General features: G+C 43.8%; 4 protein-coding genes and 1 long non-coding RNA gene across 8 annotated transcripts; 2 read left to right on the top strand and 3 right to left on the bottom strand.

The window, feature by feature from the left end:
• Positions 1–2,888: 2,888 nt before the first annotated feature.
• BMPR1A (bone morphogenetic protein receptor type 1A) lies at positions 2,889–141,644 on the bottom strand. The gene is made up of 13 exons (XM_047824390.1): positions 141,517–141,644; positions 61,906–62,020; positions 35,173–35,391; positions 26,984–27,146; positions 26,058–26,160; positions 21,632–21,728; positions 21,370–21,469; positions 15,815–15,959; positions 11,743–11,935; positions 9,943–10,240; positions 7,839–8,014; positions 6,705–6,835; positions 2,889–6,620 (listed from the first exon to the last, which is right to left on the bottom strand). The coding sequence occupies exons 3-13, from the start codon at positions 35,237–35,239 to the stop codon at positions 6,495–6,497; spliced, it is 1,599 nt and encodes a 532-aa protein (XP_047680346.1). The 5' UTR covers positions 35,240–35,391; positions 61,906–62,020; positions 141,517–141,644; the 3' UTR covers positions 2,889–6,494.
• LOC125147432 (uncharacterized) lies at positions 6,567–20,314 on the top strand. The gene is made up of 3 exons (XR_007145188.1): positions 6,567–7,283; positions 18,494–18,605; positions 19,214–20,314. It is a non-coding gene; the product is annotated as an uncharacterized LOC125147432 (long non-coding RNA).
• On the top strand, positions 140,909–161,439 carry LOC125147602 (translation initiation factor IF-2-like). Its single transcript, XM_047824676.1, has 4 exons — positions 140,909–140,937; positions 141,050–141,103; positions 141,211–142,795; positions 160,902–161,439. The coding sequence occupies exons 1-3, from the start codon at positions 140,909–140,911 to the stop codon at positions 142,403–142,405; spliced, it is 1,278 nt and encodes a 425-aa protein (XP_047680632.1). The 3' UTR covers positions 142,406–142,795; positions 160,902–161,439.
• LDB3 (LIM domain binding 3) lies at positions 159,469–223,707 on the bottom strand. 3 transcript variants are annotated; one of them, XM_047824387.1, is made up of 15 exons: positions 223,663–223,707; positions 223,455–223,570; positions 212,636–212,787; positions 212,039–212,114; positions 206,201–206,223; positions 204,927–205,130; positions 199,760–199,929; positions 199,228–199,264; positions 186,596–186,778; positions 183,183–183,325; positions 176,371–176,791; positions 174,278–174,458; positions 173,289–173,409; positions 167,609–167,724; positions 159,469–162,344 (listed from the first exon to the last, which is right to left on the bottom strand). In XM_047824387.1, exons 2-15 carry the CDS (start codon positions 223,545–223,547, stop codon positions 162,255–162,257), a joined length of 2,010 nt encoding a protein of 669 aa, XP_047680343.1. In that variant the 5' UTR covers positions 223,548–223,570; positions 223,663–223,707; the 3' UTR covers positions 159,469–162,254. The 3 variants fall into 3 exon arrangements, with proteins under 3 accessions (XP_047680343.1, XP_047680344.1, XP_047680345.1); XM_047824388.1 differs by lacking the exon at positions 186,596–186,778; XM_047824389.1 differs by lacking the exons at positions 159,469–162,344; positions 167,609–167,724; positions 173,289–173,409; ... (2 more) ...; positions 183,183–183,325; positions 186,596–186,778 and adding an exon at positions 192,409–193,150.
• A 2,143-nt stretch (positions 223,708–225,850) lies between these two features.
• Positions 225,851–236,869, bottom strand: OPN4 (opsin 4). Of its 2 annotated transcripts, none has more exons than XM_047826211.1 (10): positions 236,509–236,869; positions 235,050–235,195; positions 233,627–233,760; positions 233,099–233,302; positions 232,286–232,457; positions 231,668–231,832; positions 230,627–230,734; positions 229,532–229,712; positions 228,554–228,697; positions 225,851–226,245 (listed from the first exon to the last, which is right to left on the bottom strand). In XM_047826211.1, exons 1-10 carry the CDS (start codon positions 236,635–236,637, stop codon positions 226,165–226,167), a joined length of 1,464 nt encoding a protein of 487 aa, XP_047682167.1. In that variant the 5' UTR covers positions 236,638–236,869; the 3' UTR covers positions 225,851–226,164. The 2 variants fall into 2 exon arrangements, with proteins under 2 accessions (XP_047682167.1, XP_047682168.1); XM_047826212.1 differs by lacking the exon at positions 225,851–226,245 and adding an exon at positions 226,529–226,567 and having other exon boundaries at positions 236,509–236,637.
• Between the last annotated feature and the right edge of the window lie 875 nt (positions 236,870–237,744).

Here is a 237,744-nt window from a genome sequence, read left to right as displayed (position 1 = left end):
GAGGAAATAGTGGAAGTTCTCAGGTTTAAGGAAAGGTTAAAAGCATGCAGTTAGTACTAACACAAAGAAATGTATCCAGACATGGCAAGTTTAAACTTCAAAACATCAAAAAAAAAAAAAATCCTGTTTCTTGAATGAAATAAATTACAGTGGGCTGAATTAGACACATCAGACTTCTTACTGGCAATAGGGATGCTGGAAGTATCTTCAGTTAGATTCTATCTCCAGCCAAAGTCCTAGCCAAGAAGGAAGACAGAACCAAACAATAAGCTTTGATTTTTAAGTGTTTGATTGAAACGTCTTCCATAACAGTGTTGGTCTTTTATTTTGCCACGGCCTTTCGATCGTCTTTTTAATAGTTTTCAACGCTTACTCGGATTTTAGTCATGCAGCAAGTAGCAGCGAGCAGAGCAGCAGGTGCCCATCACCAACCTCAGTCATCAGCCAATTTTCACTTTGCTTTAAAAATGGCTCCCCTCTCAACGACGAAGGCCTTAGTTCTTTCTTCCTCTAGCTTGAAAATATTTTGAGTATTTCATACTGACCTTTGACTTCCAAATAACGGTAACATTTCAGGTTCCCCGTAGAGGGATATTTAGAGCACTGAGGTGGAGGTAGGAAGCACTGGGGAAGCTGGAATCACCTTGAACTTCGTTCTGAGCAGACATGTGGACACTCAGTAAAACTAACTGGACAAAGGTCAGGACTATCCGGTTTAGAGGAGTAAGAGGCAGGCCACGCATATTCCATCTAAACAGGAGAGTAACAATCTCTACCTCAAAGGGCAATTAGGGATTAACCTTTCAGCCCCAGCCTTGGCTTCGATCTGGAATATTTTTTGGGTGTACCTTCGCACTTGAACTAAGCCTCCTCTTGCTTTCCAGCTTTAGGGGGACTTGCCTCTTTCTGCTCTTAACCTGAGCTCACAGGACTGAACTCCAAGACCAGTGCAGTGCCCAGTGCCACTGGGTGGCCTCTGCCTTACACTGCTGGCTGGCTACCTTCGGTGCACCGTGTCTGCTTAGTCACGGCTGGACTGCTCCAAGGGCTGAAGCAAGGCTTTGCAGGAACACGCGTCTAACTTCATACAGTCTAAAGTGCCAGAAATGGTCCTTGTGCTACCAACAGGCAGATAAATATTTCTCCAAGTGAGCAAAGATTTAATGACTGAATTAGCGTCTGCTTGAAACTACCTACAAGGATTATTCTGAAAGAATAGTGTCCTCATCCCTTAATGTTTACTCTAATAGTCCTACTACTACTATTAAATAAACCTTGGAAATAGTCACTATTCCAACTAATCAGTGAGAGTAACAGATTATGCTGGGAAGGAAAAATGAATATACTGACCCAGGTTTTGAGTCAGCCTTTAACAGATGGAAGGAAAGCTAGCAAGTATTTGATAGGCCCAAGAAATGCCTGATTCTTCTTTCCCAGGCTGCAGGGGAGTGTGTGCTATTGTTTCAAGAAAGCATCTTACAGTGAAACTAAATGGGGGTTCCTGTAAGGAATCTAAAATAGGCTATCTCCAAGCATGCATCTTTTTTGGCAAGGAGACCATTGACTAGTCCCAAACCTTTTATGATGATTTAACCTGTTCAACTGCCTAAGGCATCATAAGGTACATTGAATTTACACACAACTGCCCACAGCTCTGATTGGTGTTGGGAATATATGCAGGGAGGGTAAATGAAACTGCTGCAGAACAGAAGGAGAGCTATTGTCCCTCCTTGCATTTCCAGCTTTTAACAAAGCGTTTGCTGCAAGCAAGAACACTGTAAAGCCAGATAAATGGATTCCATTAATCTCAATAAAAAAATGAGTTACTGGGGCCACCTAGGTGGCTCTGTCGGTTAAGTGTCTGACTTAGGCTCAGGTCATGATCTCATGGTTTGTGAGTTCAAGCCCCACATTGGGCTCTGTGCTGATAGCTCAGAGCCTGGAGCTTGCTTTGGATTCTGTGTCTCTCTCTCTCTCTGCCCCTGCCCTGCTCGCACTCTGTTTAGGTCTCTCAAAAAGTGAATAAACGCTAAAAAAAAAAAAAAAAAAGAAAAAAGAAATGAGTTAAATGGGAACAAACCAGGCACTATGGTAGCAGAGAGAGATGGAAATTGGAAGCAATGTAGCGAGATGAACCCTCTCTTGACATGACTAGTATGACTGTCCATGAGAAACCCTCCGGGCAGAAATATGGCAACATTTAACCAAGAACCTTTGATTTTTTTCATCTTAAATATTCCTTTAAAAGTTCATATTCACTAGTCTCACTTTTAGGAATGTAATCTAAGAGAATAAATTCATGATTTAAGAGATTTAGGTATACGGATGTGCAATACATTCGTTATATTTTTGAAAACAATGGAAATAACCCAAATATTCAACAGGGAATTACAAAAATAAATTATTCCATCTACTTGTTGGAATATTATGCATTCAACTTTTTTTTTAAGTTGTTTCGATGGATATTAATGACATACTATGGTCTTAATTTTGTAGAAAGTATGCAGTAGAAAAGAGTGAAAGGCAACATCCAAAAGTGAATAGGGGTAACATGTGGCAGAATTGCGAGTGATTTTATTTGCTTCTTTATGCTTTTCTGTTTTCCAAAGTTTCTGCAATGAGTGCATAGTTTTAGAATTAGAAAAAAAGTTTTTTTAGAGGGAAACAACCCTTCATTGTAATAGGTTTGTAACTTCTCTATCTACATGAAGGAAAGAGTGTGTGGTCACTTACCTGCTGTGTGTCCCACACTGGATTTCCAGTAGCTGAAATGCACATCTCAGAGACACGTGTACATACACTAACTTGCTGTAAAATCTCACCAGGCACGTGACTTTTGACACACAATACCGTCGGAGCAGAGTATCACAAAACACATCACTAAAGTATACTAAAATAAGGTTATTTACTTAAAAATGATACATTGGATGTAATCTATATATAGAACAAAGCAATTAATGGTAAACTTAATAAGGCACCTTTTAAACCAGATGCTGTACAAAATACATTTAGTGTGTTACATATCAAAGATGAATCTATATTTTTGGTGTTTTACAATTGCATAATAAAACTGCTTGTTTTTAACCCTTCTTTTGATGTCTATGTACAACTTCCCTAATTAAGCTATAATGATATTTTCATTTATACAATATATATACTACATTTTAGTTTTTAAACAGGCAAGGACAATGGTCACTAAAAGAGCTTAAATAATTCCACTGAAAGCATAGTACAGAGCACAAGCTAAAATTACAGTAATAGATTTACTCCTTTGCAAAAGCAGTATTCACATACTTTCCTTACGGGATGATCATCACACGTGGCTTCACGTGCTGCCGGCCGGAGATTTAATTTGGTGTTTATGCACAAGTCAGCTCTGTGCGGTTTTCCACTGTAACTCTCATAACAGCACTGAGGCAATACGATGAACTGCTACCCTATTTTAACACCTGACCCAAGCAAGTAATAAATACCACCCCTTTCGACAGTACAAGAGCTACAACAATCTTTTTTAGAAAATCAATTAGTATTTCTCCTGTTGAGGTTAATTTAGGTATTTGGAACATTTCCAAACAACGTGTATGAAAAGAAACATAAGTGATTTAATTTATAACATCTTGCCTGGAATAAATAATTCAATATCAAATTTGATCTTGGGCCAGTTTAAGAGATACATGATTTTTTAAAAGTTGTATTACATTTTTGTCCTAAATAGAAGTAAAACGTACGAAAGAAAAAGGTACTGAGTATTTTTAGACTGCATAAATAAAAAATCTGGCACGTTTTGTAAAACATAATTTTCAAAAGCTATAGGCCACTCTCTAAAGTTTAGGGACACTTCTAATGTTGACCGAAATATCTTTTGTGAAGACATTTCCAGAGAAACTAGATTCAAGCTAAATTGTAAGTGGGGCCAAATAATGGCTCCTGGGGTTTTACAAATTATTAACTATATAGTACTATGTAATACTTCCTCTTAGTCTTTAAATATTTCACTTACTGGATGAACTTAGAAATTTAACAGTGAGAGTAGGAAGGAGAGAAGAAAATAAGTTTCATGCATATTTTTTGGACTTTAGTATTTCAAATATGGCATCATTTGCTTTCTAAAGAACATGCTATCTTAGAAAATATTTTAACTGAACAAGCCACTGAAGTTAATTCTTGATACCACTTTTCATAGATCTATTTATTAAAAAAAAATCATTATAGTGGTCTTCTACTTATATACTATCTGTAATCGTCTGCTCTCACACACTATTTTAACATTACTAAGAATAGAGTTTGCCTTTCTTTACATACTTTGTTATTAAGATGACAAATAATTTCCAAGATCTATAGTTTATCCAATAAAAAATAAAGCAACCTTAGATTACGATCAGAGCTCAGAATTGTTCTTAAATCACATGGCAACATGGATTAGAATCGGTCAGTACAGACACAGGGAGAACATTCTGAAAGAGCACGTTATTGCATACTATCTATACATTTACTGATTTTGATGAACACTTCAAACTTTAATTATGTTAGATGAAAACTACTAAGCTTAGTCAAACCTATTCAAGAAAATCTCAAATTTGTGAAGTTTCATGTATAAATAAGTAAGAGTTTCATCCTTAAACGCCAGTCAGATTTTTGGTAATGGATGGATACGTGCTCTGATTCCTCCCCTTTAAAGGTTTTTAACTATGTTGTGATATAATCACATTTATTTTATGTTACATTCAAAAAAAAACTATTCACTTTGTGCACCCGTGAGCTGTTTGTTCAGGATAAGACATTAACAGGAAAAAGGCATTACAGAAGTGTAAGTTTAAGTAAATCAGAATTATTCCTTGGGATAACAAGGCATGCATAAAATATGTCGCATTGTACTGAATAATAGCTCTATGGAATAGACACAGGTAATGGCTACAGACATTTCATAGTCTACAGTCATATCACTAGATACTGAGCTTTTTTTGCCTGACTCTTCATTGTCATCACAAGTTATGGAACAGAAATCATACAACCAAAAGTCTCAAATGATTTAAATGCCCAAAATAGTTGTTGGTAAGTTTCTATCAGCCCTGAAATAGAAACTTCTAATTGGAGGATCCCTTCACAAAGAAAACATGAGATGACAGCATCTTATTGAAAGTCTATGCCTGAAATAACAAAGTCCTAGATTTGATATATGCTTTTGAATGCATTAATTCTGAAAATTTATATGTAGTTCTACTTTATAACTTCTTTTTTTTCTGATGATCTCTTAATTTTTTTCCCTTAAGAATGGGATATGAGGTACACAGGAGCTGGTTTCTACAGTATACATGTATGTACATATATAAAATATGGTTGTAAAGGAGGTGTTTTGCAAATAAAGCATATTACACACAAAATATAAATAACTTCCCTTTTAAAAGTTACTGAGAATAAAGAATATAGAACATGGTTATAGGCACTTACATTGCTATCAAATGCAGTAATTAGTAGTTCACTTCAATAAGAAGTGTTTTTCTTTAGAAGGTTCATGGCATTGGAAGTTCCAACTTTGGATAAGATGATTCTCAGGACAAAAGTTAAGAATTACCAAAAAGAAAAAAAGAAAAGAAAGAGATGGAAAGGGAGGGAGAGGAGGGGAGGGGAGAGGAAGCAGGTGGGGAGGGAGGGAGGAAGAAAAAGATGGTAATGAAAGGAAAACAGACCAAATTTACAGACACTTTAAACTTCTTTTGGCCTTTGTATCAACTTTCATGTTAAAAAATAAAGTTGGCAGAGAAGCTTGCTCACTTGCAAGGTAAGTAAATGGCTTTTATGTGATTGGAGAATCTTGATCAGATAATGCATTTTTAAAGCACAAAACCAACAGCCATCAATATCTTCCTGTGCATCCATAAATTCTTTTCTTCTAATTCGAATGGCAGCAGAAGAATCCTGGTGTGTGTGTGTGTGTGTGTGTGTGTGTGTGTGTGCGCGCGCGCGCGCGTGCACGTGTGTACACACCACCATCAAAGCATGACAAACTATCATAAACTAAGGAGTATCCCCAACAGATCATAATCCATAGGCTGTTTACAAAGGTGGGATACAAACAGATTAAACTTCCTCAGGTAGAAGGCAAAGTGTGTATTTCTCCATCTCCGCTGAATTCATTTGTCTTCTTAAGGCTTTCACAGAAAGCACCATTTTATGAACAGGGAATTCAGTACCCAGAGTCTGGAGACTTATTAATCAGGATTGAAGTCTTGATGTAGTTCATAAAAACCCAATTAAAAAAAAGGCATCAAAAACCACATTTAAAATAAAGCCGTCCATATATAAAGAACAAAGTGTTTAGAAGTTCCCAGCTTGTATTCTACAGAGTACTGAAAGGTTTAATATTAGCAGCCAGTGAAGGTGTAGTGAGGAAAGAGTCTGAGAACCAAGTTAGCATCCTTATTCTACTCTAATTCCACCCATTCCTTGGGTGAAAACAGTTCCTGCAGTCTAGAATTTCTCCTCAGGACTGTTTATCAAATCTTTACATCCTGGGATTCAACCATCTTGGCAAGTGTCTTCTTGATTCTCAGAGCTGTAAGTCTGGAGGCTGGATTATGGGCCCAGCATTCTGACATGAGCTTCAAAACTGCTCGTAGACACTGAAAAGTAAAGAGAGTGTGGTGAGCACATGAAGATCTTTGACGACACTTACCAACCACTTCAGGGGACGGAGCTCTGCTTACTTCATCACTGTTCCATCGATTGGACACAATTGGCCGCAAACGTTTGACACACACAACCTCACGCATATCTTCGTATGATGGATCATTGGGTACCATATTGTAATAAGGCAACTGGTACTCTTCTACTATCCCTGTAGGGAGGTGAGAAAACACAGTGGGCACAAAAAATGTCAACCTACTCAGCACCTCTTACTCAACTATGGGAGTTAAAACAGATTCCTACACAAAGAAGAAAAGAATTAGAGTAACGGATTCACTTTTAACAGTAAATGTATGTTCTTCTCTTTTTCATGCCTAATTATTTTCTCTACCTCCATTCGGGTAGGGTTCTATGAAACTTATGGACTTAGCTATGTATATCCCTTAAAAAAAGTAAGGTGAAATGCTCATTTATCTTTTTAGTCTAATTATTTACATACATATTTGTTCTTATTAATGAATGCAGTTTTTATTTTTTGTTCTACAGCAGAAAGACAACATGATTTGTGGGGAATAGTGAACATGGCAGGCCTGAGACTGCTGCCCTGAAAAGGCCTGCGTAGAGGGCTGAAGCTGGGCCAGTGTCTGGGAACTTGCCAGGTAAACAGTCCCCTACACGCATATAAAACTTCTCCTAAGTGATAAGGTCGCTCACTGTGCCTAGATGGTTTGTGCAAACAATATGGTTTATGCTGAACACCTGTTCTCGTTCTAGGAGTTTGGAATTCTGGTACTTGCTAGGTGGAGGGTGCCCATGTAACCTGGCTCTAAAAATATCTTTGGGTACTAGGTCTCTCATGAAGTTTCCTAGATGACAGTATTTCACAAGTGTCCTAACTCACTGCTGGAGGGATTAAGCACATCCTGTGTGACTCCACTGGGAGAGGGCTACTGGAGGCTTGTGCCCCATTTCCTCTGAACTTTGCTCCGTGCACTTTTCCCTTGGCTGACTTTATCTGTATTCTTTCACTGTAATAAATCTTAGTTGTGAGGACAACTATATGCTGAGTCCTGTGAGTCCTTGTAGTGAAATCACAAAATGTGGCAGTGGCCTTGATCCCCAACATATATGACATCTAAGTTATATAAATGGAGCTGTTGCTTTTTCAATAATGAGGATATAAACATAACTGGAACCACACTAACTAGTCTTACCTCCTGTGATACAACGACGAGCCATTTCCCAAATGATCAGGCCAAAGCTATAGATGTCGGCCATTATGTAGGGTTGGAAATGGTTTTTATTCAAGCTTTCATCCAGCACTTCCGGAGCCATGTAGCGTTTGGTGCCCACCCTGGTATTCAAGGGCACGTCAACTTCATTTGTGTCGCTGAAACAGAGACAATGTTCAGGTTGAGGGTCAGGAACAAAACAGTTTATCTACATGTGTGTATACACACACACACACACACACACACACACACACACACACCCCATACATAAATATATAAAAAATAAAACAAAACCTATCTACTACCTACCTACTTAATATCTCCACATTCCCTTAACAGAATTCCTTGGGGCCAGATAGACTTTAAAAGTTAGCATTTTCCAGATTTTAGAACAGTAACATACCCCTTAAATATGTTACATATCAAGTCAAGTTTTGTCACCAAACAAGTTTAGTGCCTCTTTAAGAAAAACGAGTGTACTGAATATAAGAAAAAGTGGTAGATAATTATATCCTAGAACAAGAATAAGAAACTGAGAGGAATCATTTGTTTTTACCATTCCCACATGATAAACTCAGTCTCTGTGACACAGGATTACATTTTCTTCTTCTTTATGGATCCAATCCACTTAGTTCTGTTGTGAGTAATGTTTACATAATCATATTGACAATCAGTAATAAATGATGTTTATTGGTTTTTCAAATCTTGGACTACATTTTAGAGTTGGAAGACATGAATGCTTTGTTGCTCAGGCCCCCAATTCTGGCAGGTTCTGGAAACTACTCTGAAGCTGAGATTAATATAATGTATTTTAGGTTTTCTTTTTTTCTTTTTATATTTTTTTTACATTTACTTATTTTTGAGAGACAGAATCCGAAGCAAGCTCCAGGCTCCGAGCTGTCAGCACAGAGCCCGACGCGGGGCTCAAACTCACAAACCATGAGATCATGACCTGAGCCAAAGTTGGACGCTTAACCGGACTGAGCCACCCATGAGCCCCTATTTTAGGTTTTCTTAAACAGCACCTGATGAACAGTTGAGCCAATGAACACTACAATGGCAAAGAACAACAACAGGAGCAGAAGACTGTAACCACTAGGGAAGAAGATTTCAATTTTAATATTAATTTATTACAGACGGACAGATGGAGTACTTTTATTTTATAACCTGAAAGGAATTCTGAAATGTAAATTGCCTGCTGTTTCCTAGAGTTATAACAATATGAAAATAGTTTCAATGGTTTCCTAAAAATTTGGTAATTCTATTTAAAAAATACTGACAATTTCAAATGGTGATGGAGAACGGGTATACTGTTGTGGGAGTGTAAAGCAACGCATGGCCCCTGAAGGGGCAGCCTGCAATCACACTATCCTTTGATAGGCACCTACTCTTTGTTTAGCCTCCTCTCCAGGAATCCACCACAAACAAATACTTGTACAAGTGTTCGAGGATATTATAAATGGGTAAAATACAATGTTTATTAAAGTATTTTTTAAAAAATAATAAAATACAGACAACTTTGATGCCCATCAGTTAGGTCATAGATGAAATAAACTATACTACATCTATATAACGGAAAACTTTGTATCAGCACTGTGAAAAAGAATGAAGCAGGGGTGCCTGCCTGGACGGTTCAGTTGGTTAAGCATCCAACTCTTGGTTTCAGCTCAGGTCATGATCTCACAGTTCATGAGTTAGAGTCCCACACTGGTTCCACGCTGACCGTGTGGAGCCTGCTTTGAATTCTCTCTCCAGCCCCCTTCCCTTCCTCCACAAGTGTGTGCATGCCCTCTCTCAAAATAAATAAATAAACTTAAAAAAAAAAATGAAGCAGAGCTACATAAACTGAAATAGAATGATGTCTAAAACAATTAAAAGCAGGAAATCAAGAATTATGTACGGTAGGATGCAATTTTTGTAAAAAAACAACAGAAAAACAAAACACCAAGACCAAAAAATCCCCACTATTTCTTTAGAGAAGTAAGTACAAATACGTGGTTTGGAACTCCACTATCCTGAATCCAAACAGGCAAATATCTTTTGGAGATTAAAATGACTTCAAAGCAGCAGGCAAAGAACCACTTACCTATTGAATTTAACAGCAAGGCCCAGGTCAGCAATACAGCAACTTCCATTTTTCTTAATGAGGATGTTTTTGCTTTTTAGGTCTCGATGAGCAATTGCAGGCTTTCCTTGGGTGCCATAAATTTCTGTGTGGAGGTGGCACAGACCACAGGCAGCTGAATAAGCCAACTTGAGCAGGGCTCTGGTGTCTAGTGTGGCACATTTCAGGAAATCATAGAGAGATCCGTTTTCATGGTAATCAGTAATCAAATAGAGCTGAGTCCAGGAGCCTGTACCTTTAATGTCTGCTGCTATAAAACCTGTTCAATTGATGAGTTTAAAAGGTTAGTTATTGGAGGTGTGTAGGAAGAATAATGAATGTTCATTCAGGATACAGAGAATAACCTAGGCATCATGTACAGATAAAAATTTAATTTGCCTAACAAAATCTCTTGAATGTGTTACCAATTTTTTCCTGCCATTTATATACACACCTCTACAATTCTGTAATACTTTTAAAATAATCTTAATGATAATCATGAAAACGACAATTATATCACTAAGAAAAAGATCACATATCAGAAAATAACCTGGGGGGATGTTATCCATATACATGATTCTCTAAGCATGAAGAACTACAAGAAGAAGGAATGTGGAAAAGCATTGAAATTGAAAAGTGGACACATTACAATAATAAAGTTAAAATGTTCAACTAAGAGTCTGCTCCTAATTAAACCAGCTCCCAATTGTCCATCAAGCCTCATCGCATCTGCCTTTCCGTCTGGCTCACTGACAAGCAGGTCCATGATACTAGGCTCCTTTCCTTTTTTTTCTTGTCCTCTTTCCCTTCAGAAAAAGGTCAGTGAGTGCTGGGTTGAACAGCATTGCCCTCCCCATTTCAACTCATGTCCACTTGGTACCTGTAAATGTGACCTTATTTGGAATACGATCTTTGTAGCTGTAATCAAATTCAGATGCGGTCATATGACATCAGGATGCACCCTAACTTAATGACCAGCATCCTTACAAGAGGAGGGAAATTTGGACAGAGACACACAGGGGAGAAGGCCGTATGACAACAAACAGCAAGAGTGTGGTCTCCAAGCCAAGAAATGCCAAAAATTGCTGGCAATCACCAGAAGCTGGGAAGAGACAAGGAAGGGGCCTCTCCCGGAGCCTTCAAAGAACATGGCTCTGCTGACACCCTCGCTTTAAACTTCTGGCTTCTAACTCTGGGAAATAAATTTCTGTTGTTTTAAGCCACCCAGTTTGTGGTAATTTGTTATGACAGCACTAGGACACTAATAGTTAAGTGTCTGGAATACTTGTGGCAATGCGCTATGCACTCTCGAAATTAAAGGGTAGGGAAATAGTAGCTGAAAAGTCAGGAAAGCTAAAGGAGTCTATGTACCCTACTGATCAGATCATACCTAAATTATTTTTCTACTTTGTAAATGAAGGTGGGGGGGTAGTTTAATTTACAAAAGGCAAAAAGGTACATATAGTTAAAGTTATATTAGAAAACTGCTTAAATTACCTTTCAAAAACTTGGGTTTTGTTACTGTATGAGTAAGTCCAATAAACTAACACTACTTCCAATTTGAAACTCACTCTTGTTTTCTTAGTTGGACAGTAAATAAAGTGGTTGGTGGGCATTCAGGATTGTTTTGTATTTAAACTGTTGTATTCTCCTGGGTCTCCTTCAGCCAAACACACATAAGCGAATTCATGTATGTTTTCAAAGCCCATGTGGCAGGGTTCTATCTGCACCCCACTAACCGTGTCAGAGTATAGAATCGACTGAAACTGAACGTGTACCCACCAAGTATGTTTTCATGGCGCATCAGCACTGTCTGATAGATTTCCGTTTCTCGAAACCAGCTAGCTTCTTCAGTGGTGAAAAATACTTTGACTGCCACTTTTTCACCACGCCATTTACCCATCCATACTTCTCCATATCGGCCTTTACCGACTTGCCGGACCATCTGAATCTGTTTGGCAATAGTTCGCTGCACCTTCATAGAAAAAGGTAAAATGTTTGTGGAGTTCCTGATGAAAAGAACCTGCTAAGACTGAGAAAGTGGTCTGATGGCCCATCCCAACAAAAAGGATGGGATGTACGACCAGTCAATAGCCCTGTTAGAATTTATAACATATTTAAAAGTAGATGAAACAATGACAACATATTTTGTGAAATCACACACTAACGGATTGGTCAGTGTGGCAGACCGTTTGCAAAAATGGTCAAAATAATTCCACTCCTAGTCCACACCCCCTTGGGTAGTCTCCTCCACAGACTCTGGGCATGGCCATGTGACTTGCTCTTGGCAACAGAACAACGTGATACAAGTGGAGACCTGAAAAGTGTCTGTGCTCTGGGGCTCGCCCTTTCTTGCTGAGCTGGGGAACTCTGTGACTGATGAACGATACCACGGGAAGCCCTGGCCATGTCTGGGAGCATCCAGCTCCAGCCGGGCAACTCTAGAGAAGGAACTGTCCAGCAGACCCACAGAATCATGAGGGATAATAAATATTTACTGCTCAAGCCACTAAGCTCGGGGTGCTTTATCATGCAGCAAAATCCAAATGACAGTTACCAATCTTCCACTCAAGTCTGGAAGACCCTATGTGATCTGGCTCCCACCTGACTCTCCAGCCTCATCATCTGCTATAATCACCCACCCACCACCCCTCTTATTTCTCTTATTTCAGCTTTCAGAATTCACTTAAGGGTGTTATTTCTCTGTGGAACACCTTCATAGCACACGTATACCTCGCAGCTGCTACACTTCTCACAATTATAATTTTATTATTATGTATACATGTATTTGTTTGAACTCTATTCCCTTCTACTCACAGAATATAGGGATTTGTTTAGGGCAATACCTAAAGTACAAGTATTTTCATTAATTTTCATTGAATCAAAGATGCACACTGCTTGCTACCTTTCATTTTCAGAAGCACTAGTGGCCATTCTAAATTAATAAGAACCCTAAGGTCCACGTTGGAAATGCAGTTAAAATGGACTAGATTTTGTGCATACCTAAACTGACTTAACTTTATGTATCATTTATTACAGAATCCTTTTATAGTTTTTAAAGAAAGTCAGGATTATTGAGGCATAATTTACATACAATAAAATCTACTCTTTTTGAGGACTGTGTTTTGACAAATGTATACAGTAATGCAACCATCAACACCCCAATTAAGATATACAACGTTCCCAGGACCCAAGAAAGTTCCCTCCTGGCTCTTTAAAGTCAACCCCCCTCCCCCCCAGGCGCTGGTATCACTGATCTGTTTTCTTTCCCTACAGTTTTGCCTTTTCTAGAATATCACATAAATGAAAACACACAATATGTAGTCTTTTGTCTGGCTTTTTTCACTTAGCATAAAACACTTTGAAATTCATCTGTATTGTTGCTGCCTGTATCACTAGTTTCTTTTAATGGAAGAGTGGTATTCCACTGTATGAATATACTATGATTTGTTTATCCATTTACCAGCTGATGGATTTGGGGGCTGTTTACAACCCTATGTCTTACAAACAAAGCTGCTGTGAACACTCACATTCAGGTCTTTGTGTGGGCACGTCTGCATATCTCTTTGGTAAATACTTAGTGGAAGAACTTTCACTGTATAGAAAGTATAAACTTAACTTTTCAGTCAACTGTCAACCTGTTTCCCAAAGTGGCTGAAATATTTTCATTCCCATCAGCAATGTATGAGGTATCTAGCTGATCTATATTCTTTTCAGCACTTAATGTTCTCAGCCTTAGCCACACTACTGGATGTGCAGTGTCTTGCTTTAATGTTTAATTTGCATTTGCCTGATGCTGCTGAGCACCTTTTCATGTGCTTCTTTGCCATTCTTTTATCTTCTTTTGGGAAGTATCTGTTCAAAATTTTGTCCATTTTTAAAAACTGGGTAGCCTTATTACTGAATTATAAATGTTCTTTATACATTCTGCAATAGAAATTCTTTCAGATCTGCATTGTCAGTTTGTGACTTATTTTTTCCTTTGTTTAAGTGTCTTCTGAATAGGAAAAGTTTTAAATTTTGAGAAAGCCCAATTCACCGGGGCACCTGGGTGGCTCAGTAGGTTAAGCATCCAACTCTTGGTTTTGGCTCAGGTCAGGATCTCACAGTTTCGTGAGTTCAAGCCCCACATTGGGCTCTGCACTGGCAGCACAGAGCCTGCTTGGGATTCCCTCTCCTCCCCTCTCTCTCGGCCTCACCCCACTTGCACTGTCTCGGTCTCTCTCAAAATAAATAAACTTAAAAAAAAAAAGTCCAATGTATCATTTAAAAAAATGATTCATGCCTTTTGTGTGCTAAGAAACCCTTGCTTAACCCAAGGTCACAATGATTTTCTAAAACATTTTCTTTGAAGGGTTTTATACTTCAACTTTTACATTTAGGTCTATAAACCATTTCAAAGTAATTTTGTATTTGGAGATAAGGGTTGAGATATACTTTTTGGCAAACATATGCCCAATCTTCCCTGCAATGTTTGTTGAACAGACTGTCTTCTCCCCACTGAATTACTCTGGCACCCAATTCAAGTGATATTTGTATCCATTTCTATACTCTCCATTCTCTTCTACTGATATACATACTTGTATGTAAGGATCACACTGTGCTGATTATTGTAGCTTTATAGTAAGTACAGAAATCAGGTAGTGAATCTTTATTCTTTTTCCAAATTGCTTTGACTCTTCTACGAGGTCCTTTGCATTTCCATATAAATGTTAGAATCAGCTTATCAATTTCTAAAAAGTTTGCTCTGATTTCATATTGAATGCAAACTATAAATCAATTTAGGATCATTGAAATTTTAATACTGCATCTACTGATTCACAGACAGGATAGACATCTCGCTTTATTTAGGGTTTTGTTAATTTTTTGGCAATGTTTTCTAATTTTCAGTGCACAGGTCTTATATACATTTTGTTAAGCTTATTCTAAAATATATGATGTCTTTTAAAGCTATTTTAAATGATACTGCTTTAAAATTTTTAATTCCTGGGGTGCCAGGGCAGCTCAGTTGGTTGAGTGCCTGACTTCAGCTCAGGTCATGATCTCACAATTCGTGAATTTGAGCCCAGTGTCGGGCTCTGGGCTGACGCTCGGATCCTGGAGCTGGCTTTGGATTCTGTGTCTTCCTCTCTCTCTGCCCTTCCCCTGCTTGCACGCTCTCTCTCTCAAAAATAAACATTAAAATACATTTTTTAAAATAAAACATTAATTCCTAACGACTCGTTGCCAGTGTACCTAAATTCAATGATTTCTGTACAGTGACCATATATTCTGCAACCCTGATAAACTCACTTTACGGTACCATCCTTGAGATTTTCTATGTAGATATCATGTGGTCTGCATATGAAGATAGTTTTACTTTTACCTTTCCAATTCGATTACAGAATTCAATAAATTTAAAAATCAGAGATCAATGTATTTAAACAAATGCAATTAAATTAAAAATATATCTGGATCTTTAGTACTTATTAATTTGAAATAGTTATACTTCTCCCAGCCAATGAGTTTAACCTTAGATGCAAAGAATTTATATCTGATTCCTCTACAAGTTGGCTGTTAAAAGCAAAACTTGAGAGTTAACTCTAGCATTTATATAGCGCCTCATGATCACGTTTTTCCCTCTAATTTTGTTTGAGACTCTATCTTAATTGCCTGTTCTATTTTTCTTGTTTCATACTTCTTGTTTTTAACTGATTTCTCCTTGCATTACGGTAGCTATCTTTCTAAATAAGAAGGGAAAAAAATGTGTGTTTCGTAACATTCCCTACTCTGTAACAAATATGCTGTGTATGATCATATGAGGACAAATTCTGTATCGCTACACCATTTGTGTTTGTATGACATTTTATCTTACCAATAAGGGTAGTCCAGATCCACTACCAGAACTCTGTGACTGGTCAATAAGGTCTTTTAATGATTCTCCAACCGGAATAAATGCTTCATCTTGTTCCAAATCACGATTGTAACGACGTCTGCTTGAGATGCTCTTGCAATAATGTCTTTTGAAAAAGCAGAAAATAAGCTACATTAAAATTCTAAAACTATAAAATTCTAGGGTTAAGAAAAATGTTGAGGTTGTCGACACCATCTTTCCTTTAGATAGGATCACATCCAAATTAGTCTTACAGGATAATATATTCTCTGTTAAAATAATATCCAGAAATGGAGCTTGTGAAGTAGAGTTCTATATATATGTTAAAATGCAATTTTTTTTCTACTTAAAGAACATCCTTTAACATATTTTGTGGTCCAAATCTGCTGGATATGAATTCTTTCAAGCTTTTGTATGTGTGTCTTTAGTTCACCTTCATTTTTTTGTTGTTTATTTATTTAGAGACAGAGACAGAATCCCAAGCAGGCTCTGCACTGTCAGCACAGAGTCCCACACAGGGCTCGATCTCATGAACCTCGACATCATGACCAGAGCTGAAACCAAGAGTTAGATGCTTAACTGACTGAGCCACCCAGTACCCCAGTTTACCTTCATTTTTTAAAGTATTTTCTCTGCATATAGAATTCTAGGTTTATGACTTTTTACCCCTTGAGTACTTTAAAGATTCTGCTCTATGCACACTGTTTCCCCTGAAAAGTTGGCTACCATCCTTACCCATCTTCCTCTGCACCTAATCTGCCTTTTCTCTGGCTGCAATTAAGATTTTTTTCCTTTATCACTGGTTTTGAGCTATTTGATAATGATGTGCCTTGGTGTAGATTTCTTTTTGTTGCTTGTACTTTGGCTCTATGGGTTTACAGTTCTAATTAAATTTGAAAAAAATTTGGTCATTATTTTTAAAAATAATTTGCTCTCTCCCCTCTTTTGGGAAGTCCAATTATATATACAGTTGACCACTGAAAAAAACATGGGTTTGAACTGCATGGATCCATTTAAGTGTAGATTTTTTTTTCAATACAGCACAGTACTACATATACATGTATTTTCTTTTCCTCATGATTTTCTTGACACATTTTCTTTTCTTTAGCTTACTCTAAGAATACAACATATAATACACACAACCTAAAAAATATGTGTTAATCAAGTGTTTATGTTATTGAAAAGGCTTCCAGTCAACAGTAGGCTATTAGTAGTTAAGTTTTGGGGGAGTCAGTTATACACAGATTTTGACTGCACAGGGGTTGGTTCCCCAAACCTCTGCACTATTCAACTGTCAACTGTATATACATTAGGTTGCATGAAGTCCCACAGTTCACTGGTGCTCATTTTTTTTTTTTCATTTTAGTTTTTTGTTTTTTTTATTTTATTTTAGAGAGAGAGAGAGAGAGGACATGTGAGGAAGATGGACAGAGGGAGAGAGAGAGAAAAAACCTTAAGCAGGCCAAGCTCAGCCTGATGCGGGGCTTAATCCCATGACCCTGGGATCATGACCCAAGCAAAACCAAGAGTCAGACACCCAACCAACTGAGCTGCCCAGGCGTCCTATCAATTTATTTTTAAAATATGTATTGATGGTTTAGTTTGTTTAGTTTCTCTTGCAGTGTCTTCATGTCTACTCATATTTTCTTCTACAGTATCTAATCTGTAATTAATCTCATCCAGTGTATATTTCATCTCAGGTATTATAGATTTCATTTCCTAAAGTCTGATATGGGTCTCTTTTAGATCTTCCAAGTCTCTATTTCACTTTTTGAACATATAAAATACAGTTATAATAACTATTTTAATGCCCCTATCCACTAATTCTAACACTTCGATCAGTTTTCGGTTGGTGTTTTGATTCCTCATTACTGGTTGTATTAGTTGTATACCTGGTAATTGTTGACTAGATGGCAGATACTGTGAATTTTACCTTGCTGGTGCTGGGTGTTGTTATATTCTTCTAAATATTCTTATTTATTATTTTAAAGAAAGAGAGAGACAGCATGAACGGGGAAGAGAGACAGAGGAAGACTGAGACAGAATCTCAAGCAGGCTCCACACTCAACAAGGACCCCAACACTGGCCTTGATCCAATGACCCTGGGATCATGACCTGAACCAAAATCAAGAGTCAGAAGAGTCAGTCAGTCAACTGACTGAACTACCCAGGCGCCCCTCTAAATATCCTTGAACTTTGCTCTAGGATGTCATGTTTAGTTTAGAGCTAATTATTCCCCAATACTGAAGCAAGACCCTTCTGAGTACTCTAACCAAAGCCCTGGGGATTATGAGGTTTTCAAGTCTCCAGGTGATGGAAACAGACACTATTTCCAGACTTGTGTGAGCACTGAACACTGTTTCCTTCGATCTTTTCAGGCATTCTTACCCAGTCTTGGGCAGTTTCCTCACTTGTACATGCTGATAAAGATTCAGCTGAATATTTGATAAGAACCTTCTGCAGATGTCCAGAGTTCTTTCCCTGTGAAGTTCTCTCCTCTTTAGTACTCTGTTATTCATACCCCAGACTCAGCTACATCTCCTTGAGCCAGAGCCTGATGGGCTACACCTGGGTTCCTCCTATGTCCTACAGCTAGAAACTCTCTCCAGGCAGTATGGTGGGCAATCATAAGGCTTACTTCATTTGTCTCCTGTTTTTCAGGGATTAGTGTCCTCACTGCCTCATTGGCAACTACTGATACATGAGTGGAGCTTACTGATTACAGACTTCACTGTGAGATAACTGCCTGGGCCATGTCACTGGGCCCATGGAGGTGAGTATATTTAGGTTTTTTTCTCTTGGGCTGGATGGATTTCCCCAAGAAGATTCTTCCTATTTCTTGTTTGAATAAGTCTGCCTAACAGAGTTCTGGGAGGGTTGAGGGGCCCACCAGTAAGTATATAAATGTTCACTTTACCTCCATGTTTTCACTATAATATCTCAGCCTCAATAATGGGATGCCACAACTAAGAATCTTATCTTTGTTCTTTTTTTTTTTTTTTAAAGATTTTTATTTATTTTTGAGAGACAAAGATAGACAGAGCATGAGTGGGGGACGGACAGAGAGAGAGGGAGACACAGGATCCGAAGCAGGCTCCAGGCTCTGAGCTGTCAGCACAGGGCCCGATGCAGGGCTCGAACTCAGGAACCTCGAGATCATGACCTGAGCTGAAGTCAGACGCTTAACCGACTGAGCCACCCAGGCGCCCTTCTTTGTTCTTTACAGAGAAACTTCTAGCTTTCTGTCAGGGAGATAGTAGGGGTGACTGTTCTGAACAAGAGTAGGGGTCTCAACATCTGTGGGACTTGTCATCCAAGATGGACCACAACATTCTCACCTCCTGGTATGTAAGTCCCTGTTTCCCTTCCATAATGTTTTAGGGCTGACCTGTGTGATCAACACAATGTGGCAGAAGTGATGGTGTAACTTTGGAGTCTAGATCGTAAACAGCATTGCAGCTTCCACCTTGATCTCTTGAATCACTCACCCTAGGAGGAAGAAGCCAGTCTTCATGCTGCAAGGATACTCATACAGCTCTGTTATGAGGCTCACATCAGAGAAACTAAGCTCCCCTGTCAACCTGTGAGCATCAGAAGTGAGCTACCTTGGAAAGTGATCTACCAGCTCTAGTCAAGCCTTTAGGTGAGCACAGCTCCTGCTGACATCTGACTGGACCTTATCAAAGATTCTGACGTGCAGTCAGTCACTCCTGAATTTCTGACCCACAGTGAGAGATAATAATTGCTGTTTTAAGCCACTATGTTTGGGAGTGATTTCCTAATGCAGTATTGCATAACACAGCATCTGACTTTCTAAAAATAGACTTTCAAGCAATCCTCTTGGTTTTACTGCCACTCTCAGCTTTACTCCCAGAGGTAACTGGTGCTGCCAATTTTCGAGCTTCTTGGGGAATTCTATAGTATAAACTGGTTGCACCTTTACTTTCTCAAATTCTAGCCTAGGAGTCTGATTTTGTAGGTCCGCAAAGTCACTTACTACTCATCCAAAAGTTTCCCAAGTTCCAAAAGTTTTGTTGTTGTTGTTGTTGTTGTTTTTTGCTGTTATCTGGTATCCCGTTCTCCTTGTCCTAGCTGGACAAAGAAGGTAAAAACTATTGCTTTTTCACCGGAGGCAGCAAAAGGGAGATGCTCAATCTGTCTCTTTATCTAAGAATTTCTACCAGTATTACAGGTGGAAAACAGTATCTCAGTATGATTTTAATTTCTATTTTTCATATTGTGAATATTCTTGAGTCATCTTTTTATTTTTCTTTTCAGAGCTGTAAGTATTTCCTTTTAGATAAATGTGAGTTCAGTTTGGGGGGAATGTTTTCCCATTGAACTGCTAAGTTTTTTGTTTTTGATTTATAAAAGCTCTCTATATTTGAGAAATCAGCTCTTTGTAATATGAGATACCAATATTTTTCACTCTTTGTCTTCTGTTTATGGTGGTTTCTGCCACATAGTAAAGTTTTATTTTTATGTACTTGACCCAAGTTTTTCTTTTTTAAGGTTTTATTTTCTGTGTATGGGGTGTTTTTCTTTGCTTCTTGGTTTTATGTCAGTCACAGGTCTTCCACACTGAGATTATTTTTTTAAATTCTTCTAGGTCTGTTCCAGTGCTTTAATCAGTTAATGTTACGTATTTAGATCCAAGATGGGTAAAACTTATTACGATGTAGGTTACTGACTGAACTTCATCTTTTTCTTTTTTTTTAAAGAGGGGGTGGAGGGAGAGAGGGGGAGAGAGGGGGAGAGAGAGAGAGAGAGAGAGACAGAGACAGAGACAGAGACAGAGAAAGAAAATTAAGCAGGCTACACACCCAGCATGGAGCCTGATGTGGGGCTCGATCCCACAACTGTGAGATCATGACCTGAGCCAAAATCAAGAGTCAACCAACTCTCAACTAAACGAGCTAACTATACACCCCTCATGTTTTTCTATATAGCCACCTACTACTAAATCCATTTGTCAAATAATCCATGTTTTCCCCAGTGATCTGGAATGTTACCTTTACCATATGCTAAATTTACTTATATACTGGGGTCTATTTATGGGTCTAGGAACCTGTTCCACTGATCTCTCAGTCTACTCATATGCCAATAAGATAATGCTTTATTATTGAAGTTTATCCCCTCCTCTTATTCCTCTTCTCTTTTGGCATCTGTCTTCTGAAATCATGACTAACCACAAACAATTCTGAAGCCCCAAGTAACTAAAGAACGATAACGCAGTTATCTTCTTGGGACAGATTTTAAACATTCAGATACAAAAAGTTCAATATTCCATAAATAAGAAAAATCCTAAGTACTCATGAACAAGAAGTATAAAGTTGGGTTCAATTAACTGATTAATAGTAAGGTCCTCTTTTTCCTTAAGAAAAATATAATCTGGTTAAAGAAGACAGACCCAGAGAATACAAGTTAATGGTGTTTGAACTGCATTCAGTGGTCAATAACTTATGCCCATTGCCTTTTAAAGAACTACTTACATCTAATATTCAACAACATATTTTATATAAAAATAATGATCTTACTTGTAACAAAAGCAGCTGGAGAAGATGATCATAGCAACTATGCAGACAGCCATTGAAATGAGCACAACCAGCCAGCGAATGCTGCCATCAAAAAATGGACCTGACAAGGGAAGTGAACAACAAAGCACACATTTGATCTCTTCATCACATACGAAAGGAGAAAAATAACTTGGGAGTGTTAAATTCTAGAAAGCTTGCTTACTGTCAAAATCAGAAAATATTTTACTGAAAATCACAATCACCCTCTTCTAGACGAACCTACCTATGACAACAGGGGGCAGTGTAGGTTGTAAATACTGGTTACATAAATTGGTCCGACAACATTCTATCGTCCGCCGTAGCTGTGCTTTTGGTGAATCCTAGAGGAAGAGTAAGGACAAAATTAAAAATGGCTTGATATTTTCAGGTGAGAATGAGGGTTTTTTTTTTTTTTAATATTCATGAACACAATTTCTAGCTCTGTTGAGTGAAAAGGACCTGCAAGTTTTATGTGTTAAGAAAAGATTATCAAAAAATTATTTGTGTTGAAATAGTGTTGTAAGGATTGTAAAATGGTATTTCTTAAGAACATATGTATGTGGATGATGTGTTGGAACACTGGACTATAACTAAATTATAAACAAAAGTTCACAAGTATTTTTCACCAAAACTTTGGCATATCTTAATGTATTACTATTCACCTGTTTGTAGTAGTAAAAATCTAAGTCATGAGATCTTTTCCTAAAAAACATGGGTAATACACTTTATTGCAGTGATGAACTAGTAGGGTGCACAGGATCTCACAGCAGCACCAAGACGACTTAAGTGGAGGGCGTTGTAGTCTAAAGAAAGGAGACGTGAGGAAAAATAGTCGAGGAGGTAGAAGATACTGCAGAGTCTGCACAGAACAACTATGTTGAGACTAAGGAACCCAATGCAGAAGCAAGTTAAAGCAGATGTGGTGAGGACAAAGGCAAAATGCAGAAACCATACTCCTGAGAGTTTCTTAGAGACCACCGACCAGAGAGGAGATGTGTCCCTGACAGATCAGAAAATGAGCACAGGACAAGACTTCAGTCAAGAGAGCAGACATCAACAATTATGTGTGAAGTTTTACGTGATTGGTACAGTACTTGACAAGTTATTAACTTGAATGCTGACATTTCAGCACTGCCTGGGAAAACTGCCATTCTGGACCAAAATAGCTACAGAAAGGAATTGCTTGTCATTATAAAAGTAGCAGGAACATAAGCAGAAACTGACCATGTTATTCTTAAGTATCAGATGGCCAAAACAGAAAAACCTCAGTATAATCAAGTATTACTTTAAAAAGGTGAATGAATAGGAGTCCACGACTTGATCCTACCAGGAAAGATGGGTTGAGAGTATTGGGAAACTTCCAAAAGCACAAGTTTTCCATTTTAACTAAATTTTTAATGTTAAAAAAGTTTTACTTAAAAAAAAAAAAGTTATTTTTTTAATGTTTTATTTTTTGAGAGACAGAGACAGAGGGTGACCAGGGGAGGGAGGGGCAGACAGAGGAGACACAGAATCTGAAGCAGACTCCAGGCTCTGAGCTGTCTGCACAGAGCCCGACGCAGGGCTTGAACCCACAAACACGAGATCATGACCTGAGCTGAAGTCAGACACTCAACTGACTGGGCCACCCACATGCCCCCAAACAGTTTTACTTTTATGACCATAAAGAGAAAGAAAAGAGAGAGATGTTAGGAGTTACACAAATGACTCTGAAATAACCCCAGATCGAGAACATTTACATGAAGGAGGGAATGGAGAGTATATTAACTGAAGGTGAATAAAAGGACTACGAAGCATCTACCAACAGTTGCAGGAAGGCTAATAATGTTCAAAATGAGCTCAGCCCTGCAGAAGACAAAATGTAAAGATCAACCAAGAAGGGGTTTCTCTAGCAATGCTAGAAGACCGCCAAGCAATGGATGTGTTGCTGAAAACCAGGAGGTGATGGAGGACAAGGAAAAAGCACTGTTACATGGCAGCTGCTTTCCCAGACGCCAGAAGAGACCCTCCGGGCTTCTGTATTCTTGGTGAGTGGCTGCCTCATGATCACACCCTGGCAAGAGAACACTTTGAGAGGGCTGGAAGGCAGGTGTGACAGGAAGAATTTAGAAAGGACAAGTGTTGGAAACTGAAGAGCTAAATGTTAGACTCTTTCTTATGTTAAAAGAACACAGACTGTGAAGTTTAACAACTAATTTATATTAGTGAAGTCAATTTGTGATATGCCTCGTTTAGGGGCATGCAAGATACGGGTTATTACTGCTGAGCTCACTGCTCTAACCATAGTTCTTCCTTCAATATTTTTAGTGATTAAAAAAATGTATAGAATATGTGGTTGATAAACATGCAAATGGCATAAAACTGCAAGAAATAATTAAATTATCATCCCCCCCCCCCGCCAAATCCTGCCAAATTACAGCAAAGGGCTAATTCGTTTTTTTTTTTTTTACATTTATTTACTTATTTATTTTTGAGAGACAGAGAGAGACAGAGCACAAGCAGGGGATGGGCAGAGAGAGAAGGAGACCTAGAATCCGAAGCAGGCTCCAGGCTCCGAGCTGTCAGCACAGAGCCCGACGTGGGGCTCAAACCCACAAACTGTGAAATCATGACCTGAGCTGAAGTCAGATGCTCAACCGACTGAGCCACCCAGGCACCCCCAAAGGGCTATTCTAATATGATAAAATTTAACATAGACAGGCATATAACAACTATTTTCAAAAACTCATTCCATTTCCATCCTCTTATTTGTGGCAAGAAACCAAAGAATCAATATAGAATCTAAGAGATATGGTTCAGCAGTAGCATAAGTGGAAGACGGGGATTTTAGCTGACAGGTAGCTCAGTATGTTTCAAAGTGTGGTGTAACAATCCAACATCCAACATCCAACATGAGATCTGGCTGTATTTAGGAAAAGGAAAGGAGTTACTTATTCTCTGCGTTCCCCCCTCCCACCCCAGGTCGGACCACACTCAATTCTGCATATTACGCTGAGAAATCAGTGTAACTCTGAAGCTAATCAGACATGGAGCAGTGGAGGGGACTGTGAGCTATCATTTTCACCTATAGGCAAAGACTATAGGAATGGGGAGGAACACAGGACCACACAAACAGACCAAAAAACTTCCTTCACACAGTAAAAGGCTGTCATATGAAAGAGGCTTCAGATTTGATCCAAAGGGGCAGGGAGAGATTTGTAGTCATTAGGAGGAAAAGCTTTGTAAAGATCACGTCAGGTCATTAGTACAGATGAAATAGATGGTCTTGGGAGGTAATGAGCCCTTGTCACTAGAGGTGTCACACCTAGAAAATAGATGGGATGAGGGGTGCCTGGGTGGCTCAGTTGGTTAAGCATCCAACTCTTGATTTCAGCTCAAGTCATGATCTCACGGTTGGTTATGAAATAGAGCCCTGGGGTTGGGGTGGTCTTAAGATCAAGTCCCACATCGGGCTGGCCATGGAGCCTGCTTAAGATAGTCACTCTATCTCTTTCTCTCTCAGAGGAGGAGGGGGAGGGGAAGAAGAAAATAAATTGGCGGGGGGGGGGGGGGGGGGTGCGGGTGCCTGACTGGCTCAGTCGGTTAAGCATCTGACTGCAGCTCAGGTCACGATCTCACGGTTCGTGAGTTCGAGTCCTGCATCGGGCTCTCTGCTGTCAGTGCAGAGTCTGCTTGGGATCCTCTGTCTCCCTCTTTCTGCCCCTCCTCTGTGTGCTCTCTCCCTCTCTCTCAAAAATAAACATTAAAATAAAAGTAGATGGGATGCAATATATGTGGGGGGGGGGGAAGGGAGATGTGCAGAGGGGGCACATGGATCCCAAACTTTTAGCAGAGATTGGAACATATATCAATCCTGAGAGTTTCTTAATAATGTGAATCATTTCCTAAAATAGTTGAGGCTTAAATTTATGTACAAACGGTTCTATCTAAAGCTGGAAGAATCCCTGGGGCAAAATTACTATACAGGATTTTGAGAGATTAGGTTTATAACCAAGAGCCATGAGGATATTCATAAACTCTTTATTACCAGCCCTTGGATGCCTTTGCTGCTGCTGTTAAAACAACTCCACTGAGATTTCCTTACAAGGACTTAATGTTTCTGCATTGTCTCAGAGTGATACAAAGGTTATTCTTGCCCATCACCTTGAAGTCTTTCCAGTCAATTTGATAATCCACAGGTGATACTGTAACATTTTTTTTTGCAGTCATGACAATTTAGAAATAGGATATGATTTAAAACGTTTTTTTAAAAGTAAAATAGGGGCGCCTGGGTGGCTTAGTCGGTTGAGCATCGACTTCGGCTCAGGTCATGATCTCTCAGTCTGTGAGTTCAAGCCCCGCATCAGGCTCTGTGCTGACAGCTCAGAGCCTGGAGCCTGCTTCGGATTCTGTGTCTCCTTCTCTCTCTGCCCCTCCCCCACTCATTCTCTCTCTCTCTCTCTCTCTCAAAAATAAACATAAAAATTAAAAAAAAAAAATAAAGTAAAATAATCTGGAACTTCAATTACCACAATCATATTACCTGAAGTAAGAACTAAGCTTCCTCCAATATACTTGGTTTATAAGAACATAGAGTGACGTGCAGATCAGGCACACTTCTCCTGGGGAAATGAATACTTTTCACGTGGCCCCTCCCTTCTTTATTTCACAGGCCCTAAATCAGATCTTACCTTGCACTGAAAGTCAGATCCTTCATATTTCATACACCCTGAAGCTAATGTGGTTTCTCCTTGGTCATCTTCTTCTATGATGGCAAAGCAGTGCCCATTCGTTCTGAAAGAAAAAAAACCCAAAAACCAAAAAATATAACTTCACATTGAAGACATGATAAACTATCATATAATTTCAGTATTTTACATATATACGTTTTTGCTTTCTATTTGGTGATATTCAAAGAGCATACAGTTATTAGTAAAGTACAAAAACAGGACATTATCACTTTCATAACAGGGCGACAATAAACTGATGACACTCAGTTGTTCAGGGAATTTTTTTGGCTAGTAAGCCAATTCTTCAATGTCCCCAAACAATATGGAATAGAATTACATGATCATATATAAATGTGTTGAATAGTTAACATAAAATAAAGTAGGAAAATTAAAATGGTTATATAAATCAGAATTGGACTGGGAGCTCACTTGTATCAAAATAATATAAAATTAATTAAATATCACAATATCACACCTATCTTTCTGTAAAATATTTCGACCAATTTAGAATTACAAGATTTTGAGTGAGTTTGTTTTTTTTTTTTTTTTTTGGTAATCTCTAAATTTTCTACAGTAAGTATCAGTAAACTTTATGATAAAAAGATCATTAAATAAACTCAAAACATTAGACAAATACCAGATTCCAATCCTTCTATCTCCTTTAAAAAGCTGTATTACAACGTTAACTCTGAGAAAAGAAACATCAATCATTTAATAGTACTAAATGTTCCCATACAAAGAACAAGAAGTTTTTTGGCTCTTTGTAAAAGATATCATATAAAATTAAAGAAAAAAAAAAAAAACACGAAGACAATGTAAACAATTCTTAAAATAGCACTAAATTCAATCCTATTCCCATAACTTTAAGGACTACATAAAGTACTTACATGCATGTGTTATTAATAGCATCATCCGGGCAGTGTCCTGAGCAATAGCACTTTAAAAAAGGCAAAGTATCCTCTGGTGCTAAGGTTACTCCATTTTCTGATTTTTTCTGGTCAGAGTCTGATTTCATCCCAGTACCATGGAGCATACTGTCCAGATTCTGCCCTGTATTCAAGTATGAAATTTGTGAAAACATCATTTCCGAAAAGCTAATTCTTCCATTTCAATTTTCAATGAGAAATTTCTAAGCTTTCTTAGTGTGTAATTATTATGTAATGGCAGCTTTCTTATGTAATGGCAGCTAATGTGTTTAATTAAAAATACATTTCATTCAGGGATGCCTGGGTAGCTCAGTCGGTTGAGCGTCTAGCTTCGGCTCAGGTCATGAACTCGCCGTCTGTGGGTTTGAGCCCTGCATCGGGCTCTGTGCTGACAACTTGGAGCCTGGAGCCTGTTTCAGACTCTGTCTCCCTCTCTCTCTGTCCTCCCCTGCTCCCACTGTCTCTGTCTTTCAAAAATAAATAAACGTTAAAAAAATACATTTCGGGGCGCCTGGGTGGCGCAGTCGGTTAAGTGTCCGACTTCAGCCAGGTCACGATCTCGCGGTCCGTGAGTTCGAGCCCCGCGTCAGGCTCTGGGCTGATGGCTCAGAGCCTGGAGCCTGTTTCCAATTCTGTGTCTCCCTCTCTCTCTGCCCCTCCCCCATTCATGCTCTGTCTCTCTCTGTCCCAAAAATAAATAAACGTTAAAAAAAAAAAATTAAAAAAAAAATACATTTCATTCATACATTTAACATTTGTTAATAACCTATGATGCACAGAGTACTGCCCCAGGTATTGTTGGACATATGGAGAAGATTATGTCACAAGTTTTGCACCAGTGGAAGACAAGAGTGGCAGACATACAATATGGTCATAACCTACAAGAAAGGTACAAAATGGGAAATGGCTTCAGGGAAGGCTGAGATTATTTACAATTATTAAAAAATACACAAATTATGGGGCACCTGGGTGGCTCAGTTGGTTAAGCGTCTGACTCTTAATTTCAGCTCAGGTCATGATCTCAGGGTTTGTGAGATTGAGCCCTGTGTTGGGCTCTGCACTAGCAGAGAGGAGTCTGCTTGGGATTCTCCCTGTGCCTTTCTGTGCCTCCCCTACTCGCATGCTTTCTCTCTCAGGATAACTAAATAAACTTAAAAAAATATATATACAAATTATGGTTCTTAAGCTCTTTGTCTCAAAACTTGGGACTAGCTTAAAAACAGTAAGTGCTCTATTTGTGCCTCTATGCGGAAGTGGAGTTACTAAGCATCTTGCTTTGGACTTTAATTGCTTAAGTAAGGGTATTGTGAGAGCATGGGGACTAATCATATTATCTGGTGCCCTTTATCTGAAGGTCACTGGTTCGAATCTAGACTATGCTGCCAGAAACTGAAGGTTACTGCAGGGCAGTAGTTAGCTTATGAAAACAGAACTGTGTTTTTGCATTAGAGTCAAGTAGCCTCAAATGACAGATACTGTCATATTTGGTACTGAATCTTTCAGGCTGAAAGCAGAACAGAACTTCTTAAAATGTGTGAGTAATTCTTCCCTCCCTCTGAATCAGCTGAAATTGGCTAGCTTATTCCTTGGAGGATTGACCTCCAAGGAATAAAATGTAGAGCCAAACAGGTATAAAATATTAAGAGAACTGTGTATAAGCAACATTTCATTATAACGTTCAAGCATAATGTAGACTTGACTTAAAATGTAGCCATACTGGTGAGATGAAGAGAGAAAAAGTAACACATATGCACACATTTGATAACAGAAAGAGAATGTGCTGCTAATTAAGTTTTAGCGATTCCATGCCCAGAATTTTTTTTTTTTAATGTTTACTTATTTATCTTGAGAGAGAGTGAGAGTGGACAGGGAAAGGGGCAGAGAGAGGAGGGGAAAGAGAACCTCAAGCAGGATTGTGGGGCTCGATCCAACGAAGTCTTGAGATTATGACCTGAGACGAAATCAAGAATCACTTACCGAATGAGCCACCCAGGCGCCCCTCCATGCCTTGAATTTTAATAATCTTCATTTAATCCTTTAAACTGATAACAAAACTTAAAGACCTCATTTATGCTAGCAATGTCAACTGCAAAAATAAAAAAAGGGAGGGTAGTGGCCAGGAAAGGAAGAAATCCACTAGGCTAAAAACAAGGAGACCTGGATTGTGGTCTACTATTCTCCTACTGTGGTCGTACCACAGTTTAGTTCACTGGGTGATCACGGAGAAGCCACCACTTCTCCAGGCCTCATTTAGCGAATAAGACTCCAGGACTAGAGGACACCTGAAGTCTCTTAACCAGCTTTCAAACCCATCACAATAACAGAAGGAAGCATCCGTTTAACTATGGAGAAAAATGGTCAAATAATATACCACATGCAATTAATTTTCCAAAAATCTAATGATACACAGAGAAAGTGGTAGTGTTGTAGAAATGACACTGAAATAACAGTGAGAAGTTAAGGGTTCAACTCCCAAATATGTCCACAGGTGGTACTCTCTGAATCTCATTCTCTAGCTCTAAAAAACAGTAATAATAATTCCTTCCCAATTCACACCAAGAGGTTATATACAGAAGAAATGAATAGACAGTAAAGGGCTTAATTAAATACAAAATAAGGTACAAATGGAAATATTATTTATTTACAAAGATTGTACTGTACTTAAAGATCACGGATACCTAGACTATGCAAAGTTCTATGATGGTTAATACACACAATTTCCCAAACACTATCTGAATTTAGGAAATAAAAATCCTAATTATAATAATTTGCATTTGGAACTTATATTACCTCAGATATTTATTTAACAAAACACTAACTATAGGCCAGCTATGTGCAGGCAAGTTACTGAATGCTGGAAACTGATGGAGTCCTTGAGAAACTTGGAGGGCAGTGAAGGGGAGGGGCGGTAAGCACGCAGATAAACACAGTGTGAACAGGGATACAATACAAAGGTAAACAAAGGAAGGAGCCTGTAACACAAACTCAGCCTGGGTGTCAAAGGCAAGAAAAACTAAGCTGTATCTTAAAGTTATAAACTTTCCCAAAATAGAGGCCTAGATGCAAAGAAAAATAGGTAGCAACAGCTTCTCTGCACCACCTCTCTAGGTGACAGCGCCCATTCCCACAGTTTAAGCAAATCTGTTTATGGTTCCTAGATTTACCCTCTAGCTTTGACCTGCTTGTAAGTAATCTCAAAATTAGCTTGTCCAAAATGGAACTCTTGACTTTTCTCTTCAAACCTGTCTCCCCAAGTCTTTTGGCTCACTCTCCAAAATAGATCTCAAGTTTTTCCCATTTTTCTCCAGCTCACCTGCTATTACCTGGGCCCATCATGGCATGCTACTTCTGAGATAGGAATCTCCACACTGACCTCCCTATTTCTGTTCTTGGCCCCTCCAATCTATTTCCCATACAGGAACCAGAGTTATCTTATAAATCTGATCCGATCCTGTTCACTCCCCTGCTTAAAACCAATTAATGGCTCCATATGCACTCGGAATAAACTCCAACCTCCTTCACCATGCCTACTGCCAGCAGGATTTGGAACCTCTGTACCTCTCCAACATCAACTTATAGCACCTGTCCTCCACCATGCTCAGGCACGCGGGTCTTCCGTCAACTCCTAGAATTTGCCAATCTCTTTCAAGTCTTGCATTTACAATGGCATAAAATTATGGGGTCTGGGCTGGGCTGAAGCTCTAGGATGTATCTCAAAACAAACACACGCAAAAATTATTTAAAGTTTGCACGCTCTAGTGTAACAGCTCAGAAAAAAAAAAACACATATATATACGAATATGGAGACCAATAGCTAAAAGATACAAGTAACTACCTATAGGCACATTTACACCATGTTCCTTTGTCATTAATGGTAATTTTTGGCATCAATGATCTTACTACATTTTTTAAAATGTTTATTCATTCTGTGAGAGAAAGAGACAGAGCATGAGTAGGGGAGGGGCAGAGAGAGAGGCAGACACAGAATATGAAGCAGGCTTCAGGCTTTGAGCTGTTAGCACAGAGCCCGACGCAGGGCTTGAACCCATGAAAGGCAAGATTATGACCTGAGTCGAATTCAGACAGTTAACCAAATGAGCCACCCAGGCGCCCCTGACTTTACTGCATTTTTATTCCCGGCTAAATAATTTTTCTCACTTTCCTAGTAATCTATGGGTTTCCTTTGTACAAAGCACAGAAACTCCTCCCCTGTCCTTAAAGCAGAATGTCTAGAATAGGAATAATTAGAAAGCAAAAGGCAGGAGGGCTGCAGAGACCAATGGGACATCAATGCATTGCATGTATGAAGTAATCAGTAACAGTTCTCCTTAATCTATGTGCTACGGCGCATGAGTGCTGAAGGCTGCTTTCAAGTCGCCCTTCTGAATGGGAGTTTATACAGCACTCATCCTATTTCTTCTTCATCACTAAATACTGGGTGTGTCGGGCACTGACAATTTCTCCCTTAGCCACACACTGCTGGACCGTGAAGAGGCATATATGAATCTGATGGACAAGGCTATATACTACATACATACTATATGAGTGGCTGAGTGCAACATGTGGATAAACCTCTGGGTTATATGTATATACCCCTCTGAGCACGAATTGAGTATTTCTACCAACACCAGCACTTTTAGTATATGCATGAAAGAAGGGTATGTATGATGTTAGGTAGACAAATGTGGTACCCTGCAACAGATGCCATTAGTTGTTTTCTCCCCTCTACCTTGCTGGCAACACACACACACACCCCACACCCCTTTTTAAGTATTTGCTCCTCCTCCTGTGATTCAGAGAAGCATAGACCTACCCTCAGTAGAGACAATTATTTTGTCTAATCCAACAATTTCAGTTCCCTTCCCCTTGCCACTGTTTATACAAAAGCATAAATTAATTCTGGCCAATAAGGTTAGAAGGAAGTCTGCTGGGGAGGGGAAGGGAAGGGAAGGGGAGAGGTGTCTGAGGAAAGATTTCTTTACCAATTAAAAAGAGCCACGAGGAGGGTGCCTGGGTGGCTCAGTTGGTTAAGTGTCCAACTCTTGATTTCGGCTCAGGTCATGATCTCACGGTTCATGAGATCAAGCCCTGCATTGTACTGTGCGCTGACAGTGTGGAGTCTGCTTGGGATTCTCTCTTTCTCTCTTTTTGCTCCTTCCCTGCTCACGCTCGCTTGCTCTCTCTCAAAATAAATAAACTTCAACAACAACAAAAAAAGAGCCACGAGAGACATCCACTCCTCTTCTACTTGATGTTGTCAACCCTAATTTGCCACATCTGCATGTGACATCTGGCTCCACAGTAGCCACCTGTGGCCATGAAGTAAGTTAACCCAGGACTAAATTAATAGGTGGAGTACAACACTGTTGAAATAGAGAAAGAATGTGATGAGCCACAGAATTAACTTACCGAAGTTGCCCTACCTTCAGACTTCTCGTTTTGTGATACAACATTTTCCTTATTGTTTAAGCTATTTTGAATTGTTTTGTTTGTAACCTAAGACTGAAAACATCTTAAATGACAGAAGAGATAAAATCTGTCCCAGACTCTTTTAGTTGTCCAAAGGATATCTATTTTCCCTGTCTTCTCAGCTGACCAAACTCTGGTCTTGGGAAGCAATGGACTGAGATGAATCTGAGCTGACTATGACAGTCAGTCCTGTCTCTCAGTTTTCTAGTAGCCTTAGCAACTGTCTCAGTTTATCCAACAAAACAAGATAAAATCTGCCAGCAGAAGGTTAGTTTCTGGGGACAGTTTGCTTTCCTGAAGTAATGTCCAGTTGAGGTCAGCACTGAACCTTTCCCCATTTTTCCTTCCTCCAGTGTAGGTACAGAAGCCATTTTGTAACCATTAAGGAGAGGCCAAGAAAATTATAGATGTCAAACTTGACACCACTGAACTACTGAATGAACACCAGGAAATACCTACCATCTACATCAAAAATTATTTGTTCAAGTCACTGTTTGTGGAGTAATCAGTTACTTAAAGCTAAAATCCACTTCTAAAATGTGTGGCCAAGCCAAAAACAAGGACTAAATAGCTATTAGATGTTAATATCAAGTGACTCATTCTTCTGTTCCAACTTGAGTAACTTAATCGCAACGTAAAGCACTTTAATCTTAATCATAACATTTAATGTTCAAAAAATTCCTATTTACATCTAGGATCTGTGTTATTGGTTCTATTTTATAACAAGAAAACCAACATATGGAGAAATTTACTTTCCACAACTGACGCCCAAGTCAAAAGTAATTTCCACTAATAACCACTCTGCAATCCTTCTTAGAAATAGCATTAGAAATAATCCTCTAAGAAATAATATTTTCTTCTATGTTGGTTTAGTTCTTTTAAGACTGAAGTTTTTTTATGTTTATTTTTGAGAGAGAGAGAAAAAATGTGAGTCGGGAGAGGAGCAGAGATGCTGTCATGCTGTCGATGCGGGGCTTGGACTTACGAACCACGAGATCACTACCTGAGCTGAAGTCCGACTCTTAACCAACTGCACCACCAGGCGCCCCAAGACTAAATATTTTTATCTTATCATTTTTTTATACTGAAATTTATTGAACATTTTTTTTAATGTTTATTTATTCATTTTGAGACAGAGAAAGAAGGATAGTGAGAGGGAGACAGAGAATGCCAAGCAGGCTCCGCACTGTCAGCACAGAGCCCAACACAGGGCTTGATTTCACAAACCGTGAGATGAAGACCTGAGCTGAAATCAAGAGTCCCATGCTTAAATGACCGAGCCACCCAGGCATCCCTTTATCTTATCATTGGAACCAACTATCAAACTAATCTTTTTGAAAGGAAATGTAACAAATTTTGCTCTTCATCACAGAAATATAATTCTTATTGAGATTTTTTTATTTATGCCTGATAACTAAATATCAATTTATTTCATCTAATGAAAGTTTATTATAGAGCAACTTGAATCAGGGTAGGGAAAGAATTTTGTATCATATTGCCTGTGTGATCTATATAGATTTTTAGAAAATTTAACATCAAATACTGATTACCTGGGGGTAAGGTAGGAAATGTTATTATTAATTTAACTCATCTTCAAAACTATGACACTTTGGTTAATGCTGATCAACAAGACATACAACAAGAGCTGTTAAAATAAAGGTGTTTTATTAAATAATTTGGTATTTCACACACAAAAAAGTGGCTTTTGGAAGTGGGCTGTGTTCTGAGCAAGAAAATAATAAAGATATTAATTACACCTATGACAAAATATGGAGAACCTCTAGATTTTATTTTTATATTCACTCTTTAAAACGAAAATGTTAAAAAAAAATTGTGCTCTTAATAGTATCTCTTGTTGGTAGATATTAAACTTTGTCGCTGTGAATGAAGAAACATTATGAAAAAACGATCTGTGAAGACAAACTTAAATGAAGATGCCTAATAACTTTACTCTAAAATCCTTTTGCAAAGTAGTACTATCTCTTCAGTATGGAATAATGTCCTAATTAAACCATACAGGAAAAAGCCCACGTGCAAATATAGCCCATATGACCCGCAGAGTCATGACAATAATTTCCTGTTTGGGAGTTACAAGCAGTGAACACAAAATTACAATGTTGTTAGTAAGTAAAACTTTGAGTATTCTATGAAAAAATTTTAGTATTAGCACACGCAAGTGCAACTTACCATTCTGAAGATTTTTAATGACAAAATGATTTTTTTAAATTATTTACATTTATCCCTTATTGTATTTTAAAGAGGACAGGAATTTGAAAAATTAAGTCTTCAGTTTCTACTACCTGTGTCTTAGTCTTACTAGGTCAGATACTTTATTTTATACTTTATCTCATTTAATCCTCACAAGACTTAATATTGCACATCATAATACAGATGTGCAATGTTACACATTATCTATGTTACAGATAAGAGAATAGGTTCTGAGAAGCTAAGATTTTACAAATACTTGAAAATGTTTCTATCACAGTCAAGTTCAAAATTACCTGGCATGTATTTGTTCTGTGCCTCACTCTTTGCCTCTTTATTTAAAAGCTATGCTGGCATATTAGCCTAACTGTTCAAAAAGGGACATCAGTTGAAAGATCAACTGCAAGAATGAGTGTTTCAAATATAGAAATAAATTACTAAAAAATATAAGATTACTTAAAAAAACACTGATTTACCTTGAACATAAGAAGTGATGAATAGATAGGCTCCCAATAATCTGATGTAAATATACAGCTGAGTCATTGTTCAGTTTTAATGTTTCCTGTATACTGTGACCTCTAATAACTGGTCTTGTTAGGTCGCTAATTTTAATTACTCTTATTCAAAGAGATTTTCTTGTAAAAGGTCTCAATCACTTGACAATGACTCCAACTTCCACTGCTTTCTCTTGACTCCTGAAAGATAAAAATTAAAAAAAAGGTAATGAATATAACTGAATTCTGGAAAGTTTCAAAACTAAGAGAGAAAAACAAATGCTCAAACATACCTTTAAATGATGAAATACATTTTTAAAGATTAAAGCTATCTTTATTTACAACAACAACAGTAAAAAGGCACTGTAGTTCAGAAACTTAAATAATTCAGTAATAGGTTGCCACCATTCCTGATCTTAGATTAACCACAGATAAAATAAATACACTAAATAATCCCAATAGTCTTTTCTGGCTGCTCTAAAGTAATTGTTTTACTACTAACAAGAACATTTCTAAATATACTAAGAATAAAGCAGGAAAATTTAACTTTAAAATACGAAGCTATTGGGGCACCTGGGTGGCTTAGTCGGTTAAGCATCTGCCTTTGGCTTAAGTCATGATCTCACAGTTCAGTTCGTGAGTTTGAGCCCCACACATCGGGCTCTCTGCTGTGCATGCAGAGCCCGCTTCAGATCCTGTTCCCCCCCTCTCTGCCCCTACCCGGCTTGTGGGCTTGTACACAAGTGCTTGTGCACACATGCTCCTTCTCTCTCCCTCTCCCTTTCCCTCTCCCTCTCCCTCCTCCTCCCTCTCTCTCTCTCTCTCTCTCTCAAATAAAAATAAATAAAAACTTTAAAACACGAAGATATTCATCAAAATCTTTCAAATCCTAGTAGATGTGACAAAAACACCTCAAATCTTTATAATAACTCATTCTATAGAAAAAAAGCCTACCAAGATAATCATACATATTTTTTTTTTTCAACGTTTATTTATTTTTGGGACAGAGAAAGACAGAGCATGAACGGGGGAGGGTCAGAGAGAGAGGGAGACACAGAATAGGAAACAGGCTCCAGGCTCCGAGCCATCAGCCCAGAGCCTGACGCGGGGCTCGAACTCACAGACCGCAAGATCGTGACCTGGCTGAAGTCGAACGCTTAACCGACTGCGCCACCCAGGCGCCCCGATAATCATACATATTAAAATATGCAGTGTGTGTCATCATTAAAACAAATATATCTTAAAATTATTTTCCTAAAATATTGCAAATCTGACTTCACTAGTATAAAATTGAGTTTTTAGGATGGATGATGTGAAACATTACCTCCCCAGTTAAGGTTTGGTTATTATAAAATAGTTAAATAGGTAACAAAAAAAGCCACACTAGTTTGTTTATAGACAAATATAATTCTGTTTTTCCTCCCATCCTATTGGTCCCAGCAATTTGATTTTACTGATTTCAGCCTAAACTATTCCTGAATGAAAAATATTTTATTTATGATGCAATTACTCCTGGCGTGATTTCTACCATAAATAACCTGAACTTTCTATTTTATCAACCTAAGAATTTTCCACTTTAATTGGCTCTCCAAAGACACTGACAGGATTGAGGAAGTAAGGTTTACAGAGTGTCAATTATATTGTGTATTTTACATATGGCTTACTTCCAAAATCTCTGCCATTTCTCACTTCTCTACTATGAAATTAAACTGCTTCCCATCTTCAGAAGTGCTGAGAGTGTAGGGTGTAAAGTGTAAAATAATTACAGAACAACATCTACACTATGACTTAATTGCATTTCTTGGGAAAACTCCCTTCTTGAAATTATACAATTGTGATTCTAGGGATGCTTGTTTCAGGTTTCAAAGTCAAAAGACGTTTGCAGTGTAACTCCAACCGTGATCTCTCTCCATACTTCCATTTACCTATTAAATGTCTCTGCTAGGATTACACACCACGCATCTAAATCAAATGTATTAACTTTGCTTCCAACCCTCTAGGCCTGCCTCCTCCTCCTCCACTTGTTATCACAGAGGGTGGCACCATCTCTTCAGTCACCCAGGCCAAAAGTCCTGACATCACTTCTGCCTCTCGCACTAGCTCTACTGCCTCCATATTTTCACTCACTTATTCACTCACTCCCTCACCTACCCACCCACCAACAGCACTTTCTGAGTGCATATGACAAGTGCAAGGTACTAGAATACAAATACGAATATGACCATCTCTGCTTCAAGGAGCTCACAGTCTTGGACAGGACACTGACTGCTATGACTGGTTCCATATTTCAGTGCTACTGTTTTTCCTCATCAATTTATTTAAAGATAGTATGTGGTCTAGCCTCACTACAGGGACAACCAAGGCACCTTGCAAAGCAGCCGGTGAGGCTCTAAGCACCTGCCACTTTCAGTCCCTTTCATAGGCAGGGAATTACGTGTGATTTCAAATACAGAAAATAAATATGAGACCTGTGACTGTTATCTGTGGGCACAAGTTCGAATCCTGATCTGCCGAAAATAAGTAACCTAACCTCTCTGGGTGAGTTTCTTTATCTGTAAAACTAAAATTACATTATTAACTCATAATTATTTTAAGAACTAAATGAGGTAATAGCTAACACACAGTCACCTCTAATTACGTACCAGTACCATTATAAATGCTTTGAATATATTAGTATTAATTTATCAAATCATCACAACCACCTTATCAGGTAGGTGCAAGTATTATTTTAATTTCACAGCTGAGGAAACTGAGGCAAGCAGAGTTTAAGAAATTTATCAAAGATCATACAATTGGTAAGTGGCAGGGCTCCAATTCTAATCAAGGAGATCTGATTCCAGAGTCCACGTGTTACCTACTACCCTAGACTGCCCTGCTGGATATTTTATGTGCATTATACAACGTAAATTATACATCATGAAGCCTGGTATGGAAGAGGTGCTCAATAAGTTTCCTCCCCTCATACAGGTTTATACATGGCACAGGAAGTAACAGGTATGATCTATGCCACTCCCAACTTCAAGAAATTCTGATAGCCTAAAACCCTGCAATAACTTGTATGGAGAACAGCCAACAGCCAAGGGAAGGCTAAAGGTAAAATGGCTTCAATTGCCTCAGCTGTAATCCAACAATCGGAAGCCTTAATCTTTAAAAGTAAAATAATGGGTTTCAGCTGACTACCAGCTCCATATGCATCAGCACTTATGACAACTGCTAAGACATAAAGGCAATATTATCAAGCAGGCCTAGAAGCACACTGCTGTAATCAAAGAGGGTCACCACCTTACTTTATTCCACCTGATCAGGCCCCTTCAACACTTTAGAGAAGAATGACAGGAATGCAAAGGATAGGGAAATAACTACACTTGAGATACAACTCAAAGAAGGCGGGGGTGGGGGGTGGGGTCTTTGCTCACAGAATATCAAAGGAACAAAGTGTGAATGCACCTCTGTCAAGGACAGACAAGCTGGAAAGGAGACTACACCAAGTAAGTGATTCATCGGGTTCCTTCTAACTCTGAAGTCTCACAGGAATGGTGTTCTTGTCACTGACTATTAACTTATTTCCTAAGTATTTATTAAGTACCTATTACATACATGATTCTGTATTAGACACTGAGAATATACTGATGAGGGCAAAATGGACCCAGCCTTCATGGAGTTCATAGTCATTAAACAAGACAATTAAGACAGGCACTGAACAAGACAGTACAAAGCATATGTAATCATAACTTGTGGTAAGTGTGAGGAAAGAAAAGTGCCAGGTCCTAGAGAGGAATGGGGTAGGGACTTATTCTCATCTGGAGAGACTAAGGGAAGCCATGCTCAAAAGTAACATTCAAGGTGAGATCTAGAGAATAAAAGAGTTAGCCAGATAAAGAAATGGGGGTGAATTCTAGGCATAAGGAACAGCCTGTGCAAAGATCTTGAGGCAGAAAGGAGCAATGGAACAATGATATTTCTGAAATGGTGAAAATAAGGGATAGTTGGTAGCACGGGGGTCTGAAGAAACAAGAGAGACAAGGACCAGATCAGGCAAGGGCAGATGAAGGATTTGGGCTTTAAATCCAAGTGGGATGGGAAGGCAATTACCTGGTTTCTATGTAATGGACTGGAGGGGACAAAAGCAGAAGCTAACAGAACAGTAAGGACAGTGTAGTAGTCAGGAGAAAGACAATGGTGGTTAAGATTTGGGTGGTGGTGGTACAGTGGGTGGATACTTCACCAACAGACTTGGTAGGGCTTAGTAATGAATTAGATGTGGGGATAAGGGAGAGTGAGGGGTCAAAGAAGATCTCTACATTTCCGGCATGAGCAATTACTGAGATGAGGACAAGTGGATTTTGAAAGGAATGAGGGGAAGAGATCAAGGGTTCAATTTTAGACATTGGAGATTACCCAAAGGGAAATGTCTAATGGACACCTGGTCCTGAAGCTTAAAGGACACACTTGGTATTGAAGATATAAATCTATTACGTCAATAGCACAGAGGTATTTGAAGCTATGGCTCTGAATGAGATGGCCTTCTAAGAATGAAAAGAGAAGAGGGTCCCAGAACACCAATGTTTGTTTAAAAACTGGATTAATAAATGCATTAAAACCACAGGGGCGCCTGGGTGGCTCGTCGGTTCAGTGTCCGACTTTGGCTCTGGTCATGATCTCAAGATTCACGGGTTTGAGCCTTGCGTCCGGCTCTGTACTGACAGCTCAGAGCCTAGGGCCTGCTTTTGGATTCTGTGTCTCCCTCTCTCTCTGCCCCTCCCCTGCTCATACTCTGTCTCTCTCTGTCTCAAAAATAAATACATTTAAATAAATAAATAAATAAATAAATAAATAAAAGCACTGAAACCATATACATTTATTTGTCATTCAGTGATAAAATAAGTTCATGGTCCAGGATCTATCCTGTGCAATATTAACATAGTGTAGATTAGCACAGCTGGAATATAAACTACTATTCACAAGTGGTATGTTTTCACAGGTCAAAAAAAAAAAAATCTACCAAAAAACCATTGTGGTGATCTAAAATAAGTCTAGAAATGCTCTGACAGTACCTTCAATAGGTGGAGCCTAATTCCATGCCTAGAATTCCCACTGGTCTTAATGAGTCACTGTTAACAAATAAAATGAGATGGAAACAACAGGGTATGACTTCTGAGGCTGGATCATAAAAGGCATTTCAGATTCCTCCTTGTTCTTTCTTGAAATACCCACTTTGAGGGAAGCTAGCTGCCATGTCATAAGGACACTCAACTCAAGCAACCTTACAGAGAAGGCCCCGCAGCAAGGAGCCAAGGCCTCCTGTTGACAGCATGTGAGTGAGCTACCTTGCACATAGACCTGGCAGCTTCACAGGTACAATTCATGAGACCCTACACTAGACCCAGCCGGCTAAGCCCCTGGTGGATTCCAGACCCTCAGAAAATGTAGCAGATGATAAATGGTTGTTTGAAGCTGCTAGGTTTTGGCATAATTTGTTGAGCAGCAACAGAAAACACTCACTGCTATATAACACAATCATTATGAGAAATTTGCTGAAATAATAAAAAGCCTAATCACTGTAAGTTATTGTGCAGCCAAACAAAAAACAGAAAAGTCTGGGAAGCATAATCAAATCAGAGCATAACAATGAAAGTATAAGATAGTTACAATGCCCAAAGAACTGGTTAATGTAAGTAACATCCATCTTTCTTTCAAAGGAGTAATCAAAAGTATGTTCTTTGTTTTAAAATTATCTCAACAAGTAAGGTTCATTTTCGTGGGAAGAAAACAGTCCCTGGTTCTACTCTATATACTGTTAAACACGTGCTCTTTTCCTTAGCCACAAAATGGGAATGATATTACTAACCCAAACAAGTTAGCAACGTGTCTCAGTATTAACCATTTGATAAATAACAAATGTCTGTTTTATTGTTGTAATTACTATTATTCATAATATAAATACTGATGACCTTCCCTTTATTTGTCCCACCATATTAACTGTTTCTGTAATCACGATATAACAAAACAGTAACCATAGTTTGCAACCATTCTTGAAACAGGGTATTTTATCATTCGAACATCTGAAAATAATATATTTTTTAAATTCCTAGAACGATTTGCTGGAATTTTTATATTAAAATTTAAAATATCTAATCTTGCCAAGCTAAGGATATAAGAAAATGCAGATATTTGAAATGTGACATGATCAAAATTTCTAAATGATGCTGGTGTTTAACAGTTATTTTAAAATATTTAGTCCAAATAGGCATCTAGATACATTTACTCTCCTTTGCTATACACACAGACTGGTGCCGTTTCTTCTTCAGGAAAATAAAACTAAGGCAAATTATTCAATAAAATATAAATAATTTCTTTTTAAATAAAAAGTTATAAAGCTTTGCAAACAGGAAGAACCAACAGTTCAATCAGAATTTAAAAAAAAAAACAAAACAAAACAGGAAAAGGCTGAAGTCAGCTGAAAAAACAGACTAAAGTCATTCTTTCCTCTTCCCGTTAAGCCCCCCACCCTTAATTTTTACTTTCTAGTAGTGAGGTTTGGGAATTTTCAACAAGCTGGCCAGCTGCCAATTCCATAAAGTAGTGAGGAGAAAACTCCCCCTTCCAGGGGTCCCTCCCCCTAAGGCAGCTCCAGGCGCCTGGTCTGACAAGCTTTCTGAGAAGGACTAGACTCACTGCAGACTTTCTGGCTCCACAGCCATTGTTTGCATGGCTGCTGTGCTCCTTATCCAGAGCTTGGATTAGCATAAGAATATTGTCTTTTCTCTTAACGAGCAACCCATCCATTCCTTGCCCATTTCTAACCTCTACCCCCATCAATTCCTAAGCTAATATATACACATGCAACCGTAGTATCACCATTCACGGTTATTTTTATATCAGTGTAAAAAACAATCTCACCCAAATCTAAACATAAACCCTTAAGAAAATAACATGCTTAAATAAATAGTTATATAAGTGTATCTGTGGTAATACACAGGAATCTCACCAAAAAGCCTGCCTTGGAGGCTATGCTGTGAGAATTTGTGATGAGTGAGACATTCATAATAAGGTCTTTTGGAAAGTCTTACTAAATTCCAAGCTACAGTCGGGATAGAGAAGTTCCACTTTACAAAGACATTTCTAACTGCCATGTCTTCCAACACCTTGAGGTCACTAATTTCATCATCGCCACTGAAATTACTTCCTAACTAGACTTAACTTTTCCCCAAAGCTCAATTATTTATTCAAAGCAAATTTAACACTTTTAACCTTTGTATTCCTGCTTAATCATCTCCTCTTTATTCAAAACCTTTCACTTTCCTTCTGTGCCAAGAGACCATTCTCCCCAACACAAGTATGAATTCTTCCAGGAACAGAAAGGCAATTCAAACTAGGATGGTATTATACATTGGTGATGCATTTATATGCCTTACACCCTCACCAGGGGCCTCTATAGTAGATGCACAATAAATGCTTCTTGGTTTATGAAGTATTTTCCAAAACAGGAGATACTCTGTTTTCAACCATTCAACTTTATACTACAAATCCCCTAACTTAATGACTCTAGTTTTTCAGTTGGTTTCATTTTATTAAATGAAAAAGCTCACAAATAATTAGAACTAGATCATGCTATACACCAATCTTTGGCACATCCGCACTCAGAAGAGATTCTTACTGCCAGCTGTTAATTGAAATGGTCTGGGTGTTGTTCTGTCTCTCCTCTGGAATAAACACAAATGACCAAAAAAAAAACAAAAAAAAAAGTGAAGTGAATTAGTGGTTACAGAGATGCCCGGGAGGGACAGCGTTTGGTCACCCCGCAGGTGCATTAGAGGTAATGGTGAGCAATACTGTCTGCGTTTTCCGCACAGTATTTTTACACGGACAAAATCAGTATAATGTGGCAGTGAAGAGTTCAGGGTCTCGCATGAGACAGATCTAGGTCTTCTGTGCAGATTAAATGAGAGAAACTCAAATACTATTTAATGGTAACTTTATGTTACCATATCATCATCTTTATACTTTGCAAATTAGTTTTACGTGCATTATACCATCTGTATGGCCCTAACAGTGAGTAAAATTATTCCTACTTTGACAGAGAAAAGACAGGCTCAGAGAGCTAAAGCAACTTGCTGAATTTCAAATAGCTGGCAACTTGAAGGAACAACTAAAACCTGGGTCTTCGAACCCCAAAGGCTGTGTTTCATCCAGTTAGTACATGAGTAAGTACAAACAGGAAGTTATTTTTTATTGAGCCACGTGAGATTTTATTTCATCTTCACAACTCTACAAGGAAAAGGTGAAGCTCAGCAAAGTTAAGAAACTTGCCCAAGTGCACACAACCAGTAAGAGGCAAGTCTGCTGCTGACAAAGCCCAAATTCCACTTGTTACTGCAAAGTCAGGAGCTGGTAGGTAATGAGAAAAAAAGAGAAACCAGTATGCCTCTTATTACACACCACTGCTTTTCAGAAAGAAAAAAAAAATCTCAGTACTCAGCTCTGTGATACTGAGCTGGGTCTTTGACCAGCTGGCTCCCTGACAGGCTCAGCCGACAAGGGAACCAGGGGAACAGAGAAAGCTGGAAGAGGGACTTCCTTCTTCCCAACTTCGCTGTTCCCACCATCTACTTGATTCACACCCTCCACACAGGCGGCAGAAGTAGGTTCCAGGTTTCAGCTTCCTTCCACACTCCCAGAACCAGCCCCAGGGCCCCCATTCAGACTCACTGGTGCCTGCACTCCAAGATCTGAGTGCCAGCTCCTCAAGACCTATGCTCTGAGCTCCTGAGGTGCCAGCAGCAGCCGGGCTCTTAGCTGCCTCCCCAGGGACACACTTTCTCCTCTAGGTTCTGAAAACTCAGTCTCCTAGGGGTGGTATCTGCTTCCACAATGACCATTTCTGCTTAATCCCAGTGTTCCTTTAGCTTTTTTCAATTCTCTAATACCTGGGTAGTCAATTCCCTATACCAAATTCTTCCTGTGAAAACAGCCAGTATGGTTTCAGGGCTCCTGACTGGGCCCTGATCGATACAAATACTTCCAGAAGACATATCTCAGAGAGTAACTGACTATACACGCACTACACACATATTTTCTATGTATTCACTTCATCAAAGAGGAACCAACAACATAGCTAATATTTCCTAAGTGCTATAAAGTGTGTTTTAATATATATTCAAAGAGATCGAAGATATTTTGACCCCAGGAATGAATTCTTCTAGACTCATTACATTTCAATTTTTCTCCCACAAATAATTATAACCCATCGAAGTTAGATATTTGTTCAGGATTGGCTAGGCTTTCTATTCTAACCTATGTGACCCCAAATCAAAATGCTTGAAGAATACCAAAATTTTGGCATCAAAGCAGATTTTTCTTTTCCTTAAGCAACACTACATGTAATCAAAGACTTTCCTGAGTTAACTCAATCAATCCCTCTGGCCAAAAAATTAATTCAAATGCTAAATCAATCTTTTTTAAAAAAAATTTTTGAGAGAGAGAGAGAAAGAGAGAGCAAGCGCAAAAGCTGGGGGAGCAGCAGAGAGATAAGGAGGAAGAGAATCCCAAGCAGGCTCCGTACTGTCAGTGCAGAGCCTACTGTGGGGCTCCAACCCATGAACCGTGAGTTCTTGACCTTAGCTGAAATCAAGACTCAGATGCTTAACCGACTGAACCACCAGGTGCCCCTAAATCAATCTTTAAGTGGAATATAACCAACTTCCAGAACAAGGAAAGAAAAAATCAAGCAGAACTTCAAAAATAACAACCAAAAGCCCCCGTCTATATTTCACTCAGGAAACCAAATCATGCCCTCAGTATGAAACAACACCCTTTCAAAAACAGTCACGAGTTTCTGCAAATGTGTCCCTTCCTAAGAAGATCTGGAAATATGCGAGTGACTTTTTGGTTGGTGACAAGGGACCAAAATAGAAAATGCAATTCAATGTGCAGGGACGATTCCTTAAAGAATCGGTTCAACCCAATGTCCATAGTCCTCCCCTTGTTGAGAAATATGGATTCTTGACTAAATGACCTGACTATCATTTTTCATTATTATCTGAAGGCTCCTCTGCGGTTCTCGATGTTTAAGAAGCAACAGCACTAGACCTCTAAGAAGAAAAATTATCTTGATCAAACTAACCTCTGAATGCAATTTTACTTTACTGTTTTTTCTTCTCACTTGACCACTTAAAAAAAAAAATTATCGTCTTGCTGTATTAACCACAGTGCTTACACAATGTAAAAACGATTGAAAAATCAACCGACATTTCTTCTCCACTTTATTCTCTACTTACAAATTTTTTTTAAAAAAATTCAGAGCACACAGGTTCCCCTGAAGCTCAGGAGTACAGGCGTCCCAGGCTCGGCCACTTGGCATATTCTATCCCCCCACGCTACAAGGAGAGCTCGTCTAATACTAGGACTCAGGACTGTGGCTGTGCCTGCAGAGACACAGTCACTCTTTCAGACTGAACATGCATAAGAAAACAGCAGCCCAAGAGGCTTTTGGCAGCTATGATGGGACTCGGAGGGGAACCAGAAGGCAGAGCCAGGACACGAAAAGAAGCCAGGTCCTTAGAGTGGTCAGTGAGCAGCAACCTTGCCTGAAGCCTGAATTACTCAGGCACTTGTCAGTTTACAGTCAATAAATTCTCTTTATTTTTTTAGGTCAGAGAGAGTCAGTTTTTCCGTTACAACCAAAAACATTCTAGTTGATAGGAAGGCTTAAGGGAAAGGCACACTTGAATATTCTGGGTTAGCATAAAATCAGTAATTCTGAATAAACTCAACAACAACAGAGACTGGTGTGAGAAAGAGTTACTTTAAAGATAGCTCAAGCAGTATACAAATTTACTTAAAAACGTGACCAGCAGCTACATAAAGAGAAACTCTTACTCCCCAAATCTACTAGCCCCTCAGTCTTTCCCATGTCGGCTAACAGCCTCTCTACTTTCCAAGTTTCCCAGGCCTAAAATCTTGGGACTCATTCTTCACCACTCCTTCCTTCTTTCTCATATTCCATACCCTATCTGTCAGCAAATCCTGCTCGTTCTACCTTCAAAATATACCCAAAACAGATGCGCTTCTCACTACCTCTCTCTAGTCCAGGCCACCAACACTGTTTACCTGGATTACTGAGACAGCCTCCTAACTGGTCTCCCTGCTTGAACCCTTGCCCACCTACAGTATATTGTCAACACAGCAGAGTGGTGACAGGAAGCATGTTAGGTCACATCACTCCCCTGTTCACGCACAGTATGGGCTGACGTCTCCAATGGCCCACAGGACCCCAGTTCCTCCACTCCAACTGCGCTGCGCGCCCCCCGTCCCAGGACACGCCAGGCCTGGCCCTGCTGCAGGACAACTTGATGTCCGTGGGTCCCGCCACCCAGAGCGTTCCCCCCCCCCCCCCCCGCCCCGCCAGACATCTGTATGAGTTGATACCTTACCTCTTCCAAGGATTTACTCAAATATCTCGTTCTTATTGACAGTGTTGGTGTTCACCCCTGGCACTCATATCCTCCTTCCCAGATTTATATCTGTTTTTTCTCTTCAGCACTTGTCACCCTATAATTCGATATACACTTTACGAATTATCTCGCTTACTGCTTGCTACCTGCTCCAGAATGTACGCCCCACATGGGCAAGGGTGTTAGTCTATTTTTTCACTCTGTATTGCCAGCACCAAGAAGAGTGTCTGGCCAGCACCAAGAAGAGCTGGTACTCAGTATTTGCTGAGGGAATGACTCAAATACAGCAGAAAGAATGAAAACATTATGCCAATTTCTTTTATATACAAATGAAACCTTCTCAAAAGGGCTGTACTCTGGATAAACTATTCCATTTCCTTATCTCAACACAACTGAAATGATACAAAAACCACACCACTTCCTTCTGCTCACTTTGAGCCCTGACGTGTGTCAAGATCCTGTGGGGAAAATTTTCCACTGTTTTCACTGCATATACTCAAGTCTGAGATATAAATTAAAAGGTCTTAAGAAAGTCTTGTATAAGTAAACGTAACTTCTCAGGATCTAAAATATTGCTTAAGGCAAACAATGGCTTGGGTATACTTCTGACAGTACCACATAGTTATAACAAGTTAAAGAACTGTGGAAATAATCACAGAGAAAGAGAAAACACAGCCCTTTCTTTCGTACAATGTGGTCTGACAAAGGGAACTGCAAACGGTCGAAGCTCGAGTGCAATACTTCAGTAAGCAGACACAGTAAGTTTCAAAGGCAATACTTACAAGTAAACTGCAGGTCACCAAAGGCCCTGAGTAAACCAGAAGGCGTTGCAATCAGATCATCCGTAATTCTTCCCTGTATTAAACCACAAACTACAGAAAACTAAACCTTGTGAACCAGTGGGTCTAAGAAAGAGCACCCTCGAGACTATAAATCCCGGTTTATTAACATGAAGCACCTGGAAATCCAGGAAGCGCTTCACCCTGCGGACGAACATTTAGGTTTTATTTTTGTTACTCTGTGTCAGAACATTGCTTCAGGTTAAAACATGCTGGTTCAGAGTAGTTTGCTGAAGAAGTTCTGTGGCGTGGGATGGACTTCCCCCCCCCCCCCCCCTTTTAGTATCTTTCAGCTGAGATACCTAGTTTAAATACTTATCAACTTATATTTTTATTTTAAAGAAAGTACTATAGGTAAGCACTGTCTTCAGGTCAGGCGGCCTCTGAGTTAATTTGAATTCTGCCTTAGGTGCCTAGCTGATCCTGACGAATTCACTTCCCTCTGTGGGCCCTGGTTTCCTTATCTGTAAAATAATGCCATGAAGTCTTCCACATCTCAATCCTGTGAGTCTATGAACTGTGCTCACTCAATATAGTACTTCAAAGATTTAACCTAAGAATTACCTAGATGTTACTGTATATACCTGCAACTAATAGAACACTGTATGTGAACTGCACTGGATTTACCACCACGGCTTAAAAAAAAGATTACCTAGGTGCTGAGTAAAGCAGGGCAAAAACCATGAATTCACATCCCCTCCCTCTGAGGTAACCACTACTCTGAATGTGGTATTTAACACCCATGTCTTCGTAGGCTTTTGCTGTATATAATACATACCCCAAACAACACACAGCATTGCTTTGCCTATTTTTGAATCTTCTATAGCTGTATAAAAAACTGTATCATTCTATATGTGTATTTTTATATTTGCTTATTTTTCACTCAACATTGTGAGTGATTTCCACAATATTTTTGAATTTTTCATTCATTGTCATTGTTACATAGAGTGTTCATTCTATGAATACCTTACAGCTGTACTGATCCATTCTCCTGTTGATGATGTAAGTTGTTTCCATATTCTGGTATAAGCAGTGCTTATAATAAGCATAAGCATAGTAAGCAAAGCACCTGAATAGCTGCTTCTGCTGTTGCTGTTTGAGCAAATAAATCTGTAAGGCAGAATCCCAGAAGTAGGACCCTGGGTCCAATGGTAGTGCTGGTAGATATTTTGGTAACTTCCCTGGGACTGTGACATTTTGCACTTCCAAATACAAAACACTGATGTAAGGACAATGTTCAAATACTCCTAAAGGACACAGAATAAATGTTAACACATGGAAAGACATTATATTATGTATAGAAAGCCTCAATATCATGACTGTTCATTTTCCCTACATTAATTATAAATTTACTGATACTCTTTATCACATTAAAGTTCCATTCTCTTCTTAGTTTGCTAAGAGTTTTCATCATAAATGGGGTCAAATTTTATTGTGTTTTTTCTCCATCTACTGATATGATCACAGTGTTTTCCTCTTTCCATGTGTTAATGGATAAATTAATTAGTAACGATCCATATTAAAAGCTTTCTTAAAGAGTAAATAATCTGTGCTAGTATAAAAAAAATTTTGTTTTTACATTTATTTATTTTTGAGAAACAGAGTGAGACAAGGCATGAGCGGGGGAGGGGCAGAGAGAGAAGGAGACACAGAATCTGAAGCAGGCTCCAGGCTGTCAGCACAGAGCCTGATGCGGGGCTCGAACCCACGAACTGTGAGATCATGACCGGAGTCGAAGTCAGACGCTCAACTGACTGAGCCTCCCAGGTGCCCCAATGTGCTAGTTTTTAAAGATGTCCACAAATTCTTTCATATTCCTTTTTTCAAGAGGTGGGACCTAATTACTTTGAGTGTGTGCTGGACTGACAAACAGATGAAAGTGAAAGTGACCAAGTATGTGCTGACAGTAGGTCTTAAGAGGCAATGCAGCTTTCTCCTTGCTCTCTTTCTTGGGTCATTCACTCTGGGGTGAAGAACTGAGACGCCTTCTGCCAACAGCTGTAAGAGTGCACCATCTTGGAAGCAGATTCTCCCCCAGGAGAGCTTTCAGGTGAAGGTAGCCCCTGCTGGAATCCTAACTACAACCTCTTGAAACACTCTGAGCCCAAACCATCCAGTACACTACTTTTAAATTCATTTAAGTTTTTGTTGTTTCAAGTCCCTAAGTTTTGGGATAAATTGTTATGCAGCAATAAGTTACACACGATCCTTGGATTCCTGGGATAAATTCAATTTTGTCATTATTGAATAATAAATTGGTCTTTGTCCCTGGTTCCTAGAAGGGAACCTCTAAAGTAAATTTTTGGAATTTCCTGGGTAACAGGAGTGTCTTTGTTATGTATGAGCCTCACAGATCATACCTGAGTTTATGATTCAGGATGGGGCCTGGTCACCAAAAAGACCAACCATGTGATTATAGAGGATTGGGGCACTGAATCGGCCCCACCTCTGGGGAGGGGACAGGACTGAAGATTGAGTTCAATCATGTGGCCAATTGTTCAATCACGCCTACACAATGAAACGCCAATAAAAACACTGTACACCCTAGCTGAGATAAGTTTCCTGTAAACACACCAATGTGCCAGGAAGATGACATACCCTGATTCCAGGGGGACAGGAGGCCTCACCTTTGGAATTCTCACAGGCCTCATCCTATGTGTCTCTTCATTTGGCTGGTCCCAATATGTATCCTTTATAATAAAATGATCATTGTACATGTACCACTTTCTTGAATCCTGTGAGACATTTTAGTGAATCATTAAATAAAGTCTGAGGGGATCAGGGAATCCTCTGGGATTTGCAGTTCGTGAGAAGTCCAAACTTGTTAATGGCATCTCAAGAGAGGGCAGTCTTTTTTTTTGTTTGTTTTTTAAATGTTTCTTTATTTTTGAGAGAGAGTGAGCACGAGTGGGGGAGGGGCAGAAAGAGAAGGAGACAAAGAATCTGAAACAGGCTCCAGGCTCTTAGCTGTTAGCACACCACTCGATGTAAGGCTTGAACTCAAACTACGAGATAACGACCTGAGCCAAAGTCAGATGCTTAACCGACTGAGCCACCCAGGCATCCCACAAGTGAGGGCAGTCTTGTTGGGGGACTGTGCCCTTATACCTGATGCTGACGTTGGGTAAGTATTATCAGAATGGTACTGCAGTATTGTAGATATAATTATGTTTATTTTTTTTTTTTTATTTTATTTTTGAGACAGAGAGAGACAGAGCATGAGCAGGGGAGGGGCAGAGAGAGAGGGAGACACAGAATCCGAAGCAGGCTCCAGGCTCTGAGCTATCAGCACAGAGCCTGACGCAGGGCTTGAACTCACAGACTGTGAGATCATAACCTGAGCTGAAGTCGGACGCTCAACCGACTGAGCCACCCAGGTGCCCCGATATGATTATGTTTAAATATACTCTCGGATTTGTTTTGCTAGAATTTTGTTATGTTTTACATCTGTATTCATAAGCAAGACTGGCCTATCACATTATCCATGTCTGGTTTTGGTATAAAAGTTATACTAGCCACACAGAATAAGTTGAGGAACTTGCTTTATTTTGCTGTTCTCTGGATCAGTACGTATAAATTTGGACATATTTACCACTAGAATAGTTTGGTAGAATAGTTTGAGTTTGATAGAACTCAGTTTTAAAATCATCTGGGCCAATGTGGCACCTGGGTGGCTCTGTCAGTTGAGACTCCCAACTCTTGATTTCGGCTCAGGCGATGATCTCACGGGTCCATGGATTTGAGCCCCGCATCTGGCTCTGTGCAGACAGTATGGAGCCTGCTTGGGATTCTCTCTTTCCCTCTCTCTGGCCCTCTTCTGCTCACTGCCTTCTCTCTTCCTCTCTCAAAAGAAATAAAAACAAAGAAATAAAAATAAGATAAAATCATCTGGGCCAAGAGGTGCCTGGCTGGCTCACATAGTATAGCATGTGGCTCTTTTGATTTGGGGGTTGAGTTTGAGACCCACATTGGGTGTAGGGATTGCTTACAAATAAAATCTTTTAAATTTCTTTTAAGTTTATTTATTTATTTTGAGAGAGAGAAAGAGAGAATGAGAACGAGCATCGGAGCTGGGGACAGGTAGAGAGGGAGAGGGAGAGAGGGAGAGGGAGAGAGGGAGAGGGAGAGAGGGAGAGAAGGAGAGAGGGAGAGAGAGAGAGAGAGAGAGAGAATGAGAGAGAGAGAGAATCCCAAGCAGGCCTTATGCCACCAGTGCAAAGCCCGACATGGGGCTCAGTCTCATGAACTTTGAGATCATGACCTGAACTGAAATCAAGAGTCAGACGTTTAACCCACTGAGCCAGGCAGGTACCGCTATTAAGTTACTTTTTTCTTTTAATGTTTATTTTATTTATCTTGGGAAAGAGAGAGACAGCGAGCGAGCAGGGGAGGGGCAGAGAGAGGGAGAGAGAAAATCCTAAGCAGGCTCTGCTCTGTCAGCACAGAGCCCAATGTGGGGCTCAATCTCATGAATCATGAGATCATGACCTGAGCAGAAATTAAGACTCAGACACTTAACCAACTAAGCCACCCAGGCGCCCCTATTAAGTTACCTTTTAAAAAGAAAACTGTCATTTTATTTAAATTATAAAATTTATTGACATAAAGTATTCTCTTATTTTTAAAAAAATCTCTTCTGTATTTGAAGTCACGTGCCCCCCTGTTTACATACCCAATACTATTTGTGTTTTCTGGGTTTTTCTTGACCATTTAAATGACTTATTTTATCAGCCTTCTCAAGAACCAATTTTTGGCTTTTGTAATCCTTTCCTATATATCTTAAAATATAATTTAAAACCCCAATTCTATTACTTATTACGTAGAAGCTTGCATAAGCTTCTGTGACTCAGTCTTCTCATCTATAAAGTGAGAATAATAACTGTACTTACCCCACAAGGTTATAAAGATTAAATGAAATAATCCCTGTAAAGCACATGGAACAATACAAGGGCTAAATAGCAAGTGCTGGCTTTTATCTTCATCATCTGTTTACTTCTCTTGAGTTTATTCTGTTGTTCTTTTCCTAATTTAGGTTAGATGCTTAGCTTATTAATACTTTTAATTTTTTTAATTTGAGTATTTAAGGCTTCAATGTGTCAGACAAGTATTAACATCCAAGTTTGCTTTATTGTTCAGTTCTAGATGTTTTCTGATTTGTATTGTCATTTTATTTTTGAGCTGTGGGATTTACAGAAGTCTTTTAAAATTTCCAAACATGGGTGTATATATACTGTTTGCTATTCATTTTTAGTTACGTGCACTTGTTGGCAAAAACTATGGCTGATACGATTATTTGAAATGTTTTAAAACTATCTATTTATTTATATTTTAAAATGTATTACAATTTGCTGTACAGCCTAGTAAATGGTCACATTTAATAAAATGCTAACTTCTAGAACCAAATGACCTTGTCAAGCTCTCTGCTTTAAAAATCTATGAATATTCTCATTTTAATAGGGTAGAATTAGCAAGACACCAGAAGAAGTGTCATAACCTGGCCTCTGCCAGCCTTTCGAATATCCTCCTCCTCCTCCTCCTCCACACCCTTCCAACGCTCTAACTGTACTGAAATCACAGTAGCGCTCTCTCTATAGGCATTCGCTCCAGACTTCCATTCCTTTGCAGCCTCTGTGCTTCACCAGGTTGAGTCTAATTTATTCTTCAAGAATTGGTCCACAAGAAATCCTGGCAGGCAATCCCTGATCCTTCCTCAGCAGGCTGAGTGAGGTCCCATCTCTACTTCCAGCGCACCCAGAACATTGACCATAGTTGCTTCACAGCTCTTGGCTAACATTCATTTAAAAACTATTTATTAATCCCTTGGTATGTGCTCTATGCTGATTACACAACAGTAAATGAAACAGACATGATTCCTCCCATTAAAAGACTTATATAGTCGGGTGAGTTTTTGACTTATCTTGAAGCATCTGTAATCTCCATTTTCTGGCACATAACTAAACAAAGCAATAAATGCTCAATAAATGAATAAAAGGAATAAGAAATTATATTAATCTCTTAAGAGAAACATAATTGAGGAGTTAAATTCACTATAAAAACCACATAACATACTCTAATATTCTTTATAAGTATGCTGGCATCTAAAAATGCATCTCCAAACCTTACAGTTATAGCCAGTAACTACCAATCCAGTAATCTCTATCTTACCTCTATCCAAGTACTAGCTAAGGAACTTCACTCCCATAATCACCTCTGGTGATTTCTAGATAATCAGAGAAAAGAAATTTAGATCCAAGTCATGAAATAGGGGAATCTCCATATATTCAAAAGCCCTCTTCCTAAAATATTTCGGGCTTATTTCATGTTTTGAATTATCTTAGCTCTAAGTTTATTAGCTTTTACTTATCACACTTGCCTTTAAGTTTATTTTGAGAGAGACAGACACAGCGCAAGTCCGGGAGGGGCAGAGAGGGTGGGGGGGATGAGAGAGAGAGAGAGAGAGAGAGAGAGAATGAGAGAGAGAGAGAGAGAGAGAGAGAGAGAGAGAGAGAGAGAGAGAATTCCAAGCAGGCTCTGTACTGGGTCCTGATGCAGGACTCAAACCCATGAAGCTGCAAGATCACGACCTGAGCCGAAACCTAGAGTCAGATGTTCAACCGACTGAGCCACCCAGGTGACCCTCTTATCATACTTAAAAAAAAAAAAAAAAGTTTATCTTATTTATTTTGAGAGAGACAGAGTGTGTGTGTGTGAGTGAAGGAGGGGCAGAGAGAGAGGGAGAGCAAGAATCCCAAGCAGGCTCTGTGTTCATGCAGGGCTTGATCCCACAAACTGTGAGATCATGATCTGAGCTGAAATCAAGAGTCAGACACTTAACAGAATGAGCCACCCAGGTGCCCCATCATACATTTTTTTAGTACTATGAAATAAGAAATTTAATATATTCTACATACTTTACATATATTAATTCATTTAATCTTCTTACTAACTTTACGAGGCAAGTATTCTCGGGGTGTCTGGATGGCTTAGTCGGTTAAACGTCCAACTTTGGCTCAGGTCATGATCTCGCGGTTTGGGAGTTCGAGCCCCACATTGGGCTCTGTGCTGACAGCTCAGAGCCTGGAGCCTGCTTTGGATTCTGTGTCTCCCCCTCTCTCTGCCCCTCCCCCACTTGCACTGTCTCTCTCTCTCTCTGTCTCTCTCAAAAACAAAATAAACATTAAAAAAAAAAAAGTCGTACTAATGAGGCAAGTATTCTCATTATGCATAATTTTATAAGAATAAACCTGAAAATGAAGCATGATTTTTTTAAAGAAAGGTATTAAATACTAGAATTAACTCAAGAGGAAGTAGAATACCTAAATACACCATAACCTGACTATAAAGTGGTGGTAAACAGGCTGGAAATGGGATGGAGGGGAGGGTGGTAAAGAAGGCAGTGGGGTGGGAGGCAGTGAGGAGGAGCCCAGGCTCTGGTGTACACTGTTCAAGATTTTATATAGTATGAGCTTATCAGCCCTCCTTATTAGTCCCTTATAAACAAAGACTGGGTGGGAAGGAGCAAGGAAGGGGTGGAAGAAAGGGAGAAAAGGGAGGAAACTGATGAGCTCGAGTTAAACTGGAATTTCTGAGATACTTAAGATTGGAAATACCTCACAAACAGGTGAAAATATAAGACAGGAGAGCAGGAAGCAAGTATTTCAGATGGAGGGTAAGGATAGGAATTGTCACTACAGAATATGAAAAGATGCTACTGGAAATCTTGTGGCATGCTCTCCCCACAGTATCACATATAGCTGCAATAACATAGACAGCAACCCAAACCCAAAAGTATCCAAAATGGAGAATGACCAAATAAGTTAAGTCAGGAGTGTATCCACCAACTTAAAATAAGAATAATGGTATCTTGGGACACCTGGGTGGCTCAGTCAATTAAGCATCCGACCTCAGCTCAGGTCACGATCTCACAGTTGTGAGTTTGAGCCCCATGTCAAGCTCCGTGCTGACAGCTTGGAGCCCGGAGCCTGCTTAGGATTCTGTGTCTCCCTCTCTCACTGCCCCTTCCCTGTTCACTCTCTTTCTCTCTCAAAAATAAACACTAAAAAAAAAAAAAAAAAATAAGAAGAATGGTATCTTAGTTATGAGAGGGCTAGTCCTAATTTAAGACAATGGGAATAAACGTTCTGCCTCCCTTTGAAGGGGGTGGGTAGCATAATACGCAAAGAGCCTGAGGGCAAGGTCCACAGATTATCTACAGGATGAGTTCTAGATCTCTCTACAGCAGAGAGTAGGAATAAGACTAAATTTTCAGTGGTGTCCAGGGAGATACCAACAGTAAGGGCAGAGCACATCTTTTTTCCAAGCCTAGAGTTGTAACTGCTTTTCTGCAATGCAGCGTTTCAAAAAGCTGCTAGATCTAACAGATCTGCTACCTTGCTAAAGAATCTCCCAGCTGCCGGTGCCTGGAAGCACTGAGGACTCCTCCCAGAGTGCCAAGAAATCACTAACAATTTGTTGACTCCTCTGTTATCAGTCAACAGGACAGAAACAATTCTGCCTTCCCATGCTGACTGGTTTGCCAATGAACAGATACCTACAGCCAGAACTAAATGAGTGCTTAGGGAACCCAAGACCCCCATAAGTGGGCGCAAAATAAAATGCAGTTTGTTTTAAAAGGAACTCTGCAACCAGAGGAAAGGCTAAGCTCAAAATGAGAACAGGTGGCTTCTACTTAGGCAGAGCTAACAGAAGACAGTGGGTGACAGTGCACACGCGAGACCCCAGGATGGTGTCTGTCCTCTCAGTAAAGAAGAACACTCACGGATGTCCAAGTACCAGAGCTGCCAAAAAGGACACCGATGCAGGACTGCAGCCCCAAAGACACTGTCACAGCAGCTCAAAGAGGATACCACCATTACGACAATGTGTCAATGTGAAGAAAGGGGAGCATCCCTGGGTTTCTATAGTGCGGGCAGTTGATGTGCTTATCAGTTACTGCTTTTCTCCTAAGTAACTCAAACATGAACAGCTCCACAACCACTGAAGAGCCACTGAACAGGACCCATTGAGAAGGGTACTTTGCATTCCTTATCATGACCTTTGTCCTGCACCTTCCCTTGAGGAACTCCATCTCTGGTGAATCCTTTTATATCCTAATTGAGAATTAATGCTCAGTGGAAGATGACTGTACATTAACAAACTTTTTTTAAATTTTGGGGTGACATAGAAGGCTGCCAGTTTTGATTAGGATGCAGAGGAGAAGAGGCTCTCAGCAGATCAAGCTCCAATACAAGCTGCCCTGATGCTCAGACTCAAAGGTACAAGAAATAATCTGTGGTAGATTCTCTGACAAGTTCCAATAGGAGAGTTGGAGCACAGACCCCTAGATTTTCTGAAGCAAGGATATGACTTCATAACACTGTATGAAAACTGTAGCTCCTGGCATGACATTGGGCCCCAGTAGAGAACCCAACTATGGAACATCAAGGATTTAGTGACCAGAGCTACCCATCCATGATTCACAAGGTCAGGTGAAGCAGCAAGCTATTGTATGATAGAAATGGTATTTTTGTGATAGTACCTAGGCAGTGGTAGAGGGCACTAGTAAATACAAGTCCAGAACCTCATGTCACCTACTCTTATCACAACAGATGTCTTTACTTATGCTCACGCCAACAACTTTATGGTGGGTTCCTGGTAACCAATGACAAAAAAGAAAAACCTGGGTCCTGGCTGACAAAGACAGATAAAAAATGACTACTGCTCTACAGCCCTACTTGGATGACTCTGAAAGACAATGAGGAGGCAGAAATTCTCTCAGTGGGCATGGCAAAGAGAGAAGTGGCCAAACAAGAAAAAACATGGACTCCTTAGGAGTGGTGAATGGTATGAGCTGATTGGGTAGGGTGATGGAAGGAGCAAAAGTGGAAAATAAAAGAGAAGGAACCTGGAGAAGAAGCATGTTGATGGTTCTAGAAGAGCCCAAAGTGCCAACCTTTATATCTTACGTTAATGCCCACCACAAAACACCAACAATGCTTTGGTGCATTTAACAATGAGGTGCATTTAACTACATTCCCAACTATAGATGGAATAACTTGTCACTTGACTGCAGTGAGCTTTTGCTCTGGGCCACCTCAATGCTTGGCCAACAGGGTCATGAATGGAGGAGCCACAGTGACAGACAGGAAGGCTTTACACAGGCCCAACAGCATGGGTTCTTCCTTACTGAAGGTGGCCTAATCACTGCCACTGACACATGTGGGTATAGAACTGACACTCCAGATATGCTTTTGTCTTCCTTGCCCACAGTATATCATCCCGCCAGCACCACTATCCCAAGGTTTATAGATCACCTCACGAGGAGTATCAATTATGGCCTCAGGATCAGCTACAGGATTGGGGATTACAGCTTGGTCCACTAACCCTCTTGTTTTGGAAATTTCTTTTAGTGATTACAACCAGCCTCCAATTTGAAGCAGACAAAGTGGGCTTAATGGAACATGAGGCAATCTGAGAAATAAAAACAGGCTATAGCAAACACTTGTGGTGCTGGCAACACATCCCCTTACCCTACCGGCCTCATTATAGCTATGGTGGACAGCTCTATGCACTGCCTGACAGTATCTGATACCAAGTATAAGTCAAGGCACTGCTGTTTTGCTCCTTAGTGTTTTCTCCAAACTTAAAGAAGACTGCTCAGCAGTATGTAGGCACAGCCATACAAATGCTAGAGTTAAAGCTCCAGGAGCAATCTTCAACTAACAGAAGATGAAAAGTCATTGGGGCACCGGGCTTGCTAGGTCAGAAGAGCATCTGATTCTTGATCTCAGGGTCATTAAGTTAGAGCCCCTTGCTGGGTGTAGAGATTCCTCAAATAACAAAAACCTCAAAAAAAAAAAAAAAAAAAAAAAAAAAAAAAGATGATGAAAGTCAGTGGATAAATGTCCCAAGCTCCCTGTCCTTTGATGGGACAATACTACGGCGCATTCAGAGGGTCCCCATGATTGCCCATAGTGATAACCGGCTCCTTACCACACTTTATGTAACTTCTCTTACCTTTCCCTTTCTCCCATTTCTGCTTCTTTGGATCACCTTGCAAATAAACTACCTAGTCGTAAGTCCTTTTCTCAGGCTCTACTTTCAAAGGAGCCCAAACTAAGAAGTGGTGCAGTCAGGACTCAAGCTAAAACAATGTGGCTCCACAGCCTGCACTTTAACAAGAGCGTATTGCCTCTTTAAAGCAGCAGAATAGGGTGCAATACACTATGGGATCCTAAATGTAAATACCAGTGAGCAAGCATATACACAGCAACAAAGAGATTTTAACTTTCAACGTTTATTTATTTTTGGGACAGAGACAGAGCATGAACGCGGGAGGGGCAGAGAGAGAGGGAGACACAGAATCGGAAACAGGCTCCAGGCTCTGAGCCATCAGCCCAGAGCCTGACGCGGGGCTCGAACTCACGGACCGCGAGATCGTGACCTGGCTGAAGTCGGATGCTTAACCGACTGCACCACCCAGGCGCCCCGAGATTTTAACTTTCTAGTGGTGAAGAAAACTGGAAAAAAGGGGCAGACTATATATAGCCAAACCTAAGTCAATTAAATACATACATACACACACACCAAAGACATATTCAAAGACATATAGCAAACAAATGAGACTGCTTTCCTATGGCAGGAGGAGACAAAAGGAGAGTGGAGATCAAGAAGAAAGTAAATAAAATAAATCAATTGAGGGACCTTATAAAGAACAAAGTAATTTTACTCCTGTAAATGTAAGATATGATTAACTTGAGTTTCTGAGTCACAGTCCGAACATACTGTCACAATATTAAATGGAAAAGTCAACAGTACTTGTTATGAATTGGAAGTTATCAAAATAAATATAAAACTCTGAAAATATTTTTATTTACTTATTTATTTTTGATGTTTATTTTTGAGAGAGAAAGGAAGTGTGTGTGCAGGCATGTATGTGAGCATGGGAGGGTCAGAGAAAGAGACATTACAATCCAAAGCAGGCTCCAGGCTCTGAGCTGTCAGCATAGATCATGACCTGAGCCAAAGTCGGACGTTTAACTGACTGAGCTACCCAGAAACCCCTGAAAATATTTTTAAAAATTTACCTGTGTTAAGACCTAAAATCATTCTGAACAGTACTGGCAGCACACATTCCATACTTTGAGAAACACTGTTGTCACTATCCTGAGATAAGAATGATAGAGGGATTGGGGCGCCTGGGTGGCTCAGTCGGTTGAGCGTCCGACTTCGCTCAGGTCACGATCTCACCGTCCGTGAGTTTGAGCCCCGCATCAGGCTCTGTGCTGACAGCTCAGAGCCTGGAGCCTGCTTCAGATTCTGTGTCTCCCTCTCTCTCTGGCCCTCCCCCCGTTCATGCTCTGTCTCTCTCTGTCTCAAAAATAAATAAATGTTAAAAAAAAAAAAAAATTAAAAAAAAAGAATGATAGAGGGATCTTCAAAATATATATATTTTTTGGGGCACCTGGGTGGCTCAGTCAGTTGAGAGTTGGACTTCAGCTCAGGTCATGATCTCACAGTTCATGGGTTCAAGCCCTGCACTGGGCTCCCTGTCAGCGCAGAGCAGGCTCGGGATCCTCTGTACTCCTCTTTCTCTGCCCCTCTCCCTCTCATGCTCTTGCTCTCGCTCAAAAATAAATAAACATTAAAAACACCTTTAATATACATTTTAATAGTAAAAATATTAATTTGAAAGCTTAACTAGATTTATGTTAAAGAGAAAACTTGAGGGGTGCCTGGATGGCTCAGTCAGTTAAACAACCAACTTTGGGTCAGGTATTTCTCTCTCTCAAAAAAAAACACTAAAAATTTTTTTAAAAAGAGAAAACTTGATAAGAGCTGAATCACAAAGCCTTTTCTTAATGTGAATGCTTTCCTTCCTCAATAATGTAATGTTTTCCAGTTACACAATGTATAATCACAAAACAGTGACTACTTAATTTTCAATATAAAATGTTGGAATCTTTCTAAATATTGCAAAGTCCTAAATCAGTCATCAACTAAGAGCTGAAAAGAACTTTAATAAAAGCACCAAAACTAGCTAGTTTTATATTATGAGGTAACTTATTACCTCACTGAAAGGTATTTCTCTAAGGACATTACCATACTGATGGTTATTTGTTAACATGAAACCATCAAATTCTGCTTCATAAATTTCTTCATTGATCCCAATTCACTGAGCAGTAACTCCACTAAAATAAGATACCATCCTTCAGTAACAGTGTCAGAATTATACCTGAAGGAATATTTTAAACATTTTTTACTAAATCTTGCTTAGCTTTTAAAACTATAGCAAAAGACGTAATATGAACAGAACAGTATTTTTTTCTTTAAAAACTGCTCTTTTAGGGGCACCTGGGTGGCGCAGTCGGTTAAGCGTCCGACTTCAGCCAGGTCACGATCTTGCACTCCGTGAGTTCGAGCCCCGCATCGGGCTCTGGGCTGATGGCTCAGAGCCTGGAGCCTGTTTCTGATTCTGTGTCTCCCTCTCTCTCTGCCCCTCCCCCGTTCATGCTCTGTCTCTCTCTGTCCCAAAAATAAATAAACGTTGAAAAAAAAAATTTTTTTAAAAACTGCTCTTTTAAAAAACGCAATACCTTAAAAAAATTAATTTTTGAAAATAAGAATAGGGATGCCTGGGTCACTCAGTCGGTTGAGCATCCGACTCTTGATTTCAGCTCAGTCATGATCTTGAGGTTCGTGGGATCAAGCCCCTCGTCAGGCTCCACACTGAGCATAGAGCCTGCTTGGGATTCTCTCTCATTCTCTGCCCCTATCCCATGCACATGTGCTCTCGCTCTCTCTCTAAAGAAACAAACAAAAAGAATAAAAAAGGCAATACTTTGCTTTTTTTATGGTATCTCCCTTACAATATGCTAAGACTTGAAACATGATGTACAAAAATATGTGTTGTATGTAAACAAATGACAAAATGAAGAGACCAATAAGACAATAAAACATTAATTTTAATGTTTCCTTAAGCTTAGAAAACTTAGGGTGCCTGGGTGGCTCAGTCAGTTAAATGTCTGACTCTTGATTTCAGCTCAGGTCATAAGCTCACAGTTTGTGAGTTTGAGCCCCACTTGGGGTTCTGTGCTGAGTGCATGGAGCCTGCTTGGGATTCTGTCTCCCTCTCTCTCTGACCCTCCCTCACTTGCTCTCTATCTCTAGCTCAAAATAAATAAAAATAAACTTTAAAAATAAATAAATAAACTCAGGAAACTTAGATTTGAAAAATTACTTATATTTGCTATGGATGCTGCCCAACATTATCCGTACTATCCAGACAGAATGCATGGGCATCATCATCTCTTTCCAACATCCAGTCAGAAATTACTGTTGATACAGAAGGACTATTTTCAACTGTTAAGAAAATGAGAATTTTCATATAATTCTAATTATTTTCTTAAAAGTCTTTTTCTTACCTCAGAGATGTGGCTAGATAAAACTGTACTTCCAATTTTCTCCAAACAGCTTTGACCTATGCTTCCATCTCATGAATTCCAAGACAGTATTAAACAGATGCATATTTTCATAAATCTGTTAAAAAAAAAAAAGAACTTATTTAGACTAAAAGAAACATGCAGAAGCAATACTAAAACAATGTCCTGTGTAAAACTATACATTTTCAATGTAAAGTCAATGAAAATTCTAAAGTACTTTAACCTATTGCTTTACCATTTTCCCAACCTCTGCCCAAAGAAGTTTCCCATTTTGCATATTTTCAACTTTGCAAAGATAATAGTTCTGTGGAAAAAGTTACTCACGTGTAAAATTTCTGTATCAGCTTAGACTTTTGAAAAAAAAAATCACATCTTAAACTGGAAAAGCAGGAGCAGCTAGAAGCAACACTAAAATCTATAATTCTACAACATTCAAACCCCTACATCAGCAAAACTATATTTGACCACCCAGCTAATATCCCTATTTTCACTTTTATCACAAAATCTCTGTAAGCAGTTTTCATTTCAGTCAAGCTTTCCCCTAGAATATCAGGAACTGGAGGGGTCAGGAATGAATCGCATCGCTTGGTCTAAGCCCAGGGGACGGGTTACAACTATGTGACCCCTGACATTCAGTTCCCCTGCTGCCTTAAGAGACAAAATTCACAAATCTGGAAGAGGGAAACAATGAAAAATTTAAATCTATTTAAAGAAGTGTGTTGTTTACTTAGAGATCTTGAAAATAATTTTGTTGAATGTATCTTTTAACTGAAACTTCAAATAGCAAGGTATTCTGTTTCATATTGTAAAAGGAAAAATTTTAAGCTGCATGAACACTACCTATGTCCCACTGCAAGGTCAAAATGCCTTTGTCTTCAAGTGCATTTAGAAGTATCATTTGTGTCACACTGAGGTTTAATAGTCTTGGCAATAATGACTGAATTCATGTAAACTGGGCAACCTGAAACTGTCTAGCATATCAGATAGCAGGCTTTCTTAAAGACAAGAGTCTCCACTCAGCAGACAGGCTGCCATAGGACCATGCTAAATCTTTCATGGTCCAACTAAAGACAGACTGACCCTGAAAGCAATTAGCAATGCTTTGTCTGCATTTAAGAGCTTTTACTGTCTTCACAATGCACTGGTTACCTACAACTTAACTGGTCCCTAACATTTTTCAGGGTACTGACAGGACTATACAACTCTTAGAATATCACTTAGAGAAAAGAGGGCAGGAATGGAGATACACTGTTTAGGATTTTGTTTTTCTGAGATGTTCACAGTCTTAAAAAATTTCCCTTATATAATCAAAAAATAAATGCATTGTATTTCCATTTTAGAAATGACAAATATTTTCCTCGAAAGCCCCTCTTTGCCAACAACTCCATTCTTCCCAAATGGTGTGTGTGGAAGAAAAGAGGGAAGGCAATCACTTATATTAAGCAAAGCTCAGATTAACCTATTCTCCTAAAGGTTAAAACAATCCATCAAAATGACTATGTTTAAAAAATACATGGCTTGATTCTAATTCTACCAGGTTATTTCCAATGGATCAAATAAAATTAACATGTGAACCACTTACCAACCATTGTTTATTACAGCACTATTTATTACACCACCATTTCCTTGGTGTGAAAAAAAAGAACTGAAGCTTTAGGCTAAGTCTAAAGTTAATAAAAAGAAAAATACATAATTAAAGAATCTGGAAATATGCCACCTTCAAAGTCCAAGATCCTGCCTGAATTTTCTATCCTCCCTCCATCCTCTCAATGCAGAAATAAATGACAAAAAAAATAACTGTCTAAAGATTGAATCTAAGACCAACTAATGAAAACCAAGTAAATGTGACCTTACTACTAAGAGGTAAATAAAAGATTAATCAAAGGACAGGATATGCTTCACAGTACAGGTCTGCAAATCACTTTTTACAAACTAAAACTGTGTGAATAAACTAAAGCTTTCCCTAACCTTTGCAATATAGTGCTACAGTCCTATAAGCAGAAATCAGTAAACATGTGCAGCTTTAATCACTTAACTTACAAGGTAATATACCACAGGCTTTTAGCACTATGAACTTGGGTTTAACAACCATAACGATCCAGTCAAAACTGAATACTAAACAAGTATGATAATGCTTTCATCAAAAATTTTGTGTCTGAAATTTTCAAGCCTGTTAGTGCTGGAAAACACACTGAAGAAAAAATAATTCTTTTAAAAACACATCAGAGCTTCTTAATGATAGAATAAGTGAAAAACAAACCTTTCTAGATATATTCTAATGTTTTATGATTGAGCTAATGTTAGAATTTCAAAGTTGGTAAATATGGGCAAACAAATGTGAAAAGTGCATTTTAATCCCACATTATCTTTACAAAATACCTTTATTTGCCACCAAAATGTACACATCCCTCATGGTTCTCAAAATTATTAAAGTTGTTAAACTTTTTTAAAAATTATTTTGAGAGAGACAGAGACAGCATGATTAGGGGAGGAGCAGAAAGAGAAGGAGAAAGAGATTCCCAAGCAGGCTTACACTGTCAGGGCTGACACTGATGTGGGACTTGAACTCATGAAACCAGGAGATCATGACCTGAGCTGAAATCTAGTCAGACGCTTAACCGACTGAGCCACCTAGGCACCCCAAAAGTTGTTAAACTTTAAACCACTGGGGTACTGGGCACCTGGGTGGCTGAATCGGTTGAGTGGCTGACTCGATTTCAGCTCAGGTCATGATCCCACGGTGGGAGGATCGAGCTCCAAGTCGGACTCTGCACTGACAGCACAGAGCCTGTTTGGGATTCTCTCTTTCTCCTGCTCACGAGCTCGCTGTCTCTCGCATGCTCTCTCTCTAAAGAGAATTAGATAAATGTTTTAAAAATAAATAAACCACTGGGGTACTTAAAAGATCACTAACCATACATAACCCATCAGTGACAAACACGAACTAAGGATATTATAGTCATCTTTGACTCCAACGTTTTAGGACATCGACCATTCACTCCTATATAAGATTTGCTTTACAGAAATAATAGTGTACATATGCTTTTGATAAATATACTCATAAGACAAAATGTAAGATTACTTTTGAGTTTGTACAAAATGTCAGAAAGTGGTCATTTCCTAGTCTTCACAAAATCAGCAATACTGACAACATATTTTTTCTTTCTACCACTCCAAATCCTCTCCTTCTCATCTTCATTTCTCCTCTCCAAGCACCATAAAAAGTACCCCAAATGTTGGACAAATATTGCTGTTAACACTATCACTGCATTCTTATAACCGTTTTAAAAAATCAGAACCACACTACAAAATAATATTTGACAAAACATTCCAGCTGGGCTCTTAAACTAAATGCATTAATATTACAATCTTTGGTACATTAACTGGAAAATTCCAACATCATGCTTCAGAAAAATACAATACAGTTTTAGCTATAAGTAACTCAAATGAGCAGTGTAATTTAGGTTTATCATGCATTATTATTATTATTTTTTTTGAGAGAGAGAGAGAGAGAGAGAGAGAGAGAGAGAAGAGAGAGATCATGAGAGCAGGGGAGAGGAAGAGGTAGAGGGAGAGGGAGAGAATCCCAAGCAGTCTCCACTCCCAGCATGGAGCCTGACCATGGCGCTTGATTTCACAACCATGAGATCATGACGTGAGCCAAAATCAAGAGTTGAATGCTTAACTAAGCCACCCAGGCGCCCCTATCAAGCACTTCTATAATAAAGCAGGTTAGTACCACATCACACAGAAAGGAAGGGTCAACTTATGGACGGGTTGTGTTCTAAAACATCACTTACAAATTGAATATAAGCATGATTTTACAACTTAACATGCCTTTCCCATAAAAGCAAAGATTTAAACAGCAGTATTAAACCCACAATACAAATGAACTACAGTGCACGATTCTATGTAGCACTCTTCTGCTTAAGCATATTTCCATACCAAACTCTAAGCTTTTATTCACTGTTGTATTCTAGAATCTAGCACAGTTGATGACACAGAGTAGGATTTCAACAAATACTAGCTGATCTGAAGTACTGAATAGCAACAACTCAATGATATGAAACCAGCCTGTCTAGAAAACCTTACCTATCTTAATTATAACAGATAACCAAAAGGCAAGGGGAGAAAAGCTCCCTCCAAAAGATATGTGAAAAAGATTCTCAACACCAGGCTTGGAAAGCTCTGGTCTAAGCCAATTGTGGCAATTTCCATTCTCCTTGCCAGTAAGACAAGAGACTAAATTGCTGGGGAGCTTCTGGATGATGAAAAAAAGACACTTGGGTGAAAACCCCTTCCATCCCCCAACCTTTTTTTCCAGGCAACTCTGGGTTTGAGTTTGTCAAGCAGAATGAGGCAGCTATCTTAGGACCATAAGGAAAGAGATGGCCTAAGAAGACAACCCAACAAATAATGAAGCTTCTGCACAGGTAAGGAAACAATCAGCAAAACTAAAAGGCAACGAATGGAATGGGAGAAGATATTTGCAAACAACATTTCAAGTAAAGGGTTAGTATCCAAAATCTAGAAAGAACTTATCAAACTCAACACCCAAAAAACAAATAATCCAGTAAAGAAATGGGCAAAAGACATAAATAGACACTTCTCCAAAGAAGACATCCAGATGCCCAACCAACACATGAAAAAATGTTCAACATCACTAATCATCAGGGAAATACAAATCAAAACCATAATGAGATACCACCTCACATCTGTCAGAATGGCTAACATTAACAACTCAGGCAACAACAGATGTTGGCAAAGATGCAGAGAAAGAGGATCTCTTTTGCATCGTTGGTGGGAATGCAAACTGGTGCAGTCACTCTGGAAAACACTATGGAGGTTCCTCAAAAAATTAAAAATAGAACTACCCTACACCCCAGCAATTATACTACTAAGTATTTATCCAAGGGATACAAGTATGCTGTTTCAAAGGGGCACATGCACCCCAATGTTTACAGCAGCACTATCAACAATAACCAAAGTATGGAAAGAGCCCAAATGTCCAACAATGGATGAATGGATAAAGAAGATGTGATATATGTATACAGTGGAATATTACTCAGCAATCAAAAAGAATGAAATCTTGCCATTTCCAACTGCGTGGATGGAACTAGAGGGTATCATGCTAAGTGAAATTAGACAGCCAGAGAGAGACAAATATCATATGACTTCACTCGTAGGAGGACTTTAAGAGAAAAACAGATGAACATAAGAGAAGGGAAGCAAAAATAATATAAAAATGGGGAGAAGGACAAAACATAAGAGACTCTTAAATATAGAGAAAAAACAGAGGGTTGTTGAAGGGGTTGTGGGAGAGCGGATGGGCTAAATAGGCAAGGGGCATTAAGGAATCTACTCCTGAAATCATTGGTGCACTATCTGCTAACTAACTTGGATGTAAATTAAAAGATAAATTATTTTAAAAAAAAAGAATGGCTGCATCAAAAGACAGAAAGAATCTGGGTCCTTGGTGATGCTATAATGCTTGAATGTTTTAACTAGGTTGGATCTTTTTATTATATTAAATCTTTTTATTGTTTAACCAGTTTTCAATTACCAAAAGTAACCCAGCAAATTCAGTGATTTAGAAGCCAATACACCATTTACTTTCATGAATTCAACTTTTATTTATACAATGATAACTCATCTAAATTAGATCTCAATCCTGGGGCACCTGGGTGGCTCAGTTGGTTAAGCGGCCGACTTCCGCTCAGGTCGTGATCTCGCGGTCCGTGAGTTCGAGCCCCACGTCGAGCTCTGTGCTGACAGCTCAGAGCCTGGAGCCTGTTTCAGATTCTGTGTCTCCCTCTCTCTGACCCTCCCCTGTTCATGCTCTGTCTCTCTCTGTCTCAAAAATAAATAAACGTTAAAAAAAAATTAAAAAAAAAAATAAATTATATCTCAATCCAGATCCTTCTCTTGAACTAATACAAATTTCCAAAGTACTAAATATTAAATAGTTATTCCAGTGGCACATTAAGAGAACGGAAGTGATATAAAAGCCATCATCTACCAGCACAAAAATTGTTTATGCACTCATATTCACTTGCATGGCTAACAGCAGCACCACCACCTACCCAACTGTCAAAGTTGGAAATCTAGGAAGCACTAATCTCATCTCCCTCTGCTTCATCTATTATATTGAGGTAATTAAGAAATGCTGCCCATTCTGGTATATCTTTAAAATCTGTCTCCTTTATATCTATACACACCTAGTACAGGCTCTCATCTTTCACTGCAGCCTGCCTTCATTCTTACCTCCTTCACTGTACCTTTGTTTCTAAAATACAACTGTGCTTCTTGAATAGATTATAAACATCATAAGTTATCAGGAAAATAAAAATTAAAACTATAATTAGAAACAACTACATACCCACCGGAATGGTCATAATAAAAAAGACAGACAATACCAAGTGTTGGTAAGGACATGGAGAAACTGGAACTCTCACACACTGCTATAAAATGATGCAACCGCTTGGAAGAACCGTTCAGCAATTTCTTGAAAAGTTAAACATAAACTCACTATATGATCCAAAATTCCCTCTATGGAAATACCCAAGAGATATGAAAATGTGTGTCTATACAAAGACTTATACACAAATGTTCTCAGCAGTATTATTCATAATAGCCAAAAGTGAAAACAACCCAAAGGTCCATCAACTGGTGAATGGATAAAGTGTGGCATAATCATACAATGGAATACTATCAGGTAATAAAGTACTGGCACATGTTACAACTCGAATGTACCTCAAACACATGCTAAGTAAATGAAGCCAGTTGCAAAATACCATGTATCACATGATTCCATGCATACGAAATATTTAGAAAAGGCAAATTTAGACAATCAGACCAAAGCAGTGGTTACCTAAAGCAAGGGGTAGAAGTGGGAAATTTGGAGCAGTGATGAAATGTTCTAAAATATTTACAGCACAACTCTAAAATTTTACTATAAATAAAAAAATACAAGTGTGCTTTAAAATTTTTCAACAATTTCCACTTGTGTATAAAATGAAGGCCAAAATCTTTAGAAGGCTATCTATAGACTGCTATAATCTGCTTTCCGTCTATTTAACCTGCTTTATCTTCTACTATAATCTCTGCCAAAAAGTCTCCTGCTGGTCATTATTAAACTATTTGCTATTTCCTAAATATGCCCAGTTATTTAATGCTTCTCCCTTTCTTTGAACTTGCTATTCTAATTCAAAAATCAAAATGTTATCTTTATATTTTGCCAAGTGAACTTCCATTTGTCCTCACAAAGATCCATCTCAAATACCTCCTTTCATTGAATCCTCTCCACTCCCTACGTGTTGCTAACTTGCTGAGTCTGGTAATAACACACTTAGTGCTTAGCACACTGAATTCTGATGATCTATTTAAAGGTATGTCTTACTTATTAAGATAACCCCTGTGTACAGCAATTGCATTTTACTAATACTTGTGTTCCCTGTGTTTTAAGCACAGTCCAGTGACCAGCACAAAGGAGATAATCCATGTATTTTCGAATAAATGATTGATGAAGAATGACAGGAAAAAGAAAAATCCCCAAGTAGGCAAAATGAGCTCTGCACCACAAAGACCCTTGTGTAAGTATGGTTAAAGCTGGTTACATAAGAAAGAAAAACAGAAAACCATCCAGTCTCACCTAAGTGTTTATCAGGGTGGGATCAGTTAAATAGCCACAATGAACATTACACAGTCCTTTAAAAGAATGAGAATCATTTATTTGTGCTGATATAGAATGATATCCCAAATATCCTGCAGTTATAAAAATTATAAAAAGAGTCACTCCACTATTAAAAAGAAAACTATACACACAAACAGCAGTGTGTGTGTGTGTGCGTGTGTGTGTGTGTATGTGTATGCACACACATACAACATGTATGAGGAAGGTAGAGATGAAAAGGTACACACCAACTCATCGGAATATAGGCAAAAAAGTGGAAACAACCTAAATGCCTATCAACTCATGAACAGATACACAAAAGGTGGTATATCCATCCAACTAAATATTATTTATCCATAAAAATAAATTAAGCCATAAAAAGAATCAATTCCAATACAACATATGAACACTGAAAATATTACGCTAAGTGAAAGAAGCCAGACAAAAGGCCACGTGTTATATGGTTCCATTTATACAAAATACCCAAAATATGCAATTCCACAGAGACAGAAAACAGATTAATGGTTGTGTGGGATTGGGAGTGGAGGGTGGGAATGGAGAAAGACACCAAAGGGATGATCTATATAAGAAAAAAAAGGATAAATTTGAATTCATCAAAATTAAACTGTTTGCTCTGCAAAAGACCCTGTTAAAAAGATGAAAAGACAAGACACAGTATAGGAAAATATACTTGCAAACCATAGATGTGACAAAAGATCCATATCTAGAATATATCCAGAAATATCAAAACTCAACATTAAAAAAAATTCACCTAGAAACTGGGCAAAGAACATGAAGAGCGATTTCACTGAAGATATTTGGATAGCAAATAAGCACATGAAAAGATATGGTCAACAACAACAGCCATCAGGGAAACGCAAATTAAGACTACACTGAGATCACTAAGCACCCACTGGAATAACTAAAATAAAAAACAGGGCAATACCAAGTTCTGGCAAGAATATGAAGAAAATGAATCCTTCCTACGTTGCTGATGAGAATGTAAAATGCAACAGCTACTCTGGAAAATGGTTTAGAAGTTTCTTTAAAAACGAAATACACACTCACATGTAACCAAATGCACTCCTGGTTACAAAGAAACGAACATGAATGTTAGTAGCAGCTTTATTTTTAATAGCCCAAAACTGGAGAAAATAAAATGTCCTTCAAAAGGTAAATGGTTAAACTATGGTACATCCATACAACAGAATCTTATACTCAGCAATAAAAAGGAATAAACTACTGTTACACAAAACAACTTGGGTGAATCTCAAAGGATTAGGCTGAGTGCAAAAAGGTCACACAATGTAGGATTCCATTTATAAAACACTCTCAAAATGATAAAATTATACAGATGGAAAAAAAGACTAATGGCGGCAGCTGTGTGGGTGGCATAAGGGAGGTCTTTGCGGTGACAGAATCTGTACCTTGTTGCTGACGTGGTTACCTAAATCTACATGTATACTTAAATGGCACAGCACAATACATATAAAATGAACCAATGTCAATTGCTGGTTTGGTATTGTACATCAGGTAGTATTAAGTAACCACTGGAGGAAGGTGAAGGGTACAAGGGACCTCTCATTATTTTTGCAATGTCCTATGAATCTAGAATTACTTCTAAGCAATTAAACATTTTTAAGCTCTATTTCCTAAAAATGTTTTACCTCTGCTTTAAATTAGATTTTGAACAAAATAACTGTTCAAAGACTATTCAAGATATATTACTTCTTTCCAATCAGCTAGAAAACTTCAATTCTGCAGTGGTTTCTAGTATCCTATGGAAATGAGGAGTGCCCATAATAGAAGTCTAAAGAAACCAGCAGTTCCTAGACCAAATTCTGGGTCTGGGAAGCAGTGACTGCTATTTCAATGGGTGCCCATCTGTTCTAAGAGTGACACACATAGGAAGTTTGATGCAGCCACCTGCCCCAGGATGAATCCCCAAATAATCATCTACCCATATATTCTTTTCCAATTTATCCTTCCTTACAAAGAAGCATAGAAACCACCTCTATGTTTTCATTTTAGTTTTTCTCTATAATTTATTAGCACAATACACACTGTACACATGGGCATTTAAATTGTGATATATCTTCTTCCCCTTTCCAAGTAAACCTAACTCAGTCAGTGAAGAACTATGTATCACCCATTTATTTCCATAAAATGATAAGAAATTACCAACAGAACATTTATTTTATTAGTTGTAAAAGCACCCACGGGGCAAGTTCCTCTGGATAGTTTCACTACATTATATAAACAGGAAAATTTCTATTCTGAGGAATCATCAGGAATTGATTTTAGACTGCTAAGAGTCCATCAATTCTTCTAAAAATGGGCATTGTTTATACTTTTCAATAAAGCATAAACATTATTTAGAATTAACATTATGAACACCAATTACAGCGTTACGCTACAATATAGTGAATCGCCACAGACTATTAGTAATTTACTTCCTCTCCTGATATAATCCAATGGAAAATACACAATGCTATCTATATAGCATTCATCCCCCCCAAATTTAACTTTAATCTAGTCATGAAATACAAAAACACAAGCAGCAAATTGTGGGATAGCCTACTTAAAAAAAAAAAAAAAAACCACCTTGGGGCACCTGGGTGGCTTAGTTGGCTAAGTGTCCAACTCAGCTCACGTCATGATCTCGTGGTTTGTGGATTCCAGCCCCACATTAGGCTCTCTGCTGTCAGTGTGGAGCCCATTTCGGATCCTCTGTCTCCCTCTCTCTCTCTTGCTCCATCCCCAATTGTGCTCTGTATCTCAAAAATAAATAAACATTTTTTAAAAAATCATTTAAAAAAAAACTAGGTAAGATTTCAGAAAAGACCACTGGGGGGCGGGAGATAAGGGGCAGTAGAATAGTGATAATGGAAACTCTCAATCAAAGAAAACTAAAGATATATGACAACCAAATGAGAAATATATTCCTTATTTAGTTCCTAGATCAAATATCAAAATGGGGCACCTGGCTCAGTCAGTAGAGCATGCGACTTTTTCTTTTTTTAATTTTTTTTTTTACCGTTTATTTATTTTTGAGACAGAGAGAGACAGAGCATGAACGGGGGAGGGGCAGAGAGAGAGGGAGACACAGAATCGGAAGCAGTCTCCAGGCTCCGAGCCGTCAGCCCAGAGCCCGACGCGGGGCTCGAACTCACGGACTGCGAGATCGTGACCTGAGCTGAAGTCGGATGCTCAACCGACTGAGCCACCCAGGCGCCCCGAGCATGTGACTTTTGATCTAAGGGTGTGACTTCAAGCCCCATGTTTGGTGTGGAGCCTACTTAAAAAACAAATAAAAATAGCTACAAAGAACTCTTTTGAAAACAAAGTATAAGAAATTTAAGTAAGGGAAGTATATTACACAATATTATATTGGTATTAAATCTCTTAGCTATGATAATGTAGCTCTTAAGGAAAACAACCTGTTTCTTAGGATACACTTGCTAAAATATTTAGGGGTAAAGTTTCAAGACATTTGCAGATAACTTTCAAATGGTAAAAAAAAAATGTATATGTGTTTTTATAAACAGAGAAAGTAGATGAAGCAAAAGGTTATTAGCAAGTGAACTGGTAAAATGGGTTTTTACTATTTGTTCAAACTTTATTTTAAAAGTTTTTAAAGTAAAAAAATTGGGGAAAATATATACTTTATCAGTTATGAGGTTTTTTTTTTTAACGTTTATTTTTGAGAGAGAGAGCTGGCAGGGGAGGGGCAGAGAGCGAGGGACAGAGATCTGAAGTGGGCTCTGCACTGTCAGCGCAGAACCCCAGGAACTAAGAGACCAGGACCTGAGCCAAAGTTGGATGCTTGACCAACTGAACTACCCAGAAGCCCCTTAATTAGGTACGAGTTTTAATTCCACACATGATTTTAGTAAACAATGTCAGTACGACAGAAGTTACTAAAATCAAATACTGACAGATCTATAAGAAGTCCCAAAGATCCTCCCTCCATCGACAAATTTTAAAGCTTTTTCCTAGAAATTGTAAATTATGAGTTGTTCAACAGGATGAAAAATTACATTTTGTTCAAAAGGTCAAAAATTACAGCTGTGCTTCCAACACAGAGCACTATAACCAGCCTGAAGGCATATGGCTTTAAAAGAACTGCAAATCAATTGTACTGTGCAAAATTTACAAAGGTTTTATTTGATCCTGAAGTAGAGACAGCCATACTGATATGTTAGAACATATTTTCAAATGTTCTATTTAGCAAATAGAAGAATGTTTTAAAATTTCTTTCTCCAAACAGATCTGTTTCCTAATGATGGATACCATATTTTTCAGGCTGCTAAAGCAAGGTAAAAAGGATAGAATGAATTCCTCTAAAACATGGGTAGTTTCCTAAAACAACTAATTACATCTCATGAAAACAGGTAACACTTATCACCTCAAGGATGTACTGGTTATGTCAGACTTTAATCCAATAATCTGTTATAAAATATTTGACTTAATTACTATTTATTAAAAACAAAACTGCCTTCATTAAATACCCAGCTGTCATTCATCCAAATGTGTGCATCAGGGAGACTGAAGAAATGATATTCCAGAAATTACAGAAAATAATTTTTGATTAACAGCATCCATATAAAATCTATCATTGTACAGGAATATGCAAAGGAATCACATCCAACAGGAGGGGAAATGGACTACAGCTATTTCCTCCAAAGGCTGGGCGTGGGACAGTGTTGCTACATGTCCGTAGGTGGGTAAAAACATAGGGAAGAAAGTTTTAGCTGGGAAGCCTGCATTGAAGTTCTCACCTCTATGTAATGAGAGGCAGGTAGTTAATTACTAAACAGTACTGTCTTTTAAATCAGTGAGTCACATGCCTAAGGGAGGAGCTTATAAGCAGGATCAGCAACAACCAAGGCAATGAAGTAAGATTTCAAACAGAAGCAACAACAGGTTTTAAAAACTTTCAGACAGACAATTAGAAGCACCCATCCCAATATAATGCACATAAGCCAACAGCAGGACTATGGACTAACCAACCACCTTCTTGTAAGACACGTCATGCACTTTTGGGACTAAGTTTGTGAAGTTAGATAGGTCTGAATTGCAGAGAATAGATCTATTGTTAACAGGCAAGAGAGACTCAAAGAGAAAGGAAAACAAGATCACTTGATAAGACTTCTGAGGACACGATAGTGTATTTTAAAACATTTAAGACACAGTTTCCCCCTGGTAAGCAACATTTAATCACCTTGAGTCAGCCATAAATGTATTAAAACTCAAACAATAGTACCAAGATGATAATACAAATAGTGCCATACCACCATACATGATGATTATTTGAGAAGTTTCAAAGACCACTGTTTCACAGGGGGAGAGATCACTGGGGGCTGATTTTAAACTGGCCTGCCCAAGACTGACAGGGTTTGACAATATTCAAGGAGGGAGTAGTGTATGTAGGTTAAAATGGGCATTATGCCAGGAGTGGGGCCCAGGGAGGGTACACTGTGCCTGGCCACTGTCCCACCTGAGGCCTGGACTCTAGAGGGGTAGAGCAGGATAATCAATGTATGGTCTGACCCAGATGATACATACAAAACCACCCTTGAAGCTCATGTCTGTAGCAGACATCAATGCTCATTTTAGTTCTCTTTCCAATCAAGCACTGAAGATTTCACAGTCCTCCTAAATACAGAACAGCCAAGATGTCAAAATGTTTGAAATTCACCTACCATTCTTCTAGAAGGAGAAGATAAAGAGAATACAGGGTTAACAGCATGGCCTCTGCAGCCAGCCTGAGTAGCAAGGTTAGAATCCTGGCTCCACCACTATCCATTATGATACTTTGATCCAAAGTTGCTTAACCTCATCTGTACCTAATGTGTAGAATAGGGACAATGACTGCATGTATCTGAAAGACAACGATCAAAGGAGTTACTGTAGGTATGGCACTTAGAACAGTGCCATGAAAACAGAAGTACTTCCTAAGTGTAAGTGACTGCTATTATTTTCTATCAAATAAAAAAATCAACTGTATTCTCAAAGTAATTAGAATTTTAAATGAGGGGTAATAATATAAAATGCATAAAAACGCTGCAAAGTACACAAAACATTTGAATCACTGACAGAAACACCTTTCAATATTCAATAACAATGCCTAATAGCATCAAACACTTGCTAGTTGACTTAAGGACAAAAGTACTGGAACAAAGACATCATTCTCTAAATTCACTGAACTCTGGTTTATTGAACATCTTCTAGGTGCCGATTACTGTGCTAAATTCTACACATTTATTATCTAGCTTAATCCTCAAAGTAAACTTATGAGGCAGGTACTTCTACTAATTCCACATTACATATAAGAAACTGACACTGAGTGGTTAAGTAACCCATCCAAAGTCACACGGGTAATAGATAATAGAGATGGAATTTGAACCCAGGGCAGGCATACTCCAGAGGGTGCACTTCTAATCCTATACCCTGCAGTAGTCCCTTTCTTCTTCTCTGCAGGGAAGGTGTTCCAAGACCCCCAGTAGACGCCTGAAACCACGGGCAGTATCAAACCCACTATATACTATGCTTTTTCTTAGACGTGTATTCCTATGATGAAGTCTAACACAAGTTAACTAATAATAAAATAGAACAATAATAATATACTATAAAACAGTTACATGAATATGGTCTCTCTCGAAGTATCTTCCTGTTCTGTCTTACCCTTCCGGTGGTGATGTGAGATGATAAAACGCCTATGTGATGAGATGAAGTGATGTGGATGATGCAGGTGTTGTGACACCATTAGGCTACTACTGACTGGACATCTGCTTCCCAACCCCAGTTAACCATAGGTAACTGAAATCACAAAAAGTAAAACTGTGGCAAACCCTGGACAACTGGTCATGTATAACAATAGGATAAATATAAAATACTATATTAAAATAATAAAGTTATGGAAAGGGAGGTGACAGCTAAAGAGTATGAGCTTTCATTCTGAGGTGATGAAAATGTTCTAAAACAGACTGCAGTGATGGTTGCACACATTTGTGAATATATAAAAAACCACTGAAGTGTACACTTTATTTTTTTTTTTTGTTTACTTATTTTCAGAGAAAGAGAGCGAGCAAGCACGAGCAGAGGAAGGGTGGTGGGCAGAGACAGAATCCCAAGCATGTTCTGCACTGTCAGCACAGAGCCCCATACGAGACTCGATCTCATAAACCATGAGATCATGACCTAAGATGAAATCGAGTGTTGGACGCTTAACCGGTTGAGCCACCCAGGGGTCCCTGAAATATACATTTTAAATGGGTGAACTTCAAGACAAGTGCAATTTAAATTCACTAAGAGAGATTTTTCTATTTCACCAATAAAAATCTATCAAAAGAATCATGATGTGCATTTAGCTCTATCAATGGTCTTACAACATTCTTGATAGCAAAACAAAACAAAAATAATCTAAATAAAGTTCATATTCTATAGTAATGATAGCTAACATTTATTAAGCTCCAAGAATATTTTTTTATGTATTATCTCATTTATTACAACAACCCTAGGTGTGAGAAAAGAATGTTATCTTCATTTTCCAGAGGAGGAAACAGAAACACAGAGGAGTATCCTGCTTACGGTCACACAGCTACTGAGTACCTGGAGCCAGGATTCCAACCTGGGCAGTCTCAACACTGCTAGTTTGTGTGAATAGTAATTCATACTGCAGAAGAATAAGTGCTTGAAAATATACTCACAATATATTAAAATAGAAAAAAAATCAGAGATCAGAGAAACAACAGATAAAGTATGAGCCTGCTTTTGTTTAATACACATTAAAAAAGCAGATGGAACAGACATGGCCCCCAATTTAACATTGGGTATCTCCAAGAGGTAGTATTACAATAGATAATTATCTTCTTTATACTTTTCTGTATTTTCCACATTTTATATTGCAAGGCAATTTTTTTTAAGTGAAGTTCTTTAAAAAAAAAAAAAGTAAAAAGTGACAAATTTACATACTGCAGAAAGGACAAGTAACAAAACATGGAAGAAGCTGCTAAATTTGCTAAATGGGTCACTGACAAATTCAAGGTAAGTGGTAGAAGGCATAAATGACAATGGCAGGGAAGATGTAAAAAAGGGGGGGAGGGTGCCTGGATGACTCAGTCAGTTGAGTGTCCAACTCTTGACTTTGGCTCAGGTCATGACCCCAGGGTCGTGGGATCAAGCCCTGCTTTGGGACTCCGCACTGAGCGTGGAGCCTGCTTGGGATTCTCTCTCCCCCCTTCCCTCTGCCCCTCTTCCCCACTCGTGCGCTCTCTCTAAAATAAAATTTAAAAAAAATTTTTGTAAGGCACTATTCAGGTACACACTAGCATTCTGAGAGGTTTGGAGGCTATAAAAATGGCACATAGCTTCAGTAATAGCAGTGTCAAGGAAAGGTTTTGCTGGTTTGTTTTTAATCTGAAGGGAATTTGATCAGGGTTATAATTGAACTGGAAATAGTCTGTCAAGGATGGAAAGAGAGACAAGGAAAGGGAGGTCTCAGAATATAAGAACTCTGTCTTAGAAAAAGGGAAACTACTTGTGAAACAGAAGAGAGAAGAAAAAAACTCATAAAAAGAGATCTTTGAGATGGAGAAAAACCAGAACTTCCATCTGGTACCTTCAAACTTTTCTAGAAAATATAAAGTGAAGTCATCTTCCAAAACCGAAAGGGTGGAGATTAGGCACAGGCAGAGAGGTATGGAGTAGTGGCAAAAATGCCGGAAAGCAACTGGATTCACTAATTGGCCAGAACTAGCAGTAGCCACCTAACGATCTCATGACATAACAGAAAGTACTGGAGGAAGCTGGGAAAATCGCTTCTTCCCCACAGTTAGCGTGCACATGAAGCTGCACCACACAAACACAGAATCCATGGGTGCCTGGAGACTATTACTCTATTACTAATCCCTTGGGTAACAACCACGTAATAGTCTATGAAGCTGATGTTACAAAGTGCTATCATTTTTAGATGACGTGAATCATCTAAGGAAGCACCAGAGTTCTGAAGCATAAATTTCAAATTTGACAAAAAGAAGATCGTTTTCTAGGAAAAATCAAGTTGCAAAGATCTTAGCATGTATTTTTTATGTATGTATAAACTTTGTATAATTGAAAAGTTTTCCCCAAACAGGTAGATTGTTCTGAAACATGGTGTTTTTAGTACAAATACCTTTCTTTTTTTTTTTTTAGTACAAATACCTTTCTAAAGCAGCTCTAAAAAAAAGTAAGTAGCAACAGGGTGCTGTTCACATAAGGATAAGGACCCTGACTGGACAACACTGTAGGTACAGGACGGGCTTGTTAACGAGTGGGCTTCACCACAGGGTAACTGGGCAGTCACCTGCCGGTGTAGATATGGAGACCCTCAAATGTCCAGTTCTGTTGCTCTCTTCTCTGGAGTCACTGAGTTTCTTAGAAAAAAGAGTCTTCCAAGGGCACCTGGGTGGCTCAGTCAGTTAAGCATCCGACTTCAGCTGAGGTCATGATCTCATGGTTTGTGGGTTCAAGCCCCTCATCGGGCTCTGTGCTGACAGCTCAGAGCCTGGAGCCCACTTCAGATTCTGTGTCTCCCTCTCTCTCTGCCCCTCCCCCACTCGCACTTTGTCTCTGTCTCTCGAAAATAAATACAACATTAAAAAAAAAAAGAGTCTCCTAGATGGAGGGTATACACTTCTGACTGCCAGTGTTCTACAAATAGGCGAGGAAAGGGACAAAGAACAGAAAGGACACATCACCTGATGTGTAGTGTACAGACCTCTGCTTAATCTCCATTTACAGTGTATTTTTCTGTATACTCCAAATCTGGAGCCTCACTGGTGTAGTTTCTCTAGACAGTCAAATTCCCAATTTCTGCTGGGATACTGAATTAGACCAGGATGGGTCCAGCACCGTCCAAGATAAATATAATACTACAAGTGCAACCACACATATAACTTTACATTTTCTAGTACCCTCGTGAAAAAAGAAAAAGAACAGAAATTAATTTGAATGTATTTTATTTAACTCAAGAGACCCAAAATAGTACTTCAATGCAAAAAAATATAAAAATTATTAAGACATCTTCCACCCTTTTTACATACTTAGACTTCCAAATCTGATGTGCACTTTACATTTACATTTATACTTGAGATTTAGCACAACCTCAATTAGGACTAGCCACATGTTAAGTGCTCAACAATTACATGTGGCTGGCTAGTGGCTACCATATTAAATAGTACAGTCTAAGTTACGCTAGTGTAACATAGGAGTCCAAAATGTCAATGGCTCAACATAACGAAAAATTTACTTATGTCTCATGTAAAATGTCCAACATGGGCAGGCATAGTCCACTTCACAGTCATCCACGGACCCAGGCTGACCATCTTGTTCCTGTACCAAATGAAACACATGGCTAGGTACTTCCTAAGTAAAGACCAAAGAATCTTCATGGACCTTTCACCGTGTCAACCCAGAAGCAACATGCACTTCCCCTCAAAGTCCACTGGCCAGATCAGTCACATGATACTTCTTTACCTGAAGGAAACAAAGGGATTAAATGTTCCCATATGCTTGAAATGAAAGAACTGGATGTAAAAGAGCACTAAGAAGTCATTAGCACAGGCACGCACCTGGCTATGTGGACAAGTATGAGACGAAGATCTAAGCCCTAGGTTCCAGGGTATAACTGTTTCTTACAGATTTTTAAACCAGTTTTTAGCCTGAATTCTTAACCCTGTTCCATAAAACTGATGCCTGCAATTCTGGGACACTTACAGGGGTAAAATCCAGTTTGCTTGTGAGCACATACCTCTAGAAGCTAAACACACTGGAGGGAACAGCAGGCAACTTTGAAAATACAAGTAAAACTAGGGAGGGTGCAAGAGTTGATGAATCTAACTGCAGATAATGTCAAAGAGCCTAACAGCAAATGGTCTCATGTTGACGTAGTAGTCCAACCTCTGAATTTAGAAAATACCCAACCAGGCCTCCCTTCCAGCACAGAGCCTTTCACTGGAGAATAAACTGTTAGGAATAAAAACAAAATTGAACAGAAAAGGTATAGCTGAGGCAATGGAAAAAGAAAGCTCACGGAGAAGTAAAGGACAGTGATACAATCAGGGGATCCTTGAAGGTAATCACCCAACTTCTGAAATGTAATTGAAAACAATTCTGGGGGTGCCTAGGTGGCTCAGTCGGTTAAGTGTCCAACTTCAGCTGAGGTCATGATCTCGTAGTCTGTGAGTTCGAGCCCCGCATCAGGCTCTGTGCTGACAGCGCAGAGCCTGGAGCCTGCTTCAGATTCTGTGTCTCCCTCTCTCTCTCTCTGCCCCTCCCCGCTCACACTCTGTCTCTGTCTCAAAAATAAATATTAAAAAAAATTTTTTAACAAAAAAAAGGAAAAAAACCCCAATTCTATGAAGTTAAAAATGCTATCCTGAATCACTATATTTCCTTCTAAAAACCCAGGAAAACTAATTTCAAAATGTCCCATGAAGAAGTTTCCAGAATCCAATCTCATACAAGTTACTATAAGGTTAAATAACATCCTCTTATGCAATTAAAGCAAACTGGAAGAGAGCAACACAAAACTGATAAAAACTGTAACCTACTAAAAAGCTAAAAGTGTTAAGAAAACTATATAAGGCATGTAAAAAACAACATCAGATGGAGAACCTCAGAAATGTGAGAACATGACTCAAAAAAAAGAATCAGAATTTTAAAAATTTTATTTTAGATATAAAGACTAAAAACAAAAGAGCATAAGAGTAGATAAACACAACAGGTAATGTGAAAAGGAATCTATCCCTAAAAATTAAAAAAAAAATTTTTTTGTATGAAGAAATAAAAAGAATTCTAGATTCTAGGAAAAGTGAAAAATATTGTTCTAACTTTTGTTCAAAATAGTAATCACTGGGGTGCCTGGGTGGCAGGGTGAGCGTCCGACTTCGGCTCAGGTCACGATCTCACGGTCCGTGAGTTCAAGCCCCACATCGGGCTCTGTGCTGACAGCTCAGAGCCTGGAGCCTGTTTCAGATTCTGTGTCTCCCTCTCTCTCTGACCCACCCCGTTCATGTTCTATCTCTCTCTCAAAAATAAATAAACATTAAAAAAAAAAAAAAAGTAATCACTGAAGAAAACCCAAGAAAGGGAACTAAACACTAAAAGCTAATTCAAGAAAATTTTCCTAAAAGATCTAAAACTACATGTTTATGGCATACAATGCATACACTTGAGAATATCAACACAAAATAAAACCAAAACATATTACAGTAAAATCACAGAACTTTTATAAGAATAAACAAAACCTATGTGAGCATCTAGGCCAAAATGTCAAATAACTAATAAGGAAGAGAGAATTACATTATCGGCAGGTTTTTCCAAAAGCAACAGTTTATGACAGAAAAAAAGTTAAAATACTCAAGAAACAAAATGAGAGCCAACAATTTTATAGCTGGTAAAACTAATTTTCCAATATAAATGATACACATTATCATCATGCAAAAATTCAGGGAATAATGTTCTCACAAGTGTTTCTAGAGAAATCTCCTAGAGAATAAGCTTCAGAGAGCCAATATGATTAAAGGAATACGGACATAAGGACTGGAAGTGAGCATTAAATAGCAACTGGGGTGCCTGGGTGGCTCAGTCAGTTGAGCGTCCAACTTTGGCTCAGGTCATGATCTCACGGTCTGTGAGTTCAAGCCCCTCACTGGGCTCTGTGCTCACAGCTCAGAGCCTGGAGCCTGCTTCAGATTCTGTGTCTCCCTCTCTCTCTCTGCCCCTCCCCTGCTCACATTCTGTCTCTCTCTCAAAAATAAAGATTAAAAAAAAAAAATTAAAAATAAATAAATAAATAAATAAATAAATAAATAAATAGCAACTTACAGACTCACTAAATACAGTGAAAAGGAGGAAAGTTATAGCACATAATGGCTATATGACCTGATAATATAGACGGTATAACTACCAAGAAATAAAGAGCATATGAAAAAAGTATTAACTCTCTTCAATAATATTGGTGGTGGATGTATTAGTTCTGTTATTGTGAAACTATAAGATATATAATATAATAAAATAAATGAGGGTAGAATATTCTATTGCCCCTATATCCTTGAAAACCAGGATTCCCAATATCTATTTCCTAGTACTATTCACCTAAAAGACCTACAAACGAAGACAAAACAGTAGCAATGAGCATCCTGAGAGTCCAGATCATGGTTTTGAAATACTACTTCCCAATGAAAGAAACCAGGATTCATAGAAATGTTTCCTGTTTGAGGCAGAATTGTTTCAAGATGTTCTTGGAATGTCTTGTTTTATAAGGTAGTAAAGAAGCTAACCAACAACTATTTGAGTGATGTCAAAGGACTCAGGAACCAACCTGAAGAGACTCCTAATGGGCCAAAGATGGGATACTTTGGGCTTTAGCAAGTATATAAGAATTTGAACAGATTGAATCTCATCAAATGTGTTTAAATCCATGATGGATGAAGCGGCAGAGGAGCGAGGTTGACAGAGGAGGGGGAGGAGAAGGTGGGGTGGAAGGAAGGGAGGAAAGGAGGAAAGAAAACCAATCACCTTCAGAGAAGATACGGAGCCATTTCAACATTTTAAAAACTGTTATGAGGGACCAACCCACTGATAGGGGGACCCCCACGCTTTATGAGTTTAACCTTCGGGAGTTCTACTAGGTCATCACAGTGAATATCAAAGAAAAATCCCCTTGAGATTCTGCCAGAAAGAGGGGGGAAAATACCATTTTGAAATACATCACAGCATTCTATCATTCGTAAGGCCTGCCTTTTCAAGAAAAACTATTTTACCAGAGCCTAAATTATGTTTTTTTGTTTGTTATTTGCCAAAGCCTAAAAAGCCTAGGACAAGGGAAACACCCAACTCTAGCCCAGGCTAGCCTTCCATGTGCGGGAGGGAGGAACACAACTAAGAAGCACTTATGAAGTTCAAGGTCCAGAGACACCGGCTCACTAAAAAAATGAGACTTCATCAGCGCACCTGGGTGGCTCTGTCGGCTAAGCGAGTGACTCTTGATTTCGGCTCAGGTCATGATCTTGCAGTTCCTGAGTTCAAGCCCCACGTTGGGTTCTGAGCTGACAATGCAGAGCCTGCTTGAGATTCTCTCTCTCTCCCCCCCCCCTGCCCCTCCTCCACTCACACACTGTCTCTCAAAATAAATTAAAAACAAAAAAATGAGACCTCATCATAAGACTACAGAACACTTCCTCTCCCCCCAGTACCTTAACACCACATTACTAAAGGCCTATTTATAGCAGTTTCTTTTTACCTTGTACATCATGTACAGCCAGCAAGAAAAAAATCACAAGGCATACTAAAAGGCAAACATCAGTTTGAAGAGACAGAGCAAGCATCAGAACCAGACTCTGATATGGTAGAGAGAACAGAATGATCAGACTGGGAATTTAAAACAACTACAATCACTGTGCTGTGGACTCTGCTGGGCAGAGTAGCCAGTATGCAAGAACAGATACATAACAAAAGCAGAGAGATGGAATGCATAACAAAAATGGAAGAATGTCTTTGATGGGCTTATTAGTAGACTAGTAATGACTAAGGAAAGAATCTCTGAGCTTGAGGATATCACTGTAAAAAATCCCCAAAACTTAAAAGCAAACCAAGAGACTGAAAAAGATTTTTTAAAAGAACAGAACATCAAAGAACTGTGGGACAACTACAAAAAGTATAACACATATAATACAAGTATCAAAAGAAGAAGCAGCAGGAAAAGGAAAAAGAGAAAGGAACAGAAAAAAATATATGAAACACTAATGACTGAAAAATTTTCCAAATTAATGTCAAACACCAAGCCACAGATCCAGAAAGTTCAGAGAACACCAAGCAGGGTAAATGGCCAAAAAAACTATGCCTATACAGCTCATTTTCAAACTACAGAAAACCAAAGATAAATAACTAGAAAGAAATAAACTTGAAAGAAGAACACACACACACAAAAAAAACCACTTTACCTATACAGGAGCAAAGATATGAATTACATCCAACTTCTCAGAAACCATGCAGACAAGAAGAGAATGGAATGAAACATTTAAAGTGTCAAAATAGGGGCGCCTGGGTGGCTCAGTCAGTTATGCATCCAACTCTGGCTCAAATCACGATCTCACAGTTCCTGGGTTCAAGCTCCATATCAGGCTCTGCACTGACAATGCGAAGCCTGCTTAGGATCTTTCTACCTCTCTCTCTGCCCCTCCTTTCTACCTCTCTCTCTGCCCCTACTTTCTCTCTCATAATAAATAAATAAACTTAAAAAATAAAATAAAGTGTCAAAACTTTTCAAAAACAAAAGAAAGCAAAACAAAACAAAACCACCAACCTTGAATTCCGTACCCTGTAAATTATTCTTCAAAAGTGGAGCAGAAATGGAGATTTTACCAGGTGTACAAAATTGAGGCAATCCGTTGCCAGTAGACCTGCCTTGCAGATAACACTGAAAAGAAGTTCTTTAGAGAGAAGGAAAATGATATAGTTCAGAAACACAGATCAAAATAAAGAAAGGAATAACACTGAAAGATATATGCACCCCTATGCTTATTTGCAGCATTATTTACAACATCCAACGGATGGAAGCAAGCCAAGTGTCCATCAATGGATGAATGGATACAGAAGATGTGGTGTATATGTATATACAATGGAATACTACTCGGCCATAAAAAAGAATGAGTTCTTGCCATTTGTGAAAACATGCATGGATCTAGAGGGTATTGTGCTAAGTGTAACAAGTCACAAAAAGAGAAATACTCTGACTTCTCTTAAATGTGGAATCTTAAAAACAAAACAAACAAACAAAAACCAGAAAGAGACTCATAAATACAGAGAACATGGTTGCCAGAAGGTCGGGAGGAGGGGGAACGGGTAAAATAGGTGAAGGGGATTAAGAGGTACAAACTTCCAGTTATAAAATAAGTAAGTCATGGAGATTAGAAGTACGGCATAGGGAAGATAATCAATATTATATGGTAAATTACATCAATAATCACTGTAACGTCAAAAGTCTAAATACACAAATTAAAAAGACAGGGACTGTCAGAATAAATAAAAAAACAAGTGGTCTGTGATATATGTGGTCTGTAAGAAACCCACTTTAAATATAAAGACATGTTATTAAATAAAAGTAAATGGATGCAGAAAGATTCACCACACTAACACTAATCAAAGAAAGTGGGAATAGCTGTATTAATTTCAGACAGAGTAACTTCAGAGCAAGGAAAGTTATCAGAAATAAACAAAAGAATTACATAATCATAAAGGGGTCAATTCTTCAAGAAGACAATTCTTTTTTCTTTTGATGTTTATTTATTTATATTTGAGAGGGAGAGAGAGGGAATGAACATGGAAGGGGCAGAGAGGGAAAGAATCCCAACCAGGTTTTGTGCTCTCAACACAGAGAACCGTGAGATATACCTGATCTAGAAACAAGAGTCAGACACTTAACCAACTGAGCCACCCAGGCACCTCAAGACACTATTCTTTTTTTTTTTTTTTTTTTTTGAAGACACAATCCTTAATGTGTATATATGCACCTAACCAGGAGGCATCAAAATACAAGAGACAAAAGCTGATAGAATTGCAAGGAAAAACAGATGGATCCACTATTACGTTGATGACTTCAACACCCCTCTATCAGAAAGGGACAGATACAGCAGGCAGAAAATAAAAATAAGATTATAGTTGAACTCAACAGCACCATCAATAAGCTGGATATAATTGATATTTATCAACTACTTCATCCAAAAATGGCAGAATATATATGATTCTCAAGCTCATATGGAACATTCACCAATACAGACCACAATTCTGGGCCATATATACCTTAACAAATTTAAAAGATCCAAATTCATCTAATGTCTCTTCTCAGACCACAATGAAATTAAAGTAGAAACAAAACCTGAAAGATACCTGGAAAATCTCCAATACATGGAGATTAAACAATTTATTTCTAAATTTTAAAAAAGGCCAAAGAAGAAACCTCAAGAGAAATTTAGAAATAATTTGAACTAAATGAAAATGTAAATACAACTTTTCAAAGTTTGTAGGATGCAATGAAAGCAGTGCTTAGAGGGGAAATGAGAGCACTAAATGCATATATTAGAAAAGAAGAAAGATCTAAAATCAATAACGTAAGTTGTCACCTAAAAAACTAACAAGAAAAGCAAATTAAATTCAAAGTAAGCAGGGCGCCTGGGTGGCGTAGTCGGTTAAGCGTCCGACTTCAGCCAGGTCACGATCTCGCGGTCCGTGAGTTCGAGCCCCGCGTCGGGCTCTGGGCTGATGGCTCAGAGCCTGGAGCCTGTTTCCGATTCTGTGTCTCCCTCTCTCTCTGCCCCTCCCCCGTTCATGCTCTGTGTCTCTCTGTCCCAAAAATAAATAAACGTTGAAAAAAAAAATTTAAGAAAAAATTCAAAGTAAGCAAATGAAAATAAACAATAAAAATTAGAGCAGAAAACAATGAAACTGAAGCAGGGGAAAAAAAAAAAAATCAATGAAACCAAAAGCTGGTTCTTTGAGAAGATCAATAAAATTGATAAAAAGAGAAATGATACAAAGTACTAAAACAGCATAAGAAATGAAAGAGGGAATTATCACTACAGATCACACGGTCACTACAAGAATAATCACAGTATATCATGAACCTCATTATGCCCACAGATGAAATGGACCAATTCCTTGAAAGGTACAATGTGCCTGACAAGATGCTTAACATCATTCATCATCAGAGAAACACAAGTCAAAATCACAAACACAGGAAACAATAGATGTTATGCAGACAAGGATGTGGAAAAAGGAAACCCTTTAACACTATTGGTAGGAAGGCAAACTGGTGCAGTCACTCTGGAAAACAGTATAGACGTTCCTCAAAAAGTTAAAAATAGAACTAACCTATGACCCATGACCCAGCAATTACACTACTAGGTATTTACCCAAAGGATACAAAAATACAGATTCGAAGGGGTATGTACACCCTGATGTTTTTAGCAACGTTAGCAACAATAGTCAAACTACGGAAAGAGCCCAAATATCCAATGACCGATGAGTGGGTAAAGAAAATGTGGTATATATTTACAACAGAATATTACGCAGCCATCAAAAAGAATGAAATCTTGACATCTGCAACAATGTGGATGAAGCTAGAATATATTATGCTAAGCGAAGTAAGTCAGTCAGAGAAAGACAAATACCGTATGGTTTCACACTCATATGTAAAATTTAAGAAACAAAACAGATGAATATATGGGAAGGAAAATAATAGAGTGAGAGGGAGAGGAGCAAACCATAAGACTCTTAACTATAAAGAACAAACAGAGTTGAAGGAGGGAGGTGGGTGGGGGATGAGCTACAAGGATAATGAATATTAAGGAGGGCACTTGTTATGATGACTACTGGGTGTTATACATAGTGAACGAATCACTAAATTCTACTTCTCAAACCAATATTACACTGCATATTACCTAGAATTTAAATAAAAATTTGAAACAAATGAAAGTCAATGTGCCAAAACACACAAATGAAGAAATGAAGAAACAGGCAATCTAAACAGGCTTGTCTCTACTAGAGAAATTGAATCATAATTAATAAGCTTCCAAGGCAGAAAGCACCAGGTTCTGATGAGTTCTCTAGTGAATTCTAGCAAACATGAAGATATTATACCAATTCTCTACAATCTTATCCAGAAGATAGAAGCTAAAGCAATACCTCCTATTTCATGCTATATACTCCATACCAAAAAGACAAACACATTACAAGAAAACTACAGATTAACATCTCTCATAAACATATATACAAAAGTCTTGAACAGAACATTATCCAAAATATATATATAAAGAGTTACATACCACAGCCAATTGGGATTTATCCTATGTATGCAAGGCTGGATCAACATTTGAAAAATCAATTAATGCAACCCATTATATCCACAGACTAAAGAAAAATCACATGATCCTATCATTAGATGCAGAAAAAGTATTTGACAATATTCAACATCCATTCATGATAAAAATTCTCAGAAAACTAGGAATAGAAAGGAACTTTCTCAATTTGATTAAAAAAAATTTACAAAAACCTACAACTACTTAGTATCATACTTAACGGTGAGACACTCAAAGCTTTCCCACTAAAATCAGGAACAAGGGAACAATACTCTCTCTCACCACTCCTTTTCACACTGTAAGTCCTAACCAAGGGAATAAAAGAAAAAGAAATAAAAGGTATACAAATTGAAAAAGAAGAAATACAACTGTCTTTGCTCATAGATGACATGACTATCTATGTAGAAAATTCAGGGGCGCCTGGGTGGCGCAGTCGGTTAAGCGTCCGACTTCAGCCAGGTCATGATCTTGCGGTCCGTGAGTTCGAGCCCCGCGTCGGGCTCTGGGCTGATGGCTCAGAGCCTGGAGCCTGTTTCAGATTCTGTGTCTCCCTCTCTCTCTGCCCCTCCCCCGTTCATGCTCTGTCTCTCTCTGTCCCAAAAATAAATAAATGTTGAAAAAAAAATAAAAAAAAAAAGTTTAAAAAAAAAAGAAAATTCAGAAGAATCAACAGCAACAACAAACTCCTAGAATAGTGACTCCAGCAAGGCTTCAGGATACAGGGTTAAAATATAAAAGTCAACTGCTTTCCTATATACCAGCAATGAACAAGTGGAATCTGAAATGTAAAAGCTATCACTTATATTAGAATCCCCCCAAAATGAAATACTTAGGTTTATACAAATCTAACAAAATATGTACAGGATCTGTATGAGGAAAACTACAAAACTCTGATTAAAAAAAAAAAAAAAAATCAAAGAGCTAAATAAATGGAAAGATGACCCATGTTCACGGATAAGAAGACTCAATACCGTCAAGATGCCAGTTCTTCCCTACCTGATCTACAGAGTCAGTAAAATCCCAGTCAAAAGCGCAGCAAATTATTTCGTGGATCTTGACAAACTGATTCTAAAGTTGATACAGAGATTAAAAAAAAAAAAACAAAAAAAAAACTAGGCTAATCAACACAATATCATAGGAGACGAATAAAGTTGGAGGACTGATGGTACCAACTTCAAGATTCACAGTAAAGCTACAGTAATCAAGACAGGGTGGTACTGGTAATAGAACAGACAAATAGATCAATGAAAAACAATGCAGAGCCCAGAAATAGACCCACATAAATATACTCAACTGACACTTGACAAAGGAGCAATGGCCATAACAATGGAGCAAAGTCTTTTCAGTAAATGGTGCTAAAACAATTGAACATCCACATTTTTTTAAAGCTGGGGGGGGGGGCGGGGGGAGGAGTGCCTAAACATAGACTTTTCATCCTTCACAAAAATTAACTCAAAATGGTTCACAGACCTAAATGTAAAATGCAAGACTCTTAGGAAACAGTGTAAGAGAAAACTTAGATGACCTGGGGTTTGGCAATGACTTCTGAGATGTAACACCAAAGGCGTAATCCATTAAAGAAACAACTGATAAGCTGGGCTTCATTAAAATTAAACACTTCTGCTCTATAAAATACAATGTCAAGGGAATGAGAAGACAAGCCACAGACTAAGAAAAAATACTTGCAAAAGATATATCTGAGGACTGTTTTCCAAAATATACAAACAACCGTTACCAGTAAGAAAAGAAACCCAATGTAAAAATAAGCAAAAGACTCAAACAGAACTTTACCAATAAAGATGTACAGATAGCATATAAGCATATGAAAAGATGTTCAATATCTTATATCATTAAGGATTTGCAAATCAAAGCAACAATCAGACAGATGTCACTACACACTTAGAGTAGTCAACAAAACACTGACAACACTAAACACTGATAAGGATATGGAATAAGGACTCTCATTTATTACTGGCGGGAATGCAAAATGATACAACCACGTTGTAATAGTGTGACACTTTCTTACAAAACTAAAAGTACTAGTAGCAAATCTAGAAATCATGTCTTTGGTACTGCAAGTGAGTTAAAAGCTTACGTCTACACAAGGATATTTATAGCAGCTTTATCCATAATTGCTGAAACGTGGAAGCAACCAAGATGTCCTTCAGTACGTGAATGGATAAATAAGCTGTGGTACATCCAGACAATGGATTATTACTGAGCACTAGAAAGAAATGAGCTATCAAGCCATGAAAAGACATGGAGAAAACTTAAATGAATATTGCTAAGTAAATCTGAAAAGGCTATATACCGTATAATTCCAATTATATGGCATTCTGGAAAAGGCAACACTATGGTGTCAGTAAAAAGATCAGAGGTTGCCAGGGTTAGGTGGTAGGGAGGGATGCACAGGCAGAACACAGAGGAATCTTAGGGCAGAAAAGCTATTCTGTATACTACTGGGGTGGATTCATGTTATTATACATTTGTCAAAATACATAGAATGTATAACACCAAGAGTGAACCCTAATGTAAACTAAGGACTATGGGTGATGATGTGTCAATGTAGGTTCATGAACTATAACAAATGTACCACCCTGGTGGGGGTTGTTGATAATGGGGGAGGCTATGGAGATGCAGAGGGTAGGTATATGGGAAATCTCTTTACATTCTGCTCAATTTTGCTGTGAACGTGAAACTTCTCTAAAAAATAAAATCTATTTAAAGTGTGTGTGTGTTTGTGTGTCTGTCTTTATGGTGTATTTTTCTTACATTTTATTAATATAATGTAATTCATCAATTCTAAGACACACATCTTTTCACATTTTAACAAGTGTAAAATCAGGAACATCCTAAAATCAATATAGTATTTAATAGGTATCATTTTTTTTCTCAATGGTTAGAATAACAGTATTATCAATACCTGCAGATTATACAGATATATGTGCTATAGGGTTGATGAAACACATTCCAGAATATATAACTTAACTTCAGAAAGAATTAGATGAGTTTGCTAGTACTAACCGCCAAATGTTTTTTCATATACAAACCTTGTAAAATGTAATAAATATGAGTTTTCCACTAGCAGCAGACTGATTTCTAATTAATTCATCAGTGGATTAATATGTTCAAAATCCTCAACTTTAGTATTACTTAATATGATTAATCACCTCTATTTATGTATCACTCACGGTGCTACATTCTTCTCCCTAACCTAAACAGAATTTCTTCATTCAGATGTTCAGTCACTCAGATGTAAGAATCATCACATGCACAACCCTTAGATGCATTAAGAGCTGCCCTCATCTCTTATGCTAAGCATGCTTTGGAAACTCATCCATTCTAACACATTCCATCAGATTTGTAAAGTTATTAAAGTTATTTTTTTAGTATTTAATGAATGTATAGTTTGTTTTTGGAATCCTATAGGAAAAAGGCTGGCTTTTTATTCACTGCTGGTCCTTCGACCATAATTATTACATTTTTGCCAATTCTTTCTCCCCACCCACTTCTGGTCATTTCTCCAGCCCTGCAAAATCTTACCCATCTGGCTTTATAGAGTAAGCTGTAAAATTAATTTAAAAACTCAGATAGATTCTCCACTCTAAAATACCCTTTTAAAATCAAACTCACTGAAAATTAGTCAACTCTGTCCATTCCTGTTCCACCAGTTTAAAAAAAAAAAAGGATGCTATTGAAAGTTATAAATTTCTGTGGACAATGCCACCAACTAATAGGAGGGTTCTAAGAAACACATGGTAAAACTCCAGAAACCACAATGTACTTCACCCACTCATAAGGAAATGCACACTTTGTTTTCTTCACCATCACAATCTGGAATTTAGAAAAATGTAGTGATAACAATCCTTAAAGAAAAGTCAACATTTCTGCAGCCCATTTCTAACAAAATAAAATGCAAATGACAGGTGAGAAATCATTATTTCTGCATGAAGCCACAGAATATGACCCTTTTTTGTTTGTCTGTTTTCCTAGAGCAATACCAGTAAAATTACTTATGCCTCTGCCTGTTCAACTTCAGTGCACATGAATTCGTGAATGAGCACATTCAAGAATATCTAAAAGTTAATAAATATTATACACAATGGAAAACACTCTTTAACAAATTATAGATCATGGGGTGCCTGGGTGGCTCAGTTGGTTAAGCATCTGACTCAATTTCGGCTCAGGTCATATCTCACAAGTTCATGGGATCGAGCCCCACATCGGGCTCTGCATCAACAGCATGGAGCCTGCTTGGGATTCTCTCTCTCCCTCACTCTCTGCCCCTACCCTCGGTCATCTTCTCTCTCTCAAAATAAACAAACATTAAAAAAATTATAGATTGGTATTATGACAGGGGTGTGGGTTCCAGAGATCTGTGCATTTTTTGAAACTAATTGGACTATACACATAAGCCCTGTGCATTTCACTTTATATATGTGTGTGTATATATATACGATATATATATATATATCGTATATATATTGGTTGGATTACAGTTGAAGGTATTTGTACAAACTAAAATTATTTTTGAAAAAATAATAAAAACATCTATTTCCTAAATATGTTCACTGAAAGGGACTAAAAGCAATGACAGCCAGTACCAATAAAAAACACCTATAATGGCCATATCCTGGTTCCTATGTATTGTTTCCATTAACTCTAGGGGTGAGTTAACTAGAGATGACCATTTTCTCCCTGTCTCTTCACATGGCTGTGTTTCAATTTTCCCTTTTCTATAAGGACACAGATCACATTGGATTAGGGCCCACTTTAACAGGATCATTTTAATTTGATGATGTTTGCAAAGACATTATCTCCAAAAAGGTCACATTCTGACATCCTATGGGTATTTTATAAGAGAATATATGGAATTTTATGGAGAAATTTTATGAGAAATAAGAAATCTGCCTGGTCTTCAAGTATCTCCCCATAAATTGCTTATTAGTTGTAAAGGGGAAAGGAGTAACTCTATGATGGAGAAAAAGGAGGACATCTTGACCAGGCAATCAAAATTAATATTAGCAATTCACATTACCAACGTAGGACAAACATATTAAGCCTCTGAATACAATACCCTAAGAAAGGAGACATCCTCATTTATGTAAAATTCTGGCCAGAGATGCATCATCTAAATCCAATAATGAGAAAATGTCAGATAACTCCAAATGGTGGAATATGGCATAAAATAACTGGCTTATATTCTTCAAAAATGTTAATGTCATGCAAAATAAAAGACAACTAAGGACCTGCTCCAAATTAAAGAAACAGGAGAACTAAATATCATATGTGATGCCATGCTTAATCCTCTCTGGAGGAGAAAAGTCAAAAACCTTTTTTGACTGCTTAGTTGAGACAAGAGACAACACAGGAAGAGAGACTGTAGACTAAAGTACTGTCTCAATGTTAAGTTCCCTGAATTTGATAACCTAAGTGGGATTACATATGAGAATATCCTTGTTCTTGGAAAACAGAAACTGAGACATTAAGGGTAAAAGGACATAATATATACAACATTACTCTCTCAAACAGTTCATCAAAAATAAATTGCATGTATGTAGGTGGGTGAAGGAAAGAGGGAGAGAACCAGAGAATGATACAAATTGGAAAACTGTCAAAAACTGATGAATGTAGGTAAAAATATAGGGAGTTCACTGTGCAATTCTTGCATCTTTTCTATATAAATAAAACAAAATAAAAACAAAATAAAACCAAAAATGAATTATGGTCACCTGGGTGGCTCAGTCAGTTTAGTGTCAGACTCTTGATTTCAGCTCAGGTCATGATCTCACATTCGTGGGATTGAGCCCCATGTTGGGCTCTGCACTGACAGCACTTGGGATTCTCTCTCTCCCTCTGTCCCTCCCCAACACACACACACAACACACACACACACACACACACACACACACTCACTCTCTCTCTCTCTCTCTCTCTCTCTCTCTCTGAAAATAAATAATAAAATAAATTTTTAAAAAAAAACACAAAAATGAATTAAGTTCGTATGTTGTAGCCCTAAGCCCCAGCACCTCAGAATGTGACCTTATTTGGAGACAATGTCTTTGCAGAAGTCATCAAATTAAAGTGATATCATTAGAGTGGGTCCTAATCCAATGTGATTGGTGTCCAAAGGGGAAATTTGACACAGATGTGTCCAAAAGAGAGAGAGAGCAAACAGCCATCCACAATCCCATGAATGCGTGAAGCTATGAGAAGTGAAGGTAAGAGGTCTGGAACAGAACCTTCCCCTGCACCTTCAGAGACAGCACAGCCCAGGCAACAACTTGATTTTGGATGTTAGCCTCCAGAAGTGGGAGAAAATAATTTTCTGCTATTCTAAGCAAAAACAAAAAACAAAAGAATTAGAATAGCAAAAAAACTAGCTTTAAGGTATTATGCTAAAATAAAATGCTTTTCACAGATATATGAGATATGCTTTCACCAAATTACAATGTTTAAAAAACACAAATATTTGTATTCACTGTTGTTCACCAAAAATGGAAGAAATCATCAAACACCAACCTTGCAACATAAAACTGTGATGTAAAAAGATTAACCAAATTCAATGCACTATCCCTAAAATAAGCACTTTTAACACAAACTAAATCCCAAACTGAGAATACATTAAAATTGGTTTAGCAAAGTTATCATTATTTAAAGATCATAGTATATATATATATATTTTAAATCCTCACTTCAGATCAATGGAAAAAGTATCAAAACTAAAAAAAAAAAAGTTAAGTATGTTGAATGGCTTAAATACACAATTGGTAAGTTGTATATTAACAGTTTATAAAATATAATGGAAAAACAATCTCAAAATGGCATTTAAAAATAATACTACAAAACTTTACTGAATGTCAAAGAAGACTAATAAAAGAAGCTATGCCATTTTAGGAGTTATAAAACTACAAACACTGTAAAAATGTCAGTTCTCTCCAAATCTATCAATAAGTGTTAACAGGCTTTTAAATGGAATCAGACAAAAGGAGTCTGAAGACATTTGAAAAAATAAACATTGAAATATCCTACCTTTTTAGAAAAACACCATTTGCCTCACCAATTATTAAAATACAGTGAAAGTTGGGTGCCTGGGTGGCTCACTCGGTTAAGCGCCAGACTTCAGCTCAGGTCATGATCTCACAGTTCGTGAGTTCAAGCCCCACATTGGGCTCTGTGCTGACAGCTCAGAGCCTGGAGCCTGCTTTGGATTCTGTGTCTCCCCCTTTCTTTGCCCCTTTGCTACTCACACTCTGTCTCTCCATCTCTCAAAAATAAACAAACATTAATTAATTAATTAATTAATTAATAAAATACAGTGAAACCTACGTCAATATAAAGAGTGTGACCCTACTATCACAAGACAGATTACAAGAGAAGATAAAGGGGCACCTGGGTGGCTCAGTTGGTTAAGCACCTGACTCTTGATTTTGGTTCAGGTCACAATCTCAGTCGTGGGATCAAGCCCCATGTCAGGTTCTGCATGGACAGCACGGAGCCTACTTGGGATTCTCTCTCCCCGCCTCTCTCCCTGTCCTTCCCCTGCCCTAGCTCTCTAAGCAAATAAATATTTAAAAAATATAAGACAAGATCAAGAGTAGACCAAGAAATAGAAGAATATAATTTAAAAAATCCCAAATCAATAAAAGGTGTTGAGAGAACTTGCTAACCATTCGGGAAAAAACTTAAGTTGGATCCTTACCTCACGCAACAAAATTAATTCCAGATAAATAAAAGGTTAAAATGTAAAATGTGAAGCTATAAAAGAACTTGAAAATAATACTGCAATGAGGAAGGAATTTCTAAGTTTGACATCAGAGGTAAGGAAAGGCTGATGTAAACTTATTGAAGGTAACACTGAATACAACTTTTTTTCTGTTTTATGGATCAGTCTTAATAAGCCTATAACATTATTACAGTGATGTTGTGTTTTCAGAGTAGTGACTAGGGCAGTAAGATCAGAGTACTGTATTCTACCTATTTGACTTCATTTCATAGAGAACAATTTTCCACTTTGATTTCACAACTGGCTTTTCCTGTAATGGTTAGGAGGTTATTGAATAATAAAAAGTATTTAAAACCTTTTTTTCCACATTTCTGTGATTGCTATCTTCAGTTGGAATGAAATATTATCTAAAATTCAGGTAACTTCCTGTAAGTTGGTACTGAGTTATTAGAATAAACATCAAATTTTAAAATTAATATTTTAGGTAGAGAAATAACAATTACCTACAAAAATGTATTTTCTCCCTCAAGCTAGTACCACTGGATCCTAGTGTCACTTGCACCGTGACTGGGTTAAATCACTTGCATTATAAGCCAATGTCTGCAGGGAACCTGGGTGGCTCAGTCGGTTGAGCGTCTGCCTTTGGCTCAAGGCATGATTTCACGGCTCATGGGTTCGAGCCCCACGTCGGGCTCTGTGCTAACAGCTCAGAGCCTGGAGCCTGCTGTCTCCCTCTTTCTCTGCTCCTCCCCCACCCAAGCTCTGTCTCTCTCAAAAATGAATAAACATTAAAAAAAAAATAAGATAATGTTTACTCTTCAGGAAAAGGAAAAGAAAAGCCCTTATTTAAATGTGATATCCCATGTCACATACCTAGATTCTTCTCCCTTTTTCTTCCTTTCCTTTCTGAGACAGTGTGAGTAGGGGAGAGGGGCAGAGGAAGAGAGAAAGAGAATCCCAAGCAGGCTCCATGCTCAGTGTGGAGTCTGACATGGGGGCCCGCAACCCTGAGACCATGACCTGAGCCAAAATCAAGGGTCAGACATTCAACCGACTGGAGCCACCCAAGCACCCCATTTTTTTTTTTTTTAGATTCCCTTTCCCTTCTGCCATAGTCACTCAAGAATTGTGCCTGCAGTAGTATTCCTAGTATTCCAAGAAGTATTCCTAATCTAGTTCAGGCTTAACGTCATTATTTTTAACTTTCCAAATCCTCTTCTGTCCTTTCACAAATTAGCCCAAAATGCAGCATATAAGGCATAAAACCTCAGTGATGATACTGAATGCACACAGGGTTTAAAGGCCTAAGCATAAGGGCTTGAACCAGCAAGAGTCCGTCCTCAGCCCCAACTCAGTATGTCCCTCAGTCACCACTTGGACTTAGCTAAAAGATGTGCAAGGCTGTAGAGTCCTAGCACAGCAGGTGAGTTTCATGCAGAGGAGTCAGCTGTGGCAAACACCACTGAGATGCGGAAGATGAGGACAAAAAATGTGGCACCATGGAGTCCATCAGTGATACCGACAAGAATGGGTTCTGAGACATTAATGGTGGGGGGCAGTTAGAATAATGACTGGAGAGACTTAAATAATCTGTATGTGACTTTTATTCTCACAGCAGCATCACTAACTTTCTTTCATTTTCTTTTTTTAAAAGAATCTCCATTGATGTTCGAGTTCTTGTTGTAGGCAAAGCTTTTCATCACACATCTTTTCCACATATCACGCTAATCACAGCTCTTACCAAAACTTGTTTCTTAGATCCTAACCTGTGGTCTTTTGAACATGTAAAAATGTTCTTTATCTTCCATAAAGAATTATACACTCTCCTATTTTTCCTGACTCTGTCTGAGGTTTCTCTCTTTTGACAGAGACATTGGCACTGTCAGTTCAGTACTAGGGAGACACCAGGGGAGTGCCAGAAGACGGCATCCTACCCTTAGTTCCGTTGATTGTTGTAACTGGGGAACAAAGGACCTGTGCTGTCCATCACCCAGTTTTTCTTTTTTTTTTTTTTTTAAATTTTTTTAATGTTTATTTATTTTTGAGACAGAGAGAGACAGAGCATGAATGGGGGAGGGTCAGAGAGAGAGGGAGACACAGAATCCGAAGCAGGCTCCAGGCTCCGAGCTGTCAGCACAGAGCCCAACGCGGGGCTCGAACTCATGGACCGTGAGATCATGACCTGAGCCGAAATCGGACGCTTAACTGACTGAGCCACCCAGGCGCCCCTGTCACCCAGTTTTCCAGATGAGCCAAAAATCTGGATTTTCTTTTTATGAAATCTCCCAATTTTGAATTGTTTGCAACTAATTAAAAACAAAAATACAGTACAGGCCAAACATAAGATGCCTGCAGGCTAAATCGAGCTGAAAGGCCATTGGTTTCCAACCTCTAGGGAAGGAATCATAGTGGGTCTGCCTATTTCTCTTTCACCTTTTTTCTTGATTTTAAGTAATTCTTCCTTCCAAGCAGGGATTTCACAAGCCTTTAAGGTACTCATTCAGAGATTCAAAGTGAGGTTCAATGACCTACCAACATTACCAAGTGCCATTAAACACTTCTCTCTTTGAAAGTAATATACCATTACTTGCATGTCGATAACTGGTTTGGGATGGGAATGAAATTCACCTTTAAATTTACACTTGTTCTTTAGAAGTTTTCATATATCTACAGAAGTATGACAATTAGCATTTACAGAGCACCTACAGTGTGCCAGGCACATTACGAAACAGTTTCACACTTTGGTATTTCATTAAAGCCTAAATTACCTTGTAAAGTAGATTTTATTAACTCATTTTACAGACGACTTGCAATAGTTCACAAAGTTCTCAGTTTTGTTTCTCTGCCCTCAGAAGCCAGCAACGTGGTTGGTTAGGCTTGCTTTTTTGACAGGTATCATCAATCAAGAATAATTACAACCGTCTTAAATCACAGTAACAAAAATGCAAAGTAAAAGTATTGAAGGATGATATCCTTTGAAAAAACAGCTAAACCTTAATTTCAACTCCTTGAATTCCTTAGTTCTGTTGATCTTCCAATCACTGAAAGAGTCATAGTTATTTTCAAGATAAGTAAAACTGAAGTCAGCTCTTCTTTTTGGTTAATGTTTCTTTTCTAGGGCCTCAGAAAACACTGGCCATTTTACAAAAACCGAAGCTTTTCATTAATTAAAGAGGACCACAAAAAGAACATGGGCTGCTGCCACTAAGGCAGCAGCAGGCAAGTGTGGAGGTGAGGCCGTGTGTTAGGCCCAGTAACACACAACCAAGGAGGATTCCCTACTTACGTGGACCTCACAGTTTGTAGGAATGGAAACAGATCTTAAAGAAATGTTCATACAAATTACAATTTAATTACAGTCATAATAAGTGCCACCAACGAAATTAAAAATGGGGTGCTATGATAGATAGCTTTGATAAAGCTGTGTAAGTTTAAGTAAAAACTGGGCAAAATCTCAATCTAACCAGGGAGGTAAAAAGACAAACTGCTCTGTTCCAGTCAAGTGGCTCCTTTAAGAATATTAGTCTCAAGGATTACATTAAACTTCTATAAATAACCAATTCTACTTATATTTTATATATCCTAGCATAAGTTTAAGTCTTCATTTTAACATCTTCAAAGCTACTCACTTCCCTACAAGACAGAAAGATAGAGCACGAGTGGTGGAGGGGCAGAGAGAGAGGGAGACACAGAATCCGAAGCAGGCTCCAGGCTCTGAGCTGTCAGCACAGAGCCCAATGTGTGGCTTGAACCCACAATACGTAAGATCATGACCTGAGCTGAAGTCAGATGCTTAACTGACTGAGCCACCCAGGCTCCCCAAACCTCAATATTTTAAAAAGCAGAACACTTATCAGCATTTCAGTCCAAGGCTCAACAAATATTTAAATAATTAAAGCATGTTATATATTTATAAAAACAAAAAAAAAAAAAACAAAACCAATAAGATTTATCAAATAATGTTAAAATGCAACTTTTATTGATGCCATGCAGAAAAATTTAATGTTAATTTTTTAAGTATGGAAACTGTGAAAATAGGTCAATTACTTGGCTTTTGCAAAAACATAAAAATAACAAGGGGTCAGGAAGGTACAAAAGCAACAAAGCACTAAAACTGGTCATGGTCTTCGAGTAAAAAAACAGACACTTAACATAAGGAATAAATACAAAAATTTTTAAAGTATGCTTAAGAAAACGTGTCCAAGGGGCACATGGGTGGTTCAGGTTAAGTGACTTTCTTAACCCTCTCCCTCTTTGCCCCTCCCCCCACATGTGTGTGCTCTCTCTCTCCTAAAAATAAACACCAAAAAAAAAAATTTTAAGAAAAACAGAAAATGTGTCCAAAATGTGTCTCAAATCAATTAGTGATTTTGTGTCAAAATAACAAATAACAAATGTATAGACTGTTCAAATATAATAAGTACATATAAACATAAATACAATAAAGATCTCTCATGAGATTTATCTCCATTTTCCTATTTTCTCCAAGGTTTACTACATCTAATTTTTAAATATATATATATTTATATATTACTGGTTTAAATAACATCCTACATCAGCATACTCTATTCTCACCAGTCGCTTTTAAACATTTTCCCTGCTTCATGGAGTCATAGATTTGTTAACAATATAGGGAACCACATGTCAATCTGTTTGGAACAAGGTCCATACCTAGACACATGAAGTTCAGAAAAAAGTCCTAAGCGGTCCTGACAAAGCCCCATGTAACTTAAAGAATGAAAAATTCACAAATCCTAACAAACACAGCTTTTCTTGCCCCTTCCAAAAACCACCTTTAAAAAGACAAGTGAGGGGCGCCTGGGTGGCTCAGTCGGTTGAACGTCCGACTTCAGCTCAGGTCATGATCTCACAGTCTGTGAGTTTGAGTCCCACATCGGCGTCTGTGCTGACAGCTTGGAGCCTGGAGCCTGATTCGGATTCTGTGTTTCCCTTTCTCTCTGCCCCTGCCGAGCTCATGCTCTGTCTCTGTCTCAAAAATAAATAAAAACATTAAAAAAAAATTAAAAAGGACAAGTGAACCAAAAAACAGAAGTCATCTTAACATCCCATATTTATTAAAAATCTAATATATTTAAGGTACTCAGTACATGTGATGTGATTGGGGCCAGACAGAAAGACACATAACCAAACTTCCAGCATAGTGTGGCTGCTTTTCACTTTCTTCATGTGTAAGCTAATACCTACTTTACAGACTATTTTAAAGATCCTCCACAATGGCACTGTATTTGGCATTCTGTAAGTACCCAAGTGGTAGCCAGTATAATTATTTTAAATCAAATTAGAGACAGGAAACAAATAGGAAGAAAATGAACAGTACAAACAGGCATAAGAAGCCCCAAAGAAGCACAGAAAAGGAAGAAATGCCCAGGAGCCCAGCTGAAATTAAAGTTTCAAGGAGAAGGTAAGAGACAGGCTCTGCCTGTCGAGAAGTCTGGGACTTAGCAGACAAGAAGGGAAGAAGGATTCACAGAGAAGCAGAGATAAGACTACAGAATTACAGCCATAAGAGTACAGAATTAGGGCCACAGCATAGAAAGCCAAATCCAGTATCGTTATTACTAAGAAAAAAAAAAGTAAATAAATCAGAACTAAATCATGAGCTAGAGACAGTAAAACCTATATGAACAGGGCAAAACAGAGCATCAAGTCCCAATGCCCAATCACAAATTTTTACCACAGGTGTCTTTTCTCTTTGAGAAAAAGTGGATTAAGACAAGTCTGTTTAGCAAATACAACACCTACTCTCAAAATACCAAAAAGACTGATACAAATGTGACTACGTATTTCTACAATACGATCTGACTACTGATTATAGTGACCTTCTTTAGAAGACTATTAAGCAAATTGATGAACATTACTAATACTTAAAATGACCTAAAATGAGGGGGAAAATGCAATACTTTTTAATGGGCTGATAATGCTTAACAGAGGTATACAAGCTTCTTAACCCCTCAGAAACGGGGTTACACATAAACATATTTATGAAATGTAAGTATCCCCTGCTCTTTGAAAGTTCAAACTAGGCCACTTTGCTTTTATGAAAGATCTGTATTAGCACCTGTTTTCACTAACCGAAAGAAATCCAAGGAGGATTTTCGCTTTTATGAAAAAGGCAAAAGACAAAAATTAGCGTTCAGTGTTTGTTTCACAGCGAGCCATTCTAGAAGCAGTACGCACCCCAGCAACTAGAGTGGCGCCACCAGGCTCCTTCTCCAGGAACTACACTCAGCATCTCGGCAGCAAGCTGCCTTGCTTGGAACCGGGTCCGTATGCATTTGTGCTGTACCTCGACTTGTTTTGTGCATGTTAGCATGATGTGTCTTAAAGTATCAAAAAAAGCCTAAGAGAAGTTATTTTGGGGGTCTGGGAACGCTCAAAAAAATGTCCATATAAATTATTGTAACTGCTTCTTCACTTCATGTCATTTTGGTTTTTACCAGGAAAGGTCTCATAGGTAACAATCCACTTTCAGACAGCAGGGGAAACATACATACTTAAATTTTAATAACCATTTTTTAATGATTCCTTAAAGGTTAAAAAAAAAGTTTATATTCTTACTTAAAACTAAACTGGGAAAAATTACAACATAAGTCCAATTGACATTCAGAATATGGCACTAGGATTTTTAGGAGTTTTTATGTGAAAAATCTTTTTAAAGTCTTCATTTATCTAAGAGCAGCAAGGATATAGAACAAAAGAAATACTGTAACTGCTTTGGGGACTTTTTACCACCATGTTTCAAAAACACAAACAGTCCAATTCATGCCATTCTGTGCCAAGAAAGCTATTTTTCCCCTCAAAATACAATTTAAAATACGCTAATTTTAACTCAATTTAAGTTGAATTTATGTTTAACTGCAATATTAAAATATATAACTTGTAGGCCTTTCAAAGAAAATATCTTTTTTTAAATACCTCTGAATATACCAAGACATAATCTTCAGGCTTACTTGGAACCTAAACTACATAAAGGTATAGGCTTTAATAGAAAAAATAGTGACTTTTACAAATATTTAAGTTAAAATGACTCTCTTCTAGAGCCCTCTCAGAGAAGATACCTAAGTCTCTTGCTCCCCAAGTGGGGGCAGGGTTGAAGATATTGTGGCAAAAGCGATTCTAGCCTCACCAGTGTGGCTCTAAACTTGAAGTGCAGTGGTAGGCTCTGGAACAAAGAATGTGTAACTTGATCTCTTTTCCTTCTCTCCTCCTTCACAGCAACATTTAGAAAGTAATTTAACCTCTCAAAATGGCATCTTTGTGCTGCTTAGGGGAAAAACATCTATTCACTATTACAGCATAAGGGAAAAAATAAGAAATCAAATCATTTTTAAAAATGGTTCTTGCTTTATAGTGATATTTTTTATGTCAAAACATTGAGTATATAGACAAGCCAATTATAAATGAAGCCTTTATTTTTGCTATTTGAAGGTCCACAATACAAGATTAAAAAATACAGCTCAGGTTTTAAGAATAATTGGTCTTATTAATACAAGGTGGACTTAGTATTTATTTTGCTTCTACAAAAAAGGGAGTAATTAGCTCCTAAGAAGTTTTCAGAAGAAAAAACAATTAAGAATACAAATAATCTAGATAAATTTGAAATGTCTAAATGAATCATGCAAGTTATAAATACTTTAAATTTTTGTATTATCTTTTCATTTATCCTAATTTAATAAAGAAGACAAGTCAATCTGAAAATCTAGAAAAGAACAATAAAAACCTGAAAAAAAAATTTGCTAGCCAGGTATCAAAGATGTACTGAACATTCTCATCACTGTCAAAAATGTTTAAAGGTATTCTCAAACCACCAAAATTTTATATGACTTTTATACATTTCAAAGCAGTCCTACATTCATGATGTAATCTGATCCTCACAAAAACCTTGTGAGTTAGGTGATCACAAATTTGCTTAGTTGAGAGTCACAAAAAGGTTGGTGGAAGTCTCTTGACTCCAGTCTATAGCCCTAAACTATTTCTATTTCAGTACATACTAGTAAGTATTATTATCCCCTTTTTACCAGAGAAGAAACAGGGTCAGAAGTAAATAACTTGCCTAAAATCACAATGCCGACACATGAACTGTAGTCCTTACACCTATGAAAATAAATATGTAAAACCAACAGTTTAATGCTATGTAACTGACAAAAAAGCCAACTGTGGCAGAATCATGGTGATTCCGCAGATGCGATTAAGGGCATGGACTCTGAGAGAGATTACCCTGTTGGCCTCAGTCTAATCATGAGTCCTTAAAAGCAGAGAACCTTTCCCAGCTGTGGTTAGGGAGAGACAGAGATGACAAAGGGTCAGAAAGATGAGATCGTTTGGCTTAGAAGATGAGGAGGCAGGAGGCCGTGAGCCAAGGGCTGTGGTCGGCCTCTAGAAGCTGGAAAAGCTGCAATGGGCAAAGAATCAGATTCTCCACTAGGAGCCTCCAGAAAGGAACACAGTCCTGTGGACACCTTGATTTTAGCCTGGTGAGACCTGGTGTTGGACTTCTAAGCTGTAGAACTGTAATATAATGAATCTGTCCTCTTTAAAGCACTAAGTTTGTGGTATTACAGCAGCAACAGAAAACTAATATACTAATTGTACTATCTAACTGACTGCTATAGACTGAATGTTTGTAGCCTCCAAAACACATGTTAAATCCTCATGCCCAAGGTGATGGTATCTGCCAGTGGAGCGTTTAGGAGGTAATTAGGTCCCAAGGGTAGAGAGCTCAAGAAGGGACTGGAGTCCTTATAAAAGGGAACCCAGAGAGCTCCCCTGTTCCTCCTGCCATGTGAGGATGGATACAGAGAAAAGATGGCATCTATGAACCAGGAAGTAGGTTCTCACTAGACACCAAATGCCAGCACCTTGATCGTAGGCCTCTCAGCCTCCAGATGGTAAGAAATAAGTTTCTGTTCTTATAAGCCACTCGGTTTATGGTATCTTGTACTAGTAGCCTGGACAGACTAAGACAATAGACTATTCTGTATTTTAAAATCTTACGATATTAAAAAAGTCTGTCAGTGAGCACATGTGTAATCAGAAATCCTGCCCTGTGTATAGATGAAATAAAAACATAGGCATCTGTCACTACACAACTAGATATGGTTTTGCTGCTAATGATATTCTGGCCCAATGTTATTTCTATAAAGTCTATTACAAATCATCCAGTCATACATGTCTGCAGTTTAAATGGAAATTTTTAGAAATGTTCCTTTGACCATCAATAAGCCTCTGTTTAAAAATTATTTGGGGGGCGCCTGGGTGGTGCAGTTGGTTAAGCGTCCGACTTCAGCCAGGTCACGATCTCGCGGTCCGTGAGTTCGAGCCCCGCGTCAGGCTCTGGGCTGATGGCTCAGAGCCTGGAGCCTGTTTCCGATTCTGTGTCTCCCTCTCTCTCTGCCCCTCCCCTGTTCATGCTCTGTCTCTCTCTGTCCCAAAAATAAATAAACGTTGAAAAAAAAAATTTTTTTTTAATTATTTGGGATTCAATTATCATTACTATTAGCATACACAATGGATTTAAATGACAAGCATATTACAGATTTGATAAGAAATTAACAACATTAAAGGTAAAAATTTTACTGGAAATGTATCTGTTAATGGATGGGGCTTTCTGTTTTCAATTAGATCATTCATCTGCTGACAGTTCAGCATATTGTTATTAATTTTTGTCAAAGAAAGCACTGAGAAATTTTGTTCATATAAATAGGTGAATGGGATGGGAATGAAAGGTATTTTGTCAGCAGTCACATAATTTTCAAAATTCCTTCTGAGTTATTTGTTGAAAAATCCCATACTGATTTACCATCAAAAATATTTTTAATGATTTAGCAGCTGATTATTTCTGAATACTGGAATTGAGAAATCTTTCAATGTCATTGGCAAAAAAAATTGGAAGCCATTAACAGATTTATTCCCCAGAAATTAGAGCTAATTACTTTCTCAATACTAACACCAACATTTGGAATTACCACTTTTAGGGGTCCCTGAGGTTTTGTTTAGTTTTTGGAAATATATTAACATACCATAAAATTCACTCTTTTAAAGTGTTCAATTCAGTGGCTATCAGCATATTCACAAACTTGTACAACCATCACCACTACCTAATTCCAGAACATTTTCATTACCCTAAAAAAGAACCGTACAACCATTAACAAGCACACACAACACCCCCACCCCCACTCCATCTAGTCCACTAAGCCATTTTTTGTCTCTATGAATTTCCCTATTCTGGACGTTTCGTATAAACGGAAACACACAATATTTGGTCCTATGTGACTGGCTTCTTTCACCTAGCATAATACTTTCAAGTTAACCCATGTTGTAACATGAGACAGTATTTTCCTTCATGGGTGAGCATCCATTACATAGATAGAGCACATTTTACCTATTTATCAGCTGACGGACACTGGCTTGAATCTACTTCTTAGCTATTAAAGAATAATGCTGCCAAGAACTTTCATATGCAAGTGTTTGTGTCAACATATATTTCTAATTCTCTATGGCATATACCTAGGAGTGGAACTGCTGGATCACATACTAACTCTATGTCTAACCTTTTGAGAAACAGCTGATCTATTTCCCAAAGCAGCAGCAGCATTTCACAGCCCCACAAACAGTATGAGGGTTCCCATTTATCCGCATCCTTACCAACACTTGTTATTACCTATCTTTTTTTATTCCCCTCATCCTAATGGATGTGAAGTGGTATCTCACTGTGGTTTCTCTGATGACTCTGATGACTAATGATATTAAGCATCTTTCCATCTATCTTACTGGCCACTTGTACATCTTCTTTGGAAAAACATCTATTCAAATCCTTTCCCCATTTAAAAATTCAGGGTATCCTGGGGCACCTAGGTGGCTCAGTCGGTTAAGCATCCGACTCGGTCAGTGAGTTCAAGTCCCGCGTCAGGCTCTGTGCTGACAGCTCGGAGCCTGGATCCTGCTTCGCATTCTGTGTCTCCCTCTCTCTCTGCTCCTCTGCTCACATGCTGTCTCTCTCTCAAAAATAAAGATTAAAAAAAAAAATTTTTTTTTTTTTAATTTTTTTTAAATAAATAAATAAATAAAATTCAGGGTATTTTTTTGTTTGTTGTAAGTGTTCCTATGTATTCTGGACACAAGTCACTCAAAAGACATATGATTTACAAATATTTTCACCTATTCTGTGGGTTGTCTGCTCACTCTCTTGATAGTATCCTGTGATGTATGCAGGTTTTTCATTTTGAAGAAGTCCAACTTATCTACATTTTCCTTTTGATTGCTTGTGTTTCTGATGTCCTATCTTAGAAACAACTGCCTAATCCAAGACCACAGAGATTTACATCAAAGTATTCTTCTAAGAGTTTCATAGTTCAGCTCTTAAATTTAGGTCTTTGATTTATTTTGAGTTAACTCCTGCATATGATATGAGGTAGGGATCCAACTTCATTCTTTTGCAATTGTTGTCTCAGAATTATCTTGATATCCTTTTTTTCCACAGAAGTACTTCCACCAGAGGGCAAATGCATCATGATAAGAGTAAGAACAGGGGAAGTGTTATGTCATAAATGTCATAAAATGAAGGACAACAGTGGAGAGGATTATGGGAAAGAAGGAATTGCTTGAAAGACCAGTTCACAGAAAGATCAATTTTAAGAAAGAACACATGTAGGGGCCCCGGGGTGGCTCAGTTAAACATCCAACTCTTGATTTCGACTCAGGTCATAATCTCATGGTTCGTGAGTTCGAGCCCTGGGTCCAGCTCTGCCCTGACAGTGCGGAGCATGCTTGGGATTCTCTCTCTCTCCCCCACCTCTCTCTCTCTCTGCCCCTCCACTGCTTGCATTTTCTCTCTCTCTCTCTCTCTCTCTCTCTCAAAATAAATAAATAAATAAACTTCAAAAAAAAAAAAAAAGAGCACATGTAGAAGTTTAAGGTCTGGAAACTGATTCACTTAAAACTATCCATGTGCTTGTGTACCACCAGGAGTTTGCGTTTCCACTCAAAGTTCAAGACCAATGTTTGAATGCTGCCCTATACTACTGCCTCAACTCTGGGGGTGGGGGTGGGGGATCATTTGTGAACAGTATTTTTATATTTCAATTGTGTAAGTAATAAAATGAGACGGAGCTTAGGATGAATCTAGTGATAAGAGGAAGTCTAGAGGAGTTTCACCCTATATATACACCACTCGGCCAAATAGAAAAGTTCACTTCTATTCCCTGTTTTACATGAAATGTATTTGGTTCAATGCATGCATTAAGGGAATGGAATTCTCTTTTAAATCTTATTTTATTGATGCGAGAGTAATAACAACAAAAAAAGCACTAAGAAAGTCTACTTTGAGTCTACTAGTTTACTCACTTTATGCCTAGGCTCCCTTGAAAGAAATCCTCCTAGGCTAGGGACATAGTACGGCATCGGTGAATAGAAATTTTTAGGTCAAACCCTTGTCCCCATGATACACCACTTCCCTTTCCTCTAAAATGTATGTTTAGTCGAATTCTTTTCCCCTGAGATCAGTCCAATTTGTGACACTGGCAAAACAGATATGCTATCTATTTCCTCTTATCACATAACTCTGACAGTTTAATAGGTTTGTAGTGTGACTTTGGGGTTATTTCATTTCCTGTGCCTTTAATTGGAATTAAGCACAGACAGCATTTTCACACATGATAATTTACTAAGTATTTCTGCCCATGTCCACTAACTGTTCACCACCCTCTAATCCTAAATACTTATTCAACAAATCTGAATATTTTATTTTGCATTAAAAGCTTCCACCTGTTGGTTATATATCTCATACCCCACTGTTGCCTTCCACTATAATGTTATTGGTTTTACTGTACAAAAGTTATTTATTTTTCAAATTAAAATCCAAGTATCCAAACATTAATTACTGGCCCTTTTCTCCACAGGTGTGTTGTTCCTGGTGCTAAATTTAAAACCTGTTTCTGTACTCTTATACAATTTATTTAATTAATGCAATTTTTAAATCTATTATCAGTTATTCTACTTCAGATGGTAGTGGTCTGAACTGAGACAACATGTTTTAAAAGAATGTGAAATCCATAATGCAAACATTAGGTGGTATTGTTATTTGTAACTTTTAACTCTGACATCACTCACAGAATGATAAAGATGATATGTCAACCAAGTAAAACCTTAATATCCAATAAAGTGTGTTGAGAAACTGGCTGTCTGGCTCAAAATAAATAAATTAAACAAACAAACAAACAAAGCCCTATCTTATTCCTTAAACCAAAAATAAATTGTAGATTAAAAAGATATTTAAAGTAGAAGAAAATAGTTTTGTTCTCATTATTTAATATTCTCCAACAAGGGGAGGCCATTCTAAGCATGACACATTAAGTTACTGAGGGAAAGAATGGTAAGTTCCTTTCAGGAAAAGTGACATTTCAGTTGCCAATTAGACATCCAAGCAAAGTATAAACCCGTATTACTCAGGAGGCATTCAGAACTGGAGATTAACAGTTGGACATCATCCAGAGAGAGCTGCAAAGCCTTGAGGTCAGATCAGATCAAGGGAAAGAGTACTGAAAGGTGTAAGAACTGGCCCCTGGAGGTGCTCCCTGAGAAAAAAAGACTGAGATGGAAACAAAGAAGGGGTACTCATCCTGGAAACCAAGTGAAGAAAGTGTCCTCACGAGGAGAGAGTAAGTGACCACCTGTGTCAAATACTGTTAACGGGACAAATAACTGGAGAATGAGAAAGAAGGGTCATGGGTAAGGTTTGTAAGAGCGGTTTAGGCAGGGTGCTGGGAGGGAAAACCTAATGAGAGGGGGCAGACTCATAAGATATTGGGAGAAAAAACCCTGAAAACAAAGTACAGATACATCTTTTGGAAAAAAGAGGTGGGAGGGGGGAGCAACAGTTAAAAGGGAAAGTGGAGTTAAGAGAGGTTTTGTCGGAGAACCTGGCTGGCTCAGTCAGTAGAGCATGTGACTATGTGACTCTTCACTTCAGGGTTGTAGATTTGCGCCCCACGTTGGGTGTGGAGATTACTTTAAAAAAAAATAGAATCTTAAAAAAAAGAGAGCGAGAAAGAGAGAGAGAGAGAGAGAGAGAGGTTTTACTGTTGTTTAAGATAAGAGAAGAGTATGTTGGTGTGCCGATGAGAATGATCCTGCATCACGTAAGAGAGGAGATGGAATGAAGCACAGTGCAGGCTGTGGCTCTTGCTAGAAGCATGGTCAGTTCTTTCCATTACGACAGAAGGAAGGCAGGATACACGGGGTATCTATCTTCTTAAGGCATCTATTTTCTCAGTCAAATGAAAGGCAAAATTGCGTATGGAGAGTAAAGAATACAAAAGGTAATGTCAGAGGTCTGAAGAGGAGGAAGTTTAAATGACCAGCTAGGTCAGACCAGGAGAGTAAATGGACTAAGAGCAATTGTTGACCAACACGAAGGGCTCATCTGACCTCAGTAGTCATTAACTGGAAGTAAACCAATCAGCAAAGAAATTCTCCAGCCACTTGCAGCAGCAAAAGTGCAAGTGTATAACCAAAGCACCCAAATATAAGCAAACAATGACAAAACTGAAGACAGAAATAAATAGTAAAACAAAACAATAGATTTCAATATCCCACTTTTAATAATGGATAGAACCAGACAGAAGACCAATAACAAAACAGAATTTGAACAACACTTTGGACCACTGGGCCTACACAGAACATACACAGAACACAGAACACTCCACCCAACAGCAGCCAAACACACATTCTTAAGCACACATGGAACATTCTCTAGGATAGATCACATGTTATACCACAAAACAAGTCTTGACAAAGTTAAGAATACTGAAATCATACCAAGTATCTTTTCCAACCACAATGGAATGAAGCTAGAAATCAAGTGAAGGAAAACTGGAAAATTCACAAAGATGTGAAAATTAAACAACACACTCTTAAACAACTAATGGCTCAAAGAACTAAGGGAAATTAGAAAATATCTTGAGACAAATGAAAACAAAAACACAACATACCAAAACATGGGATGCAGCAGAAGTAGGTCTACAACAAATGTTTGTGGTGGTAAATGCCTACAATTAAAAAAGAGAGGGTCTCAAATCAATAATCTAGCTTCATACCTTTGAGAACTAGAAAAAGAAAAACAAACTAAACTCCAAAGTTGTACAGAAGCAACCAATAAAGATTCCACTAGTAATAAAACAGAGGACAGAAGAATAGAAAAAATTAATGAGTTTATTTTTTGAAAAGATCAAAGAAACTGACAAACCTAACAAGGCCTAAGAAGAGAGAAGGCTCACATAACTAAAATCAGAAATGAAAGAGGAGACACTACAACTGATGTCACAGAAATAAAGAAAGATTTAAGAGACTATGATGATTAATTACACATCACCAATTTGGATTGCCTAGAAGAAATGAATACATTCCTAGAAACATACAACCCACCAAGACTGAATCATGAAGGAAATGAAAACCTAAACAGACCTGTAACCAGTATGGAAATTGAATCACTAATCAAAAATCTTCCAACAAAAAAGCCCAAGACCAAGTGGTTCCACTGGAGAATTCTATATAACACTTAAGGAAGAATTTATGTCAATCCTTTTCAAAGTCTTCCAAAAAACTAAAAAGGAAGGAATACTTCCAAACTCATTTTACAACCTCTGATACCAGAGCCAGACAAAGATAGTATTAGAAAAGAAAACTACAGACCAATATCGCTAATGAATATAGATGCAAAATTCCCCAACAAAATACCAGCAAACCAAGATGAACAGCACATTTAAAGTACTACACACTATGACCAAGTGGGATTTACCCTTGAGGTGCAAGGATAGTTCAGTGTAAAAAAAAAAAAAAAAATCAATAAATGTAATACACCACATTAACACAATGAAGAACAAAAATCACATGATCATCTCAACTGGTGCAGAAAAATCATTTGACAGAATGCAACAACCTTCCATATAAAAAACACTCAACAAACTAGAAATAGAAAGTAATTACTTTAACATAATAAAGGTCATATATGAAAAGCCCAACATCACACTCAATGATGGAAACTGAAAGCTTTTCCTGTAAGATCAGTAACAAGAAAAGGGTGATTGCTCTCACCACTTCTATTCAACATAGTATTGAAAGCCCTAGCCACAGCAATTAAGCAAAGGGGAAAAAAGGCATTCAGATCAGAAAGGAAGAAATAAAATTATCCCTGTTCACAGCTGACATATTATATGTAGGAATACATAAAGATTCAACACAGAAAAAAAAACAAACCTGTTAGAATAAATGAATTTAGCAAACTTAAAAGATATATGATATATAATCTACATTCAAAAACTAGTGGTGTTTCTGTATACTAACAGTAAATAATCCAGAAAGGAAATTAAGAAAATAACCCGATTTAAAAGGGGGGGGGGGGGGCTAGAAAACAACCTTGTTTACAATGGGGGGAGGGATGGGCAAAATGGGGGAAGAGGAGTGGGAGATACAGGTTCCCAGTTATGGAATAAGTAGATCACAAGAATAGAAGACACAGCATAGGGAACAGTCAATGGTATTGTAGTATCACTGTACGAAGACACATGCTCACTTGTGGTAAGCACAGCATAATATATTAAAACTTGTCAAAACAGTATACCATACCCCTGAAACTAATGTAACTTTGTGTGTTACCTATATTTCAATACGAAAATAAATATTAAAAAATAAATAAAATGGAAGACAAAAAGAAAAATGTTGAAGTAATTTTTGTTTTGAAAGTATACTTACAAATTCACCAATATAGAGATTACCAATATTATTTGTAATAATAAATTGACATGAAGCAGATAATATTAAAACATAATGGCCTATTTTTTTAAAAACTGGAAGGGTGGGGCACCTGGGTGGTTCAGTCAGTTAAGCGTCTGACTCTTGATTTCGGCTCAGGTCATGATGTCATGGTTCGTGGGTTTGAGCCCAGCACGGAGCCTGCTTGGCATTCTCTCTGTCTCTCTCTCTGCCCTCCCCTGCTCATGCTCTCTCTCAAAATAAATTTAAAAAAAAAAAAAAAAAAAAAGGAAAGGGGACGCCTGGATGGCTCAGTGGGTAGAGCATGCAACTCTTGATCTTGGGGCTGTGAGTTCTAGCCCCACACTCGTAGAGACTACTTAAAAAAATAAAATCTTTAAGAAAAGAAAGAAAGAAAATGCTTAGGAATAATAGTTAAACAAGGAAGTAAATGAACTGTGACACAAATTAAAGATGACACAAATAAACACAAAGACAATGTCCACACTGCCCAAAGCTATTTACAGATTCAATGCAATCCTTGTGAAAATCCTAATGGCATATTTTGCATAAACAGAAAAAACTATCTTAAAATTCATACAGAATCTCAAAGGACCCCAAATAGCCAAAACAATCTCAAGAAAGAAGAACAAAGCCGGAGGTCTCACACTTCCTGATTTCAAAACATTAAAAGCTACAGTAATCAAAAAGTATGGTATAGGCATAAATAGAGACATGTAGACCAAGAGAAGAGAAAACAGCCCCAGAAATAAACCCTCACATATATGGTCAAATTATCTTCAATAAAGGTGCTAAGACTACACAGTGGGGGAAGGCCAGTCTCTCCAACAAGTCGTGCTGGGGAAACTGGATATGCTCATACAACAGAATGAAGACAGGTCCTTCCTTACCTTCCACCATAATTCATTTAATTAATTATACTTAATTCAAAATGGATTAAAGACTTAAGCATAAGATCTGAAACTATAAAACTCTTAGAAGAAAATATAGGGAAAAAGCTTCATGACACTGGAATGAACAATGATTTCTTGAATATGACGTCAAAAGCACAGGCAACAACAACAAAAACAGACAAATGGGACTGCGTCAAAACTTAAAAACTTTTGCAGCAAAGGAAGCAATCAACCAGATTAAAAGGCAACCAGCAGCATGGCAGAATTATTTGCAAACCATATAATGGGTAAGTTATTAATATTCAGAAGATACAAAGAATTCCTACAATTTGGTAACAAAAATAATAGTAACCTAATTAAAAAATGTACAAAGGACTCGCTTGAATGGACACTTCTCCAAAGAAGATACACAAACGGCCAACAAGCATCTGAAAGATACTTACATCACTGGTCACTGGTGAAATTCAAATCCAAACCACAATGAGATACCACCTAATACCCATTAGAATGGCCCTTATCAAAACAATAGAAAATAACAAGTGTTGCAAGATGTGGAGAAATTAGAATCCTTGTGCACTGCTGGTGGCTGTATAAAATGGTGCAGCTGCAGCGTCTGGATGGCTCAGTCACTCGAGCATCTGACCTTGGCTTAGATCATGATCTCACGGTTGTGGGTTCGAGCCCTGCATTGGGCTCTGCACTGACAGCTCAGAGCCTGGAACCTGCTTCAGATTCTGTGTCTCCCTCTTTCTCTGCCCCTCCCCCACTTGAGTGTGCACTCTCTCTGCAAAATAAACAAATATTTAAAAAAGAAAAAGGGTATAATCTATTTAAAAATAAATAGGGGAACCTGGATGGCTTAGTCAGTTAAGTGTCCAACTTTCGCTCAGGTCACGATCTCACAGTTCATGAGTTCACGCCCTGCGTTAGGCTCTGTGCTGACAGCTCAGAGCCTGGAACCTGCTTCGGATTCTGTGGATTCTGTGTCTCCCTCTCTCCCCTCCCCCACTCACGTGCGCACCCGTGTACGCGCTCTCTCTCTCTCTCTCTCAAAAATAAACATAAAAAAATTGTTTTAATAAAAATATATAAATAAAATGGTGCAGTCACTATGGAAAAACAGTATGGAAGATCTGAAAAAATTAAAAATAGAAGTATATAATCCAGCAATTCCATTTCTGGGTATATATTCAAAAGAATTGAAAACAGGATCTCAAAGACAGATTTGCGCACCTATGTTCATCGCAGCATTATTCACAAACCGAGAAGTGAAAGCAACGTAAATGTCCATCAAGAGATGCACAGGTAAAGAAAATGTGGTATACACATGCAATGGAGTATTATTCAACCTTAAAAAACAAGGAAATGTTGTCATATGCTACAAACATGGATGAACCTTGAGGACATTATGCTAAGTAAAAAAAGTCAATCACAAAAAGCCATACACTGCATGATTTCACTTACACCTGCAGTACCTAAAGTAATTAAATCCACAGAAACAGAAAGCAGAAGGGCAGCAAACTGCCAGGGGCTAGAGAGAGAGAGAAATGGGAAGATGCTGTTCAATGAGTATAGTTTAGTCAGGCAGATGAAAACAGTTCTAGAGATCTGTTGTATGACAATGTGCACATAATTAACAATACCATACTGAACACTTAAAAATCATTAAGAGGGTAAAATTATAAGTTTCTTACCACAAACTACAAAGTACAGAATAGGCAGATTTGGATTTATCCAATATTGGAGTTTCTCAACTAAGCAATGTAGCAAGCGAGGACAAGGGTGTTGAGAAGATTTGCAGCTGAACATTTATGACTGGCCACAGAATTGAAACTGAGAAAGGAGAAGGGTGAGAACATAAGGGGCAGTGTAATGAGAAACACTAAAAAGGTAATAGGGTCAATGGGTTCTGTAGATCTCAGGGAAAAGGATTGTTTGTTCTAGAAGGCATGGGCTGGAAAGATCAGAAGTGATGGATGATCAGAGAGTAGGGTTCTTGAAACTGAAATTATGGAGGTTACAGTCACTATAATTATGAACACATTATTATCGTATAACAGATCTGAGGTATGATGAGGTGGCTGAGGTAGAGTGGAAGACACTGGCAGAGGTCAAGAGACAAGAGGCCAGGAAGGTTGTGGAAGAATCACCCACCTGGATGTTGAGATAGATCATCAAGAATTAAAATAAACTGCTATTGGAGACAGTGCGCCATATAAAATAAAACCTTCACAGAATAAAGGAGGCTGGGGAGAGGAGAGAGTAAGCCCAGGTTCCATGGAAAACTGGGAGGAGCAATAGCAGTACAGTATTATCTCATGAGGAGACTGAAAAATCATGTTTTCTGTTTGATGTTAAGTAAAGTGAGAGGGAGAGTGGTGTTAGAGTAGCGAAGAAGGGCAAACAGATTCATGTTTAGGTCCAAAGGAGAGGTGGTCTGAAAGAGAAAAATCACAACTTAAGTGGGCTGCAAAGAACCAGGGTTTTCCAGCGTGACTCAAGTTTTAGGACGTCCATGAACTTGATGTTTAGATGGGAAAAAATTACATCTTGAGTTTCATTAACCTCTAACTTAAATTATTTAAGTAGGAGAGTAGGCAAAACCCATAGTAGTATTAGCAGTACCTACAACTTTGTAACTAAAAAGAAATTGGATATTTTGATCAAATTACATTGTTGCAAATAGTTTAAAGTATTATTTATGCCTCACCATTATTTAAAAATTAGGGTAGTTGTAAAAAAAATTAGGGTAGTTGTTAAAACCTGCCATTGGGTTATTTAATAAGTTAATAAAAGAACATCTGTATTAACTATATCTAAAAAAAAGTTTAACTACTTTAATAGCTACATTTCAATATAATTGGTTTCCTTAGTAATCCAGTGTGTTTTATTTTATACATTTACAAACATTAGTCTGAAAAGGGGGACAGACTGCCCCCAAAACTTCAGAATGCCTGAGAGCAAGAAGGTGAATAGAATGGTCAGAAATGAGGCAAACAGAAAGGCTCCAGGGATTGGAGGGCAGTGGAAGAAAAGGGTCTGCTAAAGAGATTAAACACAGCTTTATGTCCCCATAAATTCAATGTGAAGTTAAACAGAATGAGGGAGATGTAGAAAACGTTATGTGAAAAAGGCAAGCTGCGACACAGAATGCATGAAGCCATTGGTATAAAACACACACACACACACACACACACACACACACACACACACACACACAAAACAGAAATAAACTTTTGTAAAGGAAAATTTGAGGAGGATATATAAAGTGGCAGCCGTAGTTTAGAATGAGAAGAAAACTCAGGAGAGAGCAGCAAGAGAGGAGGAATGGGGAGGGACACCTGGGTGGCTCGGTCGGTTAAGTGTCTGACTCTTGGTTTTGGGTCGGGTCATGAATTCAAGCCCTGCATCAGGCTCAGAGCCTTCTCTTCCTCTCTCTGCCCCTCCCCCGCTCACTCTGTCTCTCTTGAAGTGAATGAATAAACTTAAAAAAATTTTTTTAAAGAGAGGAGGAAAATGGAAAGCTCGCCTTTCTGTATGGTTTGAACAGTTTGCTGCAAGTATGTATTACACTAAAAAAACAAAAACAAAAAAACAAGGGGCATCTGGGTGGCCCAGTCAGTTAAGCATCCAACTTCAGCTCAGGTCATGACCTCTCAGTTCGTGAGTTCAAGCCCCACATTGGGCTCTGTGCTGACAGCTCAAGAGCCTGGAGGCTGCTTCAGATTCTGTGTCTTCCTCTGTCTCTGCCCCTCCCCTGCTTGCATGCTTGCTCTCTCTCTCTCTCAAAAATAAACATTAAAAAAAATTTTAAACTTACTTTGTAGAGAAATCTTCTTTTCCTTAGTATATTCTTTTGTATTCTTGCAGGACACTAAGGGCTAGGCCTCTGGGTTCTCCAGGGAACTCAGTGATGCATTATTTCACAGAAATGTTGTCTAAAAACAATTTTTTTTTATATACCAGGGGGAGATGGGCATCATAGAGAATAGTTTTAGCTATGTGGGGCTGTCATGAAGCAATCTGCCTTGCGTTAGGCCCTCAAACATTTGACTTCTGTATTAAGACAAGTAGGAAATTGGAAGCTTCATCTCCTGGAGCTTTCTCTTCATGATCAAAACATGTCTGGGACAGAAAACTGCAAAGCAGTCCATGCTTAATAGACATTTATCAAATGTAGCAAACATGATAATACTTCTCTCAAGTTGAACAGCTACTGCTGATGTATAGGGAACCCAGTTATTTTTTAGTTCACCATGTATATGCCATCTTACTGAACTCATTTATTAGGTTCCCAAGTTTATCAACAGATTCTCCTGGTTTTTCTAGAGCATATGCAAGGAGTTGAAATTTTGACTTTCCCTTTCAAGTATTTATATGTTTTTTTTTTTTCCTTTGTCCTCTCTTACTCCATTGGCTGGGGCCTCTAGTTAAATGCTTAACAGAAGTATTAAAAATGAGCTTAGTAAAGGGGCACCTGGGTGGCTCAGTCGGTTAAGCATCCGACTTTGGCTCAGGTCATGACCTCGCGCTCCGTGAGCTCAAGCCCCGCATCGGGCTCTGTGCTGACAGCTCAGAGTCTGGAGCCTGTTTCAGATTCTGTGTCTCCCTCTCTCTCTGACCCTCCCCCGTTCATGCTATGTCTCTCTCTGTCTCAAAAACAAATAAACGTTTAAAAAAAATTTTTTTTAATGAGCTTAGTATTATTCTTTTCATAAAAAAATTTTTACCAGTTGGGTTTACTACATTCTTTAAGTAGTTTTACCCCCTCTCAAATTAAGGAAGTTGCCTTCTTTTCCTAAACCTAGTCTATCAGAAATGGTTACTGAATTTTATCTGGTATCTTTTGTCATCAATTGAAATGATCGTACTGTTTTCCTTCTTTGATTTACTAATATAGTGTAAATGACACTGAAAGATTTCCTAAGGTCAAATCATCCTTGATTCCCAGGGAGAGTTTTTCCCTATATAGTTTTAACACACTGTTAGATTCAGTTTCCTAGTATCTTATTTTGGATCTTACAACTATGTGATAAAGGAAAATAGCCTATTGTTTTCTCTTCCTGTGCTATGCTAGCTTCAAAGGGCATCTTCTCTATTACATTTCTCTTCTTTCCTCTGGAAATCTGTGTAACACAGGGATCATCGATTACTTTAAAGTCCTGTAAAAATATCTGGCCCTTTTAAAGGCTGTATCTTGAACAGTTCCATCTACTTCTTCATCAGCTACTGGACTATCAAGCTTTCCTATTCCTTCTGAAAATTTCAGTAATTTATATTTTCCTAGGAAATAATCGGTTTCATTAATTTCTAGGCTGACTGGCATGAAGTTCTGCACAGTGTCCCCTTCTGAGGCTCTCATCTCAGCACGTATAGAGGTGTCCACGGCTTGTGGTGTCTGCCTCCAGCTTGTTTTCTTCGTAACCAGACTTGCCAAGAGTCTGCCAGCTCTGATTTTACTGTCAAGAGAGGGTTTATTCTGGGAGCGCCTGGATGGCTCAGTTGGTGAAGAGTGTGACTCTTGATCTCAGGGTTATGAGCTCTAGTGCCACAGTGGGTGTACACATTACTTAAAAATCAAATCTTAAAAAAAAAAAAGTTGTTTTACTTTTCATTAACTTATACTTTTACATTTATTAATTGCTTTGTTTTACATCATTTGGTTTATTTTGTTTTTAATCAGTTTAAACTGAATATCTTGTCCATTCAGCTTTAATCTTTCCTGTTTATTAATTCATATTTAATTGCTATGAATCTTCCAGAAAGTTTCACATTGGCAACATTGATATGTAGTGCTTCTCTCTATAATTAATGTCTAAATTGTGTGACTTCAGTTACGAACATCCCTTTAAGCTGTTTAAAAGGTATGTCTCTTCTCTTGCTCCCAAAGAAGGTAGATGTTTTTGTTTTGGATTTATGTTTTTGTTTGTTCTGTATGATTTTATATGGGGGGGGCATCCTATTGCTGTTAATTTCTATTGCACTATGGTCAGAAAATATAAATATAACCTACTTAAGTTTTGCTTTCTGAAAATCTGATTTTCTTTGCAGCACAAAACAGGCTCACTTTTTGTGACTCCCCATGTTGGGAAAGAAAGCATACACATTCTTAAGAAATCTCTGCAGGAACTACAGCCAGTCTTCATTAATGATCTAGAACTGAGAACTGTAAACCCACTGAATACCAGTAGTTATTTCTTTCTCCCCCAAGTTCCACAATACTTTATTTCTGCAATGCATCTGATTCACTGTTCTCTCTAGATCAACTTCTGATCACTCAGCTACTTGAATCCCACCCCTGAATCTGTGTCTAATGACCTGAGCACTCCAGTGCTAAGTCCCATCAGTCTCCAGTACCCAAAGCAAACTCCTAGGCCTAACAATCCAACTGGCCCCACTTGGATCTGGATTCCATCCTCACTCTACCCAACTACAGCCAGGAACAGCAAGGTCATTGTTGTAAAGACCTTATAAAGCTCACCCACAGCCAGGCCTCCTCTGCTTCCAGGAGCATGGGGAGAACTACACTCCTCCATCCCCTTGCTGTTAGGTAAGCCAAATGACTAGTTTTGACTGGAGAAGTTACATAATTGCTGGTTACAAGACCCTCCAATGTTTTCTTCCCTTCCACAGCAACCAAGAAAGCCATGTGTTCCAAAGGTACAGCTGCAAGAGGGTAAAACCTGACAGGCTTTATCTCAACTGCCTACTTCCCTCAAGCTGAACATGGGACGATAAATAAACTTTTTGCTCTGTCCAGCCAATGAAATTTGAGGACTTTGTTCATTAAAGAGGCATAATTTAACCTATCCTGATTAATATAGTCCTGTTAACCAATACCTTCCAGAGCTGCGGGGAAGTCAAATTCTCTGATATATTCCCTATTTATAATAAAATTGACATCTCTAGTACAAATGAAATTTGGGAGAGAGGGTCTTTCTCTTCTGTAGTCTCTACAATTTTTTCTAAAAATAATATATATGGTTTTCATAATCATAAGAAAAATACTCTTTAAAGTGCTCATAAAAGTTTCAATGGACTTAGCACTTTGGAACTACACACTTTAGCCATCAGCTAGTCTAGTCCTGATCACTTTCATTCAGAACAGAGACATGAAGCATGTACTGAGGACTATCCAACTAGTCGGTACTGGATGAAGAATAATTACTCAGGCCTCTGGATTGCCGAATTTAAGTCAGTCAACATAACACACTTTAAGATTTATTCTCTCAGGGCACCTGAGTGGCTCAGTCAGGTAAGCATACAACTTCGGCTCAGGTCATGATCTCACAGTTCAGGAGTTCAAGCCCCACATTGGGCTCCGTGCTGACAGCTTGGAGCCTGCTTCAGATTGTGTGTCTCCCTCCCCCTCTGCCCCTCTCCCATGCTCACTCCGCCTCCCCATTCCCCCTCCCCTCGCGCTCTCTTGCTCTCTCTCAAAAATAAATGAACATTAAAAATTCTTTAAATTTTTTTTAATGAAAAAATAAAAATAAAATAAAAAGATGTATTCTCTCATTTTTTAAAAATAGACTTCCTATGAATCTCCATGGGTCATTTCCCCACTTTATCCTAATCAGTTTTGTACATTATCTCACCACATTCTCAACATAAATAAGTTTAGGTCTCCTATTACCACTCTTCTAGTCCTCTAAACTTGTGTTTCCTAGCACCAACATTACACTGTAATTGTATACCTGAGTAGGTTTGTGGTTTTATTGATGCTGGTCTCCCCAACTAGAACATAAGCTCCATGAAAGCAGAACTCAGGGCTATTTTATTCACTATTCACTATTTATTCACTATTATATAACCAAGTCTGGACAGTTTCTGGTCTATCACAGGTGCTCATTATATACTTACCAAATTGAAGTATACTTTCCAAGTCTTAAAAACTTAGAAATAATTACCAAGACTAAAACTGATCATCTCAGAGTTCTTATGTGTTTCTTCAGAAAGCCTGTTCTCCTTAGAAAAGTTAAGGGTTCTATGAAAGGGCCAAGAAAACGGGAGGTTTTCATAAGGGGTATATGTTATAGATACACATGAAAATAACGATCCTATGATAAAATGTTTTCCCTCAAGCAGAGAAAAATTCTACTGCAACAGAGCCCTCCCCCCCAAAAAAGGAGGGGCGCCTGGTGGCTCAGTTATTTCAACCATATCTGTCCCCCTTCTTTACAAAAAAAAAAAAAAAAAGGAGGGGCGCTTGGGTGGCTCAGTCAGTTAAACGTCTGACTTCAGCTCAGGTTATAATCTCACAGCTTGCGAGTTCAGGCTCCCACATCGGACTCTGTGCTGATAGCTCAGAGCCTGGAGCCTGTTTCAGATTCTGTGTCCATCTCTCGATCTGTCCCTCCCCTGTTCATGCTCTCTCTCTCTCTCAAGAATAAAAAAATTTTCTTTTTAAATTAAAAAAAAAAAAAAAGGAATCTGATGTAAAATTTAAAACTAAAATCTTCCCTCAATCCAATCAAAAATTGATTGATTTCCCTCAATCCAATCAAAAATAAGAGGAATTGCCAATCATTTTCATTTCTTGAGATGGACACTTAAATCATTGATCTTTAGCCTTTCTACTTTTCTAATACATATTTTTTAAGCTGTAACATTTCCTCTAAGTATAGAATCAAGTGTATCCCAAATTTTGCTATGAGTCTATTTTTATTATGATTGAATCCTATTGCTTTCTAATTCCTCTATAACTTTTTATTTAACTCACGGGTTTAGAATTAGAAGTGCACTGCTTAATTTCAAAGATTTTCTCACTATCTTTTGTAATTGATTTCTAACTTAATTCCACTACGGTCAGAGGACACTGTGAATGATTTCAATCTTTTGATATCTGTTGAGGCTTGCTTTAAGACCAACAAATGGATCATATTCTATCTTCACTGGGTGCTGTGTTCTATATTACATTTTTTTAGTGTTCTCTGGCTTTCAATCTCCTTACTAATTTTCTGTCTGCTAGTTAAATCAGTAATCAGTGATTGATTATGGCCCCTGATCTAAAATTTTAGGTAACTTATACACTGCTTACTATGGGTCGGGTATGGTTCTAAAATATAAAACATATGTATAGGTAATATATATATATATATATAATATATATATATTATATATATATATATTATATAATATATATATAAACCTAAAACCACTCCATGAGGTAAGGAGCATTATTACCAATTTACAGATGAGGAAACCGACACAGAGATATTTGTCAAATCAATCTGCCAAAATTGCTGGTTGCACAGCTAGGAAGAAGCAGATCTGGGATTTAAACCCAAGAAGAGTTGGGATTTAAACCCAAATGGAGTCCATGCTGTTAACCACTAATTATATAATATTAAATTATATACACACATACACATACATACACACACACACAATATAAACACACGTATATAATATGGGCTTTAATATATATATGCATATAGAGTGGTTAAGAGCATGGATATATATCTTTGTATATATATTTTATATATGTTATAGATACACACAAAGATAATGCTCCTATGATAAAATGTTTTCCCTCAAGTAGAGAAAAATTCTACTGCAACAGAGCCCGCAAAAATAGTTAAGAACAATTTTTTATCAGAAGTACTTAACTATGTGAATTTGAAAGTACATAATAACTATTGCATCCTCAGTATCAGGGCAAACTATGTAAAAAATAAGAACAGGAAAAGAAACTAAAAAGAATTATATGAAATAAGATCCACAGTTATTATGAGATGTTGACGAGTCTTATGCTCTTTGTTCTCCTATCCCACGACTTCTAAATACTGTGTATCACCCTTAGAATGAAGAACACAAGAGCTTAATACAGTCCCTAACTGAACTGACAATGTTCTGTGTTAATTCTCAAGTGAAAAGAGACAACGTTAGCAAGACCATGAAAATCACAGGAGATAATGGATATAAAAGTGCTCTGTAAACTATGTAATATACAAATGTTAATAATTACAAAGCATCCTAGGACTAAATAAAAGCTTTTTCATGTCTTTCCCCTTGTAAATTTCAGTTGCTAATTTAAAGTGCCTAACTTTGAAAACACAAATATTTTGTTTAAACAAATTCAGAAGAGTTGGTTTTTGAAAGGCAGAACATTAAAGTGCCACATATCCTTGAACACTGACAAAAAGGAAAACAATGACAAATTTACAAAAGCATTACACTCTCTCAGTATCCTGAAAATACCCTGATCTGTAATTTAATAAAATGTTGATTCGGTGCTGAAGATACAAATAGGAACTCTAAATTAAACCCCAAAAAGTGATGTTATTTCCAGAAAAGAATTTTTATAACTCATAAAAAAGAGGAATAATTCATTTAAAGATGAATTAAATATACATTATATAACAAAAAATGTACACATCACAATTAGTGATAAGAATGCATGCTCAATCCATTGAGGATAGGTTTTCCTTTCAAAGTTTCCTTTGCTATTTCTGCACGGAACCTATGAATAAAGAATGCACAGCTGCCTAGCAGATGTATAATTTCAGTGTTCAGATTCCATTCTTTCTAGTTTCATTCTGCTAGAGGTTTTGGATGTTCTATTTCCATATGGTTTCTGACCTCCCTCAGTTTGGGTTCTACCTCCCCACATCTTATTCTATTTTAGTCCATTATTACAGAAAAACACATCAAATCTGAAACATCTTAACTTTGTTTTAAAGCTTAAAAGTTGCAAAAGTTGCAACTTTTTTCAGCAGCAAAAGTTGCTGAAAAAGAAAGGGAGAATATACAGACAAAAAGATAATCAGGTAACTAAAACAAGACAGCCAAATTTCCAAACCTGCGCCAAAACCAAGAGTCAGACGCTCAACCAACTGAGCCACCCAGGCACCCCAGAACTTTCTATCTCAATAGCCCTACTCCATGCCACCTTGTTTCTTCTATTTCAGGTTCGGACACTCGGCTTTCACACAAGCAGAGAATTCCAGTTTTACTCACCTGATTTCCTCAAACTCTTTAAGTTATGGGAGAATCGTTAAGCAATAAAGTTTTTGTTTTAACTGATACTGCATATACCAAAAGGTTTACTAGTGTTCTTGCATAATATGAATATGAGGGATTTTTACTTTTTTTCCTCAGAGCTTCTCTAAGTTTTAAATTTGTTCAGTGAGCATTACTTTTGTAATCAAGATGCAAAAAGACTTTTGAACAAAAACTTGCAAGGAAAGAGATTATGTTTAAATGTCTACATGTCTAACAAACTGTGTTTTAATAATTTCTGTGGAACACAAGCAAATTAATAATATTCCAGAGGACAATATCGGCATCATTAATGGGTAAAAATCAGGTTTCATTCCTCAGCCTATCTGACTCCCAAAACGGCCCCACAGATGGACTTACTCATTTTCTATTTTCAACTGATGTGGCAGTTATTTTTTATCTTTTTTCCTTCCTGTTCTCTCACAGGGCAGATTTTCAATGTATTCTAAGAAACAATACAAATAACATGATTATGTTAAGCAAAACTCTGCCCAGTTTCAGCTACTTTACGAGTAATAGTCAAGGTAAAGCAGTGAAAAAAGGCCTAGCTGTGTGATCGCTAACAATTAAACGGTGTCTATATCTCAGAAATGAGATATATGATACAGCACTAATTTTTAAAAACTGTTTATGGGAAGCATTCTGGATAAATGCTGTAAAAGCAACTGCTCCATTGGACTTTGAATACTGTTTTCTCCACGATGCAAAACATCAGGGAAGCAAAAAAATTTAATTAATTAATTAATTTAAAAATACCTATGAAAAGTTTCTGACAAATTTTAGTATTAAAAAGAGAAGAAGGGGGGCGCCTGGGTGGCTCAGTTGGTTAAGCATCCGACTTCAGCTCAGGTCATGATCTCAGTCTGTGAGTTCGAGCCCCGCATCAGGCTCTGTGCTGACAGCTCGGAGCCTGGAACCCGCTTCAGATTCTGTGTCTCCCTCTCTCTCTGCCCCTCCCCTGTTCATGCTCTGTCTCTCTCTGTCTCAAAAATAAATAAAAACATTAAAAATAAAATAAAATTTAAAAAAAGAGAGAAGTAGGTGTTAATTGTCAAAAGTCAAGTATAACCCATCAAATACGTATATTTAGACCATAAGAGGAGAGAACGTTTTACCAGGTACCTCAGTTAACACACCAGCAAACAGGCAAATCCATCTACTGTATGTGAACAGGCACTAGAAGCAGCAGGTAAAAATCAAGTAAAACATGTGCGTGTGTAGAGTACACATCCTCATCTTAAAATTGTCCTACTCCCTTTGAAAATGAACATAATTCTGTGGTTAAGAACACGGTCTCTGCAGTCAGACTACCTGGGTTTGATTCCTTAGCTTTGCCACTGACTAGCTGCACAACCCTTGACAAGTTATTCCACCTCTGTGGCCTCATTCTCCTCTCATAACCGTACCTATCATAGAACAGCACTTAAAATAGGGCTAGGCGAATGTAAGGAAAATAGGTATTATCTAGTCCCTCTATTTTATTGCTCTACAGCATTTAAACTAAAACCCACTCACCTTTTCAACATGAACAGCTGAAAGTTAATTTAAAACTTCATGAATTCAAAATCTCCTATACTGAGTAAAATATATTACACTAATACTTTTTACTGAGTACTTTTTACTTTAACGTTTCTGAGGCTTGATAAACTCTTACAACTCCATAAAAACTAAGGATACCATATTTTACTTAATGTTGCAATTAAGGTTAACATATACAGTTTATAAATTTGAAATGCACTAGTTAGAATTAAATAAAATATGTTTAATGTTAAAATTATATTGCGCAGAACTGGAATGCACTTGGAAACAGAACCATTAAGATGATCAAAGGATCATGTACAACTCTAAAAGCTTTGTACAGAAAAAAGAATGGGGGCTGGTGTCAGAGGGGCTTTGGTAGGAACTTAAGCTGATACTTCTATGACTTTAATAAGGGATCTGAAATTGGTACAAACATGAGAAAAGGTTTTATTCTTCTCCAGCTTCCACCTCCAACTATGGTTGGTCCAATTTCCCTTTCACACACCACCTCCCCTTAATGACATCTGGAACAATTTCTACAGCTTTCCAGTAGTTTTCAGTTATAAAAATGTCCAGTTCAGTTGACTGCTCTTTAAAACTTTAATCTTCAAAAAAATTTTTTTAACATTTATTTATTATTAGAGACAGAGAGAGACAGAGCATAAGCACAGGAGGGGCAGAAAGAGGAAGAAACACAGAATACAAAGCAGGCTCCAGGCTCTGAGCTGTCAGCACAGAACCCGACACAGGGCTCGAACTCACGGACCGTGAGATCATGACCTGAGCCGAGTCAGATGCTTAACCAACTGAGCCAGCCACGCGCCCCTAAAACTTTAATCTTCAATCTTGCAATCATCTCTTTCCCTTCCAAACCCAGGCTGGGTCCATGGTCCATGAAAAGTTCAACTGGGGAAGGGGTGTGGTCTGACCTGTTTTGGGAGGAGTGGGGGATGAGGGAGAACAGAATAAACGTCTCAACATCTGAGTACTCCTGCAGTCCTCTGGGGTGGCTGCCACCACCCGGCTAATACAGACCATGATACAGGCAGCCAAATGATGGCTTCTCCTCTGGGGACAGGCTGGAGCACTCTGGTGACCGAGAGGTGAGGGGCTCAAACCCAACTGCACATTTCCCTTCCCAAAGACCTGCTTCAGCTCAACCTCTCCTACTTTTGCTCCCCTCTCCAGGAGAGCCAGCCCTGTCAAGATGCCTAAAGCCTAGTTACCTTCTGCTTTACCCACGTGAACAGAAATTCGAAACAAGTACAGGGTGTTCTGCTACCCTCAGTCCACAAGGAGATTTCTCTGCACTTTTTTTTACCCTTTGCTCAAGGAGGCACAGATCAACCAATCAGCTGCATCATGACTACCGGCTAGGAAATGAGATGTGCTGCTCTACTTTTTGCTAGCACTCCCTAACCTCACGAGTGGCTCTCTTAGACCTCCCCGCACTAAGCTTCTAAGGAAAGGCCACCCCAAGGGAAGAGGAACGGAGCAAAAAGTGTACAATGCTCCCCACCTAGGCAAACTAGCCATCGAGGTGACTGCTGTGCACAATTTCCCTCCCCTCCATTCTCTGACAGGTTTCTGTCACACCCTAATAAGCTCTAGAAAGGATTCAGGCCACTAAATGCTTGGGCTTTCTTTAGACTGTAGAATCACTGACTTATCCTTAACCCTAAGGTCCTAGTCCCCGTTCCGAGCTAACTAGGAAAGTCTGATTCTACTTACTTCTTACTCTTACCTCTCTGATCTTGTTGGGGCAATTAACCCTCATTAGCCTCAGATTCTTAACATATACAACCGGAAAAGCCACAAAACTTCCCAGTATCAACTTACCAGTACTGCCAGTACACAAAAGTACTTTGCAAATTCAAGTGTTAATAATGCTAACAAAATAACACTTTCAGAAGGTATCAGGATTAGATTTCATCTTCAAGGACCCTATATATACAGCCATTCAAATTGCTTTTGAAGACAGAACTGACCTCATCTTCCCCCACACAAATAATTCATCTTCGCTTACACTTACTAAGCATTACAATGTGGCAAAAATAGTGTTTAGTGCTTCACTGCACTCACTCACTCAGTCTTCGCAGTAACTCTGTGAGAAAACGATTATTACCCTCATTTGACATACAAGGAAATAAAGCTTAGATTAACCACTTTGGTGCAAGGTCACGAACCTAGTAAACAGAGTAGTAAGGTATGGAACACAATAAATGTGAAGCTAGATAACATGTCAATAATTCAAGGTTTAATAAACATTTCAAGTTATCTGGAATACAGGTAAACGGGAAGTCACTGTAATCATCTCAAGAGCCCTTTACCGGTTTAAGAAATTAGAGGCTTCTTTGTATATTTTACTTACTTAATCTTAACTGAATGACCTTTTTTGTTGTTTCTTCTGATTGTGACCAGTGGAACCTGTCACAAACCATCTTCTACGCAAATTGATAAGATGCTAAGAAAGAACAGGAAACAGTGAATAACTTTAGAAAGAACAAAGGCTTAGTCAACACAATTAATCATGCCACTTGATTAAGAAATAGCATTATAATTGTAGGAATATATTCAGGAAGAGGGGGATGTCTCTCTAATTGTACATTCTACCTCATTTAACAAATTTTTAGTTTTGAAGAATACATTTTGAAAACTGTAGCTTAAAGAAATTTGACTTATGCTCTTTATATTTAAAATACTTAACTTTGTTTTTAGACAGTGAAACTTCACTTGCTTATTATCCCTTGCCCCAGCAGTCAGAAATAACTTGCCATTGCTAAGGAGGAAAAACTTTTACACGTAGAAGTAAAAGAAGAAAAAATTTTCTTCTACCCTCTTAGGTTCTGAATTTGGGGGCCTGCAAATTACACTGACAGAAGTCAGATTAGCAAAAAAAAAGACAGATTTTTATTCATTCACCACCATTTACATACAAGTGTGACTAAAAGAGGCAGTTAGAATTTGGGGCTCCTGTGTTAATATGGGGAGAGGGGAGGAGGACACTTACAGGAAACAAAGGACTTTTAAGAAAGATACATGGGCCCCTAGGAAAATGAATATATGATACGATGTGTGACAATGTCAGTTTAGATGTGGTGCCACTTTTTCTCTCTGCTCTCTAGTGATAAAAGTCAATCTTCCCTGGTTTCAAAACTCTGGGGAGCAGCTTTGTGATAACTGAGTTTTCTCTGAGAGTCTGTTTTTAGGCAGATCAGGAAGTTCCCCAGAAAAGCCTATTCTCAAATACCTTCAGGGCAAAATAATTTTTATGCCACAGTGATGTATTCTGTACCCCTTCACCACCAACATAGACAAATATCTGAACGCTTACTGTGTACAAGGCACTGAATTAGTACCGATGGCAAAACAAAATATTTTAAGACAAAATTCACTCACCAAGGAGCTTATAAAATAAATTGAGAGTATGAGACAACTTAAACTTTTTATTTTTTTTGTTTCTAAATACCCTTACAACAGCAAAAGAATTTTTATATATTATGAACAAAAATAAAAAACAAATGACAAAAAAAAATGCATTATACCAAGAGTTAATATCCATACCCCAAAAAAGAGTCTCTGCAAAATGAGTAAGAAAAAAAGATTAGAAAAACAAAGGAGAGATAAATGCAAAGAACCAACAAACTATAAAATTCTCCTCAACCTTAGTCAATCAAAGAAATACAAATTAAAACTACAATACTGTTTTTTCAGCTGGCAGCCTGGCAAAGATTAAAATAGACTGATACTATGATGTGTTGGTGAGGGGTTAGGGGAAATACTCTCAAACACTGTTGGCTGGAATGTGAATTGTTACAAAGATTGTGCAGAGCAGTTTGGCACTATAGGCATTATACATGGCTTCTCTTACATACAGTAAACACATGTCTAAGAATTCATCCTATAAAATAAAAATAGTCTCAGAGGATATGTACAAGCACCACAGCACTGTTTACAATGCAAAAAAAGGAAAAAGAAAAAGAAACAAGAAAAATACCTTGCAACAAATTGGAAACAATCTAGTCATCAATAGGGGGCTGGTAAATAAAATGACGATATATTCATAAAAGGGAATATTACATGGCTACTAAAAAGAATGAGTAAATCAACACCTAATGACATAAAAAGAGTACTCTATATTCAGTGAAGACAGAGTTAAAGAAAAGGATGCATAGTATCACCTCATTTTTTGGAAATGGGGAGAGAAAAAGAAAAAAATGAAGACAGTGGAAGAGGAAGATTACATTTACCTCTATACTCTTAACACTGTAATCCAGGGGGGACGTGGGGGCAGGATTACAGAAGACTCACTTTATGCCTGAAGTTTCAACCAAATACGTGTAACTTCTGTAAACAGAAGAAACAAAGGAAGGTGCTATGGCAATACAGTTAGGGAGACTATATTGGGGTTTTACAAGACTAAAAGCTGAGAAGGCTTGTAGTAAAGAAATCTAATATGTTAATAGATGGTACAAGAAACACCAAAATACTGCCTTCAAATAATGACACAGAAGGGGTGCCTGGGTGGCTCAGTCGGTTGAGTGTCCAACTTTGGCTCAGGTCATGATCGCATAGCTCGTGAGTTCGAGCCCCCTGTGGGCTCTGTGCTGACAGCTCAGAGCCTAGAGCCTGCTTCAGATTCTGTGTCTCCCTTTCTCTCTGCCCCTCCTTCTCTCTCTCTCTCTCTCTCTCTCTCTCAAAAATAAACATTTAAAATTTTTTCAAAAAAATAAAAAAATAAAGTAGAAATCAATGAAAGAGGGGCGCCTGGGTGCCTCAGTTGGTTAGGCGACTGACTTCGGCTCAGGTCATGATCTCACACAGTTCATGAGTTCGAGCCACGCATTGGGCTCTGTGTTGACAGCTCAGAGCCTGGAGCCTGCTTCCAATTCTGTGTCTCCCTCTGTCTCTGCCCCACCCCTGCTCACACTCTGTCTCTGTCTCTCTCTCAAAAATAAATAAACATTAAAACAAATTTTTTTAAATAATGACACAGAAGAGCTCTTTTAAGTGTGGACCACTGAGGAAGGCTTCACAGAAGAAGTAAGATTTTGAAGCATTTTGATAAGCATAGGGAGAAGGAAAGTCGAAGGCAACACCGTACAATTTAATGTATAATTTTAAGTTTTTTCTAGCCATATTTCAAAAGAGAAAATCTGATCCTTTTTCTTTGAAAGTTAATTTTACTATTACTTAACCCAACATATTCAAAACAGTATCATTTCAACATGCAATCAGTATTTTAAAAGCATAATGAGATACTTTACATTCCTTTTTTTGTACTATCTTCAAAATGTGGTACGCAATTCTGACCAGCCACATCTCAAATGTTCAACAGCCACGTGCAGTACTGGCTACTGGAGTGGACAGCAGAAGTCTAAGGACTCTGAACGGAAACTCAGAACTGGATATTTCAGTGACTTAAGCTAATAAAATAGTAGTATGAAGTGAATAAGGCAAAAAGGCAGACTAGGCCAGAGCAAGAGGCCAGTCTGAGAGAATTTGAATTTTATATTGTAAGCAAATAAGAAACCAGTGGAAAATATTTATCGAGTAGGAATGATGACTAAGGCACTATTTCAGGAAGATTAACTTCTTTTTCTTTACTCAGATCATACATAAATTCAACATGCAGTTTTTTTCCCCAACATTTTTATTCTGTGAAAGATTACTAAAATGGAGACGTAAAACAGTATCTGTCATCAAGCAACTACATTTTGTTGATTTAAGATGCTTCTGAATAGCTACTGTTGAAAAATTTTTATTTCATGGTACCTTTATTTATTTTTTATTTTTTTTAACGTTTATTTATTTTTGAGACAGAGAGAGACAGAGCATGAACGGGGGAGGGTCAGAGAGAGAGGGAGACACAGAATCGGAAGCAGGCTCTAGGCTCCGAGCCATCAGCCCAGAGCCCAATGCGGGGCTCGAACTCACGAACCGTGAGATCACGACCTGAGTCGAAGTCGGACGCTTAACCGACTGAGCCACCCAGGCGCCCCTATTTCATGGTACCTTTAAACAATTTTTTGAAAAATACGTTGGTAAGAACTTTACCAAAGTTTAATGGCCTTTACTTTAACACTCCCTATCAACAGCTCCCTTTAGTTAGGAATCTAAATTATTCTTAATTAAATGCAAAATTCAGACACTCAAGATGTTAAACTGATGGACTACATCACAAAAAATTGTAACTGCTAGTAGGAAAACTACCCACGAATTTTACCTTACAGAAAACAGTATCACAACCATGCAAGTTTCCTCCAGATTTCTCAACTTCAAAACTGAGAGCCTCTAACATTTCAGATAATCTACCTAAAGGCTAAAGAAAAAAAAAAAATTTAATGCTCAAGAAATGAGATAAGAAAGCAGGGCATGAAAGAACACCACTGGCCACAGGCCATTCCATTCGTTACTTACAATGACTGCCAAGGCAGGAAGAGGGACTCTGCAGCCAAGAGTCAGAAACCCAGTGATGTCATCATGACCAAAAGCATTACATGACCTGCAATTTCAGCAACTAACTGCTCTGCATTAAAGCCATGGAATTTTCTTTTTTCTTTTCGCCAAGTCCCCTTCAGTTTTTAAGATAAGGAAACAGAGATCCAGACAGGTTTAGTGTAGTATTCAAAACTGCACAGCTAACTTAGTGGTAAAACCAGTACTAGATTTTAATTTATAAAAACTCAGGGGTTCCTGCATGGCTTGGTCAGTTGAGCGTCTGACTTCAGCTCAGGTCATGATCTCACGGTTCATGAGTTCGAGCCCTGCGCCGGGCTCTGTGCTGACAGCTCAGAGCCGGGAGCCTGCTTTGGATTCTCTGTCTCCCTCTCTTCTCTCTGCCCCTCCCCTGCTCACACTCTATCTCTATCTCAAAAGTAAATAAACATTAAAACAATCTAAAAAAAGAAAAACTCAGAAGCCAAAACTTAAGTGTTCTACTGCTGCTTTATAATTTTTCATTATTTCTCAAGTTATTCACATTAGATGCATTCCTTTCAGAACTTTTTTTTATAAATACTTTTTAAAAAAATATTTATTTTTGAGAGAAAGAGCACAAGAGGGAGAGAGGTGTCGGTGGGGGTGGGTTGGGGGGACAGAGGATCTGAAGCAGGCTCTATGCTGACAGCAGAGAACCCAATGCGGGTCTCAAACTCACAAACCATCAGATCATGACCTGATCCAAAGTCGGATGCCTAACCAACTGAGCCACCTAGGTGCCCCTCCTTTCGTAACTTTTAAAAAGCAGAAAAGTGTTTGCTTCAAAAACTACTGAATACTTCCAGAAACATCCTCCCTCTTCTTCCTGATCTACAGTGTCACTCTACAGACCATTTATTTTCTCAGGAAAGCCTTCCCAAGCACCTGTACCCTAAATAGACCCAATCCCTTATTACACACTTATGAGCTCCTGTACTTCCCTTCTGTAGATCTTAAAATAAATACAAGTAGACAATTATTTCTGAAATTATTTAACGTCTATCTTCTCTATTTAGGTCTTAAACTGGTGTTTCTCAGGGCTGTTCTAGGCTCTTTACTGTGTATAGCAAGAGTTCCTGATATGAAATCCATAACATAACCATGAAATTATACACAGAATTACTACGTTTGTGTATTTTTCTTCAGATACTCAAAAAAAAAAAAAAAGATCTTAAAAAATGTTAACAACCAAAAGACAGTGGATTTGTGTTGTTCACTGCCCAAAGCCATCCTTTCTTTGGGGGAACAACCACTTTCCCATCTCTCATGGTTCTAGGAAGGCTATGAGTGCCAGTGTTTAACTGGCTGACTGCTCCGGGGCATGTAAGCAAGGCCTGGCGGGTGTCGGCATCCCAGACTCCAGACGGTCCCAGTAAGAATCTCTCCTTGGGACAGAATATATGCACCTGGGAAAGGGGTGCCCTTTTTACATCTTGAATCCATATGGGCCACATAAGCCTGGAGTTGACACTGTCCATCCTCTGCCAAATGAAAAGTATCTGTCTGAAAATCAAGCCCAAAGAGTGGAGAGCAGACAGACCCTTGATTACATCATCTGAGCACTTCTATCCAAACATGAGTATTTGCAGTCTTTTTAAAAACATGAAGGGGGGGGGGGGGCACCTGGGTGGCGCAGTCGGTTAAGCGTCCAACTTCAGCCAGGTTACGATCTCGCGGTCCGGGAGTTCGAGCCCCGCGTCAGGCTCTGGGCTGATGGCTCAGAGCCTGGAGCCTGTTTCCAATTCTGTGTCTCCCTCTCTCTCTGCCCCTCCCCCGTTCATGCTCTGTCTCTCTCTGTCCCAAAAAAAAATAAACGTTGAAAAAAAAATTAAAAATAAAAAAAAAAAAAAAAAGAACAACAACAAAAAAAAACATGAAGGGGGGAGAGGGGGTAATGACCCCTTTTCACCTTTAAGCTAAGAGTTGAATTTGTCACTTTTAAGCAAAAGTCACTTGAGAAAGCCACCCAATTTCCACTGATAGAATTTACAACCTACATGGCAATCGCTCCCAAAGATCTACCTGCAGTCCAAACCTCTATCAAATTCCAGCCCCATACATGCAATGCTAAGTGGAAATCTCTACTTGGTATTTCAGAACTCTGTATTATCAAAACCAAACTACTGTCCTCCACAAACCTGGTCTCATTTTTCATCTCGACCAACACACATTTACCCTATCAGGTTTCCGAGCTAGAAACCCGCCAGTCATTCATGCCAATCCCATTCCTTCTCTCATCCATAGCTAACTACCAAGTCCTGTCCATTCTAGACCCTAATTATCTGCCACCATCCTAGTCTGGGCCAAGATGGAACAGGTTTCAGTGTCCCCTACAAGTTTCAGTGTCCTGTGTCTTCCTTCCTTCAAAATGATTCCCCACTAACTCCTCTCCCCAAACTGCAAATCTGATTATTTTATCCCTACTACTGACATACCCGCATCCTCCTTAAATCAGTAGTAGCCAATTACATATGACTAGAGCAATAGCCAAGCTCCACTGTTGCACGTTATTAGTGGTATAACAAATGTACACCATAAAAAAAGTTCATCAGAAACACAGAAGTATAAAAAAAGAACATCCATGGCATCGGAGTAGCTCATATTCACCTGTTTTTAATAAAAGATACTCAAAAATAATGTCCTTAACTAGTCAAGGTCTGTATGAACTTGGCTTGGGAATCCACTGGGCCCACCATCATCTGATCTAAAGCCCTACTCTAACCTAGTGCTGTTTTCAAAAACCACAACACTACTGGGGCTCCCCAGACATATCATTTTGTTTCTATTTTTTAAAAACTGACAGCCTTTAAAATATTAACCATAAAAACTATCAAAGCACCTCACAATCAGACTGGCATATCGAGTTGTGGGAGACCCCATCCAAAAATAAATATTTCTCTATACCGCTTGAAATGCTTTACTCATTAAAAAGGTTTAACAAACACCCTCCTTTTAAAGAAAACTTTTCATAGTAAACAGCACAACTAATAAGTCTCTCCCACATAAGTCTGGCTTAAATTCTTCTTTCCAATATCTAAACTAAAGGAATGGTAGCTTCGGTTAACGGAGAAAAACCATATTCAATTCCATGGCACATATATTTTTCATATTTCAGTATCTCTGAAATTAGACCTTACAATCAATGGCTTCTTAAAATAAACTAGAAGCATATTTTCTTTATGAACGGCTCAAAAAAGTATGGTGTACCTTGTAAGATCAGCATTTAATCTTGTAAGCATTAAAGAGTTGGACTGACCTGGTCACTTGGACCTAAGATATTTAAAAAGCATTTTAAAAGCATAAACACTAATAAAAGGTGGAAGAGGGAAGAAGGAAAGACTTTCTGGTTTAAACTTTAGCCTAAGAGGAAACCCATTTTCCTTTCTCTCCATGGCTCTCTGCTCCCAAAATCCAAAAATGAGAAGGTCTTTCTCCTCCAATTATCCATTTTATATGCAACAAAGTCAGTTACACACCCAGTCTGCAGTTTAGTAGCTGAACCAGTATTTGTATACAAATCGCTATAAAAGACCAAATGACTTACGGAACTGCATACTTAACACGTGCACATCACTGTATATAAAAGACACTTCGATAAAGTTGATTTTTTTTTTTAGAGATTTTATTTTTGAATAATCTCTACATCCAACATGAGGCTTGACCTCACAAGCCCTAGATCAAGAGCCACATGCTCCACTGACTGAGCGCCCCAATAAAAGTTGAATTTTTTTAAAGACAAATCAATAGGGATGCCTGGGTGGCTCAGTCAGTTAAGCATCTGACTCTCGATTTGGGCTCAGGTCATGATCTCATGGTCTGTGGGTTCGAACCCTGCATGGAGACCCACGTGGTGAGTGTGGGGCCTGCTTGCAAATCATATTCATTCTTTCTTTCTTTCTCTCTCTCTCTCTCTCTCTCTCTCTCTCTCTCTCTCGGTCTCTCGGTCTGCCCCTCCCCCCTCATAATAAATAAATAAATTTTTAAAAAGAAAAAGACAAACCAGTAAGTGCAGGAAGAAAATATTAGATAAAAATTTTGCCTTTAAAAAAATCCCTTCCTTCAGGAGCATCTGGGTGGCTCACTCAGTTAAGTGTCCTACTTGCACTCAGGTCATGATCTTGCAGTCCATGGGTTCGAGCCCCGTGTCAGGCTCTGTGCTGACAGCTCAGAGCCTGGAGCCTGTTTTGGATTCTGTGTCTCCCCGCCCTTCCCCTGCTCGCACTCTGTCCCTCTCTCTCTCTCTCTCTCTCAAAAATAAACGAACACTAAAAAAAATTTTTTTTTTAATTAAAAAAAAATATCCCTTCCTTCAGAAGGGATTCCACTCAGAAGAAAATGGGACGGGGCGCCTGGGTGGCGCAGTCGGTTAAGCGTCCGACTTCAGCCAGGTCACGATCTCGCGGTCCGGGAGTTCAAGCCCCGCGTCAGGCTCTGGGCTGATGGCTGGGAGCCTGGAGCCTGTTTCCGATTCTGTGTCTCCCTCTCTCTCTGCCCCTCCCCCGTTCATGCTCTGTCTCTCTCTGTTCCCCCCAAAAAATAAATAAACGTTGAAAAAAGTTTAAAAAAAAAAAAGGGAAAGATTTCAGAAAAGGGACAAAGCGAATGTGCAGGAAACAAAAATAATGGGAGATGAGAATGAGGGAAATCTGGGTAAATACTCATGAAACGACTTCATTTCACAGAAGACACTGGAAACTTGTGAGAAGAGAAGTGACACAAACTGGGCTTCAAGATTAACTTCAGCAGAACTGCATAAGATAACCCATATAACAGTGGAAGTGAAGAAGAGCACAGCATTAGCCCAAGTGGGATGAGAACCTGATTCAGTAGGCAAGAAAAAAAAAAAGGAAAAAGGAAAATTATCAACCATACTAATATATACACAATCTGTAACACTGCATACAAATATATATTCAATCAAAGAAATTTAGGGGCCCTTGTGTGGCTCAGTCAGTTAAGCATCCGACTTGGCTCAGGTCTTGATCTCGTGGTTCATGAGTTCAAGCACCGCATCAGGCTCTGTGCTGACAGCTCAGAGCCCGGAGCCTGCTTCAGAGTCTGTGTGTCCCTCTCTCTCTGCCCCCTCCCCTACTGGTTCTCTGTCTCTCTAAAATGAATAAACATTGAAAAAAAAATTTTTTTTTTATTTTTTTTCAATGTTTATTTATTTTTGGGACAGAGAGAGAGACAGAGCATGAACGGGGGAGGGGCAGAGACAGAGGGAGACACAGAATTGGAAACAGGCTCCAGGCTCTGAGCCATCAGCCCAGAGCCTGACGCGGGGCTCGAACTCCCGGACCGCGAGATCGTGACCTGGCTGAAGTCGGACGCTTAACCGACTGCGCCACCCAGGCGCCCCAAAAAAATTTTTTTCTTTTAAGAAAAAGAATTGTGTTAAAACCAAATAACAGTAGATTTGAAAACTCAACAAATAAATTTCTGGAGAAAATATTAAACACTAAAGTTCACACAAGAAATAGAAAACCTAAACAGACCAACAGTTGTTAAATAAACTGAAATGATATTCAGAGTCCTCTACAGAAAAGAAAGAAAGAAAGAAAGAAAGAAAGAAAGAAAGAAAGAAAGAAAGAAAGAAAGAAGAAAGAAAGAAGAAAGAAGAAAAAAGAAAAGAAAATCTAAGCCTGAATGGTGTTATAGGTGAGGTCTGTAGAACTCGCAAGAAAGATCCTTCCAGTCTAAACCACTCCTGAAATGAGGAAAAGGAAAGGTGCCCAATTCATTTTATGAGTCTATTATAACCTTCATACCATGTATCAAGAGCTGTACCTAAGTCAGCAGGAATAAAGAGGGACAATACCATGAAAAGCAGAAGCAGTAGACGCTGGCTACAGATACAATGTGACAGAATGGGGAAAGGTCTGGATTTGGTATGACATCAACAGAAATAAGGAACACCAGGGAAACAAGTTTGGTAAGGAAGGAGTTTAGTTTCAACTAGAACAACCAGGTAGAGGTATGCATAAAGCAACTGGGAAAAAACAAGGATTCACGTGCAGAGGAGAAATAAAGAATAGAGGTCTGAGAAGTATTCAGACAGAAGTGTCTGAACAATAATAATGCCAAGGGACTAGTGACATACAGAAAAATGAACTGACCAGTAAAACCTGGAGAACACATATTAAGCAAGAAGAAAAGAAAGGGGCAAAGAGGAACAAAGTCAGTATGTCACCGAAGCCCTCTGTCCATCTAGTTAATTCTCACTCATCCTTCAGAATCATCTTGAGTTACAAAGTGACATTTTTAAGGCCTTCCCCCATTCTCCCTGCACCAGGTCAGGTCTTCTAACACTGGGCACTTTAATTGTAATCACAATACGGTTATAGAATTCATTCTTCAATCTATGTTTCCTCCAATAAACTTGATGCTCCATGAAGGCAAGGGCATTGTCTGTTGTAGCATCCCATAGCCTTGCAGTGGAAGTATTCGTTGAATACAATGGATAAATGAACAAAAGCCAAGGAAAGGCATTTCAAGAATGAGAAGTTGATGTAAGTATCACAGAAAGCTCAAGGAGTTGATTTAGAACACATTAATAAATGTGCCACTTAGCTTATAGGTGAACCTTGTGAGGGTGAAATCCGGGTAACAAGGAGTTAAGAACTGAATGCCCGGCCAGGAAGTAAATGCAGGAAAAATAAACTACTCTTGACAATCTCCAGAGATGGGATTACGAAGGTATGAATTTTAATTTTACTTCAATTTTGCTCTATTTTACCATTTTTTAATGAACGTGTATTACTTTTACAAGGAAACGTTTTTTATTTTTTGTTTTTTTTGTTTTTTTTCTTAGCGTTAATATGATTTGAAAAGGAAAAGCAGCAACATGACATCTTGAGGGAGTAGCACGCCCAAGGGAAGGTTTTTGTAAACTGAAAAAAAACCTTTAGCACATCTGTACTTCTAACATCTCTAAGACAAAAGGGAGTAACTCCTATTCCATTAAGCAGGAGAGAGGAGAAAAATGAAACAAGGTGTTAAACTGGTAGGAAGAACAAAAAATGTTCCACTGAAATGGAAGGAAAGAAAGCACATGATAGAAGTAACTCAGTACATTCTGGCAGGAGCTCCCTCCCACTGAATGCCTCAAGCTTTTCAGTAAAGGGTGTGAAGAAGTGAAGCAAGCAGAAAAAAGTTTGAAATGAGTTCCACGAATAATATGAATCGGATGGGGAACCCAACAACCGTGAGTGGAATACTGGTTCCCTGAAAAGTGTCTTCTAAATTTCAATCACCCTTTGTAAATTCAACCCCTTTCTAGCTCAGAACTGCCAGTATTTTAACTTTAAGTTTAAATATCTAAATAATTCTGGCCCACACACTTTTCAAGAATTGAAAACAGTGATAAGCATTAAAGTTACATCGTAATTCACAGTTTTAATTCAGACGTGAACTCCTAAGTAAATACAATAAAGGAGTTGTTTTCAACTCAAGCAACAAACAGCGATCATTTCAAGTATGAGTAATTGAAAATGCTCCTAACTATAAACCTGTTTGCAGAAAGAGGTTTTGCTGTTTCCAAACTCCTAGTCCATCTCACTTTTGACAGTTTCTGATTAGCAGAGAAAATTCAGAGTTCAAATCCCAGCACACTTAGACAAGTTACTTAACCTCTTTGCGTCTCGGTTTCCTCGCCTAAAAAATGAACACCATAACCAGGGTTATCACAAGGATTAAATGACGTCACACAGGTAAATGTGCCAAGTTCGCACTGTGTACTCAAAAGAGTTTGCTAACCGTTTGAAAGACAAAAACTGCAGCGCTCTGACCAAATTAAAACATCCGAGAGCATGAAAGAGTATACAAGTCACAAAACGCCAGACTCTAACACATAGCACATTATTTTTCTTTCCTGACTCAAGCTATTTTCTTTTCTTGCCAAATCTTTCCACTAGGAGTCTGGAAAGAAGGGGGGGGGGGGGGGGAGGTTACATTCACTCCGGCAGAAAGTTTTCAGAAACTGAAGCGCAGAATCACAACAGACATGGCAGCGGAGGCCGCGCAGGACAACAGGTGAACCTCCGAGAAACCTGGCACCTTCCCGCGGACAAGTTTTCAGGGAGGGCTTGCAACTCCCCCCGACTCTACCACCCCACGAAACAGACATTTTTTTTCTCCTTCGCAGCAGCGTAGAGAGACATAACGCGAACAGCAACCTCGCAGCTCCTGGGAGAGAGAGGTGAGCGCCTTTCCCATTTAAGGATTCAAGAAGCGTCCTTGGAGGCGGCTTTCGCCCACATCGCCTCCCCAAACTCGGCCTGAAACCCAGGGGGTGGGGAACAAAAGAGGGGCCGGACGGCGGGGCCGCAGCGGGGAGCTGCAAGGAGCCGACGTCGGGAGTCCGGGGGGCCGGGGTCTCCGGCGGGGTCGGGCCCGGGGTGGGGGCGCCGGACGGCGGGGCCCAACGGGCCGCGGCCTGACAGAGCCGAGGCGGCGGGGACCCCGCGAGGCGGCCGGACCGGGCCGCCCCCAGCTCAGGCCTCCCGCGCGCGCCCCGCTCCCCCCGAAACTTCTCCCGGAGCCCGCGCCGGCCTTCCCGCAGCCGCCGGCCTCTCCCGGCGCACACACGCACTCTCGGACGAGCCAACTCACCCGGACCCCGGGGAACTCATCGTCCAGCCCTCGGCGCGGAGCGGGGTGGGCGCGGCGAGCCGCCGGGGCGCGGCGGGGGCCCGACTCGGCCTCCGCCCTCGGCGTGCAGCGGCCCCGGCCCGGTCGCCCCTCGAGCGGCCGTGCGATCCTCGTCTCGCGCGGACGGACGCGCCGGAGCCCGAGCCTTCCTGCCCTTTCTCCCCGCCCTCCTCCCTCCTCCTTCGCCGAGAGCCAGCAGGCGGATTCCAATCTCGGCAGCCGCCGCCGCCGCCGCCACTGCCGCCGCCGCCGACACTCGCAGGGGTGGGGGGGGCGGCGCGGGCGCGGGGGCCTGGGGGAGGGGCGGGCCTCCGCGGGACTCGGCGCCGCGCGCGCGCACTGGGAAGACGCCCGCCCCGCCCCGGACACGAAAGGAGCCGAGCGCGCGGCGGAAGCGCCCGAAGGGTCCCCGAGGTCCGGCGCCCCGCTGCCGGGGAAGAGGGCCCGCAGCCGGCAAGGGGGCGCCGGGCTGCGGTGGGGGGACTTCTCCTCCGCGCGGCCCCACCGGCCCCTCCCCACCAGGCAGCCCTACCGCCGCCGTGGCAGGGCCGGCTGGTCTGCGGGAGCCGCGACCCACCGACGCCGCGTGCGGGACGCACATGACGGAGCGCGGTGGAGGAGCGCGGACACCGTCTGGGCCCTCCCGCGTCCCTTCGCGTGGACCCCCTCTGCAACACGCTCTAATGCTCCACGTGGGCGCCAGCACTCACACGCCACGGCGGGGAATTGCCGGGTCGTGGTAGTGGTCGTGGCGACAAAGAAAGGGAAATGTAGCCACACCGCTTCCATTATCCACCCACCGCTCCCCGGCTTCTTGGTCTGGGCTCTCTGCCGGGGTGCCGAGGCCTAGGTAGGCAGGCGCAGGTGGGCGGGCTCCGAGGGAGCGGCTGGGGGAAGAGGCCTCTCCGCGTGGACCCCCGCAGCTCCGAGCCCCGGCTGTCCCCGGCCCTGTGACCTACCGAGCCGGTGAACTCCTAAAGCAGAAGAGGAGCGGCGGCGTTACCCCGGGCCAGCTGAAGTCCGCGGACTATAAATATTGCTCGCTCCTCTACTTTGGCTCACTCTTAGGACCTTGCGTGCCCTCCGGAGTCCCGTTCCCTCCTTTTGGAAAATGCAAATAATTGTCACTACTCCTTTTCTTCCATTTCCCTTCATTTGGGGAAAACGTATTCAGTGTCCTGCATGTGAAGAAAGAACATAGGCTCCCTTTTAACAACCAAATGTGACCTTAATCATTTTGGTAAGTGTTGCAACAGTGTGTATGGTGTTAAGTCTCTACAAAAGATAACTTTTTTTTTATTAACTTGTTTTATTTTTTATTTTTTTAAATTTACATCCAAATTAGCATATAGTGAGTGCAACAATGACTTCAGGAGGAGATTCCTTAGTTCCCCTTACCCATTTAGCCCATCCCCCCTCCCACAACCCCTCCCATAACCCTCAGTTTGTTCTGCATATTTATGAATCTCTAAAAGATAACTCTTTTTAAGGTCCTTTCATAAAATCACTTTTTCAACTAGGTAAAAAGAAAGAGGGAAGAAAAAGAATGTGCCAGGCACTGGCATTTGTTGTTATACGCATTCTCCCTAAAGAGATGTTTGGATTCCAGAGTATTCCCTAATAATCTTGTTTAAATGTCTAAATTCTTTTACATTCTTGTTTAAAGAGGTTTTTTTCTCTCCTCCTTTTGCAAACCACTTCTGATGCCTTATATATCTTCTGTGATTCCAAATTATTTTTCAATTCTGGTTATTAAGTTTTTTAATGAACTCTTGAGCTGTCTCAGATTTAAGTCATGGGTGGTTGTATCTTGCTTTACAGGGGGAATGTATGGTATATGAATTTCCTGGCATCAACTATGAGTTTCCTTACATCAACTAAAACTTGCCACTTTTTCAAGTTTTCTACATACTACACGGCTTTAATTTTAGGGGCAAGGGTCGACCTTTTGCTTAAGGAGATTAAGATTCATTGACCAAAGAAATCAATGATGTATGCTGAGTAATGTGTCATGGCAGATAAAATCATGACAGGTGTGTTAATATACCCTCTGAAGCCTAGTCCAATTTTTAGGCATATGAATCAGACCATAAAATAGACAAGAATCTCAGTTTAAAACTTTAGTACATCAAGGTCCTGAAATGTACAACTTGGCATTACCTGGGTTTTGTTATATGCCACTGTAGAAATGGTAGCAAAATAGAGGCAATGACATTTTAAGTCATGATATCTTTGCATCTCTACGAAAGGATCTCCTTTTCAAGTCTTTGGGACTTTACTTGACATCCTTTTGCTCTCCTTAGATAAAGCCCGCCTAGTGCCCAAGCTTAAATCCTTAGCCTTTTCATAGCAGGCAACCTACCTACCTACAACAGAGCAGGGCATGGTGTTCTCTTCGGTTCCTGGCATGTGTATGCATGCCAGCCTGTTTCTCCAGTTTGCCCACTAAATGAACAGAGCAGCCAGGAAGCCCAAGGAAACATCTGGACACGTATTGTCTGGCCCCCAAACTCAGACAATACCTCAAAGTCCAAATTTAACATTCTCTATAATGTGATGGTTTTCCTTTAAGTAGATTAATAGAATGGGCTGGAAGTGAGCTTTTTTTTCTCTGTACAGTTAGAGGTGTAGGCCCCCAAGAGTGGTAGTTATGTACTCAAATCACATAGCCTTAGTTTGGAAGGTTCTCAGATCCTCAAAGACCTTCCCTGATCATCTGACTTGAATTAGCACCCAACCTAGTCAATTTTGTTTTCTTTATACCACTTTTTACTAATTTAAATTACCTTGTTTGTTCAGTTACTGGTTTATAGTCTGAGTTTCTCTGCGTCACTAGAATGTAAACTCCATGAGAGCAAAGACTTTGTCCATCTTGTTTTCAGCTCTTTCCTTGCTGCTTAGCTCCTGCCACACAAGTGCTCATATCTGTTGAACGAATGAGCGAGATAAGGGTAGAATTTCCTCTAGGCATTTCTGAACCTTGGCATCAAGATCTAGTTTTAGAGGGTGGCATGGACTATGTTGAAAAGGATATGAGCGGGTCAGGAAAACTGGGTTATACCATCTTTAGAGAAGGCAATTGTTCTAGATAGATCCAAGTTAATCCATTCACAGTCATTTTCCTGTTGTAAAGATTTTGTGAGGCAAAGGCAGCATTAAGGCTTGTGGATAGGGAGATAAGTTAGAGCTCAGTAAGGAGGGACTAGTGAAGGAACTCCCTTGGCAGGCTTTAGTTTAGTTTAAGACTCAGTGTTAAACAGACAGAAACATTGTAAAGAGTAGAGGAAACAGCTGTATTTTTCAGCATGGACACTAATACATTAACCTCTTGGTTAATAATATCCTGTCATGGGGGCGCCTGGGTGGCTCAGGTGGTTAAGCATCTGACTCTTGATTTTGGTTTAGGTCATGATCTCGCAGTTTGTGAGTCCGAGCCCCACATCGGGCTCTGCGCTGACCGTGTGGAGCCTTGGGATTCTCTCATATATATAAAATTCCCTCTCTTTGCCCCTCCCCCACTTGTGCGCATGCATGCTGTCTCAAAATAAATAAATAAACTTTAAGAAAAGTAAATAAAAATAATACCCTGTCATGGTTTAGAAGAAACAAGCCGAAACAGAAATTGTGTTTAAGAAAAAGAGCTATCTAGGGGCGCCTGGGTGGCTTAGTCGGTTAAGCGTCTGACTTCAGCCTAGGTTGTGGTCCCGCATTTCGTGGGTTTGGGCCCCGCGTGGGGCTCTGTGCGCACAGCTCGGAGCCTGGAGCCTGCTTCAGATTCTGTGTGTGTGTGTGTGTCTCTCTCTCTGTGCCCCTCCCCTGCTTGCACTCTGTCTCTCTGTCTCCCAAAAATAAATATTTAAAAAAAAAAAGAGCTATCTATAAATCAGTGCACAAAATAAAGTTTAAAAATCCAAATTTGTTCTTTTCTTTGTAATGGATTTTTTTTCCTTCTACTTTTGCTTCTCAGTCTCTCCTTTTTCCATTTCCATTTCTTTTTGCATCATATCACTTGTTTACTGTGATTAAAAGATCATTTACAGAGCCACTTGCTGCAAAGTAGCCACCACTTAGTGCTATGGCCCATGGTCACTATAGTCTTCCTCTCCCTGCTATCAACACACCCCTTACCACAGAACCTAATCCTTCCCTGGCCCTGTGGCAGGAAGAATTCTCAGAGCTCCAGTCCCAAGCCAGAACCCAGCCTCCTGCTGCCTTTGCTACTCACTTGGGAAGCCCCAACCTTGGCCCCTGTCTAAGGACTGACTCACAGTCCTTTTCTTGTGCTTGAAGCCCTGGCCTGTTAACCTGTGTGGAACTTGATTTTCTCTGCCTGTTTTCTGGACTCTGCTCTCTAGAGTCTGCCCCAGCCCTGCAACAGACCCCTGGTGCACTAATAGTTACCCCTAGTGGCAACACTTACTTGACCTCCAGCTCTTTGTTCTAGATTCTCTGTCCATATTCTGTCCCTCTGTCAGTCCTCCTTTTCCCATTACCTCAGGTTGGACATCCTGATGCCTGCTGCTGTCCTGGACTACCACCTGTTGTTTGCTCATGGCTCTGGCTATTAGGTGCTGCCTGGAGGGCTGGGGTTCCTCCCACCGAACACCTGGAGCTGGGGCCTCCCCACCCCAGCCCATGGTAAATCTTGTCCTTCTCCATCTGATAGCAATCCACCACCCTGCCTTTCCCTTTCCTGAGAGCAGTGGGTTTGTGACTTATTATACTTTGATTATCTGTTAACCAGATAAAAACAGAAAACAACTGTATATTTTTATGCATATAGGTGTGTATATTTTCTTTCATCTGGTTAACGATTAATCAAAGTATAACAGGTGTGTGTGTGTGTGTGTGTGTGTATGTACATATAAATATATATAAACCCATACCTGATTCTACTTAACTACTCCTAAACACTGATTCCCCTCAAGAATTCCTTTGGGACCAGTAGTCCAGAAATTCCGCATCTAGAGCGAAGTATGATTACCTTGTGCATGACTAGTCAAAGGAAGACAAGGTGTCGTGATAAAAATTCAGGTTGAGATAACTGGGGAAAAAAACAATCCTGGATCAGGAATGCTGAGTCATTAACAGCCATATTGTACCTACTGTCCATGGTCTACACGGTAATCCAGATGTATTTCTAGGTGTGGTGTGGTGCCACCAATGTGACCAGGCATACTAGTTTATCCGATACCACATATGTTGGGGGTACCTTTCCTTGTACTCGACACAAAGTTCTAGAGGATAGAAGCTATATTATTTTCACTCCATTATATCCCTGGTACCTAGCATACTGCCAGGCACCCCTGAGGGTGGTCAGTAAATACTTATTGAATGAGTGACTGTATGTACTAGGCAGTATAGTGGACTCCTGTCCTCTAAAAGCTTAAAATCTTGTAAGAAAATAAGACATGCAGATAATTCCTTCATTTGATATTTGTTTCCGAGTCATGATTTTTTGCCCTTAAGATAGTTGACATTTCATTTCACTCATTTATTTTTATCAACAAAGGCAGGGTTGTATCATTGACTTTAAATTCTGACCACTGGTTTTCAACAAATAATGCTTGAGTTGTAGAGTTCTATATGCTCTTTAAAACAACGTCCTTCTTTCATGGGGAAGCATAATCACATATATTCAACTAGGAACCAATACCTGTCAGTGTTTTCTAAAAATGTAGACTATTTTAATTTCGTTATTTTTTAAATGTTTATTTACTTTTGAGAGAGAGAGAGAGAGACAAAGCATGAGCAGGGGAGGGGCGGAGAGAGAGAGGGAAGCACAGACTTCGAAGTAGGCTCCAGTCTCTGAGCTGTCTGCACAGAACCTGACACAGGACTTGAATTCACAAACCATGAGATCATGACCTGAGCCGAAGTCGTATGCTTAACCGCCTCAGCCACCTAGGCAAAAATCTAGATTCTTTTACATTTAGTAACACATTTTAACACATGTCTTCCTCACTGTCTACCTGAATTGGACTACCTATCCTTCTAATTGGTCATTCCCTCTTTAACTGATCTTGCTCAGTTTTTCCAGATTTCTCTTAATGGGACGCCACTGTGTTCAAAATCTGGGAGCCACTGATGATTGGCAACGTTCTGTTCAACTGGTCTAAGTCCTGCAAAATGGGCCACATTCATTCTTTTGATGCCATTATCCCTCCCTCAATGCCCAAATACCACCTCTTACAGGAAGTAGTCTCTGCTCCATCCTAAATTCCTTAGGCTTTTCTCTCTATATCATTGACTTCTTCGCATAGTTTCACAGTTCCTATGTCTTTCTCCTGAGTAAGATTTCATACCTTTATTCACTTACATGTGAATAGGGGCTTCCGAGCTTCCCAGCCTAGGGAAGGACAGTTTAGGGAGTATCAAAATACACAAAGATCAAAATAGCAGCCCCAAACTGGGGCCTACCATTGTAATTATCAAAACCTTTGCCTCTGCTAGCCATTTGTTTTCAAGGTCCACCTGGAGTGGGGGGGGGGGGGGGGGTGTCACAAACTCCTCAATGCATCTGCTGTCCCGCTTTGTCCCTCAAAGTCAAAGAGGGCATTCCTCCCTCCTTTCTGCCCTCCCCTGCCCGGATTCTTACCACAGTTGGCTGTAGTCACTGCACTGAGCATCACGGTGGTTACACCGCAGGACCATAGGGACACCGTTTGTGTCCTGCTCTGTGTGAAAGGTGCTCCCTGGAGGTGTGAAGTGTAATACCTGCCCCCGGTCCTCCTGAACACCAGATAAGTACCAGTCCAATTGCAGGCAGGGAGCCTTGTCACTGGCTTGCTTGAAGAACCAGCATTTTTATTGTTCAGCATTATATAGCTATATATATAACATTATATTATACTTCATGTATAACAATCTATACTTTCAGGGCATTTGGGGGAAATGAAAGTGGCAGGATGCATATTTGTCAGAATTAAGTCAATTAGAATCCCATGTAAGATGTGGGGGTGCCTGAGTGGCCCAGTCAGTTGGGTGTCAGACTTCGGCTCAGGTCATGATCTCCCTGTTCATGGATTTGAGCCCCGCACCGGGCTCTGTGCTGACAGCTTGGAGCCTGGAGGCTGCTTCAGATTCTGTGCCTCTGTCTGCCCCTTCCCCACTCTCCCCCCGCCTCAAAAATAAACATTAAAAAAAATTTTGGGGGGGGCGCCTGGGTGGCGCAGTCAGTTGAGTGTCCGACTTCAACCAGGTCACGATCTCGCGGTCCGGGAGTTCGAGCCCCGCGTCAGGCTCTGGGCTGATGGCTCAGAGCCTGGAGCCTGTTTCCGATTCTGTGTCTCCCTCTCTCTCTGCCCCTCCCCCGTTCATGCTCTGTCTCTCTCTGTCCCAAAAATAAATAAACGTTAAAAAAAAAAAATTTTTTTTTAATTTTTTTAATCCTCTGTAAGATGTGTAATTAAAAATTTTATTTGATCAAGGTGGATGTTTTCATGACAAATGTTGTTCCACTGTTATATTTACAATAATACACCACTCTAGTCCAATTTTAACCATATGTACACCGTATTTCATCAAAACTAACATGGTATTAATTATAGGAAGCATCATTATTTCATGCACAACTAGGGAAGGAAAACACTACCAATTAAACTGTGACACATTATCAATTGTAAGACATCTTCATTTCAAAGATGATAAAATGTCCACAACTGTGCATCTAAGAATTGATGAAATACAATGTGTTTTAATGCATCCTAAAGGAAAAACAACACCATACAGGCCCAATGGATTGAAATGTTGAGTTTCTAAAAAAAAAAAAAAAAAAAAGAAATGTTGAGTTTCTAGGTTTTTGATATATAATCTTATTTGTTTGTTATGCACAATCCTCAGATAGCCACCCTATGAATGTTAACCACGAAAGCAGAAACAGTACAGTTCAACTGCATATAAACATGTTAAACAAACAAAAGTGAATGACTTAGGATGCAGTCACTAAGTTTAGAAGAAACACTAGCATCGAGTCACGTGCATGGATTATATTGCAAATAAAAAATCAGCTTTTTCACAGTTGCTGATACTGAAATCATATGATGACCAGAAGAATTGAAACGTGAGTGTTCCACAGGTTTTCGTCTTTGGAAAACTCAAACTAAACAATCAGAAAAATCTCACCAGCGCAGTAAGAATGACTTTACATCTATCCCGGAAGCTGAACAATAGAGCTTGTTGCTTATGGGGCCATCAGGAAAAGCCAGCTGTGGATTTCTTTCTAGTACAATTAATTGCTTCCGCTGTATATAAAATTGAAAGAATTGGGTGCTTTAGTGCGGAAAAAGGATATCCTGCTACACTGCTTCTATTTCCTCACAAAGGCTATTAGTGAGCCTTTTGCCATTAATTCACATGCATTGGATTATCCTGTGATGAAAGACTGAAAGGCTTTTCATTTTTATAGTCTCTTATCTCCTATTTATTTGGCACCTCTCTGGAGATACCTGCTCTTCTCCCAAGACTGGTTAATTGCTAGGATGTCAGAATGTAGCTAATGACTGACTTCCTTTTCAGAGACTAATTGTGAGCCTGTCTCCATATTTTTTCTTGGAGCCGCCTTTCTCATTGCTGAGAAATATTCTGAGCTACGTCATTATTTGAAATGACAGATGCAGCATTTTAATGCCAACTCTCAATCCCTGGCCCTCGTACTCTTTGAGACCAGCAAGTAACCCATTTATAAATCTTCTGTGTAGACCTGCACTGTCCAACACAATAGTCATTTGCCATCCATGACTATGTAAATTTTAAATTAGTTAAAATAAATAGAATTAAAATTCAGCTTCTCAGTCTAGGCCCACTAATGCTCAGTAGTCACATGAGGTTAGTGGTGACTGTCTTGGAAGAGCGCAGATATAGGACATTTCCATCTGCACAGAAAGTTCTGTAGGGCAGGGTTGGTATAGACTGTGACCTGCTCAGTTCAGGTCTTGTGAACAGTATCCGAGCCCATCTGCTGAACTGCTTCTGTTCCTCTGTTTTCACCATTCAGAACAAATGGTAGAGGGGTGCGTGGGTGGCTCAGTCGGTTAAGTATCCAACTCTAGGTTTCAGCTCAGATCATGATCTCGTGGCTTCATGGGTTCCAGCCCCACATCGGGCTACATGCTAACAGCACAGAGCCTGCTTGGGATTCTCTCTCTCCCTCTCACCTTCGCCCCCACTCATACTGTGTCTGTCTCTCTCAAAATAAATAAATAAACTTAAAAAAAAGGTAGACTACTTTCAGGGATCATTTTTATGGGTTGCAACTAGAGAAATTTTTGTGAACGTGTAAAGACCCAGAAATAGAGGGTTGCTGTTCAACAGCTATAAAATTAGTTATGTAAGAAGTGTTCATACCACAGTAAACTAGTTTTTTTAAATAGTAGAAAATAAAAATAAAATAGTAGAAAATAGGCCAAAATACTAATAGTGGTTGTCTCCATGTAGTAGGATTATGATTACTTTTTTCTTCCTCCTATTTATTTGTGTTTTTTGGAATTTATTAAGTATATATTGCTTTCTTAATTAAAAAATTACATTTAAGATCCTTAAACCCATTCATTTCTTTTATCACCAATTTCAAACTAGGGTGGCTTTATCCAGTCCCCGTGTCTAACAGAAAAAGTAGTCCTTTTAAGCAACTGTTTCTTTAAAGATGACTCTCAGCCAGCAGCTTTTAGTTGAGAGATCTGTATTCCCTCTGATCCTAGCATGAAAAGCGTCCAAGAACCTGCATTTGGGGTGCTCTAGAGCCCTGCTAAATGGAATCACAGAACATCACTTTGGAAGAAATGGCTCGTGATTACTAGCAATCCCCTCCCCCAAGCGTTTGTCAAGCACTTTGCATTTCTAGACTGTAGAGCAGAGTCTTAGGATCAAGGCCTCACAGGTTAAGGAGACTCGTGGAGCTGAAGAGGGCTCTGATTTTACCACTGAGAAGAGAACCATAAAAAGAAGTCCTCGTTTCCTAAAAGTTCAGGCATGATCATACAGGTTTAATTAGGAACAGCAAGCTGTTTACAGCAAATTATAAACTGTATAAAGCAGACCTCAGTGGACACGCCCAAAGGATGTCCCATGAACCCTTACTTCTCCAAGTCCAGATTCAGCAGATCTGGCTTGGTGAGGTAGGGTGCTGCTATGTCAGCCAGAGGAGTCTCCCAGAAATCCCTTTCCAGAACTTTCCATGACCAAAGGAGATGGCCGAATAGCTCACGGAAAAAGTCTGTTTTTCTTTCCTTTTATCCTTTAAACTTGAAGCCAGTCTGCTATTTGCTTGAATTCTATTGCACCCCCCACCCCAGTAGAGAGACACTTCAGAAACAGGCTAAGCAATACGATATGGTGGGGAGAACATCAACTTTGCAGTCAGAATTCTGGCTGAACTTCCTAATTTTTGACCTTGTGTGAGTTTGTCAACCTCTCTAAATCCCAGTCTCTTCATCTATAAAATAAGGATAAATAATACCAGTCTAATGAGACAGATGTGAAAATTAACTGAGAATATGTGGAAAACGGTTGGCATAGAGTCAACACTCAATTAATTGTCGTTACCTTTCCTTTTCCTTCTAGAAAGTGATTGGTCCATCTGTGTTTATGTTGAAGGGGAAAGAAAACAAACTGTAAAAGTCTTAATGAGCCTTACTTCAAATACAGCCCAGTGCAGTTCAGTAATTAGCATGTTAAGTTCTGCTTCAGCTTGGGCTGGTCTCCAGTTCTTCGTTCCGGCCTTAGCTCAGGAATTTCCTTCTCTAGAAAGCCTTCGCTGCCCACTCCCAGGCTGAATTAGTGTCCCTCCTGATTAGTCTCATGGCACCTCAAGCTTATTTCTGTCCTATCATTTACCTTGCATTCTGCTTCTCAAACCAGAGTACCCAGCATTGGGCATGGAATTCGTGAGGTTATACAGCATCTTTTCCACGGCATCAGTTTTATCATTAGATAAATGATGACTTTAGATAATAAATGACTTAAAGCAAAGGGCATGCTTTTTTTTTTTTTTTAGCTAAAATATTAAGTTATAAAAGAAATTTCACAATTGCAGAGGGTTCCCTAGAGTGTTGTTTTTTGTGTTTATGGTCCTTTGCTTTTAGATCTGCCTTGCAGAAAAGTTGGAGAAACACTTATTGCCATATGACAGTGAAATGACATGGTAACTTGTCAGTTTCTTCCACCAGACTGGAGTTCTGTGAGGGCGGGGTTGTGCCTCATTCACCTCTGAAATCACAATACGTAGGTACTTAGCATGAGGCCAGGCTCCAAGTAGAGGCTTCATGAATGTGGACCTGAACTCAACTCTCTTCTCCAAGTACTTTGAGGAGAATAGAGCATTTCCACTCAAGACAGGAACTTTGAAAGTGTATAACTGATGGGACTTCACACTGAGTGCCTACTGGAAAGAGTACAATTCTATCTGTCCTTTTTGGGAAAGGTATATCTGACCTTTGGCTTCCCAACCTGCCAGGGTTGGGCAAATTCAATGAGAATTTTTCATTAAGTGCCAGGCATTGTGCTTGACACACAGAAGGCACATGAAGGGACATCTGGGTGGCTCAGTTGGTTGAGCGTCCGACTCTTGATTTCAGCTCAGGTCATGATCGCAGGGTCGTGGGATGGAGCCCCATGTTGGGCTCTGTGCTGAGTGTGGAGCCTGCTCAAAATTCTCTGTCTCTTCCCTCTGCCCCTCTCCCTCATTCACTCTCTCTCTCTCTCTGTCTCTCAAAAACAAATAAATAAAAGAAGGTGCATGACTTAACTTTCCTCTAAAGTCATATTCTGATTATTAATCTACAAGCTAAGAAATGATTCTTACCTTTGTAATAATTCTAAGCAACTCCAAAAGGTCCTGATATCCATGACTCAGGCTGAGCCAGCAGCTGGGGCTTCTTCTGCAACACTTTGGTTCTTCCTCCTAAACCTCTAACCTAATATTACCATACTATCCCACAGCTTATTTACTGTCTCAGTTACCTTCACATGAAACCTGGGCTTGTAAGATGGGAATAATTTAAGAAGAAGGTGGAGAGACACAGCCACCTGTTAGGAGGTCTAGGCTGCAGAGTCAGGGTCCATTTCAACCCTTGCCTCCCTCACTAATCTGGTTTACTCTCACAACTTTGGGGCATAGCCTGGTCTTGGTTCTGGAGACAGCCCTGGACAAATGTTGCCAATTCCTAACAGAGCCTGCGCTAGGGAATCAGGCTCCCCAAATGGCTGTGTCCTTCATTCTATTGGCCTGAATCCAGGGCAGTTTCATCAGGAAACTAACAAAGCTTAAGCTTCAGGGTCCCTCACTTTCACAGGCCCCTGTGAAAGCTAAGAGTCACTGGAATGTTCTAAATTGAGAGAGGGAAGTCAGATTGCAATCCAAGAGCATTCCTTTGTAACTTTTCTGATACTTACCTAAAGAGATTTCAGAAGAAAGAGACCTAGAGATCCACGATTCCAATCATTTCTTCTGATTCTTTTTCCCTGTTTGAAATGACTGCTTGAGGGCCACCTGGGTGGCTCAGTCAATTGAGCCTTCGACTTCAGCTCAGGTCACGATCTCAGTTCATGAGTTCCAGCCCCGCATCGGGGTCTGTGCTGACAGCTTAGAGCCTGGAGCCTGCTTTGAGTTCTGTGTCTCCCTCTCTCTTTCTGCTCCTCCCCTGCTCACACTCTGTCTCTATCTCTCAAAAATAAATAAACTTAAAAAAATTTTTAAATAAATAAATGACTGCTTGGTTTTATATTTAATTTGGTGTTTGAAATTTTATTGTATTCTTTTCCTTAAAGATGGCCCCACAAAACCTGGATACCAGGCTAGATCATGTTCTTATCCAATCTTTGCCTACTTTTTCTTCAGTGCTTCCCTGCCCTACTGTTCACCAAAACATCACAAGTACGGAAGGAGACTCTGCAGGGGTCTCTGTAGTGATGACTACATGGAGGACGGAATCACCCTCACTATTTGCTTTCTATCTTGAACCACAGGCACACATTGGATGCCTTACACCAATTCTACAAATGCTAGGACCCTCTCACGTTAGAAGTGCTTCCTTAGAAGTAAAAGATAAGACCTCTATGAGCTGGCTTCTCCCCCGAATCTGAAAACAATTTTGAAATAGTCTCTTTATGATTACTTTTTTTCTTTAATATTTGTTTATTTTTTGAGAAAGAGAGAGAGAGGGAGCAAGCTGGGGAGGAGTAGAGAGAGAGGAAGAGAGAGATTCCAAGCAGGCTCCATGCTGTCAGCCCAGTGCTTGATGCAGGGCTTGATCTCACAAACTTTGAGATCATGACCTGAGCTGAAATCAAGAGTCGGACGCTTAACCAACTGAGCCGCCCCTCTATATGCCTACTTTTATGCATCAATGAGACTTTGAGTTAGGTTTAGATAAAGGGATAGCTGATTTGCAAATGGAAATGCAGCCTGAAGAATTTACTTAATGAAATGCCCTGGCTTTTTTTTTCTTTACCATATATTTATTTTTGAGAGAGAGACAGAGCACGAGCAGGGGAAGGGCAGAGAAAGAGAGAGGGAGACACAGAATCTGAAGCAGACTACAGACTCCGAGCTGTCAGTACAGAGCCCAACGCAGGGCTGGAACTCACGAACCATGAGATCATGACCTGTGCCTAAGTCAGATGCTTAACTGGCTGAGCCATCCAGGCTCCCCAAATGCTCTGATTTTTCAATAGGATATGTTTGTGAGAAAAGGAACTCAGTTCCCAGCTAACCAATGACAACGTTGGCATCCTTTTGTCATTTAAGTTCTAAGGAATCTCTCCAGTTTACTGTCTAGCTATAGATGGGGAAAAATAACAATCCAGTGCATGCACTGCTGTGGAAAAGCATTCAGAGTTTTCAGTTTGGCTAAAAACGTGCTCCAAAGAGTCATTGCTTATAGCCACTGCTTGTGTAAACAGGTGAGAAAGATATACATAAATGGTCAGTTATTGAGTAATGGGAAAATTCCCAAGGAGGGAATGCTGGCCCACAGAGAGGCCAGGATGAGAAGGTAAATCCATGACAGGTTAAGAAGCTAGAAAAATCAGCAGGGCTGGGCGTAGGGTCTTGTATGCAGATTAGTTTGGGCTCTATTGAGGGATAATGGGAAGCCATTTATGAGTGTTAAACAGGACAATTCCGTGACCAAATTTATTTTTGAAGAGATCTCTCTACCTGTGGTGTGAGGGATGGGTTAGTGGTAGATGGGGGACAAAATGGAGACAAGGTCAAGAAGCTGGAAGAGAGACGTTTGGAGGTAGGAAGGGTCCTGAGGATGGAGAGGAGGGAATAGATCCAAGACAGATCAGAAAATAATTTGGAAGTCTGTGGTAATTATTGGTTGTCAGAAGAAGTTGCAAGAGAAGACAGACACAGGGTGACTCCCAGATTTCTAGTTTCGATGACTGGCTGATACCTGCCACTCACTGAAAGAAAGAATACAAGAGAAGAAGCAGGTTGGATGATAGGGTGGTAACTTCAGCCAGTGGCAGGTCCAGAATTCCTACATAGAAGAGGTGTAGGGCAGCAGGGCTATGGGATTGGTCTCGAATCTATGTTTACAAAAATAAGCACTCTGGGGACACTTGGGTGGCTCCGTTGGTTAAGCTTCCAACTCTTGACTTCAGCTCAGGTCATGAGCTCTCTCCCTCTCTCTGCCCCTCCACCACTCCCTCTCTCACACATTCTCTCTCTTAAAATAAATAAATTGGGGCACCTGGGTGGCGCAGTCGGTTAAGCGTCCAACTTCAGCCAGGTCACGATCTCGCGGTCCGTGAGTTCAAGCCCCGCGTCAGGCTCTGGGCTGATGGCTCAGAGCCTGGAGCCTGTTTCCGATTCTGTGTCTCCCTCTCTCTCTGCCCCTCCCCCGTTCATGCTCTGTCTCTCTCTGTCCCAAAAATAAATAAACGTTGAAAAAAAAATTTTTTTTTAAATAAAAAAAAAGAGTGAAGTTCCTGGAATCAAATATTTATTTTATCTCCTTTCACCTGACAGGCATTTGAAGGCGTTATCTGGCGTGTCTTAATGAGGCCTACAAGGTCGTCGGTGCTCCTCAACCCCTTTCCTACTACTCTTTCTTCACTTGTGCTCTCGAGCCCTGTGCCTCATGTGCCAAAATTGGTCCCTTAAGGCCTCCACGTTTATTTTCCCCTCTGTCCGGAACACTCTACCTCATACTTTGGTATGGTTGATTTCTTCTCATCATTCAGACCTCAGCCCAAATGTTTCCTCCTCAGTAAGGTCTTCTCTGACGACCCAACCCAAAGTAGCTTACTCCACCCCTGACACAACGCGCCATTTTATTCCGCCATAGGACTCACTGTCTCAAATTATAGTGATTATGTATTACTTGCTTATTGCCTATCTCTTCCCTTAAAGTGTAAGCTCTGTGAGAGCAGGGGCCTTGTCTGAATTGTCATCCCCTGTCCCTACAACAGAGCCTAGCCACTCTCTGAATGTTGTGGAATGAAATGATACACTGATGGAATATCATTCAGCACTAAAAAGGAATGAGCTGTCAAGCCATGAGAAGACATGGAGGGAACTTAAATGCATGTTGCTAAGTGAAAGAAGCCAATCTGAAAAGGCTACCTGCCATATGATTCCAACTATATGACATTCTGGAAAAGACAAAACTATGGAAACAGTGAAAAGATCAGTGGTTGTCAAGGGGCCAAGGGGGAAGGAGGGATGAATAGGTGGAGTACTGAGGATTCTTACTGCAACTCTGTATGATATTGGAATGTCCTAATACATTTGTTCAAACCCATAGAATGTGAATGTATCAAACCCACTAAGAGTGAACCCAGATGTAAACTGTGGACTCTGGGTGATAATGATGCATCAGTATAGGTTCGGCGATTGTAATAAATGTACCACTCTGCCGGAGGACGTTGGTATGGGGAAGGCTATATATGAGCTGGAGCAAGGAATATATGGGAAATTGGTGTCCCTTCTGCTTAATTTTGCTGTGAACCTAAAACTTGAGAAAATGAACATATTAAAAAAAAAAAAAAGTACATGGCCCAAGTTGTTGAAATGGTTTCAACTCACTTGTGTGAGTAGAACATTGAGAAACATTACTTGACATCAGGATTGGCCTGGGAAAGCTTGAATCAGGAAAGCCTAAGCCAAAACGTTAGGCAGTGTTTCCCAAATTGGAGTTCCATATTCTGTGTTTAAATAAAATTAAGCATGTTTCTTTATTGAGAGACTGAGTACTTTCGCAGCTCACATGTGTACTGTGACTCTCTAGGGTGAATAGCATATGTAGTTACTTCCTAAGATTTGATCCAGAACCCATTCTTCATGCCATGTCTTTATCACGAATGAGCCTAAGTCCAGATGAATGCCAGTGGTTACCCTGTAGAGCAGCTTTAAATAGTCAAATATTTCCCCTCAGAATTAATCCAACATAATTTAGTTATTTTATTTTGCTGATTTCAAACCACTAGAATCCAACTTCCATGACAATAGTGGTTTTTGTCTGTTTTATTCTCTATCGTGTTCTCAATGTCCATAGCAGTGCCTGGCATATAGCAGCAGGTGCTCAATAAATATTTGTGGAAAGAATGAATGAATGAGCAAATGAATAAAAACAATTCTTGTTCTGTCCAGAAAGTCCTCTGTGTAAAGGGCAGAAATTTTAGTACTAGGTAATAATACATTCTGATCCATGTGGTTTATATTTCTGGGCTATTTGTGTAATATTTATTCTTGCTGCTGTTTTCCCGAAGCATTTCTTCCTGAATGGACACATTGAAGGAGTTAAGAAAATGAAGGAAGAGTGAGGGCCTTGGGTTCTGACCCCACTCTACTGGTGATGATGGTAACTAACATTTGTGTTGGAATTCTTCCAAAAGTTATTGCATTTGGCTCTCAAAACACCTGGGAGGCACGTGTCATTACCTTCATTTTCAGGTGGACAGGGAGGCTGAGAGACACTCTCCCAATGCCACTCTGGAGGTATTAGATCAGCCTTGATCTAAGCCTTGGTCTCACTTTGTCAAAGTCCATGTTCATTCCATGGCCCCGGGCTGTCTCTCCAGCTGACTGTGTGCTGGGAAACCATTGCCCCTTTCTTGGTTCCCACATCTGAAAAATGCCCACGGGATTTCTTAGGTTCCTTCCAACTTTACATTCTATGACTCTGTGAGCCTTTTTTTTTCCCTCCATCTAAATTGCTAAACATCCTACTCTTGATCCCAGGGTCATGAGTTTAAGCCCCATATTGAGCATGGAGGCTACTTTAAATAATAAATAAATAAATAAATAAATAAATAAAGTACTATAGCTTTAAAAAGTACTATAATAATATTTTATTTCTACTTGCAATTACACAGCTCTTTTAAAATCTGATTGAGGTGCTAAAGAAAATCAAAGAAATTATGAAAATTTTCTTTCTTTTTAAGTAATGCCTGCAAACAATACCTTACCAAAGTGAATTGGTTTTGTTAAGTGTAGTATCCTCAGAAAGGTCTTCATTATTAAAAAAGAAAAAAAAATGCCATGAGAGGATTTGTCTCTGAGCTTATTTCAAAACAAAAAATATGGAGAAAATATAGCAATGTTTCTAGAAATCAAGCTATTTAGAACCGAATAAAAATAAATAAATATGAAATATTTAATCACCTAGTAGCTAAATAAATAAACCTTTTCAGAAAGAAAAGGCAAAGCCTGGTCCTCACTGTGTTTTTTTACCTGATAAATTCCCTTTGTATGCAAAACATTTGCATTATTCACATATCCTTGTCTGTTTAAGGCAAGGCAATAAAACTACTATTGGGCTACACAGCCAAGAGAGCAAGTGAGTTGTTTGTGTTTCTTCTCCACAGGGCATTTTGTTTGGTCTCAAAATTTTTTTTGTGGCCATATAGAAATAATCTACTTTTGGTGTCATGTGAAAAAACTTTACACAGAAAAATCTGTACTTATACATTCTTTTTTGGGATTTTATTGTGCTAAAAAGTAGAATTCACACCGGCCAAAAAAAAAAAAAACAACCTCAAACATGCAAAATATTTTTGTGCACACACCTCGAACACACTACATTCCACCATTGAAGATTTTGAAATCTTAAAATTAAAAAAAATCCCAAAGCAAGAGTACCTGGGTTGAAAAGTTAACATTATACAAGCTAGATCCCTAACACAAACACTGCAGACACAAGTCACTCCATTGCAAAAAGTTAATGTTTATAAGGCTTAAATAAATGTCAACAATGAAGAGACAAAAACCGTAGATCCAAAGTGTACTCCCCACCAGGAAGTATTAAAAATTGATGTTGTAGTACATCCATGATATTAACTTCAAACAGATACCACCTTAGCCCCAAAGTTACGCCAAACTCGCAAACACCGAGGGAACCATAGTCAAAACTACCTTCTTTTTCTGCTACCTTTAAAATGGTTTTATATTTGTTTTGTGTGTTTGGTAAATAAGAGTCCCTCAGAATCTACACTAGCTCTGAGATGTAGAAAAACCGATTCGATCAATGACCTCCTCTGAATGATGAAGTTGTCCTCTGAGATGCGTCACTTTTCTGTTTAATGATCACGTACTTTGTAGTGATCACGTGTGTGTGTGTGTGTGTGTGTGTGTGTGTGTGTGTGTCTGTGTCTGTGTCTGTGTTTGCGCGCGCACGTGTAAACCCTTTTAAAAAACTCTAAACTCTAGGGAACATTTTTTTTCCTTTCCTCGAGACCAGTCCCTAAAAATGTGTTGTTTTTTGTTTTTGTTTTTGTTTTTTAAAGAAAACCTGCCTAGAGCTTTTCCGTACAGTCAGCAACCTCCTTATCCCTGTATATTTGAACTTTCCCAAAATAACAGAAAGCTCCAAGGTACTTGTTGGCAACTCCTGAAAAATCTCCAGTCACTCCCAACAGATTTTACTGTCTGGTACTTTTTAGATTCACTTTCTTAAGGCACCACAGAAGAAAAGGAGGGCCCTGTGGTAGGAGCACGTTCACGTCCCTCCTGGTGCTCCCTCGGGGACACGGCTTCACCCTTGGGAAAAAACACGGGCCTCCTGCTAGGGATGCATCCTGCCGTTTCTCTCTCCCTCAGGGAGAAGGGACACACACTGGTAGAAAGGCAGTCCCCTGGAAGCCTCAGTTCTCAGGAGAAAAAGTGTTCTAATGCATTCTCATAAAACATGCAAAGAGAAAATCCAAAACAGGAGTGAGAAGAAGGTAGCAGTGAGTTGGAAGAGTGCCTAAGGATTCTGTGCAAGTGAGAAACACCTGGTCAAACTGCCTACTTCAACGCCTTGTTCAATGAGCGTAATAACAGTGCATCCTAAAGGGAAAGAGAAGGTACCGTTTCTAACCTCAGAAACTAACAAGCTTCTCTCTTTATCACCCAACAGCTTTAAAATGCTTACTTAACTCAAACTATCACCAACATTTGAAAGAAGTTTGAAGACTCAAGACTATTTCAATAAACATTTCAATAATTGCTAGATCAACTCAGCTCCTACATTTTCAAAACGTCGGCCAAAATGGCAAATGAGTACGTATCGGTCCATCTTTCCCTTCCAGCAGTCAACACAACTGTACATAATCAGTGTGCTGCACTTAAAGGAACATTTGTGAAGGACGGCGCAGCTCGGAGGTGGGAGGTCCTACCAACACTTGCGTTTTTACCGAGGCTGGCAGAACGCAAGGTTCCTCCTCCCCATCCAGAGTTTGGGCATGTTCTCAGCCCATCCTGCCATCCTGTTTCAGACACTGTCTCTCCTTTCTTGTCCACAGGTCATTAAGCCTGTTGGGGGAAGGGGTGCTGAGGAAGACTTCATAAGTGAGCAGTCACGGGATTGGGAGTGAAATACATGCACAAGACCGAACATTCATGCTCACGAACTTCATGAAGCAAAACAAAGGCTCGACACAACCCGGAGTCGCTTTAAAACCTCCTCTCACACACAGCAGAGCAAAACTGGAAAAACCCAATTACACTTTCCCATCAAAATTCAAAAAAGAGCTAAACCTTCTGGGGACATAGGATGTTTTAGACGGAAAGAAGGTGGCTGAAGGGCCCTTCTTTTCTCAGCTGTCTGCAGCATGAGCCAGAGCCCTTCCTGAAGCTCTGTCAGCTGCCCAGCGGCTCCCAGAAAACACCTCTTAGACGCCTGGACTCCCTCAGCACGCCCGACTCTGCTCAAGGTCTGAAGAAGTCTGATGCTCAGAGGTAGCTCCATGACGCTAGTAATAGAATAACACTTCCTTTTTTGGTGAGGAAAGCCCAATCGGTCTTAGCTAACAAGCCCTCAGCTATGGCTCTAAAAATACCCCGCAGCAAGCACTGCTTGGCACTTCATTCTGTTTGCCAGAGAACTCCACAGAACATTTCAGATTCTCCATAATTGCTCTGAGCTCTGTCCCTGCTCTAGTGACCTCGGGAAAGTGTATCACTTCAAGAAGATGACTTTTTGTTTTTCACTTTAGAGTTCTTGGAATTCTGTCCCGAACGTCTGAATTACAACTCCAGCCTTGGATTAATTACTAGCTTGGTTTAGGAATCTTCGTTTGGCTTCTAGTCTGAACTATGCAAATACACGATCTGTGTGCAGAAGGAAGGACTAAAATTACACTTCAAAAGGGCTCAGTAGCTTCCTGTCTTCCCCCTTTCCCCCCAGAAAGAAACATCAGCCTCCTTGAATCCTTTGTCGCCAGCAGCAGGAGCAGCTCCCGGCCTGTCCGCGTCAGACGCTCCGGGCTCTCTACACATTGATGGCGTGTGCGTGCTTCTTGCACAGGGGTTTGTCCTTCTTGGAGTAGAATGGCTGCCCCTCCAGATTCACGTGGCAGACCTGGGGACAGAGAACAGACGGCCATGAGGCAGGCCCTGTCTCTCCTCACTACAGATTCTTAATGACGTAAGCAGCATAGATGTTCGAATTATGGCATATTTAAGGCTTCCAAAGAGGAACGTGGAACTAAATTCCAATTAAATTAAATGGCAGACACAAAATTTGCAAGATGAAGATGACTGACCAATGCTATCCAAAATTTACAAAAGGGGCACCCGGGTGGCCCAGTTGGTTAAACTTCTGGCTTCAGCTCCGATCATGATCTCATGGTTTGTGAGTTCAAGCCCCACGTCGAGCTCTGTGCTGACAGCTCAGAGCCTGGAGCCTGCTTTGGATTTTGTGTTTCCCCTCTCTCTCTGCCTCTCCCCTGCTCATGCTCTGTCTCTCTCTCTCTCAAAAATAAATAAATAAATAAAATGTTTTTAATTTACAACCAGTAAATTACAAACCAGTATAGAATCATGAGTCAATATCCACAGAGTTGATTAACATCCAAGTAAATAGCATTAGTAAATTAGCAAACACATCAAAGAAGATGATCCTCATCAATAAGTGAAGGAAAAATAAATCAAAATCTCCATGAAAGACCACTAGGTATCTATTAATCTAACGAGATAAAACAAACAAACCAACAAAACCTCCCCAATCACTTGCTACCATTAATCTTACATGACTGTAGCCAAAAAGTAAAAAAAAAAAAAGAAGTATCAACAGTCAACGATGCCAAAAGGGAATCAAGCCTCCTTGTGCACTGCTAGGGACACAGCTCGGTGAATCAGCTCAGTCTTCTGTAGGGAATGTGGCAGCGGCACTGAAAAGGAGCCATAAAGATGTGCCTGCCTGCCTGGTACCACTGGGGAGGAGTTTATCTTATAGAAACTATTGCACAGAACAACGTGTGCTGAAGCAAAAATTCAAAACCACTAAAACATCTCTCTATAGGGAGGTAACTAAGTAAATTCTTTTGGTACATTTTCCAATGGAATGCCATCATGCAAAAGATAAATCAAATATGGAAAAGTGTATGCAGGGAGACATTATATGAAAAAAGGCAAAATTATACATCCACATGATGACAACATATGAGGGCAGTTTGAAGATGGAGACATCACAGAAAGAAGAAAGCTAAGTAACATTTGTTGAGGCTACTATGGGCCAAGCAGGAGACCCGACACTCTATATACATCATCTCATTTAATCACAAAATCTTCTGGAAAGGTATAACTTTTTCTCATTCCACAAGTGAAGAACTGTAGCTCAAAGAGCCAAGTGTCTTGCTTAAGTCACAGACCTAGCAAGTTATGGAGTTGGGACTCCATGTCCAGATCTCCAAGACTCCAGTTTCAAGCTCATTTTCCCTACACCCCACAGCAAAGAGGAGTTATACTTACCTGAAATTGTTCTGGGCTTATGGACTTGTGTAGAGGTAGCCCTCCACGTTTGTTGGACTGGTCATATATACAGGCTGGCCCTGGGTGGGCAATACGCCAATGTATCAGAATCAGCTGGGAGGTCACATTGGCTGGGATGGGCCCCAGTGTCATAGAGGTCACTGAACATTTCAGATGGGGAGAAGAATTGGGGACCACATTCAGGACACTGACATCAGAAGGAGAAGTGTAGGTGCAGTTCCCACACAGAATGCATGAGGATAGAGAAATCACCCTCTTGAAGTGAGTGTAGGTCAGTGAGCATGTGGCCACTCCAAGACAGTTGGAAAGAAAAGTGGCATCACGGTGGGCCCACGTGCAAGTCCCTAATGACCCAGTTGAGGATGTTATACTTGGGATCACACAGGGCTGCCAATGGGCCCCAGAAACCAATGACCTAGAAAAGTGACTGAAAATATCCCAGGTGGGTACAGTGATATTGAGTGTAACCATGCTCTTGTGTGACCTCAAGCTGCTGGTGAAGACAAGCCCAAAATCCAACAGTGAGGTTGGTTTCAGGGAAGACAGAAAGGCAGCTCTGGAGTGAGTTCTCACGGAACTGCCTGTCAACATCTGGGGTTCCTGTTCTAGTCTGGGACTATGCTGGCTACTTGTGAGAACTTTGATATAAGTTGGAGAGCGTGTTGGGGACTAAAGACCAAGAAGTGAGGAAGGGCCAGAGCTTCAGGGGTGACTCATTGGTAAGAGATGGAGCTGAGGTCAGAAAACATCATAGAGAGGTCATGCTCATTGTCTTGGGCTAGGAGACCCTGTATGGGATACAAGGTGGCTTCATGGTGGAGATCCTCAGACTACTCAGCAGAGGGGCACAGCAGGGATGGTCCAACCCCCAGGCTCCATGGTCAAGTGGCATCAGGGCCTGACTGGGAAGGAATGGGGGTCATGGACAGTGCTGGAAGGCAATGAAATGGGCCAGCTACAACAGCTCCTATGAGGGCTTCCTACAAAAGTTACACCACTGTCCCCCTCCTGATACCCACACCAGTGAGGAAGGTCTAGAAACCCAACAAGACTTAGAGGAAAAGAGGGGCCACAGTAAGACACCTTTGTCCCACATCCTTTCCATTGGAACTCAAGTGCCAAAGCCAGACAGGAGCTTAACCTTCATCCTGACCCACACAGCCCTTCCCAGCCATCATTTTATATGCATGGGACTATAGAGGGGCTGTCTTCTCCTGTTCTTTAATTGCTCATATACGTCAGCTTTGCTTTCCTTTCAAGATTCCAAACTCCTTGAAGGTGGAGACTTGTTCTGGGATACTCTTGTAGTCCCCAAGCTCAAGAAATATTTGGTAAATTGAATTAGTCTAAAGTTATGTGCTCTCCTGAGATCTAACTGATAGGAAAACAGCATATCAGCTGGGAGAGCTAGTTTTTGATCTTCTTTTCTTACTAGGTTTTTTTTTTTTTAAGTTATAGGAAAATATACACTCATCAAAGGTGATTTGGAAATATAAAGTGGTGGATAAAGGACCCCCTCCCCACAAAAGACCCTCACAGTTTTCCAATCAAAAGATTGCTTTCCAAAACTTAAAACCAAAACCGTGCTTCACTTCGATATATCTAAACAGGGCAGTGAGCGCCACACAGGACCACTTTGGAGGAAGATGTAATGACTCACCACACTGATTCTCCAAAGAACAGGATGAGCCTGGCTTCTTTGGGTGGATTCTTTGGGCACTGCTATGGGTCTCTCACACCTGACTGGAATTTATTTGCAATCTCGACCTGAACAACCCCATGCTTTACTGCTTCTTCTGGTCTCTCTCTGGGATTTATGCCACTGTGACCCTCAGCCAAACATAGTGGGCTTGAGGGAGGAGACCCATGCTCACCCCTCCATGTGACACAGACCTCTTGTTATCCTGCCCTCAGAGAATAGGCCTTCTGTGCCACTGTCTGCCCTGGACCTTCTCCAAGTCACTTGGATTCTTCTGGAAGTTGGGTAACCAGACTTGCAGGCAGCATCTTAGGATAAGACAAGCCATGGCTTGAATATAAGGGTCAGACAGCCCTATGTGCCTTGCCGAGCCATGGCTCTGTAGGGGACAACCCAAAAGCCAAGATATTCACATTGTTACTCCTTTGCAGAGGGGAGGACCTGATGTATTTAAAGGACCCTAAAAGGCAAGGAGAAAATCTATTCCAAAAGCTGGAAAATCAGTGTTTAGATTGAATTGTGTGTTTCCTTCCCCAAATTCATATGCTGAAGTCCTTACTTCCAGTACCTTCAATCTACCCAGCGCAGGGACACAGTGGTGACCTTATTTGGAAGTAGGATCTTTGCAGATGTAATTAAGATGTAAGTTAAATGAGGTCATATTGGAGTAAGGCGGGCCCTTAATCCAATATGACCAGTGTCCTTATAAGAAAACGAGAAGCTATAGAGAGACACACACGCAGAGGAGAACGCCATGTGAGGACACAGGCACACAGAAGGAAGGCAGCCGTGTGACCATGGAGGCAGAGACAGAATTTCCGTAGCTGTAATTCAAGAAACGTCAGAGATTGCTGGCAACCATCAGAAGCCGGCAGAGGGAACGTGGCCCTTGAATTTGGATTTCTAGCTTCCGGAACTGTGAGAGAATACATTTCAGCTGTTGAAGCCATCAGATTTTGGTATGTTGTTGCAGCTGCCCTAGCAAACAAACACACCGAGTCAATACAGTGCACCCCATGAATGGAGGCGTGGAAACCTGAAGCGCATTGCAGTAAACTTCATGGCGAGGGTTGTCCTATCTCCTCAGTCTATAAAAATTGCTCAAGTTTAAACTGCATGGATATTTGATACATACCACACTTTACCTTGGCAGCTCTGGTTTTAAAAAAAAGAAAAAAAAGAAAGTAGTAGCAGCACATTAATTTTCCCAAATAAAGTTCAGGCAATTGCAGACTCACATGACAGGACTTTCTCAGGGCTGAATATTCCCTAAATCTAAGGCAGAGTCTAAATGTCGGTGACTTCTTGCTGTGTCTCCTCCCCAACCTGAAGCCCTCGGAAGGAAAGTGCCAATCTCATGGGAAAAATGACCTGGCTGTTTGGCAGAAATAAATGGCACGTGGTTAATAGTTAATCTAGGGTTTATCTCCTGGCAACTATATATCAAGAACAAGACCATTTAGGAAAATAAAATGATACTCAGCCCCAATTCCTAAAGATTCTCTCAAAAAAAGCCTTATCTCAGCTTTTCATAGGAAGAGTCAACAAGCTACAATCTGGTGTTTCACGGCAAAAATTTGGGGGAAAACCCTTAAATCACTTCATCATATCTAACACATCTTATAACCATAGGAAACCAACCATCTCTATTTTAACCCAGGCATCACTCACTGCTCCCAAGTATTTTATTTATTTGTTTGTTTATTTATTTATTTATTTTTGAGGGAGAGAGAGAGACAGAGCATGAGCAGGGGAGGGGCAGAAAGAGAGGGAGACACAGAATCCAGAGCAGGCTCCAGACTCTGAGCTGTCAGCACAGAGCCTGACACGGGGCTCGAACTCACGTCGTTGCTCCCAACTGTTGAGAGCACTGCTGGTGAGGCCAGGTGCTGGTCTGACAGACCCTGGGAGGACACTCTGCTGTCCTTATGAGATGGAGAGTAACAAAGCCACATTGCTTTATGCATACTTATTAGTAATAAAACTTTGCCTGACTGTGACATATCAAGGTATCACGGTACTTGCCAGCTTTTAAAAATGACCAGAGTATCAGAAGGCCAGAGTTGAAAGGGGTGTAGAGGGTTGGTCACCTGGCCCCACTAGGTCCCTCCTGCCCCTTCTCAGAAAGTGAGAACCCCAGGCTAAAAACATACCGCACAGATGAAGCAGGTGTCATGCCAGGTGTGGCCCAGGGCTTCAATAAACTTGTCTCCAGCCTCCACAGGGAAATCACAGCCATGACACTTGGTGCTGAACAGATTGACGTAGTCTGAAATGAAAGGCAGAGTGAGGACCTGGCATCCAGGCAGGCTGGGAGAAGCATCCTGGACGCACTGACCCAATGCCAGGAGAGCACCCCATATCACTGAACTGGGGCAGTGGGTACAACCGAACTGGTTACTTGTCATCCTGCAGACAAATGTTTAGTTACATGATTGGGTTTCTTTCCTTTTCAATACTTTGTCGTGGTGTTGTATGGATTCAGGCTTAGTTGCCACTCATGGCTGGTTTGATTTGCAAACACTTTCTGGATCTGTCACTCACTTTCTGCAGAGTGATTTTCTCCTCTGTCTCTGTCAGCTTTTATAGCCTAAACCAACCAATCCCAAAAAAGAAAAAAAATCATATTTCCCAATAGCTATGCTTAGTTTGGAAGAAGGAGAGCCCTTAACATTTTTAGGAATTATAGTATGTTCTTTGTTTGGAAATTCTTCTGTCATTGGGCATTTGTGTTGATAACGAATTTTCACTACTAGAAACAATATTTGAACTACTATGTTAAGACATGACCCCCATCCCCCACCCCAGCCAAAGAGATAATAATACCAAGTGTTATTTGTATAATGCTTTGCAGCCTACCAAGCATTCTCACATAGATAGTATTATTTACTAGTATCTCAATGTCATGGTCTATGTATAAGTTTGTATTAGCTTTCTTTCCACCCTCAACACAGTGCTTGACACACAAATCCATACCCAACACATACGTGTTGAATGAATGCATGAATAGATGAACCAGTGAATCAGTAAGTCAATGAATAAACTTAATCTTCAAAAAACATCCCTCAGAGATGGAACTATAATCATTTTTTGTTTTGTTTTGTTCTGTGGATGAGGAAACTGAGGCTCACCAGAGTCACACAGCTGAGACACAGTGGGCCCATCCTTCTCCAACTCAGGAGCTGCCTGTCTGGGTCCCAGGGGCAGCTGTTCCACTGCACTCACTGTAGAACTCTTCCAGATTCTTTTAGAGAAGTTAGGTGCCTTTTACAAAGCCTTCATTTCCCTAGAGGTACACTTGTCTCTCCACAGTTGGCTTTTCATTTTATCATTTTTCTGCTCAGTTCTCCTTGGGGACAGTGAGCCTGTTTGCCATTGTAGGCCACATGAGGAGAGGCAGTGAGCCACGGGGTGTTACGAACTTGGGTTCTTTTTGTTTTGAGAGAGAGAGAGAGACAGAGTATGAGCGGTAAAGAGGCAGAGAGAGAGGGAGACACAGAATCTGAAGCAGCCTCTAGGCTCTGAGCTGTCAGTACAGAACCCGATGTGGGTCTCAAACTCATGAACCGCAAGATCATGTCCTAAGCCAAAGTTGGACATTTAACCGACTGAGCCACCCAGGTGCCCCATGAACTTGGGTTCTGAAGAAAGAAAGCACTGAGCCCAAGTCCCAGCTCTATTCAGGAATTGTTCATACCTGGGACAAACCACCCAATTCCTCAGTGTCTCATCTTTCAGTACCTAAGTTGTGGAGTGGTTGTACAGATTAAATAAGATAATGCATGTGAATGTACTTGGCACACTCAGAAATAGTGGCTCTTACTGTGAATGTCTTTATAAATGATAAAAGGAGGGAAGGAAACGTGATCCAAGTGTCTATTATGCACTGGTCCGATATTAGTGCTTTCCTAAGTTTCTTGGTGAATCTTCACAGCAGGTCTGTGAAGAAGTATTATTCCCATTTTAAAGACAAGGAAACTGGCCGTAGAGGTTCCAGCACACAAGCAGTAGGAGCCTGATGGACTCCAAAGTTCATTCTCTTTCCACAATTTTATGCAGTCTTCAGTTATCTATTTGCCATTGAGCTTTGATAAGTTATATCTCTTGCGTATTTTTTCCAATGTATGGTTTTCCCTTTGGGGTTTAATTACAGTTTGTCATGCAAATGTCGTTATAAATATCACAGTCTGTTAATCCTATCTCTGACAGGATTCTTAATTTGTTTGGTGGGCAGAAATCTATCACCTCACCAGAGCAAAGAAAACATTATTTTGCTTCCTTTACAAAGTTACAGTTTACAGTTGACTCTGTGCTCTGTAAGAACTAGTGTGGGTGAGAAACAGGATCATAGGCTACCCCATCTCCACGGGAGGGCCAGCCTTGCACCCCCACTTCTGACTTCTCTCTCATTACTCCCAGCCTCCAGATGCCCTGGGCTCTGTCTCTCTCCTTTACCTCATCATGCCTGTGTATGAACCAGGCCCTGGGCTTGGAAAACCATCCCCACTTTGTCTACCTTGGATCTCTACAATCCTTTGAGCCAGGCCTTCCTCCTGGGAAGCCTTCATCCTCTACCTCAACCAAGAGAGACAAGATGACCTTCCTGGGGGCTTCTCTTGGCTTCCCTGCCTTCTCAATCCATTCATTCATCCATTCAATCATTATCGCTGGACTATCCATTTATGTGATGGCATATCACATGATGATGTATCTGCTTGAGGTTTTTGAGGACAAAGACCCATTCCCAATGCACAGTGTCTTTCATAGGAACTGGCACATACTTCATGGATAAATGATGAATGGAAAAACAAAAGAAATGTTCAGAAAACCTTATTAAATACTGGTTCCTTTTCTCGTTGTGCAGCCTAAGATTAAGCTCTTAAAATGGAATGTCTAGTCTTGCCTACTGATCGGTTTTTCTGTTTTATATTTGATTTTGTATGGTCTTAAGAAGTGCCTGCCACTTTGTTTTAAAATTTGGTAGCACAAGTCTTGGCCCTAATACGTTTTTTTGAAGTTAATATATTTCTCATTTATCCTAAAACAATGAGAATATAATTGGAAGTAAGTTTGTGCATGGGTCTTTCCCACCAGGAGCATAATCTAGCTCCTCATTTATTTATTTCTTACTTCATTTCTCTTATTAGGTCTTTATAATTTTCTTTGACTTACTCTTTTATGCCCCAAGTTGAATTCATACCCTGTATTTAATGGATTTTATTGCTATTGTAAAAGGGTTTCCATCCACCAAATCACAGGTGCTCTCTGTTGAAAAAGGGCTTAGCTCTTTCCTAGAGCAGTTGTTCTCAAACAGAATCATCTCGAGTGTTCACTAAAACACAGATTGCTGGGCCCCACCCTTCAGAGTTTCTGATTCAGAAGATCTGGGGTGAGACCCGAAGATCTGCATTTCTCTGATCCTGATACTGCTGGTCTTGGGATCATACCTCAATTCTCAAACCTAACTGAATATAGGATCATCTGTGTGGGGGGAGAGTGATGAAATTCTGCATCTGTAGGTCTGAGAATTGATCTTTCTAGTACCTTTATTTTTTTAATTTTTAATTTTTTTAGTGTTTATTTTTGAGAGAAAGAGCATGAGCAGGGGAGGGGAAGGGAAAGAGGGAGACACAGAATCCAAAGCAGATTCCACGCTCTGAGCTGTCAGCACAGAGCCCGACACGGGGCTCGAACCCATAAACCGTGAGATCATGACCTGAGCCACAGTCAGACGCTTGACCTACTGAGCCACCCAGGTGTTCTTTATATCTTTAAAGTTTCCCAGGTGGTTGTGACACCCCACCATTCTGGGTCACTGCTCCAGGGCAGGCCCCTCCATGAAGGGCTGACCTTCCTACCTCTCTTACTTACGTGCCAGGTATCATATATAAAAGTGTCAGCTCATCATGGCAATTGATGAAATCTTTTTGAGTCTAGATCCTATCATTCTGGCATTCTCCCTTCTGTGTCTTCTTCCAAGTTGCTGATAAAAATGATGACAAGAGATACCACCTCACCCTCATTAGGATGGCAGCTACCAAAAAAACACAGCAAAATTTGCAAGTGTAGGCAAAGATGGAGTGAAATTGGAACTCTGTGCACTGTTGGGATTGTAAAAGGGTGCACCTAGTATGAAAGTTCCTGAAAGCCTCAGAAAATGAAATACCACATGACCCTAGCAATCCTACCTCTGGGTATATACCCCCAAAGAATTGAAAACAGGGTCTTTTAGGGGCACCTGGGTGGCTCAGTCCGTTCAGCGTCTGACTCTTGATTTCTCATGGCTTGTGAGTTCAAGCCCCACATCAGGCTCTGTATTGACAGCACAGGACCTTCTTGGGATTCTCTCTCTCCCTCTCTCTGCCCCTCACCCACGTTCTCTCTCTCTCTCTCTCTCTCTCTCTCTCTCTCTCTCTCAAAATAAATAAACAAATAAACTTAAAAAACAAGAAAACAGGATCTATGACACCCATGTTCATAGCAGCATTATTCACAATAGCCAAAAAATGGAAGCAACCCAAATGTCCATCAGGTTTTTTTTGCCGGAGGGCAGGGGCTGGTTACTATGGAGAGGGACAGTGGTGATAGTGGAAATCTGTCGTTCTTTTGCAAGCCTCAGACACAAATTATGGAAGTTGTAATGCTCTCAGCCAATGAATAATAGCAATTTGTATTGACACAACTGCACACTTATCCATTATCTACTAATTATCTAACAATTATCACCACGCACTCATAAGAAAGGAAATGACATCATTATCTGCTCCCTTTTACAGATATGGAAACTGAGGCACAGAATGACTCAGTAACTAAGTCATTCAATTAATAAGAGCTAGAAAGAGAACTTGCCAGTATGCAAGAACCCAAGAAATTTCTTTTCTAACTTATTGTCAGGGGAAAATAGTTTTAGTCTACTTTGCTTTTCCCCTTGAGGAACTGGAATGTTTTCTCCTTTCTGATTAAAGTAAACTAACTTACTGTGTTTCTCTTTCTGCCCTCAAATTGGCTGCCCAGTCACTGTTGCTCTGTTATTCTTCACAATCAGCCTGCTTGCTTTTCCCTTTTCTGCTTGGTGCTGATTTTCTAGTTCTGTTGTATTAACCTTCATGTCCACGTTACCTTTGTTGGAACCTGCCTCAAACCCTCTTCTGAAAAAGGCAGGCTATGCATAAATGAGTGAGTGAGTGGCTGATTAGCCAGGACAGCAAATCTCTAGTAGAGTGCTTTGTCTTCAGAATTTACAATACTTTACTCCAAGTTTAAGGTAAAATGTAGCATTTGGGGAAAAGAGAAACTCTGAATTCAGACAGGGAGATCATAGGACTCTGGAAGAACATGAGAGGGGCAGGGAAAGGGGCTTTCACGTGTTTGATGCTTTACACACTTTCTCAGGTTAAATCCTCACTACAACTCATGAGGCAGGTGTTTATATGCCCCCTTTTTACAGATGGGGAAAGTGAGGCTCAGAGAAGTTTAATAACTCACCCAGGGTTACAAAGCCCGTCCAAGGTGGAACCTGGGACAGAACCTAATTCGAAGTCCAGAGCCAAAGCCTTTTCAGACTCGACCTTGTGGTCTCTAGATCAAAATCATCTGAAGGGTTCCCAAGTGGTTACAAGATGCCACCTGTGATCCACATATTTGGTGCAGGGAAGGGAGCAAAGATTGAATGTGGAGGGGAAAAAAGAAGCTATAGACCCGACTCCCAGAAAACCATGATTCTGCCATTTGGAGCCTCCTGATGGTCCCATGTGAACAGACAAAGGCAGGAGTTCCCCGTACCTGCCCCATTCTCCCACACCACCAGGCCTCCCCGCAGCACAGTGGTCCTACCTTTCTCGCAGTAGGGCTCCCCATCTTCCATGTGGAAGAGGCTGTTCCCAAAGGGCTTTTTGCAGGCTGCGCAGACAAAGCAGGTGGTGTGCCATGTCTGTCTCAGGGCATGCATCACTTCCTGGGGGAAAGAGCCTCAGCTCAGGTCAGAAAGCTCCCGGGGAGAGAGGAAGCTGGGGCTGCTCTCCCTCACCAGGCCCTGGCTACTGCTGGAGCATCCCAAAGAGGAGCAGGGCTAAGTGGGCCTTGGATGTGCTCAGGAAAGGCCTGGGAGTGGAGGGGTGAGGGCAGTGGCAGAGGAGTTCCTGCTCATGCAGCACTTGTTGGGTACCAGGTTCTGTGTCAGAATCATCTGGAAGGTGGTTACCTAAGCTGTGATTCTTTTTAAAATTTTTTTTTTCAACGTTTATTTATTTTTGGGACAGAGAGAGACAGAGCATGAACGGGGGAGGGGCAAAGAGAGAGGGAGACACAGAATCGGAAACAGGCTCCAGGCTCCGAGCCATCAGCCCAGAGCCTGACGCGGGGCTCGAACTCACGGGCCGCGAGATCGTGACCTGGCTGAAGTTGGACGCTTAACCAACTACGCCACCCAGGCGCCCCCCTAAGCTGTGATTCCTAACCCTCCCATCAAAGCTGGTGAGGAAGTACTGCTTATGGCCGCCATTTTCCCAAAGGAGCATGGGGAGGGGGGGTCAAGGCCATATGTGGGTGCATGGCAAGGTCAGTCTATGAAGTGATAACTTGTTTTGCAGAAGCTCTGCCAACGCTTCAAGCTGTGTGGCCCGGGGCATGTAACCATCTCTCCCTTCAAGTTCATTTGCTCCCCAGTCCCTTGGTGGCAAACCAACTCCCTTGTAGGGATAGAGTTGTTCTCTCTCTGTTAGCAGCCCCTTCTTGGCTTCCTAAGGGGACCCCACAATCCTGGGGACGGGAAGAGACTGGTGGGGAAAATACAGGGTCAGAGGAGAGGGATGATGCCCACTTACCCCCATGATTTTGGTGTTGCATTTGGCACAGACTGGGGCAAAGAACTGCTCATAACAGCGCTCGCAGTAAACATTGCTCTGCTCCTCCACGAAGCACACGTCCGCCAGGGAGGTCTTGCAGTAGGCACAGTTAAACTCCTCTGGGTGCCAGGAACGGCCCATGGCTACCAGAAAGGGGCCCCTGGAGAAGCAGAGAACAGTACCAAGCTTGAGACCAGATATTTCAGGACCCCCCAACAGTATTCATGCTGTGACCCCATAACCCTGACTTTTGTGACTGTTCTAACGAACTAATGTGAAATTCAGAGAAAGCTCTATGCAAAAAGATATTCGTTGTTGCATCAATTACAATAAAGAGAAAGGGGAAAGCGGCTCAAATATCTGCAAGTAGGGGACCAGGGAAGCATACTGTAGAATATCCATTCAGTTGACGCCTGATAATTATAATACGAAGAGCAAAGATGACCACGTCAATGGTGGAGGTTTATTGAGCGCTGACTCTGTGGCACTACCTAAGAGGAAATGTGCATTTATTGACTTATTTAGTTCTTACAACAATCCTAAGAAGTAGAATTAGAGTACCCATTTTCAGATAAGGAAACTGAGGCACAGAGAGGTGAAGTAAGTTGTTCAAGGCCAGTACAGTAGACCCAGCATATGAGCCTGCGTTGCCTAGTTCCAGATTAGCAGTCGGAGCAGTGGGACTACAAGGAAATGCTTTAAATTTAAATTTTTACTTTTTTGAATTAAAAAAAAATTTTTTTTTATGTTTATTTATTTTTGACAGAGAGAAAGAGAGAGAGAGAGAGAGAGACCGAGCATGAGCGGGGGAGGGGCAGAGAGAGAGGAGACAGAATCTGAAACAGGCTCCAGGCCCTGAGCTGTCAGCACAGAGCCCGATGCGGGGCTCGAACTCACAGACCGCGAGATCATGACCTGAGCTAAAGTCAGACGCTCAACCGACTGAGCCACCCAGGTGCCCCCTGAATTTTTTTTTTTTTAATCTTTCAGTTTAGGGGCGCCTGGGTGGCGCAGTCGGTTAAGCGTCCGACTTCAGCCAGGTCACGATCTCACAGTCCGTGAGTTCGAGCCCCGCGTCAGGCTCTGGGCTGATGGCTCAGAGCCTGGAGCCTGTTTCCGATTCTGTGTCTCCTTCTCTCTCTGCCCCTCCCCCGTTCATGCTCTGTCTCTCTCTGTCCCAAAAATAAATAAACGTTGAAAAAAAAAAAAATTTAATCTTTCAGTTTATTTATTTATTTTGAAAGAGAGACAGCACAAGTTGGGGAGGGGCAGAGAGAGAGAGGGAGAGAGAGAGAATCCCAAGCAGGCCCCGCGGGGTCAGCACAAAGCCTGATGCGAGGCTTGAACTCAAGAATCATGAGATCGTGACCTGGGCCGAAGTTGGATACTTAACCGACAGAGCCACCCACATGGCCCACTTCTCTGAATTTTCTAATTCTTCTCTAGTGAGCAAGTGAACTTTGTTTCTTTCTTTTTCCTTTTTCTGTGTTACTTTATTTTTAAATAAAAATGTATTTATCACATATATAAGCTTACCTCCCAAACACACACATACTATAAACACACTATGTTCCAACAAGTATCACCTATGGTCCATGAAATGACTTGTTTTCCTTTTAGTGTAGTAGATGCCCACCAAAGCCCTGAGCAGCACAGGCCTGTCTGTGGAAAGACCCAGAAGCAACCCTGAAGGAAAGCTGGGTCAAAACTAGCACTGTCAGCCAGCTTGCAACATGCCCTATAAACCTACTGACAACAAGACCAACAATTCCCAGAACCCGGCCTTAGCCCAAGGGGGAGGTCCTGGCACCAGGCACTGCGCTGGGAGCTTCACTCACTTACCTCATGGAATTCTCCCGACTCCCCAGGGATGAGGGTGTCACACAGATGGAAGCTAAAGCTCAAAGGGGGTCAGACTAGGTGGCAAGCCAGAGGTACCTGAGGCTGCCCCGCAGCCTTCTTCCTATACCTGCCCTCCCTCCCCCTGTCACCCACCCCCAAGGCTCAGAGAGTGGGCGAGCCTCCCCACTGCCCTTCTAGCACCCCAGCTCATGGCCAAGGCTGGACCATACCTGATGACGTTGTTGCAGTGGCCACAGAGCGGAGTCCGGCTGCTGGCTGGGAAGCGTTCAGCCCGCTGAACGATGCCCCTGGCCAGGGGGGACACCTGGGGCCCTGCTGGGGTGTAGGCAGGGGCCCCTCGGGGCAGGGTCTGCTTGCTGATGGAGGTGGTGCTCCTGCCAGGGGCAAACTTCTGAGAGAAGCTGTCGTCTGTCACCCACGGTGGGCGGCTGCCAGACTCCGCAGGGCCCCCGCTGTAGGTGACTGAGGATGCAGGGTTATAGCTTGGGGCTGGCGAGGGGGTATAGGTTGGTGCCGGGGAAGGGGAGTAGGTGGGGGCAGGCGAGGGGGTGTAGGCAGGGGTAGGTGAGGGGGTGTAGGGAGCTGGACTGTAATTGGCCCCTGGGGATGGGCTGTAGGTAGATGCGGGCGCTGCAAGGCAAAAATAGCCAAAGAAAATGTATCAGGAATTCATTTCCCCCAACTTCCCCCGCCCCCACCACCAGAAAACTGTAAAAGGTGGCTTAATATCAGAGCAGTACAATTCCAATTCCTATGGAAGACACGTTCCTGAACTTCTTGATGCCCCAGATTTGATTTTGCAGCAGGGAGCCAAGGGAGATAGAGAACAGCCAGAGCAGAGCCCTCGGGAGCTGGGACAGGGCTGGGAAAGGGACATAGCTATAAATATCTGCAGCTGTGTGGGGTGGGGCTCGGCCAGGCCTTGGCTGCCAGAGGCCTGCAGAAGACAGGGAAAGGGGGGCGGGGGTGCCAGGCAAACCTCATATTTGGGTCCTCTGGGCCGGGAAGAGGGTGGGGGCGGGTCGGCTTGGCCTTGCCTGGAAGATGCTTTTGGTTGCACTCTGACCAGCGATTTGACATCTGACATGCCTCAAATGTGTTTGCTGAACCTGGACCTAGTCCAGCCTTGTGGACAGAGCCGATGACAGGGCAGTTGGGTTTTTAGGTTCAGGTTTCATGTTCAGCTGCAATTGTTTTCTTAAAAAAGAGTTTGGCTTGATTTGTACTGGGGGGACATTTCACCTTGGTTTGATTGGGGTGGGGGTTGGGGGTCTTAAGAGAACCGCACAGAGGAAGCCTGGGCAGAGATGTCGGGGGGGACAGCTCACCCCAGTCTGTGGCTGCCTCTGGGACACCCATGCTCTCCCACATCACTTTAGTGGAAACAAACAATGTCTGAGTGGCTGTGCAGAAATTACCATGGAAGTCAGAGTGCAGGTAGAGAATGTACTGCCTCAGTTCTGGAACCCCCTCTTCCTGCTCCCTGAGAGCTGAACACGCTTTTGGGGTGACAACGCCAAAGAGCACTGCAGCTGCTCACCAGAAGCCCTCTGAGGCCTGGGCCCTCAAAACCCAGATCTCTCAGGTTTGCTGCCTCTGCTGTGGAGCCTGCACACATATTCCAGCCAGCTTCCTCTTCCAGCCAGGGAGGTTCCAGAAGCCTCACCTCAGCTCACAGTCTGAGCCTCTGGAAAGAGGCCTCATTCCTCCTATCCTGGGAAACATGTTGGGGCAGCCTCCCTCCATTCCTGAGCCTGCCTAGGTGGATGGACTATAGTGAGGGGTGCTGAGGCAGTCCCCATCAGTCGCTAGCCTGGAAAGGAAGGTCTTGCTCAGGGCTAAAGTTCCCCACCTGGCCTCTGATCTCTCCCACCTGGTTCTCCTGGACCACCCTGGGGGCCTGCTGCTCCAACTCTACCTTCTGCTCCCAGATGACTGGCCCTTCAGAGCAGGGTAACATGAGAACCCCTGTGCTGTGGGTGGGTAGGGATCAGGCCTACGTTATTGAAAGGTAAAGGGGTAAAATCGTCCACAGCCCTGCCCTGGAACCATCCCGGGAGTGACGCTGGCTTCTAAAGGTAAAACTCTCTCCATGAGGAATCAATCTTCTTCCCACTTATTAAGGGAATAGGCTTGGCACATAGCAAGTCACCTGGGTTAGTTCCCTTGACAGTTGAGGTCACTGAGGCTCAGACAGAGCCAGTAAGTGGCAGAGTGAGTCTCCAAAACCATTCTATTACCCCAAGCTGCCTCTGTAAAGAATAGGAGTCTGATTTCCAGAAAATCTCGGTGTACCGTGTCATTGAGGAGGAACTATCCACCTGGAGGAGGTCCCATGCTCTGACATGTAGCACAACCATCAAGAGCCCTAGGTTCAGGTCCCAGCACTACTGCATCCTGGCTGTGTGTCCTTGGGCAAGTTCCTTAACGTCTCTGGGCCTGAATTTTCTTCTTTTTTTTTTTTTTAATTTTTTTAATGTTTATTTTTATTTTTGACAGAGAGAGAGACAGAGCATGAGCAGGGGAGGGGCAGAGAGAGAGGGAGACATGGAATCCAAAGCAGTCTCCAGGCTCCGAGCCATCAGCACAGAGTCCGAGGCGGGGCTCGAACTCACAGACCGCGAGATCATGACCTGAGCCGAAGTTGGACGCCACCCAGGCGCCCCCTGAATTTTCTTTTTTTAAAATGGCATTAATAATTCTTAGTACCTTACAGGAGGATTAAAGAAGACAAGAAATATAAAGTGCTTAGCCTAGTGCCGGGCACAGTGTATGCATCATTTCACATTAGTGAGGATGGTGAGGATGATGCTTCCTGGGTCTCAGGGTCTGGATGAACTGCCTGATGGTCACCTAGGGGAACCTGTCCAGGGAGACCACAGGATGCTGGGGGTGGGGGTGGGAGATGTGACACCCTGTAATCAGATAACCTGGGACTCAGTCTACTCACCTGTGGAGTGGAATGTATGATGTTCCTACCTGCCTCAAAGGGAGTGGTGAGGACCTACTGGAACAACATTTGTGAAGGCCAAATTTGAAATGCTGTCATCCTCTCTAACAACCTTGCATAACAGCCAAGTGCTCAGAGCAAGAGGGTCTCAAAGTGCTGGGGGCAGGGGTGATGAGGGGAACACCACCAGGGAGGGGGTGTGGGGAGAGGTGATCTAGAAGAACTTCAGAGCAGAGTCATTCCTCTCTAGTATATATAATGGGGTTCTGTGCAAGATTTTGTCCCCACTCCTTTCTCTCTCTTTTTTGTAAAGTGTGGGATCTCTGCTAAAAGGATTAAAAACAAAGCCCTAATCCTGTGCCACTGCACAGCCCTATGTGGCTACTAATCACTTGAAATGAGGCTAGTCCAAATTGAGAAGTGCCAAGAACATAAAATACACACCAGATTTCAGGGCTTAGTACAAGCGAAGGATATAAAGTATCTCAATAATTTTATATTGAGTATATATTGAAATGATGCTTTGAATATACTGAGTTACATAAAATATGTTAAAACTGATTTCACCTGCTTCCTTTTCCTTTATTAAAAATGGGGCTAACAAGAAGATTTCTTTTCATTGGGCAGTGCCGCCCTCAACAGAACAGCAGCTACCAAGTACTGACTGCTTCCACATGCCAGGCCCTTTACCTGCACTACTGCATGTAATACTGCAATCCAAGGAGACAGATATTTTCTAGTCCATTTTACAGATGGGGAATGAAGCTTGGTGAGCCTAAGTGATTACGGCAAAGTTAGGGAGCTAGTGAACTACCTATCTCAAACTGGAGCTTGGGCAGTTGGACTCAACTCCAGATTCCCTGCTTAACCACCCCCTGGGCAGCAAAACAGGCTTTAGCACGCCCCTTCCAAATCGGGCCCTTGCCCACTTTTCCTGCTTCCCTCCGCCTGCCAGACGTTCTCTTCCCCCCCCCCCCCCCCCCCCCGGAAGGCCTCCCAGACTCCCAGATCCAGCCTCCTTTTCTAAACCCCCAAGAAAGTCTCCTCAGGTCAGAGGCACGCCAGAGTCTGGACCCCGGTGGGCCGCTCCCTTGCTCAGATATACGCCCACCCAGAGCTAGGGACCTTCCCTTCCCCCCCAGGCTCGGGCCGGCAGCTTCCCCCTCCACATCGCGTCCCCCCATTCCAGTGGGGTGAGGGTGAGAGCGCGAGCAGCAGCTGCTTCACAGTCCCCTTCCCTCTGCGCCCTTCCTCCTGGCTGGTCGCGTCACCCCAGACGTGCCAGGAGAGAGACTTGATATCCCATCTCCGAGCCCGGGGCTGTTGCTATTTCTGCTTGACGGAATTAAGCCCGTCTAAATTAGAAGGTGATATTTCACCTTTAATTGGCAAGTTCAAAAGGCCCCTATCGCACTCGGCGGCCTCGGGAATGTGTAATTAAACAAGGTGATTTCTGACTCATTCCAGGTCGGGCCTGGCTCCCCGCGAGCGCCGGCCCCCGCCCGGCCCGCGGGCCGACATGGCCTCCCCCGGCCCGGCCGGCGCGGGGCCCCTCCGCCCACAGTGAGGCCCGCCCGGCAGCCTCCTCGGCCCCAGGTGCTCCTGGGGAGCGGCCGCCCAGCCCCGGCGCCAGCGATAAGACCCGGGCTGCGAACGCCACCCTCGGCCCGCAGGAGCCCCGCGAGGAGCTGCGGCCGGACCGAGGTCGGCGAAGGACGGGAGCGGCTCGGGCCCGCTCTACCCGCTTCTCCCCGGGCCTCCTGCCAGCCGCTCGGCCTCCCCCTTCCCTGCGGGCAGGCATGAGTTAACGTCTGCACCGCCTGGGAACGCCGCGGAGGGAGGCCCGCCGCCCCGGGGCTCCGGCCCGTCTCGCCCGCCTGGGCCCCAGCCCTGGAGCGAAGAGAGGGGCGCCGGGCGCGCCCAGGCAGGGCGCGCCCCCGGAGCCCTGCCGCCCCCTGGCGGGCCTGCGGAGGAGAGCCGGCGGCCGGGGCGGGGGCGCCGAAGCCCGGGGTCCGCCCCGGAAGGTGCTCGGGAGGACCCGCCTGGGAAGGGAGCCCGGACTGGGCCGGGACGGAAATGCGCTTCTTGCGCCGGGACCGAGCCGCACCTCCACCCGCCGCGGCTTAACCCAAACAACTCTCCACCCTCCCTCCGGTGGTCCCCGTCCCCGCAGGGCACCGCGTCCTCCAGCTCCCTCGGAGATTTTTCACCATTGCAACCAGCTCCGAGTTGCTCTCTAACCCTGTGGATTTTTAACCTCAGAACTGTGTGTCCCTGCCTCTGAAAGGACAGGGAAGGGCACCTCCTGTGGGTCAAGTACCTTTCATTTCTTCCCCAGAACAGGAGGTCTACATAGTTTCGCGCTCGTTTTCAGAGCGGGAAACCCAGGCTGCGGAGATGAAGCGCTTTGACTTCAGAGCAGCCCCCCCCCCCCCCCCCCCCCCCCCCCCCGCACAGGAACGTGCCTGATGCCCAAGCTGCTTCTACCACCGCCGCCGTCAGACTGGGCTTTCTAACCGGAAGGCTGATGAGGGCTCCTAGGGCCCTGCGCATCAAGTCAAGCTCCCCAAAGCAGGGCCCTTCCCGCTCACTCTCTGTCTTACCTCCCCAGCTCTCCGGCTTCATTGAGGATCCTCTCTGGAGTCTCTCATTTTCCTTAACAGGATATGCTCCTGAGTCCAGACTTTGCTGTTCCTCTACCTCATGACTGCTGGACCAACTCCCCGTCTCTTGCAGGACACACAGGAGCCCCCTCCCTGTTCCCTTAGAGTTAGCTACCTGCTTCCCTAACAGGTCATTGGCTTCCTCACTCCATCGCTTTTACCATATGTGAAGGTGGTTGTGTGTGTAACGATTTGGGAGCAGGGCAGAGAACAGTTTGTATACTACTGCAAGTGGAAAATGTCATTGTTGCTGTATTCAAGATGGCTGTACAGAGAAATATGTTGGAAGTACAATGCTTTAAATGAGAAGCGTGTGCCCTCCTAAAACCCTATCTCACCCACCCATGGAACTTGCACCAGGGTACCACTCTGAGAACCCTTGTGATCCATTACCCCGTGTGTTCAACCACCAGAGTGCACAGTTCACAGCCTCTCCCTCTCCATTTCTCACCCCCAACTGGAGTTCCTCACCAGTGTTCATTCATTCATTCATTCATTTATTCCTTCATTCACTACCTTTACTGAGCACCTCCTCTGTGTCGGGCCTGAGTCAGGTGCTGGGGATACAGTGAAAAAAATCTGCCACCGCCCTGCCCTCCTGGAGTTCAGAGTCAGAATCCAGTGGGAAGGATGGTGATGTCAGCCCTGGATGGCTGTAGTTGCCCAGAGCCCTCCTGTGGGCACATCCTATAGACCAGGGCACACAGGACCCTCCCCCAACCTGGGAAATTAGCTAAGGAGCCCTCAGGTTCACTCAGCAGGGGCAGGCAGGGGAAACTGAGGTGCAAGCCAGACTGAGAATTGCCCTCGGGCTCTGGGGAGCAGGCCAAACTTTGCTGAGGAAAGAGGGAAGTGGGACTGAGTCCTCATTCCTGTGAAGCGGCCCTGGGCAGTGATGAGAATGGGGACTAGAGCAATGGAACAGACAGTCAAGGGAGCTCAGCCACCAGGAGACCATTTTGTTGCTTATTATGTATGCTCTCTGAGCCTCCATTGTCCTGCCTCAGCTGAGGAACCCAAAGACCAGACAGAATGAACAGCCTGCCCCGGGGTCACTGGCCAAAGCCCATGGCATTTTCGTTATAGCTGCCTGTCTTCCAGCTTGAGCTAGACCCAGACTCTTGGGGAAACAAACTCCTTCCCTCTAAATCCTCTCATCCTTTACCTTGAGCCTGGAAATCCCCAGCCAGGAACCTTATCTGCCTAAGAGCTGGGAGGCTCCACCCCTGGCTGGTACCGCTCACCTGTCTCCCCAGGGCCAGAGGCAGGCTCCATAGGATGCTGGCCCACATTTGGGGGAAGAAGGGCTGAGCCTCATTGGCAGGACCTCGCTGGCCACCATCCTTCTTGGGATGTGGCCTAGAAGCCACGTCCAGCCTAACAGCTTCCCCTCCAATCTGCCTCTCACCTGGCTGGTAGACAGAAGGCCGGATGCTGGCGGTGGTGACAACTCGGGGCTTGGGCGCAGGGGCAGCTGGGGCCTCACTGTATGTATGAGTGGCAGGTGCCGGAGAGGTCGCCTTGGCGGGACTGTAGGCAGAGGCCTGGGGCCTGGAACCAAGGGGGGAGGAGTTAGCAGCTAGAAGGACAGCCCCACCCAGGCCCTGGGGCCTGCAACCATGGCAGCCTGGTCTTCAGGAGCCTCTGTGAGGAGGAAACCTGACAGAAATGCTGGGGATTTGCCAGAGGCTGTGAAGGAAAGACTGTGGGGGTCTTAGAGGGGAGGAAGCTGCTCCTTGGGGGCTGAGTCTTTGTGAGTCTGGTTAGAGCCATATGGCCCATTGCTGGTGTCACCACCTTAGGAAAGAGAGAGGAAAACCACCAGCCAGACAGGAAGACAGACAGGAAACCCTTCACTTCCTGTGGAGAGACTACCAGGGTGAGGCTGGGGTTGGAGGGGCAGACGCAGGAGAGAGGAGACAGATGGAGGAGGTCAGAACTACCCCTCTCCCTCAACCTTCTGACCTCCTGGGGCACTTCACAGCCTCAGACCACTGGCCTCTTCATTCCCCTTTCTGCTGGTGCTGGAAGGAGCCGCCAAATCTCAGGTTTCTGGATAAGAGTGCTCCAGAGAGGTCTCATGGGAAGCCAGGAGACCAGCCCCCCAGTATGCGCGCGCACACACACACACACACACACACAGGCTTCTCCTCTGCACAGCATTCCTGTTGCCCTCTCCCCACTGAGTAAGCTGCCAAGAGGTCTTAAAGCTTTTTTCCACTTGTGACCCAGGGACCATGGGACCAAAGTGATAGAGTGAAAGCGTCCCAGTTCGTTGCCCTCAGGAAATGCCGTACTTGGCCTTTTCCCTTGGAGAACTAAAGGCTCCAAGAACTGGAGTTAAGGGGCATGTTTGACTTTGTCTTATTCAGTGTTTCCCAATTTCGTTTTCAGTGAACAACTCCCCACCTTTTTTCATTTAAAGCTAAAGAACACCTTATTGAATACACCTTTGGTTTCTCCCTGCATCGTTCAGATCCCGTTGGGGACCACATGTCCACGCCCAGGGCAAATGGGTCATTGATGGGGATGCTAGAGAAGTGAGCCTCTGATAATATACCATCCTCCCCCAGTCTGAGGCTTCCTGCCTTCTTTCCAACTGTTCCCCACGGGCCCAAGTGCTGGGAAAAGTCATAGGATAAGGAAGTAATTTCTTCTCCAGAGCTCTGGGAGGGGGTGGCCCGGAGCTAAGGACCCACTGCCAAGCTCCTTAGTGGATTCAGAAGGGTGTGTAGTGCTGCTCAGACAGTATGGAGGTAGAATGAGCCTCAGACAGCGAGTATCCCAGACCTAGGGGGTGTGCAGACTTATTGGGCCAAGTTATCATGTTTCTGGTTGGGTGAAGCCATTGTCTCCCCTCCCTGGGCCTGTCTGCTTCTCTGATAAACCACAGTGGAGCAGGGGCCTCAATGGAGGAGAAAGAGGCAGTGTCGAAGGGGTGCCCAGCTTCCACTGCGGTGGGAGAGGGCTGAGGGTCAGTGGGGCTTAGCCAGACTCTCCCACCAGTGGAAGAAGATTTCCCAGCAGCCCAGGAGCTACAGGTCCTGTGTCCAGGGTTGGTGTTAGGGGAGGAATCAGAGGCTTATGACATCTAGCAAGGACTCTGAGGCCATGCCAAGAAAGGGTAAGGTGTCCATTTGCCCCCCACTGGCTTCCTCTAGCTCCATCCCAGCCTTGTGTAAGATAGGGAGGTAGCTGGTATGGTCCCTGGGTTCCTTCTGCTCCAGCCTGATGCTGGGAGCCCTCCAGGTATCTCTCCAACCTCCACCCAGGCCTCATCTCCCTTTGCAAGGCCGAGGAAGGAAGGGTTTGCCCTGTTGAGGGAGTCCTGAGGGCCCCAGGCCACTGAGGACACCGAGGCCTGAAGCATAGTGCTGGAGCTTGTCCTTAAGCAGGGCCCCAGCATCTAGAGCTTCTCCATCCAACTGGGGAGGCATCTTCCCACTTAACAACAGGGACGTTTCTTACCCTCTTCAAACTTTCTTCTTGGTGCCCTTAGCTGAAGATGTCCTGGTGTGTAGAGGGGGAGCAACTTGCTAAGTGACCCCAGGAAGCTGGAATAAAACAACCCCCGGAGGCCCAGACTGGGCTTACCCTTGAGGCTTGAGCTGGGCTGGGCAAAGGCTGGGCTTGGCACCACCTAGGTCCTTGTGAAGCCTGGGGGTAGGGGTGCAGCACACAGGTCTGCAGGCCACTGTGCCCACCCTTTATCCTGTCTCAGGCTGTGCCAGGGACTTATGAACCCTGATCCAGAGAAGCATGTCCTTTCCAGCAAAACCCTGGGAGGGGAGCATGGGAAACTGAGAAAGCTGGCTGTGACCTCAAACACCAACTTGACAGCTCCATGAAGCCCAGAAAGAGCTGGGCCCGTCCAGCTATTACACTTCCTGGCCATTCCAGAATGACTCATCCAGCCTGCCCCCTGCACCTCCCCACACCTCCCTGCATACTTTGCAAACTGCAGCCCCCACCCACCCACTCCCGCCATCCCCAGCCCTGCCTTTGCTGGGTATCCAGGAGGTCAGGTTGAAATGCAGTAACTCATAATACTCGAGAGAATTCGATGTGCTAGGTGATTTATGTACACTTTTTCTGTCCCAACCCTAAAAAAATAGATGTTGCATTAAATATCTTAGCAGATGAGAAACCTAGCTTCAGAGAAATTAAGTCACTTTCTGTAGATTACAGACAGTAAGCGGTGGAGCAGAGAGTTACATCCCATGGCATCGGGTGTCTCTGGAGTTAGCCTGCTCTCCATCAAGAGAAGAGAGGGTAAAGGAAGAGGGCAAGTTAGTGCTAAATATCTGCCCAAATCTGATCTACCTTACCTACCAAGGTCAATGCTACATCTGCTCCCTCCTCCAGAGAGCCTTTCTTGACTTCCCCGTACCACAAGGACAATTTTCATTCTCCCCCTTATTCTAGTTCCAGGAACAATGACTGTGCACAAAGTCTCTCTTTGTTATCTAATTGCATGCGTGCGTGCATGCGTGTGTGTGTGTGTGTGTGTGTGAGAGAGAGAGAGAGAGACAGACAGACAGACAGACAGAGAGACAGAGAGAGGCACTAGGGGGCCAGGCAGCGCATTCCAGTCTCTGTGCTGCACTGCACACAGTGTGCTCCCCTGCGGTGACTCCCAGTCTCCCCTTCACTCTCAGCACCAGGCAGTGCTAGGTTTGGCTTTCCAAGGACCCCGGGGTCCTAACCACCTTGCACGGACTTTTCTGAGGGCTGGATACAGTTGCTAACAGGTGGACCCAGGTTGAGGACTTTCCTGCCTCCCTTCCCTGAGGTCAGGGTCGGCACCTGTGGGCCCGTTACCTTGGACTGTCCGCAGGGCTTGAGGCAGGGGCTACAGCAGAGGCGGTGGCAGCATGGGCAGTGGCTGCGGTCAAGGGTGGTGAGGCCGCACTGGGAGGGGCAGCAGCAGGCAGCTGGGCAGAAGCGGGCAGCAGCGGGGTGGTGGCCTGGCTGGTGCACACTGGAGCATGCTCAATAGGGGTGCTGATGAGGCGGACCGAAAAAGACAACAGGTCAAGGGGATCCTCTGTATGGGGATGGTGGCTGCAGCAGAGGCAGGCTGGGTGGAAATCACCATCCATTCTGTAAAACGAGCATGATCTTCCGGTAGGCGTGTTTCCAGCCTCAGGGAAAGAGCCTCCCAGGACCCCAAGAGGGAAGGGCTCAGAGCACTTGGAGGGCCACAAGAACATCAAAAATATTCTCAAGCCTGGTGAGTTTCCACACACCCCACCATTTTTGTGGACTTCCTAATTTTGCTTTCTCTGTGTATATTATAAAAACACAGTGTGGTGGAAAAGTAGATTGAACTATCAACCAAATTTCCTCCCCCATCCTGTTTTGCTTTTTCTTTTGCCCTTCCCCATTTAGTTAGAAGCATGCATTGCATTTGAGAAGGAATGATACAAGGCACAAAACAGAGGTAAGATATTTGCACATCAAGGGCCTAGGCTGTGGAGGACCCAGGGCACTGAAAGCATTTGGAAGGGGGATGAAAGCTACCTGCCAGGAAGATCAAGGTCATCTGAACCAGAAAGGAGGCAATGTGGAACGAAGGATTCAAGAATAGAGGTAGCTGTGCCCCTGTTCTGGATAAATCCTGGGGAAGTAGCAGGACCCCAGGGGCCCTCATGCCCATGGTGAAGGGGCAGGCTGACCCAAGACAGGCCAAAGATCCCCAGGCCATCATCGAGGGATTCCCATACCCCAGGGTGACATGGACATGGTACTGAGTACCTGCACATCCTAGAAGCCTTGTAACTGGGAACAAGAGAGGTCACAGCTCTTCCAGTGTAGACCAGCGTATCCTCACGGGTTGGGAATATCCCAGCAGATGGCAGCACAGGCAGACCACGACCAAGGACCAAATGCCCACGTGCCCAAACCACCCCCCCCCCACCCCTTGACATCCTGTAAACGCTTCATCCCCAGAAATACTCCAGGCAAAAAAGAGCATCAGAGCCTGGGGTGATGGGATTAGATTTCTGCCATCTGCAAAGCAAGGCAGAGACTAAAATTTAAATTATAGGCAAGCAAAGAAATGCACATTCTTTGCTCATTGGGGTCTTTGGACTAAGATTTGTACTTGCTACAACAGCGGCAGGATATGCAGCGTCTGCGAGTGGAAATGACCTTGCCCGTCCTCTGTAATTCATTTATTGAACTCATACTACGTGCCAAGTATATGTCTTTAATTCCTCACAACAACCCTCTGATTATCGACTCTGCTTAATAGACGAGAGAATGGAGACTGAGAGAAATCAATCGCTCAACCTCCTGGAACTTATTGGCAGTGACAGAAGGATCTGAGTGAGGTGCCTTTGGATTTGAAGCCTTACCGGGTACTTCAAGTGGCCCCTGATGGAGGAAGCAAGACATTTCTTCTTGTGACTAGTCAAGTAGAAGCTTTCCCCAACAAAACACACTCTTATTTGAAAAGAATTCAAATACTAATCTTCCCTCTGTGTTTACTGTATGCCAGGCCTTGTGCCAAACAACTGTACAAGCATCACTCCATTTGATCCTTTCAACCTCCCTGAGCATTTGGTATCATGATCCTCATTTTACCGATGAAGAACCTGAGGTCTAGAGAGATTGAATCTCTGCTGAACATCACACAGCTGCCAAGGGGCAGAGAAGGGTGTGAGCCCTAATCACTACAAGGCTACTCAGTCTTCAGTATGAAGATGAATCGCCTGGGAATCTTGTTAAAATGCAGCTTCTAGGGGCGCCTGGGTGGCGCAGTCGGTTAAGCGTCCGACTTCAGCCAGGTCACGATCTCGCGGCCCGTGAGTTCGAGCCCCGCGTCAGGCTCTGGGCTGATGGCTCAGAGCCTGGAGCCTGTTTCCGATTCTGTGTCTCCCTCTCTCTCTGCCCCTCCCCCGTTCATGCTCTGTCTCTCTCTGTCCCAAAAATAAATAAATGTTGAAAAAAAAATTTAAAAAAAAAAAAAATGCAGCTTCTAGTTCAGTAGGTCTGGGGCAGGCTGGGAGTCTACATGTCTAACAAGTTCCCAGGTGATGCTGCTGCTGCTGGTCTGCAGACCACACTTTGAGTAGCAAGGTGCTGCGGAGGTCTGTCCCAGGTAGCCATGCAAGTGGGCCATGAGCGGTTTACCAAAGCATTGCCGAAGTTCTCTCTTCCATCCAGCGAGGCACGCGGGCAGAGAAGGGCATGAAACAGTGTGAAAGGGTTGGGGAAGAGAACCAGAGGCACGGCGAGGCTTTAGGTTGACTGTCCCATGAAAGGGAGTGCCATTCTTCTCCATTGACTGTGTGGGAAGCATTCAGGGTAGACAGAGCATTGGCCATGTCCTGTCCAGCCCTTCCACAGCTCGGTGGTTCTGACAGAAAGCTTCAGGAAGCCCAGCTCTCAGGCCTGCGGCAATGTCATGAGACCACTCACCCACCCTCCACGAAAGAAGCTGATTTCCGGAAGCCATTGCCTGGGAAGGCTCCGGCCAACACAGGACACCTGGTCTCCTTTGTTGGTTCTCCCTGACCCTGTTGCATGCTTCTAGTGGGCTTCTGGGAACTGAGGACACCACTCAGGACAAGAGTGATGAAAATATCTGGGCTAGAGACAATAAATACTCGGCAGGACAAATAGAAAGTCGGCTTTGCCTGTCTCTTTTGCTCCAATTCTCTGTCAGATCAGCTTACCTGGTGCTCTCCCCAGGCATAGCTCCAAATGAACACTGAATTCTGAGTTGGGCCGGGGGGGGATGTGGGCCGTAGGAAAATTCATGATTTAGCATCCTATTTAGGGCCACTATTGACAGACACAAAGCAGCCAGGGCCTAGGGGAAGTAGGAATGGCACTGAGGGAATCCTGAGGATCTTGGGTTCTTGTCCAGGTCAGCTCTGGCCTGAAGTTCCACAGGCCCCCAAAAACCCCAAGGAGAGTAGGGAACTTACTTGGCCCTGGCTGCGGTCCCAAAGAGAGTGCCCATGAGATCACTGCAGCCCGGTCTAGGATTCGACAGCTGCTTCCTGACTCGATCATAATCCACTTTAAATATCAAAGCAAAACCAAAGCAAACAACACGTACTCAAATGCTCACAGCTGCATGGGAAGTATATGGCCAGAGGGAAAACACAGCCTGGCTACAGACCCCCATCAGCCCACATCTTCCCTCAATCTGGTCGGCATCAAGGAGAGTGTGCCAACCCCGTGCCCCTCCTCTGTTGTGATGGCTCTTGATGGAGAGAATGGCAGGACTTGGTTGATGTTCTTATTGATGGTGACAATATGTATGGCAAGGATGAGGATGGTCTTGGTGATGGTGCCAGGTCTTGGGTTTTACAGTCATGGGCTCTGGTTGGAACTGTGGGTGATGGTGGAGGTGTGATTGATCGTGCTGGGGGGTGGTTGCCATTATTTAGGTGAGGATGCTATTTGTATTAGTGAAGAAAATGGGATATTAACACCTCTGTTGATTGCATGATGGGCAGAACACCAGTCAGGGGGCTGGTCGTGAAATGACTCACGCTGCCACCCACCTAGCTGGCATTCCATCTTACAACCTAATGGCTAGTGCTCAGGGAAGCCCTGCCCATATCACTCTGCAGTGAGGCCACTGCACCGCACAACTCCAGGGGCCCTGTTGTCATTGGAGTCTATGCTAACGACACCCCTCGAGAACAGTGTATGGCGATCCCCACAGACTGTAGTGTGAATGGGGCCTTACAGCCTTTGCTAGTTCCACGTTGCCTTCAGAATACAAAGTCCCCGAGGCTGGCATCCCAGCTCTGGACCACAAACCATAACATCCTCTGCATTCCTTCCATTCCAGCCAAAATGATTAACTTGGGGTTCTGGGACACCCCTTCTTCTCCTCAGCACCCTTCCTCTCTGCTTAGAGCACCTGTCCAGCCTTCTCTACCTGCCCTTGTCCTAATCCTAACTGCTCATGAAGCTCAAACATGCAAATGCCTTCTTCCAGGAAGCTTTCTCTGACCCTCCACTTGGTCGGAGGGTGGGGGGTGCTCCTTATCTCTGGACCTCACATGACCAACCTTGCATCATGATTAGCCACTGCTCACTTTGGTCCTTTCTGATTCCTTTGGCACCCACAGCAGTCAGGCATGGTGCCTTGACTAATGCCCACGGACGTTGAATGCCAGATGAGGAAATCTCTCCTATTTACTCTAGGGTGCTTTACATAGACCCCCGGCCTGGGGCTACCCAATGTGCTTGTGCAGGGGCCTGGGGTCATTGGGAAGACACCAGGCAGGCTAGAAAACAAATAAGGACCTTCTAGGGCTTCAAGAGGGCTCCAATGGGCAGGGGCTGAAGACAGGGGTCTGTGAGGCTACCAGCTCTGACTAGTTGGCCCAGGTCCTCCACCAGCCTCAGGATACCCACTGCCTGGGATTTCTCTCTGTATAGCAGCCCATGGCCACACAACCTACCCTTGGGCCTTAGAAGTCCTTAGTAAAAGGTCAGCTAAATATGGGTGTGCTACAGGATACCTAGATGTAAGCAGGAGTCCACAACAACCCTCCCCTGTTGATCCCCCAGCCAGCCTGCCCTGCCTGGTCCTGGCCTTGGCCCTGGACTCAGACTGCTAGAGGCAGGAAGAGATGGGAGCCCAAAGTGGAACAGGCTGGTGGGGGATTTGGGGGAGCATCTCAGTGTGGTTGACAGGATAGAGCTCTCTCCCTGGTCATCTCTTCCAGGTGGGATTGCCAAGTCCCTAGAGGCAGAAAGAAAGCCTGTGCCCAGGAGGTGGGAGACGGAGCAGGTCTCTGGCCCAGTCTAGCAATGGGGGGTGGGGTGGGGGTGGGCGTGGTTTGAGGAATCCTGAGGGATGGACCTTGGCATCTGCCTTTATTTACTAAGTGCTGCTGGTCTCACACTTTCAGCCTGTGGTTCCCTCAATCAAGGGATAGGCCGATGGGTAGACAGGTGGGGGGGGGGGGCGGACATGAGCCTATCAACTGGGCCCTTCCTGAATGGTCAGGACTAGAACAAGGCCACAGGTGGCTGGGGCTGACAGCAAGACCATGACAGGTCTTCCACACGCACCTGCCACCTGGGCAAGGCTCTGCCAAACACGTCTTCCACCTCCTCTCCTCTCAGCCATGGCCTTGGCCCACCGAGGACTCCCAGCAATCCCCTTGTGAACTGCTCTTTAGTCCAGGCAAGTCCCTTTTCTCACTTCCTGGACCAGGGCTGACCATGACAGCGCCTTCCTGGGAGAGGGGCTTGCAGCATGCTAGGGATGGGGATGATTTCTGATCAGTAGGGAGGGCTGGCTCATCCTGCTGGTTGTGGCTGGGTGTGGGGGGGGAGAGGCAGGGGGCATTCCAGAACGCCCCCACCCCTATTGCCCTGTGGGAGGCTATGGACTCCCACCCACCATTCGGCCCACCTGAGCTCCACAGCTTGGGTGGGGCCCTCGAGTCAGGAGATGCACAGCAGGCAGAACTGTGCTGGGGTTCCAGCCCCAGCGGGCACTGCCCCTGCCCCTACCCCTGCCCCTTTCCTGGTGGTACCTGTCCTCTCCCCATCTTGGAATGCCCCTCTCGAGTGGTACACACACAGGCACAGCATGACGGGGGCTGGTTTGGTTCATTTTCAATCCTCTTTATTTCAGAACAAGCATGCTTATATGTACAGGAGAGAGAACTAGGGATCCAGCGCATACAGCACAGAGAGGAGAGCACACGCCCAATCTCACCACGGCCAGGAGGGGCCTCTGCCTCATCTACCCTGGGGTTTCCACTTACTCTGCACTGAGCCTTGCTCCAGGCTGCCCAGGTTCCAGAGGGCAGCAAGGAGCGAGTGGGGCCAGGGGTTGGCCTCTTCCTGGGACCCTGATCTATAGGTGGCTTGTTCCAGGACAGCACTAGGCCAGGCTGCCTCTCCTAGCAGCTGAGGGGGTTGGGAAATCAACCAGTGGCATGTTCTGTTTCCCTTGGTTCTGGGGTGTGATGCCAGCAAACCCTGCCACGTCCTCTCTGATCTATGGCTAAGGCCCTGGGCAGGGGAGCAGAGGCTGGGGCCACGTGGGGTTGGGGAGGGTTGCACTCGGTGGGTGGCCAGGAGGGGGTGCAGTGCTGTGTGGGGCTGGGCCTCGGCCATCAGCTCTGGGGGAGCAGAGAGCAGAACTGCCACAGTTGGCTGTCAAAGGTGCCCCCCAGCACCCCTATACATTCTCAAGCATCACCATGGGGCTCACATGCCAGATCTGTGTGGGGGGGTGGAAGGTGGGGGTCCAGCCTGAGAGGAGTGGGGGGATTCCAGATAGCCTCTTAGCTTTTAACATTAAGGATTTGGGCTGAAAGGCCATGGTGCCAGTTGCGCAATTTGGCAAAACGTGGGCTGTTACGTTCCGTTTCAAACCTTTCCCTGTGGCACAGAGAGAGAGAGAGAGACAGAGACAGAGACAGAAAGAAGAGAGGAGGAGAGAAAGGGGTTAGGGGATGTGTCCCATTCCCCTGTCTGACAGCTTGGGCAGGGGGCACGGGGCAGGCAGGAATTTGGTTTGGAGAGGCTTTGCCACCCATGGAGTACTTTCCAGATAGTCAGGACTGGTTTGGGGCAAGACCAGAGTCCTAAGGGCCAGGACTGAGGGACTGAAGTCCCTGAGCTAAGTGAGTAGGAAGCCATAGAGAAGGGGCCTAGCTAGTGGGCCTGAGGGCAGGCTGGGCAAAGGTGGGGAGTGGTCACTGGTTCTCCCTGGCCCGTGTGGTTAGGGCTGGGCAGGGCTGCTTTGGCTATAGGCTCTCAGGACTGAACCAAATAGGCAGGTGGGCCTAGCATGGTCTCTGTCCCCAAGCTGGGCATCAAGAAAGAGGAACGCCTGTTCCCATGATGAGGTTTGGTGAGCAGACCGTTCACCTCCCTATGCTTCCCTGGCCTTTACCAAGCCTTCTCTGTCCCCAGAGAGAGGCCTTCAGATACCACCAATTGCCCCCATCTGCCCAGGCCTGAGCACGGCCAGGCAGGCACATGTGTGCACACACATACTCATGAGACCACTGGCACACAGCCAGAGGACCAGGACTTGCCAACACTTCCCATCAGTAGGGCCTCTGGGGCCCACCCCACAGTCTGCTAAGTCGAGGGCATAGGACGAAACAGGCAAAGAGCAGCCAGAAACATAGGAATGGAGGAGAGGGCGTGCCTGGGTCAGGCCAGTGCCACAGACGCCAGAATCCTACATCTTCCAGGCCGGAGGGGCCGCTAACATCCTCCAGACCAGAGGTGCAAATTGGTGGTTCAGGGGCCGCATCTAGCCACAAACGCAGTGGTTAGCCCAGATAGTATTTAAAACTCCTTTTAAAAATTAATTGCTACATCCAGACCATGGAATACCACTCAGTAATAAAAAGAAATGAATGAACTATGGTACACGTGACAGCTTGGATGAATCCCCAGGGAACTGGCCTGACTGAAGAAAGCCAATCCCACAAGGTCACAGGCTGTACAATTCCATATATATAACATTCTTGAAATGATAAAACTATAGAAATGGAGGACAGATAACAGATTAGTGGTCGCCACAGGTTAAGGAGAGGGTGCCCACGGTAGGGAGGTGGGTGTCGCTATAAATGGGCAAAAGGGGGAGATCCTTGGGGTGATGGAAATTGTGTTTGGCTCTACCAGTGTCAACAGCCTGGTTGTGATATTTTACTATAGTTTTGCAAAATGTTACCATTGGGGGATAAAGGGAACGTAGGATCTCTCTATATCATTTCTCACAACTACGTGCCCAAATCTGCAATTATCTAAAAATAAGTAGCTCAAGAAGTGAATTGCCAGCATATAAAAGCCAGGAAGACCCGCTTTAGGTCCCTAAAAACAGATGGGGCAATGCTGGTCTTACGTTTCCCCAGTAGCTCTGCATCCCCACATACACACCTTGCCCCCTTCCCACATCTGTGTTACGAGGTAGACTCCCTCGCTACACCTCAAGTCCTGATATTGTGTCTCTGTAGAAGATTCTGTTAGACAAAACGGGCCCACTGCCAACATAGTTGAAAACCACTGTTCGGGACCAAACTTTCCTGATACCAAAGAAGAAACCAAGGCCCAGAGACATCATGTGAATGGCCTCAAACAGCACAGAAACTCAGCCACAGAACTATTATCCACCTGCCGGGCATCTCCTGCTGCCTGCCTCTCTGAGGCTGGGGAGGGAGGGAGGGAAGGAAGAGAGCAGAAGCGAGGGCCCTGCCGATAGCACTACGAGTGGCAACAATCGACCATCCCATAGAGACCACCCAGGACACGGGTGTGACCAGTTTGCCCAGCCAGGTCCACAGCCTTTGTCATCAGTGCTCAGTGACGGGCTCAGAGACAGTCCTGGAGAGTCAGTGGACCCTAGTGAGCCTGCTCTGCTTGCAGCTCTTTGTAAATTCACAGCCTGCCAAAGAGAGGAGCCGGGAGAGGAAGGAAGAGATGGGGCAGAGAGGGAAGGGAGCTGGCAGAACAGAATGGATGAGAAGAACTGGGACACCCCACAAGGGCTTCTCAGGGACACCCCAGGGGGGTCCTGGGTTCTCCAGGTGTGGTTTTCAAACTTGCTAGGCAGGACACCCGGAATGAAAAATCCACAAAACTCAGGTAACTTTTGTTATCCTCACGAAGGTTCCATTGGAGGGAGGGCTCTGGGCTGTGCTGGCACCGGGAGACTCAGCCACAGGAGCTGGGACTGAGCTGGCTGTGCACAGGGAGGAAAGAGGACACTGAGGTGCCCAGGGAGGCCACAGGGACTACAGGGAGGAGCCAGTGAGCAGTGAGTCCCTGAGCTCCGTAGGCAGTAGGGGAGGGAGAAGAAAATGAACCACAGAAGGGTACACGATGGAGAAGGGACTTGGGAAGTTTTTACGCTGTTGGTGGAGGAGTGTGCAAGACAACCCTCGCCTTCAGCTCCTCTGTGAACTTGCCGCTCAAATCAACTGTGTTCCTTGACATCTGGGGTCTCAGAGAGGCACAGAGTTCTTTGCACAGGTGAATACTGGGTAAATGCAGAAACTGCTCTTACAGGCAATTGAGCTACAAGGTGGGGCCAGAGGATGTCTCGGTTTCACACCGGATTCCTCTGGGATGGTTACACCCAAGCAGCGGGAACCCCATGCCTCAAAGATTCAAGCCCTGCTTAGGACAAAGCGAGGCTTGCCTCCACTCCTATCCTCGTCAGGGCTGCCCAACGTGGAGCCGAACTTCTGAGCCATCCGACCCCTGGAGTGCCTTCCCCAAGTCAGGGGGAAGCTTCTGTGACCTCTCTGAGATTAGAGGCTCGGCTTTTGGATGGAGGCACTGTTCGCGCTACTTCAGATGAAGGCCAGGAACCACAGTATTACCTGCACCCGTGCAGGAGCCGGCAGGGGGCTGCAGTCTAAGCCTGCCTGAAGAGTTTGCTGACGTGCCGGGGTCTTTCCTGAGAGGGGAGCCAAGTCCACAGCAGGTGCCTGGGCTATTTAGGGACCTGGCCTGCCTCACCTGTAAGGATAGGGTCCTTGGAGATTAGGCTCTGCCTTGGGCTGGCCAGCACATGGGCACTGGAACCTCAGAGAGAAGCTACCTGCTACCAGGTACTGGAGACACCCTGAGTGTCAGGAGCCAGGACCCCAAGAAGAGGGCAGGGCTCTGAGCTGCTCTGGGACTCTACAGGGTTCAGGGTTGGGGGCGGGGAGGCCTGGGAGGTGGAGCAGAGACAGGTGAGGGGAGAGTTTGCAGGGTCCTCGGCCACACAGACTGCCACCTGCCACCGAGGCCACCAGTGCCGCCGCCTGGTACAGAACACCTGACACCATGGCATTCCCACCTATCTCCCCACCACACGGCGACAGGAAGAAGAAAGCACCTTTGCATATGTACAAGCCTGTAGAGGCTATCTGTCACCTTGGACAGGTTGCCAGGCCCCAGGGTTGGCAAACTCAGGTTCTGTGGGAGTCAGCTACATGGCAGCGGTGTGCAGTGAAGCCCACCCTGGGGAGGCAGCCTTCCTAAGAGACCCTAAGATTCCTTCCTGTCAGTGCTGCTAAATTGGGAGAAAGAGGAGGCCAGCTGCCCTCAGCCAACAAGATGGGTCAGCAGGGTTTCGGAGTGCAGCTTCTGACTTGGCAGTGGGGAAGGCTGGGATTGGGGCTTAGCCCCCTGGGGAGCAAGGACCCTGACCAGCTTGGACCCAGGGTGAGAACAAGCATGATCCCTTCTTCTCAGTGGGCCACTTGGGCAGACCGGGGCCCTTGCTGTGACCAGTGGCCACAGTCACTACTTCAGACTTTAATCACAAGCAGAATTGAACCACTGTGCCCACTACAAGCCTCACTCTCAGGTCCTCAGGCTGCTTGGAATTCAAATGAAAATGTCCACCCCCTCCTACAAATGTGGGGGGAATGGGCTTTTGGGGGAAGGCTTTGAGGACAACTTTCCAGAAATTACAGTCAGGAAAAGGGAGAGGAGCAGAAGGCTTATGCCTTTCCAGTCCTGGGTTGTTGGGTGTCCCCAAAGCCTTCACCGCAGGGCCAGAGATCCCAGGGTAGACGGCTGACAGCGATTCAGCCTGCGGGAGGAGGGGGAGCTGCTTTGAGCTGGGGGGTAGAATTGGGGGGGTAGAATTGAGGGAGAAAGCAGGATGGAGCCTCTCGTTGGGCCCTCTTTCCAGATTTCCCTACAGAAACACCTGCAGTAGCTGAGGGAGAGGCTCTAAAACCTGCAGCAGAGTTCTCAAGACCCCAAGGTCCTGTGCCTTCTGCTGGAGGCTGAGCCATGCTCCTGTGGGGTTAGGCCGTGGGGGGAAAGACGAGCCTGCCCTCATATCCACAGGACTGGGCAGAACAGTACCGAGGAGATGCTTCTAAAAGGAAGGAATGGCCCATGAGGACTGGAGACTGCCTTTAATACTGTCTTTTGTGTTCTCACTCAATAACTTTGCAGAGCCTGAAAATACTCCAGGGGAAACACAAAAGACAGAAGTTCCACCTTCTAAATGGTGTCTGGTTAATGAGGTGTGAGCTCAGAGTGGTTGGTCACCAGAAGTGCTCCAGAGGAGATGGTCAGGGCCTGAAAGGCAGGGCTCTGTCTCATGGGAAGGAGAGAAAACACCCTGCTGGCTTCCTGATGGAAGGAACTTAGGGATGCTTAAGCTGTTTGCTGGGGGTGAGGGGTGGGGGGCTGTCAGACTCCTCTATCAGTGAGCTGCATTGCTCCCCGGGTGTATATGGGTGGCTTCAAGGAGGAAGGTGGAAAAAACAGAAACAGCACGCGGGAGCCACAGAGCACAAGAGCAGGACCGCTGAGGGCTCAGTCACACTTAAAATAGCTAGATACTAACTTTTGAGCTAAATCACACATCATCTCAGTTCAGGCTCTGTGTAGACACGTTGCAGGCATTGGAGGGTTAAGAACCGTTACTGGAACTGCATGCCATCGTTAGCAGGCCTGGGGGACCACACTTTAGGCTGGGGTGCCCCAGCCAAAAAGTGGAAGCAGCTTAGATTGGCAAAAATATAGGTTCAAAAATGAAATCTACATCAACTCTGAGCTGACCCCAGAGCTCCACTCTCCACACGATCCTGTGATCACTACATGCTGATTAGCAAGTATAGAAAGCTTGGCCCCAGGTAAAAGAGCACCTCTGAGCCCCAGTCCCGTGCGGAGAGGCCGCCCAAGGACGTGCTGGCCCAAAGCAGACTCTCCCAAGAAGAGCATGCACAACATTTGCCGCAGGAAGTGGAAACACAATCCTCAGGGGCTCCATGCCTCACCATGGAAGGCCCCAGCAGGTTCCAGTGGGTTCCAGGGCAGCGTGCCCCCCTCATGCCCAGGCTCATGAGCACCTGGCAGGATGCAGGTGGTAGGTTAGCAGTTGTGGTCCCAGGCCTGCCACTGGTGGGAGACCAGACCCTGAGACACTTCGCCTTGCAGAAGCCTCTTCTCACGCCCAGGCTTGTCCTTCCTAGCAGAGCTATTGTGCTTTGAGCGATTTATGGAACTACTACATTAGCATAGGTCTGGACAGGTGGATCCCGAGGTCAGATGCCCATGCCCAGCACAGCCCTCCCCGTGCCTGCTTTCCAGTGCCTAGCCTCCAGACTCACAGGGGACAGACCCTGAGATGAGTGGGGCAGGCAAGGCAGCCGGCCCGGTGCCCTCACAGGGAGAGATGCCCTCATTCTCAACAGCCCAGCAAAGGCCAAAGCAGCCCTGCCTCTGCCCAGGGACAGAGCCAGGAGAGCCCAGAATCCTTACTCCTGCAGCCTGGGCCCAGGGGTTAGAGACAGCTCCAGGCACCTACCTCAGTGACCTGGGACGAAGGCCCCAAGCCAGCATCTGCTGGGGCCCTTTAGGGGCCAGGAGCTTCCAAATACATGAACTTGAGAGGTTCCTTCCATGATTCATGTGACCTAGGGGCTGCCTGGGGAGGGATTGGGTTAGGAGGGACAAGGCCACTGAGCCTGAGTCCAGGCACTTACCTTGACCTTCTCAAAGCTTCTTCGTCAGGATCTTGCACTGTGGGTAGAAAATTGCTGATCAGGAGGACTCATAGGAAATATAGGAAGAAAACCCTCCAGAGCTATGGACGTTGAGTCCCCTCCAATAATGGAACAATTTACTGCCCCTAACCTGAAAATGGTGGCAGGGAAATGCTGTGTGCTGGGCAGAGGGCAGGGGGAGAAGGGGGACACAGAGGAAAGGGTACAGTTGGGAGGGAGACCTCTGAGGTCCTCTTATCCCAGCTCTGGGCCATCATTTTGCCCACAAGCCACCTGGCACACGTATGGCCTAATGGTGGAGTCAGGGAGCTGGGCAGAAGGCTGGTGTCACTCAGTAACCTGCCCCGAGGGGCCCAGAGGGGCTCAGCACATCACTAGCTCTCTGTGGAAAGCAGCTCATCTTTAAGGGTCAGGGGGCTTGACTCCCTGGCTTCCGTGGGCCTTAGGACTGTGGGACAGGGCCCTCAGGGCCCCTCAGCATCTCTCGTGCTCCAACCCCGGCCTCACTTACTGTATTCCGTCCCTGTCATCTGGGCCAGGATGCGGAAAGAGCGAGACTGCAGGTTGGAGGAGCGGCGGGCCCATTCATCAGCCTCATCTTCTGGCTTGTTCTGGTTCTTAATCACCGCCTGGTACACGGGAGAGGCGCTGTCCACCGTAAGGTCTTTAATAGGAAGGCTCCTGCAAGGCAGAAAGAGGCCGTGAGTGAGGGCTAGGCTGGAACCCTGCTCCTGTCCTCCCACTACCTCCATGGCTCATCTGCTCGCACCCCCACACCCGGCACACCGGTTGGTGGCCCCTACTTGCCTCAACCTCCCTCCCCCATGCCCTTTACCCACTGCCATCTGAAAGTCTGAGACAAGGGCTTGGCCTGGGTCCTCAGTGCTCAGGGTGGCCAAAGCGAGACGGTGATTCCTCTGAGATCCCTCTTGGCAAACCTCTGCCCCACCCCAGGCTAACCCTAGGCACAGGCCTGAAGACCCATCCACATCCCAGGCCCCACCCCCTTGGGATCTCCTTTAAGGAAATAGGAGGCAGAATAGGTCTTTTGAAATAATTTCAACCTCCCTGAACAGCTCCTGAGTTTGGGTCAGGGTGACAACAGACCATTCGGGGGACTCAGGTTTCTTCAGGGTCAGTTCCTTGTCCTCCTCGTACCTTTGGACCCCAACAGCGAGCCCCCAATGCCAAGCCTGCCCTAAAAGTGGACTGGGGACTTCTGCTCAGCAAAAATGGGCAGGCTTGGTGGAGAGGTGGTGTGAGAAACAAGGCAACCAGGCTTGTGTGGTCTGGAACTGCCCGCAGACGGGGGAGGCAGGGTGGTTCTGGCCTGGGGTCCTGGGGGAAGATCTAAAGGAAGGATCATTCTTCCTCTGCTCCAGGGCAGTGCAGCCGTTGGAGGGGAACCTGGTGACCTTCCTTCAGACTCCCAGTGTCTTGCACACAGCAGGTGCTCAAAACTTACTTAAATGAATGAATCCTACAGCAGAGCCACAAGGGACCACAGAATCTCGTGGGTCCAGTGCCTCCTAGCCTTAACCAGACTGCAAGGCAGGTTGTGGGGTACCCACTCACCCTGGCCGGCAAGAGCTGGAGGGTTCTGGACCCTCCAACCTACCCTCCCAGGAATCAGGGTGGACTTGGGATGAGTTCTCAGCCAGCACAGCCTGGCTCTCTACCCTATGGACCAGTGGCCCAGCACTTTCCTCTTACAGATGCTGAAACAGGTCCAGAGCGGCTGACCGGCTAGCTCCAGGTGTAGGGGCCTTGCTGAGTCAGAACTCAAGCTTCCTGGCTCCCCACCCACTGTCCTTTCCATCAAACTGCAGTGATGTGGGCTCAGAAAGGCCACTTCTGCCCACTGGGGCCTTGTGCACCCCAGATGCTCCATGCCTGGAAACATGGCCCAGCTCAGACACTTACTCTGTCCACTGCATCTGCCTGCCTTCCAGAGGGCCAGCTGGCTAGGAGAGGGAACTCTCCAGTGCCCATGTCTTGTAGCCTCTCTGCAAGGAGCTAAATGCAAGCATTGGCCTGCTTTCCTAGGCTTGGTCCCCAGTGTCTGGCTCAGAGAATGCTCTGAGAACAGAGAGGAGGAAGGTGATGAAAGGTGGCCAAGACTGGGGCAGAGCCCCCACCCCAACTGCCCTGAAGGCTCTGCCTTGCCCTGGAGAGCTACAGGTACTGGCAGCCTGGGATCAGATGGGGAAGACCAGCGGATCCCTCTGGGGTCCAGCAGGGAGGATCCTGGAGCTGCCACAGAGCAGAGAAGAGAGTGGGGTCTCACTGGGAGAAGCCATTTCTGGCATAAGGAGGAGTCCCAAGGGCTCCCAAAGCAGAGGCAGGATCCGCTACCTCTGGGTGAGAGGTGCAGTAGGAACGCACAACCAGGACTCCTTGGTCTGCCGGAAGGGAAGGAGGAAGTGTGGATTGTGCTATGGGAGAGAGAAAGTATAGACCCAAGCCCAGGTCCTGCCCTTGAGCCTCGCTACACAGCTTTGTGGTCCAGAAAGCAGACGGAAGGTGTTTGCTGCCATTTCTCCAGAACATGCCCTGGAGGTGCTCCCCTGTTCCTTCCACAGCTCCAAGGGCTCGAGAAAGCTCCCAGTAGTGAGTCCTCTGGGACTCACATTATTGGCACCATTTCCCACAATGCTGTGCAAAGACCAGGGACTTGTGTTGCTGCCACGAAAGATACTGGGGGTCAGATGAAGGAATTCCCATTCCTTTTGAGACTCCGGGCTTCAGGGAGAATATGTATAGGCCCTATAGTCCTGGGACCCTGGATCTGGGGTTACTCTGGAGCCACTCCCAGTATGGTCTTCTTGCCACCAAAAACATTCCGCGGTCACCACAACATTCAGGTCACCTCTGGACACTTAATTCCACTGTACGCTGCTCCCCGAAACTGACTCATCTTTCACCTCCCACGGATGGTACTGGCAGGTGCTGGCTCCTCCAGATCCACCTCTCGTGAGGGTCCTAGGAAATGGCTTCCAAGGGCCCCCTCATTGCCCTCTTCCCTGAATAATGGTCCAGTGTGTATTCAGACATTCAGGTCTATGCTGTCCCAGTGCAGACAGGCAAGGCTACCGGGAGCCCCCGCAAAGCACAGCACAGAGATACGCTTCCAGCCTTGGGTGCAAGAGTGATGTCATCACTCTGATTTCTGTGTCCACAGTGACATTAGTTGAGGCCAAGCCCCAAAGCACTTGCCTGCATAGGCTGCTGAGCATGTCGTTTGGCTGTGAGGTGGGTGTGAGGAAGAACATGGACAGAACCACTGTCCTCAGGCATATCCCACCAAACCCACACACCATCCCTCAACCAGACAGACGACGATGATGACGACGACGGAACAGACACTGTGGGGTCTACTTACGCCAGCGGCGATGCCCTGCCAAGCAGAAGAAAGCCCAGCAGTGAGTGTGTGTCCATCAGGGGATGGCAGAGGGGCGGCGCACACGCAAGGGAGCAGGGTTAGGGTCAAAAATGAGTTACGGGAGTGGGGCGGATAAAGGAGGAAGAGAAAGAGACAAAAAGAAAACTGTCAGTGAGGAAGGAATCGTGGGCATTAACAGCAGAAACGGAGCACCTTATGGCACAGAGGGCTAGCTCTTACCCACCGGTACCATGGTAGCATCAGCCCGGCAGGACCAAGTTAGAAGGAAGGGGAAAGCATGTTGCTTCCCAGGCACACAAGGGAAGGGAAAGGGGGGGAGGGGAGGGGAGAGGAGGAAGGTAGGGGAGGTATTCTGAGAAGCCTGGATTAGATCAATGGTGCATCACGTTAAAATAAATCATGGGTGCCCTAGTGGTAAAACCAAATGAGAGCAGTCTTTTTCCCAAGGTGCAGAAAATATAAACTTAGCGAAGAGCAGTTCTTCCATTATTTTCCACTGAACTTCCCTTTGGTGACGTTTGCGACGTTACCGCTTTTAAGAGCACAGCAAGGACACACATGGCAAACAAATGTTAACAGGAAATCCCTGTTAACTTTTTGGCTTAGTCGAGCAGCCTTGTTTTCCTGGGTACATATGAGCTAATGGTTGTGTTTTTAAAACTTGCGTGGTCATAGTTTCTGCTTTGAATGGTGGGATTAAATAAATCAGCACTGTCCAGAGTTGTGCAAAAGAGCGATAGCTCTGAGCCTGGCTGGTTTCAGACTCATGGCTCCAGGGCAAGGAACCTCTGCCCCCTGGTGGTGGCCCAAAGGAAGCACTGTGTCCCTCTGGGGGGTCCCCAAACCCCCACACAACACTCCATCCCTTTGGCCCCTGGAGCCTGCCCTTATAATGTGTACGTACGTCATGGCTGCAAGGGCTGGATTCTGCCAAGGTCAAACACTATAGGAGTTATCTGGAACTTTTAAACCACTTTACCCCTCTGACAACATCTGTTTTTCCTAGCTTCAGAAAAAAAGTACAACCATCGTTTTAAGATTTCTTGCCTTGAGGTCTGTGAGTTCGAGCCCCACGTCAGGCCCTGTGCTGACAGCTCAGAGCCTGGAGCCTGCTTCAGATTCTGTGTCTCCCTCTCTCTCTCTGCCCCTCTCCTGCTCGTACTCTGTCTCTCTCATTCTCAAAAATAAATAAATGTTTATTTTTTTTAATTAAAAATTTTAATTAAAAAAAGATTAAAAATTTTTAATTAAAAAAAGAAAAGATTTCTTGCCTTGAGTTGGTTGAGATCCTGACTTGGGGATAAGATGTTGCCCAAAGAGATAATCAGTCAATTCTGAAAGTCAACAGCAATGATATTCTCAAATAGAAAACAGTGTGCATGTGTGTGTGTGTGAGAGAGAGAGAGACAGACAGACAGACAGGGAGCAGATAGAGAGAGAGAAAGAAACAGAGACAGAGAGGAAGGCAGAGATAAAGAGATAGAGAGAGACACACACACAGAAAAAGATACAGGGAGAGAGAGACACTAAAAGAGACAGAAAGAAAGAGACTTTCTTATTAATGTTTGCACTATTAGCAGTTTTTTCCACAAATGATTTTCAGCCAACTCTTTCCCTATTCAACACTCAAGTTCCTCAACCATTGCTAACAGGCAAATTCCAGGAAACAAGGATGTCCTAAATCCCATTGCCCTGAGACTGGGCTTCCCTGGAACAAACGGGAGGGCCTGGGTGCTTCCCAGGCTCTGCAGTGGGGCTGACTGCCAACAGCACCTTGGATGGTTGGTCCAGAGGCCCCTTCCCAGACAAGAAACCTGGTCACATATTTGCATTGCTCTCATCATTGGAAGAACGCAGCAACTTCCCCCAAAGAATGGCTTAGTTTGTGAGAAGACTGGTTTATCCAGAATGTGGCCCGGGATTCCAGAAGTCTCTTTCTAAGCTGACCCCCTTGTGGAGCCTGGGAAAATGCAGAGGCTTTGAAAAGCACTCGGAGCAACCACCATATTCTTCAATCCTCCACCCTTCTAAAGCTGACTGTGAGACTGATTCTGAAGAGAGAACACCGTGTTCTGGAAGGGCCCTGGCAAAGGCTGGCTCCCTTCGAACAGCTGTGCCCTGAGAGGCCCAAGGCGAGGGAGGAAAGCTGGTCCCGATGCCTAAAGTCTCTGATGGCGCCCGGCAGCCTGGTACCTTGGCCTCCACTAGTGAGGAGGCCCAGCCAGTGGTGTAGGCGGTGAACGATGAGCAACTGTGGAGGAGGGGAGGTGCTTACCCACTGAAGTCACTGCCCTGGGCCTGGGCCTGTCCAGCAATGGCGTCCATGATGGCATCCTGGGAGTACATGCTGATGGGTGTGTTGTACTGCGCATGGATGATGGTGGCCTTGCCGCCCAGCCCCTTCACCTCGATGGGCTTGTGGGTGGACAGGGCAGAGTCCTTCAAGGCACTGGGGTTGAACCGTTCCTGGTAGTCGGCGCTGGGGGAGGGCAGCAGGGGAAGCAGAGGAAGAAGAGGAAGGGAGGTGGAAGGAGAAAAGGGCAACAGGTGGTGTTACACAGGAGGTCAAGGTGAGGGCTGGTGGTGGAGAGACCTCCCAAGGCCTGATCCCAGGTAAGTTACCCAAGCCCCCTGAACTGCAGACAGCTGGGTCTGGTAGGGAAAATCCTCAGGACCCTCCCCAAAGCCCTTTGCAGAAGGTTTTCCTTGCCCATTTTGGCTTTCCCAGTTCCTGGGAGTTCTCAGCTCAACCTGAGCCACTTCTCAGGGTCAGCAGGGGGCGCCAGGCATTGAAAGCTCTCTCACCACAATAGCAAGGAAGCAGAGACAAAAGGGGTTGGGGGTAGGCGACAGGAGCTGGGCCACGGGTGAAAGACAGCGGCAGCCCAAGCAGGGTCCAGAATGCCCCAAAGGTGAAAAGCAGCCCCACTGGGCACCCATGGGGATTCTGAGTAAGGTTCCTCCACGAAGGGGCTCGTCCTGCTGGCTACCCTCTCGGTTGCCCAGGGCTCTGCTCCTCCAGATGCTTCAGTGCAAGTGCTTCTTCCTTGGAACAGGACTCAGGCTGTTCAGTCCCCCTCTAGTCCAACTAGCTGTGTGGCCGCCAGTCTCTGCCAATCGAGGCTTTTCCCTCCAACAGATGAATGCACTCCTGGGGCAAAGAAGGTCAGGCGCAGCCCTTCTGCGAGTCCCGTCAGGACAGAACTGTCTTCAGGTTCACGTGGAACCCAGCATCAGCTCGGCACATGCGCCACCCCCCGCACCCCGCCCCCCTGAGCCGGCCTGCTGGTCTTAAGCAGCTGCAGCAGGAAATGGGGAACGGAAAGGGCACATCAGACAGAGCCCTAGCACCCCTCCCCGAGGCCTCCACTCCACACTTGTAGCTCCACACATGCAGGCTCGCTCAGGGACGCGAATGCACCCCCACTCACACATGCACACGCATGTACCCATGCTGACACAGGCGCACGCTGTCCAGGCTAACTGACACGCGGACGCATGCGAGGACAGGCACACAAGCGCACGCGCATGCTTTCCTTTGATACTAACTTGGCTGGAGAGTTGGCTACCACCTGGGGAGGAGAGAAAGAGCAAAGAAGACAGGGCTATCAGCATGACGTCCCGCCAGGGGCTCTGAGCGCAGGGACCATCCTCAGACCGGCCTTCGTGGGGGCCGCGCCAGCCCTGACTGGCATTGGGTGAGGAGAGTGCCAAGGAGAGGTGGCAGAGCTCAGAGTCAGGGTCATGGCCTGTGAGTCTGGGTCAGAGGTGCTGATGGCAGTGTTTCCCCCTCAGTAGGTTCACAGCACCTGGAGCTCTGCCAGGGATAAGAGTTTTCTAGTCCATCTTCATGGATGCTTGCGTAGCATGTATGTGACTCCGCCACATACAGCCCAGCTGGAGAGCCCAAGAGAGGAAGATGGAGAGGGAGACAGGACCAGCTGTGACTGCTCCAGGCAGAGTCAAGGCCGGACATGGCTCCCAGCCAGACAGCAGCTCTGGACTTGCCCTTGATTAATGGGGACCAGCTCTGGGAGTTCTGTTCCCTGAGCAGGACTGGCAGTACGGCGGGGTTATCCACACTCCCCTGCCCCAGGATGTACTCTCCCTCCCAGAGGAGGGGCAGGCAGTCCTGGTCCCTAAAGGCCCTGTGCAAGGTCACTGAGGCAGGATGGAGGAACGCGAAGGCTCAGGAGAAGTATGGGTCCAAGGCTAATTGCAGGTAGGGCCCCAGCCAAGGCAGCTTGGACACAAGATGGACCCCACCCTCACTTTTGTCTAGAGCGAGCCTCCTGGAGCATCATCTCCTTGGGGCAGGCATTGCCTGCATTAGGTTTCCTTAAATGCAAATTCCTTGCAGGGCCGACCCTGACAGCACCAATGGCCCCGTCAGAAGAGAGGAAAGAGTGCAGAGAGGGGTGTACCTGCCCCCAAACACTGCCACCATCCCAGATCTGACCACTCCGGGCTCTGGCTGCCAGAACCTGGGCCCCAACTTGCCTGACCCCAGTCATTCCTTGGCCACCACTGAGGGGAACCAGGCCAAAGCCAGAGGGCCTTTAGCCCCAGGCCCTACACTGTCTCAGAACTGATAAAATTCCCTCTGTCCTCTAGCTTCAAACAGCGGCGAGAGGAGCTATATTAGGAAAGGTCTTCTATCCCTTCTCCATTTCTGGCCAGTGCCGACAGCTGCAGGGTCAGCTCTTGCCCTGGCCAGCCCAGTGCCCCCTACAGAGGGCAGTGTTGGCCTGGAGGCACAGGGTGAGGGCGGGGCAGCACGTGTCAATTAGTCTGGGTGTGCTGCCTCTGCCCTTCCGTGTCCCGGCAACTGGTAGCCGGCACCTTCTTTGGCATTGACTCCCGCCCCCTGCTTCGCTTCCTCCTGAAGATTTGGGGGCTGAGAGGCCTGCAGCAGACAGCTCAGAGAGGAGCCAGCACCCAGGTCTTGGGGAGAATAAATCAAAGATGTAAGACCTGCCCAGGGGCCCTTGCATTTAGTGACTTGCAGGATACTGCCCTTCAGGGCCAGCTCACAGAGGATGAGAAGGCGGCCGGGGTGGGTGGGGTGGTGCTGCAGGGATGCTCCAGCCCAGCCTTTGTTCTCTCCACTCCTCCCAAGAGGATTCAAGCTGCCAAGAAATCACATCACAAGCTGCCCAGAGAGGAGGGGAAGGAGCTTCCTTTTGGAGCCAGGCAGGACAGAGTTCAAATCCTGACCCTGCATCTTCTTAGCACTGTGACCCTGCACTGTTCCCCACCCACCTCAGCCTCAGTGTCCTCATTCACAAAATCGAGATGGTGGTGCCCACCGTATGGGCGAGCTGTGTGGATTAAACAGAACCCTGAGTGTAAAGCCCTCAGCATGGGTTTGGGGTACAACGGATGGATGTGAGGATTAGCATTTGCCAACCCTGTCACTTTCGAGCACTCAGACACTCAGCAAAGGTGGTGGCCTCAGCCCATCAGAGGCTGGCTTGGCTAGCCCAGGTCAGAGGCTCCACCTTTCCAGCCAGCACTGCCCAGAGACCACGGCATCAGCCTCTACTGTGGATGAAATGCTGCACTCCTTCCCCTAGTCTGTCTACCTTGGAGAAACTGTTGACCTGCTGTTCAAGTAACAATTTAACCCTTGTCAGGTTCTGCACCAACAGGAAAGCACCACTGGAGCCATGGGAAGCAGGGGTGGGACTGGCCTTTGACTTTCCTGGGCAGGTAGTTAGGTCCCTACCACCAGGAGTCATGCTGACCTGGGTACCAGCCCCATCTGCCACTCATGAGCTGTGTGTGACCTTGAGCAGATTACCCACTCTGGCCTTCTATTTTCCAGCTATAAAATGGGGAGGGGTGCCTGGGTGGCTCAGTCGGTTAAGCGTCTGACTTTGGCTCAGGTCATGATCTCACGGTTCGTGAGTTTGAGCCCCGCGTAGGGCTCTGTGCTGACAGCTCAGAGTCTGGAGCCCATTTCAGATTCTGTGTCTCGCTCTCTCTCTGCCCCTCCCTTGCTCATGCTCTGTCTCTCTCTGCCTCAAAAATAAATAAAACATTAAAAAAAATTTTTAATGGGGAAAGTGATACCCAACTCTGAATTTGCTGAGAGAGTGTGTTACATAAAGCACAAGACTGCCTTAGGGCTCCAAGTCCAGACTGAGGGCTCAGTAAGGGGAGACATTACGGTCACTGACAGTGGGCCTCATGGAGGTCTCAATCTGTCAGAGGCTGACTACCCTGCCAGGAGCCAATCCTAGAGAGGACCAGAGAAAGCTACCAGAAGGACGCCATTTCTACTCTGCCATTCCTTGAGTTTTCTGGCAGAAGCCCCTTGCTGGAAAAAGCCCAGGGGTTTATGGCTTTGCCAGTTTGGTCCAAGGAAGCCTGGATCCAGGTGCCCGGCCTGTGAAACATCCAAGGCCAGCTTCACTCAGGATCCCAGGAAGAGCTGAAGGGTATGGAGAAACTGGGAATCGAAGGGGAGCAGTGAACTGGTGGGGCACAGGTACCTTCTGTAGCAAGAGCAGTGGGAGGGCATGGGCGTGGGTCAGACTGACTCGGGTTCTAATTCTGACTCACGAGGGCAACAGCTGCGTGACTTCAGGTAGCACACGGCCAAGTGTTCCAGAACAGAGCTCATTGCTGCGCGTGTGGGGTCTCTTTCCATCCTCCCAGTAACCCTGAGACATGGACAGGCTCATGACCCTGTACAGAGGAGGAGCCCTGAACCCCTAAGCACTCGGCCCTATCGCCTTGCCTCAGCCCGCTCTGCCTCTAGAGCAGGAGAAGACAATTATACCGAACGCACGGGCAAAGTTAGAACGAGATATAACAAGCATGAAGGGCTTAGAAGCTAGGACGTGCTCAGCTTGGGGGCTCCCTCCCCACAGCCTCTCCGTGATGCCCACCCCGACTGTAGGTTCTTTTAGCTCCTACACTTGCAGAGTCCATCGGCTAGAGCTCAGGGGGTGGAGATGAGGCTACTATTCTCCTGCACAGCCCCTTTCTCCTCCCGGTCCTGCTTCCTTGCCTTGTTCTATCGAGGGTCAGTCCTACAAGCCCGACACTCATTCCATCACTGAATCTTCTGCACTCAGCTCAAGTGCTCCCTTCTCCAGGCAGCCTGCCCAGACCACTCCCAGCCTTAAGAAACTTGCCTTCCCACCTCTCTAGTTCTTCCCTGCTCCTGCCTCAGGGCTCCTAGAGGCCACCAGCCTGAGGCTTGCTCCAGAGTTCCTAGAGGGAGCAGGCTTCATCCCATCCTGGGAAACGGGCTGGTGTGAACGTTTTGAGAGTCAGTGTCTCACATTCGGGCTTTGCTCAGCCACTTAGAAGCTGGACAGCTGGACTTCGACTTAACCTTCTCTGAGCCTCAGTTCCCCCCTCTGCAGGAGCCAACACGTCACGCCAGGCTGTGTAAAGCAATGACACATCCAGCTCATGGCAAATATACCAACAGCATCATTACTTGTATCGCTCTCAGCTTGTGCCGCCTCATGAGCCGATTGAGGCCAGCTCCTCGCTCTGACCGCCCTGCCAGGCCTCTGTGAGCACTGAGGACCCCGGTGGCCCCAGACCACCAGCGGAGAGCTGTGCACCCGTTACCTACCCTCCTGGGAGTCCAGCACCTGAGGCCTTCCCTCGGAGGCTCATCTGATACATCTGAGCCATCTCCCTCAGGGTCTCTGCCGAGTACAGGCCAATGGGGTTGTTATACTGCCTTGGCTGGCTCGAGCCCTGTGGGACTTTCGGGCTGAGTGAGTCCAGGGCTCCCTCCAGGCTGGCCTTGGCCCGTGGGCTGCCCCATGGAGGGCTGGGGTCAGAGGCCTCTGTGTGTGAGGAGAAGACGGAGGTCTGGGAGAAGGAGGAGCTAAAGGTCTGCCTGAGCTCCGGGGTGCCTGGGGTGCCCGGGCTGGCCCTCGCCTCAGGGTTGGGGCTGAGCGCCGCCAGGCTGCTGTTCGTGTCCCGAGCAGGGTCCTGGCACAGGGCAGCGCCATGCAGGGGAGAGAGAAGAGAGCAGTTAGAGGCCACACGTGTCCCAGTGCGTCTGCATGGACCTGAAACAGAGGTGTTAGTGCGAGCGCCCAGCAGCCTACCACCCCGCAGCCTGCAGCCCGCTGCACAGAGCTCAAGAGGGGCCGCCCAGACTCCTGAAAGGGAAGCGTTTGGCCAAGGGGAGGGAAGCGAGGGAGGGAGGGAGGCATACAGTCTCTGGCCCTGAGGCTAACTCCCACTTGGACAAAGCGCAAGCCACACACAGAAGGCCAGGCCAAGCCAGCCTGCTTACAGGGCTGGAGGAAAGGGGGGGTGGGTCTCTGCTGGTTGGGGGCAACTCCCTCCATCCTCTGTCTGCTCCCTATTCCCCTGAGTGGAAGAACCTGGTGGTGCTTCCTGGCCTCCTGGTGGCAGTGGGCACAGCCTGGCCTGCTCCATTGACCCCATGTTGAGATGCCCCCACATGGCCAGTGAGAGGGCCCCCAGGGCTGGCGGTGGACAGGCAGGGTGGAGGTGCAGGAGGGTATCCAGGGGCTGACATTTGGTTCCCACAGGCCTCCTCTGCCACTTTTCTCAAGCAGCCCTCTGCTCACTTCCCCAATCTGTCACCCACCCCAGACTCTGGGTTAGCCTCTTCCTGTCCCCTGCCCCAACCCTGCCTATCGCCCACTCTGCCCCACTGGACAGACAGGGGTCAATCTGAGGTCATTCAGGGATGGGTGGGGAGTGGATCCCTGCAGGACGGGTGAGGTGGGCCTCTCCTGCTCTGGGCCAAGTCGCTTGGGCCCAAGGGGTTTATCTGCTTACAGGGAGCTGGGAAGGGGTGGCAGGCACGGTGGTGAGATGTGCCCACCTTGTACCCGCTGTTTGGCTACCACTAGCACTTCTGAGTGGGCTAATGGGGTATGTAGTCAGGAGGGCAAGTGAAAACCAGAAACAGAGATCCTATGTCAGAGGAGAAGCTCTGAGGGGCAGCAGGTCCCTTCAAGCCTGGGGTGGCTGACTCAGACTGGGGCCTCTAGCATCATGCCCCAGTCATCCCCCCTCCCAGCAGGAAAATGAGGGTCCGAGCCTCCCGGACACTTGTCCCCACCTAGTTGGAAGGATGATCCCTCCCCTGCGAACACCACTTCCTAAGCTGGTTTCCCACCGGCCCAGCCACGAGATCCGGGGTGTTGGCTAGCCCCCCCACACTCGGTAGCTTGGTATTTCATGGGGGCTCGGATGCCTCTCCCTGGAGGCCTGCCCCACCTCCCTCAGGGTCAGCCATGGCAGGGGCAGGGGTAGGGCAGGGCTGATCCCACCACCTTGTGCCTGTGGGGCAAGGGTGAGGCAGGCAGATCAGGGGCTCCACCACGGGACCACAGCGGAGAGTGGAGCCTGCCACCGCCAGTCAGCACCTACCTTCTGGTGGGGGATCACCGGCAGAGGGGACTGGACCGGGGGTGCTGTTGTGGAGATGGGGACGGGGCGCTTCGACCTGGAAAAACCAGAAACGGCACCAAGTGAAGACAATTGCTGCTAGGACCAGAACCAGGAGCTCCTGCCAGGGCAGAGTTGGTGACAGGAGAGGTCAGAGAGCCTGAGGACACGCCATGAACCGGGCGACCCCAGAAAGGTACTGGGCCTGACCGGGTTGGAGAAATCATGGCCCTTAAGCACTTTGCACCCATGAGCCTCTATTAGGTCCTTGGGAGGCCGTCTGGGGTGAAGAGAAGGCAGGGAAGACCTTGACTTTCAGGCCTGACTGCCCAAATGCTGGCAGCAGTGTGACCACCCCCACCGCACCTTCAAACCTCATCTGTGAAGTGAGGCACAGATGTGGCAGGTGTTTGATGGTGGCTCGGGCCTGTCCTTCTGGTCCAGAGGCTGTCCTTACTTTCCTGTGCAGTCCTGTAGCACAGGCTGGGCCCATGTGACTGCTGTCAGACAGCCCCTCTCTCGAGCTCCTGATACCCACACCCCAGGCTCCACCCCCTGCTCTGGAGAGCTCCCACCTACTTCTGCAGCGTGAGACTCAGGTTGTAGCTGGCAGACTTGATCTTGTTCTGGGCTTCCAGGTGGGTCATGGTGTCTGTGTTGATGCCGTCAATGGCCACCACGAGGTCACCCTGGCTGAGCTGGGATTGGGCGGCCTTGCTGCCTGGTGTGATCTGAGAGAATTGACAGATGGGGGATGAACATACGAAGGGTGGGCCTGAGGATGGGCCAGTCCTCGGGGAAGAGTCGCCTGGGATCATGCAGTAGAGGCCCGCCATTTCCTCTTTCACTCACTGAGACCAGTACCCACTGCTCACCAAGCCTGATTCCTCTTCCTGGCACATGGCTACCTCATTTCCTAGTGCTCTGTGTCTGAATGCAACCATGATACTAGCTCGGGCTAGGGGAATGTGGGTGGAAGCAACGTATGCCACTTCTAGGCCTGCCCCTAGCAACCATGCTTGCCATCCTGCACTCTCTCTGCTTGTCAATTGATTGGATGCAGAGGACCCAGAAGAGGACAGCTGAGCCACCAACAGAGGGACCTGAATCCTAGAGTCACTGCTGGGAGGAGAGATCGTTAAAAAGTACTGCATCAGATGTTGCATGAGTGAGAAATAAGCTTCTGCTATTCTAAGCCATTGAGATTTGGGGGCTGTTTGTTACACCAGTTAGCCTACTATAACATCTGTATCCTCAAAACCCATGGAGCACTTTGCAGGCTCCAGGAGAGAGGGTATATGTAAGAGCTAAGATTGAGCATCACCACAGAGACTCTGCCAGGCGAGTAGGCAAGACAAATGCACCCTCACAAAAGCATCCCAGGACAAGTGCCTAGTGCTCCCGTGGCAGGAAGGCAGAGAGCTGGGAAAGCCATCAGCTCAGCCTGGGGAAGCAAGATCAGTTGGGACATGGGGCAGGGTCCAGTGCTCTGTGATTGGCTTCACACTTCCAGAAAGGTGGGGGGTGGGGAGTGCAGGTATGGGGCCCACATTCCAAATCCTGCACACTCATGACATCATAGGATGTTAGAGTCTGGGGGACCCTACCCCACATGGCATAATCATACAGAATGCAATAGCTGTGACACACCAAGAATACCCAATCTGATGTCAGGAAGGCCACACTCCCCGTGTGGGACATCCTGTGGGATGTCACGATGGCTCAGACTATACTCCCAAAGACATCGTGCACAAAGCCAAATTCTGCCTGCCTGGCCCTCAGTACTAGCACGCTGAATTTGGTCGTGGTCTCCCCTGCAGTGATGTCACTGGAAATGCAAATTCTGGAGGGCCTAGGTGTATAACTTGATGGCTGGCCCCTAGGGACATTACATGGAATGTGATCAAGCTCCACTTCTAAAGCTGTCTCATAGAATATCATGGAGACTGGCTTTACCCCAACCACCCTCCCCCCATGACACCACATGAAATACCATGCAAGCCCTACCCTCTACTGATAACACAAAGAATGACTTTATGACTTGATCCCCATGACATCATGTGGAGGCCCCCCCAATGACATCATGTGGAATGCCATAAAGGTCTCGCCCCCAGTGACATCATAGGAAAGAGGAGCCTCTGGGAGCCACCCCCCACCAAGTTGTAACTAGAGGATATCCCTTGGCTTTTCTTCCACAACATGCCCACCAGCCAGCTTTCTTTCCTGGCTTCTCTGGGCACACCCCAGTTACTTCCGTGTCTATACCCCAGGGACAAGGCTGGCTTCTAATGCTGGCAGAAGCCACTTTCTGGCCCCGGCCTGGGGGACCATCCTAGAAGGAGTCCAGAAAGGACCTAGGGAAAGTCCCACACCCTGGGTGCCAGGTCTGGGTGGGCCTCTGGCCAGGCCCCGGGCTCCCAGAGATGGAGGGAAGCCTCCTACCAGGCCCTTCACAAGGAACTTTTATCCAAACCAGGGCCACCTGCAGTCACCAGTCTCCAGCCCATTCCCAAGTGGGCTCTACAGGGCAGGCCAGGAAGTGTGTGTGCTAACCTAGTGATAGCAGGGAGAGCAGGTGAGCCCCCACTGTGGACCTGCTCTTTCAGCCCCAGGGATTGTACTACTTTCTTAAACACTGACCACCCTATGCCCAGAGTAGCCTCCCCTCACCCCCCAAATCTGCCGAGACGAGGCAAGGATAGTAGAGAAACAACCCATAGACTGCCAGGAAGCCATGTTGTCTGGTTTGCAAAGTCCAGCCTGCCTTCCTGGCTCCCACTGGGGTATCTTGGAACCACTTGGGCTTTCTCAAAATACACATCCCATATCCCGAAATTCATGGCTGCAGGGAGCCTCTACTGATGACAGGAATACATTGTTGCCTTTGATTTGGGTTGAACAAAGGGTAAAAAACAACAGAGCAAAAGAAAACATTTTCTAGGCTAAGAGGGGACTCCTGAGAGCAAGCTGAGTTGCCCAGCTAGGCCCATCTGCAGAAAATCACCTTTATGGACACCTTCGGGCTTCACGTTCAGGTCAATGCTATCCCAGACACTTTTTTTTATAGACATCTGAAGAGTTCTACAGTGAGCACCCACGTAGCCACCACTGAGGTTCCACCTTAGCATTTGTTCAAGTTGCTGTGTCACATGTCAGTCCCCCTGACCATCCATCAGTCCATCTTAGCTGGGAAGCATTTCAGAGAAAATAGCAGTTACCAGTGTGTCTCCATTCAGGGTGAATTGTGCAATGCCTCTGTTGTCCTAGTGTACTGCCCACAGGGATTCCCCCACAGCAGGACACCTCCACACCAGGGCTCCCCTACAGTAGAACACCCCACACCAGAGCTCCCCTACAGCAAGACACGCCCACACCAGGGCTCCCCCAGATGCTTCTCACCATCTACAGAGAAGGGGGCCATTACTCTGCAGCAAGGAGCTTCCAGGTCGGGCCACTACAGACCCCGAGACAGAAGGGCAGGCCCCATGCCTGCAGAGATGATGCCTGCCAGGGAGGACCGGAGCTGTGTCCAAAAGCTCATGGAAGCCGGTGTGAGCAAGGACACCAGAATGACATCCAAGAGCTGCTGGGGCCAGATCGGCCAGGACAAGCCGTAGGACTATCTGGAATGCCCTCCCTTCGGAGTTGCCCTCAGGACATCTGTCACCCTCGGGCGTGGGGTAACACCATACCTTCCTACCGCCATCCTCTTGCCTGGTCCTGCCTGACTCCCCCTTGTCCTCAGGTATAGACTGAGGTGATTCTTGTTCCCTGGGAAATGTTCAGTCTCCCCAGAGCCTGGTCAGTAGCCAAACTTCCTGAGGGGAGCGCCGAGCTGGCTCCTGTCTGCCCTGGCGCCTCTCTTCCTGCACCTGTGTCTGCTCATCAGGGCTCAGCTGGCTTGGCTTTTGGCTGCCCTGAGCAGGGCCCATGACCCCTGGGGCTTATGGGGTGGAGGGTGCTGTAATTCTCTGCTAGGTGGGCGATCTTCTGGCTCTGCCTGGGTCTCCTGAGAGGAGGCAGGGACCCTAAGGAAGTCACCCCTGCTCTGCGCAAGGACCATCAGATCCCCACGCCCTTCTCAGGAGCAGCTTGCCCTGGAAAAGGGTGGGGCCACCCTGGGACCCTCGCCTGGAGCCCAGGGCTCGTGAAGCCTGCAGTCCAGGCACGGTGTGCCCCATGTAGCTCTTGTCTGACTCTGCCCCTCTCTCTTCAATCCTTGTCCTACAAAGGACCCAAAGCCACTACATCCTCGGAGGATTTTTTTTTCTTTGAAGTCTTTCTATCCTCTTTTGAGGATTTGAAAAACTCTTCATAACCACTATTTCGTCCCCATTCCACTTTTTCAGTCATCCCCAATCACCAGCTACCTCTCAAGTAAGGGCCCAGCTGTGGGCCGAGCTCCAGGAGCACCGGCCTGTCTCAAAAGCTCCTTAGAACAGGCTTTAGGTGGTTGGGGGCCAAAATTGCCCCCAGGCTCACCTCACGGGAGCCCTTCCTCTTTGTTGGGCTGTGGTTTAGGGCACCTGACAGGGGACACAGGGCTAGCTGGTGCCAGGGAGCAACTGTGGCCTCTGCAACTGTGGGTGCCTTGAGGAGAGGCAGTAAAGCAGAGAGCACAGACTGGTCTGAGCCAGACCTCAGGGTATGGAGCAGCCTCCACGCCCTCTGTGTAAAGACAGAAATAATGCCTTTCGCCCAGGATTTCTGTGAGGATTACATTTTTAAATAGGTTATTCTGTAGGGGCACCTGGGTGGCTCAGTTGGTTAGGCATCCAACTTCGGCTTAGGTCATGATCTCACAGCTCATGAGTTCGAGCCCCGCGTTGGGCTCTGTGCTGACAGCTCAGAGCCTGGTGCCTGCTTCAGATTCTGTGTCTCCCTCTCTCTCTGCCCCTCCCCCCTGCTCATGTTCTGACTCTGTCTCAAAAATAAATAAACATTAAAAAAAATTAAGCAGGTTATCCTGTAAGGAGGTGCAGAGCTAAGAAAGTTTCAGGGAAGCTCCCAATGGAGGGGGTACAGGGGCTGGCCCCTAACCCCTATCCCCCAAGGGTGCCAGAGGGGTGGAGGCTGGGAAGTTGCCTCCTTGGTCCCCACAGGGAAATAAGATCTGGGGCTGGCAGAGAGTGGCGTGTAAGGGGCCAGCCCCAACTGACCAGTCCTGAGCCAGCCTGCTGTCCCTAGAGGGGCCTGAGCATCAGCTGGAAGAGTGGAAGTTCTGTCCACAGTCCCAGGGAAGCAAGGCGCTGGCCAGGGCTCAGGCACATACATGTAAGGTTTTTATTTCCCTAGCTCCCTGGCAGCAGAGGGGTAGCTGGGCTCTGCAGAAGTGCTCAGCCATCACTCTCAGTGCTCAAAACCAGACAGGCGCCTGCCTTCTTTCCCTCTAGATACGTACGCTTGCCCCCCGACCAGCCCCTGCCAGTGTAGGTGTGGCAGGAGCTTGAGGGGAGGGCAAGGGTATGTAGTAGATGCTGTGTACTGTGCAACTTCCAGCATCTCCTCCCAACCAACCCAGGCTGACCACCCCAGGAGATTTCCCATGGAGCTCGAAGTGCATTTAACATTATGTGATCAAATTACTGTCACGCCATGCTCTGCTCCCTTCCCATCTGGCCTCCCCTGGGGCATCGCTCCATCCTTCATCCTCTAGCTGGAAGCTTCTGTCTCCCCATGACCCCGCTCCCCAACTACACCCTGGCTGATAGACAAGCCAGAGTCTTGTCTATGCTCAAAAAGCCTCTCCTTGCCCAGAGATTTGTAGGGCAGTGAAAATATTTTCTATGATACTACATGGTAGATCCCTGTCATTATACCTTGGTCCAAACCCATAGAATGCACAACACTAAGAGTGAACCCAGATGTAGACTATGGACTCCGGGTGATAATGATGTGCCAATATAGGTTTATCGTGTGTAACAAATGTGTCACACAGATGGGGGATATTGATAACAGGGGGAGGCTATGCATGTGTGGGGCTGGGGGTATGTGGGAATACGCTGTACCTTCCACTCAATTTTGCTGTGAACCTAAAACTACTCTTAAAGAAGTAAGTCTTGGGGCACCTGGGTGGCTCAGTCAATTAAGCGTCTGACTTCACCTCAGGTCACAATCTCATGGTTTGTGAGTTCGAGCCCCGCATCAGGCTCTGTGCTGACAGCGCAGAGCCTGGAGCCTGGAGACTGCTTCGGATTCTGTGTCTCCCTCACTCTCTCCCCCTACCCCACTGGTACTCTGTCTCTCTCTCTCTCAAAAATAATAAATAAACATCAAAAAAAATTAATTCTTTTGGGGCACCTGGGTGGCTCAGTTGGTTATGCATGTGACTCTTGGTTTCAGCTCAGGTCATGATCTCACAGTTCATGAGTTTGAGCCCCACGTCTGGCTCTATGCTGTCAGCATGGAGCCTCCTTGGGATTCTCTTTCTCTCTCCCTCCCTCTCTGCCCCCCACCCCACTTGCATGCTCTCTCTAAATACATACATACATACATACATACATATTTTTTAAAGATTAAGTCTTTTAGGGTGCCTGGGTGGCTCAGTCAGTTAAGTGGCCGACTTTGGCTCAGGTCATGATTTCACAGTTCATGGGTTCAAGCCCCGCATAGGGCTCTGTGCTGACAGCTCAGAGCCTGGAATCTGCTTCGGATTCTGTGTCTCCCTCTCTCTCTGCCCCACCCCCGCTTGCTTTCTGTCTCTTTTTCTCAAAAATAAACATTAAAATTTTTTTAAAAATTTAGGGGCACCTGGGTGGCTCAGTCAGTTAAGCATCCGACTTCGGCCCAGGTCGTGATTTCGTGGTTATGAATTCGAGCCCCACATCGGGCTCTGTGCTGACAGCTCAGAGCCTGGAACCTGCTTCGGATTCTGTGTCTTCCTGTCTCTCTGCCCCTGCCCTGCTTGCGTTCTCTCTGTCTCTCAAAAAAAAAAAAAAAAAAAAAAAATTAAAAAGAAGTTAAGTCTTTAAAAAACGGATCTCCCTGCCTTAGTTGCTCCAACCAGCTCCTGTCATGTCTCTCCTTTCCTTCACCTTCAGGCTTCTCCAAGAATGACCAGCAGGTCTTGCCTCTGACTGTCTCCCATCCCTCTCACACCCAGCCATCTAGCATCAGCCCCCACCACTCCACACATGCAAGTGACCTCCCTGTACCCCAAACCAGGAGTCACTGGTCCCCTCTCTTGCGGATCACACCCTTCCCTGCAGGACCTTCTGAGTCTCTCTCTTCTTCTCCTCTTTTCCCACAGTTCTCTCCTGGATGTCCTAGGTGTCACTCTCAGTGGGCCCCAGACAACACTGGGGCATGGTAAAGTCCACTTCATGCCTCTTAGGATGGTCCTAGCATAGAGGTGTTTCCTGGCTCCAAAGAGGTGGAGAAGCTGTGTTTGGGAATGTGAGGGCCTCCGGTGAGGGGGCCTTTGCAATCATGGACAGTCTCTGGATGATGGGGGACCGTGCAGAGAGGGACGGAGACTCAGGGAACTGGGGACACATCTCCCAGGTGGGAGGGCTGCCCCAGAGGGACCTAGTAGGCATTACTCAGGAAGCCCGGCCTTCCTCACACTTGCTGCTGTCCTACAGTGGCTTAAGCCTGAGGAGCCCCGGGGGCTGCCCATGAAGTTGCCCTTGTCCTAGGTCCTGGCCCAAGGCTTTGGAGGGTCTGCTCCTCAGGGCCCAGCCAGCTTCATGCCCACTCCCTTCAGGGCCCTCACAGAGTCAGACATCTCTGAGTACCTGGGAGGGAAGCAGGGCCTGGGCACCTCCAAGAATGCATTCCCCAGCCATGGGCCTCTGTCCGGTTATCTTCCCTATTCCTTCATCTGGGAAGGCCCCGGCCAGCCTCCCAGCAGCCCTCCGGAGGCTTGCCTGACCTTCAGGGTGGCTATAAACAGCACAGCCTGTCAGCACTGCTAGGCGCTGCCCAAGAAACAGCAACTACGGCCTCGAAATTCCAGGAATTGCCGGCACAGTTGCCCCAGAATAGTCTCGGCCTGTCCCCCTCCCCCTCCCAGGGGACCCTCCGTCCTCTGCGTCCCCACTGTAGCTAGGAGATCTGACAAATACTGGAACCAAAAACAGCAAAGAGACAAAGGCTTCTGGGCTGGTGCCCCAGGAGAGCCTGCTAGGCCGAGCGAATAAGGCTGTAAGAGATAGAGGCATTGGTGCAGAGAGACAGGCACCCTTCCCCCCTCCCCCCACCGGGGTCCAGGATCAGCCCCACGGTTCCCCCATCCTCACCACCACCTCAGTGGAAGAACAGGTGCACAGAATTTTATAACTGTGAGCAGCAGAGCCAGACAAAAACACACACTTCTTCAGTAGAGTCAAGGGCTGCACGACGCACCAAGGACAAGGCCCCAGACCACAGCCCCTGCCTCTGCCCCAGCTCTTGGACCCGAATGGGCTGGGCCTTTGGAGCTGCTCCTTAGCGGCTGCTCCCACCCCTCCCCCACTTCCTGGAGAATTGGCTGAGGCTGGATGGAGGGGCGGGGGGGGGGGGAGAGGGGAGCTCATGTTGCAGGCCTAGCCGCACCTGTCCAGGATAAATAAAGGCATTTTCCCTCCACCCTCCCATTCTCCCTCCTGAACCCACTTCTCTGTGGATCCTCAGAAGGGAGACTGGGCGAGGGAGGGGGGCTGCTACAGCCCCAAGGTTGATTCTGGTGGGCAGGGTCGGGTGGGGACTGGAGGTACCACCCAGCGTGAGGGTGGCAGCCTTCTTCCAGGAGGAGCAGGCTGTGTCTACAGCTGACAGGCGACAGGCCCCATTCAGTACTTTGTTACTAATCCCCAGCCAAAGGGCTGAGCGGCAGGCCAGGGAGTTAGGGGTTCCTAAGGTCACAAGAGCTCCTGAGCAAATCGAGCCTCGGTTTGCCCCGCTCTGAAGTGAGACGGTAATCGCAGCCTCGCCTGCCCAACCACCTCTCTCAGGACTGCAGTCCAGGTGCCCAGGGCTGTTGGCCCTGCTGAGAATGAGCGAGCCCTGCCTTTGCTGCCCCCATCCCTATCCCGCTGCAATACGCCACCACTGCCCTGTTGCAAAGGCTCAGGCCAGGACACTGGAGCATCCGCTGGCCCTGCATCCCACTGGGGAAGAAGTTCCTGGTCCAGAAGGGCCTTGAAAGCCCCAGCAGGAAATACCACAGCCTGGTGGGAGTGTCTTGGGCCCTACCTGGCCAGTAGCACTGAGCCTGGGATGCCCAAGCCCAGGATATCAGTGGCCCACCCGAGAAATTTGTGAAGAGGTTCTAAGCCCTGGGGAGGATCCAGCATCCATCCCAGCCTGTTCCCAGCCTTGATGACTTGGGGCATGGCTCTGAAGGAGGCTGAGAGGCCATTGTACCTATCCCCCGATGCCCTGCATGAGCCGCGGGTTCTATTTTTAAAGGTCCCCCTAGTCATTGGCTCCATGACATCCCAATACACCCTTTCCTTGCAGTGAGGACATTCTTCCTGCTGTCTAGCTTAAGGCCTCTGTGCTGCAATATAAGCCCTGGGCTGGCTGAGGCCAGGTGGTGCATAGATCCTGGGTGAGGTCATTGACTATCCTGGGTGCCACTGCGACAGGAGGCTAATTTCCACCCGCAGGGATGGGGCAGGGAGCACCAGCATGAGGCCTGGAGGACTGTAGGGCTGGGGGAGATGTGGGTTCAGTCTGAGGCATGGGAGGCCTGTGGATCCATGACAGTGAGGGTAGACGGCCCCTCCTTGGACATACAGGAAACCTGTAACCACCTGAGAGCAGTGTAGGGTCCAGTGGGGGAGGGGCAGTGTCCACTGGGACTCAAATGCCCATGTATCACCACATCATCAGGCAGGGTGTGCAAGGCTCTGGGTGTCCTTTTGGTACTGCACCCTGCGGTTTCTGGGACAGTGGGTCTGAAGGGGTGGAGACTCAAGTCAGATGAACAAGATCTCCGGCAGGATGGAGAACATGGCCATTTCCTGGGACTAGAGCTGGGCCAGTGCCCCCCCGCTGGAGGAGTGTGGCTTTTGTAGCTATTATGAAGTTCCTATGTCACCACTGAATGGGGCTTCTCCTTCTTTGGATCCCCCCCAAATACCCACACCAAGTTCCACAAGCAGGATCGCTCCTCCATGGGGGCACTGGCTCCCTGTCCCCTCTGCCAAGCACTGACTGCCCACCTCAGTGCCTCCCTGCCCGCGCCCACCCTCCACCCCCAGAACCACAGCAGAGCTCTGCTGCCCTGAGAAGACACTGCCTCCCTGTCCCCCGGTGGGCAGCAGTCCCAGCTCCCTGACCCATCCATCACCCTCCAGTGACAGCCTGGAACCTCAGCCTGCCCCCTCGTGCCCACACCAGCAGCACAGGAGCTCAGCCTCAGCCCTACCCCATCAGGCAGGGCTTGCCTTTGCCCTCCCACATCTCACAGTCCACCCTGAGCCTCAGGGCCTTCAGACTTGCTGGAGAGAGGGTCTGAGACTCGCAGCTCAGCCAGACTCACGGGAGAGTCCTTTGACAAGTGTTGCCTGAATGCTTCTAGACACTGGTACAGGTGCTGGGAACACAGCAGTGGTTAAAACAAAGACAGATTCTCCCAAGCAGATCTAGCTTATCGCCTCTCTGGACTTGAGTGTTCCTGGCTAGGCAGTAGAGCTACTCAGACAATCTCCAGTGATCTGTGACATCCCCAGCAAGTTGTTCCCTGACCACAGACACTCCAGAACATGTGGACCATTTGCCCAGGTGAGCATGAGGAATAAAATGTCAAACAGGTAGGCAGAGCCGCTGTGGCTGAATGGGTAGGGGCCCGGCCAGGTGAGGGAGGAAACCAGTAGGAGATCCCCAGCAGGCCCAGGAAAGGGGGTAGAGATGAGGCTGCTACCTGGGGCCTGGGATGAAGGGGGTACTGGAGCCCAGTTACCAGCCTAGCCTAGCCCTGAGCCCCAATGGCAGGGCAGCTGAAGTCACCAGTCTGTCCACCTATCTATGTGCTGGACTGTCACCTGCCCTCTCCATGCTAGGAGTGCTCTCTCCCCAAAGCAGCTGCCCCCTTCCGTGGAGATGATCCAGGCTGGAGAGCACCTTGAGCCCACCCTCCCCAGGGAAGGGCTTAGGAAGGCACTATACTCTGTTCACCAGCCTGCCTACCCAGCGAACTTGGCCTTTCCTTCTTGGCTCAAAACACCCACCACTTGCCCATGTTTCACACTCACAACAGGTTGGCGAGCTCAGGTAGACAACAGCTATGGCCAAAACCAAGGGCCTGTGGCCGGCAGTATCCAGTTGGAGCCAGTCCCAGCCCCAAGTCTGCGGATGGGACATGCTCTGCTCTCTGAGAGCCTCAGGGAGGACAGCAGAGGGATGCGCACACCCTCCTCAGAGTGTGCCCCGCCCCTGTGGGTGCCAGGCTGTGTGGGCAGTGCACACTCACCCGGGAGATAGTGAGCGGCATGTTGAAGTCCTTGCCCCCCTGGAGACGGAAGCCCCAGGGCCCAGGCCCGGTCAGGGTCACGCTGTAAGACATGCTGGTGCTGACAGCGGCAGCCTCTGTGAACAAGAGAAGAGAAGAATGAGAGGGCCCTCACGCACCCACCTCCCCAGCCTATACCTGGGTCCCTACCCCCGACCCCCAGCCTTGCCTGCTCCGTCCCTTGCTGCCTGGCCAGGCTGTGTGGAGCTCCTGAGAGGCTCCTAAGAATAGCTGGGAACGAATGCCATCGACACTGATATCTGCCCTCTGCTGCGCCCATAAATGGACTGTAACCCTACACTCTGCCCGCCCGCAGCCTCCCACCGTGACTCACACAGCTAATATTGCCCCTGGGGAGGGGTGTCCAGCACCCAGCACCCCCCAAGGGGCAGGATGGGGGACTGGCCAGGTTAGTGATAATGCTCTCTCTTCCTTGCTCCCTCTGCCCTTTAGAGAGCCCAGATGTGTGTTCTCTCGACCCAGCTCAACCCACCCGTTTGCCCAAAAGACTGGGGCTTTGCAATTTGTGTCTTTCTGCCCTGTGCTCCCTGGTGAGGACTCTGAGGTTGAAGCTTACCCAGTAGAAAACCTGGGACCAAGCTGAGCCTCCAGCTGGTCTGGACAGAGCTTCTGTTCAGGAGACTGGCAATTGGTCCAGGGTTGTCCAGCCGTAAAAATGATCAAATAATAACTGTGTCTATGGTCATGGCTGAGCTCAGCTCCAGGTCCCTCATTCCATTATCCCCTCAGATTCTGAGAGGCTGCCACCTTGGCCTGCAGGAACCAGGGTTCAGAGAGGTTAAGTGCCTTCTCCAAGGTCACACAGGGAGTGGACCCAGGCCATGCTGGAGCATCTGAATGGTGCTCATTTCTATTGGGCTTGTGCCAGATAATGGGTTCTTCGTGGCCGCAGGAACCTCCCGATTCCCAGGCCAGGCATGGGGGCGAAGGGCACAGGGTCTTGGCACAGGGTCTGAAAGCAGGTCTGAGGCAGGCCCACACCCTCCAGACCCTCTAGGGGCCCAGAGGTTATTCCTGGCTTTCCTGTCTCATTTGTGCTCTGGAAAACTTGACAGCAGCATGGAAAGCTCCAGCTGCCAATGTCGCACGCCAGGCCCCCATGCCCTTTGCACTGGAATGGCAGTGGGTAGGGAGGAGGGGAGGAGATGCCATTTGCTCAGCTGCTGGGATGTGGGGCCAGAAGGCATAAGGAGGGGGAAGTGCGTGCGGTGTGTGTCTAGCTTGTAACCCAGAGACAGTGTGTTCTGGGTGGGGACCTGGGGGCCTAGGCCCCTTGGGACTCCAGCCAGTGTGTTCTTTGGGCCAAGATACCTCCAGAAGCCCTTCCTCAGAAGACACTTCAGGCCCTGTGTGGTCTGGAGATAGATCAAGGCCCAAACTGGCTCTGATTGGAGAAACTGAGGCTCAGGGAAGGTGAAGGTGACAGGGCTGGCAGTTCTTTGGCCCTCTGGGAAGGCTCTAGCCTTGGCTAGGCCCTGAAGACTCAGAGTGGGCCTGGGGTGTGACATATTCCCAGTTGCCATCACCCCACCTCATGGCCTGCCACATACAACATGCATGGTAGCATCTCCACATCACAGGGACATTTGGTAACTTGCCCAAGTTCACAAGAATATCAAGTGGAAGACGCCAAAGAAGGACCTGTATTCTTTCCCCCATTACACCACCTCTTCTGCTGGGTATCAGACAGCCCAGGCTGCCCCCCTGCCCAGGCCTGGCCTGGGAAGCCAGGAAGTCCAGGAAGCTCGTGGCCAGCACCCCACCCTCCCCATACCATCCCCTACCTCACTCCCAGGCCCCCTCCCATCCATCCCCACCTCCAGGTTTACCCCCTTTCCTAGGAGGGGTCTGTCCTGCCAAGCTGGAAAGGACCCGGCAGCGAGGTATGACCTTTGTGGGGAAAGAAAGAAGCCCACCCTGTAGGGGGAGGGGAAGCCCCGGGCTAGGCAGTACCTGGAGCTGCAGGCTCTTTCTCTGGACTCTGGCACCCACACTGCCTGATGCTGCCTCTGGGGAAAGGGAGGGGTGATGGGAAGGATGCTCTTAAAGGGGAAGGCCAGCCTCCCTCCGTCTGCCTCCCCTGGGAGACCCAGCCAGAGAGGAGCTGGTGCCCACAGGCTGGGCATGAACCCCCTCCTGATAACAGCAGCTCACTGGGGAGTGGGGGTGGGGACAAGCCTGATCTTTGTCCCTCCTCCATTCTTCCCCTCACAGTTTGAGGTGGAGGCTTCAGGAGTGAGAGTTGCAAGGTGGGGGACAGAGGGAGGGGAGAAAGAGATGCTGCGGGCGTCAGAGGCCAGGCCCTGGGTCTCTCTCCCATCGCGACACCAACAGGTGAAGACCATGCTTCTCTGCTTTTTATTTTCCTATACGCTGTCAGAGCGATACAGCCCTGGGATGATCTTAGGTCACTGATTTGAGACACGCCACAGGTGCAGTGTGTGCACACGTGTGTTTGGTGGGCATGCAGACATGTGCAGGTAGAAGAGTGTGCCCGAAAATGTATGTGTGCACAAGAGGGTGGGCCATGGCAGAAATAGCACTGGGGAAGCAGGAAGGGGATAGCGGTGAAGAACAGATTCCGGCGCATGAAAGTCTGTGCTCGGCTTCAACTGCTGGCCGCGGGAGATGCAGTGCCGGCCTGCCCACGTCAGTGAAATGCCCAGCCCGGGTGCAGCGGCAGCTCGTAATTAGCTGGCGTGTCCCACGGAGCCATCGCCATTGTCATCGCCTGGACAATCACAGCACACAGCATTTGAGGAGAGGCAGATGACTCTGGGAAGCAGGAGGGCCTGGGCTGAGCCTGGGGTGCAGGCTGTTGAGATGAGAAGTGGGTGCCGAGCACATGGCAGGGCAGGTGTTTTGGGGTGTGGGGTCCCAAATCCAGCACAGCCTGGGTGACAGGGCCACTTCCAAAGCCTGAAGGCTCATGGGGTGATCTTGGGTCTGTGTGTATGAGGGGGAGGTGAGGGAGGTGGATGCGTCCCAGAAGAAAAGGTGAGCCAATGGGCACCCTACATCCTGGGGTCCTGGCTGGGGAGCAGCCCTTTGGTCTGAAAGCAAACAGCACACATATGTTTAGCTCCAGGAGGGTCCCACTGGGAGCATTCTCCCAGTGACCCTCCATGTTTAGGGTCACCAAGCAGTGAAGTGCGGTCGCATGGAGAGGCCAGGTTGTGTCCTGGCTGGGGGATGGGCCTTCTCCGAGGCCACATTGTGGCCTGGAGGATGGAGCCTGCAATATCTAAGGCCACCAGCAAGACCTCCCCACCGGGGCCATCCCCTAGGCTCTCAGACTCCTGCAGTCCGTCAGAACTGAGCTCCCCTCACCCCCACCGTCCAGTTGTCCTCTTCCTCTACTCCCTCTGGGGGGCCTGCGTCTCCTCTCGCCCTGCGGCCGCAGTCGCCTCATTTCTTGCCTGTCTTACAGCACCAGCTTCCTCCAGGCTTCTCCCTGCCCGCTCATTACATTCCAGCTGTCCTTCTCCAGCCGCTGCAGGGAACCCAACCACCCCGCAAGGTCGACCAAGCCTACCTCAAAGCCCTAGCTAAGTCCTCCAAGGGCTCCCTGCTCCCCCCAGGGTCAAGGCTAGAGACCCCTCAGGTCAGTATCTGATTGGGCCTCCCCACAGTTCCTACCACCTCTTGCCCTTCTTTTCTCCTCTTCTCTCCCCACCACTAGCTCCCGGAGTCCCTCTGGCTGCTCCTGGGTCACAGAGCAACATTCTGTTCCAGGACACGCCAAGCTCCCCAGTGGCCCCACTGTGTTCACACAGGCTCTTTTCTTGGCCTGGACTGCTCAACATCACCCCCATCCTGCCTGGCAACCCTTGCTTCACCTCCACCTTTCCTGGGGAGGCCTCGGGGACTTGCCTCTGCTTTCAGCACCCTGTGTGCTGATACCTCGATGGCAGTGCTTATCACACGTGTTAGGTGATGGCTGATATGCTGTCCCTCCCTGCCCAGTGCCCTAGCCCGGCCCAGAATTCCCCCCAGGACATTCCCTCCACTGCCTTTCCTCACTGCTTGTCTCCGTCCTGGCCTCTGTGGCTGTTCACAGTGCCCAGGGTCAGGGCTAGGGGGTGAGTCATCCCTGGAGCTGGAGCATCGAGGGAGCTGTGCTCCTGGGAGAGGCAGGGATTCTGCAACTGCAGGGGGCAGCCCAGGGCTCCCCCTCTCTGGGACACCCAGGGGACAGCCTTGGGGACGTAAGGCAGGACATGGTCTTAGGTTTGCTAGGGAAGCCCAAGAGATCCCAGGAGCTGGGGGTGTTGCACCAGTGTGAACAGAGGGGCTGGATAGAGAGCTGTCAGCTGAGGGGGAAGGGTAGCCTCGGGGCCTGTGCACACGGCATTTCCAGCGTTCCAGAATATGGCCTTCTCTAATCGCCATCGACATTCCGTTCCATAGGCACTTGGGCTGACAGCTGGCCTTCTTTTAATAGCCACAAGTATTCTGGGTGACATCCTAATCTCAGGGCATTCATAGCGAGCACATAACAGCTTACAACACCCACCCCCCAGGTACATCCAGCCTCCAGTCATGCAGACAGCGTGGTCACACGCAGTTTAGAGTGGACAGGTTGGGGCATACTCAGTCCTATGCCCTGTGGTGTCACAGAGACAGAGAATATGTGCTGGGCACATGGTCACACACATGCACAAGTTACACTCCACTGACTCACTGCACACCACATACCACATACTGTCACGGTCACACATACACACACAAGCTATACAATCATCACAGCACTGTAGAGCTACCACCACCTGCCATGCATGTGCATAGTCAGGGTCACGCAATCACAGACACTCTCAGGTACAGTCACAGACCACATTCAGGCATGCTCGGAGCATCTTGGAGTCACAGAGACCCCCAGGCACCCCAGGCAGGCAAGGGAAATCTGGGTGGGGAGGGAGTGATTCCCAGAGGGCATTGGGCCCGCCCACAAGAACAGCTCCCCTTTCCAGCCCACTCCCTGGGCTACTTGCCCCCTGTCCCCACCCCCTTATAGACTGGCAGGTGCCGGGCCCAATCACCTGCCCAGGCGTCTCTGCTTCCCGTCCCTGGGGCCTGACAGGGGCCTTGGCTTCCATGTCCTCCAGGCCCTGACTGCAGGGGAACCGTCCACTCACTTGCTGCGCAGCCCCCCACACAGCTGCGGCCTCCGTGTCCATCCAGCCCTGGGGAAGGTGAGAGAGTCACTATGAGGTGAGAGGGACATTCCAGAGTCTTGCTCTTGCCCTCTTCCCCAGCCAAGTGTCTCTTCGTCGTCCACACAGATATTCACTGAGGCAGGTCTGTGATACTGTAGGCTTGCTGGTCACCAAATCCCTGCAAATTCTGAGTGCATGTGTTCATGTGTGTGTGTGTGTGTGTGTGTGCATTTGTGTGCCTTCTTAAGCATGTGGGATGGGTCTGTCTTCATTCTTTGATGTCGTGCACTACAGTGGTTCAAGGCAGGGACCGCTGGCAGCTCCTCCCTCGGCCCCTTAACAGAGACTTCCAGGGATGGAAGCAGTGGCAAAAGGTCAGTGGCAATTCTTGGTGAGGCCCATGGTGGGCCCTGTAGTTACAGTGATGGAGAAGCCCAGGTGTGGCTGGGAGACAGGAGCCCACAGCACAGAAGTCTCTCCTGGGGACAGCTAGCTCCTGCCTGTCTCTTGGGAGGCCCCTCTAGGGCCACAAATGCCTGTCTTTTCAAGCTGTGGCTCTAAGCTCCTGGAATAATGCCAGCATGGAAGAGAGATGGCCTAGAGCTGGAAGATGCATGTTCAGTCCTGGTCCTGCTCCTGGGTGACCTTGGGCCAATGCATTGCCTCACCAGGGTCCCTGCCTGTCAGGGGCGGATGGTGCAAGGGAAAGCCATGGAACAGTTGTGAAGGGCTCTTCCTGACCGCATCCCAGGGTCCTGAGGGTCCCTGAGTCTCAGAGGCAGCCTTGCCCAGAGGCCTGAGGCTGGCCTGGTTGAGGAAAGGAGGGCAAGGTGCTAGCCAGCAAGGGCCCAGCATTCTTACCACCTCACTCTCTGAGCCTAGGGATGCCTGGCGTCTCCGTCCAGAGATCCAGCTGAGGTCCGAGGCCTGGCTGCTGAGTGTGGAGCGGTGGGTAGAGCGGTAGCTGGCGTAGGGGCCAGTGTGCTGGCCCGACACGCCCAGCAGCACCCCCAGGCAGGGCAGGTGCTGGGCAATGGCCATTCTGCAAGAACAACACATCTAGTTAGGAGATGGGGGTGGACCAACAGACTGATACAGGGCTAATGGGAGTGGAGAGAAAGCCACTGGGGAAATGGGGGAGTTTCACACATTGTAGTTATGAGGACAGACAATTGATAGGGTGATGGCGATGGACAAAAAGACACTGGCAGTCAGAGGAGGTGATGAGGAAGGACAGACAGATGCTGGGGTGAAAGAGACTGGCAGGCTCATAGTGTTGGGGATGGACAGACACTGAGGCCATGGGCATGGAGGGAGAGGCTTTGGGTAGCAGGTTCAGCAAGGTGTTTGGTTTCAGCTCTCACATGGCTGGCCCAAGGCACATCTCTTCCAATGGGGACCAGGGACGCCCCTCTGAGCCTGCAGCTGGCCTCAGCAGGGTGGGGAGTTACTGACACCACCAGGCAAAAGAAAGCACTGAAGGCCTCCTCATGCAAGAGGCCAGCTGTGCTGGGATTCTATCAGCAGAGAAGGCTCTGGGCCAGAACCAGTCCCAGGCCTCTGCTAGGGCCCTTGAACTCTCCCAACTGTGGTCTCTCTAGGACATTGCTCTCTGGGGACTTCTCTTTCTAGCGGGTATCACTGCTTATTGGCCATCTTGGCTGCTTTTGGGCCCTGGCTCCAAAAATTCCATAGTCAGGATTGGACACTGCCCAGGGAGCTCTGATGTCCCTCCAAGCTGAGCCCCCTGGGAAACTGGGGCAGTGGGTAGGGGGGGTGCACAGCGGCTCCAGACCCCACCTAGTGTCACTGGCTGCTCCCAGCTGCTAGAGGTCCCCACATATACAAGAGATAGGAAAGATGGCTGGCCTCTGCCCCCATTCACTGCTTCAGGCCCTCTGTGCCCATGAGGGTGGGTCTGGAGACCTGGGGCTGGGTCCCGGAGGAGGGCCGCACCTGTACTTGGGGTGGGTGATGGCATAAATGATGGGGTTGTGGATGGCAGAGGCCTTGGCGATGACAGCTGGCACCGAGTTCATGTAGGGTGTCAGCACATGCGCGTACCTAGGACAGAGAAGCAGTGGTCCCCCTGCCAGCTGGCCCTCCTAGAGCCTCCACAGCCCACCTTCCCACTCAGGAACCTTCTTCCTCTAGGCCAGGCCCTGCAGGGCACAGCCCAACCTGGCCCAAACCAGCACAGCCAAGTCAGCCCCCCAGGAGGGACTGCCATGCAGGGAGCGTTCTGACTGGAGGTGAGCGGGAACCAGGGGAGCAGTTGAGGGAGGGCGGCTGAGAGGAAGATGTGCCAGGTTGGGAGGTTCCGCCAGGTCCACTATAGCTTGGAGTCTGTGCTGCTGGCAATAAGCCCTCCCCACCCCCAGTGACTCTGGCCCTCCGCCCATCTCCTCCCCCACCCCACCCAACCCTGAGACCCACTGCTTCCCTGGCTGCCTTAGAGTGATTTCACCAGAGAGCTTTAGGGAGGACCAGGCCATTCCTGCACAAGGAGGTCTCATACCCAAACAAGTCCCAGGATTAATAAGTATCACTGTCTCAAAGTGCTCCTGCATTCTGGCCTATGTCCACGCTACTGTGGACATCAAGGTCCCCAGACTCTAGCCACAAAGGACGAGCAGGCAGGGGGTGAGTGGCTCTCCTGGCTGTGTGTCCACAGGTGAAGAGGGAGCCAGAAACTCAGGGAGAGTCAAGTGTTCCCGTGGGATCTGGCAGGACCTGGTAGCCCTTGTAGGCCCTCAGGTCAAATCCACTGTGGTCCAGAGCTCCCCGCAGCCCTAACCTGGTATGTGTTCCAGTGCCTCCAGGAGCAGGTGGGCCCATCTCCTGCAGGGAACCTTACAGCCCGGGGAGAATGAACAAAGTTCTGAGGACTGACTTCGGTTGTGGGGATGGCTGGCTTGGGCTTAGACTGAGGAGGGTCCCCTTACCCTCCTCCCTCCCCTCTCCGGCCCCTGCCCCAGCCCCTTGGGCACTGCTCACCCAGCAAAGGCCATCAGGGCCACAATGGAGTAGGGGGCCCAGGAGAGCACGAAGAGAAGGATGACCAGCAGCTCGATCTTGGCCATTTTCCACTCTCTCTGCAGCCGCTGCCGTTGCCGGGGGGACCTACCACCACCCTCGCAGGCCCTGAAGGTCTGGAGAGCCCTAGGACGGGTGCAAAGTCCGAGTCTGACCCCACTCTGGATGCAGTGAGTGCCATGATCATGGCCGCTGTGGGGGAGGCTGCCTGGACCTACCTGGTCATTCCCTCCAATGCAGGAAGCCCTGACTCCCAAAAAGTTCTCCACAACATCCAGCCTAAGCTGACTCCTTGTGGTTCCCCCTGTGATGTCTTCTCTACCCCCACAGACCTCCTGACCAAGCCTAAAGGTCCCCTCCTCAGAAGTCCCCATCTTCTGAGACTCCTCTAAGCACCCAGGTTGCTCTCATCTCTAGACATCCCATCTACTACGCACGTGTGCTCAGCTTGTCCTTGCCCACCTGGAGCTGGGAATGTCCTGGGTGGGTGCACATGTGAGCCTGGGGGCAGGGTAGGGGCACCCTGGAAAGGGGTATGGCTACCCTCCCATCCAGCCCCTCCTCGCACCCAGCTCTTACTGGCCTGTCTCCCGGATGGCCCTGAAGATGAAGATGTAGCAGTAGACGATGACCAGCAGGGGCAAGAAGAACACAAAGCAGAAGAGCAGCATGGTGTAGGCTCGAACTGATGGCGTGAAGCTCATGTAGTCCCAGGAGCAGGAGGTCAGCAGCCCCTCTGGTACGTAGGCGCCTGGAATCCCGGGTGGGGGGCAGGTGCTCAGCCTTCAGGGTAGTGTGATTCAGGCTCCTCCTCCAGCAGGGGCTCTGGAGGTGGGGTCTGGGATCCCTGAACACTGGTCCCAAGCCCCGCCCTTCCCAGTTCAGTACGGAAAGCAGGGCACCTGGAGGGGAGCTTTCCAAGCCAGTTCTAGCAGGCAAAGCCCACTGCTGCCCATTTTTGCCAGTTTGGAACAGAGACCTCACCATAGCCCCAGGGTCTCACTCCACCAGATTTGGCCAGGTGCTCGATCCTGCCACAGAAAGGTGGGTGCCTTCCTGCTAACTCTCCTACCCGCTCAAGCCCCACACCCCAACGCCTGCGTGTCTGACTCTGCAACTCAGCATTGGATACACCTGTCACTTCCCACCACCCAAAAGCCATGTGGTCTTCCCCTGTACTGGGAGAGGGGAACCCCGGTCACGCTCTGATTGCTGATGGCACATCAGTTTTCCCTGCTGCTAGTCGTGTGCCCTGAATATCCATCTGCCTTGAGCCTCAAGCACTCCCTTGGCCCCACCTGCCAGCTGGCCACCCCGAGTCTACCAACCTGCCCCTTGAACATGCCCTTCCCAGCTTATCTTCCCCTCTCCCGATTCCCCCAGTCCACTTACTCCAGCCAAAGAAGGGTGGCAGACTCCAGGCTAGGGCATAGAGCCAGACGCCCAGCAGGACAAGCGCCGCCCGCCTCTTGGACACCACCCCGATGGTGGCCAGTGGGTGCGTGATCACCAGGTAGCGGTCCAGAGCAATGGCCATCAGGGTGATCATGGAGGTGATGCCAAAGAGAGCCCCACAGAAGGCATAGAACTCGCAGCCTGTGGGCACAGCTCCCTGACCTCAGATCTTGGCAGGAGCCCATGAGGTACCCCAGGGGAGGGAGCGTCTGAGGATGTCGCATACTCAGCTCCTGCCTTCTCTCCAGAAAAGCAGCCCTGAGCCCCTCTCCAGCCTGGCTACTTGCCACATCTGGCCCAGAAGCTGAGTTTTCCCTCTTGCTCACTCATGGGATTGAGGGCGGCCACCCATTCTCTGCCCAGGAAGAGCAGATCACCTCCTTGTACAAGGCCACCCTCCACTGTGGGCATGGCCCACCACAACCCTCCTCCTCCCTCCAGCATGAGGGAACCCTGAACGTCTACCTGCCTCCCCGAAGAGCCACCGCTTATGGAGGCTGCTGGCGAAGAAGACAGGGGCCTGGGTGAAGGACATGAAAAAGTCACTGACCGCGAGGTTGATAATGAACATGTTGGCAGGTGTCCTGAGTCCTCTGCTCCTGTGGAGGGTCAGAAGCTGTCAGGAGGTGCTTCTGCTGGGGAACTTCCCTGAACTACATGTGCACACACACACGCGTGCCCACGCACACATGTGCACATGTACAGTCACCAGCCACTGGGCCACAATCCGTCTTGCTGCCTAGCCAGCACCAGCCAGACAGCTCTGGAGCCTGACAGTGTGGACTAAGAAGTGAGGTCCCCTGAAAGACAGCAACTCTTGCCCTGTATGGAGAGCAATACCACTCCCAGAGTGTCTTGCAGCCCAGCAAAAGCAGGAGCTAGCTCTAGGGCTCATCTGTTTCCTCCTCTCTCCTTCTGGAACCCTCTGCATGACCCACACTCTCTCCTTGGACACACCCCTCACTCCTCTGAACCCCTCCAGGCCAAGTTCTCCCAAGTGGCTCCTCCTGCGGAGCTTCTCACATCTTCCTCCTCAGGTGGCCCTCCTTGTCCCCCTCATTTCAGTATTTCTGCAGTCTTCACCCTCGGGGATGGCCCAGGCTGTGCCCTACAGGTCAGGCACTTTCACAGACTTCTCTCCCATAATTATCCATCTTTGCATCTATCCCCTCCCTCTTTTCCAGATGGGAACACGGAGGTTCCCACCCAGGAAGTGGCTTCTTCCAGATAACAAGGCTCAGTAAGTGGCACTGCCAGGATTCAAACACTTATTTGATGGGCACTGCACAGGAGTAGATTTACTTAACCATCACATTGACTCCATGAAATCAATCACAACTCTGTCTTGCCAACAAGAAAAACGGACTCCCAGAGGATAAGTGACTTGTTCAAAGTCGGTTCAGCTAATAGGTAGTAGGGTCAGAATTCACTTCTTCACCTCCTGTCTCACCATTCAGCCCAAGAATGGGGCAAGTGGGGAAAGAAGCTGGGGGTGGTTTCCAAGGGTGGCTGCTGAGAGTCTTGAGGATTAAGGGTCCTGTTGCCTGGGCTGCTCTTTGAGGCAGAGGAAGGATACCCACTGGGGCAGGTGACATGGAGGTAAGCTGAGAGCAGGGTAGAATGGACAGAGGCTCAGATATTGTAGGGACATTTGTCTTACAGAAACTATGCCTGGGGCCCATTGGCATGTGCCACTCAAGTTGCCCTGGACTACTCTTTGGCCCCTTGCCTGAGCTGGAAGATGGAGGCCTGCCCTGAGACCACTGAGGGCTTGGCCGTTGTGTCCCCACCCAGGCTCAACAGAGCCCTGGCAGAACTGGCACTAGAATTCCTGCCCTGTCTTTGCATGGCCAGCTGCCCTCAGTGCCCATGCCCACCAACCAGGTACCTGCAGAAAGTATAGATGACCATCAGATTGCCCAGAATCCCTGTGAGCCCCACCAGCAGGATCACTGTGCCCAGGGTGTAGTGGGCATGGTCTGGAACATCAACTGTGGGAAAAGGTATCCAGGCAGCAGCCTGAGCCCTGGCTGCCTGCGGAGAGACAGAGAAATAAGAGCATCACGTTATCCTGTCATCTTCAAATAACCCCGAGAAAGAAGGGTTAGGGTTCCCATAGGGTGGGTAGGGAGACTGAGGCTCAGAGTGGCACAGCCACTTGCCACACTACTAGGAAGTGGCTGAACCAGAGTGGAAATTCAGATCTCTCTGAAGTCAAGCTCAAGCTACTATACCATGACACAGAGGCACAAGGATTCTAGGATCATCTGTTGGAGGCTGGTTGGACAGACAGACACATGTCTGACAAGGAGGAACATGGCTGGAGTAAGTCTACCTTTCCTTGGGGAGAAGGCAGAGCCATCCCGTGGGTGGCTTTCTCTCCACTATATGGCCCTGACCCAAGCACTCAAGATGGTCCGCAATGGTATTCTAGGCCCTGTAGACTCTGGGGTGGTGGGGTTGGGTAGAGCCCCTCTCCTCAAGACCCCCAGCCTCAAAGACTGCCACAGTATAATGGAATGGGGCTGAGTTTGATGCCTGGCATGGGAGAGAGGAAAGGAATTTCCCTTTAAAAAGAAAGCTTACGGGGCACTTGGCTTGCTCGGTCAGAATAGCATATGACTCTTGATCCCGGAGTCATGAGTTTGATGTTGGGTGTAGAGATTAATTAAATAAATAAACTAAAAAAAAAAAAAGAACACTTAAGTCTCCCATGACCTCCCAGGGAGGTCATGACCCTATAGGCCAGTACAAAGGGCTTTAAAGACCCCTCTGCCCTAGCTCCTTTCCTGGGAAGGAGGACAAGTTAGTCTCTGCCTTGCCTCCTATAGCTACAGAGCCTTTCCATCCTATCCAGGATATAGGCCTGCATCCCAGGGTCCTAAGGGCCAGCCCTCCCCAGTTAACAGTGGGTTTGGGGGCTATGGTCCTGGGGCCCTGGCAGGATCTTGGACGCAACAGAAGGCACCTAACACCTCACTCTGGGCTGGACAAATCCAGAGACCTAGGGTATGCCTTCCTCTCTGGAAGGCTTCATGGGACATCCAACCACCCTCAGAAAAGAATGGATGCAGCCAAGGACAGATCTGGCCATTCCAGCCCCTTGTCCTTTAGGGCTGGCCTTTCTGTTCCTCGAATGCACTCCACAGGGAAAGACATTCCCTACACTGTCTTCCTTGTCCTCTTTGTGGGATAGACTCAGAGAGGTCCAGTAACATGCCCAAGGTCCCACAGTAGAGCTCAGGCCATTTCTATCTCCCTGTCAAAGCCCCTGTGTGTTCCCAACATGGAGGTCAGGGTGAGGGGAGGGGAGGCTCTGTGTGTGCACACACTGGCCTCTGGCTTACCGTGGGACTGATGGGTAGAGGTTGGTCCAGGCTGGAAGTGCTGCTCCGGTAGCCGTCCCACCTGCTGGGTGAAGCTGGGGTGGCCACACAGCTGGGCTCCTGGGTTCTGGGCCCTGAAGGAGGGTTCATCCTGAAGTAGGGCCGTCCTTTCTCAAGCCCACAGAGAAGTCAAGGGCACAAGGTGCTCAGGATATTAGCTGTGCCCCGTCTCCCAAATTTCCTCCTTCCTTAGCATCCCTGCTTGATTGGCTGGCTGCCTGTTCCTGCATCCAGCATGGACTGAGCCTGGAGCTGCTCTTCCAGCTGATGACTGCTGTGTCCAGTGAAGCACAAAGGAACGAGTGTCACAGTTATGGCGACTCACAGCCACGGGGTCTGTCCCCACCTTTAAGTAGCGGAGCAGGGAGTGCACATGCCCAGTTGCTCGGTCCTGCAGGCTCCCTCAGATACAGGTCCCTGGGTATCTGTCCACAGAAGGTTTGATGATGGTAGTATACATGTGTGAAAGTGTGTGTGTGTGTGTGTGTGTGTGTGTGTGTGTGCGCACGCGCGCGCATGCGCATGAGTATGAGAGTGTGTATCAGTGTGAATGTGTGTGTATATGTGTATTTCAGGGGAGACTGTTGTGCTTGGCCTCCTGGAAATTGGACAGGAGCCTTTGTTCTCCCCTCTGACAAGGCTCTCTCTCTTCCCCGAGCTCATCAAGAACAGCGTCTGCTCCCTCAATGATGCCCGGGGTTGCCCAGTGGCGCCCAGCTTCACCCTTTCCATGGGGTGCCCTGCCCTCAGGTTCAGCCCGCATGAGTCCATCACGTCTTCACAACCACCCCCCTCCCAGAACCAAGGCTGGTCACCCACTCCACAGATGAAGAAGCTGAGGATGTACCAGGATATCACACAATCAGGGTGAGATCACATCACAAGGCATTTTGTTTATTTCTTGCCTTTGATAATAAATTTTTTAAATTTTTATTCATTTATGTTGGGGGGCATACAGAGAGAGGGAGAGAGAGGATCCCCAGCAGACTCCACGCTGTCAGCACACAGCCTGGTGAGGGGTTCAAACTCACAAACTGTGAGATCATGACCTGAGCCGAAACCAAGTGTTGGACGCTTAACCAACTGAGCTACCCAGGCGTCCTGATAATAAACTTTTTTATTGGAGTATAAAGACTTTAAAAATCCAAAAAGGCAAATCTGGTAGAGACCTGGGGACTCAGGCCTGGCTGAGATGAG

The sequence above is a fragment of the Prionailurus viverrinus genome, chromosome D2 (assembly GCF_022837055.1).
Source record: "Prionailurus viverrinus isolate Anna chromosome D2, UM_Priviv_1.0, whole genome shotgun sequence".
Classification (NCBI taxonomy): domain Eukaryota; kingdom Metazoa; phylum Chordata; class Mammalia; order Carnivora; family Felidae; genus Prionailurus; species Prionailurus viverrinus.
The sequence above is the reverse complement of the archived record's forward strand: the minus strand, read 5'-3'. Positions and strand labels throughout refer to the sequence as shown.

Excerpts from the sequence above, each read along its gene's own strand:
- OPN4 (XM_047826211.1), bottom strand. The coding sequence starts at position 236,637 with ATGAACCCTCCTTCAGGGCCCAGAACCCAGGAGCCCAGCTGTGTGGCC. Across the intron at positions 233,303-233,626 it reads GTGGCTCTTCGGGGAGGCAG|GCTGCGAGTTCTATGCCTTC; the intron begins GTAGACGTTCAG and ends CTGTGCCCACAG. Across the intron at positions 230,735-231,667 it reads GCCCTGATGGCCTTTGCTGG|GTACGCGCATGTGCTGACAC; the intron begins GTGAGCAGTGCC and ends TCTCTGTCCTAG.
- BMPR1A (XM_047824390.1), bottom strand. The coding sequence starts at position 35,239 with ATGACTCAGCTGTATATTTACATCAGATTATTGGGAGCCTATCTATTC. Across the intron at positions 26,161-26,983 it reads GCTATTAATAACACATGCAT|AACGAATGGGCACTGCTTTG; the intron begins GTAAGTACTTTA and ends TTTTTCTTTCAG. Across the intron at positions 8,015-9,942 it reads CTTGCTGTTAAATTCAATAG|CGACACAAATGAAGTTGACG; the intron begins GTAAGTGGTTCT and ends TCTCTGTTTCAG.
- LDB3 (XM_047824387.1), bottom strand. The coding sequence starts at position 223,547 with ATGTCTTACAGCGTGACCCTGACCGGGCCTGGGCCCTGGGGCTTCCGT. Across the intron at positions 174,459-176,370 it reads CACTGCAACAACGTCATCAG|GGGCCCCTTTCTGGTAGCCA; the intron begins GTATGGTCCAGC and ends CTGCTTCTCCAG. Across the intron at positions 173,410-174,277 it reads GCAACACCAAAATCATGGGG|GAAGTGATGCATGCCCTGAG; the intron begins GTAAGTGGGCAT and ends TCTTTCCCCCAG.
- LOC125147602 (XM_047824676.1), top strand. The coding sequence starts at position 140,909 with ATGGCAGCGGAGGCCGCGCAGGACAACAG. Across the intron at positions 140,938-141,049 it reads GAGGCCGCGCAGGACAACAG|CAGCGTAGAGAGACATAACG; the intron begins GTGAACCTCCGA and ends TCTCCTTCGCAG. Across the intron at positions 141,104-141,210 it reads GCAGCTCCTGGGAGAGAGAG|AGGGGCCGGACGGCGGGGCC; the intron begins GTGAGCGCCTTT and ends GGGGAACAAAAG.